The sequence below is a fragment of the Squalius cephalus genome, assembly GCF_949319135.1.
Source record: "Squalius cephalus genome assembly, chromosome: 17".
In the NCBI taxonomy this organism is placed as follows: domain Eukaryota; kingdom Metazoa; phylum Chordata; class Actinopteri; order Cypriniformes; family Leuciscidae; genus Squalius; species Squalius cephalus.
Genome location: NC_137138.1, coordinates 19,659,502 through 19,947,859, shown reverse-complemented (window position 1 = coordinate 19,947,859; position 288,358 = coordinate 19,659,502). Strand labels below are relative to the sequence as shown.

The 288,358-nt window shown below is 37.8% G+C and overlaps 19 protein-coding genes across 34 annotated transcripts in view; 6 read left to right on the top strand and 13 right to left on the bottom strand.

Annotated features, from left to right (window-relative positions):
* The window catches only part of fam53c (family with sequence similarity 53 member C), an 8,701-nt gene extending 177 nt beyond the window's left edge, over nt 1-8,524 (top strand). The window contains exons 1-5 of the mRNA XM_079847269.1: nt 1-140; nt 4,617-4,822; nt 4,963-5,020; nt 6,455-7,299; nt 8,184-8,524. The exon at nt 1-140 is cut by the window's left edge and continues 177 nt beyond it. Of these exons, the coding sequence (XP_079703395.1) occupies nt 5,014-5,020; nt 6,455-7,299; nt 8,184-8,456 (1,125 nt within the window). The 5' untranslated portion in view covers nt 1-140; nt 4,617-4,822; nt 4,963-5,013 and the 3' untranslated portion in view covers nt 8,457-8,524. The remainder of the gene's footprint in view (nt 141-4,616; nt 4,823-4,962; nt 5,021-6,454; nt 7,300-8,183) is intronic.
* Nucleotides 8,525-14,311: 5,787 nt separating this feature from the next.
* Nucleotides 14,312-19,558, bottom strand: timd4 (T cell immunoglobulin and mucin domain containing 4). The gene is made up of 7 exons (XM_079847222.1): nt 19,275-19,558; nt 17,905-18,243; nt 17,754-17,819; nt 17,007-17,098; nt 14,922-15,033; nt 14,785-14,818; nt 14,312-14,699 (listed from the first exon to the last, which is right to left on the bottom strand). The coding sequence occupies exons 1-7, from the start codon at nt 19,468-19,470 to the stop codon at nt 14,618-14,620; spliced, it is 921 nt and encodes a 306-aa protein (XP_079703348.1). The 5' UTR covers nt 19,471-19,558; the 3' UTR covers nt 14,312-14,617.
* An 11,400-nt stretch (nt 19,559-30,958) lies between these two features.
* Nucleotides 30,959-34,547, bottom strand: LOC307144330 (uncharacterized protein; the record flags this gene model as incomplete). Of its 2 annotated transcripts, none has more annotated exons than XM_079846631.1 (9): nt 30,959-31,274; nt 31,982-32,018; nt 32,111-32,186; nt 32,277-32,329; nt 32,425-32,520; nt 32,755-32,841; nt 33,134-33,226; nt 33,939-34,280; nt 34,493-34,547. In XM_079846631.1, coding segments are annotated over 8 exons (804 nt in total). In that variant the 3' UTR covers nt 30,959-31,274; nt 31,982-32,016. The 2 variants fall into 2 exon arrangements, with proteins under 2 accessions (XP_079702757.1, XP_079702758.1); XM_079846632.1 differs by having other exon boundaries at nt 31,140-31,274; nt 32,277-32,326.
* An 8,153-nt stretch (nt 34,548-42,700) lies between these two features.
* havcr1 (hepatitis A virus cellular receptor 1) lies at nt 42,701-47,033 on the bottom strand. 5 transcript variants are annotated; one of them, XM_079846626.1, is made up of 9 exons: nt 46,903-47,027; nt 46,325-46,666; nt 45,483-45,575; nt 45,104-45,190; nt 44,778-44,873; nt 44,630-44,682; nt 44,464-44,539; nt 44,335-44,371; nt 42,701-43,609 (listed from the first exon to the last, which is right to left on the bottom strand). In XM_079846626.1, exons 1-9 carry the CDS (start codon nt 46,955-46,957, stop codon nt 43,480-43,482), a joined length of 969 nt encoding a protein of 322 aa, XP_079702752.1. In that variant the 5' UTR covers nt 46,958-47,027; the 3' UTR covers nt 42,701-43,479. The 5 variants fall into 5 exon arrangements, with proteins under 5 accessions (XP_079702752.1, XP_079702754.1, XP_079702755.1 ...); XM_079846627.1 differs by having other exon boundaries at nt 42,707-43,609; nt 44,630-44,679; XM_079846628.1 differs by lacking the exon at nt 45,483-45,575 and having other exon boundaries at nt 46,903-47,020.
* A 208-nt stretch (nt 47,034-47,241) lies between these two features.
* Nucleotides 47,242-51,696, bottom strand: havcr2 (hepatitis A virus cellular receptor 2). Its single transcript, XM_079847525.1, has 7 exons — nt 51,609-51,696; nt 50,730-51,068; nt 50,566-50,634; nt 49,950-50,018; nt 49,789-49,838; nt 49,524-49,608; nt 47,242-47,828 (listed from the first exon to the last, which is right to left on the bottom strand). Exons 1-7 carry the CDS (start codon nt 51,649-51,651, stop codon nt 47,785-47,787), a joined length of 699 nt encoding a protein of 232 aa, XP_079703651.1. The 5' UTR covers nt 51,652-51,696; the 3' UTR covers nt 47,242-47,784.
* A 34,115-nt stretch (nt 51,697-85,811) lies between these two features.
* Nucleotides 85,812-95,282, top strand: adra1ba (adrenoceptor alpha 1Ba). Its single transcript, XM_079846817.1, has 2 exons — nt 85,812-87,062; nt 91,928-95,282. The coding sequence occupies exons 1-2, from the start codon at nt 86,135-86,137 to the stop codon at nt 92,497-92,499; spliced, it is 1,500 nt and encodes a 499-aa protein (XP_079702943.1). The 5' UTR covers nt 85,812-86,134; the 3' UTR covers nt 92,500-95,282.
* Nucleotides 95,283-97,385: 2,103 nt separating this feature from the next.
* On the top strand, nt 97,386-107,934 carry ttc1 (tetratricopeptide repeat domain 1). Of its 2 annotated transcripts, none has more exons than XM_079846727.1 (8): nt 97,386-97,460; nt 98,075-98,614; nt 98,736-98,796; nt 99,837-99,949; nt 101,856-101,892; nt 102,069-102,217; nt 103,308-103,362; nt 106,539-107,934. In XM_079846727.1, the coding sequence occupies exons 2-8, from the start codon at nt 98,099-98,101 to the stop codon at nt 106,670-106,672; spliced, it is 1,065 nt and encodes a 354-aa protein (XP_079702853.1). In that variant the 5' UTR covers nt 97,386-97,460; nt 98,075-98,098; the 3' UTR covers nt 106,673-107,934. The 2 variants fall into 2 exon arrangements, with proteins under 2 accessions (XP_079702853.1, XP_079702854.1); XM_079846728.1 differs by having other exon boundaries at nt 97,450-97,638; nt 106,539-107,932.
* Nucleotides 107,935-111,167: 3,233 nt separating this feature from the next.
* On the bottom strand, nt 111,168-120,292 carry pwwp2a (PWWP domain containing 2A). Its single transcript, XM_079846726.1, has 2 exons — nt 117,977-120,292; nt 111,168-113,224 (listed from the first exon to the last, which is right to left on the bottom strand). Exons 1-2 carry the CDS (start codon nt 119,065-119,067, stop codon nt 111,289-111,291), a joined length of 3,027 nt encoding a protein of 1,008 aa, XP_079702852.1. The 5' UTR covers nt 119,068-120,292; the 3' UTR covers nt 111,168-111,288.
* A 4,389-nt stretch (nt 120,293-124,681) lies between these two features.
* Nucleotides 124,682-125,921, top strand: fabp6 (fatty acid binding protein 6, ileal (gastrotropin)). Its single transcript, XM_079847783.1, has 4 exons — nt 124,682-124,786; nt 125,382-125,557; nt 125,672-125,761; nt 125,844-125,921. Exons 1-4 carry the CDS (start codon nt 124,720-124,722, stop codon nt 125,904-125,906), a joined length of 396 nt encoding a protein of 131 aa, XP_079703909.1. The 5' UTR covers nt 124,682-124,719; the 3' UTR covers nt 125,907-125,921.
* Nucleotides 125,922-128,734: 2,813 nt separating this feature from the next.
* On the bottom strand, nt 128,735-144,482 carry ccnjl (cyclin J-like). Its single transcript, XM_079898274.1, has 6 exons — nt 144,202-144,482; nt 143,520-143,615; nt 138,352-138,562; nt 133,237-133,536; nt 131,199-131,358; nt 128,735-131,081 (listed from the first exon to the last, which is right to left on the bottom strand). The coding sequence occupies exons 2-6, from the start codon at nt 143,595-143,597 to the stop codon at nt 130,607-130,609; spliced, it is 1,224 nt and encodes a 407-aa protein (XP_079754400.1). The 5' UTR covers nt 143,598-143,615; nt 144,202-144,482; the 3' UTR covers nt 128,735-130,606.
* Nucleotides 144,483-145,009: 527 nt separating this feature from the next.
* Nucleotides 145,010-152,355, top strand: LOC307145126 (uncharacterized protein). 2 transcript variants are annotated; one of them, XM_079847985.1, is made up of 3 exons: nt 145,010-146,699; nt 146,831-146,890; nt 147,337-152,355. In XM_079847985.1, exon 3 carries the CDS (start codon nt 147,421-147,423, stop codon nt 151,231-151,233), a length of 3,813 nt encoding a protein of 1,270 aa, XP_079704111.1. In that variant the 5' UTR covers nt 145,010-146,699; nt 146,831-146,890; nt 147,337-147,420; the 3' UTR covers nt 151,234-152,355. The 2 variants fall into 2 exon arrangements, with proteins under 2 accessions (XP_079704111.1, XP_079704112.1); XM_079847986.1 differs by lacking the exons at nt 145,010-146,699; nt 146,831-146,890 and having other exon boundaries at nt 148,440-148,599; nt 148,729-152,104.
* On the bottom strand, nt 152,325-161,251 carry slc23a1 (solute carrier family 23 member 1). Its single transcript, XM_079847988.1, has 14 exons — nt 161,130-161,251; nt 158,670-158,840; nt 158,406-158,563; nt 158,236-158,324; nt 156,600-156,667; nt 156,326-156,507; nt 156,115-156,235; nt 155,765-155,921; nt 155,417-155,564; nt 154,474-154,579; nt 154,178-154,307; nt 153,207-153,350; nt 153,012-153,107; nt 152,325-152,880 (listed from the first exon to the last, which is right to left on the bottom strand). Exons 1-14 carry the CDS (start codon nt 161,160-161,162, stop codon nt 152,627-152,629), a joined length of 1,857 nt encoding a protein of 618 aa, XP_079704114.1. The 5' UTR covers nt 161,163-161,251; the 3' UTR covers nt 152,325-152,626.
* pfdn1 (prefoldin subunit 1) lies at nt 161,250-183,690 on the bottom strand. Its single transcript, XM_079847989.1, has 4 exons — nt 183,598-183,690; nt 182,866-183,032; nt 182,692-182,776; nt 161,250-163,356 (listed from the first exon to the last, which is right to left on the bottom strand). Exons 1-4 carry the CDS (start codon nt 183,628-183,630, stop codon nt 163,273-163,275), a joined length of 369 nt encoding a protein of 122 aa, XP_079704115.1. The 5' UTR covers nt 183,631-183,690; the 3' UTR covers nt 161,250-163,272.
* Nucleotides 183,691-185,225: 1,535 nt separating this feature from the next.
* Nucleotides 185,226-188,067, bottom strand: hbegfb (heparin-binding EGF-like growth factor b). The gene is made up of 6 exons (XM_079847919.1): nt 187,890-188,067; nt 187,310-187,528; nt 186,628-186,817; nt 185,960-186,115; nt 185,776-185,864; nt 185,226-185,256 (listed from the first exon to the last, which is right to left on the bottom strand). Exons 1-5 carry the CDS (start codon nt 187,930-187,932, stop codon nt 185,795-185,797), a joined length of 678 nt encoding a protein of 225 aa, XP_079704045.1. The 5' UTR covers nt 187,933-188,067; the 3' UTR covers nt 185,226-185,256; nt 185,776-185,794.
* Nucleotides 188,068-188,733: 666 nt separating this feature from the next.
* Nucleotides 188,734-194,979, bottom strand: hnrnph1l (heterogeneous nuclear ribonucleoprotein H1, like). Its single transcript, XM_079846515.1, has 11 exons — nt 194,864-194,979; nt 194,310-194,410; nt 194,067-194,222; nt 193,500-193,643; nt 192,932-193,070; nt 190,494-190,675; nt 190,294-190,403; nt 190,057-190,192; nt 189,874-189,957; nt 189,550-189,648; nt 188,734-189,457 (listed from the first exon to the last, which is right to left on the bottom strand). Exons 2-11 carry the CDS (start codon nt 194,392-194,394, stop codon nt 189,369-189,371), a joined length of 1,224 nt encoding a protein of 407 aa, XP_079702641.1. The 5' UTR covers nt 194,395-194,410; nt 194,864-194,979; the 3' UTR covers nt 188,734-189,368.
* Nucleotides 194,980-196,785: 1,806 nt separating this feature from the next.
* Nucleotides 196,786-213,776, top strand: brd8a (bromodomain containing 8a). 4 transcript variants are annotated; one of them, XM_079898711.1, is made up of 20 exons: nt 196,786-196,890; nt 197,336-197,429; nt 197,980-198,049; nt 198,425-198,474; nt 198,563-198,685; nt 198,761-198,841; nt 201,134-201,192; nt 201,374-201,498; nt 201,573-201,764; nt 204,084-204,177; nt 204,941-205,075; nt 206,229-206,368; nt 207,878-208,289; nt 209,488-209,528; nt 209,641-209,867; nt 210,407-210,499; nt 210,606-210,674; nt 211,013-211,295; nt 212,847-212,891; nt 213,344-213,776. In XM_079898711.1, exons 1-20 carry the CDS (start codon nt 196,872-196,874, stop codon nt 213,401-213,403), a joined length of 2,412 nt encoding a protein of 803 aa, XP_079754837.1. In that variant the 5' UTR covers nt 196,786-196,871; the 3' UTR covers nt 213,404-213,776. The 4 variants fall into 4 exon arrangements, with proteins under 4 accessions (XP_079754837.1, XP_079754836.1, XP_079754838.1 ...); XM_079898710.1 differs by having other exon boundaries at nt 201,128-201,192; XM_079898713.1 differs by lacking the exon at nt 196,786-196,890 and adding an exon at nt 197,113-197,131 and having other exon boundaries at nt 201,128-201,192.
* Nucleotides 213,777-214,609: 833 nt separating this feature from the next.
* On the bottom strand, nt 214,610-224,381 carry dnajc18 (DnaJ (Hsp40) homolog, subfamily C, member 18). The gene is made up of 8 exons (XM_079898714.1): nt 223,893-224,381; nt 221,591-221,786; nt 221,367-221,512; nt 219,015-219,224; nt 218,575-218,687; nt 217,350-217,459; nt 216,207-216,379; nt 214,610-215,933 (listed from the first exon to the last, which is right to left on the bottom strand). The coding sequence occupies exons 1-8, from the start codon at nt 224,032-224,034 to the stop codon at nt 215,809-215,811; spliced, it is 1,215 nt and encodes a 404-aa protein (XP_079754840.1). The 5' UTR covers nt 224,035-224,381; the 3' UTR covers nt 214,610-215,808.
* Nucleotides 224,382-225,530: 1,149 nt separating this feature from the next.
* Nucleotides 225,531-232,835, bottom strand: ecscr (endothelial cell surface expressed chemotaxis and apoptosis regulator). 5 transcript variants are annotated; one of them, XM_079898269.1, is made up of 10 exons: nt 232,487-232,835; nt 232,002-232,070; nt 229,576-229,695; nt 229,430-229,474; nt 229,174-229,269; nt 228,133-228,249; nt 227,965-228,063; nt 227,834-227,867; nt 226,823-226,893; nt 225,531-226,689 (listed from the first exon to the last, which is right to left on the bottom strand). In XM_079898269.1, the coding sequence occupies exons 1-10, from the start codon at nt 232,545-232,547 to the stop codon at nt 226,589-226,591; spliced, it is 813 nt and encodes a 270-aa protein (XP_079754395.1). In that variant the 5' UTR covers nt 232,548-232,835; the 3' UTR covers nt 225,531-226,588. The 5 variants fall into 5 exon arrangements, with proteins under 5 accessions (XP_079754395.1, XP_079754396.1, XP_079754398.1 ...); XM_079898270.1 differs by having other exon boundaries at nt 229,576-229,692; nt 232,487-232,691; XM_079898271.1 differs by having other exon boundaries at nt 225,537-226,683; nt 232,487-232,828.
* Nucleotides 232,836-234,296: 1,461 nt separating this feature from the next.
* ppp3ca (protein phosphatase 3, catalytic subunit, alpha isozyme) lies at nt 234,297-283,235 on the bottom strand. Of its 2 annotated transcripts, XM_079847839.1 has the most exons (14): nt 282,998-283,235; nt 261,551-261,751; nt 254,197-254,321; nt 250,797-250,908; nt 248,465-248,610; nt 248,194-248,333; nt 244,503-244,580; nt 244,216-244,310; nt 243,612-243,737; nt 243,393-243,470; nt 242,545-242,629; nt 240,179-240,276; nt 239,607-239,654; nt 234,297-235,054 (listed from the first exon to the last, which is right to left on the bottom strand). In XM_079847839.1, exons 1-14 carry the CDS (start codon nt 283,050-283,052, stop codon nt 234,876-234,878), a joined length of 1,566 nt encoding a protein of 521 aa, XP_079703965.1. In that variant the 5' UTR covers nt 283,053-283,235; the 3' UTR covers nt 234,297-234,875. The 2 variants fall into 2 exon arrangements, with proteins under 2 accessions (XP_079703965.1, XP_079703966.1); XM_079847840.1 differs by lacking the exon at nt 239,607-239,654 and having other exon boundaries at nt 282,998-283,135.
* Between the last annotated feature and the right edge of the window lie 5,123 nt (nt 283,236-288,358).

The following is a 288,358-nucleotide window of genomic DNA, read 5'->3' as shown; positions in this document are numbered from 1 at the left end:
TTCCAGGCCAAAGCGAGGACGGTTTGTATTAGACAGCAAGCCGACCTGCTTTAGCTTCTTGTACCGAATCGCCTGAATCTCTCGGTTGCGAGCAACATACAAGGCCTGGGGTTTTATCGACCACTCTCGGTTGACTCAAGGTAAGCCATTATCGTCGAAAATCATCAGTGCATCCTCGTTTAAATGTTGCATTCTTCATATAAATATGTAGTTTTGCTGCAGTCGGGCTCATTGTGCATGGCTTAACATCTAGAAATTGGCTCGTGGGGCAGAATTGCATTTCATAAACGCGTGTAAACAAATCTGCAGCACATGGCAGGGATGCAGTAATTCGCTTTTGCAGATTTGCGAACAGAACCGACCCCTATGAAACGGGAAGACATTCTATAGCTTTATTTCTGTAATAGGCCTGTTTACAGCTCCGCGTTAGCTACTATAGCCCGGGTCGCCTGTTCCTGATTGGCTTGACATGCAGCCTGTTATTTTTAATCATCATGCAATGAATGGCGTTTTATAAAATGTAAAATATAGAATTGGAGTTTTAGGGTTTCGTGTGTTATACGCTTGCATAAGCAGCAAAATCAAGCAAATAGAGTAATGTTACAACCGGTTCACGCGATATGAAAACGCTTTCTGTTTCCTAATGTCGACCGATGCATATTTATAGTCTCAATTCATTCGCTTGCCTTCGGCGCGCAAAAATCAATATACTCTTAATGTGTATACATGCTCAGAATGGCTAAACTTGGCTAATGTCCCGTGCAAACCTCACGCTCGCGCTTCAGTAATGTAACCCAGTGGCCTAGCCCGACCTTCAGCGCGATTTTATTCTGTTTTGTTAATGGCGATGCGATCGTGAAATATGTGTGTATATATATGCAGACACACACATATCTTTTATTTCTTCAGATTATTTGAATCGTAGACGAAGGATATGTTGTGCTACATGTCACGCTTAATGTGCTTATAATGGAGATGACAGGCAGGCTCCCCCTCCCCCTCCATCATCAGCCGCGACCGCTCAGCGCGTTACCAAGGCAACGGCGGAACCGAACCCGAATATTCTCGTGACCGCCATGAAACGTCATTACTAGCGACGTTTCTTCACTTAAATCAGCATCTGTGAATTATTCTGTTCCTACCTCACTATCTAAATCAGAGGTTTTTATTATTTCAGATGCATGGACCCTATATACGATCGTCCTGTGGGAGGAACCCCCATCCTAAATTTAAAAATTTTTATACTGTGAAAATGAATACTTTAAATATGTTTAAAATATTATTTGGAAAATATTTAAATTATATTAATTTGGTTTTCTACTCAGTATAGTACTGTACTGGAAGAGTTATTTATTTATTTATTTATTCATTTTAATTAATACAAATTTTCCCTAACCTTGTAATTGGTGTAAAGCGACCTTGGGTGTTGGAAAGGCGCTATATAAATAAAAAATATTATTAATTTATTTAAAAAATATTACACTGTTTTTGTTTACACTTTTTCACAGACCCCCTAGCACTCCCTTGCAAGGGGCCCTGGACCCCAGTTTTAAAAGTATTTGGGACTTATTAATCGGGTTGGGTATTGACAAACTTCACGATTCGATTCAATTCACAAGCTTGCGATTTGATTCCAATTGAAATTGATATCGATTAATTTGGATATACAGTACATGGCAAATTTTCTCAATGAAAAAACTCAACTCGTGAGTCGTGCTGTAAACTATACAGGGATACAGTTGGTAGGGACTACATTCATATTGAAGGTTATTATTAACTGATTTGTATATAAACACTTAAATTACAGGAATTACACACTACAATTAGTTTTTTGAAATATAAACATTTACATTGTGGCTGTCATAACAACTTGACAAATTTTATTCAAACATACAATAAATAGGCTACTGAAGAACAGTAAAAAACCCTCCAGTTTTTTTTTTTTTTTACCTGACTAAGGAGTTTATGGTCATTGAATGGCTTTTCTGAGGTAAATATAACATTACGTGATATATTGTTACAATTTATTGACGTCTTTCGGTGGTTGTCGGTTGAAGTACTGATTGAGCGATTACACGAGACATGATACAGATTTCGGTAAGCTGTACTGTATCTTTTAACATGTCTTCTTATGTTCAGTCATGTTTATTTTGTGCTGTAACTAGTAGTAAAGCAGAAGAGATGATCATTTCACGTGCGCTGCCGCTTCGCTTGATCTGAGGCGGCAACAGCGATCTGTCAGTGCACATTAAACAACGCCAAAACGGTCTCTATTTTTTACATTTCGTAATAAAATGGAGAGTATTCGAAATCTGACACTTTGTTTTATATCAAAAGTAACAAAGCTTATCGTGAGTTACTGGATGGGATGTGCTCTACAATGTTCTGTTCATTCGTCAACTGAAAACAGCAAAATCGAGAAAACGAAAATCGATTAAAATGAAGTAATCTGTATATTTTTTTTACCCAGCCATACTTATTAATAACAAGCACTAGACTAGTACCTATACATCAGTCATGTCGGACGATGTGTTTTTAGTGCTTGGTGTGCCAGTGAGCACAGAAAGGGAAGGATGTGTTGGTAGGAGTTCCCACAGTGGCATCAGGCCAGCGGAACAGCCGGATCCTTGACTGTGCAGCTTTCCCAGACACCTGTCACCAAGCAGCCGCTATTCATGTGTGCTGTAATGGGAGACCACTAGCAGACTGGGCCGGTGCCCTGCAGGGTTACAGTCCTTAGCGGAGCTTGGAAAGCGAGAACTTCAATCACTTTTGTCTTATTAAAATATAATCTGACAATACATCAAAAGAGAAATATAAGTTTAGCACAAGAATATCCAAATATTGATTCAAATTTGGTCATATTCTGTTCGTGTTAGTGTCTCAAATAGATTAGCATGGCTGCCATTAAAAATATAATATTTGCCCTATAAAGCCGGTATTTTAGTTTATAGGAATCTGAAGGAAAAAACTCAACAAAAAATTTTTTGTGTAATTTCTTTTGCGAGCATATTTTCCAGTGTTGTTTTGTAGGTACTTGCAAGTCAGTCACCTGAAATTCCTGGTTTGTTTCAGTGTAAAAGTGTGATGTCAGCAATTTAGTATTAAGGACTTATTAATCAAAGGGAATTTTATATGTGCGCTGTAGGCAATGCATAGTAAATGAAGATGGCTCATACAGTACCTGCTTTATAAAGAGGATTGTTTGTACTATGAAAGTAATGGAGGTAAAATGATAGTTTTTCCCCCCATTTTATACCAGACTCATAGTGTGTTTAATATTTTTTTTAGAAAGGAGATGGCGAAATATATTTAGCCAGGGAAAGACTCGGAAATAAAACAAAAAATAAAACAAAAAATTCTATGCGTACTTTTGCAAAGTTTTGTTAAACGGGAAGAGCTCTTATCAAGGATTTTCGAGAAGTTTTACATGTGAGCTCAACTGTAGACTTCACAAATTTGAATGGGACAAGAAATTTAAAAGCATTTTCATTCAGAGTAGATCAGGAATATTTTGTAGTTTTGCTAATTGTAATATTCTTTACACTTTCCGCAGCTAAGTAACTCAAGAGACTGGGAGACCCTGCTATTCTGGAACATTTACCATAAACTTTTAACCGTTTTTCATGTTCCACCATTTTGTATTGTCCTTAGGGCTGAGATGGTGGCAGTTTTTTACCACCATGGTGGTAATGGACTAACTACTGGTGGTATATATATATATATTGACCTAACTTAAATTCATTTTGAAATAATAAAACATAATAATAAATGAGGCTTAAACATCAGTTTCGTGTTTATTTGAGCAATTCTTTCAGTGAAACAACACATTACAGCCTGTAACACATTGAAATAAATATCAGTAAATAATGGTAACCTAAATAACATAAGAATGTTAAATATTACATGAAAAAAACATTTGTTTTATATATCTCCACAAAGATATATGTCTTGTCCTATATGCTGCTCTGTGCTTTGAGAGGGATGTGGGACACGAGCAGGACAGAGACCATTGCAGGGTCTGAAATTGCATACTGTCTGAGTAGGCACTACATTTCCTAAATTGAATTTAAACTTACCGAAATGAAATTCGGACTTACTACATCCGCCATGTTGTTACTGTCACATGACCTTACCAGCAGTTGGGTCGCATCTCACCGGAAGTAGTAGTAGGTAATCTGGGGACTTTTCGTCTACTGTTTATCGAATGCTATGCATTCGGACATACTACTCTGTTCGTGTACTGTTTTTCGCTTATTATATAGTAGGAAAGTATTCGATTTCGGACACAGTGTATCTCTTATCTAATATCTTGATGTACAAGCAACAACCAAATGTGTCATTTAGCGTTCAGATACATTTATTTAAAGGGGTCATAATCATGAGGAATCAGTTCATTGAGTCAGATCCAGACAACATACTGTAATTCAAAAACATCTGAAGAGTCCAAAAGAAAGACCAAATAACTTTAAAGGGTAAGAGGAAATGGTAGTGAAGAACTAAAATATGAATATTTTTAACAAAATGAATAATATTGTATGTTATTTTTTTAGCAAGATAGCAAAATAATAAAATTTATTAAATATCTAATTATTTTTTTGACTTCTGTGCCCCAGGTGAGGACGTCATCATGGTTCCTGAGTGAGACCGAGCGAGCAGCGTGTCCTGGATGTTTGGTGGACAGTGCTTCAGTTTTATTTAGTGTACTTCAGCCTCTTTCCCCACCTTTCCTTCCTCCTCCAATTTGCCATGCCATGGTTTCGTTAAATGTTAATCAACAACGTTGTCCCAGCATCAGCACCGACCACTGGACAGCAAACTGGTAAAACTTGTGTTTTAGATCTCAGCACAGTATTATATAATTCACTTTACCATTTAAGATGTGTAGTAGGCTCAGTCAAGCTCTCCAGAATATCTGTCTGTTCATGCAATGCAATTAATCTTTTCTTTTTCGTCTTTCAGTCTCTACTTCATCGTCAGAGCCCCGAAACCAGCCGGCCCACAGATGGATTGATGCCTGGTATGTAACTTATCTGACCTCTCTTGAGTATCTGGAGCATTGATCTATCACTTTAAATAGCTCCTTAATTTGAAGTGCAGAGTTTCTTGGTTATTCTGAGTTTTAAGTGAACATAACAAACGTAACCCCCCCCCCCCCCTTTATTTGATTTAAAAACACTTTATTTTATTCTTTATTTGAAAAAACAAGTTTGAGTTAGAATAGTTTTCAAGAGCACACTTATAATGCCCTGTTTACACCTGGTTTTAAGATGCGTTTTGTTCGATCGGATCACAAGTAGACGAGGGAGACACAAACCCGTTTACACCTGGTGTTTTAATCCGTTTTCAGATCTTTCGATCTAATTTACATATGAACGCGCCCGGAGACAACTTAAAAAAACATATGAAGAGTTCAGATGGAAAAGCCTCTAAGTGCCATATGAAATTTTCTTCTAGAATGATCATTTTTATCAAGCTTGTATGTTTATGTTCAGTTATTTCACTTAAATAGCAATGAAAATGACCTATTAATTGTCATTAAAGTGAAATTACTGAACCTAAATATACGAGCTTGATAAAAATGCTAATTTTAGAAGAAAATTTCAGATGGCACTGAGAGGCTTTTGCATCTGAACTCTTCATATTGAGAGCAGTAACTTTCGTTTTTGCTCTGACAGCCGCAAAACCACGCCGAACACTGTGAGTGAGTGTTAGAAATCAGGAATGGTGAGAGAACATTATGCTTGGTAAGTTTTCCTTCAGCCGACAAATTTAAAAATCCCGTCTGGCTAGTGCGCTTCCCATAATGTTTACGAGTAGGTGGAGAGTAGGCTCTTTTGTGGCTGTTCGAACGTGAGTGACCACATGAGCGTTTACACTACGAAAGCAATCCGGTCAGATGCGTTTTCAACTGCCTCGGAAGTGGTCCAAAGTGGACAAGCTCAAAACGTTTTAGACCCCGTTAACACCTGTATTTAGTGTCGTCCACTTGTGATCTGAATGACGAAAACGCATCTTAAATACCAGGTGTAAACAGGGCCATAAACACAATGAGGCCGTAAAAGCGGACTAGTAAGTAAATGAGTTTACCCGTTCGATGTAATGATGTTAATGAGCCCAACAACCTCTGTAGTGCCATTTTTAGCCACTTATTAGCAATTGGCTTATTGGCTAAATTGGCTGATGTATTTTATTTTGTAGAACATATGTGTCTTGAGCTTATTTCAGACATTCAAAAAACCAATTCACTTCAGGACGATGGAACCAGAAGTGCTAAAATGCTAACTCATTTCTGGGTTTTGGGGCTACAGAAATATGTCTGCTGCACCCTATAAAGACTTTGTCATAGCACCAATATGTAATGTCTTCCAAATCATGTCACATGCTCCCCACAATTGATGCTGAGGAGCACAGAAGGGTATTAACTCGTGCAACTCTGTCCGACCTCTTTCAGAGAGCAGTTACTGGCAGCTCTGCCCTCCTTCGAAGGCCAGCCTGCAGGGGGTGCTCAGCTCCAGCTTCCCCCCCGGCCCCGTGCCCCTGGGTCCTCCAGAAAGCCACCTGCCGGAGGGGGATGCCCTGAACCGTCCGCTCGCCCCTAGCACCTCTGTGACGGACCTGTCTTTTCCCGGGCCTCCCCCTCCCCCCCCGCCACCCCCCAAACGCCACTGTCGTTCGCTGTCTGTACCAGAGGACCTTTCACGCTGCCGGTACACCTGGCGGCCGAGCGCCTCCAAGGTCTGGACACCAGTGAACCGCCGATGCCACAGTGGAGGGGGCGCGGGGGGGCCGTGTCCACTGCGTGCCCCCAGCTCCTCGCTAAACTCCTCGCTGCATTCTTCTTCCAGCCCCACCTTTTTCAGTCTGGCCCTCTCCCCAGATTCCCCACTGCCGTGGACTTTCCCCTGGGACCCGAGTGACGTTGCCGGAGGCGGCGCCTGCTGCTGCTTCTTCCCCTCGCCATCCTCATGCTCCTCCTCTCCCTCGCCGCTCCACCCGCCGCCTCCGCCACAGAGGCGCTTTTCCCTCTCTCCCGTCCTCATCCGAGAAGCTGCCGCCCAGTTCCTGCCGCCACCTCCGGTGCCCCCGCAAATCACGTCTCACCCTCCGGCGGTGCCGGCCTCGCCCTCGTCCGCCTGCAGCACTCCGTCTTCGGTGCGCCGTGCTCTTCCTCCTCAACTTCCACGGTGCCATTCTCAGCCCTGCGACCTTCTCCTGCTCAAACCTGGCCTAAAACGCCGGAGGGACCCGGACAGACCATGCGCACGGCCTGTGCTAGACTTCGCCAAAATGACTCAGGTATGCGTTTGCTAGTTACTACAGCTACTGTTACTAAAAATATCAGGAGGAAGGAGGAGGAAAAGGAGGCAGTCGACTGGACGATAAAGACATTTCAAAATGTGACATCAAATAGCGTGTAAAGTAGGGCTAGGTATTGATACAGATTTCTTGGTTCTATTTGATTTGATTCAATTCCTGTTCACAAGCTCTTGACCTTACAAATTTAATAATAATAATGATCCCCCTCAAAACAAATGTCTGTAACACTTTACAATAAGGTTCATTAGTTAACATTAGTTAATGTATTAATGAACTAACAATGAGCAATACATTTGTTACAGTATTTATTAATCTTTGTTAATATTAGTTCATAAAAATACAGCTGTTCATTGTTTGTTCATGTTAGTTCGCAGTGCATTAATAATGTACAAATACAACCTTTGATTTTAATAATGTATTAGTAAATGTTGAAATTAATATTAACTTAGATGAGTTAATGCTGTAGAAGTATTGTTCATTCTTAGTTCATGTTAACTAAGGTAGTTAACTAATGTGAACTAATGAACCTTACTGTAAAGTGTTACCCAAATGTCTAACTTCAACTGACAAATTGTTTAGTTTAAAAAACGTATAACCCTTGTCAGCTTGACTTATGAATATTAATTAGGTGCTGTAACATATGCCTAGTAATCCTTATTAAAAAATGTGTGCTAGCTAAAGTAGCTTAACACGAACGTAATGAGTTAATTCAGTTCACAGCAGAAACGACACGTGGCATCTGTGCATGGCACCTAAAACTCTTGAAATATACGATTGTGTCCCAAAAAGTTGCGTGGGCAATCTTAGAAATTACACCCATGTTTTTTCGTCACTAAACTAAACTACTATCCCTTCATTTTCAGACTCGAAGCACAGACCCTCTTAGTTATATGGAACGTGGCAGATTGGCCTGTGGAGGCGATGTCTGTATGGGCCTTGAGCCCTTTTTTGGAGACTTCAGAGGCTCATGTTCACCAGCTGAAGGCCTGGGTAGGACAAGTATCGGGCCGTTAAGTGAAAGTGACGAGGAGGAGGAGAGAGAGGAGGAGGACCCTGAAGAGCGCGACGGAGGACAAACTAGCGTGTTTGAAAGGGATTGTACTGAACTAGATATCACCCTCATTGAGGAGAACTGAAAGTTATCTGGGGAAGATCTCCCCCCCCCCCTCACCTCCACCGCCAGCATTCAGCTCTGCACCACCTGCTACCTTACACTGGCAGGCCTCTCAGGAACCCTGCTGCCCTCGCACGAGGCGCGCAGGCGTAGACGCCCATTAATGAAGACATGCCGACTACTATCATATGCAGGCAGTCACAGACGCTGACCCATCAACATTGTACATTCCAGAATGAGTTGCTGAGACAGTCTGAAGGATGCAAATATTTCAAAAAGGTTTTATGTGTATCGGACGTCCTCTTAGAAGTCATCTTCAAACTGACAGAAATGGAACCGGAGGCGAACAGCTTCCCGCTTCTTTCTTTTTTTTTTTTTGTCTTTCCTCTCGACTTGTTTTGATAGTAAGAATAGACTTTCTTGGATGACGGTTATAAATATCAGTGTTTTGTTCGGTTGAAATTTAAAAGGGCAGTATGACATAGCAGTATTTACTCTGCAGACCTTTATACTTCCTGACGAAGGTCCATCTAATTCAACATAAGCCTTAAGATGCCTGTTTTTTTTCTTCCTCTTAATCAAAAGATTCCTCAAGGAAATTAATTGTGTACTGTAGCTGTTGTTCTGTTTTTTTTTCTTCGTTTTTTTTTCTGCAGACTCTCTTTTTTTATCTGTACAATGCATTCCTCTAAAACTGAAATGTGTATACATTTATTAATGCACTGTATTTGGGACATTTAGAAAGAAACAATGAAAGCAACCACTGTATTCTGAAGGCACATTGTTATACTGTATTGTACAGCGAGTATTTGTTCAAATAAGTTGTGTAAAGATGGTAGCTTGAAGGTTGGAGACAGGCTATTTCTGTCATTTAGAGATTTTTTTTATTGTATGTGTGATCAATTCAGACTCGGTTTATGTAAAAATAAAGTTTATTTGAAATTATGGCGAGTTGACATACTAACCCAAATGAGTTTCCCTCATATTTAATGAATGGCAAAATACATGCAACTGAGTTAAAATAATTTATTACTCTGCAATCTCCTGGATGTTATAAAATGGAATATCACATGCCTTTTGATGGTAAATTTGATGATGGTAAATCATACACCGCCGTCGGTGTATGAATGAGTGAGTGAATGGGTGAATGTGAGGCTATGTAAAGCGCTTTGGTGGCCATAGGTCTGTGAAAGCGCTATATGAATGCAGTCCATTTACCATTTAAATTTCCCACTGAGGTATGTTGTATGGCATGCAAGTTGAAACGCTTTTCTTGTAGTGGACGGTTTGTAAGTCTTTAACTGTAACTCAGTTATTCTTAGTTTTCCATCACATATTTTTCAATTCAATTCACATTTATTTGTATAGCGCTTTTTACAATACACATTGTTTCAAAGCCGCTTTACAGAAAATGCATTTTTATACGGTACAATTAAGAGTAATCTGTTATCAGAGATGACTTTTAAAGTAATGTCCATATGGCAAAACTGTACAGTCCTAATAAGGCCCGTTCACACCAAGCACGATAACTATGAAGATAACGATAAAGATAACTATATATGCGTCCACACCAACGACCGATAACGGTCTTTTTATTCTAAGCACGCGCGCGCTCGGATGATCCAGATCCATTTTAAATGCGCGAGACCTTTAAATTAGAGTGGATTCTGATTGGCTGTCAGTGTTTTATCGTTCGACAGCTGGAAAAAAATCGTTCTGAAAGTGATCCCAACGATATCGTTCCTCATATCTTTATCGTTATAGTTGTGGTGTGATGTGAACTCTGTTATTCTTTAATATGGAGAACGATTTTTAGAATTATATCTTTATCGTTATCTTTATAGTTATCGTCCTTGGTGTGAACGGGCTTTAAGATAATACAGATCATGCGGGTAGCTAAATTTGTGTTTTCAGTTTAGCGGAAACAATGAGCATGTTAAAGCAACGATTAAGTTTTGTGATCATAGTGATTCCAACATATGGAAAATGTTGATTTTGTTGTAGTTTCTTACGAAGATATTGGCCACTAACTATAAGGTAACCCAGTTTTATTTCCTTTTCAAATCCTGTTTTTACACAAATTTTGCCATTTGACTGTTATCACATGCTCATACTTTGAGCTTTAAATAGTAAAAGGAGGTCTACATAGTATAACTCCTCTTTTAGATGTTACTTAACTGGTAAAATGAGATAATTAACCTCTGTAGGATTGAAGCATAATAGGAATGGTTAATATTTACAGATCCAGCCCCGCAAGACGCTAAGGCTGGAGGGACGGAGGGGCCACCCATGTCAGCCCGTCGGACTCAAGGCTGACCCTCTTCATAACCTACAGGGGGACCTGAAACATAATTAGAAATTTTTTACATATTTCATAAGCCATAAAAATACAACTTGACATCTGTGCAGTGTATAAGGATTGCCTATATGTAGTAGGTTTTTTAGGACGAGCTTTTCAGGAGGTCCCACAGCCGAAATCGGGGTCTCTGTGTTGACCAGGAGGTTTGGCATCTTGATGTCCCGGTGGAAGACCCCCCCGGGAACAGTAGACGGCAGCAACGTCAATCACCTGCCACATGAAATGACGCGCCAACTCCTCCCTGAAGAGGCCGCCGTGATGCTCCAAGAAACTGTGCATGTCCATGCAGGGCACGGGGTGCTCTAAGACCATGATGTATTGGTCGAGATGGTCCTGCCAGTCCAGCAGCTCTATGATGTGGCGACAGCTGGGGTCTTGATTGACACGTACGTCTGCAAGATGTCTGTTAAAGGAGAACTCCGGTCAATTTTAACATTTTTTTTGTACATTTGGAGTGCTGTCAATACAGAGAACAACAACAAAAATCGGTGTTGCCTACACCGAGTTATCCTCTTTTTAAAATTTGCACCCTGTTGACTTCAATGGGGCAAGTTTTAAACCTGCTTTTAGCCTCTAAACATCCTTGATGTGTCATTACAAGTGCACAGGTCATGTGTCTGGTGTCATGGGTCTGACTGCAGTAAAATGTGAAAGATATGAATAAAAATGATATTTATTTAGCCAGCGCTCATACCTGTATTTACATCCTGTTTTCGGTCAAAGTCCATAGTAATCGATTGTCGAGTTCACGCGCATTGGTTTAGTATCTATGATCATGCGCGTGAACTCGACAATCGATTACTATGGACTTCGACCGAAAACAGGATGTAAATACAGGTATGAGCGCTGGCTAAATAAATATCATTTTTATTCATATCTTTCACATCTACTGCAGTCAGATTCACCCGCGTTCACTCCGAAGGAATCACTCACATGACTTGTAATGTGCACTTGTAATGACACATCAAGGATGTTAAGAGGCTAAATCAGGTTTAAAACTTGCCCCATTGTAGTCAACAGGGTGCTAATTTTAAAAAGAGGATAACACGGTGTACGCAACACCGATTTTTGTCGTTGTTCTCTGTACTGACAGCACTCCAAATTTACAAAAAAAATTAGCTCAATGTTAAAATTGACCGGAGTCCTCCTTTAAAGATCACTTCATCTGGAAAGCATCTGCTGTTTACTAACATCTGATAGACGTCTTTAAGTTGTCATAAACATCTTAAAGACATTTTCTAAACGTATATTTGACATCTGACAGGAAACGTCCTATAGACGTATTGAAGATGAGCAAAAACTAAAAAAAATAGGTCTTCCAGATTTAAACACGCACATCAAATAGACGTCTCCGTGATGTACGTGTGCTATCATGGAAGAGTAATTTATATGTTTAGCTTTTTGGTTGACGTGTATGGGTTTGTAAAATATTTAGGTATTAAGATTGCATTAAACATGCATATGATACATAACACATACAGTAGTGGCCTATAGTGATGTCCAGCCTAGGGAAATGTATAGGGTCATTAAAAACAAATATCCCCATCCGAACATCACTTTTTAATTTTTTTTTTTTTTTGTTTTGTTTTTTTTGCTTTTTTTTATTTATTAATCTTTGTGTGATTCAAAATGTATGATATTATATTGTATAAATAAATATTTTATTATAGTTTTTGTTATCTTTAGGCCTAATGTTATTATTACACTTTACATATTTTATTTTAAACATTCTCATAGAGCACTTCACTTTTAATATAAATAATTTTTTTGTAGCAAGAAAGTATAAAGACAGATGTTCGCCATCACGTTTTAATCTGATGTACTACAAATGTAGACACCTCAATAGGACTCAACAGGACACCATGTGTGATCTTGACTTTACAAATTCACCAGTTGAATATGAATAGCTCAACTAGTTTCTGAGTAAACTGAGAATGTGGTTGCAGATAATGCAATGACACACATTTTAAGTGTGTCTGAACTGTCCTAATACTTGAGGCATAAAAAGTGCCTGAATGTATTCCAGAACATATTTACCCAACAACTAGGCCTATTACACAAATATAATGATAGCCGGTTTGGGATTATGGTTATGTTTTATGTTAGTGTTGTTTGAAACCAAAACATGAAACCACTAGGCCAACTTACTATTTACTTGAAGTGGCCGGTGGGAAGTGGTTGTATTTTTTTCTCAGCCACACGAGGGCGCAAGACCATGAAAATCAGCGCGCATTCTCCAACCAGCCTGTTTCAGAAATGATGGCAGTTACTGTTTCCAAATTACATGACAAAAATGTTGTTAGTAGGCTAACGTAATCCATAACATTACATATAGGGTAATATAATCGGACTACTTTTTGATTAGCCTACTTTTAGATTACTTTTGACCTAACTTGTTTATCGCATTGATTTGAAAAGGATGATCTTGTATTAACTCATTTTTTTAATTAAAATAACTAATTTCTAAATAAAAACAATCAAGATAAAACACTTGTTTAAAAAAAAAGTTAAAAAATATTTGTTTACCTGAATGTCATGTGACCATTAACCATCAGAGAACCGTGAACTTAATTGTTATTGACAATTTTATCATTGACCTAATAACTTAAAGTAGGCTATCAGGGGTACTTAAAGTGAAACTATAGGCTATTAGGTCAAAGAGTTTCAGCTGGCATTCCATGCAAAATGTTTTATTAAGATCTATGTTTTTTTTAATGTTAATTCATAATTCATAATATGAATAATATGTAAGGATTATTCAATTAAATTAGTTTTAGTAATTTTACTAACTGAAATGAGTAAATCTTGAAAAAAGGCTTACTTTTTTTTGAGTGTATAAAAAGTGACTAAAAGCAGTTATAACGGAAATTGAAGAAAGTCTGCCATCATGTGGTGAAAAATGCTCTTATTACACTGCAGATCATGACTTAATGCTGTGGCACGGAGGTTGAAAGAGCAGTTTACTTGAATACAATTACTTGAATACTGTTGAAAATGCTTTAGGCTACCAAATTTGGTGTTCCCGTTCAAAAATGACCGGCCTTTTAAATTGCTTGTAAATCTCTCTTAATGCTATATTATCGCCAAATATTGGATAAAATATTTTTGCCAACTTGACTTCTTTTAATTAGCACATGTTTTGAATTTCTTTTTCTTTTTGACTGATCGTAGGCCTCATTGGTCTGAGCTTATGCACCTCAGTGTTTGAGTGGAAAAAACTGAGGTGCATATGCTCAGACCAATGAGGCAATACGATCAATTTGTTAAAGAAATGCAAACCTGTCCTCATTGAAAGAAAACAAGTTGATAAAGACTGAATCCAATACGTGTCAATAAAATATGGCGGGATTTATAAGCAATTTTTTCACCACAAATATAAAAGGTCAAACTCTCCAGCACCCAAACCCTCCCCAAAAAGAGATTAAATATATACATTTTTGGAGAGGAAGTTGTTAAACCCTATGTGAGCAAAGTCAGTATTTAAATCTAATGCAACAAGAGCCAACAAACAAATGAATCAATAGTAAAAATTCCAGATTTATCTTTTTAAATGAAATTTTTAATATGTAAAGGAAAGAAAAAATGTGTAGACATATATATTCTTTTTACAATTTTACAGGAGTTTTCATACTCAAAGGGATACTCCACACAAAAATGAAAAGTTTGTCATTATCTTCTTACAAAATACACATTTTTAGAATGACATCACCAGTTCAACACATTTTTGAGTGAGCAATCCCTTTCTTAAATCAAAAACTGAACAATATTAAAGGCTTGCAGGATATGTGAATGACTGTGTATGAGAATCAGGTGGTTTTTGTTTCCTATTCCAGGGTGTAGATGTTCTCCTCCACTGGTCTTCTTGTGCGTATTTCATATATAATGTGTCGGGGCTCCTTTGAGAAACTGAGGTTCAAAACACAGCAATCATTGTTATTACACTGCATATCAAAGAGCATCATAGTATTCTCGAAGTGAATCACATACTTACCACCCACTGTTAAATGCCTTCCCATAAAGGCCACCTGAATCAGAATATACATATTTCCTTTCAGCTCATTTACATTACAACTTAACTTATTTACTATAGAAATGTCATTAAACAAATGTCCAGTATACCATACGTACGTTTGAAGGTCAAAAAGGCCAGTGCGCCCAAGAGGAGCAGTAGCAGACTGAGAGACAGAGACAGCACCGGGATGTTTATCTGTAGTGTGATCCGAGAGATCGGCTCTTCCATCTTTGAATCACAAATTCACAAGGGTCTCATCATTTTAAGGTTACAATTCAGCTAAAAAACAGCTGTCATAAAACAGTCTCAGTTCCTCAAACACTTTTTAAATGTTATACTTCCACCCTACTCTTTATATCTATTTATATTTTCATAAAGTTTCTTAATACTATTTTTGGTCACACTTTAGTTTAGGGTCCAACTATTAACTACAACTTTTACATAAATAAACTCCTAATTACTGCTTATAAATAGTTGTTTATTTATTCTACTGCAAATTTTCCATTTTGGATTTATTAATTAAAGGCTCTTTTGTTTTCATCTCCTTTGTTGTGCGCATAATTATAGCCGCCACCATTACAGAATACCAGACCCTCAAACAGAGTAGTCATGGACTTACCAGCTGTCCTGCTGCTCTGCCAAGAGCAAGAGCAGAAATCCAACACCCGAGGATTCCTACAACTGGTATGCTACACAAATTTTCTGGACTGCTCCCTTTACCAAATACCAAATACCAAAGCACGCCTGCCCGATGTTGGTCCTCGGGGTAACTTCACCGCGTTTGTGGAGTGGGTGCTGAATAACATATCGGCGTTCACTGGGAGTCCAAGCCTGCCGCGATGCAGGAGCCAGCTAAGAGGACTGAGCAAACATTGCCTCGGATCATTTGAGAGAGTCTGACCCCCGTAGAGTCTGACCTCTGGATTATTACTTGAGGATTTGGAAGAGGATATTTCCCTATGTCTCTTGTTCCCACTGGTCCTGTCCAGAACGAAATCTTCTGTTTCTCCAGAGTTCCCACCCAGCCTCCCTCTCCCGCCTCCTCTTCCCAACTCAGCCAGTCCATCAGCTCCACCTCTGCTGGTTCCCTTCAGCCCCTCGACTCCTCCTCAAACGGCACTCTTTTGTGTGGATCTGCCTTGGGTCTTCAGGTCTCCAGCTCCGCCCAGCCAAGAGGATCCCCTGGCTCCACTTCCAGCCACTGATCCCATCACTCCACTTTGGTCTGTCGACCCTTTTGGCTTCGCCTTGGCTCCCTCGGCTCCACGAGAGACCATTGTCCTTACGGCTCCACCGGGCTCCCTCGTCCCTCTGGCTACGCCTTGGTCAGATGTCGCTCTGACTGCACCACGAACTTCCGAGACACCCGCTGCGCTCCGTCTCTCCACCCCTTTGGCTCCGCCTTCCCGGTGGCTCCATCTTATTCCTCAGTCCCACCGGCTCCGCCTCAGTCCTCTGGCTCCTCCTCGAATGCTCCGCCTCTGTCTCGAGAGCCATCGATGTCGCCTCAGTCATGCCTCTGGTGTCGTCAGCTATCATGGCTACTCCGCTGTGGGCTATCGACCTGGCTGTGTTCTGGGTCACTGCATGGCTACTCTTGATCCTGGCTCCTCCCACTGTCATCGCCATCCTGGTTTCACCCACCACCACCTCCTCTTGTTTCCTTCCCTTCACCAGCCTCTCGTCCACCTCCAAGGCCCCCACCCTCCCTCCTCATTTGGACTGTTGTCAGCACGAGGATGTGCCTTTCCGGTGGGGGGCGTACTGTCTCAGTTTCTGTTTAGTTTATGTGTTCCCGTTTTCCTTAGTTCCCTAGTTAGACAACTTTAAGCCCTGAGATTTTCTTTGTTCCGTGTCTGGTATTGACAATGTCTTAGTTAATGCGATTGGGTTTATTCTCCTGCGATTTCCTGAGTTTTACATTGTGAATTTATTAATTAAAGGCTCTTTTGTCTTCAGCTCCTTCATTGTGCGCATCATTATAGCCACCACTGTTACAATAAATATCTTTACTATCAATTTTTGATTGATTTAATGCATCCTTGCTGAATAAAAGTTTTAATTTCTTTTAAAAAATCGGTCTCCAAACCTCTTGTGTATAGATAGATAATTGTGTATAGAGGGAGTACCATAAAAATATGTTCATTTTTTTTTTTTCATATTCATGTTTCATATACTGTGTTTGAGCACCAGTAACTCACCATAGCCCCAGAATGCACATGAGTGACATTCTGCCAGGAAATGTCAGAGAATGATGAATCTGCTCCTCTGGACTGATCTGACAGTGATGACACTATGAAATTCAGAGTGAAACACAGGAAATTGCTTTTGCTGCTAATGCCAGTTGACGCGTGAGAAACATTATCTCTACCCACAAGGGTCTGTGACATTTGAGTTGCTGCACTATGTGGTCTCTGTTATGTTAAGGTTGTGCATAAGTAGAAATAATAGCTGAAATGCAACCGGTGATGCATCATATATTGTGGTTTGTCTAAGGAAAAACTTGCACGACACTTACTGTGCAAATCAAGTATAAAGGAATTAGTCAGTCGGCAGAAATTATTAAGGCAAATCACAGGCAATTCCATTGTGTTTTTTTTTCGCTCTATATTCTGAAAGTTTGTACAGAAGGGTTTGTTCATCATGATTTCTATAACAATTGAATCCTAAAAATATGGTGATATTTTTGCTGTTGACAGTATTTAATAAAAAGAGATATCCAAAATCACCTCTGTCACAACCTTTATTATGCCAACAATTTTTTAACCTGGCTTCATCTAATGTTCATATTTCTGTTCTGGAGATTTATGCAAACTAGTACATATTTAAATACATGATGCCTCATTTGCATATTTGCACGTAACATTTCACATACTTTTAATACAATACATTTGTTAAAATAACTACCCAGTTCATCTGTAGTGTCTTGCCTTAAAAATGCCCCTCACCTGTCTGTGTGTCCTGTTGTTCTGTAGTCATCGGGGCCGTGGTTGTTGGAGGCACAGTCGTTGGGGCTTCAGAAATGAACACACATGACGATTTATTCAAATATGAAGCTCTCCAAATGTTGTCCAAATTTAAAGCATCTATATGACTTGCCTTTCATGACCCTCAATGTGTAGGACACCTTCTTATCATTGAAATATCCTTCTATGTCCACTCTACAGCAGTATGAGCCACTGTCCGCCTTCTGTATTCTTTGGATCCCAAGATCCATTTGTCCTGACAGAACGTCTCCAATGAGCTTGTACCTGTCGGAGACTTTGGAGATGACGCCGTACTCATCAGTTTGGACGATGATGTCATTGCACCAGAACGTTCCACAATCCCGTCCCCAGCAGACGTGGCTGAGGCCATGGTGCTTCACTGAGTAATGACATGGCAAAATCACTGTGCTGCCCTCCGTCACGTGAAACGCCAACACGGAGCACCTGCCAACTGCACGGTACAAAAAATAAGCAACATTTTAACGGCTCCTTTAGATACGAATGTAGATACATTGTATTAGTGCATTGGATCTCAACCTCTTTGACTTCAAGGCATGGTCCTTTTGTTCTATGGTCCACAACAAACTCACAATTTCTACCCAATAATATATTTAGAGTTTGGCATAAGTAGAAGAAAGATGTACATTCATTATAAAAATAACCAAATATTAAGAAATTTCTTGATTTTTTGTTGTTTTAGTGGTTGTTTTGTCATATTCTAAAAGAAGTTCCAAATGTAGGTTCGCGAGGAACCTAATCATTCAGTCCTGTCAATCATCATTCTGAGCATATTTAAGCAGCAGTCATTGCGCCATTCCAGTGACAATTCTTCCGGCATCCCTCCATCTCCCCCTATATTTCTCTCATTGTCCCTCTAGTGTACCTTCATAAGGGGGTTGAGCTCGAACCGAGCCTCGGGTTCGAGTCTCCATTGAGGACAACAAGCCAAGTTCATTTACCATTAACTATTAAGACTGGGCAGGCAGGCTTGTGAAATTATTTTAAGTCATCTTGAGCCCCCCTTGGAAGTTTGTATTGGGCCCCTGGTTGAGAACCACTGTATTATAAGTGTATATAATGAAATATTTTTAAAAACGTAAAAAAAAAAAAAGTGTAAAACCAAACTATGAAAGTTCCTTTAGATTGGAATGTTGATCCACAGTTTTATATATTGAATTAGTAAAAAAATCTATCTATCTATCTATCTATCTATCTATCTATCTATCTATCTATCTATCTATCTATCTATCTATCTATCTATCTATCCATCTATCTATCTATCTATCTATCTATCTATCTATCTATCTATCTATCTATCTATCTATCTATCTATCTATCTATCTATCTATCTATCTATCTATCTATCTATCTATCTATCTATCTATCTATTTTCAGTTGTTTTAGATTACTTCTGTTATAAGTTAAATCTCTCACAACACATTATCATGCCTTACAAAATTTTATAATTTTATAGTTTCTTACCTGAAATGGTGAGGAGGAGGATCCAGCGAAGGACTGATAACTGGGGAGGAGCAGCCATTCCAGTGTAGTGTTTAGGCAACACTGCCTTGTGCTGGGCGGCACCAGGGATATGCAGAGGAGGACATGTGAAAGAGTGACTGTGTTCTCCAGCTCTGCGTCTGTGACATCTCCAAGAAGGACAGGGCCACTGACCCATCTGCAGTCCTCATCTGGAGGTGGAGTCGTGCAGCAAAGAATAGGGCCATTGTGTGATGGAGTTTTATCTGGATATCTAATGTTGCTTGTAAACAGGCTCCATGAATGAGTCGGTGGGCCTGCACACAGCACACGCCATGTCCATGATGGCACGTGTGTTTGCTATTGTTGGTAAACAAAGTGGCACAAAGTATTCATGCAGTCACAGCTGGCGGATTAAGTTAACCAGCTTATTCTTCATCAGACTTGAGGAACTGGCTGAATTATAGAACAAACATGGACAGTATGAGTGAGAATATTCAGCTGGAACAGCTAGAAGACTGTTCGGGTATTTATATAGAATAGTAGGCTAGGCTACTTAAATTGTAAAATATAATGATTTTGTGATGTTGCAACTGGATAGCTCATTATTCATTAGGCTAATAAAACAATGTCCTTACAGAATATCTCTGGCCTCATAGCCTACCAAGGCAGCATCCGAAATCGCATTACTTATTCAAAATAAGTACTACCTACTCAAGAGAGTATGTGATTTCGGATTTCGGCAGCCAAAGTGCGCGCGCTTGTGATACACCATTGACTTTTGTGCTGGCAGGCCCAAGAAAAAAAAGACAAGACCAAAACCTTTGTTTTAGTTGAATAAAAAGAGGAGACAAAATATTACAGACTGCCTCCATGAGATTTCAGTTTGCGTTTGCCTGATGTAAAGCTTTAAATCCTCCAATCAGAGCTTTTCTCTTTAAAAGGATACATTTTCTGTCCGTTGTTTTACTTGCGTGTTTCGTGACGCTCTCGTGAACTCAAGTACCAGCCAACATGTATATGTGGGCCCCACATGGTTTATGCTTGAACTATGTGGGTACCAAGTGGGTATGGTCCCAAAACAGGCATCTTATTTGGGGCCCACTTGGATCAGCTAAGTAGGTCCCACATGGGCAAAAACAGGTGGGCTCCCTATGTGGGTCCTAGTTGGGTCACTAATGGGAAATGAGTGCATGGGCTCAAAATGGGCAACACAAATGGGGCCCACTTGGGTTTATCAAATGGGTTAGACATTGGCAAACACAATCAGTCCCATATAGGCTGCCTACATGGGCCCAAGGTAGTACCCACATAGGTAATCTCTATATGGGTTTTGAATGGGGAAATACATATGGGGCCCGCTTGGCCAAAACATATGGGTCAGACATGGGCAAACACAATCAGTTCCATATAGGCTGCCTACATGGGCCCAAGGTAGTTCCCACAAGGATAATCTCTAAATGGGTTATGGATAGGAAAAACACATGGGGCCCACTTTGATAAACCAAATGGGTCAGACAAGGGCAAACACAATCAGTCCCATATAGGCTGCCTATTGGCCCAATGCAGTTCCCACATAACTAATCTCTATATTGGCCCTGAATGGGGAAATACATTCAAGTATAATTGTGAATATAATGAATTATGTAATAAATATAAATTGTGCATCTGTAAATTATATACAGTATATTTATAATTTATAATTTATAATCTTTGTTATAATACCACTAACAGTTGACCATGGAATATTTAGTAGTGAGGAAGTTTCACAAATGGACTTGTTACACAGGTGGAAACCTGGTACCACACTTGAATTCACTGAGCTCCTGAAAGCAACCTATTTTTTCAGAAATGTTTGTAGAATCAGTTTGCCTAGGTGCTTGATTTTATACAACTGTGGCCATGGAAGTGATTGAAACACCTGAAGTCAATGGTTTGGAGGAGTGTCCCAATACTTATAGGGCAATATAGTGTATGTGGTTACTGTATAGGCCATGGCTCTTCAAATCCAGTACTGGAGTGTTGGTGTTCAGCAGACATTAGTTCCAACCCTAATCACTGACATTAAATATTCAAAGTGTCAACTTTTAGTGGTCTGATTTTGTGAGATACTGCAAAATGCTTATCTCCATATAGTTATTTTAAAATCTATACAGATGTTTCAAAATATCCAGAAAATGGTCACTGTAGAATATGAAGAACGGGTTACAGAAGCTATCAAATTCTGTCTATTAAAATCGATCAAAATAATGGAATTGTAATGGCTTAGAGATGAGTAGAAGAAATCAAACCCCTAGCAACAGCCATATGCCCTTATTCAATTGAGATACTCCAGAGTTTCCTGGTCAGTCGGTTAGTGACAATGTAATTCTAGAGATTTTGAATATTGGGGTTAGGGTTAGGGTTTTGATTATTGAAAGGGGCACATCAGTTCATGCCATGAGTTTGAGTAAATATCCATATTTAAAACTTTATGAAGTAAAATAACTAGCTTCCGGCCAAACATGCGTATAAAGCACAACTTACGCAAATTGTGACTTCAGAATTAGCGTAGTGCATCATGGCGTAGCGTAAATATCAGCAGTGTGTCGCATTACTTGCATAAGTTGTGCTTTACACTTAAGTGAAATCCGTATGTTTGTTTGTCCTGAAGCTAGTTATTTTACTTTATAAAGTTTTAAATATGAATATTTTTCGTACACAAACTCAGGCTTTGCTTCAGAAGGCCTTTATTAACCCCCCGGAGCCGCGTAGAGTTCTTATATAATGGATGGATGCACTTTTTTGAGCTTCAATCTGATGGTTGCAATGGTCATATACACCTAGGATGGCTTGGGGGTGAGTAAATCATGGGCTAATTTTCATTTTTGTAAACTACTTTAATATACTATCTGTAGTTAGGATTCTGAATTAAGTGTAATGATTCTCTACATATCAGAAATATACAGAGCCACATATATTATCAGAAATTAGAGCTGCAATTGTTGAAAAGGTTTTGATCTCGATTCAAATACCCATGCACGCAATATTTTCCTAAAGACAGGCGCTGTCAGTAGCCACATTTACATGTAAATGTTTTGTTTCGATCAGAATGAAATCATTCTGATTGATGAATCTGAACATAGTTTTTACATGAATGCTATGCCATCGGGTTGATGTGCATTTCTAAGTCACAAGCTTCAAATCTGATTTAATCTTTTGATGTGCACACACTGCACGAATATGCAGTTTCCTGCTGTTGTCACAAACTAACCATCCTCCGTTGTTTTAAAAAGCAGACTTATATTTACCTATTTCAGGTCCTTATTAGGAGACGAGGAGCACACAAAGCTTTGCCGTGCTGCTTATATTAATCAAGCAGTAAAAAAATGATGCCCAGATGCCAAAAACAAGGCATCAGCAGATGAGAGTCCGAAACAAGCACTTGTTGGACAACGTTGTCCTGCACCACTTCACAGAACGATGAGTGGGAAGATCATTTTAGATTGACACAACAGTCATTTATTTTATTCTTATATAATATTACAACAACATCAGCTCGTAATTCAAATGATCACAGAAGTACTGAGATAAAAGTTTATAGTTCAGATTTAAACACTGTCTACAGTAGCAATCAAAATAGAGTAAATCAATTTTTGCAAGAAATCATCCTGGAAATTTAAGAATCATCCACACCTGTGATCACCTCAATTATTTTCCAAAGACATAAAGAATAATATTTTTTATATTTTTACTTTAAAAGCAATCATAAATCATTAGCAATAAAAAAAAATAAAAAAAAATTATTATAAATTATAAATTATAAATAATTTTGTCTGCCCATTCTATCATGGACTGAGAATCTGATTGTGAGAGACTATCTAATATTAAAATGACAAAAAAGTATTGAGACAAATAATGTATTATTTTTGTTTATCATTTTTTTTAATGGTTAACATGTATCAATGAATGAATTGATGCTTTCAAACACATCGCATATTCATACTTTATTTTTTTTATATATTTTAGGTTTTATTAATACAAAATTAAATCGGAATAAATAAACAGTAAATCTCTATTGATTTCCCAAATGCCCTTCCAGTGACATTCCAATATCATGACCATTCCAATGGAAGTTTAATGCTGTTTTTGTTTTTTATCCTGAGTAAAAGTTGTTATTCTTTCATAAGGTATTGTGACATGTGTAACTCATACCTGTATTTACATCCTGTTTTCGGTCAAAGTCCATAGTAATCGATTGTCGAGTTCACACGCATGATCATAGGTACTAAACCAATGCACGTGAACTCGACAATCGATTACTATGGACTTTGACCGAAAACAGGATGTAAATACAGGTATGAGCGCTGGCTAAATAAATATCATTTTTATCCATATCTTTCACATCTACTGCAGTCAGACCCATGACACCAGACACATGACCTGTGCACTTGTAATGACACATCAAGGATGTTAAGAGGCTAAAAGCAGGTTTAGTACTTGCCCCATTGAAGTCAACAGGGTGCAAATTTTAAAAAGAGGATAACACGGTGTAGGCAACACCGATTTTTGTCGTTGTTCTCTGTACTGACAGCACTCCAAATGTACAAAAAAATGAGCTCAATGTTAAAATTGACCGGAGTTCTCCTTTAAGAAGACTGCACTCAACTGGCAAGAAGATGGAGGAGGACAGTGTCCAGAATGCACAAATTACTGTGCAGTGTAAGCTGTACTTATAAATGTGTAGTTGCTGCTCCTGTTCAAATGTTCAAAGCTTTCAGTAAAGACTGGGTCAAATACAGGTTAAAAGTATGTATTTTAACAATTAGGTATATAACGTTAAAGAAATACTCTTTAATCTGACATAAATCTGCTTCTTTAAATATAGTCTCTAGAATTTTAGAATATTGCATAATATGATGGGTAATTTCAATAAAATTGAAATTTGAAAAGATTTCAATCTCACTGTGTGCTCTAATGCTTTAAAACTTGTTTGTGTGGTATTGCTACTCATTTAGATGGAACCCAGATGATCCCTAGTTGGGCCACATGCATATGATTCCTAGTTGGGCCCCACCTAAAGCCCTGTGAAATCCTGCATAAAACCTAAATGAGTAAGTTGCTGGGGCCAACATGGAACCATGTGGACAAACCCACTAACCTTGTAGTACCCACAAAAAAAATAAAGCTGGGACCAAGATGGGTCTTGTGTGTGTAGCCCAGTTGGGGCCCACCTGTTTATAAGTGCCATCCTATATACCCAGGGGGCAAAGGGGATTTAGCAGACATGGGCTGCTGTAAAAGGTTGTCATATAAAAATGAAATCTATGCTGTCTGAGGATCACAACCTGGGTGGACAACCCGGTCAACAAGCTGCTGGAAACTTGTAATTAGGGTCAAAACAATGCTACCTCAAATTCTGCTTTAACTCCCGGGAATCACCCAAACATGCTAAAAAGGTTGAATTATATTCATGAATCCTGAGCCATATCTCCCTGATACTTTATGCTAGAAACAAACTGAGCACACCTTTCAAAAGAGTGGAAGATAATCTGTAATTAGAATGTAAGAGTTAACAATGCCTCTTAATTCATAGGTAGGCAAAAAAAAAAAAAAAAAAAAAAAAAAATTGAACATTACATTTGTAATCGGTAGCATTCTTTTCCCTTTGTTGTTGTTAAAATAAACAAATTACCATGTGAAGTTAACTTTTACTAGATGAAATCATATTTTGATCATTTTCACTAACCAGACAGTCCTCATGGCCCATAACACATTTAGAGGGAATTCAATTTCAAGCCTATAATAGCCTGTCAATTCAAACAAGATCCAAGAAAGAAGTTTACCATTAACTGATGTTAATTGTATACTGCTCTGTTTCTGTATGTACAGTATATCGTTTGCATATTTATGCAATATCTATTATTTGTATTGCAATGTCTAGTATTTCTAATATTCTTCCACAAGTGGAATAGCTTTATTTATCGAAATCAAAAAAAAAAAAAAAAAAGGATTTGAGGATTTTGGGTTAGGCTGGTTACTGTTCAATCCTGGTGTTTGGAGTGTGAGACAAAGGTACTGACAACTAAATGTTGAAAGACTAAAACACACAGGAGTCATGTGTGGAGTAGGTTTAAAAGTATTTATTGATTAAAACTGTTACATTAAGTAGCAATTTTTACAAAAATAAAAATAAAAAATGATTAATGAAACAGACAAACAGATTAAAATTCAGGGTGATAACTAATTTCTGTAATAATGTTTATACAATTTGTTTAGCTGTTTTCGGAGTCACTGCTGCTGTCGCTGCTCTCTAGTGTTTCAGCATGCTGTATCCTACTACATATGGTTGCCAACCCCTGGCAACGGCATCCTGTGTAGCATGAGCAGGAGCAGTTCTTCTGACAACCTTTAACCAGAGATGGGCACAAATACATAAAAAAAATATTTAATTACAAATAATAAATACTTACTCATCAAATGTATTTAAATAAAATACAAAATACTGCTGTGAAAAAAGTATTTAATTAAAATACACGTAATTTGTAATTTGAAAATACAAATTTTTTTTTTTTTTTTACAGTCTTCTGTAGTGTAAGTGTGGCGTTAGGTACATGTAAGAGTCTAGAATATTGCAATATCATTGTTTAGTGCAGAAGATGCACTTTTAAAGTACATGTTGCCACATACTGTCATAATAAAAGATAATTACGCATATAACACTATATTTGTATTATATTACACAAAAACTAGTTAACGCTGCTGTGAGGGTGTTTTTACTGTAATACCGCAGCTGTGACAAAGTTGACAACTTTCTCTCTTCCAACTGCCATTATCTATTTTTTTACTCCTTTTGAAAGTTGTGAAATCGCTGTTGTGGTGTTTTTCTATTGCTATTTGAGCAAATTGGAACACAAAAAAATATATTTAATGTAGTCTTTCATTCACTGCTATAGAAGTTAACTCAACTATGATGCCTTCCACTTCTGAGAAACCCAGAAATGTGAACAGGGTCAATAGGATATGTCACATCACGTGATTTACTTGCCAAAAACTGTGGTAGGCAATTTGGTAGTCCTATTTGTATTTTATGTCTGGTCCTAGGGATAGTTCACCCAAAAATGAAAATTAGCCCATGATTTACTCACGTTGACGTCATCCTAGGTGTATATGACTTTCTTCTTTCAGAAGAATACAATCAGAGTTATATTAAAAAGTGTCCTGGCTCTTCCAAGCTTTATAATGACAGTCAATGGGTATATTTTTCATCAAAGTGCCTCTGTCCATCATAAAAGTGCATCTATCCATCATAAAAGTGCATTTATCCATGATAAAAGTGCATCTATCCATGAATAAAGTGCATTTATCCATCATAAAAGTGCATTTATCCATCATAAAAGTGCATCTATCCATCATAAAAAAAAAAATTCATCCATCATGATGAAAAATATACCCATTGACTTTCATTATAAAGCTTGGAAGAGCCAGGACACTTTTTAATATAACTCTGATTGTATTCTTCTGAAAGAAGAAAGTCATATACACCTAGGATGACGTCAACGTGAGTAAATCATGGGCTAATTTTCATTTTTGGGTGAACTATCCCTAGGACCAGACATAAAATACAAATAGGACTACCAAATTGCCTACCACAGTTTTTGGCAAGTAAATCACGTGATGTGACATATCCTATTGACCCTGTTCACATTTCTGGGTTTCTCAGAAGTGGAAGGCATCATAGTTGAGTTAACTTCTATAGCAGTGAATGAAAGACTACATTAAATATATTTTTTTGTGTTCCAATTTGCTCAAATAGCAATAGAAAAACACCACAACAGCGATTTCACAACTTTCAAAAGGAGTAAAAAAATAGATAATGGCAGTTGGAAGAGAGAAAGTTGTCAACTTTGTCACAGCTGCGGTATTACAGTAAAAACACCCTCACAGCAGCGTTAACTAGTTTTTGTGTAATATAATACAAATATAGTGTTATATGCGTAATTATCTTTTATTATGACAGTATGTGGCAACATGTACTTTAAAAGTGCATCTTCTGCACTAAACAATGATATTGCAATATTCTAGACTCTTACATGTACCTAACGCCACACTTACACTACAGAAGACTGTAAAAAAAAAAAAAAAATTTGTATTTTCAAATTACAAATTACGTGTATTTTAATTAAATACTTTTTTCACAGCAGTATTTTGTATTTTATTTAAATACATTTGATGAGTAAGTATTTATTATTTGTAATTAAATATTTTTTTTATGTATTTGTGCCCATCTCTGGTTAAAGGTTGTCAGAAGAACTGCTCCTGCTCATGCTACACAGGATGCCGTTGCCAGGGGTTGGCAACCATATGTAGTAGGATACAGCATGCTGAAACACTAGAGAGCAGCGACAGCAGCAGTGACTCCGAAAACAGCTAAACAAATTGTATAAACATTATTACAGAAATTAGTTATCACCCTGAATTTTAATCTGTTTGTCTGTTTCATTAATCATTTTTTATTTTTATTTTTGTAAAAATTGCTACTTAATGTAACAGTTTTAATCAATAAATACTTTTAAACCTACTCCACACATGACTCCTGTGTGTTTTAGTCTTTCAACATTTAGTTGTCAGTACCTTTGTCTCACACTCCAAACACCAGGATTGAACAGTAACCAGCCTAACCCAAAATCCTCAAATCCTTTTTTTTTTTTTTTTTTTGATTTCGATAAATAAAGCTATTCCACTTGTGGAAGAATATTAGAAATACTAGACATTGCAATACAAATAATAGATATTGCATAAATATGCAAACGATATACTGTACATACAGAAACAGAGCAGTATACAATTAACATCAGTTAATGGTAAACTTCTTTCTTGGATCTTGTTTGAATTGACAGGCTATTATAGGCTTGAAATTGAATTCCCTCTAAATGTGTTATGGGCCATGAGGACTGTCTGGTTAGTGAAAATGATCAAAATATGATTTCATCTAGTAAAAGTTAACTTCACATGGTAATTTGTTTATTTTAACAACAACAAAGGGAAAAGAATGCTACCGATTACAAATGTAATGTTCAATTTTTTTTTTTTTTTTTTTTTTTTTTGCCTACCTATGAATTAAGAGGCATTGTTAACTCTTACATTCTAATTACATGTACAATCAAGGCATCAGATGAAAGCTTATCTTCCACTCTTTTGAAAGGTGTGCTCAGTTTGTTTCTAGCATAAAGTATCAGGGAGATATGGCTCAGGATTCATGAATATAATTCAACCTTTTTAGCATGTTTGGGTGATTCCCGGGAGTTAAAGCAGAATTTGAGGTAGCATTGTTTTGACCCTAATTACAAGTTTCCAGCAGCTTGTTGACCGGGTTGTCCACCCATGGTTGTGATCCTCAGACATCATAGATTTCATTTTTATATGACAACCTTTTACAGCAGCCCATGTCTGATTTCCTAAAAAACAGGTGTTTTGCCCCCTGGGTAATATGAAATTCATGTGGCCAGTTGGCATGGGGCCATTATGGAACCCGTGGACAATCCCATACAGAGCACATTTTTTCAGCCCATTTCAAACCCACATGTAGCCTGGCTAACGTCAGACCTCTTTCTCATTGAGACGTGGTCTGGGAACCATATGTTCATTTTCTCGTATTTGAGGCGTGGTTTACGAATGCCCAGAGCCGTTTATTGGGCGCTACGAATGTCTATCAAATGCGCCTGTACGTAGCTCATAGCCAATCGTTTCAATTATACCAGATGACGTATGTAGAGCGGCAGAAATTCGATGAGGAAGAAGACTACTAAACTACTTAGAACACTATCTAAGGCTGCATCGAAAGGTAACTTCGCGTCTGATGCCATGTTGGATCCATAGATATAAACAAACTGCTTCGGTGTGTCGCATAGACGTCGTCATCGTCTTGCTGCTCCCTCTCCGTTCTGTGATTGGTTCCCTTTTTGAGGGGAAAATCTGGTCCATGGTGTCCAGGCTGCCTAGCAGCGTGAATAAAATCGTGCTTCGCTCAAGGCAGCAAGGGGAAACCCAGGCTAACCCACATGGGCCCCACGTACAAATGTCGACTGGGTTAAAGCTGGGACAGAGATGGGTCTTGTGCATGTTGCCCACTTAGGTCCCACCTAGTACCAAGTGCAATCCTACATGAAATCCATCTGGGCAATTAACATGGGGCCGTTATGGAACCTGCGGACAATCCTACATGGGGCCCATTTTGGGGCCCAAATGTTGGCTGACGTCAGAGACCCACACTAAGAAAATAAATAGTTGAATAAAGTCGATATTTTATTTTTATTCTTTTGCGCACAATAAGTATTCTTGTCGCTTGATAAACTTAAGGTTGAGCCACTGTAGTCACTTGGACTATTTTAAAGGAGAACTCGGCAACTCTAGCGAACTCTAGTCACTTCTTCGCTGATTTTTCCTTTTGTTGTCGCATGTTTTCCCCACGAGCTCCCCCTACAGCTGTGGGGGGGTGTATATTTCACAACACGGTCGTAAAAAACTCACTTGCGGCGGCCTCCTCCCCCTCTCTACCGCTGCTCATGTGCGTTTGTTTTGATCGGAGCAAGCCAACTGTATCATGTGGAGCTATGTCTACCGAGGTGGGTAATCTGGTAATACATCATACATGCGTGTGTGTTTATGTCGAACTGCCGTAAAGCAATTCGTGTTTCGCGCTCGTTCTCGTTCTCGTTCTCTCTTCTCACGAGACTTCCAATTTCTATCTTGCCGGGACGGTAGTCCCCAAGTTGCAAGGTTGGTTTTCCGCCTGGGAACGCTGGGGGGAGCGGGGAAAGTCACCAGTATCACCAGAACAGGTTGTTTAACCATCCAAATGAATTCTAGACAGTTTTATTAAGTTAAAAAAATTACCAAGTTCTCCTTTAACGATGTCTTTACTGACTTTTCTGGGCCGGCAGAATTAAATTACATAGCAGCCGATGAAGGAGTGAGACAGCTCTCAGATTTCATCAAAAATATCTTAAATTGTGTTCCGAAGATGAACAAAAGTCTTGGAACAACATGAGGGTGAGTAATTACTGACAGAATTTTCATTTTTGGGTGAACTATCCCTTTAAGGCATTGTTGTCAGAGGTTTCTTTTCAAGATGTTTGTGATGTGGCTGGCTGGTCCTCTCCACACACCTTCATTGGGTTCAATAGCCTGGAGACTGAATCTACCCCAGGCTCTCAAGTGCTTCTCAAGGGCTACTTTTCCATATCATCAACATTTTGGCGCAGTGTCTCTTTCTCTTTTTAGGGAACCAGGGTTACATTCGTAACCGAGATGTTTTTTTATTATTATAATAAAAATAATACAAAAATAATACAAAAATAAGCAAGCACATATAGTCTACTTATTCCAAAATGATGTTACAACTATCTTCCTCATTGTGTACACGCACTGCGAGAATACCTGTACAACATTCATTACTCAGAAGTGTGAGTTTGTTTTTAGTTGTTATGGAGGAAGGAAGTTTCCTAGGTGTGGCCTAGAGTTGTGAACCAGTTTGGAGGGGTAATATGAATTACATATAACAGAACATTTTCATGACCTTCTTTACAACATATAGGTCTAGTTTCTATTGAATTAAGTTTTATGATCTTTCTGAACTCACATTGGCACTTCTAGCTCTTGTAGCCTGCATGAAGGATATGAGAAAAGTACAGCACCAAAACAAATTTGTGGTAAATTAATCATTTAAAATTTAATATCAGATTAGTTTTAATAATGATATAGTGTTAGCCTCTAGAAGTCAGAGAAAAGATAGCCCAGCAATAGCTGTCACATTATTACAAACAATACAACAGAAAACAGACTCCACACTGATCAACTTAAACGTTAATAGTAAATGTGAATTTGCTGAGATATTAATTCCACTGTTCATATTCATTTTCAGGTTGTATCTGATAGATGTTTTCCGTAGCCATCTCTCTGTTGTACAGGCCCACACTGCTGCCAGTGTTACTGTAGATGGCAGAGTTCTCAGAGCTCAGGGTTCTGAGGGAGAGAAAAATGATAAGAAACATCTTGCATAATGACTAGCGATGCCCATGATATGATCAGGCCTCAATACAAACATAAAATGTGACCTAATGGAGGGATATTCTTTATTTGATGCTGACTATGGTATGTGTTGTATTCGTCATATCATTTATTTTTTTATTTATAACATGCACAATAGTATTGCCTAAATAATTAAGATAGACTACCATCATTACTCCAGTCTTCAGTGTCACATGATCCTTCAGAAATCATTCTAATATGCTGATTTGGGTCTCAAGAAACATTTTTTATTATTATCAATATTGAAAACAGTTGTGCTGTTAAAAACTTTGTGGAAGCCATGATACTTCCCCAGGATTCTTTTATGAATAAGTTTAAAAGAACAGCATTTATTCAAAATTGTATTTGTCATTACATGAAATGTTTTTGTAACAATGTAAACGTGTCTACTGCCACTTTTAATTGGTTTAATGGGTCCTTGCTGAATAAAAGTATAAAAAAAAAATCTTTCTGACCCCAAACTTGTGAACACTATTGTGTAAAGTGGGAACATTTTTAGCATTTGGTCAGCATAATGCAAACTATAAATTCCTATTTCAGTCTATTGTTTTAAACATCTGTTTTAAATCAATATAATTTTGGAATTCATGTTTTTAATCATTCTAATTTAAGCATAAATAGCACTTGAAGGAGTGACTTACATGTCTAACGCAGCTCTGGTTTTCTTCTTTTGCTTTCCTGAAAATAGAAAACGACAATTTCATTTTATAAATAAGCGCAACGAGTTTTGCAGTTAAATTTTAACGTGTGAAGTGCCAGTTTGGACTCACATAACAGAAAGCCAGCAATGACTACCAAAGCCAACAGTAACAGGAGAATAGGCACGATAACTGCAGATGCATTTACCTTTAAGAACAAATCAGTATTAGGATATCAAGTCATCATTGTTTCAAACAGTAAAACATGTAAGGCTTCCTGTTATGGTGAAATACTCACACTCTCTTTGTGTTCCACATAGGACGAATTAGGATACTTAACTGAGGTTTCTGCTTTATAACGAAAAACACAATCAGCATATTTGCAAATATAATATGTTGCAATATAAAACAATTAAAAAGGGCACAGATCATCAGCTGTGTTATACCGGATGTTGTGCTGGAGTTCCACAGTCCAGTAGTGCTGCTCTCGGGAGCATTTGAAGAACTGACGAATGAAGAAGTCTCTTGTGTTTTATTCCTGTCTAATAAAAAAAAGGATAATGTCACATAATGTTTCTACACTAACAATTTAAATGTCTTTAAATAAAGCAGAGATCTTTAATGACTAAATATTTGTAAAATATGCAAGCGCCAAAATCTCACCACTTGGTCATTATTAGCAATGCTAAATTATAGATAATGAAACGTTTTTTATTGTAAATGAACATTTTGCTTCAGTCATTATAGATTCACTGCTAGGGTTAAAATCATAATACCTCCTGATGTTTCAGTGGTCTGTGATTCAGGGGTTATAAGCCCAGAACTAGTGGTTACCAAAGGCTCTTGTGTGGTCGGACCAGGTGCTTTGAAACAGGATGTAGAATTTTCCTTTTTTAATGTTCAAACTCTCACATGAGCACGAGCTATCAGAAAACTGCTGAAAGTACTGACTTTACAGAACTTATCTCATCTGTGATGACTGAATGATGGCAAATAATGTCAAATTCGTCACCATCACCAAAAATACTTACTTTTTCAGACTTGATTATCAGTACTGATTTGGTTTTGTCTGGTATGTTTTCATGATTCGGCCATCACAGATTCACAAAGACAGTATAAATTCATAGATATTCACATAGAAACACACACAAGTACCCTCTGTCATGACAGTGGTGAATACTCCTGTGATTTCATGCTCAGATGTGCTGCTCGACAGGGATGTAGTTTCCCATGTTGTTGGAATAAGTGCTTTGAAGAAAGTGCATTTCAATGCAAAACTGTACTACTTTTTAAAATATCAACAAAATTATTATTATTTTTTTGTTTTGTTTTTAAATCTGCACTACCATTCAGAAGTTTGGAGTGAGTAAGGTTTTCTAAGAAGTCCCGAGACATTTATCAGATTCATACTGTAAAAACAGTAATATTGTGAAATATTACAATTTAAAATGAATGTTTTTATTTTATTTAAATTTTATTTTAATATATTTAAAATAAGTTGTATTCCTGCAAAGCTGGATTATCATTAGTGTTCAGTGTAAAAAAAAAAGTTGCTTCCTTAAATTTTTTAAATACAATCAACTTGGACGTTTAAGTCATTTCAACTTAAATTACATTAAACTGACTTTAAAAAGTGAGTTGAATCTTGTAGTTTATAAAAAAGTAGAAAATTGCTTAACTTATTTTGATGAGTTAAACCAATGTAAAAACATATGTTTAACTTATTGATCATATATTTTTTACAGTGTGATCCTTCAGAAATCATTTGCCGCTCACACATTTTTTGATAGCATTTGTTAGCAATATTTTTTGTAACAATTAAATATCTTTACTATCACAAAAAGTATTTTACTTTTTACTTTAATTCCTTTAAAAAAAAAAAAAAATCTTACTGACCCCAAACCAAACCAAACCAAAAAACAAAACAACATTTGTAGTGAGGCATTACGGGTTTGCTTACCGTCATCAACAATCAAATGAACGTAATACATCTTGTCATTAAACCATCCAGGAACATATATGCGGCATCCATATTTGCCAGAGTCTGTTTTTTGAATGTTAAGGATTGTCAAAGACACGTCTCCATGCGATATTTCTCCCAACAGCTGGTATCTGGTAGATATTCTCCTCACCACTTTATCCCCATCGCTTCCAATAATTTCATCACCACAACCCATTGAGGGAATGTCTCCTCTTATCCAGCATATTTCACATTTTCCATGGTATTTGCTGTCATACTTGCATGGCAAAGTGACGCTCTCACCCTCGAAACACTGCACGATGACGTCGCTGCATTTACAAACTGAGAGAGACAGTGACTATTTAAATAACCTTGATTTTGAAATTTTGATCATAAAATGATTAAAATTATTGTAGATAAATAATCTTAAGGGTTACTGCAAAATTAAATACTACATAAAACATAATATTTTAAAATATCAAATAAAAAAAAATTTTACTCTTTGCCACAAATTACTGATTGTAAGCACATCTCAATATAAATGTGAAACTCACTCGTCAGATAACAAATAATCCAGGATGTAAAGAACCAGCTGTGAAATTCAGTCATGATGGAAAGGTTTCACTGTCCCTGAAAGCAATGCTCCAGACTACCTCATATCTCTTCTTACATTGTTTCCCTTTACACGGAAGTCAAGATGCACATGACACCTTCTCAGTGTGACCCCTAGGGGGCCTTTTTAAATCAATCACAAGTGGATAACCAACAATCTAAATTTTAGATGTTTACAAGCAGGCTATCCCAATGAAGGGAAATGAAAGGAGAGAGAGGGACTGGAGTATTATATAAATATAAACAATTTATTTTATTTTTCTCAAGTTAGACATACACATGAAATACAGACTTTAGGCCTCTGGGCAACAAATTCAGAGACGGGGACAACAAAGAGCAAAAATCAAGGTGTTTGAATAAATAGCACTCAATAAAAATTCAGCAAAACTTAAACACAGAATAAATAGGGCACATCACAAGTCACATGCACAAAAAAACAAAAACAAAAGTAATTTACACTCAGCAAATCAGTGGCCACACAACAGAGTTGTTACCCCCCAAGATATTGCACCAACCCAATGGCCTAAAATACAAACATTACATACACAAACATAAAACATACAACAACACGCACAAGGGAGAGACTGATGGGCAACACGGTGGGCCTCCCTCCCACACCCACACCCACACACTCACACTCACACTCACACTCACAACTGAATACTAAAAACAAGGCACAGGAAAAACAGTGGCCAAGATGGCATGTGACGGTCCTCCTGTATGAATGCAGACCGCAGCGTCGAGCCAAGAGCTTGTTTAGTTGTAATATTGTAGCGATCGCTTTATTCCGTCTGGTTTTTACTCGTACATTCCCAGGCCAAAATTCTCAGCACAACAAACAGCACTCAGCAGACTTTGTAGTGGTCACACTCTAAACCCGTAAATTTCGTTGAAACGCACAAACACCATTCATAGCCAGTGAGGGCTCGTGAAGAAAGGAAGCTGGATGTAACCACGGCACTGAATAACCGCACAAACACCAGATCACGCTCAACTCGTACAACCAACCAAGAGTCCAAGGAACCAAGAGTCTGTAGCAAAACACTAATGAGAGAGACCGCCAGCTTGCTGGATTTAAAGGTGCAGCGCCAAATGACCACCACCTGATTCAATCAAGGCACAATTCCCACTGCCTACGTCCTACCCGCTACATTCACCCACCCTTGAATGTCACAGTCCCGGTGACTAGGGCAAGGGTCAAACCCAAGGTCTAAAAACAGCGCTATGGAAGGAAATGGTTAGAGCGCTTTCTGCCGAGGCCACCGGTGGTCTTCTAACAGTAGTGCATGGGAGGTTGTGAGGGTTAGGATTGTGGCCTGCATTTGTTCTAGCAGTTCTCCTTGAAACAAGGGTATTGCCAGATGTTGATACTTCCCCTTCAACACCCAAGGAGTCAAGTATTAAATGTTGGGGTGTGATCTGCCCCTGCTGTTCAAGAGCTGGAGGCTGTGCCGCTCCAAACTCAGTGGGAGGTGTTGATCCTCTTACAGGAGGTGCATCAATTGCCACCAATACTCCAAAATCATCACCTTCCTCCATACTACCATCAACATCATCCCCTATGGAGTTTGGCATGCTTACATTAAGCATCTCAGCCCCAGGTACAAGATGGAATGAACCTGGGTCAGTTGGGAGGGGCCGCAGTTCTTTCCGGTTGATATTCTTCTCTGGACCTAACTGATCCCTTGGCCTAATTTTATAAAGTGTACCAACCTCATCAAGGCACCTCACAATCTCATACACCACATTTTCCCAATGATCACTAATCTTGTGCCGTCCATGCGGGTGACTACGACGATACACTAGTGTACCAGGGGGCAGAAGTGGCAAAGGAACCAAATGATTCTTTGCTCGTTGTTGAGCGGCTGCCTCCAAATGAGCTCGGGCCTGGCTATAGATTGCAGAGAGATACTCCTGGTGTTCTTGAACCCACTCGGCAGTAGTGGAGTCTGATGGAGTGTCAATTGTGCCCAACAAAGAATCGAGAGGAAGAGTGGGCTTACGCCCAAACATCAGTTTATACGGAGAAAACCCCGTAGACTGATGGGCTGTGGTGTTATAAGCAAATTAAACCTGTGGCAGATGGTAGGGCCACCGTCTCTTCTTGTCAGGAGGTAGTGTGCGAAGCAGGTCATGCAATGTGCGATTAAATCGCTCGCATTGTCCGTTGCCCTCTGGATGGTATGGGCTAGTGCGGGATTTACGAATTCCATACACTCTGCACAATTGTTGGAACAGCTCACCTTCAAAATTGCGCCCTTGATCGGTATGGATACGTAATGGGACACCATAAATGTAAAACCACTGCTCTGTCAAGACTCGAGCTACCGTTGACGACTTCTGGTCTGCCGTAGGATATGCCTGCGCAAATTTAGAGAACACATCAGTGACAACCAAAAGATTCTCTTTCCCATCACTAGATTTTTCCAATATGTAAAAGTCAATGACTACAATTTCTAGAGGCCTTGATGCCAACAGACTACCCATAAAGGTCCTCAGTTTTGGCTGAGTTGCCTTGGCCACCACACACCGCCGACATTCACGGCACCACCGGTCGACATCCTTCCGCATAAAGGGCCAATAGCATCGCTGGCGGACAAGACTAGTTGTTCGTTCTACCCCCTGATGGCCATGATCATCATGCAAGGCTGTGAGCACTTCTGTCTGAAGAGCCTGAGGCAGCAGGAGCTGCAAGACCTCTTTAGTGCTGCCAGGGACATGTGTCTTCCTGTATAGGACACCCTCATAGACTACTAGGTCTGCCCATTGACGGACAAGCTCCACAACAGCAGGGGACTCATTGGACCTCTCTGGGGCTGTAGGAGGACTGCCCCTCTTCCAATATACAAGGAAGGCCTTCAAAACAGGGTCCTCAGCCTGCAAGAGTTGGAGATTTGCCCTAGTTCTTGTAGGGCATGCATCTATGGCCTGTATTCCAACAGAAGGGGACATGACCACACTCTTAATTTCGACTGGCACTGAGATCCCCAAGGCCATCTCATCCATAGAGACTGGGACTGATGGTGCCGGCAAGCGAGATAGCGCATCCGCATTCTTGTTACATGCGCCAGGACGGTACTCTATGGTGAAGTCAAAAAGAGCTAGTTGCGCAGCCCAACGTTGCTCTACGGCTCCTAACTTAGCTGTCCGTAAGTAACAGAGCGGGTTGTTATCAGTCAGAACAATAAATTTGGTACCCAGCAGATAATCCCGAAACTTGTCTGTTACTGCCCACTTAAGTGCCAACAGTTCAAGTTTCATGGCTGAGTAGATATCCATGTTTCGTTCAGTTGGTCGCAAGCCCCTGCTTGCATAAGCGACTGGACGCCGAGGCCCTCTGTCCTGCTCTTGAAATAAAACCGCGCCGAGCCCCAAGCCCACTAGCATCTACCTCGAGGACAAATGGTTTACTAAAGTCGGCGTAACCCAAAACTGGTGCGCTTATCAGTTTGTCCCTCAAAGTATTGAATGCTTGATCACATCCCCAGTCCCAATGGTCCCGCAAAGTGGCATTATGCCCCGTCCTATTCCTTTTAGGGTGTGGCTGGAGCTTTGCCACCAATTTATGTAGAGGAGCCGCATACCTCGCAAACCCCTGCACAAAACGGCGATAATACGACGCGAACCCAAGGAATGATCGCAGCTCTGCAACTGTAGATGGAGTGCTCCAATGCCTAACTGCACTGATCTTGTCAGGGTCCGTAGAGACCCCAGAGGCCGAGACAACGTGGCCCAAGAACTTTACTTCAGGCTGAAAAAAATGACACTTCTTTAGTTTGAGCTTAAGACCGTGCTCGCGTAGACGACTGAATACCAACTCCAGACGTTCCAGATGTTGTTTGAACGTAGATGAAAAGACGACCACATCATCTAAGTACAGGAGAAGGGAATGGAAACGCTGGTCCCCAAAAGTCCCGGGTGCATTGCACAACCCATATGGCATCCTCTGGAACTCAAACAGGCCAAATGGCGTGCAAAAAGCGGTTTTAGCCCGATCCTTCTCAGCAACTGACACCTGGTTATAACCACTTGCAAGGTCGAGAGTGGAGAAGAGGGACGCACCTGTGAGGGCATCCAAAGACTCCTCAATTCTTGGTAATGGGAAGGCATCTTTCCTAGTCTTTGCGTTTAGTTGTCTATAGTCGACACAAAGACGAATAGATCCATCTCTCTTCTCCACAACCACGATGGGTGAGGAATAAGGACTACAGCTCAGGTTTACCACTCCCTGATCTAACAACTCTCGGATATGTGCCTTCACTACATCAGTGGTTCTCAATCCTGGTCCTGGGGACCCACAACTCTGCACATTTTATATGTCTCCTTTATCTGACACTCCCAGTTCAGTTCATAGAGCTCTTTCCTAACGAGATGATGATCTGAATCAGGTGTGTTAAATGAGGGAGACATACAAACTGTGCAGAGCTGTGGGTCCCCAGGACCAGGATTGAGAACCACTGCACTACATCATACTGGGATGGTGGAAGTCGTCTATAGCGCTGCCGCACCGGAATGTCGTCAATCACAGGAATCTCATGCTCGATCAAGTTGGTACAGCCTAAGAGTGCCTCACTACAGCTAAAAGTATCACTATACTTCTGAAGTAAAGACTTTGCTTCCCATTGCTCGGACTCAGTTAGATTAGGCCAGGAAAGGTCTGCAAACCCCAACAAGGGAGTTATAGCAGCCTCCATTGACCGAATGAACGCGACAGGGCCTTGGGTACCATTTTCTTCCTGAAAGCAGATGGATTTGCTAGCGGAACGTGCAGTGATCAAGTGCATTTCCCCCAACAGGGTACGTGGTTTTATCCACCGATCTACCTGGCCCACATTAACAACTGGCACTTGTACTATACCATTTCCAATGGGGAGCAATGAGATTGGGATAATTAAGTCTGGTGGCAACTGCCACCCTGCCCCTGCTGGTTCTAACAGTACAGAAGAAATCAATGGGCCAAGCCCCTGCCTACAGGTGGCTCACACAAACTTTAAAGAGCCAGCTGGAACACAGATGGAGGACCCAGGGGCAGTCAAAACCCTGCCTAGAAAACCAGATGTAGAAAAGTCCTCGAGGCGTTGGCACGCTAATAAGGCATGTTCCCAAACAGCTGGGACTGTTAACCCGGAAGAAGTAAACAAACTTGCACCGTCTTGGCAAAAAAACTCTTGCAGGCAGCAACGGAGGACATTCATCCCAATCAATCCTGGGACAGAGTCCTTGTTTGTCTTAAGTCTGGACCCGGGTGGATCTTGAACCACCAAGATGCCTATGGAAGGAAGAACTTTACCTAAGACTTCTACATCCAATTCTAAGTAACCTCGATATGGGATATCTAGGCCGTTGGCCGCTTTTAACTGTAACCAACCACAGGAACGTAGCTGGTCACACCCCAGAACTCGGAAATGGTTATTAAAGAAGGACTCCGTGATTGTAGATACCATAGAACCGGTATCTATAAGACAAGTAACAGTTACACCACCCATCTGGACATCTGCCACTGGACACTCGCCCACCAATGCAGAAGGACAGGACAAAAGAGATGTAAACGAGTCTGAGCCCATCAAACCCCCTTCTAGTGCTTGGCTCCATGCACTAGAGGGTGCTAGTTTCCCTGTTGCCTGCTGGAAGAGTCATCCCTCCCATTCCCAGCGGGTGGCCTGGACCCAACCCCCACACGCTGTGTCTGCCGTGAGCCAACCGGGCAATCCCTAGCCATGTGGCCTACTTGCTCACAACGCAGACAAATAGGCCTGCCATCCACATCAAAACGAAACCGCCTCTGGTGATTAATCTGCCTATTTGGTAGGTTGGATGGCCCTGAGCCAGGGGACAAATGTTTAAGAATAGTATCTAATTGGGCCTGCTGCCTACGTAAACAGTCTTTGAGCTCGGTCAATTCATTACTTGGTTGTGGTACAACGACCTGAGCTTCTGCCTGGCACGCTCCCCCACCCTTGAACTAGCGTCACACGAAAAAGCCCTTGCACGGACAGGACGAGGCCCCTCGCCATCATCGGCCCAGCGAAATGCCTCACGACGCAAGTCCAAAAAGGAGGAATTAGGATTAAGGCGGATGTATTGTTTTAATTCTCTACGCAACATTTTGTCTCTAACGTTTTCTACAAATTGATCATGGAGAACACCAGGTTTAGCAATTGCAGTTGTGTTTTTACGTTGTGCGACTTCCATAAGTGACATTAATGAATGTGAAAATTCACGCAACGTTTCTCCCTCCCGTTGACGACATTGGAAAAATTTCTGTTGGGCGTCAATATAAGACTGGCTACAGCCAAAAGTCTCCGTCAGTATAGAGAAAATATTTTCAGGCTCGGATCTAACTGAAGCTGAATGGAGTTTAATTTCTAGCTTTGCCTCCCCATCCATAAGGTCATACACGAAGTGCGCCTGCTCCCCTATGGACATATGCCTAACGTGTAAACATCGATGGACCTCCTCAATCCATTCCTCCACCGGAGGAGACTCTGAACCACCAGAGAACCTGGGATATTTACGTTCTCTAGGAACATACACATACCTTAATCCAGAAGACCCTGGCTCCTGAGAATTTGACTCTTGGCGATTTGACTCTTGCTGACTCTGCTCTCCCTGTTCTACAGCCCCAGCAGATGCTACATTTCCCTGACGTAGCCTTTCATTGTCAGCCTGCAACCGTTTAATCTGCTCCATTAGCTGCCCGACCCGTTCCTCCAGCTCCTGAGACATTTTCAAACCGAACAAAGCCAAAAAGGAAAAAAAAAAGTTATGTTTCTTTTTTTTTTTATATATATATATATAAATACAAACCACTTGCAGAACCGCTGTCCAGGCCCAGTCCTCAACCACTGCCTTTCCTGTACTCTATACACACACATACACACAAAACAACAAAAACAAATTACACCAGTCCCAATCAACCCTGCCCCGACTACGCCAAATGTGACCCCTAGGGGGCCTTTTTAAATCAATCACAAGTGGATAACCAACAATCTAAATTTTAGATGTTTACAAGCAGGCTATCCCAATGAAGGGAAATGAAAGGAGAGAGAGGGACTGGAGTATTATAAAAATATAAACAATTTATTTTATTTTTCTCAAGTTAGACATACACATGAAATACAGACTTTAGGCCTCTGGGCAACACATTCAGAGACGGGGACAACAAAGTGCAAAAATCAAGGTGTTTGAATAAAATAGCACTCAATAAAAATTCAGCAAAACTTAAACACAGAATAAATAGGGCACATCACAAGTCACATGCACAAAAAAACAAAAACAAAAGTAATTTACACTCAGCAAATCAGTGGCCACACAACAGAGTTGTTACCCCCCAAGATATTGCACCAACCCAATGGCCTAAAATACAAACATTACATACACAAACATAAAACATACAACAACACGCACAAGGGAGAGACTGATGGGCAACACGGTGGGCCTTCCTCCCACACCCACACACTCACAACTGAGTACTAAAAACAAGGCACAGGAAAAACAGTGGCCAAGATGGCATGTGACGGTCCTCCTGTATGAATGCAGACCGCAGCGTCGAGCCAAGAGCTTGTTTAGTTGTAATATTGTAGCGATCGCTTTATTCCGTCTGGTTTTTACTCGTACATTCCCAGGCCAAAATTCTCAGCACAACAAACAGCACTCAGCAGACTTTGTAGTGGTCACACTCTAAACCCGTAAATTTCGTTGAAACGCACAAACACCATTCATAGCCAGTGAGGGCTCGTGAAGACAGGAAGCTGGATGTAACCACGCCACTGAATAACCGCACAAACACCAGATCACGCTCAACTCGTACAACCAACCAAGAGTCCAAGGAACCAAGAGTCTGTAGCAAAACACTAATGAGAGAGACCGCCAGCTTGCTGGATTTAAAGGTGCAGCGCCAAATGACCACCACCTGATTCAATCAATTAAGGCACAATTCCCACTGCCTATGCCCTACCCGCTACATCAGCTTTTCTTAAATGTGCAAACAGACTTCTTTTTAAAGTTTCACTTCTATGTGGCCTACTACTGTGGTCAGCTTAAAAAAAACCAAGAGAGATTAGTTAGAACTGAGAACATATTAACATGTACCGCAAAATCACAAAACACACACTTCTACAAAAAAAATCTTATTAATGATTTTTATTATTAATCTTATAAATTTATTAATGTTTAAATGTTTGTACATCATTGGAACTTTTAGGTTTATATGTTTGATGTGACTGCGGTGAACACTAGAGGCCGCTACTGTTGTGTGATAAATCAGATTCCTTTTCCAAACAAATGCTCAAAACGGTTAAGCCCACGTGGAGTTTGGACAAAGAAACATTCAGAAATTGATTTCTGAGAAGGAGATGCATGACATATGATTTGAGTTATATTTTGTAAGCTTTTTACAAAAAGACTTGGCAAATGAAGACACAGGCTACACACATTACAATGAAAAAGTAAAACAACAACAACAACAACATTATGTAAATTGAGTTATCTCAAAATTAGATTAATAATCAATCAATCACCTAGGAAGTTTCCTAGGTGTGGCCTAGAGTTGTGAACCAGTTTGGAGGGGTAATATGAATTACAGATAACAGAACATTTTCATGACCTTCTTTACAACATATAGGTCTAGTTTCTATTGAATTAAGTTTTATGATCTTTCTGAACCCACATTGGCACTTCTAGCTCTTGTAGCCTGGTAATATGAAGGATATGAGAAAAGTACAGCACCTAAACACATTTGTGGTAAATTAATCATTTAAAATTTAATATCAGATTAGTTTTAATAATGATATAGATATAGTGTTCCTCTAGAAGTCAGAGAAAAGATAGTCCAGCAATAGCTGTCACATTATTACAAACAATACAACAGAAAACAGACTCCACACTGATCAACTTAAACGTTAATAGTAAATGTGAATTTGCTGAGATATTAATTCCACTGTTCATATTCATTTTCAGGTTGTATCTGATAGATGTTTTCCGTAGCCATCTCTCTGTTGTACAGGCCCACACTGCTGCCAGTGTTACTGTAGATGGCAGAGTTCTCAGAGCTCAGGGTTCTGAGGGAGAGAAAAATGATAAGAAACATCTTGCATAATGACTAGCGATGCCCATGATATGATCAGGCCTCAATACAAACATAAAATGTGACCTAATGGAGGGATATTCTTTCTTTGATGCTGACTATGGTATGTGTTGTATTCGTCATATCATTTATTTTTTTATTTATAACATGCACAATAGTATTGCCTAAATAATTAAGATAGACTACCATCATTACTCCAGTCTTCAGTGTCACATGATCCTTCAGAAATCATTCTAATATGCTGATTTGGGTCTCAAGAAACATTTTTTATTATTATCAATATTGAAAACAGTTGTGCTGTTAAAAACTTTGTGGAAGCCATGATACTTCCCCCAGGATTATTTATGAATAAGTTTAAAAGAACAGCATTTATTCAAAATTGTATTTGTCATTACATGAAATGTTTTTGTAACAATGTAAACGTGTCTACTGCCACTTTTAATTGGTTTAATGGGTCCTTGCTGAATAAAAGTATTAAAAAAAAATCTTTCTGACCCCAAACTTGTGAACACTATTGTGTAAATTGAGTGGTTTTGTTTTAAATAGGAACATTTTAGCATTTGGTCGGCATAATGCAAACTGTAAATTCCTATTTCAGTCTATTGTTTTAAACATCTGTTTTAAATCAATATAATTTTGGAATTCATGTTTTTAATCATTCTAATTTAAGCATAAATAGCACTTGAAGGAGTGACTTACATGTCTAAAGCAGCTCTGGTTTTCTTCTTTTGCTTCCCTGAAAATAGAAAACGACAATTTCATTTTATAAATAAACGCAACGAGTTTTGCAGTTAAATTTTAAAGTGTGAAGTGCCAGTTTGGACTCACATAACAGAAAGCCAGCAATGGCTACCAAAGCCAACAGTAACAGGAGAATAGGCACGATGACTGCAGATGCATTTACCTTTAAGAACAAATCAGTATTAGGATATCAAGTCATCATTGTTTCAAACCGTAGAACATGTAAGGCTTCCTGTTATGGTGAAATACTCACACTCTCTTTGTGTTCCACAGAGGACGAATTAGGATACTTAACTGAGGTTTCTGCTTTATAACGAAAAACACAATCAGCATATTTGCAAATATAATATGTTGCAATACAAAACAATTAAAAAGAGCACAGATCATCAGCTGTGTTATACCGGATGTTGTGCTGGAGTTCCACAGTCCAGTAGTGCTGCTCTCGGGAGCATTTGAAGAACTGACGAATGAAGAAGTCTCTTGTGTTTTATTCCTGTCTAATAAAAAAAGGATGTTACATAATGTTTCTACACTAACAATTGAAATGTCTTTAAATAAAGCAGAGATCTTTAATGACTAAATATTTGTAAAATATGCAAGCGCCAAAATCTCACCACTTGGTCATTATTAGCAATGCTAAATTATAGATAATGAAACGTTTTTTATTGTAAATGAACATTTTGCTTCAGTCATTATAGATTCACTGCTAGGGTTAAAATCATAATACCTCCTGATGTTTCAGTGGTCTGTGATTCAGGGGTTATAAGCCCAGAACTAGTGGTTACCAAAGGCTCTTGTGTGGTCGGACCAGGTGCTTTGAAACAGGATGTAGAATTTTCCTTTTTTAATGTTCAAACTCTCACATGAGCACGAGCTATCAGAAAACTGCTGAAAGTACTGACTTTACAGAACTTATCTCATCTGTGATGACTGAATGATGGCAAATAATGTCAAACTCGTCACCATCACCAAAAATACTTACTTTTTCAGACTTGATTATCAGTACTGATTTGGTTTTGTCTGGTATGTTTTCATGATTCGGCCATCACAGATTCACAAAGACAGTATAAATTCATAGATATTCACATAGAAACACACACAAGTACCCTCTGTCATGACAGTGGTGAATACTCCTGTGATTTCATGCTCAGATGTGCTGCTCGACAGGGATGTAGTTTCCCATGTTGTTGGAATGAGTGCTTTGAAGAAAGTGCATTTCAATGCAAAACTGTACTACTTTTTAAAATATCAACAAAATTATTATTTTTTTTTGTTTGTTTTGTTTTTAAATCTGCACTACCATTCAAAAGTTTGGAGTGAGTAAGATTTTCTAAGAAGTCCCGAGACATTTATCAGATTCATACTGTAAAAACAGTAATATTGTGAAATATTACAATTTAAAATAAATGTTTTTATTTTATTTAAATTTTATTTTAATATATTTAAAATAAGTTTTATTCCTGCAAAGCTGGATTATCATTAGTGTTCAGTGTAAAAAAAAAAAGTTGCTTCCTTAAATTTTTTAAATACAATCAACTTGGACGTTTAAACTTAAACGCATTAAACTGACTTTAAAAAGTGAGTTGAATCTTGTAATTTATAAAAAAGTAGAAAATTGCATAACTTATTTTGATGAGTTAAAGCAATGTAAAAACATACGTTGTCATAACTTATTGATCACTGTAAAAAATATATGATCAATAAGTTATGACAACGTATGTTTTTACATCATGATCCTTCAGAAATCATTTGCGCTCACAAATTTTTTGACAGCATTTGTTAGCAATATTTCTTTTTGTAACAATTAAATATCTTTACTATCACAAAAAGTATTTTACTTTTTTACTTTTATTCCTTTATTTTAAAAAATCTTACTGACCCCAAACCAAACCAAACCAAACCAAAAAACAAAACAACATTTGTAGTGAGGCATTACGGGTTTGCTTACCGTCATCAACAATCAAATGAACGTAATACATCTTGTCATTAAACCATCCAGGAACATGTATGCGGCATCCATATTTGCCAGAGTCTGTTTTTTGAATGTTAAGGATTGTCAAAGACACGTCTCCATGCGATATTTCTCCAAACAGCTGGTATCTGGTAGATATTCTCCTCGCCACTTTATCCCCATCGCTTCCAATAATTTCATCACCACAACCCATTGAGGGAATGTCTCCTCTTATCCAGCATATTTCACATTTTCCATGGTATTTGCTGTCATACTTGCATGGCAAAGTGACGCTCTCACCCTCGAAACACTGCACGATGACGTCGCTGCATTTACAAACTGAGAGAGACAGTGACTATTTAAATAACCTTGAATTTGAAATTTTGATCATAAAATGATCCAAATTATTGTAGATAAATAATCTTAAGGGTTACTGCAAAATTAAATACTACATAAAACATAATATTTTAAAATATCAAATAAAAATTGTATTAAAATATGAATATATTACATTTTACTCTTTGCCACAAATTACTGATTGTATAAGCACATCTCAATATAAATGTGAAACTCACTCGTCAGATAACAAATAATCCAGGATGTAAAGAACCAGCTGTGAAGTTCAGTCATGATGGAAAGGTTTCACTGTCCCTGAAAGCAATGCTCCAGACTACCTCATCTCTCTTCTTACATTGTTTCCCTTTACACGGAAGTCAGGATGCACATGACACCTTAAATGTGCAAGCAGACTTCTTTTTAAAGTTTCACTTCTATGTGGCCTACTACTGTGGTCAGCTTCAAAAAACCAAAAGAGAGATGTGTCAGAACTGAGAACCTATTAACATGTACCGCAAAATCACAAAACACACATTTTTACAAAAAATCACATGTGAGTTTTAAATTTTTTTTTTATTAATGTATAAGTGTTTGTACATCATTGGAACTTTTAGGTTGATATGTTTGATGCGATTGCGGTGAACACTAGAGGCCGCTACTGTTGTGTGATAAATCAGATTCCGTTTCCAAACAAATGCTCAACGGTTAAGCCCACATGGAGTTTGGACAAAGAAACATTCAGTAATTGATTTTTGAGAAGGAGATGCATGACATATGATTTGAGTTACATTTTGTAAGCTTTTTACAAAAATACTTGGCAAATGAAGACACAGGCTACAAACATTACAATGAAAAAGTAAAACAACAACAACGACAACATTATGTAAATTGAGTTATCTCAAAATTAGATTAATAATCAATCAATTATTTTATAATAGGCTATAAATATTAGCCACTGAGAACAAACCCCCCAGAAAAGGCACTGAGAACAATACAAAAAAAAAGAAAAGAAAAAAAAAAGAATCCACGTCACCATACATGTGGTCATAGTGACCTCGAATCTGACTATCACACCATATCCGTGTGTGGTTATTGTTGGGCTGGGGGGATCTGGCAGATTTTTAACTTCCCCTGCTGCTGGTACGTTCTCTGGAACGCCGCAGTCCTGAGGGCAGAGCGTTCAAATGGATGTGTTAATGCACAGTAAGCAAAACAGGCCATGAGTCACCTCTTTCACTTCCACTCAGCAATGGAGACACATTCTGAGAGCCAAATTTAACGCTCTGCAGCACGAGAAGTCACAGAAGTTTCCACACAGCCATATGCAACGAGCAAGCATTCTTGCTCATGCATTATCTTGTTCATGCATTAAATAAAATGCTCAGAGTACACTTTTCAGACCATATAATGTTGGGTAAAGGCTTATTTGGGTGAATGTGACAACATGCCAAGATATTCACTCCATTACATTGCATTGTATTATTTTGTATATATAAATACACACATATGCATGTACATATTTAAGATTTTTATTTATTTATATATAAATTATTTATATTTATATATAATATAAATTATGTATAAATGTATATACAGTATATACATGCAAATATTTCTTAAATAAATACATGCATATGTGTGTATTTATATATACAAAATAATTATACACAGTACACACACATATATTATGCAAACACAAACTTTTATTTTGGATGCGATTAATCGCGATTAATTTTTTCCCAGCACTAATGTATATATATATATATATATATATATATATATATATATATATTAAAAATATAGTAAAAATTTACTTAAAATTAAAATTTTAATTTCCAATATGAGTTCACGCTGCTCCCGTATCAACACATGGTGCTCTAATGAACACGTGTTGGAGATTGATATTTTGTAAATTAAGTGGTAAATTGTTTATTTTTTTCGCAAACAACGCACTCGCTCTGATTGGTCAGATGGCCCAGTCTGCCGTGATTGGTCAGACACCAAACGCTCATTTTCATATCGTCTCTTCATAAAATTGTGGTTAAACCACTGGAGTCACATGGACTACTTTAATGATGTCTTTACTGAGGCTTGAAACTGGTAGTTGCATAGCTGTCAATGGACGGACAGAAATCTCTCAGATTTCATCAAAAATATCTTCATTTGTGTTCCGAAGATGAACGAAAGTCTTACAGGTTTGGAACGACACTATAGGGTGAGTAATGACATAATTTTCATTTTTTGGGGTGAACTATCCCTTTAACAAAATATATTGCAAGAACATTAATGAATTATTTAAATTTGTACAATACAGTTGCTAGGATTTGCTGTACTGCCTCTAATTTCAGTTTATGTGGAATTAAAAGAAAATGTATTACAGTTTAATTACATTGAGAATCACCACTGAGACCAAACAAAAACCTTAATAAAAAGTAAGGCCTGATTTCACACACAGGGCTTAGATTAAGCCAGGATTAGGCCTTAGTTCAAATTAGGACATTTAATTAGCATGCTATAGAAAAAAAGCAATACTGGTGTGCATCTTGAGACAAAACAATGGACATATTTTAAGATATCTCAAACATGCATTTTAGTCTGGGACTAAGCCTTGTCTGTGAAACCAGGGGTTAATGTTTTATGACACATTATAATAAGAATTCCAAGCTAAAAAAATGGCACATTGGAAAACAACCCTCATTTTCTTAATGCAAACTTTGTTTTTTAGAATGAAGTTAGAATGAAATGCGATCTGGACATGTTCATTAGAGGTTTCACCCATCCATTCACCCATTTATGCTACGAGTGTTTAATATTTCTCCAGATCTAGACCATTAGATTAATTACTTGCTAATCTACTTACGGAACAGAATTGCGATGATTAAACCCGGGATGAAGACAATGGCTCCCACTCTTACAGTATTAATGACAAATGCTTCCATTGCTTCCTAAAATGACACACCAAGTATGTAATGAGTGAAACACCTTAATCATGTCCAAAACAAATAAAATCAAGATGCATATACATTTACATAGATTACTAACAACACATTGAAGCCAAAATATAGACTGACAGCAAAAGCAGAACAGCTAATGTTTCTGTCTTTGTAAACAGATGATTGCAATACCTCAGTATGGACCACCGCAACGGGTTCATCAATGTAGATGCCAGTAATATCTGAAATAAATAAATAAATAAATATGTTTACATTTCCTCTTGACAGATATTGGCTCATATTTCTGAATCACTTTCAATGTTGATTAAGTGTGGTCATGATTATATTCATACCTGCAGTTATCTTTTCTGATGTGATATACAGCTCAGTAACGAGTGTGGTTGGGTCTGATGCATAGTATACTGTGTGTGAAACAAAAATGGTTAGTGAGGGTTATTTTATCTCATATGAACTATTATGGGAATTCCTATAATATACATTATGATTAATAATACGATAAATCAATGTATTGGCTAATAATGAATTATTGATTCATTATTGAAATTAATGAATGAAAAAGGACAAAAAATTATTTTCATTAACAAGTTAAAATACAGTAAAAACAGTTGGAGTTAAACAGTTGAAAACCATTTTACATATTTTTGGTCTTGTTTTTTTTTTATGACTAGAGTGTTCAAAAGAACAGCATTTAGAAAATAGAAATAGTTTGTAATATAAATGTCTTTATTGTCACTTTTGATCAGTTTAATGCATGCTTGCTGCATAATATTATGAAGTTCTTTGTCAGGTTGTCAGGCAACCTGTCTATGTTTATCATGTCCTTGGATGTACGACCTCTGACATCAGCAACAAAAGAAGCAGTTCTACAATTTGCATGTTAAACCGCTAGATGCATTACCATTGTTTCACCCTGCTCAGAACAGAGCTTATTACTGAAAGGTTTCATACCTTGCTTTTCCTGCTTTGACGTTGTAGAGACCAGTTGTGTTTCTGAGGTGACTCTCTTTGGATCCAGTCCTTTAATGGAAGAACAGAAATACTATAGGCCTACCTCATCATGTCTGAGCATAACAACATTAATAAAAAAAAGATTAAATTGAGTGGTTACTCACCATTGCTGATAAACAGATAAACATTGTGACTAATGTCATTGAAAAATCCAGGGATCTCGATACGGCACACGTACAACCCAGCATCCCTATTTTGAGCAAGCCTTATGGTAAGTGAAACATCTCCTCGGTCGAGTCCACTGACCAAGCTGAATCTAGGTGACTCTCTGTAGTTCACTTGCAAGCCGTCGGAGGAAATAACAGTGTTCTCACAGTGGAACCATGACTGATGTCGTCCCCAACAAACGTACAATAGGCCACTGGCGTTAATGTCGTATTTACATGGAAGAGTAACTGTATCCCCAACCTGTCCAAACACCAGTTTTGATGATTCGCTGCAGGCTACAACACAAAACAGAGAGAAGTATCAACACTTGTTAATTACATAAGGTAACAAATTATTAGATTCATGCATTTCACACATTTTTTCCCCTTATAAAGGCATAACTTTCACTATGAAAGCAACATATCAAACTAATCAAATAAACTTGAAGTGAATCCACTTCAAGTACAAGATACACAATATTACATAGAACATTATACACAGAATATAATACACAGACCACAAAAAAACAAAAAACCTTTTCTTGTTTTTGTAGTCAAATATCTGAAATTCTTCAAAACAAGAAACATTTAAAGAACCTTGACCCGTTTTATCTTAAATTAAGTTTCTTTTTTGTATCCTTTAGGCATTTTTTCTTTTAAGCATAAACTTTATTAAATGTTGCTAGAGTTATGCTTAAAATAAGAAACAAAATTGTAAAAGAGAGGTAAACCAAGACAAAAAGATACTGATAGTATTTTTGCACTGCACAGGAATGAAATATAGTACACAGTATTGTACATTATAGCACTACTGATAGAAGTATTATTTGTACTTACTTGCTACATGTATACTTGTTGAGATAAATAGAAAAACAATCATTTTCTTTGCTGTGGTACACTCAGTAAGTCTCTAATTCATGTGTGAATGGCTCATATACTAAAAATACAACTTCTCTTTTCCATGACGGCTATTCGCCAATGGGAATAACTTCAACGTGCTATTGGTTCCAAAGCCAGACAGAAAATTTGTATCCTTGTTGTAATTGTTTATGTAATGTATTTTAATATACATATTGTTCTAAAGTTTTTTTTTTAAGAAATTAATTATTTTGATCAGCAAGGACTCATTAATTAAAATAATTATATCAGTAAAGGCATGTTACAAAAGATTTCAAATAAATGATTGATCAAATAAGAGACTACAAACTTTTAAGAGAGATATTGGGAAATAATAGTAATCTTTAATGATAAAAGATGTAACTTAGGCATTATTTAAAACCTGTTGGGAACTTCTCATGTGTCATAGCGTCATGAGTGGTTGCAGGAAGGCAGACGGAGACGAAGATATATTTCCAAGAACGAAGGTTTAATGTAAAATACAGAGCAGAACAAGTAAATAGCTACACTAAATATAACGGAGATCGGACGAAGACTGACAGAACTTAAATACAAACACAGATGACACTGATTAACAGAACACAGGTGATACAGCTGAACTAAATGACAGTAACCATTGAAACAAAGGAGTGGTGGGAAAAGAACAAAGGAAAACAGGAACCAATCAAAACACAAACTTAAAGTCCAAACAAGCACTGACACGTGACAGTACTCCCCCCTCCCGGTAGGCACGTCCTCGCGCTGTAGATAGACAAACTGCGGAGGGAGGGAGAGGGCTCAGGGGGAGGACAAAGAGCAGGTGAAGGGCAGACAGAAGGCAGGAGGGACCAGGGCGGAGCAGGTTGTGCAGGCGGCCAGGGCGGAAGGAGGAGCCATGGTGGAGGCAGGGCAGGTGATTCCAGGGACATGACTGACGGAGGCGGAGCAGGTGGAAGTTGAGACCCGGAAAGCCGACGAGCCCAGGCAACGCTGAGGGACATGGCGATGCGATAGCTCTGGCGACCGGCACAGGCGGGGATCTAGAAGGCCGCGGTGGAGCCGGAGTGACAGAGGACCAAGGTGGAGCTGGAGGGAGGAGAAGCCTAACGGAGCCAGAGGGATGAGGCGAAGCCGAGGGCAGGCCGACGAACGACCAAGGCGGAGCCGGAGGGATGAGGGAGCCTGGCAGAGCTGGTGGACTGATGGACCACGGTGGAAATGAGGGAGGTGGGAGCCAAGGTGGAGCTAATGGACCGACAGTCCTGGTCGCGGAGGCCGGAGGCGGAAACCGGGGATCCACCGACCATGGAACTGGAGACTGGCAGACCCGTGACGACCCTACATCCCTGATGGTGGAATAAGGGTGAGCTGAGGGGCAGACAGGAAGCAGCGGAGGCGTGGATGAGGAGATTATGATGGGAGGAGGTGGGAGGTGGGAGAGGGAGGCTAGGTGGGAGAGGGAGGCTGGGTGGGAGTTCAGGAACAGACTCAGGAACAATCTCAGGTTCAGGTTCTGGAAGAGATTCAGGTTCTGGAAGAGATTCAGGCACAGATTCAGGCTCAGGTTCTGGAACAGATTCAGGCTCAGGTTCGGGACAGATACAGGTCTGGGAACAGGAACAGTTCTTGGGGCAGGAACAGGTCTTAGGGACAGGAACAGGCTCTGACGTGGCGGCGGCCATCCTGGCCGAGGGCTCAGGCATTTGAGGCGGTAGCCATCTTGGCTGAGGGCTCAACAGGCATGACGTGAAGAAGCTCTATAAGGGCGGTCTTTGTGGGACGAGACTCTGGAAGGGCGGTCTCGGCGGGACGAGACTCTGGAAGGGCGGTCTCTGTGGGATGAGACTCTGGAAGGGCGGTCTCTGTGGGACGAGACTCTGGAAGGGCGGTCTCTGTGGGATGAGACTCTGGAAGGGCAGTCTCTGTGGGATGAGACTCTGGAAGGGCGGTCTCAGCGGGACGAGACTCTGGAAGGGCGGTCTCGGCGGGACGAGACTCTGGAAGGGCGGTCTCGGCGGGACGAGACTCTGGAAGGGCGGTCTCGGCGGGACGAGACTCTGGAAGGGCGGTCTCGGCGGGACGAGACTCTGGAAGGGCGGTCTCGGCGGCTGCTGGTGATGGTGGTTGTTCTCTGGATCGGGACGCGACGCTCACTAACCACCTGCTGATGGCTTCCCTCCAGTTCAGTCCTGTCCATCGGTGTTTGGGAGATCGATGGCCTGGTGGAAATTGGCCCCGATTCAGAAAAGCAGCTTGAAGGTTTCATCGTCGAGGGGGCTAATGACAGCTCGACGAACAAAGTTCACCACAAAAGCAATTCTGTGCTCTCTTGAGCAATGGCAACAAAAATAGCCCCGTCGTCCATATGGGCTGGTCCGATCTTCTGTCACAGGTAGTTGAAGAAGTCAGACGAAGATAAATTTCCAAGAACGAAGGTTTAATGTAATTAAAATACAGGACAGCAGAACAGGTAGCAACACACTAAATATAACAGAGATCAGAAAAAGACTGACAGAACAGACAGAACTTAAATACAAACACAGATGACACTGATTAACGGAACACAGGTGATACAGCTGAACTTAATGACAGTAACCATAGAAACGAAGGAGTGGCGGGAAAAGAACAAAGGAAAACAGGAACCAATCAAAACACAAACTTTAAATCCAAACAAGCACTGACACATGACACATAGTTTGTGTACATGCATGACAAGCAGGTATTAATTTATTAATAATAAAGATCAACGGTTAGCTGTCAATGCTTGTACTGAATGTGTAATCTTTATATTTCAGTTTCCAAGAAAGCAGCATTATTTGGTGAAAAAGGAATTCCCAAATTTCCCCTTGCAGCTCAGTAAAGATGGCCAAAAGAAATGCCACACACGTCTACAAAATCCCCGTCAACTTCCTTTTAAGTGGGAATATATTTATTTTTTTGACACTGACCATTGCTGACAATACAGTTCCTGGGCATTTCAAGTCTAGACAGTCATATTTCCTTGAGACTGGAGGCTCAGTTTGAGGAAAGGTGATGTAATGTTTTGGTAACGCTAACAGATTTCCCTCTTTCAGTGTCAGAGTTTCTACATGGCACAACCAGACACAGACCCCAAAATTTCATAAGCAACAATTCTGTCACAAATATACTGCAGCAGCAAAACAGCATGTGCCAGGCATCTGCCAGGCAGCAATAAAGCACATGAGACAGAAGTAGCAAACTGCATCCATCTTGTTTACGGTTTCACTTCCGTTCTAACACAAATTACATCATTACATCACTTCAGAATAGTCACAATATAATTCACGCATGAACACAACATTGTGACCTATATCAGCTTGAAAATGTTCTCATTTATGATGTTCATCTTTCCGTATATTTTTTTTCCAAGTACCCTCTTCATAAAGTCAAATGCAGTGAACTGAAAAAGAAAGAAAGCCGTATACATAGCTGCAAATAGGTGCTTACAGAGACTGGATGTTCAAGTTTATTAAACTAATAAAAACACAGGGTAGCATTACATAAGTCATTAGTAGGCTAAATATTACACACTTCATTAATTGGTTGTTGTTGTGGCTGGTTCTCAAAAGGGGGTGCAATAAACTTTCCTAATTTTTACACAGTAAAATTCACTATCGTATGTGTGTGTGTGTGTGTGCGCGCTTCAATAAAAACAGTGCATTAATATAGAAAGGTGATTCAACTGACTTGGAACTGCCTGTGCATTAAACAGTTTTACTGCACACATTCCAGTCAGTCAGAATAGAGTTTTCAGACAGACCATGGTATAAATATGTGACCCTGGATCACAAAACCAGTCTTATGGGTAATTTTTTAAAAATTTAGATTTATACATCATCTGAAAGCTGAATACATCATTTTTCCATTGATGTATTGTTTGTTAGGATAGGACAATATTTGGCCAAGACACAACTATTTGTAAATCTGGAATCTGAGGGTGCAGAAAAATCAAAATATTGAGAAAATCGCCTTTAAAGTTGTCCATTTCTATTGGCGATTGTGCTGCATTCACTCACAAAAATAAATGTTTTATATATTTAAGGTTGGAAATTTACAAAATATCTTCATGGAACATGATCTTTACTTAATATCCTAATCATTTTTGGCATAAAAGAAAAATCTATAATTTTGACCCATACAATGTCTTGTTGGCTATTGCCACAAATATACCCGTGCGACTTAAGACTGGTTTTGTGGTCTTGGGTCACATATATATAATTCAACATTTTTAAGACACATTATTTTCTTTATCATCCATATCTTCATTCTCATCAACTCATCATCCTACTGAGCCTCCACTTTTGTTCTATTGAAGTATGAGTCTGGATCTCAGTTACTTACGTCATGATGTCCTAAACGTCCTTTCTTCTCGGACTTCCTGGGCTCCCACTGACAACTAATTTCTTGGCTTTAGGAAAATTCTTTTATTTTTTTTGTCCTGTGTTATTGCATGGTTATTAGAATTTTAAAGATTTGCATGCTCTCTGACAATAAAAAACCCCAATCCTTTCCAACTCTATAAATCAAATCCAATATTCAAAAGAAGACAAATACTGAAACTACTTCTGAACAGAGACATCAGCTATGCTTATTCACAAAATCGAATTATTTGCTGTCCTGCCCAGTTGGCAGTCTTGTTTTGTTGGTTGTCTTGTACTCATTCAGGGCATTACTGTAATGGTGCTGCTTACTCTTTTTATTTTACGAGACAATTCCTCTAAATGATACTGCCAGCTTGGCCATTCGCCTGGCTGGAGGTCAAAACAATCTAAAAATCCTATATGACATCAAATCAAAAAGGCACTTAAACAGATGTTTAAGTGTGACGGCTGGAAGGGTAAACACATGGTGGTCCACGGGGGCGTTCATTATTATCATTTTTCATGGAACTGGTAATTATTTTGTGTAACTCGCAGTCATTTAAGAGCTCTCTTTTCATTTTCTGTAATTGCCAGTATCTGGAGAGTGCTCAGCAAAACCATGAGGGGACTATTTATATTTTGTAATTATTAATCATATTGTAAGGTAATATAACAGGATGGACCGATCGTAATCAGTGCAACTGTACTCAGTGGGAGAGTGTTATTTCAGTGGCATATAGTTTGAACCCAAGAAAAGTTGAACACAAAGACTCGCCGGGCAGCGTGTCGTAATTGTTTAATGTAATAACAGATGCAAGTAAACAGGTTTATTTCTAATCTTGTAGACATTGAATGCTTCATGCACATTCTGCTTTCCTTTGAGGAAACAACCTAGTGCTAGTCAATATGTCTTAAATGCAGGCGCACTCTGGCATGTGATTCAATTTCAGACAGCTCTTATCTGAGGTGACTGCAGGTTGACCACCATCCAGAATGACACGGACCTGCTGGGTAATTGCACTTTTCCAAAGGAACATTCCGAGGTTTATTTGAGGCTGTAAACGCAGATAAATGCTATATAAAAGCTTACGTGGGTCATGCGTTGGTACATTGGTTGGACAAGGCTGCAGGCATCTTTCATGTAACATAAGCAGATGCATAGGCTTATATATGACTTGTTTTACAAATATCATTTTTTTATATCCTATCTTAATAATAATGAGAGGCACCATTTGCTTATTTGTGGATACTCCGCACCTGTACACACTCACGTTTTTGGCATTCAAGGCTTTAGCTTTTGTCTTGTCGTCCATTCAACAGCAGCATCACACACTGTCAAGCAAAATTAGCAATAAATGAAAAAGACAAAGTGTGACACCTTTGTAGACCTGTGAAAAAATATACTGCATTGTCATTTGCATCTCTCTCATTTTGGGTCTTCTCAGAATGACATGAGATAAATTAAGTTATTTTTTCATTACAATTTCACATACACATCTTTATCTCCCTTATTTCTATTACTGTATTAATTAACTTTACATTAATTATGTCCAGGACTTAAAAAACGAGTTCAGTCTCATTCTCAGGCCTCAATATCTCTCAACTGCGACTTTGTTTCTTAATGGTGACAATATAGCTTGCATTCTTTCAATTTTTATTTTATTTCTTACATTAGTGACTTTTTTCCCTTTCACAATTGCATATATCACAGTGTGACTTTCTAATCTTAAACTTTATCTCTTTCTTATTTTTCTTATTTTTTTTTATGTGGTGGAGATGGGCTTCCAAATATTTGAGATTTGAGGGGTGGGGAAAATGTAAGAATTATCAAAAACCGTGAACATGAAGGTTACCAATATGGTTACAGTAAAACAATACTTGACAAGGACACGTGGCAAACATGAGGCTTAAATACACACAAGACTAATGACAAGACAAGAGACACCTGTGCACAATGAACCAATGACAACATGACACAATCACATGGGGAACACATGGCAGGATCACATGACTAACATGACTGACATGAAACATGAACCAAAACAAGACGTGACAGGAGTTTACAATTCAGTGATTAAAATATACTGTTAGAAAATAGAGAAACAGGGCCACAATGGTAATAACATCAGCATAGTGTGACTAGATTTTCTCTATAGATTTCTGTGTGAAAACATATTACAAAGCAAACCCATTAAATGCAGTTTGGTCCTGCTGGACATAATCAATATTAATTAGTCTTACGGATCCTTAAACGAATCAAGAGCAGTCAATATGAACTGACCTCATCCACAATTCTTTTGTTGATTAAACAATACTTAAACATTAACTTGGGCCTCCATTAAAAGCCCATTGGGTTTACAAAATTGTATTAGTATCAATGTTGTTTAGTAATGTGCTTTGTTATGTGTTTATATGTATTTATATGCAGCTAATCTGCAGACCAACAAGACGTCAGCTGCACTGGAAGATGCTATTGATATTTCCATACAAGTGTGCTTATGATAAAATGTCCTTCTGAGGGATGGGAGCTTATACAAAAATGGTGAAAGATATCACGCCTTTCTATTATAGACTTTTAAAGTTAAAGGAGAACTCCGGTACAGTAGATGTGAAAGATATGGATAAAAATGATGTTATTTAAGTCAGCGCAAATACCTGTATTTACATCCTCTTTTCGGTTGAAGTCCAAAGTAGTCGATTGTCGAGTTCACGCGCATAGGTTTCGTTACCTATGATCACGCGCGTGAACTCGACAATCGACTACTTTGGACTTCAACCGAAAAGAGGATGTAAATACAGGTATTTGCGCTGGCTTAAATAACATCATTTTTATCCATATCTTTCACATCTACTGCAGTCAGATTCACTCGTGTTCACTCTGAAGGAATCACTCACATGACCTGTGCACTTGTAATGACACATCAAGGATGTTAAGAGGCTAAAAGCAGGTTTAAATATTGCCCCATTGAAGTCAACAGGGTGCAAATTTTAAAAAGAGGATAACACGGTGTAGGCAACACCGATTTTTGTCGTTGTTCTCTGTATTGACAGCACTCCAAATTGACAAAAAAATGAGCTCAATGTTAAAATTGACCGGAGTTCTCCTTTAAAAGTTATAGCATTTTGTCAGATTTTAGTGGTGAGTTTTTTGTGATAAAAGCTTTGCAAGCTGTAGCTGCTTTGGGAATCCTTAATATATTAATATTGCAAATATTTGATGCTAATAAAATGCTTAATTAGTCCCTAATTAGGCCCTTTTAAAGGTGCAGTAAGCGATTTCTGACAAACACTGAAACCGACCCAAACAAACACACCATTCCCTTCATTGCCCCGCCCCAAAATACACAAACACCCACTGCAAGACTGGATGTCTCTTTATCAAAGCAGAAGTGAAGCAAAATAATGTGTTGTGAAAAATATGAAGAAGATGCTTTAGAACAAAAATCGAACACATTACACAAGAGTACAAGCAAGAGTTTGTTGTAAGTTGCCAGCAACACAGCAACTCCAGACAAACAATGACTCTCAATATTGTCCTGTTACTAGAGCTAACAAACAGTCCGTTACGCTGCTTGATATTGCCATCTGTTATTTGTTATTATATTATTTTAATATATAATCGTAATCATAAACACACAGGTTTTTAGCGCAAATTATTTGACCATTCACTGCATTTTTTCCCCCCCAGTAATTTCCCTAATCAGTTCACACACATTCACAGAAAATAGCTTGCTTCCCCTTTACAAGAAAAGGTGGATGATGTGACTCAATAAATTCATAAACACAGTTTTAATGGAAACAATGACATAAAACATTACTGATTGGTTTGTAGTGTTAAGCACATGATGCTTTTATAGGTCTTCATTATTATCAAACATGGCAGACAAGGTTGATACAATTTGCATAGCTCTTCATGCTTTCACTTTGTTCATAGGATCGTAAATCTGGGAGAGTTTAGTTCAAAGATTACAGCGTTGTGTCAGCCTTTCAGCGTCTTGTGAGAATGTCAGCCGTGGACGTCCATATTTTACGGCACAGATTGGTGCTTGATATTAACTGAAACTCTGCCACATTTTCTTTAATGGGTATATTTAACACAGGCATTACCATCCAGAGCAGTTTGCGTTTTCTCATTTAACAGACCTTTTTCTGATTCTCTGTATGCTCAATGTGAGTAATTATTTTGGTTGAAACAAACCTGTTGTTGTACAAGCGTGTCTTATGCGCTTCACCGAACAGAATCCTAAATGAAACACTGAACTCAATTTAACAGGCTGTTCTCGTCCTTAATCTTGAACATTGTGTATTCCTAAATGCTGCCATGCTCCTGAATTAATTATGCTGTTCCTGGGAATTAGCTCTCACTGTGTTTTGCCAGAGGAGCAGCACCATGCAGTGCAGAGGTAGTTTATCCATTGATTTGTATCAAAAAGACCCGTTAGAAACACATTTAAGGGCAAAAATACATCTGACACAGAAAGGCAGTTTGAACTCTCCACCATCAGTTTCACTTCCTACTTGCACAACTTTGTGTATAGCCTACTCTTTTATTTTAGACTTCTACAAATTTTGACCTTTTGTGACTCGAGCATGCTATCAAGTGATTTTCTTATCATCGTGGTTAAAGTAGGGGACTTGCAATAGAGTGTGTTGTGCCACTGAACCAAATGCATATGTGACAAATAAAACATTGATAATGTGCTTCTAATTCGCCTGGGACTTATTGGTCCAAACATTACAGTGATAATTCAATTTACCATATAAATCCTGGAGAGATGGGCAGTGGTCCATTTTTTTATTTTTTTTTGGGACCCAGATTTTTTTTTTGGACTTTAAATGTTGACTCAACACAGAACCAAAATTGTTTATTGTACAAAAATGATACAATTTTGACTTCCCCCCCACAAATGTATTTCCTCTTTGAACCTTTATATCACATAAATATTTACTATTTTACATTTGATCTCACCATTACCTGTTTTTTTACAACAGTGTGAAAATAGTATTTCTAAATGTTCATTAATTCATTATTATTAATTATTAATAAGACAATAAACCCCAAAACATGTTGTTCTCGTGTTCTCACATATCATGTTAAACCTCGTACCAAGTACTGTCTGTGCTTCATGAAGTATGACAAGCTTATACCAAGTGACAGATAAATTTGTGCCAAAATACTGGAGAGTTTGCTCAGAAAATCTGCATTTGATTTTTCCCTCCCTTGTAAAATTTGATAGACCTGTTTATTTTACCATCCTATACACTATTCAGTTATAGGGTTAGTTGCATTTTAGTATTAACATGTAATTAATATTAATATTATTGTATTTCCCTAATGATTGAACAGTATCCACCTGTTAAGAACCACTGGCCTAGCGGTAAAGGTCTAGTCTTTTGTTGCTTTTAGTGCCTGCTTTAACTGAATTGGGATGGGTAGTAAATACAAAACCGATTTTTGCGCTGAAATTTGTCATGTAAATCCATTATGCAATAAGGAGTTAAAGGTCGGCTTTTAAATCGATGGTATTCATGAGGCTGAATTTTTTTGCTGCCATTTCTTTTTGCATTCTGGATCCTAGAATTAGGCGTTTGAAAGTGTGACTAGCATTAGCATAAAAAAAAGCCAATTGTCACTTCCTGCACGTTTTGTAATGTCTCTATGGACAACTGGCTGCGGCTGAACTTGGACACATGGACAACCTGGACCAGGCTGATAACAGGCTCACAGCTGCTATAGAAAACCTGCTTTGACAGTTAATGTGAGATTATGAATCTAGCCATAAATCTGTTTTCTTGTTGGAAGGGTTGGAAAAAAATACATTCTGTTGTCGATTTGCACAAAGCCATTGAGAGATCAACAGCATCAGAAGAGCATCACCAAATCAGTGGGTTATCGGAAATGACATAAGACACTATCTATTTTGATCCGAGATGATGATCTGTGTTTAATCTAAGCCAGAGACCTTAAAAGGAGAATACTGTGGGAGAACTCGAGATGGATTAGCAGCGCTGAGGACAATTCTAATAGCTTCATTGACGTCGTACAGTCGGAGTGCCCAGGGCTCCTTTATCAGCCCAGCGTGACTGCACGGAGAGAGGTTCTGTCTGCAGGCCCTTGCTGGAGATATGAGCATGTGCCAAAGACTTGTCCCCACACACAGAGGAAACAGATTACTGAGTCACAAACACAGAAACCCTTGAGAGCTGGGTGTTGGGAAGCGAACAGGATGCAGTAGCAAGAGGAAAGACTCTCTGTGGAGGTCTGTGCAGGTCTCTCAGGGTGGGCCGTACAGTTGGCACTGACAAAATGATCGAATTAAAATCTAAATGTACCACAGAAATACCCAAGATTTTTTTTTTTTTGACTTGGTACCATTGTGATACCATGTTTTTTTAGGGCATATCTTGCAAATACTGAAATATGTTATTTGAAGATCTTAAAGACTACACAATAAAATAGGATCTTTGTTGGCATCTATGGTTCCATGAAGATTTAACATCCATGGAACTTCTTCATCGAACAAAAGGTTGTTTAGATAAAAGGTATTTAGACTCTTAAAATGTTCTTCTCGCTAATAAAAAAGGGTTATTTTAAAAACCAAAGATGGTTATTTTATGGCTTCACTGCAAAAAAAAAAAACCTGTTTGGAACACTTTAAAAAGTTGACTTTACTTAAAAATAGAAAACCCGTTGCCTTAACATTATTAAGTAATTGAAAAAATTGAGTTATGTGAACTTGACAATGAAGTTTATTTATCAAGGCAAAGGGTTTCCTCACTTCTTTTAAGTTAAGTCAACTGATCACTTTTTACAGTGAACCTTTTTTTAAGAGTGCGTGATGATGACCATATTGGTATTAGACCTCTAGACTATAACTAAAATGATTGCAGATGTGACAAAAAAATTGTAACAATAACTTAAAATCGATTAGCAAAATATTGTATACATCCAAATGCAGTTTCATTAGATTTAATCTTGCAATGTGGCGTTAATTCAATCAATATTTTGAGTCTGCACCATTTTTTCCTGCATGAAACGAACTCAGTTCAGAGTCAAATTCATAAAGTAAGTGAATTGTTCAGAGCGTTAACTGTGTTCACATTTGACTCCTTTACCAATTTATGAGTCATTCTTTGGTCTGATTCAAAATGAACCATGAGCCATTACTACAATGCATACTTTAGGTTTGTGATATTAACATTCATTTATTCTCTGACTGGCATATTACAGCAATGTAATTAGAGATACATATTCAAATGCTTAAAAAAAACGTTCATATATTTCACAAAAAATATATTACTGGTCATTTTTTAGCAGAAAATGTGCTAAAAGGTCAAGGATTGTAAGGGGACCTCTTTGTTTGGAAGTAAAACTAGACATTCTTACATTTATATGACACAAATAGCCTACATGAACGTTATGACCAAATGATTTCAACAGTTTTCTTCAAAACCTCCTGTATGCTGGAAATCAATAACCGGTCATTTCAGTGATGTCATCGAGCGGTGTTATTGCAGAGTGGGCTCCATCCTCAGACCCAGGGATAATTTATAGTATGTATTTCATGGCTCATAGTGATTTGTTGCTGATTGCGGAGTTGTTTTTTTACAGTCTTTGTATGCTCAACAAGACTCTGCCAGACTCGCAAAAAGTCGTTCATCATGAGTCAGTGGTTAGAGGTCTCCATCGGAGCGGAACACGTGACTCATTTCATCACACGAGCGGAGATGACATTCCATCTCCGCTCGCACAGATTTATCTCCCTTAGGGTGTGAGAGATCCTGTAGGAGATGAACCCGAATCAGCGGAATACTTGAATTACGGTGCTTTGAGTTATCAAAAATCAAAATTAATTCAATATTATATAAAATATTAGTATAATATTAAGCTTATTTATTTTTGTAATACACTTTCCTGGCCTTTTTTTGAATGATTCATCTATGCCAAGTTTTTCCTCAGTGCCAGTCTCAGTCCATGAAATTAAGGGGTCTTTTTTTGGGGGTCTCAGTCCATGAAATTAATTTATCCTAAGAAGTCCTTATTCATTTTCGTCACGTACAATTCACCAGTGTTCGGTCTCCTTCATTTGCAAGCCAATATTTTAAATCTTAAACCCAGATTGGAGATGGCCTTCACCTTAAACAGTTCCTTTCAAGAAATTACTCAGCACTTTTTTTTTTTTTTTTTTTTCTAAGTATAATTTTGAAATGTATTACTCTTTTCACTAGATATATTTTGAATTTTAAGGGATATTGCTACCTAAAATAGTGCTTATTTTTTTGAAGACCCCTTATATCTTGTCTCAACATTGTGAGCATTGTAAGGAGCTAATTAATGACATGCAGTATAAATATAGATTCAAAACATAAAATAATACACAATGAGACAGATCTCATTTCTGCATGAACAGGTCATCAGTTATAGACAAGATATAACATCATAAATTCATAGCAATTGAGGAAAAACTCAAGAGTTACCGCCGTCATTTCAAACTGTTTGCTTGATGAAACTGAAGAGGGACCAGCTGTCAACAAAGAAATGTTTTAAGGTGTCATATTGTGAGAAATCAAATTTTCCTTTTCAACTCGGATTGTTTTACGAATCTATTACAAATGTGATACAAGAGGCTGTATTCGAAGTATGGGGCAGTTAAAAACTATATTGGACATGACAGCAACCCTGTGTCGTGTGTCTTAGCTGTTGCTCATTTCACATGTAAAGGGGTCGTTTCTTAAAAGGGCACAGCAGCAAAAAAGAAAAGAAAAAACAAACATATTTAACCCTTAAAAGCATACCTCGGGTTTTTAGTGACCCAGGTCGTCATATACCCTCCTCCTCATTCATTTTTTTACGTTAGATGTCAAACTTATTAGTATTCCCCAATCAATTAATTATAAACAATATAACATGAAAAATGATAAAATCATAAAAGACTGACTGTTTTCTCATTCATTTTTTGTAAAAATTGTATAGGGTCGCTAACGCCCCGAGGTGTGTAACAGTGTAAGTATATTTTTTCTGCACAATAATTGAATCTTTGATGACTGAATAAGTGCAATTCACCTTTATTCCACAAGGTGGCAATGTCTGATACACAATGATGAAGTGACGTTTCACTCATAGTTACCGCAGGCAGAAAACAAAAGAATAGGAAGAATCATCAGCAAAACTTAAAATGGCTCAGCGATTTACTGCAGAGCAACCCTAGTGAAAAATTAAGCAGACTTAATACAGATATTAAGTACATAAATATGTAAATGTATTTGTAGTAAACTTAGCATAAAATAAATGTATTTCAAATACATTTTAGTATATTTATTTTTCACTAAGTACTGAATGCAAATATCACTGTCACTTGATGGTGGATCTGGTGAAGAAGCTGTCAGCAATCAAAGTATTGATTTTGAAGTTGTTGAAAATGATCGTTTTGAGAATATGTTTGATATCGAGAATATAAGCCAGATGCTGAATGTACTATAATGAGCTCTGACGGGGACAGTGATGATGGTATAAAACATCTACTCAAAATGAACCCTTCCAAGCTCCGAAAGGTAACAAAATATGCTTTATTTTATTTTTCTGTAATTGCTACTCTAATATCAGGAGAGTTTTATATTATCGCAACAGGTAGAGATCCATCCGTGTTAGATATAGATCCGGATCGCTAAAGACCACAATATGTAATAAGAATTGGCTAAACATTCATGCATTTAAGGGTTCTTTTTAAAGGTCAGAAAGAAGGTGGTAAATGGTAAAAAATAACTTAAGTAGCATAAATGGACCTCAGAGAAAAACGCTTTAAAGTACTATTATTTAATAATAAAAGAACAACATACTAAAAATAATTAAAATAAATAACTGTCATGCTCTGTGTAGGTGGTATTAAGTACACAATCACAAAGAAAAACAAAATGAGTCTTTCATAGTAAATTCCACTAGGAACATGTAGGAGACTCACAGGGAAGAAGCTCAGGAAATAACCACACAAACAAAAACAATACCAGACAATGAAACAAAGGAAACAGAGGCCTTAACTACAAAGGGAGATTAATCAACTGAAGAGTTGTGTAGAACTAATTAACTACCAAGGAGACTAACAAGGGAACACAAGCCAATCAGAACAGGGAAAACAGAACCAAACTCAATGAAACCAAACCAAAACGGAACATACGTTACAATATAAGTATTTAAAAATAAACAATACAAGTATTTAACATTAAATAATACAAAATTAAAAGAGCCAGCAACTTTCTTTCTATGAAGTTCAATTATTTATTATTATTACAGAGTTCCTGCCATTTTGTCCATTATGGCGGACAAATGGAAATGCATTATGCTCCATTTATTTTTACTCAGATTTATTTATCACAGTGGATTTTAATGACTTGGCATTAAACTCTCTCTGTTCTTTTCAGTCCAACCGCCTCCCTTCGTTTTTCACGCCTAAACAAAGTTACTTACTATATTCATACTAAACTTGTAGATCTTGCTGTTTTCAAGCTATTTAGCCAGCAAAATAAATAGGTTTACTCTATTTGATAATTGGATTGGAATCATGAAATAAATTAATAAATAAAATGGATATTTCCACACTTCTGTTGATTATGTAAAATTCTGTTGATGTGTGAATGCTGACAGAAAGATAGTGAGCCAGCAGGCAAACCCAGAACAACATGGGGGTGGCATACACTGCTGTCTATAAAAATGAATCCTCAGCGATTAGGACTTTTACACCTCTTGTGAAAGTAAATCAGCCCGAGTGGGAAGGAAAAGGGACGGATTGAGCCAAGCAGGCAGCAAGTGCTGATTCAGTCCCCCGCGTGCTGTGAGTTACAATGACACTGCAGGTTCACGGCCCCTCGTACAAAAAATCTCCACAGCTGAAGAGCTTCAGTGCTCTTGGGGCCGTTGCCCTAAACCCCATAACACACACCTGCATCTCGATGCTGATATTCAAACAAGGTCATTATGGTCCTAACAGAGAAGATCAGATACAGGCTGATGTTTACACAGGAGACTTTGCTGCTTATTGAGATTCAAGTGGAGATTTGCATTGTGTATTTCAACAATTGGAGTAACAATTTAAACACCACTGTTATAAACGCTTGATGATGGGCAAAGCGTAAGTGCATGACTATAAAAAGGATTCTGGGAAAAGGCCATGATATTTTAAAAAGTTCTTTTGAAGATTTCTTCTAATGGCCGCTGAACAGAAAATGCCATGGCTATCCTGTTACACAACGGCTCCATCTGTTGAATTGAGCTGAACACAGTGAGTCGTGCTTCATAAGTTCATGTAGATAACGCAGTGGGCAGAGAGTTTTCAGTGTGGTCTCTTTAATTGGTTTACAGTGCTGGGCAAACAGAAACTGTTTAATGTGCTTCTAACCAAGGATTGCATTAAAAAGACCAAAGCTGGGCCATTATGCTGATATCCATTTAAGATACAATTTGTTTTAAAGACATTAATAGTTTTATTCATCAAGAATGCATTAAATTGATCAAAACAGTTCATTTGTCTTGTTACAAAAGATTTCTATTTTAAAGAAATGCTCTTTTGACCTTTCTATTCATCAAAGAATCCAGAAAAAAAATTATATATATACTGTATATATAATATATATATATATATATGAAGAGTTCAGATGCAAAAGCCTCTAAGTGCCATCTGAAATTTTCTTCTAGAATGATCATTTTTATCAAGCTTGTATATTTAAGTTCAGTAATTTCACTTTCACATTCATAGGTAATTTTCATTGCCATTTAAGTAAAATTACTGAACTTAAATATATGAGCTTCATAAAAATTATCATTCTAGAAGAAAATTTCAGATGGCACTTAGAGGCTTTTGCATCTGAACTCTTCATATATATATATATATATATATATATATATATATATATATATATATATATACAGTATATATAATCAAATAAATGCATTCTTAGTGAGCAAGAGACTTCAAAAACGTAAAAGAAAGAAATCTCACCATCCAAACGGAAGTGTAGTGAATATCATAAAAATGGCAATTTAGAATGAGTTATTTTTAGTTTAGTCTTCATTTACTTTATAGTTACTTTATTCAGACTGATTTTCCACATTGCTAAAAGCTCTCCTACCAGGCTCAGACATTTCATTTGAGACCACTTATATATTTGAAACGGATTTAATCATCACGATTCCCAAAGATTTCCCATGAAAGCGCTGTCTAAATGTGAGTGAGGATGCTTGATCTTTAAAATAAATGAACCAAAACAATGCACTATACTCTTATCTGTCCCTAGCAACAGTAATGGAAAGTATATTTATGGGATGGACAAAGCTAAAAAGTTCATTGAGAATATAAACAGAGTAATTAGAAATTGTGTTTTCCGTGCAGATCGGTCGTGGTTCCACCTGGCTGGTAGCCATGATGGGATTTATCTCATGGGAATTAGTAGAGCTGCTTCTGCCTGGAGCTCAGTGGGGAGATGCTTCGATGGGAAGACGTGGTCTTACTGGCCTGATTCTCATAGAAGCACAACATTTAAGTGTTCCTCCTAATAGCTGATCCATATCTGCTGCTCTTGACAGAGGACACATCCAGTTCATGTGGGATGATCCCTTTGAGAAACAAAACTGGCTCATAACAACTGCGCAGTGTATACAGAGCTGTCAGCACTCATGAAACATTCCAGTTTTTCCCTCTGCTTGATGACTAGGCCCGTTTTATTTATTTTTTATCCTCTAAATTTCTCTCAATGTTGTTTTTTGGGACGGAGAGAGTAAATCAAGCACATTATCTCTCGTTTTCACAGACAAGGCTTAAGCTAGTCCCAGACTAAAATGAATGTTTGAGCTGTTTTAACTGAAAGCAACTTATCTCAAAATATGTCATTGCCATTGTTTTGTCTCAAGATGCATACCATTAATGTTTTTTTTTTTTCAAAGGCATGTTTATAAAAGCTACTTAAATGTCCTAATTAAACCAAGGCCTAATCCTGGCTTAATCTAAACCCTGTCTGTGAAACCAGGCCTATGTATTACTTGCAGATGATCCATTATTTTAATAATTTATTTTAAGGTGTCTTTGTTACACTGTAATTTAATACTGGATAATATACTGTAAATAGGCTACATGTACTAATAATAGGTTTTGGATTAGGATTTCTGGTATTAAAATGTGTTTTGTTTGATTGGATCACAAGTAGACACAAACCCATTTACACCTGGTGTTTTAATCCGTCTCTTTTGTCCACTTTCAACCACTTCTGTCCTCATTTCTTAGAGGGGAGGGTCTATGTTATGTAAATGTATGGTTTTTTTTTCCAGATCTTTTGATATAATGGACAAAATAAGCTTGCAAAATTTACATATGAATGCGACCAGAGACAGTGGAAAAACATACGGAGAGCAACTTTCGTTTCTGCTCTGACAGCCGCAAAACCACGCTGAACACGGTGAGTGAGTGTTAGAAATCTGGTGAGAGAACATTGTGCTTGGTACGTTTTTCGTCTTCAAACCAAAATTGGGTCTCCAGCAAGGCAAAAACTCCACAAAGTTGAAATCCTGTCTGGCTAACGTGCTTCCCATAATGTTTACGCGTTAGGTCAGTATGTTAATCATCCATTTGTTTCTTTACAACTGTTTTAAATCAGATACATAAAAACGTAGATTGGCCTAATTTGATACCAAAAAGTAAGACTGACTGCCTCTTGACTAACTAGTGGATCATAGATCTTAAGACACTGTCTTAACATAATGGCTATTATGCAACTGGCCCCTGATGTTCAAAAATACAGTATGTGCGTACATGGTCATTTTGTGTGAGTGCCTCATTCAGAGCTTTGAGAGCTTGTGAAAAGACTTCAGACTTCACTGTTCAGTATCCAGGGCTAATTAAGGGCTTATTCTTATGCTTCATGCATATTCAGGAACCCTCATGATTCATTCATTCAATTAGTCATTTTACATGCATTTTGAATGCAACCATTGATAAGCTTCGTTAATCCTCCCAAGTGCAATGTGTGCATCCAATATTCCAATTATCTTTAGATTTTTATTCAATTAAATATATGAATCAGTTTGTTTTTAAAAAAAGCAACCAACGTGAACAGATTATGCTGTATCGTGCTATTGTCGTCACCAGTTCTAACAGGTCATAGTGAGGACGAATTAAGCTTATTAATCCAACCTGTAATTTTCCAATGAGTCCATTTTGGACTATATGGACCTGCATGAATCAGATGTGCTTCAGCCTGGCCTTGTTTACTCGCCTAGCAGCCACTATTGATTTTCTGATGATAACACCGGTATCACAATTCAGCACTGTGGGAACAGGTGATGTTGGAAAAGGAGACCATTCACAGAGTTTAAAGCCGCGGGTAGTGAAGGAAGAATGGAGGGATGAGTCTAGCATCCTCAGGAGATTAACCCTTAATTTTCTTGGCTTGATCTCTGTCCCTGTTCCAAAGTCACTCCAGAACTCCTTCAGCCTCACAGCTACAAGCCGTGCCAGTCTGGTAATGCAGACAGTTAGAGTCCGTGGATTTCAGTCATTTGTTTCACCGTAAATTAGTCATGCCAGACACAGTACCATTATGATGTTTAGGCCAAGCAGTGCTGAATGAATTTAATGAAATATTATTAATCATGGCAAAGAATATTGTGTTAAAATTAGAGTCTGCTTTCAATGAAACTTAGATTTTCAAAGGTTTGCAGGTGTTCTGACTTTTTGACTTCCTAGAAAATTTCGCTTTAAAGGAATGTTTGCATGCTCACCTAGGGAAGAAATGTTTGGAAAAAGATTGTGCCAACTTGTTAAGAAAAAAAAATGGATTGATTGATTGCAGCATCAAAATATATGTTCTCCAAAACAAATTCCTTTGGATCTCTCAAAAAAATATATTTCACAAAATAATCATAAGTGATATGAATTATAGGTAAATAAAAACAGTTAACTGTGCAAAAGCTTTGCATGCCTTATTTACAATTCCGTGACATTTGATTTAATTTGCACCTCATTAAAGGGATTCTCCACCCAAAAATCAATATCCTCTCATCATTTACTCACCCTCATGCTGTCCCAGATGTATATGACTTTCTGTTAACACTTTATTTCGATGGGCCACTTTAAATATTCTACTGACTATAAGTACCTCTGCAACTACGGCCCTGTTTACATCTGGTATTAAGATGCGTTTTGGTTGATCAGTTCACAAGTAAACGAGGGAGACACATACCCGTCTACACCTTTTAATCCATCTCTTTTGTCCACTTTCAACCACTGTTCTGATTAATTCGAGGGGAGGGTCTATATGCGGGTAAATGTATGTTTTTTTTTCAGATCTTTTAATATAATGGACAAAATAAGCTTGCACAATTTACATATGAATGCAGAAAAGCTTTCGTTTCTGCTCCGATAGCAGCAAAACGTGTTAGAAATCAGGAATGGTGAGAGAACATTGTGCTTGGTATGTTTTTCGTCTTCAAAACAAACGTGGGTCTCCAGCCAACAAAGTTTAATCCTGTCTGGCTAGCGCGCTTCAGCGTTTACACTACGTAAGCAATCCAGTCGAATGCGTTTTCTCTGGAAGTTGTAGCTCAAAAACTAGCTCTAAACGTTTTAGACCCCATTTACTCCTGTATTTAATGTTGTCCACTTGTGAGCTGATCGACCAAAATGCATCTTAATACCAGGTGTAATAATAATACTCATTGTCTAAATTCAGTGAGTGACATTTTAAGAATAACATCCAATATCTCCTTATATACTTTAAAAGCCTTTAAAATTTCATTGACAATTTCATAACAATAATGTTTTTATTGTTCAAAACATGAAGTCTCCAATGTACAAATGAACATCTGCTACTCCGCCCATACAAAGAGAAAACAATGTTTTGTTTGAATGCAGACACACAGAACTATTCGATCACAAGCTAGTCTCATGATTTCCAGACTTATTGAATTTATCTTGTAGTGATATAACATGATCCTTTTTTAGCAAAATTAACAGGGCCATTAAAATGGTGGCTTGAAGAATGTTTCTCTTTAAAACAGTCATCAAATCTCTATTGTTAATACCTTGAAGAATGCACAGATGCAACATGGCACAAAATTAACCTGCCTATTTTTGTAACTTCTGATTTATTTATGAATGGCCAAGTTGAATTTTATCTCATCCCTGGAATGTGATACAGCATTTCTTATTTATTTCATCACTGTGGGGAACTTACCAAAGAATGTCCTCCCAGATAATGAAGATTATAGTAAAGTACACAGAATCCATTAAGTAAAATAACTTAAAAACCCACTAAAATAGCCTTTTATGTGCTAATGACATGGTACTATATTAATGTTTGAAAATTAGAATTAGATTTAGGTTTGCATCATGGATTTTAGGAATATATTGCAATTTTTTTTTAGCAGAAACTGCATTTATTTAAAAAGAATTAATTATATTATATTATATTATATTATTGTGGCGAGGGGGGCGTGGTTCAGCGAGGTCTGCAACGGGAGAGAGAGGCATGAGATGAGCGGTAAGTAACCCCTGATTTCCACCAACTGCGGAACGACTGCGGATCGGCTCCGCTGCGTGTCGGCTCCGTGCTCCGCTGTCCTTCAATACCCACCAGGTCCGGATTTGTTGCGGTACGGCTGCGGCCATAACTAACAGCTGAAGTCACGAGGACCCACGAGATCTCGTGAATTCACATATGATCGCGCGATATAAGTGCTGAATTGCTGCGGAGCTCTCCGGCATCCGGCAAAAATAGAAGCTCTGCGTATCTGCTCCGGAGGGCTGCGGATCGCCGGAGTCGGAACGCAACCGTTCCGCAGTCAGTGAAAATACACACATTGACTTTAATGGAAACCTATTGACTCCGCCGCCGTTCCGGAGCGGATCCGCAGCCGTTCCGCAGTTGGTGGAAATCAGGGGTTAGTGTCTCGTCACTGTAACAATGTTCAAAATATGGAAGGAAGAAGACAGGGTTGGCTTTTATTGTTTTATTTTGATAATTCAAACTTCCACAGAATACTTGCACTCACAGCGCTCTCTCAATCTCAAACACAGTCAAACTTAGTTCACAGGCAGCTCTCTAGAGCAGGGTTCACGAATCTCAGTCCTGGAGGGCCGCTGTCCTGCAGAGTTTAGCTCCAACCCCAATTAAACACACCTGAACCAGCTAATCAAGGTCTCACTAGGCATACTAGAAACTTTCAAACAGGTGTGTTGGAGCTGGTTGGAGCTAAACTCTGCAGGACAGCGGCCCTCCAGGACCGAGATTGGGGAACCCTGCTCTAGAGCATTCAGCATACACACAAGTCCACAGCTTCTCTCTCTCCTTGATTCACATTTCCAGGTGGCTTTTATCCGCCCCTTTCACGCCAATTACTGCAACGAGACACAGGTGTATGCCATTTGGCACTTGACCCACTTACTTACCGCTCATCTCCTGCCTCTCTCTCCCGTTGCAGACCTCGCTGAACCAGCGAGTGGCCCCTCGCCACAATTATATTATATTATATTATATTATATTATATTATATTATATTATATTATATTATATTATATTATATTTATTATATTATATTATATTAATACACCAAGTTCTGTCGTGAAACTCTAGATGGTGCAGGCTGATGGGTCCTTACTGCAAACTGATGATAGTGACATTGTTAACTACATGGGACAAGCTGATTGGTTCCTGTCGCATCTATAGCCAATGAGCTTGCTGCTCAACATTAAAATAGCTGGTTAGCGTCAAAGTCCCTTTAAGACAAGTCATTTCACTTGGCGGCCATCTTTGAAAGGCCTCTAAGGCATGCAAGGGCATTTTTCAGGCTGGACCAAGCTAATGCTCATGTGCTAATGCTATGCACATGTCTCAGAACACTGACTGTTTTTATAGGAACCGGAGCTTCTAGCGGTAGCTGCATGATGCGTTGACTTTACCAATCGGCGATTGGCTCTTTTCTTTAGGAGATGGGACTTATTCTGCCATATTGCGCGTTGCACTTTTTCCCATTCATAGTAATACAAGTGCACCGTCTTTCTACATGTAAAGTCTTTGTTAGCGTTTACTTTATCAGTTTGTAGCGTGCTTTCAGAGTTCCTCTGAAACGCTCCTCCTTCCCCAGCTCCACCTGTATAGATCTGCAATGGGAAATTTAATACATTTTCTATTTGTGCAGAAGCAGAATGTCTTTAATGCTCACAGCAGTGTATAAATGTATTGACAGTAGCAAGTTTCTGTACTTGCTATGCAGCAGCAACAGCAGCGTAGCAGATCTATTCTGGCAAGACCAAATGCGTTAACATTGTCATATCCATTACCATGCTAAAAATCTTCAGAGAGCTGTCATGATAGAAATACTGTATAAGCTATGGCTGAGTGTAGTGTATTTTGGATCATACAGTATTGAGTGTAAACAGTTCTGTCTCTACAGTATAGTTTGGACCCAAGTGAGGCCAATGTGTAATTTTCTGCTTTAGGTTTCCCTCAGCCTGCCTTTATTTTGGGTATGAAAAAATAGAGTGCTGATGACTGTTGATTCCAGCGGGAAGAGCTTTAGAGTCCATCTTTTTAATACTTTTCCATGTCTTTTGGCCAAACCAATCCATTCAGGATGAGGTTATTTTTCATTTTAAATGATTGAGCTGTTAGCAGTTTTCTTTTTCTTCTTTCTTCTTTGTCCTAGCATATTTGTATAGGGTCCGCTTGTTCGCATGCTTTTGCCACTTGGCTCGATCCAGGGCATCATCAGTGGTGATACTGACTGTGCGCATGTCCTCCGCCAGACGATCGAGCCACCACTTCTTTGGCCGGCCACGCGGTCGTCGTCCAAGTGGTGATAGATGATAGGCCGTTTTCACCACTGTCTCATCGCCACTTCTGATGACGTGGCCATACCAGTGGAGTCGGGCTTCACGCATCTTATCAACTATGGGCGCCACACCCATGCGCCTTCGGACATCTTCGTTCATGACGTGGTCGAACCTTGTGAGGCCGAGGGACCAGCGGAGCATTCTCATCTCCATAACGTGGAGGGCCTGCTCATGTTTGGTGGTGGCTGGCCAACATTCGGAACCGTACAACTTGACTGGGCATACAACGGTTTTATAAATCTTGCCCTTGAGTGGTATGGGCAGAGAATGCCCCGGACTTGTCGCCATTTGAGCCATGCCGTGTTGACTCGGGCGTCAGGGAGGGAGTCGTCGTCGCTCCGAATGAGCGAACCGAGATATTTGAATTCGATGACTTTGTTTAATGGCTGCCCTCTAACTCTGATTGTCCTGTCGGTCTGGGGTCCGCACTCCATATACACAGTCTTTTTGATGTTGCTCTAACAAATCCGCACTGATTGGGATTGATGTAGACGATGTTCCGGAGACAGACGTCAATTACGCGCTTGAATATCTTCATGGCATGGCAGAGCAGGCGAATCGGGCGGTAGGTGTTGCATTCAACGACATCGCCTTTGCCTTTCCAGATCGGGGCCGTAACACTGGCAGCCCACGTTGAGGGAGTGGTGCCCTTGTCAATGATCTTATTAATCAGTGGGGCAAGGACTTTGTAGATTTGGTTGGCTCCTTTAGGCGTGTCGAGCTGAGCATAAATGTCGGCATGGTGGCTAGTAGCAGGTGTTGGGAGGTCATCTAATAGTCTTAGATGAAATCACCTTGGCATCCATGACTAGCTTGAAGTCGCACCATCGTATAAGCCAATAATCAATCTGGGTCAATCGTCCTCCGCTGATATAAGTGACGAGATGGAAGTCACATTTCTTGAAAAATGTGTTGGCAATGACCAGATCGTGGGCCTCTGTGCAATTGAGAATTTGACCGGCCCCTTCATTTTGCGTCCCATAGCCTTGTCCACCGTGTGCCTGCTCGTACCAGTCGTACTGCGCGCAGCCCCAACATGGCCATTGAGATCACCACCGATCAGGAGATGCTCATCGGTGTTGATTGATCGAAGGTGATCGTCGAACTGACACCAGAATTCCTCCTTCTCGGCTTCAGTGTACCCGGTCTGGGGGGCGTAACAGGAGACCACCCTCAGGATCACCGACCCAGTCTCGGATCGAAATGTAACGACTGAGACAATCAGACACATAACTATTGGTTACATTTAACAAATAATCTTCAAAGCCCACTCTTAGGAATGAAACATCCCCCCAAAAGAGACAAGAAAGCAGTAAAGGTTTCAGTTGTTGTTTGAGTAGTTTAAGTGTTTAGTCTAGTTAATAAAATCTTGTTCATGTCACACGTAAAGTTGTCTGTGTCTCAAGCTCATAACTGGAGTCTCTAATCATAGATCTTGACTACTTGCTCTTAGTAGTACTGTAAAGTAAGAAAGACATTTCCCATGCCCCGGAAATGTACATTTCTTAGAATTAATAAGCAATTAACACTGAGTGTTCATGGGACAAACAGGTTAATTGATTGTAATATTAATTTACAACATTAAGTTAATTATTTTAACTGATCCAAATATTCATAATCAATTATAACCAGTTATTATTGATTATTAATATTTCATAGAGCTAACTTGCAACAGAAATGTATTTTAGGCATTACATTTTTTGATGCGACAGGAAGTTTCGGTCACTGCTGTTAGCAGTTTTCATGCTACCCAATCGAAGTTGCTGATTTTGATAGATTACTGTCTTTTTTTGACGTCAGGCTGTGACGAAACTCAACTCCACATTTACTGGAGATGAACGCTGACCCTCCAGCTCCAACGTACATCCAGCGTCATTCATTCCAGTCTAGTGACAACCGAGACCTGCTGAGCAATACAAATGCTAAAGAACGCTAAATCACTGTGAAATCACATCTTTTCAGACTGGGAAATTCTGCTGTTTTTCCAGAAAGTCTCACAGGAGCTGAGAAAATGTGCAAAACTCATTTAAACTCGGAAGCATGGAGAATCTTCTTCGGTCCCTAAGGATCATATACTGAAGTTACTTAAACTTCATACGCTCTATCTCGGGACACATTTATCAAAATTACCTGGGAATTTGTGGATTAAATATAAATGACATGCAGATGTACATTCTTTCACTGTACTTTAAAATGCAACTTGAGAATTTAACCGTTTTAAACAAATGTTTCAGCCACAGCAAGCAGCGACATAAACATTGAAGTATTTTTAACATGTGATTACAACTTGCGATTCATAATAATAACCAAGAGAAGAGATTAAAGAAACATCTACACAGCAAACAATAATAAACCGCAGCCAGAGTTTGACTGCTGTCCTGATTTTTGTAGCTCTGTTTTAGAGCACAAGGGAGGACAGCACTGCGAAACCAGCTGCTGCAAATGTGGACAAAGGGCTAAGGGTTAGGTCATATGTTAACAGAAAGCAAATATTAGTTATTATTATTTACGAGGGCGACAGTTATTTAAAATGGATCTAGTGTTTGGACATCATTGTAATGCTGCAGATGTCTCAAGTTATTATAGTAGGAAGAAAAACACACCAGGAGCTATACCAATATAAAATAATGTCTTATTAGTTAGAAGAAGAAGCCTGAACAATGAAGAAAAAACTACAAATATTGTGTTTTATTGCAAGTATTGACAGTTATCTGCTATATATTTATTTTATGCTATTCAATAAAGCCACTATATTTAATATCTAAAAGCAAGTCAAAGAGCCTCATGGTCCCTCTTGTTTACTGAACGCATATGCATCAGTGGACACCAATACATAAATATGGCAGTATGTCAATAGACTGCACTGAGAATGTCAATGACCATCCTACTCGTTTATTTTGCATATGCAAATATAAATCTAATATTAATTAAAGGCATGTCTTTTTACCTCCTTTCCCCCCCTCTTTCCTCAACTTTTCCAGTCATGCTCCTGCTTACTCTGGATTACTCATGAAATTGCATGTGATTACTTGTGATTTTCAAGGCAAGTCACTTTGGATAAAAGTGTCTGCTATGTAATTATGTATAATGCAATGCAGATCTGATGACTCTTTTCCATTAATTTTATCTTTAGAGCACTCTTTGCCTTTGCTGTGGATGCTCTAAAATGAGTGTAAAGAATTAGTATTCATGTGTGTGTTCACTGTGATCTTCCATTTCTGGAGTTTTTCCTTTATCAGGGCAATATGACCCTTGTATAATTCCTCGCATCTCTATCTTGCATCTCTCCATTCTGTCCCACATTAAAATCTGGGGGAAAGAGTGATAGATTAAGTGCATTTCCCAAAGCGGGAAGAGGAAAAGGGTTCTGAAATGCAGGAAAGGGAGAAAATCATCAATATGTAGCCTACATTTATGGTTTTCCTAGAAATCCAATTCTGCAGTTTATGATAATTTACCTATTTTTATGCATTACTTTTAGATAAAGCTTGTTACATTACCAACAATGGGTCTGGGTATATGATAGTCATTTGATTGTATTTTCACGCTATATCTAACTATCTCATATCTACGGAATTCAAATGGAGCCACTTCCTGCAATGGGCGAATTATACCGACGTCTGGTACTTTGTGTTCCAGCGTTAATATGTGAAGCACAAAAGAAAAGGTAAGAGATGCTATCCTCATAACATCCAGGATATTAATACTAAGATAAATCTCATGGACTGATGGCTCGTATCCCATGATAAACTCTTGGCATTCTTCTCTTCTGCCTTTGAGACTGTGTGATATTTCCAAACACGTGTTTAAAATAATGCTCATGTTCGAATATTCCACAGCCGTCAAGAGCAATGTCATTTTTGCAGTTATGTGCATAACAAATTTGCCACATATTTGACTTTCACAGAGCAATGTGACCAAAGGCATTATAAAAGCATATAGACAAGATATGCTGGAAAATGACGAGGCTTCCTTTATTTAATCAAAATACAGTAAAAGCAGTTATATTTTCTAATATTGTTATAATTTTTTTTTAACATTTCTCAAATTAATGCATCCTTGCTGAATAAATTAATTTATTTTAAAAATGAACAATACTTTTATAGCATTTATTAGTCTTAGTTAATGTTAATTTCAACATTACTAATACATTATTAAAATCAAAAGGTGTATCTGCTAACAATAGTTAATGCAATGTGAACTAGCATGAACAAACAACGACGGAACATTAACAAAGATTAATAAATACTGTAACAAATGTATTGCTCATTGTTAGGTCATGTTAGTTAATGCATTAACTGATGTCAGTAAATGAGACCTTATAAAGTGTTACCAAAAATGTTTACTGACCCCAAACTTTTGATTGGTAGTGAATATCTTAAGTGTAAAATAAACATTTTCAAAAGCCAGTTTTAAAAAGGCCATGGGAATACGACATGAGGACAAACAATAGTACATTGCAGTAAAATTTGCTGCATATGTAGATCCTCTAGTAAATGTATGGTCCTCTGGGGAATCATTAATATACATCTGAATGTATATTACTGTATATTTATACACCAGTCATTTTACAATCGCTTTGTGTGTCGAAGGGAGGGTTTTGAAATGGTAGGGTGGCAGCAAAATTCAAACGTTCCCACACATGTAGGCAAACATTTTTATATTGTGACTCTGAGTTACATAACTGTCTAGCTTCATCATCTCCATCACAGAGTTTTTAGGCAATGCTCAAGAGAAATTCACTGTCATGATTCAATTTTAGCCTTATCACTTAAACCGGCAAGAAGTTCATAGCGATAAACAAAACTTACAATCACTTTTACTTGATTAAACAAACCTTTGTATTAATCTGAATACCTAGCCACAGTATTTGAGCATAATATTGTTTGCCTTTCTCACTAAAACCCTCACAACTCTGCAGCTAAATGTCTCGTACCCTTGGCCACAGTCCAGACAGATGAAATACGATTAGTTTTCCTTGCTACCATAACAGGAGTCGCTCAGAAAAGCTTGGATTCCATAATGGTCTGTGCCCTTCATACAAGACTGGGGGATTAATGTTGAACTCTTAATGGATACCATAATATCATAACCATCCTTCTCAGCTGTCTAATTCATACATGATGAAATAGCTCTTAAGATCATAATAATTATTTCAGCACTTAGTCCTAAATAAACCTTTCAAGGGTGTGATAGGCACTGTGTGTGTTTTTGGTGTTCCTAAGATGGTAAAGCATACTAACCAGCCTAACAATATTTGCACTGATGTAGATGAAAACAGGTGAAATTTGTAAGATATTGAGTCATTCATAGGAGTCCTAAGACTAAGACCTTACTTTGCAACATACACTCTTAAAAATGGAGACTTCAGATGCAGATACCTCCGTCAAAAATGAGATAACGAAATTGAGCAAATGCTCTCCGCACATAGTATACGTTCAAACCCACTAAATCCCAGCCTCAGCCCATTCAGAACTACCGGTTCGTTGGCAGAACCCTCTAAACTCCACTTAAACATAATTTCGGGAGGAGTACACCCATCTAATCTTCTAATTAATACCAATTTCGGGAGGAGTACACCCATCTAATCTTCTAATTAATACCAAGGTAGAAGCAGCCTCTTACCACTTCCCGTTGTTACACTGTAAAAAGTGAATAGTTGGATCAACTTAAAAAAAATATTACTTCAATTGGTAACACCTAAAGAAATTAAGTTTTCTCAACTTAAATTATCACGTTTTATCGTGAAAAATCTGATAATTTAAGTTGAGAAAACTTAATTTCTTTAGGTGTTACCAATTGAAGTATTTTTTTTAAGTTGATCCAACTGTTCACTTTTTACAGTGTAGTTCTTTCGGCATCCCTCCTCCTCCTCCCCTTCTCCTCCTTTTTGTATATGTAATAGGGGGGCAATCGGAGCTCGAGTAGTATATCCTCTCTAAGCCCCTCTTATAGCAGACAGCAAGCCAAATCTCAAGCACAAATTCGTGAAACATGGATGAGTATGATGAAATGGATGAACCTGTGGTTGTTTCAGTCACTGACACATAATTCTGTCTGTTCTGAGGCTAAAGAAAATCGTGACAGGATTTCGCGAAGTTGTTTTCTTTGTTACATTTTGAATTCTGCTTCCATTATATGCAATGTTTCCAGCTGCATCTTGAGGGATTTTGCAACTGTTTGTCTCGTCCAAAGCACACATGGACTTAGCTGGTTTTGCAGCAAAAGACAATCAAATTTGTTAAATACCAATTTTTGAAAAAAAGGCATTTCAATAACTGACTAATAATCTTTTCATTGACATTAAATGAAATTACTGAACCTAAACATAGGCGCCTGATAAAAAAAAATGCTCATTTAAAATAAAAAATGTAAGATGGACTTAGTGGCTTATGCATCTGAAGTTTTCAAAAAAAGGTTTTAAAAGAGGGTTTTTCCAGCGATTCCATAGAGAAGAACCTTTTTTTATAATAGCCTATTTTAAAGGTTCCTAGTTTTGTTTTTGGAGGACTCCTACAACAGCCTTACATGCATCAAAGGTCAAAAAACACTTTCATTTTCTCATAATATATATTGCACATCACCATATTTTTCAATGATTCTCAAACGACTCGTCGGATGAATCAGTCTCTCTAAATCCCTCCTTTCCGCGAGCCTGCTCTGCTCTGATTGGTCAGATGGCCCAGTCTGTTGTGATTGGTCTACCGCTTACAGCGCTTGTCGTAATTACCATTACGTTAATTTATAGAGCCACTCACCAGGCATTTAATGTCCAAACTGCCACAATATGTACAACAACCAACATAAAAGAACGTTGCCAGATTCATATTCATCTGTTTTGGATAAAACTAAACCTGCTTTTATCACCACTCACTGGACATCGACTTTGAAAGTGTTGCGAGATGTGCAAGAAACGTAATATCATTTTGCAGAAATGTCGCCACAGGGAAGTTTTTGGTTTTTGGATTGGGACTAAAATACCTCAAATACTTCACTTCTCTTTATAAATGTAACACAGCTTAATCATTGAATTCCATGCAACCTTCTGTTAAAATTAGGGCTGTTAAACGATTAATCGTGATTAATCGCATCCAAAATAAAAGTTTGTTTTTACATAATACATGTGTGTGTATAATTATTTTCTATATATAAATACGCACACATGCATGTATATATTTAAGAAATATTTGCATGTATATACTGTGTATATATATTTATATTATATATAATTTATATTATATATAAATATTTTATATATAAATAACACATTTTCTTAAATATATAAATGCATGTGTGTGTATTTATATATAGAAAATAATTATACTCCGTACACAGACATAAATTATGTAAACACAAACTTTTATTTTGGATGCGATTAATCGCGATTAATCGTTTGACAGCCCTAGTTAAAAATAAATATTTTGCGCCACAACAACACATTTTTATGCATAACAATTTAACGTTTTGGCAAAATGGTGGTGAATTTGTATGAATTTGTGCAATCTACGTTTTGACACAATCGATTCACACCCCATTGAGGGTTAGGTGTAGGGGTGGACTTGTTTTATTATTATTATTTTCTAAAAAAACATATTTGTTTGAATCAAATCATACAAATTCACACAAAATCGTCTACTCGTAAAATAGTTACGTTTTCTCATGAGATCAGGTTGGCCACAATGTGTTTGATCCCAAAATTTTAGAAACCAATTTTTCTATTTAGCTTTTGGAGTTAATTATTTAAGATGTAATATTAATACACTTAAGTGTTTGGATTTAAGGACATTTTTGTCTTTGGTATGGCGTTGGGCCTCAATTCCGTGTCCAATTTAAAATCTGGGTCTGAAACAAAATCAGTTCCCATTTTATAGACAAAGGTATTTTTTCATGCTTATGGAAGATGAAAAAACTATTTGACATCTGCAATTATGGATTCACAGGATGCCAAATAATTACACTTCCTCCCCATACTTTATTATACCCACTTAATTAAGCGCACTGCATTGCAAAACACCACTTTTCTTTTCTTTTTCATTATCTCTTCACAACAATGAATAAGCTACTTTGGTTCATTATTTTAAAAGCAATTCTTTATTCAAGAATGAGAACATACTGTGGCTATAATGTAAATGTAATTCATTCAAGAGATTTACTCATAAAGAAATGCTTTCTCTCTGATATGGAGCATACATACTGTCGCTGTGGCATTTGACAGACGCTTTTTGTGCTGGGAAAAGTTGGAGCAGTTTAGTGTGGTCTGGCTGACAGCTCAGCATTTTCCTGCCTTCAAATCTCACCTTTCACTTCATATCACCTTATGCCATTCATCACCCAAAGCGGCGATGGTATTAAATGTAATCGCCTTAATTCACTTGGCGTGTGTTTGAGCTAATAGTTGGATGGTTTTCAAGAGCTATACAGTGCTGTGTGGTATGTGTGCATGTGTGTATTTACTGCAGTGGTCACACAGCGGCCTGGCCTCTGTTTTTCCTGAGCTCAGCACTTACGTCTGGGTTGAAATGCATCAGCCATACATTTGGTGCCATCGCCTACCGACCCATCCACAAAGGATATAACTTTCCCCTTCACGTCACATGCTCTGCTGTTTCCCATTAGCCTCTGGTAAGAGTGCAGTTTGGGACTGTGTCTATTTCATTTTGTAATGAACTATCCTTAAGGTTTGGGCTCACTTTTATGTCACTGCAAACTCTCTCAGAGACTGTGCTCTGAATTTTTAATGAAAAGGCTTATTTAATTTCTTCACAACAAGGATATTCCTGCATAACAGCAGGCTTGTTTCCTCTTTCACAACTCCTGCTAGATGTAATTTACTTTGATTTCAGAATAAATTAGTTGACTTTCGGGGGTTTTCATCCATCTGTTTGAGTTATCTGTTTTCTGTTTTTGTTTTTTTGGCACAAGCCATTAAGTGCTTCATCACTGTCAAAGTATATTCCTGTTTGGCTGGCATTTCCAAAGAGATTGAGTTAGTGGCTAGTTTATAAAATTACAGATGATTTGCGGGAATATTTGGACACTCATGGCAGTCTTTAAAGATGGCACAGCCAGGCGGCATTTGCCAGTGAATGACTTTCTGCTTTCTGCAGTTCATTTGCGTAGGACCAGACACTTGAAAATGTGTTCTAGGACTTTAAATTGAATGTCTTTTTTTTTTTTTTTTTTTTTAACTTGTGGACAAGTGGCATGTGTGACATTTTTGGTATTGTATATCTGCACAGTAAGTCCTTGAGACTTAAATTTGTACCTAGATAGCATCACGCATCAACAACCTTGATATTGTTTGCAAGTTTTCCATATTTTAAATCGCGAATGATCCTAAGAATAGAGCGGTTGGTATGCGTTGGCATGCTGTCCTGTTGACATTGCATTACATTACCTGACAGCACGCTGTGGAGCCTTTAGTGACCCCTTTATTATAATTTGCTTGTGTCACCATGACGACAAAATAGGTGTAAAATGACAAGCTGCTGTGACATTTGTTCTTTAAAACTAACTAGTATATGTTACCTTCTAGCAAGTAATACAGTAGTGAAGTATCTTTTCACTGCTTACTAGATACTATTTATTTCAGTAGTGATCTTTTAGATTCATAATTACTATATTTATTGACTAGTCACTGTCTTAGTACAAGTAGTCCTAACTATTCCACAGATCACACAGTTTTGCCATTAGACTTTATTGTAACCATTTATTGTAACCAGCAACTTTCCTTATCTCAGTAGTTACAAATTATTTGATTTTAATTGTCATTTGTAAATTCAAGTCCAAATTTTTAAGTTAAAGCAATGTAAAAACCCATGTTGTCATAAATTATTGATCATACAATTTTTTACAGTGATTTGTCTAATAAATAGTAACAGGAACTAGTCTATTCAATTAATACAGGAAAATCAAGGTTTGAATAGTTAGTAGTAACAAGTAAAGCTGGAAATGAGTCAACTGGAAGATAAAGAGGGATCCAGCAACACTTGTGGTAAAAAAAAACTTTTGTCTATCTATCAAAATGTCAACGTATTTTGGCTTTCAACATCTACGCCATAGAATTTAATAACACCAGAGTTGGGGTAGCACATTAACGTGAGTTATGTAATCAGATTACTTTTTGTAAAGCAATGCATTTATTTTAGATTTACAACAAAATAAAGAATTTGTTTTTTAAATAAGTAATGCAAATTACATTGTTTTCCCATTTATTTTACTGACAGCTCCCCTATCCTCATGTTGAGAGAAATCGGGAGTAAGTGTTAACATGATGGTTATTCATTTTGGTACTAGACTAAATGTGAGCATGCATTTACTCTCACTTGCACAAAAGATTCAGTATTCCTCAAAACAAATTAAAACAGTAAAATGAATAAAATATTATGCAAACCTGCAATAACTATTAAATAATGTATGTAATTACTCTTTTTAATCTCACTTTATTAACCAATGTATTTGCTGCTGACCTTCATTTGAAAAACAAACAAACAAGCCCAGCCCAGGTTAGAAAAAGTAAAGTGAAAGTAACATAATGCACAACTTTCCATAAAAAGTAACTAAGTAACTTTTTAGGGAGTATAGCAATATTGTAATGCATTATCTTTAAAGGTAACTTTAATTAATTAATTTATTTTTATTTTTTTATTTCTTTATTTAATTTATTGTAATGCATTACCTTTAAAAGTAACTTTCCCCAACACTGACTGGCACATATGATAGCAAAGGATTAAGTACTAACGACTAATAAAAAATTGAGTTGATGAAACTAAAAAGACTCTACTGGATTACTTAGTAAAAACAAGTATTGGTAACATATAATAGATACTAGTAAATGTTTTAAGGAATGAAGGTTACAACGGCTTGCCATATGTGTACAGGTTAATATGCCGTGAAGATGTACCTCTTTGCCAGGTCTGTAGTCTCCACATGGGAGGAGGGGGTTTGGTGGTGAATGCAGGAGTGGTCAGAAGCAGTGCGGGAACACCGGGAGAGACACTGCGGAGAACTCAGCCAACCAAGTTTGTGGACACGCACATCTTCAACTGGACTTTCTACAACCTTTACTATTATGGACTTTTCCTATTGCACGCTTGTTGCGCAACAGAACCGGATCCTTTGAATTGGTAATTTTCATGTCTGATCCTTTTTTTCCTGGAATACAGAAATAACAATTTGCGCATTTGAAGGTGAAAACTGCTGTTACTTTGGTATGGAGGTACTGCAGAGGCAAGATGAGTTCTGATACAGATCATTCCGTGAACTTCTTGAGTAATGCTTCCTCCGAACTGTCCGACGTGTACAATTCGAGCTCCGCGGGAAACGGGACCGAGCCGAGCTCGTTCAGCCTCAGCCGCGCGCTTCCACTGGGCATGGTTCTGGGCGCTTTTATTGTGTTTGCTATCGTGGGCAACATTCTCGTTATTCTCTCCGTAGTGTGCAACAGGCACCTGCGCATCCCAACCAACTACTTCATCATCAATTTAGCCATTGCAGACCTGTTGCTGAGCACAACTGTCCTGCCGGTGTCTGCCACGCGTGAAATTCTTAACTACTGGGTATTCGGGAGGATCTTCTGTGACATTTGGGCTGCGGTGGATGTGTTGTGCTGCACCGCATCCATCATGAGCCTGTGCGTAATCTCCATAGACCGCTACATCGGGGTGCGTTACCCACTGCAGTACCCGAGCATTGTGACCGAGAAAAGGGCGCTCTTGGCCATGCTGGGTGTTTGGGTTCTTGCCTTTGTCATCTCCATAGGACCTCTGCTCGGGTGGAAAGAGCCTCCTTCAGAGGATGACACTGTGTGCCTCATCACAGAGGAGCCGTTTTACGCGCTCTTCTCCTCGCTGGGCTCCTTCTACATCCCTTTAGCGGTTATTCTGGTCATGTACTTCCGCGTGTATATAGTTGCCAAAAGAACCACGAAAAATCTCGAGGCCGGAGTGATGAAGGAGCACATGGACTCTAATGAGCTGACGCTCCGGATCCATTATAAAGGCTCTCAGACGCAGGATGACTGCAGCAAAGGCCACATGAGGAGCTCGCTGACAGTCAAATTACTTAAGTTTTCCAGAGAAAAGAAAGCTGCTAAAACGCTTGGTGTTGTTGTGGGCATGTTCATTCTGTGCTGGTTACCATTTTTCCTCGCACTACCTATCGGTACGTATGTTTTAGAAACCCTCAACCAAAAATCAAAAGACAAACCTTTAAGTATAATTACACCCTCACACACCATCTTCACAAATTAAGTGTCAACAAATGAAACATTTCAGTTAAAGGGATAGTTCACCCAAACATTCTGTCATTATTTACTCACGCTTAAGTTGTTCCAAACCTGTATGAGTTTCTTTCTGTTGAACTAATAAGAAGACATTTTAAAGAATGTTGGTTAACCAGACAGTTGACGATAGCCATTGACTTCCATAGTGTTTTATTTTTTTTACATGAAAGTAATGGCTAACGTCAACTGTCCGGTTATCCACATTCTTCAAAATATCTACTTTTGTGAAACTCATATAGGTTTGGAACAACTTGAGAGTGAGTAAATGATGACAGAATGTTAATTTTTTGGGTGAACTATCCCTTTAAAATGTTTCATTTGTGGTTCTGTGGTACCATGGCCCTCCTTGCATGTAAATGCAACAAAACAATATTTAATGTAATTTAAATGTGAAAATAACAGGCAACTTAAACTTTAAACTGTATTTAAGACAGATCAGTACAAGTCAAACAATGGTTTTAGGTTTACAGCAAAGGCCTATATGTTCGATGTACTTTATATGCAAAAAAAAGTTGCATTTTTTTGTCTATAAAAATTCAATCTCCCTGTTTGAAAACAGTGTTTCTAGAACATGTTTTTTGGTGGGCTAATGTGGTCTACCAGCCTGATCAAGGTCTTGTGGGCCCTACTAGAAATCAGATTTGTAGTTTATAAATTGTAGCAAACATATAACTTGGCTATAAACTTAAGCTCATGATCTGTTCCACATTTAAGCTATGTTCAACATTCAGTCATTATGCGTAGTCATCCTAATTATATTACTAAACACAGAACCACACTTGCATCACATATATTTCATGCACACATATTTCAAAGTATTATTGTTGTTGCATAAAGGAGTCCAGGACGTACGATTAGAGACAGTCTGCCCCATTATCTCATTAGTGTTTGATAAGAGATAAAGTTCAACCTTTTGGACAAATGAGAAACAAACCCATGTGACATTACCACAATAATTCGATTTTTATCAATATTTTTAGCAGCGTGTGTCTTCAATGGAAATTATCGCCAATTATGACCAGTTGAATGCATGCAAAATATTCTTGTCGGCTGTAGAACCATGTCATGTAGATGTATTGCGCATTTTCACACTTTTAGAAAGGGAATATGGATTATGTAAATATTTTTAGGGTATCATTTAGGCCTATCTTTCTCTTTTATTGTGGCACTTTGCTGGTTTGCAAGAGACCATGATGTAAAATAGCATGCTATATTGTATTTTACATGATATATTTATAGTTTATTTTGGTTTAGTAGTTACTAATAAAACATGCAAGGGTATTATACGCAGTTGAATGAACGGTTGCACAGTCACGTTGCTATTGCCGTGATTTAAAATAATCATAGGCAGTCATTTTACAGATTGAATGTCAAGATAGTGCCACTTCTGACACTTTAGAATGTGATCCTGTTGCCAGGAAAAACTACACGTCTCTAGCTCAAACGTTTCATTGGTTAATTCAGGTTCTGTTTGTGGTAGCCATCTCAGACCTCTCAGTCCAAAATGTCTTAAACTGTTAAAGTTCAATACTGTTTACTCAGGGAAAAGAATAGTGTTGAGTTCTGTCATGGACGAGATCCAGTGGAACAGATGCAGAAGGTTAATTGCAAGGACATAATATGACCTCACTTTATTTTTTTCTTTTGCTATGTATTCTAATCACTGACAATGTATGAAGCCTTGACTCGTGCGGTGCTTTGAATTGAAAGCAGCGTCTGTCATTTTAACCTGATGTGTGGTCATTTCATTTCGCAATGGATGAGTTACTACAGAGCTGGTCCCTGAAGCTTGCTGAGGTCTCCTGGTGGAATGCACTGGAGATGCCAATGTCTTCAGAGCTCTCTCATTCCCAGGCTCACTCCCTATCTTAACCCAGAATTTTCTGATGAGGTGTGGGAATATAGAAGAGGTAGTATTCCCACCACAGAAAAATCTGGTCAAAATTTAATCACCCTCCTAGATTAACTTCATGACCTGTAAGTTCAGCTCCCAGTGACCTTCTAAAGGGTCATATTAGCAGATGGGCCGATATGTTTTTCCTGCAAATGAGTAAGGAAATATTTTGAAGGCAAATATGTGTTTGACCTTGAGGAGTTAACTTCCCTTCTTTAAGCTGCCTTTGTTTTCATATGCCATGTTATGAATTTTGGAGTTAACTGGTAAATGAGAAGGTTGCATTGCATCAAGATTTGCAGGCAACGTTTGACTTCCTTTAACATTCTCATTTTTATCGTGATATTCATTATGCTTTATTTCCACAAATACTCTGTTGAGTGTTGCTTTAGCTTAAAAGGCCTGCAAACATTAATTTACTTTTTTTATGATGCAGAATAACACGTTTTCTTTTCTGAATGGCAGATTGAATACAGAGTGAATACAGATCATGAAAAATCAATGACCACTTTGCCACCGGGCCACATCCATCAAGTGATGTTTTCTCTCAAAGCAGTACTATTATGGGCAATGATCACAATAATCACGGATTAAATAAATAGCCAACAACCCTGACATGTGCGGCGAGGTTTCTCAAAATGCCAGCTGGACAACAGAACTGAAAAGAAAGAAACAAGGTTGCTGTAAGATTGTTTGTTGACTTCTTATAGTGCAGATTGTCTTCATTTCTAGATGCTCTGGCTTTAGAGATGTCTGAGTGACATGTGATTTAGAGAAGAAAGAGGTGAGAACATCTTAGCGTAATGGAATAATTCACTTACTGGCAGAGACAGAAGCTGACTGGAGGGCAATGCTTCACACCTGTGGCTCTTCTTGAAGTGTGGTAATGAACCCAAGTCTCATTCTGACTTGTACTGATATACCATAACAAATTAGACCAGATCATCTCTCGCTTCAGTCATGCATCCTGTTCATCTGAGCAAAAAAGTGTCAGAGGAATTATTGAAAATATAAAACATATAAACTTTCAGTTGAACAGAGTTATGTCTTGTTGACTTATTTTGTCTTATTAGTAAGATCAGACCAGAGCGAAGGAGACTTGAGCTAAAAAAGGTTACGGGCTGCACATCAGGCATTTACAGAAGAGTGAAAACGTGGTAAATTCCTCAGGGAAGAGTGAGTTAGTAAATTCATTAGCAGAGGTGAACTAGTCAGAGTCTGGGAAAAGCATGATGGATCTGTGTGACCTTTTATTTAATGTTTTAGAGAGCGAGGGAGTGGAAACCTGATTTCATTTTTGAAAATGGCACCTAGAAGTGCCAGACTTTTTGGTTGTTGCTTAGATAGTTGGTTAAAGCTGGAGTAAATTTGTAAAAGCACTATAAATCTTCCTTATGAGGTTTTGGAATTTAAGAACTTAAGATAACCATTTTAATAAAAGCTTACAGAGTGCACAGCCAAGAGCAGGTTATTCAAATTATGCTCTTTATGGCAGGATGAGAGTGTCCAAAAATAGACAGGTTTTACCTTTAAACAGAGACCGAATTAATGCTGAATTAGAGGCTGACCGGAAAAATATGAATCTCACGAAATTAGTCAAGAACATAAATGGATTATATTCCACCCCAAAATGAATACACAGAAATAAGGAATTTTATTATACATTTTTATTATTTAAAATTATAATACTGTGCAAAAATCTTAGGCACGTTATTTTCACCCCCCAAAAAATGTTTTTAAGCCAGTTATTTATATCTTTTGCTGTAGTGTGTCAGTAGGAAATATCAGTTTACATTTCCAAACATTCCTTTTGCCATTAATTGTAATAATCCAGTGAGATTTGTGTATGCACAAGGAGTCTGACAACAGCCGGTATGATCCACACAGAGATCTGATCTCACCATCATCATGTTTGTCTGTGAATACATGAAGAAACAGAAAAAAACTGAGACAGACTAAATCCAGAAGAACTGTGGCAACGTCTCCAAGACGCTTGAAGAAACCTTCCTGTAAAGCTAACTGAAAAACTGTGCAAGTGTACCTGGCAAAAAAGCTGTTTTGCAAAGGGTGGTCTCACCAAATATTAATTTGACTTAGTTAACAGAAGTTATTTGATATATAATATCTCTTTATTACAATATTCTTGAAAGCATCCTCACTTTACAGCATTTTTACAGATGTGCCTAAAACTTTTCACAGTACTGTAGCTTTGCAGGTTTGCATTTTGATTCTGCATTAGTTTACTGTTTCTTCATGTAATCACCGACAGACTCGATGATGGGGAGATTATGGTTTGGAAATGTAAATTGATATTTCCTACTGACACACACTACAGCAAAATATATAAATAACTGGCTTAAAACCATTTGGGTGAAAATACTAACATGCCTAAGATTTTTGCACAGTATGTATATCGATTTTTTGCCATTGTGACATTTTAATGACAATTATGATTTCCTACCCTCCATTTGCATTATCAAAATGCAAATTAATAATTATAATAATAATAATCCATTATTTGTGTAAAGTAAAAAAAATCTAATGTCTGTACACATTGTGATATTACTTGCTGTAGTGCCTTTAATGCTGATTTTAAGGAAACAAAACAAACGCTAATGAGAATTGGGGATATATTTATTGTCAAGAAGATTAAAAGATTAACAACAAAAAAAAATCTTGATGGTTTTGATTCTTCAAGTTCTTTAAGGTAACACTGCTGATTTAACTTTGATTGTGAAGGATGAAAGATTCTAGTTGTGTTTCTGCGTTGGTAATGTCTGCCATCTATTGGTGACAGATGAAAAAAGTCTACGTTTCCTAAAAATGACCTCTCGTTTCCTCTATTTGTAGGGTCATTTAACACCAGTTTACGAACTCCTGAAACATTCTTCAAAGTGATTTTCTGGCTGGGCTACTTCAACAGCTGCCTGAACCCCATTATTTACCCCTGTTACAGCCGTGAGTTCAAGCAGGCCTTCATTCGGATCCTCAGGTGCCAGTGTCAGCAGAAGAAACAACAGGGCTGGAGGGCATACAACTACCGCGTCCAGACGGGCTCGGCCATGCAGGTCTACACAGACACCAGCTCCATTTGCATGAATGGCAGTCAGCAGACCCTGGCCCCAACGCACCCCAGCCCAACATTATTCAGCAGAGTTGTGGGCTCTCGTCCAGCATCAGGCCTTCTTCCAGGATGGGTTCCCTGTACCTCATCTTCCTCTTCCTCTCTATCTGGGAGCCCTTTTCCTGGCATGATGAGATCCAGCTCTAGGACGACGAGTCCCTGCGAATCTAACAGGATGGCTTCGCTGTTCCCCAGTGGGACGCATTCCAAAGGATCTCAACATGCCAATGGACAGAATGGGAAGCGAGACACAGAGCATAAGCCAATATCTAGACCCGCACCTGAGACTACTATCTAGCTTGGTGTCAAGAGTGACTTACATGCCAGTGATTTCAGTCTTTCAGTTTTTCCGGACAGATCTGATACATTATTGTAGATGAGAAATACATTGGGCTTCTTGTCGTGCATGTCTACATTGTTTAATTTGAGAGTTGCAGTAGCTATGTAAGGGATAATGTACAGTCAGCTTGTAATTATTACAAAATAAACCCCAACAAGGTGATCAGGACGCAGACATGAATAAGTAAATAAATACGTGGACGTGATTTGAGTTCATTATTTTTATCATTTTATCTGCTTATTGTCTTAAAGCTTCCGCTAACAAAAAGTAGTCCATGGCAATGTACAAATCAATTGACCTAGCAACAAGGCGAACAATATTACAGTACTATATTGACACAGACTTCACAAACTGGCAGCTAAGACGCAAGATGGCGGCAATTGTGTTTGTTTAAAATGAGAGACACAGAGAGACTATGGAAATAATGGTTTTACACTGAGCAGTCTGACCCTGTTGCCATGCATGATGACGAATATAGCTGGCATTAGTGCCCGCCCACTTTTTCAGCAGCATTGGTTCCAGAAGTATTTTTCCTTCTAGTTTTCCATAGGGATTTAAAAAAAGTCTTTGTTAAAAAGTTATAAGCCATGAACCGAACCAATCAGCTATTAGGTGAATCACAACACTACAAGCTTTGATTTGATGGGGAAAAAAGTATTTGGAAATCAGATAAAAAGACAAAGGTACTTAACGGCTTTAGTAAGGGGAAAGAACTACAATCCCATGAAGCAATGCAAACAGCATAATCAAGTTAAAAACAATGCAGAATATTTATATATATATATATAGAGAGAGAGAGAGAGAGAGAGAGAGTACATTTTACGTTTATTGCAAAATATGCATATGTGTAATCAGTGTTGGGAAAAGTTAAGCGGTACAACGTTTAAATGCGGTACAATATTGCGTTACTCCCTAAAAAAGGTAACTAATTGCATTACTTAGTACTTTTATGGAAAGTAATATGTTGCGCTACTTTTTAGCGCAAGTAAACACAAATGTGATGTTTAACTAAAGTAATTTTTGCTTATTAGTATGGTTGAATTGGATCATCAAAGGTCAACAGCAAAGAAATTGGTTAATAAAGTGAGATTAAATACATAAATATTTAACAGTTTAATTGCAGCTTTTTAATAGCTTGCATTTTACTGTTTTTATTCATTAAGGAATAGTGAATCTGTGTTTGTGCATGTGAGATGAATAAATTGCTCACATTTAGTCTAGAACTACAATACTAATCATGTTCACACAGCGCACACAACGCCTCTGCACTTACTCACCATTTTACTCAACATGAGGACAGGAGAGCTGTCAGTCAATTCAATGGAAAAATGAACTCCGATATGTTTCTGTAAATTTAAAAGTAATGAGTTACTTTACTCGTTACTTGAAAAAAGTAGTCTGATTACGTAACTCACGTTACGTATAATTAGTTTAAGAGCTTCGCAGCGCTTCATGGGAGTGGGCAGGCATAAAAAAAGTTGTTTTGGCATGATTTACTTTTTCAGAATCTCCGATTGGTGGAGATTTCTTTATAGAATCCTAGGTAATGTAGTTTTTCACCAGGAATTTCACGGTCAGACATGATTATTTAAAAAAATACGCTGAAATCATGCAGGCTGATTGTTTCCACAAAAACATATCATTGATGAACACCTCGTAGCTCACAGTAAGTTTTATGAATTTGTTAAAAATTAATTCCTGTATTGAAAAAAATGAATGGGATTTTTACTTCCGGAACCCAGCTGTTGCATAAGTGAATAATGAATATAAAAAAATAATAACTTTGCTAGGTTTGCAAGGTTAATTTTTTTGCAGAAATACATGTCTGTGAAAAATCTGGAATGGAAATGTGGGGTTATACCAAAATTAGCCTTTTAACATCCATATTGTGTATTATTGTGTACATATTGTTTTAAATAAGTAGTTTATGAAGAGTCTATATTTGGCCTGTTTGATTGTAGTGGCTATGATAGTAACGTTTGCATGAATAAAGGGATGAGCTCTGCACCTGGACTTACTGTGTACAGCTGTGAGCAGCACTGATAAAACTCAGTATGACTTGCTCACTGGTCTGTTCACCTCCTTTATTTAAATCCCTTTTTGATCTTCATGTTATTCAGGTTGTGTCAGTTTTATAATAATGCTTATTGGCCTGGTCAAGATTATCCTGTTAGATTCATAGTTAGAGATAAATCCATGACGCCTTGTGATCTCCGGTTCAATAGGTGAAGGTGTTGAGGATGTCAGGTGTGCTTCTGGGTCATTACAGCACACTTTTTAACAAATGAATGGATGGCATGAAAAGCTTATTTATGACTGAACAATTCAAGGCACAAACCAACATATTGTATCTGCTCTGAACCTGCAAATTTGATTATTTCAAGGTGTAAATGTTATACAACAAGACTTTGTACTTAAAAAGAAAACATTTACCATCTTAATTTACCATTCGATTTCAACCATTCAGTGGATATAATAGGAAAATATCTTTCCATTTCATTTTCATTCAGCCTTAATTTTTTTCTGCAAACGATTTTTTAAAGGAAACATTAGTGCATCATTAGCAAAAAGAGAAGTTGTGAATTTCTCCTGGTATGTTTTTACTATTATCTTATTTACTAAGTGGACCATATAAAATTTGTCACCCTATATTTAGTGTTATATTGTGTACTATAGTACATAAAGACTTATTTTTTTCCTCTCAAGACAAGTGCATAATGAAGAAATAAATTTCATTTGTGAAGGGCCCTGTTGCCGTGATTTTGTAAGTTATTGTGTTCTATTAAAAAAAAAACATGAAAGTCTTTTAGTGTCTGCTTGACATAAACACATTCAAAGATGTGTATTAGGGTGTTTCATATGCTGTATGATGAGCCCTATATATTGTATATGTGATAGTGACATATGGTCCATATGCAATTTACCACTTCATTAACAAAATATTAATCTCCAACACGCGCTCATGCAACAACGTCTGCTCTCCGCATACGCCGTGGTGCTCTTGTGAACATGTGTTGGAGATTAATATTTTGTTAATAAAGTGGTAAATTATATTTTTTGCGCAAACAAAGCACTCGCATCGCTTTCTAAAATTGACCACTGGAGTCACATGAATCACTTTAATGATGTCTTAACTACCCTTTGAAACTGGTAGTTGCGTAGACTGTCAATGGAGGGAGAGAAATATCTCAGATTTCATTAAAAATATCTTCATCTGTGTTCCGAAGATGAACGAAGGTCTTACGGGTTTGGAGCAACATGAGGGTGAGTAATTAATGACAGATTTTTCATTTTGGGTGAACCGTCCCTTTAAACATATTGCACTTTCATTTGCACAAGGAATTAAGGAAGGTTAATGAAGACAAATCTACAGGAAAAACACTTTCGTTAATGCGATTGCAACACAGCGTCACTTCCCTATTAACATTTTATAATTGTCTCCTTATTTCTGTGACTCACTTCTATTGGCTACACACTTCTGGCAGCTGCTTGTAATGTTTTACTTGATGGTCTGCTAGACATTTGAAAAGTTTTTGTGTGTGTGTGTAGCTTATTTTCCCCTGAATGTCACGTTCGCCTCCGTTTCTATATTTAAATTTCACATCACATGTATCACAAGACCTTGCATGAGCATTCCAGGATGTCACACAGACTTCTGTTACTATCTTGGTCCTTCTCTGTCCTTTTATTTTCACTGTTGACAGTGGAAAACATGAAGTCATATACTAAAAATATGGGCTTATATGTTAAGTTTCAAAGTCAATTTATTTCTATCGGTGGGTTTTATGATCTCTCGCCATGCCAGGATCTACCAGGTGGCCCAAAGGCGAGCCAGACAGAGACACATTGCAGTTTGAGCCAGAACTGTCTATCATGTCATTCTCTCAGCTCCTCAACACATCAAGCTGCCCAAGTGAGAACTCGGAAATGAGAGAGGAAGACTGCCAAAACTCTGTCTGGCTTCATATTAGTATTCATGTTCTGCTGGCCTTAACCACTGTTGCACGTACACTCAGGGTCAAAAAAAAAAAAAAAAAAAAAAACTAGCCCTACATGCTAACCATTCAATACAATAAACCATGCGGCCCATAGTTACAAAACATTGTCATGGTAGCCATATAGTTTCTGCTAACTGATGTTAGAGCGCTGTTAAAAGCTTTATATTCTCAGCCAGAATAATAATTTTGAAGCACATATATTTACATTTAATTGTCTCCTGATATTTGAAAGACAGTCAATCATAAAAATGATTGTCTCACTTTACCTGATGTCCCATTTTTGCATATACATTCTTTATATTTATTAGACTAATAAAATAAAATAAATCATAATCTTTCTGTCATTTTATTTATTTAGCCTACTTATGTTTTTTTTTATTTATGTTTACATTTAATTGTCTCCTGATATTTAAAAGACAATCAATACTGAAAATTGTTTGTCCAACTTTACCTGATGTCCCATTTTACTGATATACATTATTATTGATATATACTGTGTATTTATTATTAACATAAAATCATTACAAACATGTATTTGTTTATTTTTATTCATTTACATTTAATTGTCTCCTGATATTTAAAGCACAATCAATACTGAAAATTATCTGTCCCACTATACCTGATGTCCCGTTTTTGCTGATATGTACATTATTGGTATATATTTATAATTAAAATATCACAAACAATGGTCTTTATATTCATTCATTCATTGAAACTATTGATTTTGGTCACTATGGAACATGTTTGTAATGATGAAGACAATTCAGATATATATCTTACGTTTATATTTTTGGTGATTTGTCATATCACTCTTAGATATGAATGTACGAACTAGAACTACATATCCCAGAATCCGTTTCTACCCGTGCGTCAGGCAGTGCGCGATTAACCGGAAGAGACGTTATGGCTCATTTCTAGAAGGTGAGGAAGAAGTACTGAGTGATTGTTTTTATCTAAAATGTTCTGTTTAAAATGTCTTATTTTCATAATACTTATAAATATTAATATAAATGCAGGTTAAACTTAAAATAGTGCATTCGTGTTTGCCGAATGCAGAGCTGCTGAAGTGAAATCAGTCCTGTTAACACATGTGCTAATAGTATGTATTGACTGATATTTTGATCTGAACCTGTTAATCTAAGCTACTATACTTCACTGTCGAATGTTTTTGTGATTGCGGTTTTTTATTTAATGAAGTTTCTGGAATGCTGAAGAAACATTGCATTATAAATTAAGTATGTTACGAGGTTTACCAGCTCTGAAGTAAGCATGCCATTTATGTTAAATCAATGACAATACGGCGATTCAAAGTCTGTTGTGATATGTCAGCACATTTAGCTGTAACGTTACATGGTACTATAAGCTGAAGTATGTACTTTAGACTTATTCAATACTTGCTTTATATGACATGCTGTATTTTTTTCCCCAAATAGGCTAAATGTATGATCATTTAATGGGTAAATAGTTTTGCAGTGTTGGAGGAGGTGAATATGGTTTGAGGTCATTTACATTTGCTTCACTTAAATACTGTTCAGGTTGTGGTGACAGCACAACTCCAGATGGAGACGGAGTCCGAGACGCTCTCAGCCGCCATGGCTAACACCTTAACAGTGTCAGAGACCAGAGAAACCACTGCAGACCACGAAGAAGACTGTTTCTATGACTGTGAGGACAAATTACCCGGAGAAGATGGACACACTGACGTTAAACGCACAGAGACGGCTCGCAGCGATAGACTGGAGTCAGATGCCAGGACAGAAAAAGACAACAGCGTAGAAACTGAGAGCCTAGAAAACATGGATGACACTGACCGTATGTGTTTGGATAACACATCGTCAGAGGATTCTGAAGAGCACGAGGACAGGTCGGCTGAAAAGAGACATGACTCATTAACAGGAGATCCTGGGGAAGACAATGACGAAGAACAGGAGAAATGTGAGAAGTTTGTGGAGAACGATGAGAAGAGAGAGAGTGACTCAGATTCAGAATTTAAAGAAGAGGAGGTCAAGGTGACGGAGTATGATGAGGAATACCTGCGCGAGCTGGAGAAAGACCTGACGGAAGAAGAAAAAGAGGTTCTCCTCTTATTGTTTTTCACATCCAGTTCAGCCTGTTTCATATTTCATTTCATTGTCATTGATGTGCTCACTGTCTCTTGATATATTTATATGTATTATTTCCTCATTTTAATTACAGAGCAGAAGAAAAGAGAGTTTAGAGCTGAAGGAGAAGGGTAACATGCAGTTCAAGAGTGGAGGTAAGACAATCCCAGTCAAAGATAAATCAGTTTCTTGCTGTCCGTTCTCAACTATTTTAATCTGCGAAGTGGCTCTAACTTCTGTTTGCATGTGAATAGTTCACCAAAAATAATAAGAACATCTGAAGTCCTTACACAGCTCTTTTCAAAACAGTGACATTTCGTCACATCTCTCAAGCTCCTTAAAAGACTCCATTAAAACAGACACATAAGACTTCATATAAGTAGTCTGTAACTTGTGCACTATACACTACTAACAGTTTGAGGTCAGTACGTAAAAATAAAAAATAAATAAAAAAGTGATAGTAAAGACATTTATAATATGAAAAAAGATTTCTGTTTATCAAAGAAGCCTGAAAAAAGAATCCAGTTTTCACAAAAATATTAAGCAGCACAAGCGGTTTGGAATTTGAACATTGATAATAATAAGTTTCTTGAGCAGCAAAATCAGCATATTATTATGATTTCTGAAGGATCATGTGACGCTGAAGGCGGGAGTAATGATGCTGAAAAAATTCAGCTTTGACATCACAGGAATAAATCGCATTTTAAAAAAATATTTAAAATAATATTTCATTCTGTTACTGTTTCTGCTTCTTCTGTTGATCAAATAAATGTAGATTTGATGAACATAAGAGACTTATTTTTCAAAAATAAATAAAACATCTTTCTGACCCCCAAATTTTGAACGACAGTGTGTTTCAAGTCAAATCTGAATGCATAGAATGACACCAAAATCTAAGTAATTATGCACAATATTATGATAATCAGTGAATAACTTAACTTTTAGTGTTCCTTCCCAACATTATCATATTACTTGAATATAGTGCACAAGTCTTATAGTCTACTTTTATAACACTTTTCTGGTGGTTTTATGTGATCAAAATGAAAAGAGCTACTTACATATACCAATAATAAATAAATAATGCTATCATTTTTTCATTTTTGCCTGAAAAATCCCTCGTTTTGTAAGGAAGCCTCATATACATATTAAAGATATTGTGTTTGTGGATGAGCTTCTGACATGTGATTGTTTCCAGAGCATGTAGATGCTGAGGAGTCTTACACGGCTGCCCTGCGTGTGTGTCCTGTGTGCCACAGTAAAGAGAGATCCATACTCTTCTCTAATCGAGCTGCCGCACGCTTGCATCAGGTGAACTTCAGGTTCTTTTTGTACAGATACAGAATATGTATATTTCTGTTTTATTTTCTGGTGAGTGGGTCAGGTGTGCACTATCTGTGTAAAGGTTTGTTTAAAGAGATGTCCTCTGAGGACACATAGTGTTTGCTTACAGTACTGCATTGCATAGACATAGCTTAAAGTCATCATGAAACCAAAATTGATCATATTTTTTTACAGAATGTTGCATTGTTTACATTAAATGATTTATCTGTTCACATCATTATAATTGTTTTAATTCACGTGCACTCATAATCTTCAATCAAAAACGTTAACCTCCCCTCCCCCATTTAGTTAGCAACGCCCAACTTTGTATGATCCAATCAATTCCCGAGGATGAAATCCCAGACCCGCCCTGTTTTTTTTTGTTTTTTATTATTATTCTAGAAGCCATTTCACTCAGATATACACTCACCTAAAGGATTATTAGGAACACCATACTAATACTGTGTTTGACCCCCTTTCGCCTTCAGAACTGCCTTAATTCTACATGGCATTGATTCAACAAGGTGCTGAAAGCATTCTTTAGAAATGTTGGCCCATATTGATAGGATAGCATCTTGCAGTTGATGGAGATTTGTGGGATGCACATCCAGGGCACGAAGCTCCCGTTCCACCACATCCCAAAGATGCTCTATTGGGTTGAGATCTGGTGACTGTGGGGGCCATTTTAGTACAGTGAACTCATTGTCATGTTCAAGAAACCAATTTGAAATGATTCGAGCTTTGTGACATGGTGCATTATCCTGCTGGAAGTAGCCATCAGAGGATGGGTACATGGTGGTCATAAAGGGATGGACATGGTCAGAAACAATGCTCAGGTAGGCCGTGGCATTTAAACGATGCCCAATTGGCACTAAGGGGCCTAAAGTGTGCCAAGAAAACATCCCCCACACCATTACACCACCACCACCAGCCTGCACAGTGGTAACAAGGCATGATGGATCCATGTTCTCATTCTGTTTACGCCAAATTCTGACTCTACCATCTGAATGTCTCAACAGAAATCGAGACTCATCAGACCAGGCAACATTTTTCCAGTCTTCAACTGTCCAATTTTGATGAGCTCATGCTAATTGTAGCCTCTTTTTCCTATTTGTAGTGGAGATGAGTGGTACCCGGTGGGGTCTTCTGCTGTTGTAGCCCATCCACCTCAAGGTTGTGCGTGTTGTGGCTTCACAAATGCTTTGCTGCATACCTCGGTTGTAACGAGTGGTTATTTCAGTCAAAGTTGCTCTTCTATCAGCTTGAATCAGTCGGCCCATTCTCCTCTAACCTCTAGCATCAACAAGGCATTTTAACCCACAGGACTGCCTCATACTGGATGTTTTTCCCTTTTCACACCATTCTTTGTAAACCCTAGAAATGGTTGCGTGTGAAAATCCCAGTAACTGAGCAGATTGTGAAATACTCAGACCGGCCCGTCTGGCACCAACAACCATGCCACGCTCAAAATTGCTTAAATCACCTTTCTTTCCCATTCTGACATTTAGTTTGGTGTTCAGGAGATTGTCTTGACCAGGACCACACCCCTAAATGTATTGAAGCAACTGCCATGTGATTGGTTGATTAGATAATTGCATTAATGAGAAATTGAACAGGTGTTTCTAATAATCCTTTAGGTGAGTGTACGTCACAATAGGGAAGAAAAGACTATGGCAAATTCGGTTTCATGCTGACTTTAAACTATGTTCTTATAATCAAATGCATACTCATGGTTTTTTTTTTTTATCTCTATTTTGGAACCAGTCTAGTGTAAAAACATCTTGATACGATCACTACTTTAAGTGCTCAAATTTGATTGTTTTCCTTCCAGTGTGTGTTCTTTTACTCATTCATAGTTTTGCATATTAACTTTATTTTTAATTTTATCTGACAGGATAAAAAAGACAGCGCTATCAGTGACTGCTCTAAAGGTGAGAGTATATCCTGTACACATTGTGTTCTGTATCTAGAGAAAGTCTCACAACATACATTTACTGGCTGTTTTTATTTGCTATCTCTGATATGTATCTTTATTTCCTTTTCCTGAGGAAATGTGATTTGAAACAAAGACGTTTCAGACAATGTGTTTTGTATTTGTCATCCACAGCCATAGAACTGAATCCAAATTATGTCCGTGCCATTCTGCGGAGAGCAGAACTCTACGAGAAGACAGAAAAGCTTGATGAAGCTCTAGAGGACTACAAAACTGTCTTGGAGAAAGACCCGGGCATCCCTGCAGCTAGAGAGGCCTGTATGGTGAGTGTTTATATGCCAGTGGCCTTTTGATTCACAAAAGCCTTACACACCTAGTTAAACTATGTTCTTCACACAGTGTATATATATGTATATATATTCCTGGTTGAGGAACACTCGTCCTCATCATTACTGTGCGTTCACACCGCCGCCGGCGAGAGCGAATTTTGCCGTGGCCTGCCAACGACGTCGTAGAAAGATTCGTGGACGCGCTGATGCTCTGACGTAGATCGAATGCTTGATCTATTTTTAAACTTTATTTAAACGGGCCGCAAAGCAAACAAGCGTGTTGATTGTTATTTGCGTAGACTGACCTAGTAGGGTATTAGTTAACCTCATGGAATCTTTTAAATGTAAAAGTAAGAAATTGATCATTGGAAAGAACTTAACAATTACAGTGACATGTTTGCTTACGAAATTAACCAATTAAAAGCCATTTGTGTGGTGTGGCTTTTGTGGTCATGGTTAAGTGCTAATCTAATTTGCATTCCCACAAGCTTCTAGCGCGAAAATGTTGCCTATAAACAGTGTCGCCGCCTTATGAAATTCACATGATCAACCTCTCCTCTATTTTGCTTGGGAACTAATGTGGTCGGAACCAAAGTTTACTTGACTGTGTTCTCTGGACTCCTCTCAAGTGGAGGACTTCTACATTCCGATTGGTTGCCGCCGAACCACGTCATAGCTCATTACCATAACGTTGATCTGACTTCAACTCTCCTCGCCGCTCTCACCGTCCAAGACGTGCCGCACCGCCCTCACCGGAGCTCGCCGCCGGCTCTCATTGAAAATGAATGACTTCCGGCCATTTTGACGCTCTCGCCGGCGGCGGTGTGAACGCACAGTTAGGCTTCAATATATTTATCTTCTAATGTATGTGTTACAGAGTCAAGTGAAAATCACAATTGTTTGATTCATTTTAAAATTGCATGATCTTAAATTCTTAAAAATAAAAAGTCATTGAGGGATAACAGCCTCAAATTAAGTTGTTTTTGTAGGATGTAAGACAGAAATTATACAGGTTTGTAAAAACATGAGGATGAATAAATAAAACAAAACATTTATTGTCTCTAAATTTCTGTTTCTCTTTTAGCGATTGCCACGGCAAATTGAAGAGCGCAACGAGAAGCTGAAAGAAGAGATGATGAGTAAGATTGCATTTTTCTTTTTTGTATTTACTATTTTTGTCTGTCTAAGGTCAGAAACACCATGACGAGGTGCGAGATTAGAGATTAGTTTATTTATGTGAGTACTATGGTAAATAAAAAATAAAATGCATTTTTTATGGTCCATTCTTTTTTTAAATTTAGGGCTAATTTTCCTAGTTAGTCTGTTAGTCGTTCATTTAAGCCAATAGTTGATTAGTCTGAGGAGAAATAATAAACCATAATAATGAGCATTTAAAATATAAACTAAGTGCTAATGACCTAAACTTTATGTACTGACCATCATTGACTCTTGATTATATGGTTGATCTTAGCATATTGTTTGCAGGATACAGATATTCATGACGTGAATTTTAATCAAAATGCACAATGTCCTCCTCTTTTGTGTCCTGAGCTGAATACTTCTTCAGCAAATGTAATATACAAAATCTGTAATTTGGAAACACGCATAACAAGGCTACAGAATTGGGGATATTCAAAGGGATGTGTTTCATTGTAACAGCACTATTCATTTCGAAGGTTGTCTGGGAAAAAAAGTCCTTATAAACCAAAGAACCTTGGCTTGAAAAAAAACTTGTTGCATATATCATGTATGAAATATCTAATGCAGTCTTCCTGAAATTTTTTTATACATATTTTCACTTGACCATAAATTGCACTGCATTGAGACAAAGACTTGTGACCATAAATTGGCTGTATAGAACAGTATAAAACAACAGCACAGTCAATCTGGAGGGATGGATAAATGTATTCCACTTTTGTCATAATTTACATTTATTACTATTACCATTATATTAAAGGTATAGTGGAGGATTTTTTACTTCCGGGTGGATCACCTATACTATTGGTCCTCCTAATTGTCAATCATTCTGGTGAATCAATCAAACTTATTAAAAAAGTGGAGAGGGTGGGTCTTATCTAAAATTCGGAAAGATCCTCCACTATACCTTTAATAATAATTAGTATATATTATTATAAATGGTTTTAAATCTAATGTTTAATGATTATTTTGTTTTTAAAAACATTTTTTAAAACATTAATTAATAAATGACTATTGGTGTCATTGATAAAACAACATTGGCTGAGTGATCAGCCGTGAGCTCACTACACTTTTTTGCCAACACTATAATTTTAGTAAAAAAAAAAAGTCATAATACAAATGAGAATAGAGCGCAACAGCGCAGTCATGAGACAATGGAAATGAAAAGCAATTACAAGAGAAAGATTAATAAATGTCATAAATGTGTTCCTCTTTTATTCCATTTTGTCAAAATTTACATCATGATGATAATAATAAATATTATTATTATCAATACCTCCTAATACAAATTTTGTGTAGTGTTAATAATTTAGTACTGATTTTATCAATCATAAAACATCGGCTGATCTCTCATTTCAAAAATAACATCTGTATGTTTCTCTAATAGATAGGTAAAGCAATATGATAACTAGTGTAACTTGCAATTTTCTCTGGTTTCCATTACTGGTTAAATGTTTCTTGTTATTTTTGCTATGCTTTCTCAGAGCACATGCTGCTACTGTCTGTTTTAAGGTATTAATAAATGTTGCAAACACTGTATGTTTCCTCTAAAGATCAGGGCCCGTATTCATAAAGAATCTTAATGCAAAAAGTAGCTCCTAGTGACACAATTCTAAGAAAATTCTTAGAAATGTGGGCGTTTACTCTTAAATTTAAAGAAAAAATCTTAGTAAAGAAAAAAGTAATTCAGAAAGCATCTTAACCATTAAAAGAGGTCTTAAGGTCAAAATTGTTAGGAGCACGGACAAGGACTTTTAAGAGGCTTAAGAGTTTCTTTAGCAGAGGAGAAAATGGCAGAAAGACGAAGAGGGAGAAGAAATGTGTTGCAGACAATGGATGACCGTGAGTTAATAAGACGTTTTAGATTAGATCATGCAGGGATCATGTTTGTGACTGATCTTTATAGAGACACGCTAATATCTCCAACACAGCGCAGAAATGCCATAGCCCCGAAATGAAAGTAATCACTACATTATGATATTTGGCAACTGGGAAAATTCCATGTTTGATACATTAAAACCAACATTCGAACCACCATTTAAATAGACATGCCAGCAATCAGTGTAATTGGAAAGAGTGGAACAATTTTTATCATTCTAAGCCAAGCAAATACCTTATAGGAAATTAACAGCATGGTTAATAAAATAAGGATTTATATATATATAATGTGTGTGTGTGAGAACGGTCAAATAGGAAAAATTATGCATGTAATTTCAAAGTAAAGGCTTAGAATAGACCCTATACTTAAAATCACTTTTTTCCCCTTCTTGGACAACCAACCAATCACAGTCTTCAAAAGATTGTGTCATACATAGCAACGGGGTCAACCCCGCCTCCTCACTAAGATAAAAGTTTTTGTCTTTTCCTTACTCAGAATTGCTCTCAGATCAGTCCCGAATTGCTCTTAAGCTAAGACTCCTACGTAAAAGTTTTTAAGCTAAATTAAGAGTTTTCTGAGAGGATTCTTAGAATCTTTATGAATACGGGCCCAGATTTCCAGTGTTGCTGTCAGGCTGAACTTACCGCAGCTCACAGTGAAGGGTGTTTCTGTTTAACACTTTATATTGATCTCACTGCAGTCCCAGTCACAGAGACTCTCCATAATCACTTTAGAGTCTTTAACCTTTTTCAGGCCAAGAAACTTGTTGGTGGAGAGTTGGAGCAGTGGGACCCTGTTACATGTTGCAATTCAGAGTTGCATTTGAAGCCTAGCTCATATTAATGTATTTAAACGCTTGCAAATCCAATCAATATGTGCTTTACATTTCAATTTTATTAATGCATTTTAATGAGGTTGTTTCAAAGGGAGGGTCAAACAAAAGTTAATTCTGTATTTGTGTTAAATGCAAATGTTCTTTTTTTTTCATAAAAATTGCACGTTCAGAAGTTTGGGTCAGTAAGATTTCTCTTGAAAGAAATTAATACCTTTATTTAGCAAAGATTTGAGAAAAAAAGTGAGTGTTGTTCAAATAAGTGCAGCCTTTGTGAGCCCAAGAGACTTCTATTTGAACTTTTGAACCGAAGTGTGTGTGTGTATATATATATTGAAGATCAATAAAATGAGCTTTTTTTTATTGGCAGGTCATATTTATAATTTGTTTTCGCTTTGTCTTCTCAGGTAAGCTGAAAGACTTGGGCAACATGATTTTACGACCCTTTGGTCTCTCCACCTCCAACTTCCAGGTCAACCAAGATACCACAGGATCCTACTCCGTTAATTTTGTTCAGAATCCCAATAACAACAACAGATAGCAAGCTAGAGTCCATTATTATAGTGATAAACTGTCAACTCCCCGTTCAAGTGTTCGGACTATCCAATCATATTCCCTGTCATGGACGAATAATGTAAGCTGTTTCCATTTGATTTGGCCAATCACATAATCAGCTCATGTCAGGTGGCTTTTAAGTCTGTATTATTTTGGCCATTTTTTCAGCATGCCAGAGTGTTAGAGTGACCCACAGACTGTCAGTCGTGTACAATGAGAATAATGGCAGTAACCTGCGTTCACATTAAACCAGTGGTTATTTGAGATCCTGTCTGCATTGCCTATTGTGAATTTTCTTTGATGTATTTAATACAGCATGATTTATTAAAGATTACGACACACAGTTTGGTACAAGGCAAAAAAAACAGGTTTAATTTCATAAAGAGATATACATTTAATACAGTAATAAAACAAATGTATGCCCATGACCCCCATCTTCATTTGTATAGTCAGGAGAGCTCTCAGATTGTACTGAAACACAAGTATTTACAACAGCGAGCTGTTCTTCACTCGCTCTAAATTCCCTTTTTACAGGACTCAGGTTGAGCATGTGCAATGAATGATTCCGCCTACGGCTATTATAGGAAAACCTTGAGGCGAACAATCTGAAAAAGCTTTGTACGACTGAGAGATAGAAAAGATGCTGTCATGTTTGACTGTTTGTATAATTAGAAAATCATTTATAAATGCAGGGGAGCACAAAAAGGGCAGTCAACTAAACAGTGGCTCAGAGTGATTCGTAACGCTGTACAGATTGCATTGATCATTTCATGTATGCTGTGTCACAGAGTGGAAAACTTCAAGCTCTCTTCAAGAACAGTCTAGACTGCATTAAGGCTCAGAATTTCTCAATATAAAGGAGTGTAGATGTTAGGAAAGGACACTGGGATTTAATCCAAGACTACAAGCACAGTTAGACCCAAGCCTCTGCAACTGTACTGTGAAACATAGCACATGCATTATTTATTGCATTTTTACATCAATTCTTTTTCTTTAATCTTTATAAGTTATCTTAAAAACCCTGCATTAATGTGTGCCGGCTCACCACCTCGAATCCACAACGGCTGTGCTGTTCAGTGTTTGCAAGTGTTCTTTCACATGCTTTAAACACAAAAGCCTGCGCAAAGAAAAGTCTGGTTTGAAAAATTCTTTTCAGCATGATTGATCAGGAAATAGGTGGAGAAAGTCTGTAATTCACTGTAATAAATATATAATTCTTTTCTTAAATAAAAATAATTTCTCCATTACACCTGCTTCTCCAACTGGATGGCTCTTCTCATCTGACTGGCTCTAGACCAATGGAAGTGCTCTAGGCAACAGACCAATCAGCAGCTCTTCAGAGTTGCAGCACTGCAGAAGAAGAAAAAAAGAGACAACAGAAGGTCAGAATTCTTTTCCTCAGGATTATTAAATTATTATTTATAAACTATACACATATAGATTCTAGGGCCTAAAGAATAATGTGAGAAATGCAGTATACAGTAACCAGTATTTTGACCAACTATAACTGCTAGTCTTATGGTTGAAGAACAGAGAAAATCTTCCCTTTACTAATTGTGTTGGTACGGTGAACCATAGACCTACTGCGCTTAAAACAATTGAAATGGTTTCTTTTAGGCTTAATCTGACTTTCATTTAGGAATAATACTGACTTGCTTCCTGGTCCAAAACTGACATTATTGTACAGAAGATTTGATTCACAGAATCTCAAAAAAAAAAAGAAATGGATGAGCTTTACATTCTCTATATTTACAATTTATGGATGAATATTTGCTCATATGATGCCAGGGAGGGAACCACATAAAAAGCTTTTTTAGACCAACTAAACATGTATGTTCAAAAGCAAATGATGGAATTAAGGTCACTTTACATTGCTTCATGATTGATAACCATGCAAAGCTGTTTTTCTATTGTAATGTCTGAACTAAAAAAAAGAAAAAAGAAAGAAGCCAAGACCACGTGGACGGGACAGCACAGCACAGATCCACCAAAATTACAAATCAGTAAGACTATTTAAGACAACCCTGTGAAGCTTAATTTACTGTCTAGTGTAAACTGAACTACTGTCTCGTGTAGACTAAATTTACTTTGTAGAACAAAGTCGGACACATTTTTGTTAAATCTTGCCCTACTGTTTTCTCATCTGTTTGCAGGTAAGAAAATCTGTCGTTTTCATGCATTAGTTAATTGTGAAATGACAGAACAGTCTTGGTAAGGCTGTCATGATTTATCGAGTAAAACTTTCAATTTAGAAAAACAGGGTTGTGCACTAGGCTTACACCTGAGACAAATATGGTTTGGAGTGAGAAATGATAATAGAAAGATAAAATACAAAAATAATGACAACTAGATAAAATTCTTGAAGTTCACAGTTTATTTATATACTCTTAAAACATCAGAAAACATGTACACAATATCTTCAACTGTTACTTTTTTTTCAATGGTTTTACAGCATTCTCTGACCTGCAAACAGATAGAAATAAAAGTAAAAAAGATGCTGAAATAAAACAAAGCCAACCACCAAAATAAATACCGTTTTTACTCCTTTACACAAACCTCCATCAGTCAGTCAGTGTGGTCTACCAAGCATTGTTTTTTTCTCCCTCAAGTCATTGATCTCTACCTGCAAGTCATATTTGAAAAGACCCAGATATCATACAGTATATTTCCCTTCTCAGATGTGTAAATAAAACTGGACAGTTCAAGATGCTAATGGGTATGCAATGCAAGGACAGAACCATGATTACAGACAAGAAAAAAGATAATGCTCATCCACACAAATAAAATCGTTGGTTCTCAGCATTGAAATAAGATCCAGGCCTTTCATCTTCCAATCAATCAATCAATCAATCAATCAATCAATCAGGTAAAATACATTTTGAACAGTTTTACATACAAATGTGTACTCTAGACCTTCAGACCTATTATGCAAATAGTGAAATGACAGAAAATAAAGTTCAGGCACAACAAATAAATTTAAAACACAATAATCCTTAGCAAAACATTTCAGATGAGGGACAATGAATACTGGCATCGGAACAAATCACTGAACAACTAAACCAGCCAGAGGCCCATAATTATGACGAACAATCACACATGAGAACTGCTGCCTTGTGCTCCAATGTCCCACTTTGCAGCGGGACACCACAGTGGACAAGTGTTTTAATCGAGTTAATTAAAGGAACTCAAGTTAAGAGTTTTGCATTCCACTGCAGCTACATCAAAACTTTGCTTTGTGATGTGATATGCCTAAATTGGATAAACATATGGAACCATTACAAATGCTCATTATTCCATTTAACATATATGCACTCCCAAATCCATGCAAAGACAGTCGGGGTGGTCGGTGGGTTGGCTGAACAACAGGAACATTTTCGCCATAATCAGATATATAAAAAGCAGTCGAAGACACAAACATGACAATGGCAGGAGGGAGCAAAACAAGTGGAGGAAGAGAGGGGAAAAAAAGCTGCGAACAGGGCAAGTAGATTAGGGAGGAATGAGCTTGGGAAGCAGATGTTGTAGCTGCAAGGGGTTGGGAAAGAGGATGCACAGTTAGGCTGGCAGGTTTCTCCGTGTCTGAGGTGGTACTCTCTGCATTTACAGAGTCGCTGTGCTCTCCTCACAGTGGCACTTGAGGTGACTTCGGCTTATCGGCACCTCCCCCCGTAACGGCAGCTCGACTGGCTGCACAACCACGGCTGGCCAAGAGCCACGCCCAGATCAACAGCCGTCTGCTCAGATCACTGAACTTGGATTAGTCGTCTCAGAACGTCTGAGAAAGATCAGCACCAATTAAGTCCCTTTTTCTACCTGAGCGAGGCACTCTACCCAACAGGGTCAACTTTTACAGTTACACAACTTCCGGAATAAAAGAAAACAATTAAAGGATGGTCTAACTTGAATTCCAAGACTTTAGCTCATGTAATCTTAGGGCGATTGGACAGAGTAGTGTCTAGAAACACTGTAGTGATAAAAAAACAAAACTAAATGCAGCAGGAATGATCTGACACTGTGAACCTATAACACTTCCTCTGATCATACAAAAGGAAGCATTAACTGTGCTAAGTTAGGGATGCGGACAGAGTAGCAATCTACTTGTAAGGGCCACCATTTAGTTGAGAATGGGTTCAAGCAGACATTTTCACATGCCTAATTCTTCATGAAAGCTATTCAAGCTCAATAAAAATTCCACTCTGAGAGCATTTGCTGTTATGTTTACAGGGATCTTTAACAGCAGACAGTGACCAAGAATAACTCAGTTCAAGGCAAACTGAAATATTGTGGCCACTTAAGAACCCATAAAACCTTTTCCTACAAATCTCTGTCATCCGTTTTCATTATAATAAAGGTATGATGATATGACAAGATCAAAAGACTGGTTACATAGGGGCAAACATTAGATACTTAACATGAAAACCGTTCAATTCAATCCCCTTCTCTTGCCTTCTCAACAAAAATAAATTAGTCCTGGTTGCCTGGCTGACATTTTTCTGTTTCACTCTGAAAGCTGACTGGGTACAGCAAAGTTTGAGATGTGTCAGAAGGGGTACAGGGCCAACTCGGTTGCCTGTTTTGCCTACCTTACCAAGACATATCACCTCACGTCTCAAACTGAGTTAGCAAGGCTCGGACCTCAGGAGTGAGCTGCTTGGCAGCCTTGGCAGCCTCAGTGATGGCTTTACGATACAGGCCCTTTCTCTTCTTGTCAAAGCGAGACTGGAAGTTTTCTAGAAACGGGGCAAGCTGAGTAATGGCCAGGAAGGAAGTGGTGGGCGACCCAAACCAAGAGACCCGGGCCTCCTGCCTGACTAAGAGCCCATTATCTTTGCGACTCACTGTGATGGCTAGGATGCGGGCGGGCCACCAGGGGAAGCCAAGGATTTTGGCCCAAACAATGTCCCCAACACAAATTGTCCTGCCATCCAGGGTAACGCACTTTGTGACGTTTTTGGAAAAGACGGTAGCTTTGAGGGATTTACTGCGCTTTTTGTCGTCCTTAGGAGCAGAGGGAGAGGCAGAGGCAAAAGCAGAGGATGTGCCAGGGGCAGGGGCCGAACGCAAATCACCAGGAGGGGGGAAATCAAACGTTTCGGTAGAGCTACACTCGGAGTTTGATGACTTTAAGTCATCTGCACTATCGATGCTGCACATGGATGTACTAGAGGAGTCGGGCTGGCTGGGGTTAAGGGTCATGTAGACCACTAGGTTACCAGCCTTGCTCCCACGCGTCTCCCGCTTTTCCTCCCGCCCCTCCTGTTCCTCTGTCTCAGCCTGGGATTCCCTGTATTCTGGAGCTGGGAGGGGATCGGGTTGGGCCTGGTTGAGAGGGGACTCAATCGGTTTGTCTGGCCTCTGGGGCTCTACAGCTGTGGTGACTTGGCTAGCAGAGCAGGAGGAGGAGGAGGAGGAGCGTGTGGAGGTGCAGCGGGGTACGGCTGGCTTAGGCAGTGGTAAACGGCCCCCTCCCGGCACTTTCTCCAAGCAAGGCGGCTTACATGAGGAAGAATCGTTCTCTTCATTACGGTACCTTTGGGGCTTGATGCGCATCCTGGGCGGCAGGGGGTTGGAACCTCGACCTCCACTAATCTGCTGCAGTCGCCGGGTGAAGTGGACCTTCTGGTGGGCTTCCTGGAGGGCTGCGGCCCTGGTTATGGCCTTGGTGTTTCCGCTACTGCCTGTGACTGTCTCTTTCTGTCTTCTCTGAGCCTTGGCCATCTTCAGCACCTCTCGTACTTTGGAGTGGTCAACATTTTTGCTCTGAAGCACTTTTTTGGCATTGAGCTGCACTCGAGAGTTGGCCGAGGACGCTGTTGTAGTGGACACCCCCTTTACCATTTTGTTCCCTGCAGCTGCACCTTTGACCTGACTATGGCCCAGAGAAGAGGCGGTGGATGATGACACCCGTATGGCTGAACCCTGCCGTTTGGGCCCATCAGTACTACGGCCCTTCTCTTCAGAACGTGGATCACTACGGGGCCGCTTACCAGCAGCTGCCGTCACGTTGTCATTACGCCGTCTTTTGGCATCGTCACTCCGGCAGTCGGAAATGGGGCCTCTGCGTGTCTCACGCTTGTCCCCTTGCACCACAGCCCCTTTACATTTATCACACAGAACTTGTCTTGGTCGGAGCTTGATGGCATTCATTATAGAAGTGGGCTCCTCTCGATACAGCCTACGCTTGGGCCGCTTAATTTTGCGGGGTAGAGGCTGAGGTAACGACTGGTTGTAGGTGTCCCTGATGAACAATGGAGGTGGATAAGGGGCCCCCTCCTGAAACAAAGGAGGTGGTTTTGAGGTCCATGGGTTAGGTTGAGGGTTGGGACAGGTCTGGGGTGCTGCAGGAGTCTCAGCAGGGTCTTTCAGAGGGGCATCCGGGGCATCCACAGGGTCCTTAATTGGGGCATTACTAGTTCCTTGAGCAACACCCTTATCCGTCTCTGACTGGAATGCTTCCGTCTTCAGCTGCATAGATTCTGGCTTGTCCTTATACTCTCTCTTGGGGAACACAGTTATAGGAATCCCATAAGGTCCAAACCTGAGGTACAGAGGATGAGAAAAGACACTAAGGTTAAACTGAACAGAACAGTGAATCTAATCCAACTAATCCCTGTTTCCTCAAATCTAAACACAAATATCAAGATACTGGATTACTACTAATAGATTATGTTAATAATAGATTACTAATAGATACTAATATGCAACAACAAAATGTAGCAGCGTTGTTTGTTCAGTCATAGAACTGAAGAGTTACTCTGAGGTCTGAAAGCATTACATTCATAGCCTAGCCTTCCTTTGTAATTTTGCAGTTAAATCATTATTTTGCAACAACAAAAAAAAAAAGTTAAGCATCAGTCACACTATTGTAACTGGTTTCATTTAAATTATATCTTCACAAGACTTGGATTAAAACCACTGACTTGATTCAAATGGATTTCAGTTTTGGTAACCTGGACTTTCAATAGAGGGACAGAAACCTTTTAGGTTTATATATCAAGTCTGTATTTATGACTACACAAGGGAAGAATGATGATTAACTGTCAAAGTAGAAGTACAGCAACAGATAAAATGCAACTCTGGGCCAAGAAGAACTTACTCTGCAGAATATGAATTATTAATTTTTATTGTAGAGTAAAGTACTAACCATACAGCTTATTTCAGAAGTGAATCGCCACCTGTCTATCTGTATCACTACGTAAAAAAGGTACAATGAATCTGTCAAAATGCAAGTGATTTTGATAGTGTGGTGTAGAATAAGAGAGTGTAAAAAACTGTGACAACGAAGTAGCCTACTCTCCCTTAAAAAAAATGGGTTGAGTCTGTGATCTGTTGAATGTCAGAGGAATATACATTGTTCCTGACTTGCAACTGAAACTGGGAATGGCCTAACATTGAAAAATGCAAATTAAGAAAGAACTCAAGAGCGTAAGCTAAAAATAAACTGGACAGTATGTCTGGCAAAACACTTCAACGCCATGACACTGACTGTGTTCAAGTTCAGTTGATGTACTGCAGCTGTTACGTCACAGAGGAAAAGTGGGACCTTCAGAAGGAAATTATTCCACACCCAGGACATTAGTTGTTTTTAAACCAATTAAAGAATGAATATCCATCTATGTCCATCTTGTCACCACTCCAAAACATGAGCAATTACACTGAAACCATTTAAGACTAAATGGAAATTGAAGAGAGGAAGTTTGAGTTTTTCCACACTCTCACAGATGGCCCTACTCACAGGAAGCATGAAATTAGCTGAGCTAGTGACACTTTCTCAATTAAGAACATATTTTTGCTTCTGTTTGAGATTTAGAGCTGTAACACGTTTCATCATTAACATGTTAGAACACAAAATACCAATGCTGGGGGCCTTAAATGAATACAAAGACTTTAAGTTAAGCTTCAATAGCAGCATCTGTGACATGCTGTGAAGTACAGAACATCATTTAATTTCATCCCACAGTCTGTACAAATAAAAAAACAAGCATGTACAATGGAGGTCTTAAGCTTAACTTTTAAATCCAGAATATTACTTTAAAATAGTGGTCTGCCATGTCAGGGTTCCCCAAACACCCCTGGGAGTTTGTGAGGGAACTAAAGCGGGTTTGTGAGTTGGTGGAATGATAATTAATTACAGTTAAATCAAGTAATTGTATTTCTATAGCACCTTTCTAGAGCTTTACATCTAAATATAAAAAGGAAATCAAAATAAGAGTGATGGACATTAAAACCAGAATCAGATAAAAGAGTGATATAATGATTTACTAATGCTAATCAAATGCTAATGATTTAATTAAACAACTGTATAGTCTGATGCGCTGCGTGTTTCAAAGTGAAGGGTGGGCAGCTCGTGCTCTGGTGTTTTCAGCAGCTCAGATCAGCTTGGTTCACAGCTAACTTGCATTAGTGTATGCAACGTGCACTTGGTTTACTTTATTTATATACTCACATAATATCCAATATGTTTGAGGACAGAAGTTTAAAGCATTTCACTAGTGTTTCCCCCAAATATAAAAGCTTGAGGGTTTTAACTTTTGAATGTGAAGAATTTAATACAGGGGCGCCCAATCCTGGAGATTTACCTACCTGCAGAGTTCAGATCCAACCCTGATCCAACTCACCTTTCTGAAATTATCAAGAGCTCCTGAAGATCTTAATTAGCTGCTTCAGTTGTGTTTGATCAGGTTTGGAGCTGAACTTTTGCAGGAAGGTAGATCTCCAGGAACAGGATTGCACAACCCTGATTTAAGACATAAATATTATTGAAACTTGTAGTGTAAAATTATTGTCCCAATTAAAGCCATATTTTTTTTTTTACAGTACAATTGTAATTCACACAGTAATATTTTTTTCTGTCTTTGTTTTTAGTTGCAGTTAAAACAGTATTATTATTATTCTCAAATACCAGTGTGGATATGTGTATTGAGACACCATCAACTTAGAGTCTTGTGTCCACTTTAAAGTCCATATACAAAGTCAAAATAAATAAATTAGTAAAAAAAAAAAAAGATTAAATAGTTAATCCATTTACTTGCATGTCATGTGACCACTAACCAAATTCATAGAACTGTGAACATGCGAATGAGTCATTAAATTATTGAAATATTAACTTGAAATCTCAGGGTGTACTTTAAGTAAATATTTTACGCCTAAGGGGTTCAGCTGAGAAATCATTTGAATAATTCCTGGTCTATGTCAGCTGTGTTAGAATAAAGATGATGGGCATTTTCACAGCAAATCTTGCTTTTAACAAATCCTGGCCTGTGTAATTAATTGGTTAACTTATATGGTCTATCAGCATAGAGAAATCTTCCATAATTTCCAGCTGATGTAATAATCACTTCCTAACAATGTTGCTGGACAGGTTCTTCAAGACACCTTCCCTACACAGTAACATCACAACATTTCATGTTGACTTATCTAAAGTGAGAACTGAACTGAGAGACTGGAGATCCCACTGCAGGCCACATGGATGGCACTATAAACTGGGCTCAGCTATGAGTCATATCTGACACTGAGAGAAAACCTGTGAACAAGGGTGTTGAGACAGACAAACTGTGGGAGCAGTTTGTAGGGTGTTAATCACCAGCATAACACTGTTTTCCCCCTTGGTTTTTATGTTCTTGTGTCTACTGTGGGAAAGCATATTTATTAAAATGTTTAATATAGGTTTACATTGAATTTAGCATGTTAAGGTTAGGTATAAATTATGATTATCAGAGTTTTCTAGCAAAAGACTCTGGTCAGTCCTGTTTTACTGAAACTCTTGGAGTTTGTGTTTTAGCAAGAAAGTCTAGCCAGTCCTGTACTCGGGTCTCAGTGTTTGAATAGATATGCTGAGTGGATTAGGGTGGGCAATGCTCCCAGTCTAGAACCGGTTCCTAAACCTGTCTTTTTCGGTTCCTGCCCCTAAATGTATATAAACTGTAAGAGAACATTTCACGTCAGACTTGGTGACTCCAGCTACCGACAGCTCGTGTTCTCAATAAAGAATCCTGCTGAAGAAACAACCAAGTCTCCTGGTCTTTCGATTCTAGGCTACGCTCACACTGCGAGTCTTAGTGCTCAATTCCGATTTATTGCTCAGATCCAATTTTTTGTGTTTTTTAAATGTGGCCAATATCAGATTCCAGTGTGAACAGATAATGGTCCTGAGCTGACCCGCAAGCGCAAAAGAATGAGAAAAAGATGACACACAGCACGTTGTCATACAGAAGTAAACATGGAGGGCATTTAAGTAAGTGATTACGTGTTTATTTACAGTGTGATCTGCCGCGGAAACCAGGCAATATAAAAAACAAAGACGAGGATGCGAAAAAAGAGAGAAGAGTTTTTAAACATGTATAATACGAGCCTTCGTGTTTTGCTTGTATATAGAGCCGTCACTGTAATACTTGTGAGTTCTGACACATCACTGTCCTTCACTGACTACCTTTCACAGCTGTCTTGATAACTTCGAGTATGTATAATCTTTGAAGTGACAACGATGAGCACAGAATTGTGACGAATGTTGCACTAGTGACGTAAAAATCGCATGAATTCCGATATGACTGTTCAGACCTGTCTCGGATGTAGGCCTAGTATCACATATGGAAGTGGCACAAATCAGAATTGAAAAGATCAGATTCCATGTGGTTTGTGCTGGTCAGCCTGTCATGAGAAAAACAGATCAGTCACATATGAGCAAAAAACATTTTTTGGGATTTTGGGCCACATACGGATTTGGGCCACATTTACCTGCAGTCTGAACATAGCCTTAGTGACTTAGCTGAATATGGGTAGCTGACATGAATATTTGAGTAGTGATAGTAGTGTCATGCAATAAGACTTCAACACTGTTTTTGTTTATTCTTGTATAATGTCATTTTTATGCATTGGAATACTTCAATTGATTTTACTATCGTCATTTATACATAAAAAGGTTGATTAAAATAGTATTTAAAAAAAAAATTAAACTTTGCCAGTCACACCAGCCGCAATTAATAATTTCCCTTTAACATATGTACAATAGTAAATGATACAGTTTATTTATAAACAAACATTTTAGGAGAATAAAATGAGTAAAACTATGAAAAAGGACAGATAAAAACAATAACTTGCACGCTTAACCTACACTCAAGCTATACTGACAGTTTGCTTTAAACGATAATGATAATTTATAACCTAAAACGTAATGAAGACGCTCTTCACTCTTTACTTTTTGACAGCTAAGTTACATAGGAAAGCCAACTTTGGGAACTATGCCGAATGTAAAAGTGGACAGTAAAATTTCTTTGCGCAAAATAGTGTTTACCTTTTTGAAAGGTCCATGAGTACCCCGGAGAAGATCTTCTCGCCTAAGCGAAACGACACCACGAGCGCATCGTCGATGATGTGATCCAGCGAGACTCGAACCTCGGACCCGAGCACCAGGCGCTCCGCCGTGTCGGCCTCCGCCGCACACAGAACCGGGGCTTTCGATTCCGACTCCCTCTCGGGTTCGCTGAGGTCCGTTTTGAAGCTCTGATGATGATGAGGATGATGAAGAGGATGCGAGCGCACTTCTTCTGATTCTACCGATGAGATGAGCGACTGATTCACTAACGTTACCGCTGGAAGTCCCGGAGAGTCCTTGCTGGAAACAGTAGAAAAGTCACTAATGCAGCTCTGACCCACCGATTCTCCAAGCGAGGTCTCCTCTGCATTGGACAGACAGTCCAGGTGATCTGAGGGGTGCGGGATGTCATGAAAAGCATCCTCGTGAGATTTGAGTTCCGACCCGAGAGCATCGTATGCGGGTTCGGGCTCCGGTTCAGGCTGCGTGAAGCCTATGAGTTCACACTCCAGATCGGTAACGTTAGGGTGGCTTGACACGGGATTGGAGTCGTATTCGACAGCCAGAGACAGTCCGGTTTCAGGCTCCGACGGAACCTGAGAGGGAAGGGAATGCAAGAAGACCACGGAGTGCTGGGAGTCTGAGATGGAGCTGGGGAGCAAAAGGCAGGGGCTGGATTCGAGAGGACTGACCTCGTTTGCAGCCTCCACCTTCGGCGAGAAGGAGCCCTCGTAATCAGAAACGCCTGTACACCTGTAGTCCATATGCACGGGCTGCTCGGCAGTGTCCAAGCGGCCCCAGGAACCCCCCGTTTCGGTGCTCTCACCGTCCGCATGGGCAGCGAGGGCTTTTCCCGCGGCTTGAAGGTCCGGCCTTCTGATTTCCAGTTGGACCTGGCTGCATTCCTGAACTGCATCCACATCCTCGGGTGGGTGACAAAGCTCCATTTTCGGGACGGGGTGTGCCTCTAGGTCGACCACATGCTCTCCTGGCTCGGGTTCGTATTCCACCCCGTCCCCCGCTGTTGTTGATGCCGCAGCAGCTCCTGGCTCCGCAGCCACGGCCGCCATTTTCTTTCCGCTTTGCAACTACTACTTGGCCCTCTCCTCCTGATAAGATTAGAGCCCGCCCACTTACAACTACTGACACTTTCCATTAGCTGCTTCAACGTGCGGTTGTTATTGATTGGCTCAAGGTCGTGTCGTTCAAAGGAAATCCCTGGAAACATTATTGTGATTGGCTAATATTATGTCAATATACTTTATTATGAGGATACAACTTTGGTACCACCAGGGGCGATGTCGAGTTGTATATATGTCAGGGTTTGTTGGTGTGGTCCATTTGTTATTATTCTAAAAACAGTGCTGTTTGATTTTGGTAACATTTTAACTTTCGAGCAATTTCTGAATATCCATATCTTTCCAGTTCCATCAAAGAAATATACTACCTTGATAAAAGCTATGCCAGCAGGTTTAACCCAATTAAGCAAAAATCACCTTAAGTCCAGCAAAGGTAACAGTGTTTATCCGGCTTTACGCTTAGGTGGTGCTGACCTTTTTTTAGATGACAAATAGACAAATTCTCAAAATCTTTCAAATGAAGAGAAAGATTACTCCAAGAGTTAAATTCTATTGGGGTTCTTTCTTTTGTAACAAATGTAAATTGGAGAAAGGCATGGCTTTTGCCAAGTAAATGTTCTGTAGGCCTATGCAACAAAAGTAAGGAAATTCATTATAAAATCCTTCATAAAATCTATCCTGTTTTTAAATATTCTGATATTGATGAAACTTGCTCTTTTTGTGGTTTTGTTGAAGAAACAGCCTCTCATTTATTTTGTAATTGTAGTATAACCAATAAATTTTGCCCTGATTTAAGTTTATGTTTTTAGCCCTACTAATGTCACATTCATCCTTAAAGAGGTTATCTTTTATTATGAAAACCCATGCAAAGCTGCCATCCCTTGAATATGTTGTTAACCTCTATATCTTGTATGCAAAATTCTTAAAAATGGCTTAAGTCTCCTTTACGTTTTCCTCTTTTTCTTGCTGAATTTAACTCTTTTATTTCATCCCTTAGACTCATAAATAACAAAAAAGTGATTTGATTAGGATGATTTATTCAAATAAATTATTTAACATTATTGTGCTTTTCTTTTCTTTTGACTTTTTTCTTTTCTTTCAGAGTAATTTTTTGATGTACGCAAATCTAGGATGTTTATTTATTTTTATTTTTTGTTGTTGTTATTGTTCATTGAAAGAGATACAACCACGCTTCATTTTCCTGATCATGTATAAGTTCTGCAATAAAAAAAATAAAAATAACAGTGCTGTTATTGCAAGCCAGTGTTGTTGTCGTTAACTAAAAGTAAAACTACTAACAATCGTTTTCGGTAATTTAAATAAATTCTAAATTAAATCAAATATAGACTTAATGTTAGAGTATCCAGAAAATAAGAAATGTGGCCTCGACAACCATCTGAAAAAAAAAAAGTTGAAGGACTAAAATGAATTACTAAATATATAAAAATTATGCAAGCAAAATGACTCAAACTTTACACTAAAGTTAAAATGAAAACTGAAAATGTAAAAAGTATCAGGCTATTAATAAATAGCCTATAGTCTATAAATAATATAGCCTAAATAATAATAAAATAACACTGTTGCCAAAATGCTGAACAAATCAGCATAATAACAGTGTCATCTGAGGGAAACACCCTCAGAAAATCAGATTTATTCACATTTTTATAAAATTAGTTTTATTCAAAATTGTTCATGGAATTTATATCATTTCACTTGTAAATGAATTTGGTGAGCTATAGGGTGGTTCTGTTTCGCAATAAAACACGGGTATACACCAGTGTTCAGTGCTCAGAAGCTAACGTTTGCATATTTGATAAGCTCATCTAAACCAGCGGCTACATTTCATTGTAATGACCTACTGATCATCAGTGCACTGACCTTTCACCTTTCATTATGGTAAGATAAACCTCAGTAGTGTTAGGAGTCAATACAGTGAATTCATTTTTTGTTTGTGTGTGTGTGTGTGTGTTTAGATTTTCAGTGGAGTTAGCTTTCAGGGCTATATACTAATATATGCCATCAGATATGAATTATCAAATACTAATTATTTGATAATTGTTCTGATTTCATAAAGAAAGATTGTAGGCAAACAGATTTCTTTGCTGAAGTGATTTGTCTCCATATATTGTTTCAACATGACACATTTATTGTCAAACTATGAGACATTTCAACAAGAAAGGAAGTCAGGGCTTGACATTAACTTTTTTGCTCACCACCAGCCACTGTGACTAGTGGTTTCCAAAAGTTACTAGCCACTCTGCATTTTCACTGGCCACACTTTTGACATCGATACCATGGGGGAAAACTGCCAATAATTTTATATTAGGGATATTATAGGGATATTAGCAGGGATATTAGGCTGACACACAGACCTATTCTGCCCTACAAAGGCAAAAGACCTTAAGTCGCTAGAGTGTGGAACTGAGAAAAATGACTTTAAAGATTTTTAGTTGTCCCGCCAAATTAATTATAGGTAGGACACTGGAAATCTGGCAAATAGATGTTTTAGTAATGGAAATTATATACATAAAAAATCTTGAGCTCAAACTTGACTTTTGACCACTATTTTAAAGTTACTGTACTCTGCCTTTGTATTGTCAGCAAAAAGTGAGAAGTCATGCCAAGGCAAAAGGCAGTAACTTCCACATTATCAATATTTAGTTGCTGATCACCATTAACAAAATCATTATAGTAACACCTGTATAAAATCTAGTGATCATGGCATTTATTTTGTATGATTTACAATTATTTATAGCCATCTACTTATTGCTATCCTGTGCTTTGGTTGCATTCTGATGGCATTATTAATACATTTGACATGACAAAATACCTATTAGTCCAGCGTTGACTCGATCGACCGCGTTTAGGGCGGGGCTGAAGGCGAAGTTTTGGCACTCTGCCAGCTAGTTTGCCAAGCTTTAATTCTTGGTTGTATTCATCTGATACGGCAATGTGTAACGTTTTTCTGTCAACTCTGCATAATCCTTCGCGATCGATATCGCACGTTTGTCGATGGAGCAGACCATACTAAATGTTCTGACCGCTCTGAGAACATCAGAAGTTAGAGCGACTGATGGCAGCTGTACAAAGTACACAGGCTACACCGTAATTTAAATTTTAATGGACATTAAAACAAAGGCAGATAACCGTACAATCTGGTAGGTAGCATTATTTGATTGAACACCGGCACAGTAACTTCATATTGACGCGCGGCTAAACAAAGGCAGAGCACCGTAACTCGTAATTTGAGCGCTCCAAAACAAAGCCAAAGAGCGGTAACTGATGTTACGGTGTTCTGCCTTGGTTTCTCATGGGCTTTTGGAAGTTACTGTTAAGACAAATCATTATTTTCTCGAAAAAAAAACGGAATTGATTCAAGATACTTATCCACATGATAAAGAAGGTCTTGAATGTGCCAAAAATATAAATAACTCATTTTCGACCAAAAACGAAGTTACGGTCTTTTGCCTTTGCACGGCAGTATTATACTGTTACACATGTTTTCTTTCTCAACTGTTTACATTCACTTAAAACATAACTGACTGTGTCCATGTGAATACTTGCCAAGACAGCATTTTGACATTATTTTGTGTGTGTTTGACTGTTTAAGAGTTTTTAGTTCGGAGAGGCGGATATATGTGCGTGCATTTTGGGGGTGAGCACAAAATCTGCGGGAAAGAGTAAAATTATGCACAATATGGGCAATACCATGCTGAAATTCAAGCCCTGTATCACCAACAATATTCATCCAGAGCAAATGAAACGAGTGAGTGAAGGGGAGGAGGGCTTGTGTGTCAACTCAAGAGAAAACGCACCTGGTTTTGTGAATCTATTCTGCGGAAAATGAGTATTTAAGCGTTTCAGATATTTCAGTATCAATATGTATTGAAAAATCAATATTTTTGACAACTATTGCACATTTTTTTTCAAAAAGAATTATAAAAAAATTCTGAAGCCAATGCTGAAATCCACCCGCATTTGTCAGGTTGGCGGGTGTTAATGGCAAGTCCTGAAGGAAGTATTATAAAAGTTTATGTTTCACTATGGTTTTTATTTATTAAACCGTTCTCTTGGTGAATATATTGCGAAAGGCAAAGTTTAACGAGTGTTTGCAATCAAACCATATAATGTGAGTGAAATGTTCTTTATGACAACACAATCCAAGTACCTCCTTTTGTCATTTAACCATCCTAGTTTGCTAATGAAGCAGCTTTCATAATCTATTTCATCTACTTTTACTGCTAAATTTCTAAATAATGATATATATATAGGCCTATATTTAAAAGGAAAAAATCTTCCTTGCAGAACTATCATGATAATTCTCAACTTCACTGATAATATCTCATCCTCAAATGACCTTTGATGCTTTAAAAAAATCTCTAAATCCAAGACAAATGTCGCACCATTTCGTCTTCCCCAAGAACCAATGTGTGCTTTTTTAAGAGGTGAGAGCTTGCAGCTATAGCTCTGGAAGTGAAAAAAAGATCTCATCCTCTTCTGATCCTGCTTTTTCTCTCTTCAGCTCATCATTCTGCTAGATTTGTGAGTGGTGGAGATCTTTGAAGCTGAAATTTATCTGTAAATCTCAACATGATACTTGAGAAACAATGAAACTCTCCAAGGCCAACGGAGATGATGCAATGAAAGCTGTATTCTATGAGAAACTAGCAGAGGTTTATGTGCTGAAGGGCATTGACCTGTGGCACATCTTTCCCTCTTTTTAAACTTCCAGATAATCACTTTTAAGACTGATATACCAGCATTTTGATTGATGAATTTCAGTTGCTTAAAGGACAGGCCACCTAAAAATAAAAATCTTGTCAAAAACCTGTATGACTCTCTGTCTTCTATGGAAACATTGGAAACCAAATAACACTGGAGCCCATTGACTTCCATTCCAAATATCTTCTTTTATGTTCCACAGAAGAAAGAAAGCCATGCCATTTTGGAACACACTGAGGTTGAGTAAATGATGGCAGGATTTTCATTTTTGTGTGGAGTAGCCTATCCCATCCTCAAATGGAAAAGAGGATTGGATAGTCACTGTAGAACAGCGTACCCTGATGTTTTTCTTTCAGTTTTCTAGACGTATGAAAGGTTTGTGTGGCTATGAATCATTATCTACTGGAACATTTAGTTCAGTCTGACATAAAGAGCTGTCTTTCCTTTCAAAAGCAAGGTCAAAGCAGATTGCCTTCAGTAGTACTCGACAGCTGCAAACTAAAACCTATTTTGTAGCTGGATGATATATGAGAGATATTGCTATCTTACTCCCATTAATCATCTATTTGTTATTGACTTTATAAAAGACAAATGCTATTTCCATTATATCCAATTTTATATCACACTGTACAGACTTATAAGCTGTACTGGAAAAGTCACTGATTTTTCTTCATTGCCCATGTATGGTACATCATTGCTACCCAGGTAACCAGCCTTGCGGTCATGCACTTGATGACTTGCTCTTTTGTGAGGCCATCGTAAAAGTTTATGGCTTGGTTATGATGATGGCGTACCCATAATTTTATGAAAAAGAGGCAGAGTTGAAGAGCGGTAGGGTATATAAGTGCAGGAAACTCGACCCATCAGTACCTCAGCTCTCAGCTCGCTCTTCATCTCCAACCAACAATCAACACCCAAACCATGGCTTTCAGCGGAAAGTGGGAAACCGAATCTCAGGACGGATATGAAGAGTTCTGCAAACTGATTGGTAAGCCGCTTCTTTTCAAACAACTATTTTTTGTTCTGTTGCTGGTGGTAACATCAGTGGAAGAGTTACTACTTGAAAAATTCATGAATTTCGGGCCACACTTCCATCCACTTAATCACAGGCTGATCTAGTTTAGACAATCTTTGTACAATGAATTGCTTTGGACAAGAAAATGTTGTCCTGCATATCATTTGCAAGCATGTTTTAAGGTTCTTGTCGCCCAAGTAATAAATGTTCTTTATTGGCATCAATGGTTTTACAAAGAACTTTTAAAATCCATGGAAATTTTCCATTTTACAAAGGTTCTTTATACTGGAACAGTATAAAAAAAATGGTTCTTTTACAAAGTGTTCAATGAAAGGTTCATTTTAAGAGTGTAGATTTAAATTTGAATATACGTGTGTGCATATTATATTTTTGTTTAAGAATATCTTAATCTTAAAAAAATGCTTTGAGAAATCAAGCCCCGCCTCCTTTCTTTATTAGTATAACTGTCAGCTGATATGGGTGGTCTTAATTGTTACAAATTTGTGAATTTAATAAAATCAGTACAAACTGAGGTTCTCTAAATTATGATCGCTCTTACACACCTCAGGTATCCCTGATGATGTCATCTCAAAGGGACATGACTTCAAGCTTGTGACAGAAATCATCCAGAACGGAGAGGACTACACATGGATCCAGTACTACCCAAATAACCACGTCGTGACCAACAAATTCACTATTGGCAAAGAGAGTGAGATGGAGACTGTTGGAGGGAAGAAATTTAAGGTATGGCATAGAAATACAGATTAGAGAGATTGGACCACAGCTTCTGAATATGACTGTGTATCTCCAACTTAAGTGAGATACTTAAATGCTAGTATGTTCATCTGTCCTCACCAGGGCATAGTCTCCATGGAAGGAGCCAAGCTGGCCATAAGTTTCCCCAAGTACCACCATACATCTGAGATCAGCGGTGGAAAGCTGGTGGAGGTGAGGTATTATCATTGTAGACATTATGCAATGATATGCAATTCTTGTAAAGTAGATAAAGTCTCCTTGCTTTGCTTCACAGACCTCCACAGTGCCAAGCGCCAAGGGTCCGGTTGTTTATGTACGTACCAGCAAGAAGATCTAACTCTAATATTGAGATAAATGACCCTCTTCTGCTCTGATCTCCAATTTACTTTAATAAAGTGTATGAGCTAAACTGACAACTGTCTCCTGACCTTTCCTCTACATCTGTCTATTAAATGATGAACTGAGCATCTAATGATGTCTCATTATAAAGAGGTGAAATATCTAATCAAATTAGAATGATTGCGGACAGCATGACCACCACTGGAGGGCAGTCCACACTTAAATCCTGCATGAACCCCAGGCAGTTCTCTAACAAAGACATAAGCATCCATTTTTAATGCATCCCTATGGAAACACTAATGATAAAGCAAGTGGAGGCTTGATTTTTCAAGGTAACTCTTCAAGATTGAGACATTCTTAATCAAACAAATACACACACATACAATCAAAGCAAAAATTATTCTGACATAATTTTGATATTATTTTAATAGTGGGTGCAGGAGACTATAGTTAATTTATGTTAATTAAGTCAACTGTGACATATTAAACCCAGAAATTCTTCATACAGTGGACTACCAGTAAAATGTATACAAATTTGGGACCAAAAATTATTCAGACACTTCGACCTGACCGTGTTTTGCTTAAGTGTTTTTTTCTTTAATTGCTAATGCGACTTTTTTACAACACAGACTGAACAAAATTAAGCATTGCTTGGTAACTGGTTGATCTAAATTGGTATTATCTAATTGTGTACTTAAATTAAACAGCTGACAGATACTCAACCTAATTCATCTTTGAGACAGTCTAACAGAAGAATGGCCAAAACCAGTGAAATATCAACTGATTTGATAACTGAGTTATTTTATTACCATTTTTTAATGCAATTATAGCAAATAAACTGTGATAATGTGAGAAATGTTGAAGGTCTGAATAAATTTGGGTTTGACTGTATGTATGTGTATAATATATATATATATGTGTGTGTGTAGTCTATATATCTATCTATCTATATGTGTATATCCACTCTATATATTTGTTTGTGTATGTACACACTATGTACACTCATATAAATAAAATAAAATATTGAGGACAATACTAATAAAATAAAGTAGGTGGGGCTTTATTTTAAGATATTAAGAAACAAAATAAAATAAAATAAAATAATTCTGAGGGCAATACTAATAAATAAGGACATGTGGCTTTATTTTTCAATGCAATTATTTTTAGATTAAGACATAAGCAATTCAAAAATAATTTTTAAAAGGTGTCACGTGTTTAATCTTTAACTCATCAAAACAGTTCATTGTAATTGACCACGAATGCATAAAGAAATAAAACAAAAGCAGTCGAGGGAGCGCTTCTGTTTAGAGGTACCCCCTCCTGATAATTAAGAAAAAAGGTGCCAGCCCCTCCCCTTCCTTGCTTTGCAAACAAAGGTTGTGAAAATGATCCATTACCCAACTGCCCCTTTGCCAGCTCTCAACCCCCCTCATCTGATTTGACATCTCTTCATCATCACACCAACTCAGACATGTGTCCCACCTCCCAGGGTCTGCGCATGTACCCCCCACCAGGCTCCAGCACAAAGGGAGGACCCCTCTCTCGGTCTGCTATCCACCCAATCTCTTTAATTAAACAGATAAGAGGCCAATCTCTGCAAAACCCCTAATCCGCGAGCTCCACCTTTTTCAGGAATTAATTGTTAACATTTTAAAGGGATCTTCCACCCAAAAAATAAAAAATTTACTCACCCTCAATGATTTTTTTTTTTTTTTCAGATGAACACAAAGATCACAACAGTGATTCATAGAACCCCTTATGTCTTCTGAAGTGAAACAATAGGTGTGTGAAAAAAATACTAGTATTTTAAACATTAATTTAATAATAAACCATCACTTTCAGCAACTCTGTCATACTCCTAGACCAGTTTTATAGCCTATAAAGTGATATGGCCTCTTAAAAGAATAAAATTATATAAGGTTGTATAATAAGGCTTAAGTCAAGAAAGGTTTTATAAGGCCATTAAAGGGATAGTTCACCCAAAAATGAAAATTCTGTCATCATTTACTCACCCTGTATGACTTTCTTTCTTCCGTGGAACACAAAAGAAGATATTTTGAAGAATGTTGATAGCCAAATAGTTTTCGGTTCACGTTGACTACACAAAAAAAATACATTGGAAGTCGAAATGGTGTTAGTCTTCAAAATATCTTCTTTTGTGTTTTACAAAAGAAATGAAGTCATACAGGTTTGGAATGTTTTTGGTTGAACTATCCCTTTAAGGTCTAACACGTCAACCAAGAAACATCATGGCTGCCTCTATTACTTTAAAGGACTCTTTGTGTAAAAAAAAAAAGTAAAAGCCTATAACCACTATGATCAAATGATCTCTGTACATTCCAATGTTAAATCTTATCTTCTCTGTTTTGCACCACACCGGTGTTTCCTTAAAACACACGGACAGAAAAATAACTTTTTGCCCATTACTCCAACTTCACTCTATTGTCGGCTGCTCTTTGAGCCCGAGAGCTTTTATCTCTGAAACGATCAGTGGTACTCAGCTGGATGCGCTTTATTTGTTTAGTGGTGTTTAGTGACAGGAAGAACCACCATGTGGGGCAGGAATCTCCCCCATTGTCTTCAGTCCAGCACGTTACATGCCGGGAGGAAGGGGGAGGGCCGTGGTATTTGGGGTGGAGCCAAATGAACACGACCCCACCCCCCATCCCCCGCCCCCTTCACCACTTCCAAAGACCTTTTCATGTGCAATGAGTCCAGACATTCACATGAAACAACTCGCCTTGAGCCATGCAAATCCAGCGTCTATTCAAAATGTATGATTCACACATGAACGAAACATTTACCAAGCTTTTGTGCTTTTTTTTTCCCTTTTCATTTTATTTCTGGGGTTTTCATCCAATTTACACCTGTTATCTCCTCCCCTACCCAAATACAGGCTTTTAAATAAACCCATTAGATCACTGAATGAGCAGAATCAATTCTCTAGTCTACTAAATGCCTAGAGATTCAGGAGACATTGGTTGCAATGTGCAACATTTTCTTGGTGGAAAAATAAATCACTGCCTGGAAGCAGTAATCGCGTGTTAAAACAAACCAAACCAACAAAAAACTAATTCTACATAGTAAAAAAGTAGTGGTACAAAATAAAAATAAAAAAAGAAATATACAGTCTAAAAAGTAACAAACTAATGATTACATATTGCACACACAGAGGCTTCAACAAGAGAATGACTTGAAATATCAAACAGTGCGTGTCTGTTACAGTGAACACCGTTCTCTACCTATACAAAATACGGGACTTTAACACAATTAAAGGTTCTGGATAAAAAAAATGCAACGAAACACGTGAATGTTCTGACCAATTAAGAAAAAACATCAAACGAAAAGACAAGCCCTGCAGAATCAGCAAGTAAATGGCAATATATTGAGGTAGTTCAAAGTTCAGGACTGTAGGAGAAAGATTTTGATCCAAAGTCCAGTAAAGTGGTTGAAAAAGCTTCTCATTCAGCAGGACGTAAAGCAGACACTTTGGTCTAAAGGCCAGTCAACATAAAGGAATTCATTGTGTAGTCTAAGAACCAAAAAAAAAAAGAACAGGAAAGAATGTTTGGTTAATTTTATCTTTAGTTTGCAACAATAATAATAAAATATTTTGGACCAAATATTACAGTCTGCTTTAAAATATCCAGTTTGTTTAACAGAAACAAAGACGTCTGGACTAAAAGGTTGATCTAAAGGTATGACGCTACAAATTGAAGCACACTGTAACAGCAGAACCATCTTTTCTAACCCGAGCGGTGAGGTTAAACCAGTTCTTAGCATGACCTTGGAGGTAAATGTGAACGACAGTGTAACAGTGAGGTAATCTTTACGAGCCACAGTGTCTGATAGGAACAATGAAGTCGTCTTCATAGCGCACGGCAGAACTGCAGGGCGATCATGGCTATTTTTCCCTGTGGGGAGGAGGAACTGGTAAAGCATGGTTTCCTCCAGCACAGATGCCTCCGTCCCTCGGGGCGTCTCCTTCCATCTGCCTGAGGGAACCGGAGCCTCAGCGTAACGTCAACCTTCTCCACAGACCGCGTCGGCAAGAAACAAAAGGAGCTACTTCATACAAACATCAGCTGGTTCAATGGTATGTTGTGTGTATGTATTAAAGATATCTGTACATCCCTGATTTGTGGCATGTCACTGTAAACAAGACCAGAAGGGAGACAGGATTCTTGGTCGTAAAGCCATCGGTTCATATAAAAGGCAGCAGCATCAAAGGACCATACAGCAAAATCCAGTGTGAAAGTTCAAGGACTCGTTTGATAATGCTGGTGGGATGGAATCCGGATCTCCGTGATTTCTCTTCTTAAGGCTGTATGCTTAGAAAAAAAAAAAAAAAAAAAAGGATATTTGTCATAATCCCTAAGTCAAAAGAGCATCCTTCCTCTTTTTTTGAGGTCGACAGTTTGTGGCACAGCACTGGAAGAAGGTCCTCACTTGGCTAAATAATCTTAAAAAATAGACATCCTCAGTTCATAAAAATCCCAAAAGGAAGCAGCCAAAGCTAAAAAACGAGAGCTTAAAGGCCGTTTTTTAAGTTAATACTATAACCTCCGTGGGGTCCGCTCGACTCTTGGCCTTCTGTTTGGAAAGTCTTCGCCGGCGTCCAAGACGAAGCCCCTCGGGGACGGAGAGGGCGGAGGACGGTGGCAGCCCAAGGTTGAGTTTGTCCTCCCTCTCCTGGCGTCACCTGTCAAAGCAGCCGGCTGTGAAGGTGTGGTGGGAGCTCAAGTAGCCGCTCCCGTAAGTCAGACCGAGGCAGTGTCGCTCGGGTCCCATGCTCACCTGCATGGAGATGGGACCCGGGAGGGGCAAGCCTCGCAGCCCCGTCGCCAAGCTGGGGAAAGAAGCGAAGGAGCTGGCCGGCATCGAGGCCGAAAGCAGACTGGCCTGGTGGGGCTGCAGATATTCCCGAGAGCCCACCGGTCCCAGGGCCTGGCAGTCGGCCAGCATGTGCAGCTGGGACAGTGCCGGCGAGTGTTGGGAGAGTTGTGGGTAGTTGCTGGCCTGGAGGAGCAGCTGCTGGGTGCTGGAGGTGGGCTGCCTCTGCAGAGAGGGGGTGGCAGGGCTGGGGGGGATGAGACCTTGTGGCTGGAGACTCTGACCGGCGGAAGGGGAGGATTTGGATTTGTTGGCCTCTTTTACGTCGTTGTCATGAGCGCTGAAAAATGAAACGAAAGGCAACTGTAAGGGCAAGGTGAAGTGAAGCACGTGCGGTTTACTTCAGGGAACATCATGCTGCATGAACGAGGGTATATATACTGCGGTTTGCTCTTACAGTAACATGAGCTGGATGCACTGCGTCAGATGATCCCAGGAGTAGCCCGTGAGCAGGTGGAGGACAGTGGTCCAGCTGGGGGAGATCTGCAGGCAGATTCTGGACGCAGCTATGCATGCAGCTGCCACCTGAGAGGGCCTGAAGCTCAGGAAGGCATGATCTACAACAAAGACGCACACAAAACACACTATATTATATCCTCAGTGATTATATCACGGTTAAGACATTGTTAGGCACAGAGCTTGCATATAAAACCACTTTAAAAATAAGCAATAAATTACAGTGCTATGCATAAGTTTAGACACCCATGCTAAAGTTGACTAAAAAGAAGATTAAAAAATCATCTTTTGGAAATTGAACTTAATGCCTTAATTTAAAAATTAGGAAAAATCCAACCTTTAAGGACACCAATTTTCTCTGTGAATGAATAATGTATCGTAAATAAATCAATGTTCTTCCTTAAAATACAGGGTGCATAAGTTTGGACACCCCTATGTTAAATTCCCATAGAGGCAGGCAGATTTTTATTTTTAAGTATTTAAAAAATTTTTTTTTTTAGGATACTATGCATCCTGATAAAGTTCCCTTGGCCTCTGGAATTAAAATAGCCCCACATCATCACATAGCCTTCACCATACCTAGAGATTGGCATGGAGTACTTTCCATAAGATCATCTCTCAATGCAAATCAAACCAGCTATTAGGCTAACTGAAATAAAACCATGCCAATCTCTAGGTATGGTGAAGGCTATGTGATGATGTGGGGCTATTTTAATTCCAGAGGCCAAGGGAACTTTATCAGGATGCATAGTATCCTAAAAAAATTTTTTTTTTAAATACTTAAAAATAAAAATCTGCCTGCCTCTATGGGAATTTAACATAGGGGTGTCCAAACTTATGCACCCTGTATTTTAAGGAAGAACATTTATTTATTTACGATACATTATTCATTCACAAAGAAAATTGGTGTCCCAAAAGGTTGGATTTTTCCTCATTTTTTAAATTAAGGCATTAAGTTCAGTTTCCAAAAGATGATTTTTTATTCCTCTTTTTAGTCAACTTTAGTATGGGTGTCTAAACGTATGCATAGCACTGTATATCAATTAATGATTATTTACAAAGCATATAAAAAATAAAATATGCATTTAAATGTATATTTGATAAAAAAATATTCAAATTAAAAAATGTAATTACATTATTGTAAATGTTAATGTACATCATTTTTGTTCTTCCACCAAGTAATTATAAAGTTCATTGGTCAGTAGACCATTTACAGTTGCCAAGCAAAAAAAACAACAACAAATAATTTAATCAATTAAGGTTCGGTCACATATATTGACTTTTGTACATTATTGTACATTGTATTGTATTCTACATTATTATGGGAATTGTAATACACACTACTGTGCAAAACTTTGTGGTAAGGAGGATTTAGTTTGATAGAATACTTCTATTAAATTGATCAAGTGACAGTAATGTTACAAAAAATATATATTTAAGTAAATGCTGTTCTTTTGAACTTTCTATTCATCAAATAATCCTGAAACAGATGTATCACTGTCTCCACAAAAATATTAAGCAGCACAACTGTTTTCAACATTGATCATAATCAGAAGTGTTTCTTGAGCAGCAAATCAGCATATTAGAATGATTTCTGAAGGATCATGTGACACTGAAGACTGGAGTAATGATGCTGAAAATTCAGCTTTGCATCACAGGAATAAATTACATTTCAATTCAATATTTCACAATATAACTCTTTTTACTGTATTTTTGATCAAATAAATTCAGCCTTGTTGAACATAAGAGCATACCTTTAAAAACATGAAAAAAATCGTACAGACTAATCGTGCTAATTTGAACGCTAATGTGTATTGGAGGTTTGTTATATAATGACGATATCAAAATTATAACATTTCTATCAAATTTACAATATGAATTGATCTTCTCAAGCTACACTTTTAATTGCTAAACGTTTCATCATCACTATTACTCATTTCATTTGAAATAAAATTCAAATAAAAATGACTTTTTCTTACCTTGCAAAGAGACTTCCAGGAAGTAGTGTGTGTACTTGTCCATGAAAGCTTTGGTCTTGGACAGGGAGGAGAGGGGCCAGCCGTTGTGTAGGTCCCCCTCCTGGACAGCAGCGTGGAGGTAGTAGTCAATGAAGTGGGCAGGTGTGGGCATGCACAGGTTCCAACCGAACGTCTCCAGCAGCAGCAGCTCCATCTTGATGAGGTCCCGCTTGTTGAGGGTGAGGTTCAGGCTGCACATGAAGCCCAGAGTGTTCAGCTGCTCCAGTTTGGGCACACGGTCCTCCTTCTCCTCAAACTTACCTGTGAAAAGACCAGCAAATATCTGAGCTTGTGCATTTCATTTGATCAATGTTACATGCTTGGTTAAATCACGATGTTAAAATACGAATGGATTTCCCTGTGGATTATCCCGCTGTTATCCCAGACATCACATCAGAGATGTCACGTTACAGATTCATGATGTGTAATGGATGAAAGCAAGGGAATTTTATAGCGATTTCTTTTTTTCCAGATGTCACTGAGATCTAAAACATTCTTGATCTAAGAACAATACATCTCTGTGCTTCATTCACACACTTAGGTTTCTTTAAAAGGATATGCATTGGCATCAAGGTGAGGCATTTCATGAATTCCTGTAATGAAAGAGCACAGCTGCCTCATGGTGAATTAGCCCTTCTCTTCAGAATTCCTTTGTTCTCTTGGTTTCCCCTTCCTGACTCTAGGTGCTAGGTGTTAATATCTTTTCCCCAAAGTCCAAGGCTCCCTAGTATTGCTTCCCCTGCAGTCTAATGCTCCAACAATAAGGGCCCCACGACCTCTGACTTCTGCGGCTCATGGTTGAGCGCACACAGTCCCCCACAGATCACTGGCTGGCGTGGAGGAGACGCAGTCCAAACAGCAAAGAGAAACCAAGGTCACGCCTTCATTCCTTGGCACTTTCAATAAACGTCTGCTATAGACAACGTCAGGTCTTTGTCCTATTAAATGAAACATTACATCTTAAAGCACTATCAGGCCTTTACATCATATGTGACCCTGGACTACAAAACCAGTCACATGGGTCAATTTTTTGCAATGGAGATGTATACGTCATCTGAAAGCTGAATAAATAAGCTTTCCATTGATATATTGTAGATATGAATAGGATAATATCTGGCCGAAATATACAACTATTGAAAATCTGGAATCTGAGGGAACAAAAAAATCGAAACATTGAGAAAATCGCCTTTAAAGTTGTGCATTTACAATTGTGCTGCATTCACTCACAAAAATAAATGTTTTATATATTTACGGTAGGAAATTTACAAAATATCTTCATGGAACATGAGCTTTACTTAATATCCTAATGATTTTTGGCATAAAAGAAAAATCTATAATTTTGACCCATACAATGCATTGTTGGCTATTGCCACAAATATACCCGTGCGACTTGTGACTGGTTTTGTGATCCAGGGTCACAAATACTCGCTCTGCACATATGGATGTGTACCTAATTTTTTAATTCACTTTGATTTGAATAATATTTTGCTGTTAAAAGTAAAAGTACCCTTTATTATAACAAAAACTGTGCATCTACTGCAAGCTGTAATATAAACACCCAGTTATTAGAAGAGTCAGATGTTAACTCAATAAATGCTCTCACAAATTTAGTAAGTAATTCGTTACACCATGTGTTCATCCAGTTCCTCTACGACCTAAAATATTTACTCTAAGTAACCCCTGAAATGAACTGGGCAATAAGTGGGTGTTTCTTCAGCTATGAGTACTTCAGTTTAGAAAATAAACTCTCTTTAAAATGCACTTTAAACTCTCGCTCTAGTTTCTCAACAGTGTATACATGCGTCACAAGAGAATTCTGTCAATTCTAATGAGATTTTCCTAAAACATTCACGATTTCTTTCAAATATGAAATAGCGTTTTAGTAGTATTCAGGCTGAATTTTATAAATAGAAATTTATGTTTCCTAAATGCACAATTAAATATTTTCTTTTTGCGTAATTTGAAAAATAAATAAATTTATATAGAATGGTAATTTGGTCTACAATTATTTCACTCTTAGTTTAAATGTGTATTTTACTAAATTTATATCAAAATGCAATAATATTTTAAGAATAACAGACTGGATCAAATATGAAGTTTACAACATTATTTCAAATTATTTGTATTTTATAAGTATATAATTACAATGATCTATCTATCTATCTATCTATCTATCTATCTATCTATCTATCTATCTATCTATCTATCTATCTATCTGTATATATATATAAATATATGTATGTATGTGTGTGTGTGTGTGTACATATATACACATATATATATATATATATATATATATATATATAAACACACACACACACACATAAAGACTTGAACTCAAAACCCAGGACAAATACAATTTCTTTTCTTTTTTCATTTCACTGTATATCCAGCAGCAGAACAGGAAACACTGGTGGACCTTCACAGTCAAAAATGCCAAGCTGACACACAAAAAAAAACGCTGCCCAGTGTCTTTTCTTAATTACCTGGGGTGTACAAATTCTTTTCATTAGCATCAAACCACAAGGGGGAATCTGTCACACTAATCTGAATATCAGGAACCCTGCTGAGTGTTTCAGTTCAAACATGCCCCTCTAGGGCCCTCAGCTCCCCCACCCCTCCCTCGCCCTCCTGAGGAAAGGGCCAGCCTGCATTTGACATGCTACTCTACACCGTTTTCTGAGCTGCAGCCCCATTAGTTACAGGACAGATGCCGTTTCAACAGGGCTTTTTGATGAAGACGGAAAAGTACCACACGATTAAGGTTTCAACTCATCTTGTTTTCATTATTCCTTCAACATGCAGAGAATAAACCTTTAATATCCAAAAAGATGACTTTTTTTATTTTTACATGCTATCAGATTCTGTGAAGAAAAACGAGTTTCACATCATGCATTGTGCCTTAAACCGTTACCATAACAAACCCCCATCACCCCAGTTCAGGAGAGGAAATGAGCCTGATATCTCACCCTCTTCTCCTCCTCCAAAGTTTTCAGCTAAAAGAATGAGAGCGGGTGGGTGTGGGGGGCTAATTGTGCTGATAACATCAAGCTCAAGTGTTCGTCCATGCATATCCTCAAGCTGCATTTAGCCATCATTCATCGCTGAACATTATCACCTGAAAATTAGATTTTCACATGTTCTCAGCCGAAGCTCTCGGCATGGTGCAATTTCTGCAGACTCAGCCTTCAGGATGATCATCCAGTGTTAATACCGACTTAATACGAGGTTACGCTCTGGTTTCAAATTATACGAGCTTAAAAAAAAACTTAAACCAAAGCAAATGAGCTTTAGACAGGCAGCAGTGTTATTTTAGTAGTATTATTATAATATTCCTTAATATTTGCAGTTAGCGTTTATTTTTATATTTTCCATTTTTTTTATTTCAGTTTAAATTTTAGTATTTGTTATGTACTTTTGTCAGTTTTATATTTCTATCTATTTTTTATTTATTTGGTAACACTTTACAATAAGGTTCCATAAGTTAACATTAGTTGACTACTTTAGTTAACATGAACTAACAATGAAAAATAATTCTAAAGCATTTATTAATCTTAATGTGAATATTAACATTTACTAATACATTACAAAAATAAAAGTTGTATAATTCAACATTATTTAATGAAGTTTAGTTGACACGAACTAACAAATGAACTAACTCATGTATTTTTATTTACTAAAACTTTAACAAAGATTAATAAATACAATGTATTAACATTGTTAATACATTAACTAAAATGAACTAACATTTATTTTCATTTTATTAGTCATTAGTCATTTTAGTACTTTTATTTCCATTAGTTGCCAAAATAGCATTTCTAATTTTTGTTTAAGTTTTTCATCCAATTTTTTTTTTTTTTTTTAGCTTTAATTTAATTGACAAAAATAGTTTTTAACAACACTGACAGGCAGTAGTATACGATTAACCTCTAAATAGGAGCACATGAACAACACTAAAATTAATTGTAAGATGGGATTTTCTATAACATGCAATCACAAACCAGTTTGTTTAATGCAAAGAGAGCGTCTCCCTACAATTTGTCATAATAAATCTTGGTCTGAATGGAAACTCTGCTGAGCTCTCAGCTTTAAGCGCCCTGTCCCACACACACTGACTCCAGGCGACTCTTAGAGAAACCCAACAATGGCCGCAGCCGCCTGAATCAATGACTTCGAGAGAGGGAGGGATATTTTAACAAGGAACATGAGCTAGAGCCATTATTCATTCAGTCAAAGCAATTAATTAATGCCTGAACACTGCCAATTGCCGGCCAGCGCAAAACAACCCTCCCCCAACAAGAGTCCGCCATAATGAGGGTCAGAAGTATGAGAGAGATTTGGCATTTAAAGACAACCTTTAGATTATTCAGGTCATTTAAGCACAGATGCATACGCAGAAAGCAATCTGAATTAATAACTGTCATTACGAAATCTGTTTTCGGACGCCTTGATCTAGGCTCCAGATTTTAATCTGTGAAAAACACCAACACATGGCGACACGTCACCCCCTCTATCTTATCTGTCCCGCTTTGTTTTGTGTGTAAGCAAGCAGACGTGCCACCACTGATAACACGCCATGCCACATTACACAGCACATGTATATTGAGTCAGATTTCCTTGTTTCCTGCACTATATATCTACTGGAGACATCAGGCGACACTTCTGCGTCACTCCAAGGCGGCCTCTCTCCTTTTGCTCTCGTAATCTACCAGAAATCGTCGGTTAGACTTAGGAGGCTTGCATCATGCCAACGCAGCTTTATCTTTCTGGTTTGTGCGTTGGATAGGTTGCCTTGGAGACTGACTAAAAGGTCTTGAGGCCAGCGGAGGCCATGCCCTCTTATGCACACAGCTGTCACACAGGCACAATACAACAGCCAGCTAGAGTCACACACGCTTGCTCCGAGTCCGTTCAATGCGAGCACTCACAAAATGAAATTTCTTGAGTTCAATTTCACTTCGGCTACCTGCAATGAGTTTACAGCCGGATCAGGTACAGGTAAAGGGGATGAAACACCAGCAGCACAGGCACATAAAAGCATCAACTACAGTGCAATCACATTACTCTTTGACTTACTGGCCAGGAGGAGGCAGGAGAGGGCGATGACGTACAGCTGCCGCACCGCTACGTCATAGTGGTCCATAAAGAGGTCGAGCAGGTAGACGGCCAGGTGACGCGCTGTAGGGCACAGCTGGTATCGGTTACTGAGAACAGCGAGCAGGTCGGCAAAGTACCGGCGCATCCCGATCTGTGGAGAGTGGGCCTGGTACGTCGGCAACTTCAGCTCCTATGGAGAAAAGGTTTGTTACATAGTACTATTGTAATAGTAATTGTTATTACACTTTACAGCATGATCAAATTCTTGTTTAAAATTGGCCAAACAACATTTAATCCAAATGTCCACTTAATCTTTATTATTTAGCCACTTCTTTATGACAGAAATGCTACAGCCACTGTCATTTCTTCAACAAGAACATGTGGACATCAAAAGATGCTAACTCGCAGCGAGGGTTTAACCTTTTATTTTGAAATCACAATGAACAATTTGCAGAACATTGATGTATTCTCTTGTGTTGGCATAGGTTTACAAATCTGTTGAAATGACACGCGTAACGTTGCATACCTAGATGCGTCTCTATTGCACGCATTGTGTTTATCGTGCGATTTATACGCGAAAATGAGTTTTTACGTGCATATGATACGCAGTTTTCGCGTGCATTTGATACGCACTTTATTGCGTGTAATATACACGCACCCCCACACTACTAATCCTACCCATGCGTATCATATGCACGTAAAAACTCATTTTGCTGTATAAATCGCACGAAACACAATGCGTGCAATAGATACGCAGTTAGTGTGATCGGGTTGGAATGTTATAAGCAACACAAACTCTCAGCTCATGCAGAGATGGAGGTTTTTAACCGAACAGCTGAGATGCGCTCTGTGTATTTAAATTCTAACAGTGCAACAGTTCGCTATGAAACACAAAGCGCGTCAGACTTTATTAGACATTATTGGAAACCCAAACAAACAGCACATCGAAAGAGTTTGTGTAGAGCAGCATTTACTGTAAACGGAGCCGCTCTCAGACACTGGAAGAAACATGTGACCTGTACGCATCTAAATAATTAATGGGTCGCTTCACTCTGAAATACACAGCACATATATTTGAAGACTTCAGATGCTAAAGCTGCTCTCCGCCACCTCCGTCAAAAAAGAGAAGATGACATTGAGTGAATGCTCTCCGCACAGATTACACCTTCATTAAATACTTTCGCCTCAAACCCGCTAAATCCCAGCCTCAGCCCATTCAGAAATACCACTTCGTTGGCAGAACCCTCTAAACTCCACTTCCCTTTGCCAGATAAGGCCTCCGAGTTCACAGAACCAATCAGAAGACGCAAATCGAATTATATGATTTCAAGATGAATGACGGGGTGTGTTTGAGCCGGCTTTCAATAATCGAGCTGCAAGTTTTTATCCTGTTTAAATAAACAAGATGTTTAGAAGTTTATACAAGAAAGATACATTTTATGACAACAGATAGTTTAGATTTGACTAATATCGGTTTAAATGTTTACTGACTTAATGCACTTCTAAGTGCAAAACTTACTTAACTGTACACTTATTATAGTTATTTATTTATTATTTATATTTGATATCAATTTTATATTTATGTATTATATATATTTAAAATTGTATATAGGTTATTATATTTTAAAAACTTTTTATTTTTTTTATTTTAAGCGTAATGTATATGGTGTAGTTATTGTGTAATGTCTTCTATTTATGGATAGATGGATGGGTGGATAGATGGATGGATGCTTTATTAATCCCCAGTGGGGAAATTGTAATGCATAAGCAGCCAGACTTCTCAGGACAATACACTACTATACAAAAATACAAACATATTATACACTACGTAAAGATTAACAGTGTACAAATATACAGAATAAACACAAAATACAAAAAAAAAAAAAACAATAATTACAAGAGGCTGTATATGCAAAGTGTGCATATAATGTTTTATTTTCCTCAGGTGTTGTGGAATGAATGTGACCCACTAGTCCACCAAAAGATCAATGTTTTTATTTTGTTGTTTTGTGTTGTTATTTGTCATTTTGTGTCATTATGGTTATACTGCGTGAATTATTTTCTAGCCTTTTACCTTTATTCAGAGAGTGCAGTTAGGAGTGACTGGAGAGAGATAGGGTGGGATCGGGAAACAACCGCGGGTCACATTCGACCTGTGAGCACTTGGACCTGAATATGGTATAGACATGGTCACGGGGGAGTAGTGATTTTACTATGTATTGTCCAAAGAGTTGGGTTGAGAGGTTTTTTGAAAAAAAAAGAAGAAGCTGGTTTTGCAGCAAAAGACAATCAAATTGGTTAAATACCACTGAATTGACTAAAGTGACATTAAAACTAGGGCATTTCAATTACAGACTAATAACCTTTTCATTGCCATTAAAGTGAAATTACAGAACCTAAACACAGGAGCCTGATAAAAAAATAAAATAAATGCTGATTTAAAAGAAAAATGTCAGACGGACTTAAAGATTTTTGCATCTTCTTAAGTCTTAATTTCTTTAATTGAATCACAACCTTTGTGATTTCACAATAGCACTAAGCTATATTAGAATTTTTAAATGGGTTTAATATATTGTGCAGCCTTAGAAAACGGTCTAATAATGCGGTTAATGAATTCTCATCCATGGAATGCGCCACTTCCGGTATTTTGCTTATTAATCTGTAAATTGGAATCAAGCACTTGACTTTAATTGAGGAATCGTGAAGAAATTAAAAAAAGAAATTAACCCTTTCATTCAGCAAACATGCATTAAATTGATAAAAAGTGACAGAAAATATATTTGTGTTATACAAAAGATTTCTCAAATAAATGCCGTTCTATTAAACTTTCTAAATTCTATTCAAGATTCCTGACATGTAACACAGTTTCCACAAATTTATTAAGCAGTGCAACTATTTTCAAATGTTTCAAGCACCGAATCAGCATATTAGAATGATTTCTGAATGACCATGTGATTTTTTTTTAAACATAAAAAAATCTATTATTCTGTGATATTACTATGTATGATGGTAATTGTACTTTTAAAGTAAAATAAATACATTTGTACAAGGGTTAGAAAAGTAAAAACTTATGAACCAAGAGCATAAATTGCATCTAATTCTAAAACCATTTTTACATAGTGTTGCACTGTTCAAATAGATTACCAATTTTTGTTCCATAAATAAGACCCATTATAGTAATGTCCTTTTTTCAGCATTCTTTGCAATTTAGCAAACCAGAGCAGCTCTCAAAAATCCATCTGATACCAACTGCATAAAAATTACAATTCAAACATACCCAAAAAAGGCTGCAGTCACACTTAATAAGCGGCTAAATTGTCAAACTCTTTCCAGACATGAGTCCCACAGGCAGAGTGTGCCGCTTTATAGTGACTGTTGAGGAAAAAGCTGGTTCTTTTACAGGCCTAGCCATCATGTCTCACAGCCATCTGTCCCCTGTGGGGTGAGGGGCTGGGATTTGACCCTCTCAACGAGCCCTTTTGTAGGGCCTAGACAGCCCTACAGCTGCTGCTGTATTTGAATCAGATTGTCAACTGCATATCTTGATGCAAATCATTTTCAAGAGAACAAGCTTTAACTGTGACCATTTTCAAAGCATCTATAAATACAAGGTAAAGCTAAAGGAAATAAAACTAGTTTGGCCTTACATTTTTATGGATTGCGCAACGATAAAATAGGAATTGGCATTTGAACATCACACACATACAAAAAAAGAGAGAAAAGACTTGCTTGAATATTACCATTTACATTGCTGAAGACAGACTAAATTATAGCTGTAACACATTTTAAAGTGATGGAAAACACAACATTACAGAAAACATATTCTTGCAAAATTGAATTTGTGCTAAAAAACATTAGAGCAAAATGAAGAGCAAGGCTGCTAATTAACCTCCTAAAAGATTTCAATTCATTTCAAAGCCTCTTAGCTTTCGGTATTGACGTAGTGGGAGGTGAAGTCTGCCAACCTCCCACACAAAACAAATTAAACTATAGCCTATCTGTGCAAAGGGTTATCCCGTAAACATTTCTGCACAACATTAACTGAGCATTGCACGTTGGTGAACAGAGAGAGATTGTTCTGTCTAAATAAAATCCACCAACACCAAACCTCCAATCTTCAGATATTTCACTTTGCATCTCCAGTGCATTAGTCCTACTACACATCACTAGATTTCACATAGTGCAACTCTGACCAACCAGGTGGTGAAGAGAATAACGTGCCACGAAAGAAAACCCACTTTCTGTCACATACATCATTTAGCCACTCCTTGACACATGCTGAATAAACCCAGCAGGATTTAGTAATCTCAAGCTAACAGACAAACTCAAGTACAAACCCACACACGCAGACAGAACACTTCACATTCCAAACCGGATGTGAGCACACCCTGCAATAAACAGGACGGACAATAAAAAGACAACAGACTGCACTAAATAAATGCACTTAAACCTCGCTGTCTGATGAGTGCAATTCACTCAGCGGTGAGGAAACAAAAGTTCACATGGTTTAGCAATACACTTCCTAGTGTTCCAACTCAAAAAGTGTGTTGACCAATAACGACATAAAAGCTCTACACTGGTCTAGACTTTTACATCATTTGCTAAATTATATATATATATATTATTTATTCAGCAAATGATGTAAAGGTCTAGACCAGTGTAGAGCTTTATGTATATATAAGTTACGTTTTGTAAAAAAAAAACGTTAACGTAAAAATATGCATATATGACTTTAAAGTAAAAAAAAAGTAAAATAATTAAATTAGAAAATATGTTCAATTTAAACTAAAAGTAGGACCCTGGTGGTTTCGTCACAAGTCCTGGGACAGCGTTCCTAGTTGAAGATGATATTTAATATGATCATGATCAGGGAAGTGTGTTTTGCATACAAATGTAGACGATGCGATGGCAAGGAACCTTCATAAAGCCACAATCAGGAGATGTTTTCTAAGGGCTGTGTGATATTTCACACTTCCCCATCAAAGCTTGGGCAAGTCAAACCAATCCTGGTTTAATGTGTGGCAATCAAGCCAAGCGACGGAGGCCTGGATAATGACATTTGGAATGTTTGGAATTTGTAATGTACATTTGGATTAAAACTGCATTGTGACAACAACCCATGATGAACGCAAAGCTGTTCAACTCACCTTAATTCGCAGAGACTGATGGATGTCCGCTGCGAGCTGGCTTTTCCACCACTGCCCCTCCGTTTCCATCTTTCCCATCCAGAAAGGGCCCCAATCCTTAAACACAAACAAGAGCGTGAGAGGGAAAGAAGCAATGTCTGTCCAGTTTAGGCACTTCAACTACACTACTTCTATTTCAGGGAAAATGTCACAGTTCTTCAGGCGAACTAAAGGCATGATATAAGTGGGTGCTTGTGGGGAAATTCTTTTCTAGATTTACTGTGAGCTTGAAGTCCTCCAGCAAAGTTCAAGCAGTTCATCTTACGCTGAACTACAACAGCCTCTAGTTCCATCCCAAAAATCACGACTTTGTCTTATTTATTTGTGGAATACTTAATTAATAACACAAACATAGACAAAGCTTATGTATTTTGAGGTCACTTTGTTTCTTAAAAAAAATTAATAATAATAGAATCTGTCCGAAATGAAAGTGACCGGCGCCGCACATCCACCCCTGCGGCACGCCACGAGACCCCTATCACAGCGATATCAAGTATACACGAGAGTTGTGAACGAATAAAGCAATGAGTTTCGGGTTAAACGCGTTAATCGACCGCGACTATCTAAACTAAAACAGAAGCTGAAAATTAAACATTATAGGAAACCGTAAAACGCTCTTTATTAAGACAACAGCGCGTCTTACCACTGAGACAACGGCGCTCCGGACCAGACCCCTTTGTTTCAAAACTGCCGCATACTGGAGTTATATCCTTCAACTACGCTCGTGTGTACTTTTCAAAACAAATCCCATATCAAGGAAAATTCCTCCAGCGAATAACAACGTCGCTTCAATGTACACTTGGATGGGTTTTTTAATCAAAACACCGCCGCATGTGTGTCCAAGTTTAACCCTTTGACTTTTTTTCGCCGTCCCGTGCAGTGTGCTGAGCTGTGCTCCCCCAGCGGCCTGAGAGGAGCAGATCTGATGATGATGGTGAGCGGAGCTGCATGCTCGCTCCAAACGGGGAGGAGTCCGCCGCGCGGACATTAACATCATTAAAACATTGATAGATGTAAGACTGAAATGTGTGTTATTATTCAACTATCATCTAAATCTACAGGTGGTGATACGGTTTCCTGAGATTACTGATATTAAGTTATTGTGATGTAGAGGACAGTGCGAAGAACAGAAAATATTTAAATGTTGTATCATTTAATGCCAATAAATAAAATTGTTATCCTTATTTATGTATTTATCTGATCAATAATTCCTTTTTCAAATAATTACGCATTTTGCATAATAATGGGTGTTGATGGAATTTAAAAAAGAATATTTGTTTGTACAGATAGTGGTTGTACAAATGGCTAGTGAAAACTCCATCCTAGTTTTGTAAAATAGTGACCAATATTATATTATTTGTTATTATTATTATCATTATATTATTTAATAATATAATAATATTTTAGATGTTTTGCATGTATTTGGCCAGCAGGTGGACCCTGCACTCATTAGGAGTTTAGGACTGTAGATCCTGTCGATCCTGTTAGATGTTGTCGTAAAATAATATGAGGCGTCTAGCTATGTATCTCCTATGTAGCCTAGCCTAATATCCTATAAACAGCAATGTCTGATAGCTGTAAAGATATCAAATTCTAATTGATAGCCTATTTGTAGAGAGGGTTATGGCTCATGTGTGTGCAGTAGCCTATGCAAACGGCAGTTTGAACAGTACGGTAAGACATGTAGCTACCAACTAAATGTAGCTTTTCTATTTAGGAACGAGACAGATTTATCAGATTATCCCCCGGTTTCACAGACAAGGCTAGTCTCATAAAATGTATGTTTGAGCTGTTTTAACTGAAAGCAACCTGCCAAATCTTAAATGTCACTGCCATTGTTTTGTCTCAAGACACACACAATGTTTTTTTTCTTCTCTTTTTCTCTCTAAGGCATGTTTATAAAAGTTGCTTAAATGCCATAACTGAACTAAATCCTAATCCTGGCTTTATCTAAACTGTCTGTGAAACCAGGCCTACAAATGCCATTTTGAAAGTGTCATCCAAAATAATAAAAACGGCACAACGATTCTAAAATATTTTTGTAGGTCTACTCCACAAAGAAGATCCCATGTTAATTTAGCCTCATTTTACTGTTGTAACTACTGAATTTGGTGTACTGTCTTACACATTTGTGCAAGATGCATTTGATCACTTCACAACCCTAAACCAAGGCACATTGCTCTTCTCTTGTTAGTTGCTCTGAGTGTCTGCTAAAAGCATTAATGCTTATAAATGTAAATGAGAGATGTGGGAAATTTTCACTCTTATTATGTATTATTATGTCTCTCATTTCCATGTATAAACAGTCTGTAGTTACAGTGTGAAATGCTAATATGGAAGTTATGTTATAGGCTAATGCTCTTAACTCTCTGTAATGCTATACACTTCTCACAACTTAACACTAGCGTGTCGGTGGTCCCCTTCGGTTTGATGAATGTGTATGATAAACTTTTGGAGCACTGCTGTGTGAAATTAAGCAGTCTTATATCCTTGCTGCCCACTATATCATGTCATTAAACCATCTGGCACAGCCAAGACCAAGTGGGTCAAATGCCATAGCTGTCATGGCCTGCATGGTCATGTCCAGTTCAGTGAAAGTCCCAGAGTTGGCTGGCAACACACAACAAACACTTGAGAGGAAGTGCACATCTGCTCTCGAACAACTTTTTTGCTTTCGAACAACAGTGCTTCCTCCCATAGTTAAGTTGCCAGTTGCATAACTACATTTCACATCAAAATTAACTTCACATTAACAAAGTTCAGATCAATGTACAATTAATTTAGATATACTTACACCTTTAATGCTTACTTTAAAAAGGACCAATTTACACCATCAAATGATACCTACATAACCTGCGTGACCATTCTATTTGCAACGGCCATTTAAAGGCCCAATACTTACCGCAGTGTACTCATAAGACTTCAGCTCTATCTCCCTGATGATAGTGTTGGGGCCTGGGGAACTATATTTAGCTGGCCCTGTGACTGCACTGGCTATGCTAGTCAGATTCCAAAGAGTATGCTCCAGCACAGCCAGACCAGCACCTGCTGTCAAAGCTGACTGCCACACCACTGCCTTATAGCTACTACTGGGCCTGGACCACATTTCCTGATCCAGACCCTCAGCGGCCAAAAAATAAGGTCTGATTCATCTCCTCTGCTGTCCCTAGCTTAGCATAGTTTTTAAGAGGGCACTTGTCCTTATTTCTTATTATAGACATTTTGCCTGTTGACATAATTCTTTGACACTCTTTCCTTGACTTTTCATTCAGATTTAGCATCTCAGTGGAATTTAAACAAAAACGGAGAAGATTTTGGATTGTTTGGATCAGGTGAGTGAAGTTTTTCATTAGAGATGAGATGGCTTCAAGCACCAGATCTGCAGCTGTCTTTCTATGATAGAGTATTTCCCTTGACAAACACTGTTAAGTCAAACACAATGGAAACAATGCTGTCACATCACAAATGTTACATCACAAATCAAATGCATGAGATTCTAAGCAGTATTTTTAGGGTGTGGCTGCTACAAGTAAGTGTTTAGAAATATTCCTTTATTATACAAATAATTTATAACAACATAATATATACATATAAATATACTACAATATATAAATATATTTCCTGTATAATTTAAAGCATCTAAAAATATAACTCTTATTATATAATTTAACTTATTTTTCCTAGACAAAATCAGTTAGACTCTGGACATGTGATTTCATGTTTCATCACTAGGCTTGATGGAATCTCTGATGGAAACATTTCTGCTCTTGCACTTTAGGTCTGACCTGCACATCCACCCCACACTAGGGTGTCCCGCATTATTGCATCAGGAATTTTCAGGCACTGCAGAAGGAAGTGAGGAATGTCTATGTCATCTTCATCTATCAAAGAAAAAAATAGTCCATCTCTCCAACAAAGAGATGAAGGGAAAAGTGACCTAGAGCAGACTGATGATATCATGGATGATTCGGCAAGTTCATACTACACTGCTCTTTGTTCTCTGAGTGAGTACGGTGATGCTTCAGAGGACAGAACACAATCTCTCTCTACAGAGCATCCTACTGAAGGTGGCTCATTTGAGCCCTTGGATTGTGCTACCTCTATAGAAGGCATCACTTCAAGATCCTTTATCAAAGCCACCACGCTATCACAGGACTACGAAACACAAGAAGAGAAAGGTACAGAAGTGCTGCCTGAGGTGTCCCAAGGTGAACTGGATAAATCTTCATCATCTAAGATCATCATAGAATTTGAGTCAAAACATCTGCTGACGGGTACAAATGTGGATTTGCATTATGTAAATACAGCCTTTAGTAACCCCATACAAAAGCAGGATAATTCCAACGAGTTTAATTTATCAGGAAAAGATTCACCAGTTAAACCGCAGGATTACTTTGGAGGCAGCGAGACTGTTTTTCACACTAACATTAGAACTGCTGAGGAGCACAGCTCTCCAGAACCCAGATTCACTTCAAACACTATTTTGATAACGCCTGAGAGAAATCAATACAGCAAAGGCAGGGAACAGGAGCATGGTGGCACAGAGCCAAAGGAGTACCACACGACACAAAAGCAAAGACCCAGAGAAGGTCTGAGTGCACCTGGGGCTGAATGCAGGCTTGAGAGAGAGGGACATGTTCTGGGTCATGTGGGAAATGAGGGGGAGGGGCAGGCTAGAGGGGTGAGTTGCAGAAAGGAGCAGGCTGAGCTGTCAGTCAGGTCTAGAAATAGAAAAGCGTCTGCAAACTGCATCTCAACACTCACAGCCAGCAAGCAGGAGTCAAGAATCCCGCCACACTGTTATTCAGAGTGTATCCCCGCAACCAGGCACCAACACCAGCTACAGAGTCTTGTAGATATTCGGAGGCTGGAAAAGCAGAGCCGGCAAGGCGTCTGGCAGTCCAAACCACTCTCCCGCACGCTGTGTAGCAGCTCTTGGCAACCCTTTCACTCTACAGACAATACCAGAGGATCAACCAGCATGGGAACAAAGCTCGCTGAGGCCAGTAGGAAGGTGGGGGGCCTTGTTAACCTGGCCCAGGTAAGATCTTCCTGTTCTGAAACTGACTACATGCATGTTTTCAGTTCAAACTGTAGGCCCTCAAGTCAGCTTTCTACTGATGCAAACGACAACATTTGGACAGAAGATGTTCTTTCTTTCAAAATGCAGATGCATTCAAACACTCAAAACACATCTGTTTGCTCAGAATCCAGCAGCTTTGAGTGTGTTGACGTAGCATTGGAAACCACAGATGAAGTAAAGCGAGGCTTAAAGACTGTTCCCAAAAGACAAATCCAACTGAAGAGACGGGACGAAGCAGAGTCACACGTCAGAGAGAACAACAATCAACCCCTTCAGGTTCCAAACACAACTGTGCGTGCTCGAGACATATTTCAGCGTCAGCATAGCACCCCTGCAGCATTTAACCAGGAGTCCCACATGGCTAATCAAAAGTCAGTACAGGCCGAACGAAAGAAAAGGCTTCAGAAGTCATTTTCCCTGGATGAAACGTCCAGCAAAACCCAAATGGCTTCCTGCATCATAACAAGTGTCCTATCAAAAAAGATGCAACATGAAGAAAATCTTCGCACCTTGGATGTGTCTGATAAAGCTTTTGCGTCTACCAAAGTGAACAACAGGACTCCTACCACTGATGAATGCCTGTATTCATCTGGCAAGGATGTATATGCTGAAACTACCAAATTAACTCAAAGTGCTACACTTAAGTGGGAGGCCCAGACAGAGTGCGGCTCTGTTCAAAAGCATTGCAGTGTTAATTCTAAAACACAACCCAAACTGTTAAGCAAACATGGGTTAAATTCTCTTTTTAGTGGAACTGGCAGATCTGAAGTTCAAGGTAGTGGTACTGAAATAGACCCTTCAGAGAATGAGAAAGCAGAGAAGCTAAGCCTAAGAGAGGAGGCGTTGCGACTGCCTAACCTGAGCCCTGGAGTGAAGCTATCCTGTGACTCAGCAAAGGGCAGAGCATGGAACTGGAGTGCAGCATCAAATGTAGACCTCAGCACACAGGCCTCTGTGAAAACCACACCTGAAGAATGCCATACAGAGCAAGGAATACATAAACAGCACAACATGACCCTAACCAATGTGCTGGAAAAGCAGGAGCAACAGGCTGGCAGCATGGAATGTACACTCAGCCCTACTAATATTGCATGCCTAATCTCTGATTTGGAAGCAAATGCAGTGGATAATACAATCCCCCGAGTTGATGAGGGTGGTGTTGGGAAGAAGCAGGAGAGTGACAGAGAGGACATCAGGTCACCAGGACAGTTTGCAAGCCTAGGTATTCAAAGCCAAGGCAAATTGAAAGCCATGGCCCCTGTGCATGTAGTAAGAGACATGAGGAGCCTGGTGAAAAACACATACAATATGCCCTTTAAGGGCCCTGGGGAATTAACCAATGGAATAGATGGGAGTGTTCCTTTGTTTCAGCCATCAATACACACTCTAAGCAACAACAAGAGTGAAGGAAAGGGAAAGGGATACAAACAAGATGAAAAACCCCTGTTGCGGAAAGTCACTCCACCTCTTCCACTGGACAGAAGGAGAGATCACTCTGCACCAAGAGGATGCTCAACGAAGGTAATGGCTCATGTGGAATCAAATGACAAATGTCATACAGTTGGATTTACAAAGGTCAGCCAAATTAGTGTAACCAAGGCAAACAGTTGTGCCTTGTCAAAGCCCTCAGAGACACAGGATAGCCAAGTTTGCATGAGTAAACCTGTTGTTCTAGTCAGCGATGCAATCTTGAAGCCAACAAACAGGACAGACCTGGAATTGCAAACTAGAGAGGAGGCTTCTACTGAAGAGCCTACAAAAAGAGACTTGACCAAAGCAGAGCATGAGATGACCATCAGCTCTGAAAAAGATCAACTTCTCCCAGTAGCACTGCAATATTGTTCACCCACAGCAAGTTCTGAGCAACAGGACCATGGCAGGATAATCAGTGATGGCCTCCAGACACCATGCCTTCCTCCCAGTTCAGTGGGACCTCTGTCTGCTTGCGTCCTAACAGTTGCTTCAGTTCCCTCATATTATTACAAACCCAGTCCGCTGGGTTACCAAACAATCTCTCCTCATATTGGAGCAGTTCATGGCTACGTTCAAGGGCCTGTCTTGTTTCAAACACCTCTTTATAACCAGCCTCCTGCATCAAACAGTCATACCCCTCTACTGAGATCCCTCTCTGAGGATGGAAAAGTGCTAATCCAGCCAACAGATGGTTCAACCAGTCAAGCTCAGAACAAAGAAGCAGGGCTAAAAATACCTTCTCCAGAAAGCCAACACAACACATTATTTGTTGCTCCCATGAGTGGAGAGGCTAGGCTTGGGGCTGCAGGTGTGCTGTATCCAGAAGCAGGAGGAAGTATAGCAGTAGGACAAAACCCTCGCCAACTGTTGCTGGACCCGGAAACTGGACGCTATTTCTATGTTGACATGCCTCAGCTGCCACAGCGCAAGATGCTGTTTGATCCAGAAACTTGCCAGTATGTTGAGGTCCTACTGCAACAGCAGACCCTTCCCAATGCTGTTTTGCCCACACCTTGTGCTATACCCTTTGCCTCTCTTCATATCCCACCTATGTACACCCCACAGTGCCTGCCTTATATACAGTCACATCCTCAGGTGTTCCCACCGCCAGAACCATGAAACCTGATGGGACTTATAGACTGTAGAAGATAAGTCATGCCCAAGGATCACATTACTCAGTGCCTATTTAACGCTGGATAAGAGCTTTTTATAAGCAACTGATTGAGTGAAACATGATGACCATCTGCTGCCCAGGTCTCAAGGCATCTAAGCTGAAAGCATATTCTGTTATCATTGCACTCAACACTCCTTACTTCGTAAAGGCTACCTCTGGACTTGGCAACTGAGTTGGGTGAGACTGATTATATCTGTTGAAATGTTGTAAGATGCATATGCATTCACACATACAGGCTAAATAAACAGAGCAGGGGCTTTAAAGGGTAGAAGGGCTCAGGTCACCTCTGGTATTGGCAATTGAGACTCACCAAGGGACCTAAGTGTCCTGAGCTTGTTTAGCAAGTATGACAAAGGTCACTATTTTTATATTTACTAAATGGTAGTTTGAGCAATAGTCTGAGGATAGTTCACCCAAAAATAAAATCGTCATTTATCAAGAAAGAAGTGTGTGTAAATGATGACAGAATTTTCATTTTTTGGTTAACTATCCCTTTAAGCACTTTCTGACAACACTTTTTGTAAATATATATAAACAGCATATTAGTGTCTCAAATGACTAAACAATTTTTGATGTAAACTGCTTTTAAACTGAATTTGCCTGAGAAATGTTGTCCATTCTGCTACTGACACATTTTATAAAAGCCATTTGCTTCAAATCACAGAGCCGTTATTTGAGATTTAGGCTGTATTATTGACTGTATATAACTAATATTATTACCCTTATTGAACCTAATAAAGTGTTACAAATAAATCAAAATTGACATGAGAAAGACAAAAATATTTTAGACAGACAGAAAGATAAATTTTAAGTTATATTTTAATACAAAATAACTTAAGCACATCTTTGTCAAAACCCAATATCCACATGATAATTTGTCTTATGGCTCTTATAGAATTCATAATACACTCTTAGTATTTATAAACATTATTAGTTACAATAACATGTATATACATTATGATTTATGTGTATTTTAAACAATTTTCACCACTTTCTTAAGCTAAACATTTATGAGCATATTTTGTTTAGTGTTAATCACTTGCGTATTTTGTACACAATCAAGATGTAATAAAAAAAAAAAAAAAACTGACCCTTTTCTTTTTTTTTTAAGTCATTTCAGTAAAATATCTGATTCTTTAAAATTAACTCAAATTTCACCTTTGGTCGGATGTTAGACGAACAAAGACGCCTGTTCATCCAAGTTTTACTTCAAATATATGCACCCATTTCTAATATAACATTTTTCTTATTTGTTTGTGATGCAAAACGAAACAAATAAAAAATTTGTGCGACAGCAAAATTGGTGCTCAGTTGTGAAAAGGAAAAAAAAAAATCTGCCTAAATTTTGGTGCAGACCATTTCAACTGGAGCATCAGTCACACCTTTATTTATTTGTATGTCCTCCTCCTCATATTTGCGGCATGATGGCTTAAAGCCCTGGAAAGTGGGACAGATTGGCAGGTAACGCATGCAGCCCAGCTTTCGGACCAGCCCCATCCCAATTGGAAAGTCATAAGTGTCCGTTGTTACTGTTCCTGCTCCTGAAGAACTCTCAGCCGCCCATTCTACCAGACCTCGCTCTTTTCTGGTGCCTGCACACACAATGTAGACATGTTGAATATAGAACAGCTTGCGTGACTGCCTGTTTGTAAATGTACACTGCCTTTGTTCTCTATTTATCTAATGAATTTGTATATTATGAGTCACTATGTCAGATGCATACCTGGGATTGTGTTATCAAGTACAAATGCTAGGAATCCCCCTACAAACATCTCTGTTGTCAGGAGCACTGTGATGATTTGGTCCAGCTCTGCCACACCTGTTAAAATCAATCAAAAGAACAGTAATAGGTGACAACATCCACAGCTTTCTTGCTGCAAAAGAAAATATATCAGAAAACACCATCAGACATATGAACCTGTTTTAATGCTGCCAGGATGAGTGTCCAGGTAATTAGGCAACATGAGGCCAAAAAACATGGAGAAACCCAGAACAAAAAGATTTCTGGAGGAGTTCAGATCCACAGTCTGTAGGTTTGACAGTCCAACAGCTGTGATCATACCTGTGTACACACCAAAACAGAAAACAAGTTTAAAACTACACAAAATACATATATAGGCCACAGGGAAACATTTCTTATTATCAGTGTTGCTTAATATTTTGTGAAATCCCTGATACATTTTTTCAGTATTCTTTGAATAACAGAAAGGTCAAAAGAACAGCATTCATTTGAAATAGATATCTTTTGTAACATTATAAATGTCTTTACTGTCACTTTTGATAAATTGAATGCATCCTTGCTGAATAAAAGCATTCATTTCTTTAACAAAAAACAAACAAAAAATCTTACATTTTCAATGGTGGTGTGTGTAACTAAACTATGTCTGATCCTCTAAAAAAATTAGTTTGAAATACAAAATTCATTCGTGGCATGTTGTCAACTTGGATGTGAACTCTAAAGGGTGGAAATGTGCACTGTTAGGCCCTGTCCCAAATGGAACCATAAGCCCTCACAATCTCTCTCTGCATCCACACTTTTGTGACGTAATGCTGCTTTGACTGTTGGGTAGAAGTCTGCTGCAGTGCTCACTTCAGTGCCAGCTCTGCAAAAGTGCACATCGAGGGCGCATATCGGCTGCAAAGGGGTATTTGAGAGCACCTTTCTGAAACCTAAAATGACAAATGGTACACCCTACGGTCTTGTGAATTTAACGGACATGCGTACGCGGCAGCCATTGTCCACGGGTCCACAAAACCGCATGTACACATGAAGTGTGCCATTTGGGACAGGGCACTTCCTAGGGAGTTTCTGGGCTCTTTACTGACACCCTGTGGACAAAGCTGTGACAAAACATCGGCAAATGCAAATAGGTCCAATAAGCTCATTACCAAACAGGGTGCAGAACATTCCTCCAAGGACAGGGTCAGGTAAGGAGGCAAACAGGGCGGTGAACTTCCCTATAGTTCCCAATAAAAACATTATGCCTGCTCCATACTGTATCACCCTCCTACTTCCCACCTGTCGGAGAAATCAAGACACCAGAGAAACCACTGCTTGTCACAAAATGAGTGACGAAACTGAAAACAGAGAAGCCGAGGAGACAACAGGAGAATTGTGAAAAGTGTATCTGTATACACCTGATATCAGCTTCAGTCCCGGAGCCTAAGAGCTCACACTATCTCACCTTTGTAATGCCAAGCACCCCTATGTTAGGACTGGAAGAGGTTGATCCATTTCCTGTGCCCAGCAGCCCCGCTATGATACAGCACACTCCTTCTGTAAAGATCCCCCTAGAAAAGAAATACATAAACCATGTATTCCTTATACATAAACCATGAAAAAACTAAAACCACTAAATATTATATATTTTTTATATATATAATTACATTTTTGTCCTTGATTTCCACTGATGTGGACATTTTTTTATTTAATTTTTTATGACCTTTTATGACCCTGAGAATGAAAAAAAATCTCTTGCTCCTGTGATTTTAATATTTCTATGTTAACACTGTGTCAGTTTTGCTGTCGGATCACGTGTAGTAGTGACACGATAACAAAATCTGAGCTGCAATGTGGCACTTCAACTCAAAATCAGACTGAAATGGTCAGGGACATTGTTAAAAATGATCTAATTCAGACACTCTTCCCTATAATACTGGTATTCTTCAAAAGGATATGCAGAGTGATAGGTGCTACACACAGCCAGGAAGAGTGCAACGTATAATGGACTTCAAAACAGTTTACTATACGCCTTCTGTCGTCTGGTTGATTGTTTATACTTATCAGCAAGTAAAAGGCCTTATAGTATAATCCTAAAACATCCCTCTTCATGTCTTGGTAAACCGATTTTTATAACGTAAACATAAGAATAACTTTTATATTGTTAGAAAAATTCTAAGATGAACATTTACTGGACTGAAGTAACTTGGGTTTACTTAATTCTCCATTCTTATTTTTTGAGAAAAATCAGATTAAAATGTGAGTATCAAACATGATACAACTGGCTTTTGAGGATGTTACTGCATGTTTTCATAGTCATTTGAATTATTTATAAAAGGAAAATCTGATTTCTCATGATATGACCCCCTTAAAAAAAGTGTTCTACTTCTTCTTGTTCTTGTTCTTACCTATTGATAGCGTGCACAGGAGGAGGCGGAGCTCCAGAGAGGCGAGCACAGGCGTAATAATCCCCGATAGACTCAACAATACCAGCTAGAGTTGCACTAAACATGCCTAGCACTCCTGCTAACGTCACTGTCGGCAAACCCCACTGACCTGTGACACACACAAAATCAAGAAAATGATCTGATTTGGAAAGAGTTTGGCCATTGCTCCACCAATATAATTCCCTTCTAATCGTTTTACTGTGGCAAAAATAATTCAAGTCTTAGATTAGGTATAAGTCATAGTGACATTTTCTGATAAACAAGCCATTATAAATCATAGGTGTTACAGGAAGCAAGCAAAGTCCTTACATGGATAGGGGAAACGAAACCACGGCGCCCGGGTCATAATATCGCCCCGGGAGTCAGTGCGAGCCTTGTAGCCGTACTGATTTGGGTCATTCGGCAGCACATCCGTCAGGGTGAGAATATAGCAAACCAGCCATACCAACATGATTGCCATGATGATCTACTGAAATCAGGATAATCAGTTACTAAGGACAAAATGTTCAGAAGTGAGCATTTCAGTGTGTAAATGTGTTGATAACAAGCGCCACATGGGGTAATGTGAACTTTGTTCTAAGGCCTTTATTGCTATGTTTATAATATTATCAAAAGGCTATATGCATGATGCTGTAGTTGATGTAGCTGGGGGTTCGTACGGGAAACATCTTGAATATTTGCACATGTGTGATGTGACAGCCTTTTTGTCTGGAATAGCTGGGGAAAGGACAAGCCCAGTTCCTCAAATACTGAGCGAACAAAACAATAAGGAAGATGCACCTGGAACGACAAAACACACAGATGTATTAAATCACAGCTAGTGTAGAGATAAATGAGCTTGAAATGCATTTAAAGAGTTCAAGAACTCACAGCAAAGACAGGCCCCAGTGGCTGCCAGCGCGGTCTCCTGCCGTCTGGAAGACAGACAGGCCGATAAGGGACACTGTGGGGGTGACAGTCAAGGGCCCGATTGAGTTAAGCAGGATCCCAGGGATTCCAGCAAACCCTATGACCACCTCAATCAAGCTGGACACGATAATAGCGCCTTGAATCTACAGAGAATTGACACAAACACGCAGGTCAGGACGCAGCACGTTACGAAGGCAGTGATAACTGGTTCAATCTTTAGACATTAGTCACGCACCTCTCGCATTCGTGGGTGCCAAATATGAGACGTGTCGAGAGGAATAGACCAATTTCCGTAGATCTCCTCTGTGAAACCCAAAACCATGGTTAAGCATTAACTTCCACACAGCTTGACCTGCACAAAGTGGAATGTAAATATATTCTTAATAGACAATGCTTCCTTGAAGAGGGACTGATTTACTCACATTGCACAACTTTTTTTATGTAAACTTGATTCTCGTTGCCTTTTCAATGAGAGTACAATCTTTTTAAGACACCAAGTTAAAAGCAGTTAAACTTTTAAAAACATTTCACAAGACGTGCAAACACTTTCAATTGTTGTGCTTGGTCTTGCTGTTTCGGTGGTCTAGGGAGTTTGTCACCCCAAATAAACACTTGAATAACAATTGCTGCATCCCAATTCAGAGGCTGCATCCTTCGAAGAGTGCATTTGAAGGCCGATTGTGTCACCGCGGCGCGACGAAGGCTGTCCCAATTCGAAGGCTCCTTCAAATGCGGCCTCCGTTTCCCCGTGAAATGAAGAATACAACAGATGGATCCTTCGTGGCCTTGCCTACCCCAGAATTCATTGCGTGACAATGTTAAACGTACTTACAAATCTAATGATACAAATGTACACTTTGACATATCTTACTAAGATGTGATTATATATAGTTTATACTCTTTACAGAAATGGACCATGGTGAACATATTTAAAAGTTTGTGAACCCCGTTTTGTTTTCAGACAGTTTAATATAACTTGCAAAAAAGTCATTTAACAACGCTCAGTCCCACCTTCGAGTCCTTCGAAGGATGCAGCCTCTGAATTGGAGCACACCCAATGTTTCAGTAACCACAGGTCATCTATAATGGCGTAGGTATGACGTCAGAACCCGGAAGTCTAATTCGCCACTATAGTTTCTTCGAGATTTTCCTATGGGGTTGACAATAACTTGACAATACTTTGGCGTTTTGTTCTACTACGTAAACAGCACACACTCAGACCTAAACTGTCTTATATAGTTACTTATTTAAAAAATACGCTTTAAAAATAAAAATGAAAACTGCATCAAAATTCGCATTGGGTGTGTGCTGTTTTCGTTGAAGAACAAAACGTCAAAGTATCGTCAGGTCATGTTTACCACAGGCTTTATTTTACAGATGAATGGAAAAACCCCATTATAAAACCCAATAGGAAAATCTTGATGGAACCAGCGGCAAATTAGTCTTTAGCCAAATAGATGCTTGCAAAGTATTAATGTTGACCTGAGGAGGTTACCATACTACAATAGTAGACAAAATATCAACAAAATGGAAAATTAAAGGGATAGTTCACCCAAAAATGAAAACACAAAAGAAGATATTTTGAAGAATGTTGGTATCCAGACAGTTGAATCTGAGGAATCTATTTTTTTTTCCTACTATGGAAGTCAATGTGTGCCGTCAACTGTTTGATTTCCAACATTCTTCAAAATATCTTCTTTCAACAGAAGAAAGAAACTCATACAGGCTTGTAACAACATGAGGGTGAGTAAATTATGACAGAATCTTCACTATCCCTTTAATCTTTGGTTTGTGCAAATGTAATATGCCTAAAAGCTTCCCCCACTGATAGTGATTGTAAAAATCGACACAGTGTGTAACACTGTTTGTACCTTCAGGAGGACATTTCCATCTATCCAGCCTCAGAATTGCCTGAGCAGGGATGAGAAAGGCAAAAGCACTCGCCTGGAACAAAGGCAACCTGATCATGGCACATAAAAACATTGATACAGTGACAACTAATCACATATTTCTGTACTGAAGCACACATTAAATAACTCACCTGACACCAAATGTAGTTTGTATGAGCGTAGTGATCCCCACACAGGTGAAGATGGTGCCCACTAACTGGCTGACAGTGTACTGGTCCTGCCCCACACACATGGCTTCAGCCAGTAAGAATGGTACAGCAATAGTTCCACTGAAGCATGTCAGGTAGTGCTGGAGATCCAGAGGCAGAACGTATAGAGATGTAGGAGGGTTTAGACGGGATAGGGATGTTGGGTGAGTCAGACTTGAAGAGAGTATGAGAATGTTAAAAGTGTACCTGCAGTCCTAGCAGTATGCACAGATACCAAGGCGGGACATCCTCGATTCTGTAGATCATGTCAAATCCTGCCGCCTGATTCGGACTCCCATCAGACACCTTGGCCAGGTCAGCAGGCATCTCCTGTAGCTCTGTACCATCATCTGGAACAACTCCATCTGGAGGTGGGAGCTGATGGAGAACAAACACACATATGAATCATGCATGACAATAGGACTATTTGTGTGCACAGCTTTTGATGAAGTGCATTAAACAATCTGGTAACACATGTTAATACATCAGTTAATACAGTTTAAATATAAATTATTATATAAATATAAACTTCTATTTAAAAAAATTATATTTATTTATATGTAAGACAATTAAAGTAAGAACTTTCATAAAATATGTATTGGTATCAGTGCTGTTATTGTTAACTAAAACTAAAATCATTAAAAATAGTTTTCGTTAACTGAAACGAAGGTAACACTTTACAACAAGGTTTCGTTTGTTAGAATTAGATAACTACATTAGGTAACATGACCTAACAGTGAACAATATTTATACATCTTTGTTACATCTTAAGATCAAAATTTATACATCTTAAGATCAAAGGTTGTATCTGTTAACATAAGTTATTGAACTGTGAACTAACATGAACATTTTTATTAACTAACATTAAAAGAGGGTAATAAATGCTGTAAAAATAAATTGCTCATTGTTAGTTAATGTGTTAACTTGTGTTACCTTATTGTCATTTTTTTACAGACATAGTTAAATATATAAATATTAGATGAAAAATTTAAAGTTAAAGATAAGTTGAAGTACTAAAATGATTAAATTATTATTAAATAAATTAAAGCTAAAAGAAATACTTAAAAAAATTAAAATGATAACTGAAAATATAAAAATAAAAGCTAATTCAAAATATAAATAAATACCTTAATGGTATATAAGTAACACATTGGCATATTGGTATCAAATATACAGTGTATATATATATCTATATATAAAAATAATAGTAATTACAGTAAAATAATAGTGAATTTAAACAACTTTAAATTACATCATAAAGGAAAATTGACATTGTTTGCATTTTCAAGTTCAAAAGTTGGCAAGTTACTCTCTCATTTACCATTTATAATTCACTTAATATTTAATATTTAACTACAGATAATGTATCTAACTGCAAAAGACAGCAAACAGACCCCACAGTAAAGTCTATGATACTGAATATGAGCGGCCTCCATTAACCAAATAATTAGTAGAATTCACTAAAACAAAAACCAACTTTAATATTTCAAATATAATTCGGTTTTCTTTCTGCTTTTTAAGTGATAAGTTAGGCTGTAACACTTGGCATGTTCTAGTTTAGTCCCATCCCAGTTTTTTGCAAGGTAGACATTTAATTGATACGCATGACAAGTTAAGTGCTCAATTAGGTGTTAAACCAGAGACAACATGGGGAAAATTAACAAATATCACGACTCATCATTAAGCAGCCAGACCATATAAGGCTATGTCACTATGAACAAATATTTAACACATTGTACCAATGCGTACTGACAATAGAGCTGAAAACAAGCATTAAAGATTACAGAATCAATTATCATAGCCTTGCTAACTTTGAAATCTCTCTCTCTCTCTCTCTCTCTCTATATATATATACATATGTACCATTAATATTTTTTGCAAAACTTTTTTATAGTCAGCTTAAAAGTTGGGTTGAGAAAATATTACAAAAGTGATGGAAACAGTGCAAAGAAACATAATAACTCTAGGAATGTGACTTATCCAATCAAATCAGTGGACCAGAACGGACTGTTCAATCTATCACCTACATTTCCACCTCTCAGTGTTACATGTTCCATCACGCATTTAACTAACACACAAAAAAAAAAAAAAAAAAAAACTACTACATAAAAGTACTATTATTCAGACTTATAGTAAAAAAAAAAAGTTCTTTACTCATTCAGATCATTCACTGACTCAAATTGCCAAAAAGCAAAAAACTTTGACCATAAAGGAAAATATATTTACCTACTCTTCATATCCTGCGAATTTTTTTTTTTTTTTTTTTTTTAGAGTATCTTGCATTTGAGTCAGTAATTTTCTAAATTAATAATCTGTCATAATTCTTTGCATCTCATGTCTGAACATTTGTGTGCATCCATATAAGCAAGGCCTTCTTTTAAATGTACTTGATTTGCGTGACCAGAATTCGGATTTGAATTTGTTAGCACTCAAATAATAATAATAAAAATCCTCAATTTTCCTCAATATAAAATAGACATTTTTCAGCGTTTTTTTTTAAATACTAAATTCTACTGTGATGTCATCTCAAATCTTTAGCATTCCAATGTGACATTCAACTAAACAAATACTTCCTGTTCTTACATTCCTTGACATAAACATGTGCAGTGTGACCCAAATCAGTGTTTTAATTCCCGACAATGACACCATACTTGAAGGATATTTTACCTTAAACTCCTCTGCAGGTTCTGACTGATTCATTGGCCCTTGGAGGATGTGCGGGGCTCTGTGCTGCTGTCTCCCAGAGGCCACGTGAGACCTGAGACCCGGCTGGCCGCAGAGCGCTGGTTTTATGGGAGTGCGAGAGACAGAAGGGGACCAGATTACACAGGTTAATAATCTGCCCTTGGTCCTGGACTTTACTCCCCCTGCCTGTGCTCATCAAAAGGCCGACAGTGTGAACACAACAGGAGCTGTGTTCATGGAGCAATGGGAAGTCTCCTTTGGATGTGAACCACAGGGCCCCTCAAAAACACAACATGTGAGGTTATTCATCAGGGCAAAGACTTTTGAACAGTTTCTTCTAAAGAAGTGTGGTCTATAGTGGCAAGGGTAAATTCCAATCTTATAGCTGTTAAAGAAAACACAAAATATGTGTCTGGTAGATGGATCTCAGTAGATAAAGCAGTACAAACCTTTGGTGCAAATCTTCCACTGTACTCTTGGACCCCACTATATTGCAGTAATGAACACGTGACTTCACAACTAGATGTGACCCAGGACCACAAAACCATTCACAGTAGCACAGGTAAATTTGTGTCAATAGCCAACAATTTATTGTCAAAATTATCGATTTTTCTTTTATGCCAAAAAATCATAAGGATATTAAGTAAAGATCATGTTCCATTAAGATATTTTGTAAATGTCCTACCGTAAATATATAAAACATTTATTTTTGTGAGTGAATGCAGCACAATCGCGAACATAAGTGTAGAATTTTAAACGCGATTTTCTCAATGTTTCGATTTTTTTGGTACCCTCAGATTCCAGATTTTCAAATAGTTGTATCCCGGCTAAATATCGTCCTATCCTAACAAACCATACATCGATGGAAAGCTTATTTATTCAGTTTTCATGTGTATCAATTTCAAAATTGTGACCCATGTGACTGGTTTTGTGGTCACATTTGTGGAGCTTGCGATATTCACTTCTGCGGCCAGTAGAGGGCGCAACAGATCAACTCCTCATCTGCGTGAACCTGAGAATCATATTTCGTTGATCTGTCTCAAGAATATTTTGCCAAATAAACACAGATAGGGTGATCAGGACCACAACACGTGGTGAATGGATCTTTACAATAACGATTGTGTGTAGGCTACATTATCCCATATATTACACAGACACTTACCTAATAAATAAATGGACATTAAATATTGTTTTGAGATAATATAGCATATTATTATATGAAAAGACATCAAGGAGTAATATCAGATCTGATATATTTGACAGTAGAATGATGTGACTGACCAGTTAGAATGAAATATTCAAGAGCGGCATGTATAAATTTGAGGCAAAACCAGAAACTCACTGGCTTTCATAACAATGACCATATCAATTTCGAAGCTTTACATTTAGAAAACTCCTCCATTGCTTTATCTATGCAATTCAGTTCCCTACTGAGGAAGGAGGATATCAAGCAGACGCACAACTGCATCACGAAGGACTGAGCTCACAGGAAAGACACAGGAAGGGCTGTCTGGAGAACACTTAAACAGAAGTCTGGGCTATTTCTCTTTTCCAGCTTAAAGGCAGTAGCCTGAAAGACAAGTTTTCACAGGCTTATGCAACAAATGTCTAAGATCAGAAGAAAAGAGACAGAGACGAGACGGGGGGGACTGACAGGAAACCAGTGATGTAGAGGCACAAACACAGCAATCCCCAAAACACAGCAATTAAAGTACCACATCATTCAGATCATATCTAAATGACTGTCTGCGCCCTCTGTGACACACACATACACAGAATTTGCTGTCTTTAAACACCTTTATTACCATGTTAACACCTGCTTACATAAAAAAAAAAAAAATTGCATTATTACAAAACCATAGAAAAAAAAAAAACCATTAAGACCTGTCGAAGAAAACAATCAATAACTTAAAAAAACTTACAGAATACTCAGGTGTCAGAAGTCACACGAATCACAGTACATTCATTTTTAACTATTAACCAAAATAAACTTCCTGTGTTCAGCTGACAAATGACTGTCATGAGTATTCTCCAATACATGCATAAACATGTTCAAACTAAGGGCACGGTGTGCAAAGGTGACGAGAAGGTTTTTTGTGTGTGCGGATGGTTGTGAGTGAGTGTTTTACTGGGCCCTTCTAGACATCAGCATCTCTCTGATGTTGTCCTCCGCGTCTTTAACGCTGCGCTCCAGGTATGTCTTCTTTTGCTGGGGAGAAAACAAAGAGGAAAAGACTAAATTAAAGTTAGCTCTAACTTCATATTCGGAAACATATTCTGAACACACCCTTTTTACTCCCCAAACTGCGTGACAGAGCTGTTAAAATTCTTTAAGATAAGATAAGAAGATCTTTTTTTGAATCAAGTTCAAAGACGGTTGTGACCAGACTTTAACTTTGATTGCTCAGGATAAATCAGGTTAAAGGTTTCTCATTGTCTCTAAATACAAAAATCTGAATAGACTAGTGAGATTCTGTTAAAGGTGTTGCATGCATGCTAGAGAAAGTGTGAATGTATTACGCAACGTGTGCCAGGATGTTTCATCACAGGCCAACACCTGGTTTAGTGGCCGAGATACTGCGTAGAGTAACAGGCCTCTACCTGAAGTCTTCCGGCAATGTGTTGCAAAATAAGTGAGTCAAATCAGTGCGCGCACACACACACAGAAAACCTTTGCCCAAGGCGATGTGGCACAATCTCATAAACACAATAAATAGGAAATTAGACATTTTCAACATACCACAAATGTTGTGCGACGCATATAACATTAACAATCCATGTTTTTACCTTATATCCCAATTTCACGGTCTGTGAGCGGTTAAAAAAGAACCGAAAGTGTGCTGTATTTTAATTATATGTGGTTGTAGGTCGAAACGAGGCTTGTGTGTTGACATCTCTGTAATGATTTAAGTAGGCATGTGTTTACATCTGTAACCAAGCATCACTGCACATTAGCTCACTGCTGTCTGGGAATCCCACCCTTCCTCCATCCCCCTCAGTGACGTATGAATAGCCTAATGCAGCTACGTTCTCAAAAACCGAATGAGATGTCAATAACCTTAAAGGGATAGTTCACTCAAAAATGTCAATTCTGTCATCATTTACTCAACCTGTATGACGTGCGTTCATCTTCAAATCATAAATTATGACATTTTTAATGCAACATTAGGGATTTCTGTCCTTCCATTGAAAGTCTTTTCCAGCAAAATGCTTCAAAAACGTTCATAAAGACTGTAAAAGTAGGCTTTAAGGTGCGGTCAGATTTACTGTTGTTCAGCAAGTTTTAGATAACAAAATCCAGTCATTTCCATGGGAATTCACGCAATCTGGAATTCTTTGTGAGGGCGAAATATTTCCCCAAGCAGATTTTGCAAGTTAAGTGGATTTGCAAAGTTAACGAAAACAAAGCTGCTTCCTTTGAAAGTCTTTTGGTCAACACAGCAAATCTGCATGACCAACTGAAGCCAATCCAAAATCTGCATATCACATGGACAACTTTATCAACTTTTTGAAGCGGTTTTGGTGTGGAATGGTCTTTCAATGGAGGGACTCCCAAGTTTCATTAAAAATACCTTCAATTGTGTTTCAAAGATGAACAAAAATCTTATAGGTTTGGAACAACATGAAGGGGAGTAACTGATGACTTTTCATTTTTGGGTGAACTATCCCTTTAAACCTTTGGTGGCTTGCCACAAAAAAGAGCAAGCTACCTATTTCTGCTTTTAAATAACTTCTTGTTGTTCATTGAGTTTTGAATGCATTGTCTTGTTTTCCTAGTAACGGGCTCATGTGTTGCCTATTGTATGAAAACAGGTATTCGGTTACGGTTTTATTCCCGCAAACAGACTTTCCATTCAAACTACGCCAAATGTGTCACAAATATGCAAAAAAAAAGAATGCGGAATGAGACAAATATCCAAACTCTGTCCTATAATGCATGAGTCAATTGTTCATTGAAGTGGTGGTTTATGTTTGGAATATCATCCAGCTTGTTTGCGTACAAAGCTGCTTGCGTATTTTGGGATTTTTGTACGTGCCTATGTAGATACCGATGATACAGGTTACCAAAATGCTTGCTTGTTTTTCATGAGAGGGTGAGGTTTGATAATGGGGTTTTCACACCATGGCATCTGTTTTGTGATAAGTCTGCATGCCATAGTGAGGAAAATATTCCCTGAGCAAGCATGATAAGAGATATGATGACAATTGATATCAGCTCACTCATAACTCCCCATTATGGAGATCTACAGAAAAGCCACTTATTTATAGGTTGCAGTGCTAGCAAAGGTCATGAAAATATTTAAGAGGGCAGAAAATGACACAGGAGGGAAAACAATAGCCAACAGGGGTGTGCAGAATGTTGCATTACCCCCGCCATCGATCTGATAGAGTTGGAATGCGAGTGGTACAACACACTGATGACTTGTTTGGCTGCCTTTAAATATATATATTTTTTCATCCATTACCAAGGAATGTCACCACCATCAGAACACATGTACAGAAACATGATTATTCTGGGTTAAATGCAATTTTTTTTCTATCAAAAGTACCACTCATCACTTAACCCTCAGTTTGTACAAACACATGTAATTTTCACAGTATTACACTTAGAGTGGAAAATATATATACAATACTATTGAAAAGTTTGGGGTGATAGAAGTGTCTTAGATATCACCAAGGCTGTATTAATTAGATAAAAAATACAGTAAAAACAGTAACATTGCAAAACATTACTACTATTTTTTTTAAATGATTCATTATTACTATTTAATTTTAAAATACAATTAATTTTTTTGTGATGTCAAAGCTAAATTTTCTGCGTCAATAATCTAGTCTTCAGAGTCACATGATCCATCAGAAATTCTAATACTTTGATTTGGTGCTCAAGAAGCATTTCTTATTATCAATGTTGAAAACATTTTTGCGTAATATTTTTGAAATCGTGATGCAATTTTTGCGTCATTGCTTGCTTATTTCTTTCCCAAAAAAAGTGACCCCAAACTTTTGAACAGTAGTGTTTATGTTTTATTCGAGTTGTGAGCTTGTAGTCCGAACTGAATGTGTACTGCAAAGTTATGGCAAGGAAACACGTTTTCATAATTCTGCATGCAAAAACACAAGAAGTGTGGCCTGTGCAGTCTGATTCCCAAGCAAATGACTCAGTTCTTTAAATAAATCATTCAAAAAGACACACAAACTTGGAAGTTACTGGTTTGAATCAGTATGACACATCCTTCATTGAATGAAGGAGCCGGCTGTACAGAAGAAGATAAAAAGTTTATTTCAGTGGTTTATTTACATATTTATCTCATTTTGGGTGGGGCCAAAACACAAGCTGAAAAACTAAAGGGGGAATCCTGTTCCCTGTTTGCTCTGTGAATCATATGCAAAAGACAAGATGCTCCAGATACACATGGGAAATTCGATGTAGTAATGTTGCATTTACTACTACATCCGTGTTTGGGAAGCTGAAACTAGCCGTTAAGTGTCTGCAGGAACAGAAATGATCCCAACTCAGTGGCACTTGCCTCCTACACAGCTCTGTTGAGCTGAGTGCCAAACAATCAATCTTTTGACTACATGAATGCCCCGTTTGGTATATGTATGTGTGTGGCTCACTTTTGGACATCTCCACTAAGCTCTGAAATACCACCATTTAAATGCTGATCTCTTTGATGAATCTGTCAAAGAAAGCCAAAAAAGTTTGGTAATTTTTACAGAAAAATACTGTAAAAAACGCTAAGGTAAAAATCTGTTATTTGGTTAACTGTAAGTTACCTTAACATACAATCTATAGTGAAAAATGGTTTAACATCACATTAATTTTACTGTGAAATACTGTCAAATTTATGTTTTTTTGCAAATAAAAACTATTATATATTACTATATAACTTATAGAGGAAAAAAAAAAGTTGCATTCCCAAAAGGCCCCGGGTGAAACATCACATATTTTCACATAAATTGTTTTGTTTTATCTTACTACGAATTAGAAACGTTTATTTCATAATTTTGATGTCATGCGTTACCCTGATGGTATTTTGTCTTTGTGTGTATGACCCTGTGAACCGTCACGAGTATTGATCATGATTCATGGACAGGCCACTTATTAATCATCATGTGGCTTTCTGTTTTACCACCTCTATTATTATGCTGGTTATTAGTATTCTAAGGTACAATGAAGATGTGGGTAGTTTAAGTAGATTATATAATGGTATATTAACATAATATAATTTAATGAAATATACAGTAATAAGTTGAAAAATATGCCATTACGTAATACCTGTAACGTTGTCATAATTTTTTACAGTGAATTTCTGCCAACCACAGCTGCCAGTGTTTTTTTTTTTAAAGTGAAATTTCACATAACACAGAAAAAGAAAACATTTCAGTTTTGGTTCTCTAAATCAAATCAGGACCATAATAAAACATCATAATACTAAAAAGTCACTCAAAATAACACAATCATATAAGATCAATGCACTAAATTCTGCACTAAACTGGTTATCATCAAAGAACCCAACAGCTAATGGGGGATTCCCCATTGCCCAAACACGCTGTGTTATGGAAACACTACTCTCCATGCGGATAATGATACCTCAGAAGACTGACCCTTCCCAGAACAATGCGGAAGAAGGCACAAAGAGAGGTCTTGTGGCTCTCTCTTCTGCGGTTCTGTATGAATCGGACAGCAGAAGCCTTCATTGTTGTGGCCTGAATGGATCTTCTCATGGGAGTGAGGGCCGCCCATAGTGACTTCTGTCAGAACACAGATGACAGGGCAGATAGTCTGCGCAGACTCTGCTGTAAAAGAGCCCTTTGTTGTTGCCGGCTCCGCTACAAAAGGCAGAGGTGACGCTTCTGAAAAGCGATGACCTGCCGCAAAGGCCAACAGAACGGATGAGCGGCAAAGAACAGCTGCAGATTTTCATATGCCAACATTCCGCTTTAGCAAATCAAACATAAACAATTGCCAAAGGAATGTTGCTTTAGCGACATATAATTCTAGAGAAAAAAGGGTGGAAGATGCCTCGAAGGAATTCGTTCTGAAGAGAAAACACAAACTGGGTTTGAGTTGCAGAGATGTTTGTCTTGCAGAAACAAAAGATGTATTCTTAAAAGTGCCATTGAAACAGGAACTGTAGCTGCACCGCCCCTGCAATATTTGTCTAAAGGCAAGACACTACAGGCAAAAAAATTGTTTTCATGCACACTTCAATTTTGAGATTTTGGGCTCCTTGGCTTTTCCTAATGTGTTATTTCAGACTAGTGGAAAGTAAACATTCAAAATACGAGGGCTGCCCCCTAATATTCGACTAATCGTTAGTCGGCTAGGAGAGGCTTAGTCGACCAAAAATTAACAAATATTCTCAGATTATGTAATCCGTATGAAACGTGCATATAGGTGCGTCCACTACTGCAGAGATGACGAGTCAGCATCGTCAACTTAATCTCTGCAGCGGAAAACACAGGACACATTATCAATAAATTATTAAAATGTTTAGACCGTCTACTTGCTGTTTTTTCAAGACACATTCATAATCATTACTTTTGGCGGTGCGCTGTGGCACTTGAGCGCTGATTAGGCTATGTATTATATTAAAGGGATACTTCACTGTTTTTTCATATTAAAATATGTTATTCCCTTAACTAAGACGAGTTGATGCATACCTCTCTCGTCTCAGTGCGTGCACTCAATCGCTCTGGCGCGCGGCGACACTTGAAGTTGGAAGCACTTCAATTCGGCGCAGTAAAAAGTCACGCTTGAAAAATCCTCTCCCTCTCACTTCTGTCATTAGAACCAACGTGACTTTTTACTGTGCCGAGTCAAAGTGCTTCCAACTTCAAGTGTTATTCCGCCATACATTATAGTTATCCTTTTTACCCGCTTAGAAAAGCGCCACGTTTTATTTTGTTTTGCCATACTTGGTCGTGTAACTGTATTTAAATAGGGAAAACGTAGAGGTGTTTGGTCGCTTCTAACTTCATCTCTGTTTGGTCCCTAATGAATGAACTGGGCTAAGCTAAATGCTATCAAAGTGTCGCCGCGCGCCAGAGCGAGAGAGGTATGTTTCAACTCGTCTTAGTTAAGGGAATAACATAGTTTAATATGAAAAAACGGTGAAGTATCCCTTTAAGGCTCATTTGGCTTATTAATATACACGTGTGATTAGACGACTAATCGCTTACATAATCGACTACTAGTCGACTAGAAAAATCGTTAGTCGAGGGCAGCCCTACAAAATACACTTTAGTGTTTATTATATATACACTTAATCTGTTTGTGTCTATAGATTTCAAATTACAGTACATTTAGGGCTGTGAATCTTGGGGTAGACAGCAAATCGATTTGATTCACGATTATATGCTTTCGATTCGATTAGCCCAGAACACAGCATTGGTTTGGATGTTCCGCAAGTACGTCGTAAAATAAATTAGTATTATTATTTTTTTTTATCTTTAGGAAAAATTGACAGTGTGTATGCTATGCGAACCAGGACTAAACGCATTATTTTCTTTTTTGGTCCAGACCAAAAGAACCAAGAGAACTACAAGTGTGAACACACCCTTAAACCTCCCGATCTGCTTGAGGACAGCTTTTGGGCCGCCCCTTAGTCGAATTACACAGAGACCTTCATGGGACAAAGATTGCAAAAATAACATTGTGCATTGTTAGATGTTAGCTCATGTTAGTTTCATGCGTCTTTGTAGCCGGAGCTACTTCTCTGTTTATGTATAGAGTCACGCAGGTACTTTGCAACGGTTATCCCCCTGTCCCTGCCATCCCATCGGTTTTGCTCAATCCATGCAATTAATGCGCATCCTTGAATAAGCGTAGTTTTAAATCAATCTGAGCTACAGAAATGTATCTTCATACTTAAAGATTTTATCTATTTCCATGACTTTATCAATGGTTTGACTAAAGACTAAAGCACTATTGTGAGAGAGCTATCATTTGTAAATCTGTTAGCAGTGGCAGTTCTGAGGAGAGATCAAACACGGGCTGCTGTAAAACGGAGAGCGAGCGCAATCCAGTGAAAGGCAGTAAAGAGTGCAGCACGTATCTGTGAGGGAGATCCGTGGTTGCGTCTCCATTAATTTGCGCATGTAATAATTGAATGCTTATATATTTTAAAGCATTGAATCGCTATCGAATTGCAATTCATTCGATTAAATTGATTATTGACTGAAACTATTTATTCACAATTCAAAAATCCATGTTTCAAGATCGATGCATATGCATCATCAGGATTTGTAATGGATGCATCAAGGAAATGAGTGAATCATTACACCCCTAGTACATTTCTTTAAATTAGCTTTTTTCTTCAGCACTGGGCCAGAAATCTCGACTTCAGTACATACCAAATTTATCTACATTCTGAGGGGTTTGTCAACTGCTTGATCTTATACATTTTATTCCTAAAATATTGTGAATTATTTTTTTTATTTTTTGGCTGTTCACAGTATTTTCTGGTTTATGGGGTGACAAAAAGAGACATAAAAAATCCCTTCTTTAAAAACATTTGAGACTAATAGGTAAAAAAAAAAAAAAAAAAGAGATATTTATACTCTGGAAATGTATGCAAATTAGTGCATATTTAATCATTTAAGAAAATTTACAATTTATTTTGCAATTCTTAAATGTAATCAAGTATGGTGATATCTATTAGTTATTTTTACCCTATTCACCTGAGATGTCTTGCATTAAATCCTGCAAAAGAAAAACGGTAGTTTCGATTGTGTTAAATATATGATTATTAAAGTAACACCTACAGAACATTAAAGGGGTAAGGAATCCATAAAATTCAGTGGCGGCAATGTGGTGGACATCTTATATTACAAGCCAAAGTCCCCTCTCTGCTTTGGGTTTTTATAGTCCAATATAAATTCATGTTTAATTTGATTGTTTACACAGTTTCCAGGTTACAGGCTTATGGAACATCAATAACCTCACACTATCAACAAGCAACTAATATCTCCCAATATCTGGCCATGTAGAGTTTTGGGGCAGTTGACCTGATGTTATATAATGTTAGTTAATCTAGCTGGCAGACATGTATGAGGTTTTGTCAAAACTGCGCTTGTGATAGTCTAGTAATCATCAATAAGAATTGTTGAAAACTACAAATCGATCTTTAAACAATATTTTATTTACATTATCTGTATAGTTTCCAGATGTTGCCGATTTTAGGTCAGTAGAATTTTGTCTTTTTTTGTGAAAGAAACGAATACCTTTTTTCAACAACGATACATTAAATTGACCAAACGTGACAGCAGTTTTTTTCTATTTTAAGTAAATGCTGTTCTTTTTAACTTTCTATTGATTATATAATCCGGAAAAAATTATCACTTTTTTACAAAACTATCAAGCAGCACAACTGTTCAACGTTCATCTCATAATTTCAATATTATCTTAATACTGTCAATTATTTTCTCCTCCAAATTCTTTGAATCTGATGGGCAGTCTTAAATGAAAGCATAATTCTGTGCCGCTGCAGAGATCAAGAGTACAAAGTCAAATGAGTTGCAGAGCGGCGGGTGTGAGGAGATCTATCAAGCGTCTCAAAGAAGATGTGGGCATGAAAGTGCCATGTAAGGACATTTGTCCCCATGCACTGACACCCAAGCCATGCAACTAATTCTGCAGCATCTCCCTCCTGCTGCCACTGGAGTATTAATAACATGCTTCTCCATCTTTCACTGCAAATGCAGCAAACAATACCCCGCTAAGACTCAGGGAAGGGAGCTGACAGATCCATTACAGTCATGTCAACAGGTTTCTCTCACAAGCTTCACTACAGACATGCTTCACCCCCCGCCACGGGCACGAGGCCCATCTGCATCATGGGCCAATGATGACCTCATAACGGAACCAGCAGTGGGGTTATTGTCACCCCAGGAGTCATCAGTCATGTATGGGGATCACGAGGGTGGAGAGTGGGCCAAGGCGCTGCTCTGATGCTGACGACATCATGTTACCTCGTAACGAACTGCCTCGCATCCAGGCTGTGTGAATACGGAGGTCAAAGGAGCCATGAGTTCATTCGCCCCCTGAGATCTAAATGCGGTTCCAGTATGTACTAGGCGGAAAATGACAGCTATGTGTTTTGACTGTACACAGGCGTTAAAAAAGCAAGGAGGCTTCTGAAACATTTGTGTGACTCAGGGGTTGCCTTTCAAATGCTAACAATCACCATCATTAAATTGGTGTCTTAAAAAACCAACAGATGATTATGACTTTTAGATAAGCAGAAAATATGTTTGTGCTTTGACACAAAAATTCACAAAAATCTTATTACGAAGAAGTTTGATTTATATGACGAACAGATTTAATTTAGGCTTTTATTCACTAATAAACAAACGTACAGCACATCACTTATGGTAAACTAAACACAGAAGCTCATGTGTGCATCGCATGTGTGTCATATGTTAGAACAAACTTGGATCTCGCGCATCACGCACAAGCGTTTCAGCTTATGTCTTTACCAAATGTGATGTGCTGCATGAGTGTCAATAATTTAGCTTAAGTTAAATCATTTAATCATAGGATGCAACCATGTGTCTTCACAAGACTTGGATTAAACCACCCCATTCATTTTGATTTATTTTACGACAACTTTATGACCTTTATGGAGTTTTGGTTACCTGGACTTTCAATGGAGAAGCAGAAACCTCTCTATTTAAAAAAATCTTAATTTGTATTTTGAAAATGAACCAGTCTTATTGGTTTGAAACAACAGGGGTGAGTAAATAATTACTGTCCCTTTAAGATAAATGACAAAGTTTGTAAGAATGTTCCTAAGTGCAACTTGTAAAAAAATTCTTACAAGTTGGAGGTTATCCTAACCATAAGAGGTTAGTTTCAATGATTTTTAAGAACATTCTTTTCAGGAATTTAAATTCTTACATTGTGTATTAAGAAAGGTTTTTGGGAATGTAAATGTTCTTAAATGTATTCTTAAATTAGAAAATAAAAATAAAAAATAGCTTTATTCTTAAGAATTCTTGGAACCCTGAAGAACCCTGGCCACCATGAGATACGTGATGGTCACAGTGAAAGGTTGGGCTTCATCACATGTTGCGCTCTCACTCACTCTCTGCCTGTTGAGGGAAGCCCTGGGCCTCGTTCCAGATGTCACCAGCCCTGCATTTATTCACAATGATGTCACGACCGAGCCTGGAATTACACCCAAACTGCCCAGTGCACCGAAGCCAAAGACAGACAGGCCCAGACACGGTGCAGAACACACGCTCCGGGCCAGAACACACACAAAGCTCAGAAATACTTTATATGAGTGAACGCCTATGATCTCACAGCCTTCATTTACACTTCAGGTATATTTCCTTTAAACTCATTTCCCTTTTCAATGAAGAGTTCCTGCAATATAAACATGCAAAGTAACAGATGTGCCTATGCAAAGTTGGGATCTAAATGAGTAATTGATTAGAGAGTAAATACATTTTTCAAACTATGCAAATTGATCAGCCTTAACAAGGAAATACATTTTCCACATCACTTTGACGTCAAATATACGCAGTGCCACTCAAAGGAAAGCACATTTTATTACAGGCAAATAGGCTAAATTTCACCAATTATTGTTTGATATGACACAAACCCTGAGATATGAGACAAATATGTCTACTTGCGATGAATATCATATGGCAAAAGTTGCATGTCGCAATTAACGGTAGAGAAGTTCTTTATCAAATGCTGTACTTATTCTGACAATACACAAATTCAGCAGCTCAAGTTTATACATTATCATTCAAACGTTTGGGATCAGTTTTTGAAAGCTTATCTTATGCTCACCAAGACTGCACTGTGATGCAAAGCTCATTACTCCAGTCTTCAGTGTCACATGATCCTTCAGAAATCATTCTAATATGCTGATTTGCTGATCAAGAAACTTTGTGGAAACTGAGCTACAAAATTAAATTAAATTTGCCAATGTCTATTACCAGGAACCCGTGGCTCAAATGATCAAGACAAACGAAAACAAGAAAAGAAAGAAAAAAGAAAGAAAGAAAGAAAGACGATTTAGTTTCTTATACTCCTTATATATAAAAAGATGCTAGACAATGTTTATAGCCAAAGGGTAAATACTTGCACAAGGTCATGACTTCATCAAAAATGTGTTGATCTATATTGTCAACACAGACTCAGATCTGGAAAGAGATGAAGAAACGACTGCATGACACATCAGACCCAGACGAAAGGGGAACTAGACTACTGTACCTGATCTACAAAGTCCCTGTTTACACCTGGTGTTAAGATGTGTTTTGTTTGATCGGATCACAAGTAGACGAGGCAGACACACACGGATCTGTTTACACCTGGTGTTTTAATCTGTCTCTTTTGTCCACTTTCAACCACTTCTGTCCTGATTTCTTTGAGGGGAGGGTCTATGGGTCTTAGATCTTTCGATCTAACGGAGAGCAGTAGGTTTTTCGTCTTCAAACCAAACTTGGGTCTTCAGTCGACAGTTGAAATCCGTCTGGCTAGAGCGCTTCCCATAATGTTTACGCGATAGGTTAGTAGATGGAGAGTAGGCAATCTTTTGTGACTGTTCAAACACATTTGACCACATGAGCGTTTACACTAGGAAAGTAATCCGGTCAAAACTCTTCTTAATGCAAGGTGTAAACAGGGCCAAAATGTCTCGCATGTGCCTGTGTTTCACTGCATCACAGGTCACTGTGGTTCCCTTCATCTCTTTATTTATACACTCATATCACGGTGAAGTTCATCTGCACTGATATCTCACATTCTGCTGAAAATATGACACATGCAGATGATTTACCACAAGGGAGAAATTACATCTCAGTTGACATGAGGTGAGATAATACTGAAAGATGAGAGACGTTTTCAGTAATTCACAGTAATTCAGTTTATTCAGTCTGATAAGACATATGGATCCTCCATAAAGCATCTCTAAACCAACACTGTGCATTGTGAGATAAAGCTAACAGTATTTTCAGAACATGACTATAAATTCCCATCATACGGAAATACACTTCCTCCCATTCTTCTCATGAACTTGCAAAGTTGTAAAATATCTTTCCCTCATGCAAAATTCACAGAAGGTCTCATGGTATGACACCTCGATGACAGGCTGTGCTGGTTTATTAAAACTTCTCGCCTGACGGGGGTCATATCTTCAGTAAGGAAAATAAAATGGAAAAATGATAAAGGGATGTTGCCAGTAAAAGCCTGCTGCTTTCCCCTGATGTCATGTAGTTAAAAAATAACTGCACTGATCTGAAATCTGTTTGAAATAGGAGGCTGTTGTGTCAGAAACGGGACCTCCCATGAGGCCACAGGTGGTCACAAAGTTCAGGAAAACACCTGAACAGATGCCTTTTCGCTCTTGTCATGAACAATGACATCAGTGAAACATGTGAACTTTGTCTGAACACATTTGTTCATACAAGTTCAAAATCTGTTTCATGAGGTATGACATGTAGCTGCAGTGCCAAGCAACTCCGATGGGTGGTAACTTCATTATGGATTGGAGTTGTCACTTACAGCAGCAAAAAATATTTTAGTATGATAAGACACATTTGAGAACTGGCCGAGGTCACAGAGAAAGGTTGTGTGTAGCCAGCTGCCATACAAGGTGCTTACTGAATGCTTGTGCTGTTTAAAGCACAAGAGATGCTTTCATCAGCTCATTACTTAAAGTCCCCCTGTGGTGAAAATCTTTTAGTATGTTTAATGTTGTTTATATGTCTATGTGGTGTTTATAATATGCTTTAAGACAAACCATGAGCAAATTCATAAGTCAACACCATTGCTGAAGTCCATAGTAATCGATTGTCGAGTTCACGCGCATTGGTTTAGTACCTATGATCATGCGCGTGAACTCGACAATCGATTACTATGGACTTTGACCGAAAACAGGATGTAAATACAGGTATGAGCGCTGGCTAAATAAATATCATTTTTATTCATATCTTTCACATCTACTGCAGTCAGATTGACCCGCGTTCACTCCGAAGGAATCACTCACATGACCTGTGCACTTATAATGACGCATCAAGGATGTTAAGAGGCTAAAAGCAGGTTTAAAACTTGCCCCATTGAAGTCAACAGGGTGCAAATTTTAAAAAGAGGATAACACGGTGTAGGCAACACCGATTTTTGTCGTTGTTCTCTGTATTGACAGCACTCCAAATGTACAAAAAAATTAGCTCAATGTTAAAAATTGACAAACTACCTTGTAACCAATCAGGTCAACGTGTGATCGTCAAAAAGTGGATCTCTGAGCTGGTGTGAGTGATTGGAGGCGGGGCTAATTTGCATATTAATAGAACCGCATATACTGAATGAGGCAATGGTGTAGAGTTACATTCAAGCTATTTTAAGGCATGAAGAACTAAAATTCAAGGAAAAAACATTTACATTTGTCATTTTGGTGATCAAGGATGAGTTTTAAGGGATAAAATGATTGACTACATGGGAAAACTTTAAAGTTTTCCTATTATATTCTATGTTATGAAAATGCTACAAACTTAAAGTCATGCACATTTTTCCATTTTACAAAATAGGTTGTCTTAATAGTGAGCAGGTTAGCATTAAACCATCCAAGAGAGAAAAGAGTGCATTCATTTTCATTATACCATGGTCTGTTTGAATAGTTGATTCTGATGGTGGGCAATAAAACCGTTTAATGCACAGGTAGTTCTAGTCATTTTAATCACAGTTCTATATTATTTCTCTGCTTTCATTGGAGCACAAATCCACACACACAAAGAAATATTTAGGAGCACAAAAACTTAACGCTGCCCTGTGACTTTTATTGATAAAATAGATTCACTACCGAATCGATACATTATATTTCTTAGCAAAGATGATTTAAAAGTGGGCAGATTTGCTAGATCTGACGAGCCATAACTGAATACTGAATCAAAAATAACCGTCATTTTAACTGCTTTGCATCAGGATGTTTCTTTGCCTCCACATCGTGCATTAAAATCATTTAATGCACAGCTAGCCATGGATTATCCCTTACGTATAATATGTATTTTGTAAATGGTTGAGTGTCAAACTTACACCACTATTCAAAAGTTTGGTGTCAGTAACAATCTGTCATGCTCACCAATACAAAATACAGTAAAACAGCAATATTGTATTAATATGTTAAACAATAAATATGTTCACAATTTAAAATAACTGTTTTAGACTTAAATATATTTTAAAATGTAATTTATCCTTGTGAATTTTCAGCATCAATACTTCAGTCTTCACTGTCCATTAGAAATCATTCTAATATGCTGATTTGCTGCTCAAGAAACATTTCGTATTATTATCAATGTTGAAAGCAGTTGTGTTGCTTAATTTATGTGGAAAACATTGTTTTAGGATTCAGAAAACTGATAAGAAAACAATTTATTTGATAGAAATCTTCTGTAACATTATAAATGTCTTCACTGTCTCTTTTGATCAATTTAATACATCTTTGCTGACTAAAAGTGTTAATTAAATATAAAAATCTTAAAGACCCCAAACTTTTACACAGTAGTGTACACAATAAATTATATTTTAGAAAAAGCAACTGTGATAGGGTTATAACTAACATTTTTAAGAAAAATATATTATAGTAATAAGTATATTTCAGAAATAATAAACTAATACAGCTCTTTCAAAGAACAGTTCACTTTAAAATTTTCCTAGAGTATTATTTATGAAAATTTCGAACCAACGAGCTGCTACTTTAAATAGAATGCTGGTGATCTCAGAAAACCTGAGACAATCTACGATTCAACGCCCCACAAAAGGGAAACATGACGCAGCACTGGATCAATTGCAGTCATTTTCATAGAGGCCCACACGTAGATGATGACGACGATGACATTTGTCATCACAATTTCCTTATAATGAGGTCTTGGTAAGTCAAATCAAGAATGAACACATCAGCTCTTTCACTGAATTTTTTTCAGACCACCTACAAAGTTCCAGTGCAACTTTCTCACTGACTATAATAATTGTCAGAGGAGTGCGAATTTCACAAAACATTTAGAAGGTATTTTACAAAAACAAACATGGGGGGTTGGCGCTAATAATGTGACATGCAGCGTGTGGATGTTTGTGAGAAGATAAGTATATCATGAGGGCCATGCAGCTCATGTGGTTTTGACAATAGTGATGGGAACGCTGTGATGTATGCCCATCATTTTTATCACACATACCCCCACGATTGCACCAAGGAGCTAAAACAAGCCTGGGGGCTTTTCCACCCACAAACAACAAGTGTGAAATTCTGATTGCACTTGCAAAACTGTGGGTGAAGCATTTAGGGGGGGAAACATAACCACACAAGCATTTCAGTTTCTGAGCATGCTACAGTAATGCCTGCTGTGTAAACACTTAAAGGGATAGTTCACTTTGAAATTAAATTTTGGTATGTTTTAGCTTACCAGAAGGGCATCCAAGATGTAGGTGTCTTTTTTTCCGCAGTAGTTTAAATTTTGATATTTTTAGGTCAAACCGTTCTTGTCTGACAGTCATATCATGCAGGTCTATGGTCACGGTCTCAAAGAGCATGCACAGAGTCCAAATTAAAACAATTCCCCATCGTAAGTACACATTGATGGCCTAAGACACGAAACGAGCGGGTTGTGTGAGAAAACGAACAGTATTTATATCGTTTTTACCTCTTACAACACCACCACGTCCAAGTGATCTGAGGGCGCGGGCGCTTCCTGCTGTGTGACGTGTACGCAGACTGGTTCATAGATATATATATACACTAGATGTCGCATTAAAGACATTCGTTCCAATCAGGCGGGAAGGAAGTCGACCGGAAGTTGAAGCCGGCCGCGTGCCACCATCTTGTAGCAGAACTTCACCTGCTGTTAGCATCCCATTGACTCCCATTCATTTTGGCGTCACTTTGACAGCGAATAACTTTACATCTGAGGCGTTTGAAGACTCCATTTGTCCATTATTTATTTCTAAAGAAACACGACAATGTATAAAATGCTCCATTACCTTGTAGCTTATGTTATGGCCCCGTAGAAGCAGTTTTTGTAAAAGTAGGCTAACGATTGCGTCATAACCAAGCGACTCTCTGTCGCGCAGTAGAGAGATTACCGTATGGACAGGAGGAGAAGCTCACGGGCAATCGGGGGGACGTGAAGGCAAAATGACAATATAATTAATCAGAATACCTAGCAAAAGTTGCTCCTGCTCCAAGCTCATGGACAGCTCCTACTCACACTCTCCGTCTCTGCAAGATTCGGAAGGGAATGATTCAGATTTCTCTTCGCACAGCTACTAGAAGACAGACGGGTTGCTCACGTGGTCCGTGTAACGCTTTGCTCGGTTTGAGTCTGCGCGTCAGGAAAGGAAGTGCTAAGAAATCGCTAAAAATGGGCTTCACTTGTCTCAATTGAGTTCCAAAGGGGTCGCTGTGTCCATTTCTTTTATTGTCTATGGTTCCAATGAACTGCCGTAGCCAAGGCGACCTCTAGTGTATATATCTATGCACCAGTCTGCGCACACGACACACAGCAGGATGCGCCCGCAGATCACTTGGACGTGGGTGTGTTATAAGAGGTAAAAACGATATAAATACTGTTCGTTTTCTCACACAAACCGCTCGTTTCGTGTCTTAGGCCATCAATGTGTACTTACGATGGGGAATTGTTTAATTTGGACGATGGGGAATTGTTTTAATTTGAACTCTGTGCATGCTCTTTGAGACCGTGACCATAGACCTGCATGATATGACTGTCAGACAAGAACGGTTTGACCTAAAAATATCAAAATTGAAACTACTGCGGAAAAAAAGACACCTACATCTTGGATGCCCTTCAGGTAAACTAAAACATACCAAAATTTAATTTCAAAGTGAACTATCCCTTTAAGGCGAGACACGGCAGGCAAAAAAATCGATTTTTCATGCAGTGGTCAGTTTTGAGATTTTGGGCTAGTTTACTCCTTCAATATGTGTTCTTTCAAACTGCTATAAAGAAAACTTTGAAAATATACATTAAGATGTTTATTTTATTACATTTTGTTGACTTGCGGCAGTACGTTTCCCCCGAATTTACCAGGAAGTTAGCATTCCAATGCGACATGCTGAGATCCGTCTGTTTACTGAAGTCTGTCATGACCGGCATCGCTGTAAAGCTCTGAATCTCATGCACAACGCAGGCAATGTTAATTAATTGAGTTACTGCAGTTGTAGGCCATATATGTCTGCCATGTTATTAAATAATCAGTTTTCATGAGCTTGTAATATTATATATTATTATTACTAAGGGCCTGAGAATTTATTCTGTTTTTGAGCAATTTTTTCCAATAGAAATGTATTAAATTCCCCTATTTAAATCTTTGAATGCCGTTTTCTCAAAATCAGTTTTTTGTCATTCTTCAGTAGAAACATCTCAGCCTATGTAGCACCTATGTACACCAAACTTTCCAGTTATACACTTAGCAGTATTCTGAAGATATTTTCAAAGGGATTTGTTAATAAATCATTCCTGGCCTGATTTATGTGATATTTTAATAAAAAAAAAATATGGCGAAAATCGATTTTTTAAGGCTATGGACAGTATATTTTGATTTCCAAGGTAATGAAAGCATATATCCTGAAATCCCTCTGAGTTTTTATTTTCATCTTGTGTGTAAACAAAATGAAAAAAGAATTTTGCACCTGGCTTTATCATATGTTCAGATCTATCTACCGAAAATATATGCAAAATCACGCATTTTTAATTAGATAATGCCTAATTTGCATAATTAAACATACAAATTTCAAAAACTTGTAATACATTTTTTTATATACTTGTGTAAGTAATCAACTGAGGAAGTTTCATGGTGATATCTATTATTTTAAAATTTTACCCTATTCACCTGTAGTGTCTCGCCTTAAAAGCTACACAGATAAATCATAGAAGTTCTCTTATCTATTATCTTATTCATTCATTAGAATTCCATTATTTCAACATTTTATTACTTCTTTAAATGTGGCCTTTGCCTTTTATACATTTTATATCTCTAAACCTTGTTTCTTCTAATGGTATTAATCATCTTTGTAATAGAACCTTGATAAAAAATTAATTCAATAATGTAACTGCTTTTTGATACTGTCTTTTTGAAATTCAAGAAGAGAGAAAAGAAAAGATGAAATCACACTACAAATACAAGATACTAGGCTGTTTAAACCTGGTATCAACATCCGTCTCGGGTGATTGGATCAGTGGTCAACCACTTACACCACATGCACTTCAAAAGCATTTCTTGTGAACGCTTGTGATTGGATTTTTTCAAAGGGAGGGTCTTTCATTTCATGAGTGCATCCATCACTAAAAGTCACTGTATGTTCATTACTGCTAAAAACATTGGGTTTGTATGATTTTTTTATGTTTTTGAAAGAAGTCTCTTATGCTCACCAAGGCTGTATTTCTTTGATCAAATATATAAAACAGTAATATTGTGAAATAATATTACATTTTAAACCATTACTCCAGTTGTCAGTGTCACATGATCCTTCAGAAATCATTCTAATATGCTGATTTGCTGCTCAAGAAACAATTCTTATTATCAATGGTAAAAATCAGTTGTGCTGCTAAATATATTTGTAGAAACCATGATAGATTTTTTAATAGAAATCTTTTGTAACATTATAAATGTCTTCACTGTCACTGAAATTTCATCATGACTACGAGCTTATCACATTCAAGTGATTTCTTGTCTGAAAGAACAGGAATCATGGCGGCTTATTCTAGCCTATTTATTGGGAAAATCTTATTAAAGCCATAAGCTGGTGTGTGGTGGGCGTTCTGGCACAATATGGCTGCCGTCGCATCATCCAGGTGGATGCTGCACATTGGTGGTGGTTGAGGAGATTCCCCCTTTCATGTAAAAAAAAGCGCTTTGAGTAGGCCTGCCTAGAAAAGCGCTATATAAATGTAATGAATTATTATTATTATTATTATTATTATAATGATATTTAGCGTACCATGATTCATTGACAACCTATAAACACTCACCGCGCTTCTCTGGAATTTCAGTCAAATACAGGCTATTTTTGCTGTGTATAAAACATTCAATATGCTTTAAATGACTATTCATAAATATGCACTACTTTAACGACAAGACAAGGGGATGTCGCTGTTGTGGAAAAAAATAGTAAAGAATACCACTCACAGCACCAATCGTTCCCCAGCCAACTTGAGAAGTTGGGTATCAAAATGATCCTCGAGCTTCCCAGTGGTAGCCTAAGTACGACTTGAGAGGGCGTTCATGCATTTGGCATTCTGAAATTGTTCTGTTTTGAAATTCTACCAATTTTTTCAAGTAATAATACATTAACAGCAAATTTGATTAGCATTTATTCTACAAATGCACTGTGTCACATGCCACACCTCTAAAATGTGGCTTTAGTGACTGCATTGCAAAACACTGTATTTCTTTATCATAGGCCACTTGTGAGAGATGGATGTTAACACCAGGTGTAAGTAACACAGTTTCGAGGTGCTTGACAGGGTGTAACTGTCTGAGAGAGATGCTTTATATGTTTCCGTGCTCCTAACTTACCTCAAGCTCCTTGATCTTCTCATCTGCCGTCTTCTGCTTCTCCAAAAGCTGTTTGGTGATCTCATCTTTTGACTGTAAAATGAACCTGGAAACAGTGAGGAGGAGGAGGTCAAAATAATCAACAAAAAAGGTCTCATTCAGGCACAGAATTTACACCAACAGAAATGTACATACATGCGTCCTGCTCCCTCATACATGTGAGTGGTGTCAGGGAGTGAAGTGATCTCTGCATGCGTGAGGTTGGCGTGCTTCTTCATGCGGCTCAGCTGTTCGACCTGCAGGTCTGCCAGCTTCACCTTCTGCTGGGTGTCAATCATTTTAGCCTGCAACTCTGCAAAGGCCTGTGGCATACAGATGTTAAAACATGTTTATTGGAAGTGAATGAGAGTTATTACAGAGGAACCCGGGAGAGGGTTTATACTAGCCTACATACTCGACTATTAATGAAAGTGCAGAAATAACAGAAACTTAAAAGTTTAGACTATCTCTACTTTTGCTAAAGGTTTACAATAACCATAGACTTAACCATATAACGTAACGTTAGTTACAAACAACCTGCAACAGTCAAAATACAAAAAAGAATTTAAGAAAATGACAGACATATTTTGAAAGCCTCTTACACAATTGTATGTATGTATACATATTCATTTATAAAGGATTTACAGTAGTTACTAAACGTGTAAAATTATATTTTGACTTGATACCAAAAATAAAAAATTAATACAGAAATTAAAAGGTTTCTTGTGCACCGAGGTTACATATTGCCATTTCACATTGCTTTTACAGTTCCATTCCAAAATTCTGATCTACCTTAGTTTAAAAAATACCTTTATTCGCTATTTTATCGTGACGAAGTAATAAACCCGTTTAGTTTTTGTGAATAAACCTGTAAACCAAACCGTTTACCTTCTTCAACTCGAGGTCTACGGGAGCCGCCATGATGCTGAGAGAAGAGTGAGTCACCGCGCATGCGTGAAACAAAGAGCAAAACCTAGTGAGAGACCTGTCCTACATAGACAGCATTTTCGGTTTCAAAAATCAGCTGATGGGCAAAAATGCTCTCTAGGTAGGCAGCACTGTAGGATTTTAGGCACTACCTCAATCTCAAAATAGTCCAGCCCAGGAATAACAGTGCACGAGTCTTTTCATATTTAATGTTTATGTAATGCTGTTACAAAGGGCAAAGTCACATATGCTTACAATACATATTGCCTTTTCTACTTTTAGAGCCTAGTTTGCACTACTTCTAGAATGTTTCACCTCAGTGCAACATTGCTAGAGAAAATATTTGTAATTATCAACATGTTTTTTTGTCTTGTAAAGTGTATGTTCACACTGCTTCTTCTGCCGTGTGGGATTTAAACTACAGTAAACCAACTTTAGGCTTTGGACTTGAGCATACTAAACAAAATGAGTATATCAGATGTATACATAACATTTCTTTACTCACCCCAGTGACCCCTCAATAATATAACCTTTCAACATGTACATAACCAACATATCCCTACTCAAATCACTAATATATATATATATATATATATATATATATATATATATATATATACATATATATATATATATATATATATATATATATATATATAGCACAAAATATATATTTACAAATATGCTGCCAGACCTGCATCTTTCCCAGTTTCCAATTAAAACACTAAAAACATGATCACAGACTCACAATGTGACAATAATTGTTTATTAAAGTCAAACAACAGTAATATCATTGATGGAAAATGTTTGGTTATCATTGCTTGAAATTAGTCAATTAAATTGTGTTATTTTGTTACACATAGTACTTCAAAAAATGCTTTGATTAAAATTCTCAATTTTATTTCACTTAATTTAAGCTACACTTTCTCAGTAATACAGATACAAGACCTACAGAGCCCTGCCTCTGACAATCCTCCATTTTTTGAGCTCTGTAAATCAGTTTTTCACAGTTTAGCAGTAATATTATTTAAACCTTATTGGAGGGTCTTCCATATATGATTGTAAAGTCTGTGATGCAAATTCAGTCCTATTAGAACATTATTTGATTGTATCTATCGATAATAAATATCCATACAATAAAAACACATTTACAAAACTTACAGTGCATTCAGTACACAAAATCGTTACGTATCAAAATAAATACTAATATATTATAAATAAATAATTACAAATGCTTTGTGGCGTTTCTGACAGTACTATAGATTCAGAATGATGGGATAAACCAGAAACACCTATTTTAAAAATAAATAAATAAGCAACGAATAAAAAAGCAACTTGATTGATGTTGCAATACATTCATCCGGTTAAGTCCTCTCTGTATGCTCTCCAGGTGGAAGAACATTGTTCTGTACAAGGAAGCAGTGTTCAAAACGTCCTTCATGCCAATGTAGACAGCCCCCATAATTGCAGGACATCAGGTATGTAGGATCCATTTGAAAGTAGAGAAAGAATTTTTGAAAAGTAATGATAACCACTGGAAAAATGTAGAAATGATGCCCCTGCTCCTCAGCCATAATGCCATCTATCCATGGGTCATGTGTTGTTTTGACTTTCTTCATCCTGTAAAACAACAATCAATATTATTAAATTATTATTATTATTTTATATATATATATATTAGGGCTGTCAAAAGATTAATCGCGATTAATCGCATCCAAAATAAAAGTTTGTTTTTAATAATATATGTGTGTGTACTGTGTATAATTAAATTTGTATATATAAATACACACACATCCATGTATATATTTAAGAAAAATGTGTTATTTATATATAAAAAAAATTATATTTATATATAATATAAACTATATAAATATATATGCAGTATATGTATGCAAATATTTCTTAAATATATACATGCATGTGTGTGTATTTATATATACAATATAATTATACACAGTACACACACATATATTATGTAAACAGGATGCGATTAATCGCGATTAATCTTTTGACAGCCCTAATATATATATATATATATATATATATATATATATATATATATATATATATATATATATATATATATATAATATTTAACAAATAATAGACAAATTTGAGCATTCATTGAGAACTATTTACCTTTCCTTCCTCATCACCACTATATTGACATTGCCTCAAGTTTGACCTTTTCTTCACTTTCTACATCAGCGTCATCTTTTTTGTGGTACCTGTAAGAACAGAATGCTGAATATCTTAGGAAGTTTGTAAAACATTAACAGTTTAATGATTGAGAATAATACAAAGCTGATTCATGGTGACATACCTTAGTGCCAGCAGAATAGCAATGATTGCGAGACACATGAGGGACAGAACCACTGCTACGACAGCTAGAGCTGTGGTCCTGCTGTAACGCTGTTCCACCTTAGCTGATGGTAAGGAGAATAAATGACATCTCTCCCCTGAGTAACCTGCATCACATCTGGAAGAAAGATCAGTCAAAAGTTCAAAATCAGTTCAACTGGAGAGAGATCAGGTCATTTAGATTCAGTTCCTATTCTATAAAGCAATAACTATGTTGTCTATTATTGTTCTACTTAATTTTGTGCTATTCTGATCTACTGTTGAAACTGCATCTTGTATAATTGCTGGTTTCTTATGATTAACTGCATGTCTTTTAATCGTTCCTCATTTGTAAGGTGCTTTGGATAAAAGTGTCTGCTAAATGAATACATGTAAATGTCAAGCCTTTGCTAAACAACTATTTTACATTTGCGCATTTGGCAGACGTTTTTATTCAAAGCGACGGTACACATTTTACATTCTTATCAGTTCTTGCTTTTCCTGGGAATCAAACCCATGACATTGGTGTTGTAAGCGCCAACGCTCTACTGTTTGAGCTACAGGAAAGCCAACTATCAGGTGGAACGACAAATTTATTTATTTTTATCAACAAAAGGTGGAAAAAGAACAAACGCACTGCTTGAAACTCACACACAAGAATGAATGTTCAACTCCTTCAGATGCTGACACACTCCATGAATGCAGAAATCTTTGTATTCCCCGAGGCAGGGGTTCTTCTTTCTCCCCTTGCCTTTTCCTTTGCCCCTCCTTTTTCCTTTCCTTGTCTTCTTCTCAGTTGTGGGCATCACCGACGGATGTTTGGGTTTGGTGGAAAATGCCACTGTTGAGCAAGAAAGGACAGTGATGTCAGTCCGTGATGATCTAATATCTAATTACAGGTCTTACACACTCATTGAATAAAAACGTTAATTGCATTTCCTGCAGAAGTACACAACACTTAGTTTTCTTTTATAATAAAATATGATATCATATTTTATATGATTTGTAAATACAATTTAACAGAAGTGCCCATACTGTCATTCCAAAATCTGCCTTTTTATTTATTTATTTTGTTGAGTACTTGTGTAAAATGGTGCTTATTGAAATTCATAAGATATTGGTATCAGCTTTGGGCATTAAAAACATATTAGTTGACCACTTAAAATAGTGCTGGCAAATCGATTAATCGTGATTAATCGCATCTAACATAAAAGTTTGTGTTAATATCGTATATGATCAATTTTTAATATCAAATTGATCGCGATTGATCAATTTGACAGCACTAACTTAAAAAAAAAAAAAAACTACATTCAGTAAAAAGAAGCAACTCTACCTTTTGGCACGTTAAGGTCACCGTCATAATCTCCAGAGAGATAATCATCCTCATAATTTTCATTATCTTCATCATCATGATACACATTTGTCTCATTGTGGACCTGGTGGTCTGCTGTGTTTGTTTTCTCTAGAGCGTGAAAGAGGTTGACCACTGTTGTTCTGGGTTTGCCACTCTCATACCTGTCCACAGAGGCGCCACTGCACACCTTGAGTAACACTGGAACAGAACAGAACAAGACACTTTTTATATATCTAAAACACATATTTTGTGTATCTTAGTAGATACAGTAAATATGTAGAAGATAAACACAATGGCAATAAAGCTGGTGGTGATTAGATACAGTGTATGTAAAATGTAAAATAAATCACGAATAAATAGGGAACAAAACCAGTATTGTGTCCAAAGTGGTTAGATTATCACTGAAGCAATAAATCATTATTTTAAAAGTTAAAAATTGCACTCGTAGGCCTAACGTTACTCCTATAAGAACCCCATACCAAGTGCCAAATATTGGGCAGGTCCGCGTGAAAGTTATAACAGCATATTTTATTAAAAAGCCATTGTTTTAAACACTCACCGACACTATAGGAGAGAACGATCAAAATACACAACTTTCCCATATTCCTTTTAAGTACAATCCGAGATATTGGAAGATCAGAAGTTGGTCTCAGTGAACCTCCGTGCCTCCAGCACCGACCGCGACCTGCACGCAAATGCGCGTGCTGGGGACTGTGTCAAAAGGCTCGTGCTGCGAGATGGAATCAAGAGCGCGCGCCGTTGGTTATATAGACCTACGACGACACACACATTTCCTATTTATGAATCACTGTGCAGGCAGCCACACCTAATCAATCACCAGCATAAAAAGCCAACGCTTATATTGAGCTAGATTGATTCATAATTTGTCAAGTCGTTAATTTGAGGGGATAAGTAGCGTCACTGATGTTTTATTGTCCAGTTGTTAATAATAAATCCATTTTTATATGGTAACTAGTTGCTAGGTGAAGATGGTTGACCTAAAATCATGTTCCAAAAACCATATTAAACTTAAACAGGTATGACCAACTCGTTGCTGGTCCACAGGTTTGGAACTGCTATACGTGCTTAAACTGATATTTTCCAGGGAACCAATAAAGGCTAATATTTGTAAAATATATGGTCAAGACGCTTCAAAATGTTATAAAGTTTTCTATCTGTGGGCCAATTGTTTTTAGAAAAATATCAAAGAGGTTAAAATGTTTAAAGGCAGAGTTAAAAAAATGTCTAAATTCACTGACTACTTTTAAACACATGCATTTGCGTATTTTTTTCTTCATGTTCATGATTAAGTTTATTAAATTATTTTAATTAACCTCAGTGGGATCACTGGCACCACCTTGTGCTCAAAAATAATCGGACAAAATGCAAACATAAATCTTATTATAGATTCAAACACTTTTATAGTCATGAGGTGCCTAAAAAAAAAAAAAATCTAAAATCTACTAATTTGGCTAGTCTTTAAAATATAGTTTATTGTTGGACCTTTACTTTAAGACAAAATAATGTGCATGAAGCAGAGAATACATTTGTGAATGTTTATTTACCATACATATGAGAAGTCAAAGACAGACCAATAGATGCAATTGCGACATCTACAATAATGAAAATTAAAATATTCATGTTGTGAAGTAGCCAGACAAGAAAAAAAAAAAAAAACATTTTCCAGTTTTTAAAAAAATCAATTTCAACAAAGTTCTTTCCGCATTATAAAAAGTGGAGTTGCAGCACCTCATGCCATGCGAGGCTGGTGTTCTACAGTCTCTGAAGTGAACCATATGTATGGAGGATATTTACAAGCATTACTGGACAATCGCCACGGCTTGAGATCAACGGCTGACCCTTCAACTCAGGAATTGCAGGAAATATAATACGGATTCCAACGTTGAGGTTCAGAGTGCAGGTGGGCAAGGAGTGAATCTGATTCTTCCCATAGTCGTCATCACAAAGAACAAAAAAAACAGACGGCCTCAGCAGAATCGAGACAAACCGACACTAAAATATATTCTTTTAGGTGCATCTACATGCCCCAGCCTCCTCCCATGCCATTCATGCCGACTGAGCCACGGCTACCGCCATAATAACTGTTGTTCATTCCACCCTGGCTATCTGTTGAGGTACAGGAATACACATGTGAGAACCAGGTAAGTGTGCAAAATTGTAAAACATACATTAAATGATAGTAGAACGTTAAAACGCACTGTAGTCATTGTAGCCTCCCATGCTAGACTGGTTGCTGTACCCTCCAGTGTAGCCTCCACTCATCTGCTGCCCTCCATGCCCATAAGAAGACTGGTTTCCTAGAAAGAACAAATATTACACTGTTATAATACAAATGTTATACATATTTAATAAGCACTAGTTAAGTCTCAACCTCATGTCAGCTGCTTCATCTGTACAACCATTAAAAGAGTTTAGAAATAGAGAATAAGACATGACTGTTGCATGGTGTTCAATTATGATATTAATATCACAGCAAGTTGCCCTTTATATAAAAAGCTAGAGTAGCTGAACTAATAACTTACCCATCCCGCTCATCATCTGCCCTCCGTAGCTCCCATTACTGCCTCCTGCTGTTGAGTTTAAGAATAACTCAACATAACGGTGTTCTGAAAACAAAGATTTAAACAGACGTTTAAGATTTGAATATAAAATTCCCACATTTAACATCAATAACACAAAAACAAGTCAGAATACGCCTAACTTACGCATGTTCGCTTTGTCCTTTGACATTGCAGCTACTGCATCTTCATGTGTCGCAAATTCCACATCAGCCTCACCGGTTACTCGCCCATCTGGACCAACCTCAATGTGCACACGCACCGGGTTCAGAGGAGAGAAAAACTGCACAGAAAAAGTGTATTTAACACCCAATTATTATACATTTACAAATGAAATGTTCATATAAGTCATAAGATCAAGCAAATCAGACAGTGGCAACTTACATTGTAGATGTCAGGTTCTGTTGCCCTGTAAGGGAGTCCCCTCATATGAACACAATGCCCTGTGGTACTCTGAAAATTACCACCATCACCATAACGCCCATCTGACACTCCTATTTAAAAATAAATAAATAAAAATACACTAAGCAAGTACGTGCTAAAGCACAAAAATGCGGCACATCTTCTAAAGAAGCTGGTCTCACCTCCACCGTATCCGCCACGTCGCACCCGGTCAAAGGATCCCCCGCGACTCATGCCATTGTAGCCCCGGCCTCCTCCGCTGGGTCGGTCGTAAGGCCCAGGTCTCTGCATGCCCATGCCTTTACGCGGGGGCTCGTAATGTGTCCGCACTTCAGCTCGGCTGCTCTTAAAGATCTCAATATACCTACAAACATACAGATGAGCACTAAGGTGCAATGCATGAACTCATCACAAAACACTCCTGTTCAGGAGTTAAATGGATTGCAAAAAAATAAAACAAACAGGTGGACCTTCACCTGCTCAACATGTATAATATCCATGCATTTGAGAGCTCAATAACAAGTTTTCTTGATACCATCCATTTCATAGAATTGTCTCAACTTCTAGATTTATAAAAGAACATTGGGCCCTTATTATTTTATATATACATTTTTAAATATACCCAGTGCTGGGTAGTAACAGTTTATGTTATCAGATTAAAATAAATACTTGATTAGATGATTACTTAATATTTACAAAATGGCAGTCAATTCATAACTCATTTTCTCTCACCAATTCTTTTTTTTCTTTTCAATTTTCCTTTCTAAAACTGCAGACTGCTTGTCTATAAATATTTTGACTAAAATCTTCCAGTTTTATGGTATTGCATGAGTCAGAGGCCACATAGCATAATTTTTTTTAAAGATTTTTTCTTTGTGTTTTCTTTTAATATTTTTATGGTTTAATTTTTACCTTTTCATCAACTTACAAACCCTCTGCAGTTCCTTCACAAACTCCAGTTTGGAAAACACTGACTAATGTTTAATGCACTCAATGTTGTTGATAAATTTGAAACAATTTTTGTTTCATTCTCTTTGAAAATTTATATCACTATGGTACAGGATAATCCTATTCAAATCAATGTGATATAAATATGGAAGCAAATTATTATTTTTTTTAAAGAGTTAGAGACATTTCATCTTACAATTCCAAGCTTAAGGCTGCACAATAAATATCATTTTATAATGTGTATCAATATCGCAATGTGCGAATCAGGGAGAGTCACATTTCAGGATGTGCGTGATTCTCTGATGAACTGTAAAGATTAACCATCACAGAGTGAAAGCTTATCACTTGCACGCGTTTTACATTACTATAGCACACATGCAAAATGATGTCAAAATGCCCATCTCTGTGAGTATCCTCATAAACACAGTCACTTATGGCTTACGTGAATGTAAATAATTGAGAAAGAAAAGGGATGCGTGTCAGTATATTGGATCTGTGCTTTCGGACTTAAAGTGACAGCAGCCTAATATGCTGTCTGTGTTGTTAATCAAACAACAAAATACAAAGAGAAAATCACTTATTGTAGCTTTAACAAATAATAATTATATTTAATTTACAAAGTGAAGACTATGAAGTGTTATTTTACATTTGATTATTCAATTTCTGTACCTGAAAACGGTTAAGACTTACCTGAAAAACAGAGAGCACTGCTTATTTAATTTGAATCTTTGTTCTATTATATTTATCTATGCTTGCAATTTGTTATTTTCTATGCAGATTCACTCCCCCACAAAATCACCCAATCATTCTAGAATGATTAATTCTTTCCAAATAGAGGTTAAGTCATCTGGTGAAATTGTTTTCAAAATATATTGCAGAAAAACTTTTGTTTTCTTCCAATATTGTGCAGCCCTTTCCGAGTTTATAATGTGCAATTTTGACTTTTTATTTCTCGCAATTCTGAGTCTACATATAAACAGAATTGTGGGATATAAAAAAGATTGCAATTAATTTATTTTTTTTATTCTCTGGCAGAAGCAAGCTTCAGTAGTTGAGTTAAAAAAGTAATGAAAAAGTAGAACAACCTAAAATGTGTAATGTAACCGATCATGTTACTAACTGCAATTTTCATGCAATTTGAATTCAGTAATGGACTACAATTTATAAGTAATCTACCCAGCACTGACTATACTTATAATAATACTTTTCTGTATCCCAAAATTGCAGAATTCTAAGTATTAAACAACGTTACATTTTGCTGTGCCGGTCATGCATTAAACTCTAACGCTTACTTCAGTATGACAGTAAATAGAGACCCATTACAGGATCCAGTCTAAAATGGTATTCAAACTGGCTGCTGCAAGGCACACGTTTGTGTGCTTGAGAATTAGAAAATCCCATGATGCTCAAGTGCACCATTGCTACACATTAAACATGCATTCAGCCTTTTTGAATCCAGACATTTTCTTTCAGCATTGATGACTTCTCACAAATAAACACATAAGAAAACAAAACAGTAGGACTCCATCAAGGCCCTGCGAGCCCTCTGGTAAAGACGTTTGCATGTCCGTGTGGCGTGTGTAAGTTCATGTTGCATACCACTTTAAATGTTTACTGTAGTAAGTGTTTACCACATGAAAAACAGCTTAACCATCCAACCATCCATCCCCACCTGTGCCCTATTCTTTCCTTGTGTTTCTTTAGAGCCTTTTCAGCTATATCCTGTGAAGCAAACTGCACGAAGGCCTCCCCCGTACTCCTCCCCTGGAAGTCCACCGGCAATGTTATCCCATTTGGCACGATTTCCAACCCTTCAACCCAAGGACAGATAACCCCAACGGGGACATATTAAATAAATCCACATGCCCATTTACAAGTGTTGCTTTGTTCTTTTCTTGAATTAAAATAAAAAAAACATAAAACAAAAAAGGCATATTGCAATGAATCCTACTGGGAGAGTTCCACCACTTGGGAACATGGCCTACAAGAAGGCAAGCGTTCCACTAACTTGGCTTAGACTTGATAAAGTGGCCATCCCAAGAGTTGGTAGCTAAAAAGGTAATATCCCTAATGGAGCAGAATAATTTGGAACAACAATGCTGGATTAACTAACGAAATCAATGTACCAAATTATTCTAGCAACCATGGGAATGGTCAAATTCACCTCAATGAGGACTACGCTTGGCCATTACTTCTCCCGATGACTATGTGAAGGGCTGCAGGAAAGAGTTTGAATATACCTGAGAAAAACTGCACAATCTCTTCCTTGCTACATCCAAAAGGAAGGCCGCGCAATCTGACCAGTCCGTCTCCCTCCGTTTCTGGACAGTTCGGACCAGTGTGCTTCATAACCCAGTCCATTTCCACATTGTTTGATTTGAATACTGAGAAAAAGAGCATAAAGAGGACAATTGAAAACTACCTTTCAAAAGTCTGGGGTCGGCTGCATTTATTTGATCAATAATATAGTAAGAACAGTAAATTTGTAAATTTAAAATAACTGTTTTTGATATATTTTAATTTGTAATTTCTGTGATGGCAAAGCTGAATTTATCATCAGCATTACTCCAGTCTTCAGTGTCACATGATCAACAAGAGACATTTTCATTACACAAAGTATCAGTCTGACACGTTTTTCCACCTCCTTTTGCTTGACGGGATATAATCGGCCCTGATCATCAGTTTTTTAAAGTAAAAAAAAAGAATTGCTAATCGGTTTCGGCTGTTACATTGGCGCATCCCTAGTACAAACCCAAAACTTTTGAATGATAGCGTAAAAGAAATTCTACAGACTCTGAATTTCATACCTTCCACATATCGATGCCCCATTGATTCTCTGTCTTTTTTGACTGCCATTTTCAGGTCTTCCTCTGACTCCAGCTCCACAAACGCTTCTCCACTCGGTCTGCCTTCTCTTGTGTATGTGAAATGAATGGCTGTTCCATTGCTGGCAATTTTGCAGCCTGAAAACAAAAGTTTTAACTTTCTGTTAACTTTTAAGCAATAATAAGGGTATTATGAGGATCAGTATGAAGACTCCACATTCTTACCTGAAAAAAACCGGGAAACTTCTTCTACAGAGCACGACCAAGGTAAACCTCGAACACGGACGACAAATCCTTCATCATCAGCCATGATAATGTGTTTTAAGCTAGAGAAACACATAACGTTAGATTAGTAAACGTTCACTGCTCAAGCATTACTGAAGAAGACAAATAGTTATCAAACACTCTAGTCAGTGACTGAAATGAAACAGAAACTTCAAGCACACGGACTATTTCTAGCCTTTATAATTGTGGTGTCCACACCACTTCAAGCTTTAGTGGAAGCTGGCTCGGGAGCAGCTTTAAATGTTACATCATTTAAATTCCTGACTGCTAGTGTTTACAATGGAAAAAACCAGCATCTACCGACTCTCTTGTGGAGGCGCATTAGGACAGATAAACGGCTAGTAGCGAAACAAAGAGCGCATGTAGGCCTTCAAAGGCCGGCAGCTTCACATCAAACACTCCTTTAACGCGAACAGGAATTAAACCTGTAAAACAACGTTTAAACGGTGCGTTGCGAACTAGATTTTTCTGAAAAAGAATAATGAAACTGATACCTTGGTATAATTGATATTTTCTCTGCTCGGCGTGGTCACGTTTAAACGTTTCTCTGATTCTCATTCAGCGCAGGTTCATTACAACTTCCGGTGAGTGTCCACGCCCACTTCCGCATTCGGAACCAACGTGTTGCTTCTTGTTGCTAAACCTGGAATTTATTTTGCTTAAATATCATTGTTGTTAGGTTATTAATACTGCGTGTATGTTTTTATACTTGTGGGCTAAATGTTTCACACTTTGCTACTTTATACCACCTAAAACAGTACATGTTTTAAGCAGTTTTAAGCCCGCAAGATTTTTAAGCAAAGCAATAATAATGTTACGCAAAACTATGTGCAGCTAGTTTTATTATTAAAACATTTTTTTTGTTATACATTATTATATAAAAAAAAAAAATCAATGTCATTGTTTTTTATATTTAAAGAAACATTTGATGTAAATTATGTTAAACTGTATAATATCATCGGCCGCTTGTCTCATACGAGGGGTATTTATCTATTATGACCGTCAATGATTATGACACTAAAAATATGTCACTATAGTCATAGCGAAAACTATGGAAGCTTGTTTCCGCCACTGAATAAAACATTTTAAAAGATAATTGCGACTTTTTATTTCACAATTGCGAGTTTACATCTCGCAATTCTGACTTTATTTCTCAGAATTGCGAGATATAAAGTCAGAATTGCGTGAAATAAAGTCGCAATTGCGTGTTGTAAAGTCAGAATTGCGAGATATAAAGTCAGACTTGCGTGTTATAAAGTCAGAATTGGTATTGACGAAAACAGATATGCAGGAAAATGAAAACATTGGAGGATGCGGGCATCGATCCCGCTACCTCTCGCATGCTAAGCGAGCGCTCTACCATCTGAGCTAATCCCCCTCCGGCACCCATAGTTTCGGCGCTGCCAAAAAAAACACACAAACACACACGCCATAACATATTTCACACACATCGCTTTCAAAATATATGATCAGTTTTTGTATACATTTTAGAAAAAATACAATTCGTAATTAGTAAATAAATTACTAGGCAAACAAAAACAACAGATAGTACGTTCTGAATAAATGTATCTGAATTGTATTCATTTCACTTCCTGTAAGGATCAGCCAGTCAAAATAAAAGCTATTTTTATTTATTTTCGAAGGAGCCTCTAATGTGAATCCACTCGTTAAGTCCTCATATTCATATTTTTTGGTTGACAATACATTTGTTTTTCTTCGCGCTCTTTATAGTATATAATGCCTCGGCATACCATAATGCAATTAAATGATCCAAAGTAACGTATTTGCTTGCACTGGTGTTGATTCCAATATAATTCTTTCTTTTTTAATTCACAGCACATTGGACTAATTATATTATTCAGTACCACACGAACAAGAGGTATTTCTAGTCACAATAACATTAACTGCCAGAAAAAAAGTCACATAAATTTAAGTGCTTTTAAAATATTACATGTTTTCCGTGCTTTTTTTGTTTTAGTTTGTTCCAAAAAGTTTATGTATAATTTATAAAAATGTAAGAACAGTGGTTTGGAAAGTACCCACTTGTTTTTATGTATATGGTATTTTCTAAATAAAATAAATAATTGCATAATGAATTGTTCTTTACATTCCAAAATCAAAATGTCATTACATGAGATAAGCATCAGGAAGCAACTTTTTTTTTTTTAGAAAGAAACTTTCATTCACAACTGAATTTACTAAGCAGGAAAAGAAAATAATTCAATTATTATTATATATTTAGTTATTCTAAACTGCACATCATTCAATGACATTTAAATATCTTCAAGTATTAAGAAAATATGGACTTGCCAGCGCAAAATGCTGGTCAAAATGACAGACTTTTATAAATTCAGCAATGCGTGACTTAACCACATTGAGCTTATGCAGACCTTATTGCAAAATGATTGTTGGAAAATTCACACCGGATATGCACATTTACATTTGATAGCCAGACACTTGTCATGCCAAAGGAGCAATAGAAAACAGTCCAGTCATGACAAAATGGCGAGCGGAGTTGGAAGTGAGTATTGCTCTCTATATTTTCATCATACACATGCATGTACGGCGTATGTCCTGCATGGGGCGGAGGGCAGATTATAATTGATGCATGTCAAGCGCGTGCATAATGGATGCAGCGGTGCGCGTGCCGCCGTGTTGCGGGATTTGCGCACAGAAGTCATTGATTACAATGACGCTCATTGGTCGAATCACTGGACACTTAACCAAAATGACACATTTATGACTACATCATACTAGCTTTCGTGAGTACATCACATTTACCATCTGTTAGAGGAACGTGAGACGGCGATGATGCTTCGTCCATCTAAAATGGCACCGTTATTAGTTGTCAAACTGCCGACCCATTCATCATCTGGCAGCGTAGCACATACTCATATGCTTAAATGCTGTTTACACCTGAAATGCATTTTTTCTCTTTATTATCTGCCATTTTATTCTTTGGACAGAACATAAATTGATGTTGGGCCCGACAGAGCCATGGTCAATTAGGGAAAAGCTGTGCCTTGCCTCCTCTGTCATGAAGAGTGGAGACCAAAACTGGTGATCTTTTATTTTTATATTTATATCATAGCTTTAATTCAGATGTCCCAAACTTTTTTGACTCCAAGGTCCAAAGGCCCCATGACTTTTCTAGTTGTTTGTGATTTACTTGATAAGGATTAAGGATAAGAATAAAAAAAAAATGACGCACAATTTCTACTCGATAAAATTGTTTAGAGCTTTGCATTACCAGAAGAATGTAAATTCATTATAAAAAAAAAAAATATAGTATATATATATGTATATATATATATATATATATATATATATATATAGACTGGGAAATCTCTTAATTTGTTAGTTGTTTTGGTTTTAGTTTAATGGCTGTTTTGTTCAAAAAAGTTTTTGTATAGTTTAAAGTCATTTAAAAATTTAAGAAATTTAGTTTGCAAAGAGCATATGGCATTTTCCTAATAAAAAAAAAAATTGTATAATGGATTGTTCTTTATAGAGACATGTTCAGTTACTTAAACTTTACCTTCTAAATGAATACAAAAAATAATTTAACATGCAACATCACAGTTGTGTTTTTGTACAATGGTTGTTCTAGGGTGTCTGTGAGCCGAGCCATTAAGCCATTTGCAGAACCTGGACGCCCTCCTGATTGGTTCTCTCAGAAGGTATTGGGGAAGCATGCAGTAAAACAATCCAATGACATGAAAACTATGGAAAAGCTCACCCAAAAATTTTAATTCTGTTGTTTCGTTCTAAACCTGTATGACATTTTTCTTGGTTGGAACAGAAAATTAGTTTCACAGTAAGTTTTGAAGAATGCTGCTCTCGCATACAATGCAAGTGGATGGAAACTGGGGCTTTCAAGCCCCAAAATGGACAAAAAAGCAGCATAAAAGCAGCATCACAAAAATATCCCATATGATTCATGCATTGTTTCCCAAGTCTTTGTATTTTTTGGGTAAACTATTTCTTTAAAGTTCAATTAATAAGACACTTATAACACACACACTCTCTTTCTTCTTTTCCTCACTGTTTCACAGCATTGTGCATCACAATACTCTGAGCTCCTGGAGACAACTGAGGCACCAAAGTGAGTCAGCTTCCTGTTCATTTGCGTTCCAACACTCGCTCCATTCCCGACAGCAGTTAATGGTGAGTGTATGTGTGTATGTTCACAGAAGAAAGCGAGGTGAGAAAGGGGAGGTGGTTGAGACGGTGGAGGATGTGATCGTTCGCAGGTTGACGGCGGAGAGGATAGAGGAGTTGAAGCGATTGATCAAGGACACACAAGAGAAGCACAGGTACCAAATGTCCACATGCTCACCTGGACCATTTCCTACTGTCGACTGACTGTAACTCTATTACTGTCCCTTTAGGAAACTGAAGAGAGAAACTGAACTCATCCAGGCAGGTCATCTGGACTCCAAACTTGAGGAGCTATGGGAGGAAATTACACGGTAAGAATCATTATACCAGCTGCTATAAATTTAAAGGAATAGTTCCCCGCAAAATTGTCATTCATGTTATGTATTAGCTGTTATTTTATTTTATTATTTTTATTTTTTAAAGAATCCCAATATGGATCTTTTTTATACAACAACAGTTCATAGTTCATAACATAACCATCATTATGTTCTTCACACAAAGCTATCATAACATGTCATCATTACAAGGCATGGGACTGATATAGGGGAGTTATTTTAGTTGTATTTATATACTTTATAGTATTTATTCATCTTTTGAATTGGCTTTTAATTTTCAGTTTCATTTTAGTTTAAGTTTTAATAAGTTTGTTCAATGAGTTTTTGTATTGTATATATATATATATATATATATATATATATATATAATTTATTTTGTGCTATTAAAACATTCTATTTAGCTTTAATTTATTGTAATTTTAGTTTTAGTAATTGTTGTACTTTAACTTAAACATTTATTTCATTTAGTTGCCAATGCAACATTTCTAATTTCCATTTAGGCTTTTAAGTATGAGTTTATATATATTTGCATCTGAACTCTCTTATATATATATATATTTTTTTTTTAAATAGTTTTATAATAGATTTTTAAAGGGTTAGTTCACCTAAAAATGAAAATATCCCATAATTTACTCACCCTCAAGCCATCCTAGGTGTATATGACTTTATTCTTTCATCCAAACACAATCATACTTTTACAACCCCATTTCCAGAAAAGTTGGGACATTTTGTAAAGTGCAATAAAATGAAGAATCTGTGATTTGTTCATTTTCTTAAACCTTTATTTAACTGACAAAAAAAGTACAAAGAAAATATTTCCAATGTTTTCACTGACCAAATGAATTGTACTCTGTAAAGATTTGAATGGCTGCAACACACTCCAAAAGAGTTGAGACGAGCAAAATAAAAGTTAAAAGATTATAGAATATCCAAGTTAAAATGTTTAGAAACAGCCCACAATAAGCAGGTGAATTGGCAATAGGTGAGGGTATCTTGATTGGGTATAAAAGGAGCATCTCAGTCTTTGCTTGCAAAGATGGGTCATGGCTCACCACTCTGTGCCAAGTTTCATGAGAGAATTGTCAAACGATTTAAAAAAATCACATTTCTCAATGCAAGATTGCAAACAATTTATGTCTTTCACCATCTACCGTTCATAATACTGTGAAAAGATTCGGGGAATCCAGAGAAATCTCAGGCTGTGTAGGGCAAGACGAGAAGCTGTCACCTACAAGTCCTCAGATGGCACTGCATGAGAAACCACCGCTACTCTGTTAAATACACCCACATGGACTCTTTCGGAAAACCGTTGTCACTTAACACAGTCTGCTGCTGCATCAAGAAATGCCACTCGAGTCTCTGTTACGCAAGGAGCTGTACATCAGTTCTATGCAGAGTTCTCTGGGCCCGAGCTCATCTCAGATGGTCTTAAAGACAGTGGAAATGTATGCTGTGGTCAGATGAGTCCATGTTTCAGCTTGCTTTTGGGAAAAACAGACATTGGGTTCTCAGTCCCAAGGACAAAAGGGACCACCCAGACTTTCAACAGCAACAGGTGCAAAAGCATCTGTCATTGTGCATCAGTACAAACAGAGACAAGTCAGGGTCAAAATTTCACTTTGGTCAAAATTCCACTTGAAGAAGTTAGTATCCTCAGAAAGATGATGGGACACAGTGGTAAACATGCCTCTGTCCCAACTGATTTTGAGTGTGTTGCAGCCATCAAAATCCAAATTTGTTTATCTTTACAAAATACAATGAAGTTGATCAGTGAAAACATTGGAGATCTTTTCTTTGTGCGTTTGTCAGATAAATAAAGGTTCAAGATAATTAACAAATCACAGATTCTTTATTTTATTGCATTAAACAAAATGTCCCAACTTTTCTGGAAATGGGGTTGTAAGTATGATTGTATATTAAAAAATATCCTGGCTCTTCCAAGCTTCATAATGGTACCTTAGATTTTGAAGCCCAAAAAAGCACATCCATCCATCATAAAAGTAATCCATACTGCTCTGGGGGGTTAATAAAGGCCTTCTGAAATAAAGCGATGCGTTTTTGTAAGAAAAATATCCATAATTATAACTTTATAAACTATAATCACTGTCTTCCGGTAACTGGCGTAAGAGTGACCTCTGACCTGACGCATGACGTAGGATGTAGGAGTAGCATGAGCTTAGGTGAGAGTATAGACGCCTCTCTAGGTTCAAACGAATGTGAATGTTTGTTGGTTTAGTGATTTAAGTTCTGGATCTTCATTAGGAGCAGAAAACACGAGGAAGAAGAAGCTGAGGTGAAAAGAACGGCCACAGATGCAGCGTACAAGGGTACTAAAGAAAGCACACACGCTTTCATCAGAATTGTCTTTTTCACATTTGTTTGTCTGTTTCGTGTGGTCTCACTGTCTTAAAGACGTGGTTTATAAAGTAATTCATATCCGAGATTCTATATTCTGAACAGTCATTCATAAATGCTTCATAGTAAGAGCTGTTTATCTTTTCTTTTCAGCCAGGCTGGCAGTGAAGAACACTCCTAAACGTGTGCCCAGTGTGACTGTGCGCTCCCCCTCTGGGGCCTGCTCTCCAAGCCTGGATTTTCCTATGGGAGATTCATCTGAAGATCATAGCACAACTGTGAGCTGTTGTTTTTTTATTATTCTTTTTTAAATACTGTCGTTTATTTTAACAATCATCCGTCCCCGGTGCAGGGGGCAGGATCATCAGTGTTTGTGCCGCTGACGGAGCTGCCAGGTCCTGCTGTGGTAGAGGCGAGTTTGGGGTCTCTGCTAGATGAATCAACACAGAAGAAGCTTTTGGGTCAGAAAATCACTCCGCCCCCGTCCCCTCTCCTGTCAGAACTGCTGAAGAAAGGCAGTCTCCTGCCCACCAGCCCCAGACTGGTCAGAATTCTTCACACACACACACACACACACACACACATACACACACACACACACACACACACACACACACATCAATTTCTTTAGAGCTTTCTGCATATATATATATACACTCACCTAAAGGATTATTAGGAACACCATAGTAATACTGTGTTTGACCCCCTTTCGCCTTCAGAACTGCCTTAATTCTACGTGGCATTGATTCAACAAGGTGCTGAAAGCATTCTTTAGAAATGTTGGCCCATATTGATAGGATAGCATCTTGCAGTTGATGGAGATTTGTGGGATGCACATCCAGGGCACGAAGCTCCCGTTCCACCACATCCCAAAGATGCTCTATTGGGTTGAGATCTGGTGACTGTGGGGGCCATTTTAGTACAGTGAACTCATTGTCATGTTCAAGAAACCAATTTGAAATGATTCGAGCTTTGTGACATGGTGCATTATCTTGCTGGAAGTAGCCATCAGAGGATGGGTACATGGTGGTCATAAAGGGATGGACATGGTCAGAAACAATGCTCAGGTAGGCCGTGGCATTTAAACGATGCCCAATTGGCACTAAGGGGCCTAAAGTGTGCCAAGAAAACATCCCCCACACCATTACACCACCACCACCAGCCTGCACAGTGGTAACAAGGCATGATGGATCCATGTTCTCATTCTGTTTACGCCAAATTCTGACTCTACCATCTGAATGTCTCAACAGAAATCGAGACTCATCAGACCAGGCAACATTTTTCCAGTCTTCAACTGTCCAATTTTGGTGAGCTCGTGCTAATTGTAGCCTCTTTTTCCTATTTGTAGTGGAGATGAGTGGTACCCGGTGGGGTCTTCTGCTGTTGTAGCCCATCCGCCTCAAGGTTGTGCGTGTTGTGGCTTCACAAATGCTTTGCTGCATACCTCGGTTGTAACGAGTGGTTATTTCAGTCAAAGTTGCTCTTCTATCAGCTTGAATCAGTCGGCCCATTCTCCTCTGACCTCTAGCATCAACAAGGCATTTTCGCCCACAGGACTGCCGCATACTGGATGTTTTTCCCTTTTCACACCATTCTTTGTAAAGCCTAGAAATGGTTGTGCGTGAAAATCCCAGTAACTGATTGTGAAATACTCAGTAAATGCCCGCCCCCGTCTGGCACCAACAACCATGCCACGTTCAAAATTGCTTAAATCACCTTTTTTTCCCATTCTGACATTCAGTTTGGAGTTCAGGAGATTGTCTTGACCAGGACCACACCCCTAAATGCATTGAAGCAACTGCCATGTGATTGGTTGATTAGATAATTGCATTAATGAGAAATTTAACAGGTGTTCCTAATAATCCTTTAGGTGAGTGTATATATATGTGTGTGTGTGTGGATATAAATCTGCACCTGAAGAAAGCTCGAAAGAAACCGATTCATTTACAAAGTTCTACACATAACCTGTCCATTGTATCTTGAGTTTTATAAAAACTGTAAAAAAAAATAATCATAAGTTTTATGATATTTAAATCTATTCTGCTGATTTTCCTCCACAACTAGTGAAGAAGATAAAGAAAAATGTGCAGATTTAATGTGGCATACACTACCGTTTAAAGGTTTGGGGTCAGTAAGATTTTACAATTTCAAAGAACCTTTTTTTTCTGATATATTTTCAAATGTCATTTATTCCTGTGATGATAAAGCTGAATTTTCAGCATCATTACTCCAAAGTTCAGAGTCACATGATCCTTCAGAAATCATTCTAATATGCTGATTTGGTGCTCAAGAAACATTTCTTCTTATTATTATCAATGTTGAAAACAGTTCATATTTAACATGAATTTTTTTTGGACACCCCGATACAGTTTTTTCAAGATTCTTTGAATAATAAAACATTTCAGAGAACAGCGTTTATTTTAAATATGATTTTGTTTTTTTGTTTTTTAAAAGTCTTTAAAAAAAAAGAAAATCTTTCTGACCCCAAATTTTTCTTTGTGTCCAAACCATATAAAGTGACAGAAAAATAAAACCAACGTAATCTATCAAGAGCAGCGCAAATTAGCATCTGGTTTAAGACATGCTTTTATTTGGGCGGTAAATAATGGCGCAAATACCAGTAAATTGACGAGCACAAACCTTAGTAAATCATCTTGCGTGTTTCATTTAAGAACTCTCCTCCCATAAATTATTACAGCTAAAAGGGAAACTCCAACAAATGCAGTAAGGTCAGCCGCAAAAATAATCCAGTCCACGCCTTTTCAGTGCTAATTTTTTACTGTGTGTCTTTAGTAAATCCTGTTAGTAAATCTGGCCCAAATGCTTTTAAAAGATGGTAATCTACAGAAAATCTTTTTTGCAGGCTGTTGAGGGAGAATCTCCGTCTAGTCAACTTACAGGAAGTCATGATAATCAGATGATGACTTCTTCACTACCTGCCTCTCAGGCAGCTACAGGTATGGATTCATACACACTTATCTGTCATGTTATGTCACCCCTCATTTATATAGCGCTTTTAACAATATAGATTGTTTCAAAGCATCTTTACAGTGATAATAGGAAATTACAGTAACAGAGATTGTTTTGGCTTTACAGCACCTCTATAATAAAGTTATTGTCCAGCTAAAGTTAGTTTTGATTGATTTATTCACTTCCGTTGCAAAGATCATTAGTTATTAACTTAGGGGCCTCTAAGACGACACCGATCTATCAGAAAACACTCAACGTGCTCCGGCCCGCTCATCCGCACAAAACAGTGCCTGGTGGCTCGAGGATGCAAACCCTGAAATAGATTCCAATGTGCAAGCCTTGAAAATCTTTGAAAAAAAGGTTATCTCTGCGCAAACCTCAAAAACGCAAACCCGCGAAAACGCAGACGGCGTGCACATGCGCATCACGTGTTTAGTCTATAGGTATGCGCGTTTGAATATATATGTGCGCAGGCATGTAGTCCTTCTTTACAAACCAACCCTAAACAAACTACTTGTCTGGCCTTAAAAATGTATAGTAAATAATTATTTATCGCTTCCGCGTAGCCACGTGAACCGGAATTATCCCGACAATGTTTTATCTGTGCACTAAGTCTAGCAAAGTGACAAATTCTGTATCATCAGCATCTTTGTGTTTCAGTATTTGTCATGATATGGGTATCTCTACCAGCTTAACGCCTAGCCCGCTCTCTCTGTGCATCGTGTGTGTGTGTGTGTGTATGTTTCTCAGGTGCTCCCACACTGTCTCGTCTACTGGAAGCTGGCCCCGCCCAATTTCCCTCTCAGCTGAGCTCATTGGCCACTGCAGACTCCGCCCCCAGCACTGCCACGTCTGCGGTGGACACAGCTGCCCCGCTCAGCACAGGTCTCTCCTAGATGCTGTCTTATACCTTTCCAATCTTTAGTTCATATCTGATGTATTAACTCTTTATTTTGGACCTTTGATCAACTGTCTCTTGTTTGTTTGGTGTGTTGGAACTAGAGACCCGCGTGGGACGGATTTTTCATTCCCGCTCTCGTGGGATTCTGTCCCGCTTCCGCCCACTCCCACAAAAATATGTTACCTTCTCCCGCTCCCACCCGCAACATTCATGTTTTGTCCCGCTCCCACCAGCAAATGCCCGCAGGTAAAAGTATACATATTTTTTCAGTACGTCCATAAAATTTCCATGAAATAGTTTCAAGTTACATGTCGCCTAGCCACAACTTACACATCCCAGCATAAACACTCCCGATAAATTATTTGTTATTATGATAATGCCATAAGAGAGCATGGAAAGAGCGCACCCTTTATAATCGCAAAAAAAGCTGTCACTCTTATTTAGTTAATCACAATCTCACAAAGTTCCGTTATAATCAATTAAGCTGTCTACACTGCACAATGAATCATTTATTTACATTGTGTCCACTCTTCGTTTGTTATAATGAGAGGATTCGCGAATGTGCAGAACTCAGCGCTGAACAAAAACACTCGCTTTTTGACCAATGAGTGGATTCTAAATTAAACACATCTGATTGGCCATTTTTGTTCAAGAAATCAACAGATATGTTTGTGATTGGCTACATTGCTGCAAAAACACGTTATAAATAGAAACCTTTGAGGTTACACAGATTCGCTTGCCAAATCTGTTTTGGGGAAAACTGATCCTAAACCAGCAGTTATGGGCAGCTTTTCCCTATAAAAGAAGTAGCCGCAGGCAGGGGAAAGCTAAGCCTTTAATTTTAGTTGTTCTTGTTGCTTTTTTGCAATAGACGAATAACAATTTGTTTGTTTTAAGATATTTTAGATATTGCTATTTTGCGGGAGTCCCGCAGATCACTTTAGTGTCACACACGAGTGTCTTACCGCCCGCACCCTTGCTCGCCCATCAAATCTTGTCCCATTCTGCACTCTGCTGCGTCAGCTCCTGCGTCCCGGGTCCCGCGGGAGTGCAGGTCTCTAGTTGGAACACAAATCAAATGAATTGAATGTCTAAAGCCAATTAGTGGGTTTGATATGTGTGTAATACTTTAAACAGGAGGTGATGGAGCCCCCGGTGCGTCAGTGGATAGTAAGGTGGCAGTTTTAGGGGAAGAGGACCTGGTGACTGTGTCCTATATGGCAGAAGAGCTGGACTTAGAGACGGTTGGGGACATCATAGCCATTATTGAGGAGAAGGTAAATTAGACGTATATTACATATATTTGTATATATGTATATAAATACATTTATACCATGGTCTGTCTGAATACTCGATTCTGATTGGCTGGAAGGTGTGAATTAAAACCGTTTAATGCATAGGCAGTTTAATCACCATTCTATATTAATGCACTGGTTTCGTTGAAGCACACACACCTATCACTCGCACACAGAGATCGGAGATCATGCTGCGCACACACAGAATCATTCAAGAGCACAGAAACTTGATATCAACGCAGCCCCGCAGATTTTATTAATAAAATAGATTCGCTACTGAATCGCTACATAATTTTTCTCAGCAATGAGGGGGTAAAATCGCTGTTTTTCAAGTTAAACTCAAAGCTAGTTAGTTAGAAGACACAGGTAATTGCTGCACAGACACAGGTAATTCACACACGCATATCTCTCGAAAATAAACATAATTTTTACCCTTCACATATTACCATGGGATAATACGGCTATCTGTGCATTAAATGATTTGAATGTACTCCGCTTTGCGTCTCTTTGCCTCCACATTGTGCATTAAAATCACTTAACGCACATTTAGCCGTGTATTATCTCTTACTTATTTATTTTCTTGAAGTCAACTTTTTTATGCCAAGGGTTTATTTTTAATATACAATATATTTCAAATACTTGCACACATACACAAAATAACTTTGTCGCCAGTAATGATTTCTTTGTTATTTATACAACCATTCAAAAGTTTGGGGTCAGTAAGATGTTTTAATATTTTTGACACAATTTAAAGTACAATTTAAAAATAACTTTAATATTTTGATATATTTTAGAATGTAATTTATTCCTGTGATGGCAAATATGAATTTTCAGCACAATAACTCCAGTCTTCAGTGTCACATGATCCTTCAGAAATCATTCTAATATGCTGATTTATTATTATTAATGTTGAAAACAGTTGTGCTGCTTAATTGTGGAAACTTTTTCCATACATTCTTTCAGGATTATTTGATTAATAGAAAATTCACATTTCAAATAAAGAACAGCATTTATTTAGTAGAAAGTAGAAAGCTTTTGTAAGATTATAAATATTTTTTTCTGTCACTTTTGATCAATTTAATGCATCCTTGCTGAATAGTTATATAATCATATTTATCTATAACTAATTTTGATTAATGTTCCAAGGAAAAGGCAACATAAATAGTAGCTCAATAGTGAGGACAAGGTATGCTTTCAAGAACAACATTAAAGGACAAATGATAATTAAACACACAATCTGATTATGTAGAATTTCCAAGTTTGAAAATGATGAATTTGTAAAAATAAACAAGAAATTAATCATTTATAAGACAAAATCTTAAACCAGCTCCATTGAGGTTCAGTTAACCATTTGAACATGTAAAACAGTATATTGAGCAGAAAGAAAATAAACCATCTGTAAATCATGGAAGCTTGTGTTTTACCACTCAAATCCTTTTGTCTGTCCTGCACAGTCCAACAGAAAAGCATTGTCAACCTGTGTTCCCGTAGGGTGAGGAGAATGCTGAGGCGCTGGATGCTGCAGCAGTTGAAGCAGCTCTGTCTCTGTGTGAGGACACGGGTCACAGCCTGTCAGGTACCTGGGAGCCAAACCCCTTCAGGCCCATCGGCCCTGAGCCCTCCAGCACTTCAGAGGACTTAGACCCACATTCCCTGCATCTCTTAGAGGGGAAGAGAGACGGTCCTGACACGTGTGGATCCAGCAGTGGCTGCGCACAGGGGTATCCGACACCCTCCACCACTGTCCCCTCTGTTCCTCAAGACCTTACTCCGACAGCAGGAGCCCATTCAGAGCCAGATGCCCACAGACCAGAGCACACAGATGAGGCCCAGGATGGGCAGCCAGAATCACTGCATGCTGTGATCAAAAGTGAGACTAACGAATGGACACGCTCTCAGTCAGGTACTCCATGTTTTGCATTGGGCAAATTATATAATTATGCTATTTTCTCTATTTTTAAAAATGCCATTCATACACTACTGTATATTCAGCAAGCAGGGATGCATGAAATTGATCAAAAGTGACAATAAATACATTTATGGTGTTACAAAAGATTACTGTAAAATAAAAACTTTTACATTCATCAAAGAATCCTGAGGGGAAAAAAATGAATCCAAAAAATATTTTCTCAAAAATATTAAGCAGCACAACTGTTTTCAACAGTGAGAATAAGAAGAAATGTTTCTCGAGCAGCAAATCAGCACATTAGAATGATTTCTGAAGGATCATGTGACACTGAAGGAGTAATGATGCTGAAAATTCAGCTTTGCCAACACAGGAACAAAATATATTCAAATAGAAAATAATTGTAATAACATTTCACAATATTACTATTTCATTGTATTATTGATCAAATAAATGTAGCTTTGGTGAGCATAAGAGACTTATTTTGAATAGATACATACATATATATACCAACTCCAAATGTTTGAACAGTAGTGTATCCTTGAATACACATTTTCTGTGATGAATTTGTTAAAATTTATACATTTTGGGGCATAAAGTCAAAGTAAGGCATCCTATCTAAATATCATAATGCACAAAAAAGCCTTATTAAAGGAATGAAATTCTTGTAAAGAAATCCTTAGTTTGGAATTTAGCCTAATCATTAGTATTTCTTAGGAAAAAGCAGTTTAGCAGCTTTGTCAAAATTGTTAAGATTTGCTAAATCAAGGTCATGTGGTGCAACCAGTATGCAGAAAAAAAGAAAAGAAAAAATATCATAAACCACATTATGACTGTGTGTCAAGGTCAGTAATTTGATACTTTTATGACACGGCAAGGTTAGTTCAGGTTGTAAAATGTCAAGTGGTGTGACCTCCCAAAAACTTCATGATATTTATAAATCATAATATCTCTAAAAATAAATAACGACAAGATGGTTATATTTGTCATAAAAAAAAAAAAAATTAACCCATCTATTTGATCAAACCATCATGAGTACATTCTAAGTGTTTTAAAGTAAAAACATTATTTTTTATCTTTTATCTTATTTGTCATTGACCCCGGTTGCATGTAATAACACATTAACTTTAACCCTAGTTTACACACTCAGACACCCTGTAAACATGATCGGTAAGAATGTTCCATTTTCTTCCAGATACACGGTCAGATGACCCCGTGATAAAACAACACTCAAAGGTGTGACTGTCCGCATACGCTAACACATAACGTACCAGCCACGAGTACACATAGACCCGGAAACCATTAACTCTGCCCTTTTTAGTATTTTCTTAACACTCCTCGTTAACAGGAAGTGAAAGAGGAGGAGGAAGCCGTGAGTGATGCAGAGGAGATGAAAGCTGGATTGGAAGGGGATGGAGCTGAGGAGGATGGAGACGGCGTTTATCTCTCTGAGCCAGAGTTGGACCCTCCGGTCAGCGAGAGCGAGGACGGCTACAGCATGCACACGGCATCCTCTTCCGTACAGCTCCACACAACTGCCGACTCCATTCCCAGCAGCCCTGCCTCCTCACAGTTGTATGTGCACAAAACTACACATAACTAAGCTTTCACACCAAGTCTGATTGTCTGACATAGAAAAACATGTGCAATAAAACTTTAACGTGCAACAGTAATGCTTAGTTAGCAACTTTAGATCAAGTCCAAAGTATTGTGATAATATGTTGTTTTATTAATTTATTAATAAATAGTTTCCATTTTTTTAATTAAATTAACCCCCAGACTAAAATGCATGTTTGAGCTGTTTTAACTGAAAGCAACTTGCACAAACATATCTTAAAATATATCAGTGCCATTGTTTTGTCTCAAGATGCACACCAGTAATGTTTTTTTCTAAGGCATGTTTATAAAAGCTACTTAAATGTCCTAATTGAACTAAGGCCTAATCCTGGCTTAATCTAAACCCTGTCTGTGAAACCAGGGCCTAAATGTTTAATTTAATATAATATATAAATAAAATCAAATTCTGTGTTAATAGTTCTGATGATTATGATTATACTACAAGTTTTTGCTCTGATGTTCAATTAATCGACATTCAATTAACTCTTCCTCCTCAGCTCAATCTGCAGTGAAGACCAAGAAGCGATTCAAGCTCAGAAGATCTGGAAGAAAGCCATTATGCTGGTGTGGCGAGCAGCGGCCAATCACAGGCGAGAGTCTTAATTTTGTTGTTCCAAATCCCCGCCCCCTTTTATCTGGCTCATCAGAACCCATCAGCTCTGTGCAGCCAGAGTGATAATTGGTCATTTTGAACAGGTATGCAAATGTATTCCTGCAACCGGTGACGGATGACATTGCCCCTGGTTACCACAGTATTGTGCACAGGTGAGAGCGAACCGTTTAAGGTACATTTAAAGAGGTAGCACTTTATTTTACAGTCCTGTTCCCAGTGTACATACTATGTACTATTTATAGTAATTACAATAACTGGGTGATAACTAGGTACTAACCCTGAACCTTACCTTAACCCATGTATACCTTAACTTTAATTACCCAGTACTTTCTTAGGTACACTATAAGTACACGTACTGTAAAATAAAGTGCAACCTTTAAAGAGAGAAACCTCTACTTATCAGGAGGAATCCAATTGTCTTTGATGTTTTGAGAGAAAAGTCATTCTAAATGGTAATATAAATAGCTTTGCCACAATTTCGGGTGCTTAGGCCAATGGATCTGTCCACTATCAAGAAGAACATTGAGAACGGGCTGATCCGCACCACAGCCGAGTTCCAGCGGGACATCATGCTGATGTTCCAGAATGCGGTGATGTACAACAGCTCAGACCACGATGTGTTCCACATGGCCGTGGAGATGCAGAGGGACGTTCTGGAGCAGATCCAGCAATTTCTGGCCACACAGTTGATCATGCAGACCTCGGAATCGGGCATCAGTGCCAAGAGCCTGCGCGGGAGAGAGGCCAACCGCAAACAGGACCCCAATGACAAGGTGCGGCGCTCTACACACAGCAGACCTTCTGCACGCTTCAGCACATAAAAACATTCTGGATCACTAATGTCAGTCCACATAAATATAAACACGCCACCATCAAAAGATTTTTGATAGAAGTAACAATTAGTACTGTACTGTAACATTTTAAAGTTCAATTAGAAAATAACCGTTTTCATTTTTAAAACATAATTTATTTCTGTGATGGAAAAGCTGAATTTTCAGCATCATTACTCCAGTCTTCAGTGTCACATGATCCTTCAGAAATCATTCTAATATGCTGATTTGATGCTCAAAAACATTTCTTATTATTATCAATGTTGAAAACAGTTGTGCTTTTAATATTTCTGTGAAAACTCTGATACATGTTTTCAGGAATATTTGAGAAATAGAAAGTTCAAAAGAACAGCATGTCTTGAAATATAAAACTTTTGTAACATAACAAAAGTCTAATATTGAAACAAATAATGGATATGTAGGCCTAATATTGGTTAGAGTTGAAATGATCGTTGTGTGAGAAGAAAGAGACACATTAGATGTCTAAATTTGTTCAGTCGTTGTTGAGTCGCACCTGCAGATCATTGGGCTGATAATACATTCAAGTGATAAAACACATTAATGAAACCAGATTAACCCTACCGGTAACACTTCAGCTTAGGGTCCAATTCTCACTGTTAACTAGTTGCTTATTAGCATGCATATTACTAGGATATTAGTAATTATAAAGCACATATTAATTCCTTATTCTACATCCCTTCTACCCAATACCTTAACAACTACCTTACTAAAGCCCCATTCACACCGCCAGCGACTTTGTCGCTGTATGTCTCTAGTCTCTGTACTGTGAAGTCGCTTGTGGGCGTTCGTAGTGCTGTCGCTCTAATGTTATTGGTAGACTGCACGTCTGGCCATATCTATACAAAATACCATCACACGTGATATATACAACTATATCATTTTAATTTGACTAGGAATTAGGCTCAAAATAAACAGTATGCTGTTGGGAGAGTGTTTTTATATTACCACAGCAGTGTTCAGTGGATTCAATCATTTACTAGATTAACGATTGATCAATCAACAAATTAATCTCACTCATACTGTCATAAATTACTAAAACGTCATTCGAATTTGACAAATAATCAATTTTCTTGTCCCTAATAGTCAACATAATGCAGGGGAAACTGCTAAATGAACTGCAGCAGTGCTAAACTTGCATCATAAAATTATAACACAAACTATAAACGTACGAGTTAAACTCACTGAAACTGTCGACAGATTGTTTTCCATGCACCATTTTAGTAATTCGAATTAGTAATTTTCGCTGCGTGTCGCTGGCAGTGTGAACGGGGCTTAACTATTAATAAGCAGTAATGAGGCAAAAGTCGTAGTGAGAATTAGACCCTAATATAAAGTGTGACCACCCTATCTTTCTGTTATTTTCTTTTTCAATGCAACATTCTCCTTTTAACTGCTTTTGCATTTGAGTGTTGCATATATTCAAAGCACCTTTATCTCTCTCTCTCTCTGATGCTAACCTTTGTCCTCTCACAGGACTGTGTTCCCATGGCCTCTCCTGCATTCCTTCTCTCTCTCTTTGTAAGTATCCTGTCTGCTCCTTCTATCCCTTTGAACACTACAATTCTTTCTACAGAACAACCACAGAGACAATGTAACGGGAAGGAGAACGAACAATCCCCTTTTTTGTTTACTGGAGTCTACTGGCTAAAGCAGCTCAACTTTTATATGCCGTCAGTAATCTTGAAAAACCTATTTTCTGTGAATGTGCAAAACTTCAGATTTATTAGTCGCTCAATGTAAATAACTAGAAGAATAACAAAATCAACGGTAAAACTATTTGCGTAACAAACCCGTTTAGAATTATGAAATTTAAATAATGTAACAAATAACAGTTTTCAGTATCAAACGGCATAACTGGAGGCGAATTACACTGGAAGCCAGACACATTCAAGTGCCCACTTTTACATTAAAAATTAAGTGGTCCAATGGACAGTGACTGAGTGAAAACAAGTCTTCATCTGTCTCTGCAGGACGGGGGCACCAGGGGGCGACGCTGCGCTATAGAAGCAGACCTGAAGATGAAGAAATGAGCGACTGGACTGGCCGGTGGACGGGCTCCTTTGAAGCACTAACAAGGCCCTGTCCCAAATGGCACCCTAAGCACTGAGCCTAAGTGACTGACTGATAAAGACGGTATAGGACAATCTGTCGGAACCATTTTGCTAACAGCCCCCTCCCACACGCTTAAACATGACTTGAATATTCATGAGGGTTTCACTGGTGTGTGGTGTTTGGGATTGGACAATGATGGAACAGCCTCAAAATCTGTGCATATATGTGTCTGTCTGTGTGTAATTGTTGTGAGATGTGTCGTGCTGTACTAAAATTGTTTCGTGTACGAATAGTGCCTTTATAGGTATTGATGAATGACAGGGAATAAACCTGATGAAGGGACAAAAACTGAAATTGAAAGGCCTTTTTATGCACGTACAAGGTTACTGATATTTTTTTCCTCTTTCACTTTCCCTTACAATGCTGTATTCTTGTTTCAAACCAATTCATATTTTATTTTTTTACTTTTAAATGTTCACACTGACCAAGGACTTTCAAGCTCCAAAAAAAATGCATCAGAAATGATGGTATCTATAAAAAAATGTGTCTTCTGTCTTCTGAAGCAATACGGAAGATTGGTGTGAGAAATTTAATGGAAAGTTTAATGGAGAAAGTCGCAATGTAATGGAAGTAGCGACAGATCTTTTTCTTTTTCTTTCTGAGTGAAACGGATTTTTGAAAAAAAGAAGCAATGTAGGGTGGGAACTTGGTTCTGTGCATTGGTTGTTGATTGGATGGAGGCAGAATGTTGTAAGAAAGGGGTGGAGCTAAAGCGAACAAAATGATTGGAGAAGTCTGACATGCGTCAACGGATCTTTATCGGAAGATTGAGGTCAAAATTGGAACAGGCATGAATGAATCGTTCACAATTAAGAACGTGAATTTAGAAAATAGATCGGTTGAATTTGCCAAATTTAAGTCCTTATTTATTGAAAATCTTTGGTAACCATTCACTTTCATTGTAAAATCTTGTTTTGTGTTCCACGTAGAAAGTCATACAGTTTTCAAAAGGCAAATGATTTTCATTTAATTGTAGAGTTAATTATTCCTTTTATGCAATATAAAGTGCTGTAAAACTAAAATGATCAATTATGATACTGGCTCTTCCTGACAATTTTGGTCAATATTTAGTGAATTCAACATAGAAGCATACAGCTTTGAAGAATCACAGACCACAGAGAAACTCCGTTTGATTAATGTTTTATTTAAGCGGCACAAAACGCACTCAATCCAAACAAAACTTCCAACAGTTCGCGTACTGCATGGAAACAAGATCACAATACCATTAATGGCACAAACTCTCCACAACACGTCCGATACTCTTCCTCTATTTCATCTCGAAAAAGGATGCCTCCTGTAGCGCTTCTGAACATCTTGCGCTCAAATTTGTGCTAAAGATCAGTATGCTATAATATATAGAACATAGTGTTCAGTGACATGAAGTAAAACATTAATTGTAGTTTAAAACAGATGCTGCTCAGTAACGGTTATTTGCCTATTAATAATTACTGATATTAAACTGTGCGGTTAACAGCTTCGAACACTAACAAGGAAGGGAGAATGCATGGATGGATGCATGCAATACACAAGAAGTTAAGACAAATAAAGTGCCAAATACTAAATAAATAAATAAATCAAATACTGCAGATTTATAAATCCGAGGTAATGGCGTTTAGCATTTCTGTCAGTGTGCTGGCCATTTTTACTTTCTTCAACAAAAAACAAAACAAAAAACAGTTGCCTAATACCTTTTCATCTCCAAAACATACAGCACCGTAACAAATGACCGAAACATTATTTTAATGTACACGTTTTTTTTTTTTTTTGCTACGTCCAGAGAGCTTTGAAAAGCTGTAGTGGTTTATATCCCTGTTTTTGAGAAGTGTTTGTTGTTTCAAAAACAAAATAATTTGCTTTATGTCCTATTAAAAGTTATAACTATTGTCAAATGTAATTCACAGCACAAATTCAGGAAAAAGAAATGAAATATGTTAATTTAAATAAGTTAAACTCCTATAGAGAATGAAGCTTAAATGCGTCTAATTAACAACAATCACTATCTTTAATCCTGTCGGCCAGCCTGGAGCCGGTGCTCCTTAATGTAAGGAAAAAAATGCCAGGCTCTCGCACGAATGACCCTCTTCCACACGTGGTTGTGCATCGCAGCTGAATCAGATGCTTGAGCATCTCAAAGGCCTTCAGATTTCACCCTATTAACGGATGAAAGGCACAAACGCTCAGCTTGGGCTTCTGCTAGAACACGTCTTTCCCTGCCTTTCTCCTTCCCAAAAAAGGTGACCCACCCGATTAAATTGAAATATGTAACTGATACTAAAAGCTCTTTGATTAGGCTGACCATGCTGTCTGGGAGGGCGACGATGCCTCACTCTCCTTTCTGTCGGCCCATGAAGCGGTGCAGCTTGTCACAGTGATCCAGTTTCATGGTTTCAGCCTTCTGCTTCAGCCGCTCGTCTCGGTACAGCTGGCCCAGGTTAGTTAGATCAGATTCTAAAACAAAACGGCTCAGCTTTAATAATAGAGCTTTATATTACAGCAGGGCTGCCAACTCTCACGCATTCTGCATTCAGGATATCTATACATATATACACACACAAATGAATCGAGATTGAAATCGAATCGCAAGCTTATGAATCAAATCGGGAATTTTATCCACCCCACCCCAATTCTCACTCCAAGCCGAACTCAAAAGTTTGCAGCCCTGTATTACAGCTGTGCAATTTACAGCTATTACTAAAACTAATGGATGAGAAGACATCTTACTCTGTTGCTTCTCTTTCCAGCAGCTGGTCTGTAGGTGGTCAATATAATCGCTCTCAATGGTCTTCTCCAGCTCGTCCAGGGCAGCACCGTGGTACTCCTTCTCAAAACTCTTATCCACATAGTATGGCACACCCATGTGCTGGGTTTCCCTGGACACCACTAACCCCATGGACCTATTAGACGGAGAGTATGTCAGTTCTTACCTTAAAGCATATGTCTTACATCATGCGTTGCGTTTGACTAGTCAATGGCGAAAAATGTTCGTTGACCACTTTTTACATGAATAGAAGAGACGATGACGAGACGACACCAACGTCATTAAACGATAACTGTGACTATAAGAACATGCAATATCGTTGACAAAAAAAGACAAGACTAACATTTCTTTAAAAAAAAAAACTTTTGTCAACAACAAAAAAAGAGGAGACAATATTCACAGACTGTTTTTAACAAGCCTCTAAGAGCTTTCATGTTTGCAATTGCCAGATGTCAAGAGTTTTGACTGCCCTGTTAAAAGGATAGATTTTCTGCCTGGTGTTTTACTTAACATTTGCAATCTGGCAACCAATCTCTCTCTACCTTCTCAACGATGAACTGTAATAAATCCAAACATGGATCTCGATTATATTTGCGTTTGTGATTGCGGAATAATTGCACTTGCGCAGCTCCATGTGAAAATACAAAGTCTTTTTCTTCTGTTTTTTTTTATTTGTCTAAAAACATTAATGTATTTTTTAATTATTGGAATTACTTCCATTTAAATTTTCTTGTTTTATAATGTAGACAATGGGTTAATTTATATGCTAAATAGCCTATAACAAATAAGGAATCTAAATGAGGTCAAATAAACCATGAGTATGAGTTGACATTCTCTTGATTTCTGCTTGTAGGTAAAAGTGCAATAATTCTGATGAAATGTAAAAATACATTTCTTAAATGACAGTATCAATTTAACTAGACTAAACAAAGAGACTATATTAGACTAAAATGCCAAGACATTTAATCAACTAAAACTTGTCTAAACAAAACCAGGACAAGGTTGACTTAATATGATAAAAACTACAAAGTACATTTGACACAGGACAGGAAGGACTAAGACTAAATTTCAAAATAGCTGAGAAAGTAGCAGTAGGTTTGACTCACGGTTTGTAGAAGAGGCTGTAGGGAGGGTTGGTGGCCATCAGCTGAGTGAACACAGAGATCAGAATGAGCACCAGCACCGGCAGCAGCTGCAGGAGAGCTGTGAAGTTGTTCTACATGAAGAGAAACAGGAAAAAGTATTGAGACGGGCCATGTTTACAATATAAAAATCAGAAACCGAATAAAGGTGCGGTCACATTAACTAAGTTTCAGTAAAATTTTGCAGGCAAAAAGGGTTCATGGTCTGTTGCCAACAGTGTTGCGATGTGTGAAGCGCAGTTTAGCCACTTTTTAAACCCAGCAGCTTTCTGTTAGTCAACAAGGCGGATTTCTGTTGCAAGATCTGCGTGATGAAAACTTCGACCCTCAGACAAAATTCCAGACTGCACGTATTCCTATTGAAATGACTGGATTTCACTCGTGAAAATTCACTGAACGGTAAATGTGACCCACCTTAAGATGGTGTTTTATGGGTTATGACACGACTCTCATGTCTGGATCTATTAAATTATTCAGAAATGCAATTCATACATACAGTGACTTGAATATGCCTCTTGTATGATGAACAGGTTTTTAATTTCTAAACTAAAATTAATTTGAATAATTTAAAATTGTTTTTAAAGTGATTGAAAACTGTACATATTTTATTTAAATCTAATCTATTATCATTTCTTATGAAAATATTTTAACAAAACTGCCCTATTAAAAATATTTTTTAACAAAATGCATCTACTAAACCAAAGTCATGTGGTAGTAGAACCAACAAGAAATTATATTGCAGAGAACATGACATGTCATGACATGACATGTCAATGTCCTATGGTTAAACTACTAAAACTTAATGAGATTTTCTAATTTATAATTAATTTGATTAAAAAAAACGTTTTACCTTGAAAGATATACTTTTATATAACATTTTGGAAAATAATGATTAAGATGTGTACACTGAAATTTGTTTGAGACGTAATGAAATTGTTACTTTTTTTATTTGATGATTACACATGATATATATATATATATATATATTTTGAGTCATTAAATTATTCAAGTTTCAAGTATTCAAGTCATTATTCAAAGTCATATGAAACCCACAATCAATACAAAGAATAAATTTGTTTGTAATACCTAGGTACATATTTTTTTTCATGAACACTTATTAGTGGATTGGTCTTGTTTTAGCCCTTGAACTGTGTCCACACATGATTATGTGATTGTAGGATCCTCTCACCTGACTGTGGCTCTCCTCCACCTCTTCCTCCCGTCTCTCGTACGCACGGCGTCTGCGGGGCTGGTAATAATGAGCGTAAGAAGCTCCACGGTTGGTGTACACATGGATGTTGCCTACATGAGGAAAAGGAATGTTTGTTCTTTAAATGTGTGAGAAATCTTTAGTTTATATGAATTACTGGAGCAGATAATTGTGATGGACACATTGCAAAAGAATAGCAATTGGCAAAATTCAAATATGCAGAAAAAAAACAAATGACGTAAATCGTTCTATTTAACCAATTAGAAACTAAACTACATTTCAGAAATGCACAAATGTACATTTTTACAGGGTGAAATTTGAGCCAAGGTTTAATACTTCAAATCCAGTTTTATAAATGAAAACCCACTAACTAAATAAAAACTATTTAGTTAGCTATAAAGCTTCATAGAGGTTCAGACCTGTAGGAAATCTGCCCCCGAAGAAGATGTTGAAGAGCTCCTCAGGGGAGATGTCAGCCTCGAAGTCTCTGCCGAAGCGGTGATGTCCGTACGCAGGACGGGCTTGGGCTGAAGTATGACTGGATGTCTCTGCAGGGCCCTGGTCCCCACATTCATCATATTGCTGCCTTTTCTCTGGGTTACTGAGCACTGCATATGCATTGCCTATTGCTGAATAGAGGACAGGATTAGAGAAATCCAAATATTAAAGCGATATATGAATTTTATATTTACCAAATACCAAGGTTGCAATTATTTGATGAAAAATACAGTAGAGACAATAATATTGTGAAATATTATAACAACTTCAAATATGTTCTATTTTTTTTTTTAATGTAACTTATTCCTGTGATGCAAAGCTGAATTTTCAGCATCATTCCTCAAGTTTTCAGGGTCACATGATCCTTCAGAAATCATTTAAATAGGCTAAATTTAAAGGGGTCCTATTATGCCCTTTTATTGTTTTTTGGGAGTACTAGAATATGCAATCATGCTTCAATATTATTTTTCACATATTTCACATTATTACAGCACCTCTCTTCCCAGTCTGGCTCGAACGCGCCGTTTATTTCCGATGAAGTGTGTTCGGGAAACGTCCTGTACCTCCATAACTGCGAGCTCTACTCAGAAATAAATATTAAGGATGGCGTAAATTTCAAACGAATTCAAGCCTGATTCAGATTTTAAGAATGTTAACAAACAAGAGAATCGTCCAGAAAGGATTTCATGCATGGACTTTGCAAGCTCGGATTTCACAGGACGTTTTAGAGTGGTATGTTTTTTCTTCTTATACATTTTAGATATGATGTTAAACACCATTTAATCATGATATTTGTCGGAAAACTATGGTAATACAAACAGTAATCGATTACAAAACCATGGTTATTTTCTTAAGGGATGGTGAACCATCTTACAAAAGCGAGATCTTACAAACGCTACAGTAAACACTATATCAACACTAATGTTGGCTGGCAGAGGCAAAGCTTTGCCCTTTGTTTACATCATAGCAACAACATAAAAAACTAATTAGAACTGTTCATAAAAAACGCAACTACAAAAAACAACAGAATGTCCCGACAAAGTGGGAACTGCTCCATTTCAGGAGAAGCTTTTGTGTGTTGCCGGCATTGAGGTTCTAGAAGCTGTTCTCCGTAAAATGTGCAGCACACAGATAAATGTTGGAATTATAATGTTCAGAAACAGTGTTTAGATTTTTTTTAACCACTCTAAGCTTGTCAGCTTTAGGAAGGTCAAACAAATGAGTTTTGGAAATGTTTGGAAACAGCGTCTCTTGCACAGCGACAACACTGTTTCCTCTAAAGCCTCTGTTATACTTTCCGCGACCGCGAGGGCGCGAGGGTCCGCGAGGATCCGCGTGACGTAAAAATCGCCATCGGGGGTGCGGACAAAAGGGCGCGCGTTCATTAGGTTAAAACCGCGAAAGAGATGGAAATAACATGGACGCCGAATTTGAAAAACGGAAAATGTGTGCATGCTAAAAATAGAACCAATGCCTATTTTTCACGCAAGCCTGTTGGAAGCGTTTCCAGGCAAAATAGAATAGGAAAAGATGTTTATATGTCATTTTGACACGAATACATATTAATAAATGTCATTTTGATGTTTGAAAGTGTCTAGGTTTTGACATAAATGCAAATATAAACTATAAATATAAAAAATATGATCGATTATACTGTCCAGACCGATCTACTGCGCATGCGTTGAACGCGTTCACCGAGCGGACCTCAGCAGAAAGTATAAATACAAGTAGTCCGCATCCGAGCTGTGCGCAGCTGTCGTGTACGCGTCCAAACTGGAGTATAACAGAGGCTTAACGCAGCTCAACCAGGCCTCGTCCCCTTTTCTTACTGTGGGCGGGGATTATTTAAATTAGTAACATTGTGACTTCATAAAGCCTGGAAAAAAACGCGTTGTAGTCCAAATGAGTCGTTTGTTGTAGTTCTTGTAAAGTGGATTCTGTTAAATAAAATATCTCCCTTTGGACTGGACTTTGAGCTTTGTAACCTTGCAGATCTTTTTTATGCTCAAACAGCAACATTACAGACTAACTAAAGTTAAAGTTAAGAGCATAATAGGACCCCTTTAAGAAACATTTCTTATAATTATCATCAATGTTGAAAACAGTTGTGCTGCTTCAGTTTTGTGGAAACCATGTTTTTTATAAATAGAAAGTTAAAAAGGATTTAAGATTTTTTTGTAACATGGTAAAAGTCTTTACTGTGACTTTTGATCAATTTAATGCATCCTTACTGAAAAAAAAAAAAAAAAAATCATATAACATATATGAGATACCTTTGAAAGCATCGGTCGCTCCAGGAGCGCAGTTCTTATCCGGGTGGAAGCGTAGCGCCAGCTTCCTATAGGCTTTCTTTAAGTCCTCATCATTGGCATTCTTTGGCACCCCCAGAATTTCATAGAAGTCTCTGCATCTCTTTATCCTGCACAGGTTTAAGAAGTAAATACATTAATAATGACTTCATTTTAATGTTTTTGGGTGACAATTCCTCTGTCAGTACCTGAGCACTCCTTGCCGCTGCTCCTCGGTGTAGCTCTTCTTGTCGTCACTGGACCCCTCGGCTCTCTCTTGGCCTCTGATCCGCTGATGTGGAGCCGGGCCGTCTTCATCAGAGCTCCTCCAGCCAGGTGGAGGCGTGAAGGTGCGCTCATCTTCAGGGGGAGTCCCACCATTCTTCACGATGGCATCAATCAGTACTAACGAGGGAAAGTGGGAATCATTTCACATATTGTTGCATTGCATGTAGTGACTTTTAGAACCAGCTTTTACTTGCTTACTATGTATTAAAAAAAAAACTATATATTAGTATTAGGACTCCACAATTACAGTTGTATACCTAAAACCGCCAGCAGGTAAAATTTACCCATGCACATGACATGACTACTGTTTTGATATGGCTAAAAAACATAGCCTATGTCACTGTATTAAGCCACTGTCTTCACATGTCTAGAGTCATGAAATTATTATTTTTTAGTCATCAACTATAGCTGTGTCCCAAATGACGCACTATGCACAATGTACTTATGCACAATGTACTTATGCACAATATGCACAATGTACTTATGCACTATGTACTTATGCTCTATGTACTTATGCACTATGTACTTATGCACTATGTACTTATGCACTTATGCACTATGTACTTATGCACTTATGCACTATGTACTTATGCACTATGTACTTATGCACTATGTACTTATGCACTTATGCACTATGTACTTATGCACTATGTACTTATGCACTCTGTACTTATGCACTCTGTACTTATGCACTCTGTACTTATGCACTATGTACTTATGCACTATGTACTTATGCACTATGTACTTATGCACTATGTACTTATGCACTATGTACTTATGCACTATGTACTTATGCACTATGTACTTATGCACTATGTACTTATGCACTATGTACTTATGCACTATGTACTTATGCACTATGTACTTATGCACTATGTACTTATGCACTATGTACTTATGCACTATGTACTTATGCACTATGTACTTATGCACTATGTACTTATGCACTATGTACTTATGCACTATGTACTTATGCACTATGTACTCAACCGCACAGCATAGGATGTATGATGCAACCTAATTAATTATGAATTTGTTTAGTTATATCATTTATAATTTGAAAATGAGAACAACACCAATAAACTTTGGGTAATCATTAAAATGGATTTATTCATTGCATCATAGATTGGAACCACATGAGGGTAAACAATACATATGTTTTTTTTTTTTTAAAGATTGGATCATAAGGGGTGTGTGTTTAACAAGATCAGCCTCCACTGAGAGGCATCAAAGCTTTCAAAACGTCCTATGTCAGATCTTTTTAGGCTGCATTAATGAGGTCAGTCAGAACAGGGAACACTTCCCATAACACCTGATGTACTCATTACATCATAAGAAGAATGGCATCTACGCTAATATTAGTCTCTCTGTTTATCCCGAGGTTACCGTAGTCTGCCAAATCTGGGCCGTATCCAGATCAGATGGAGGACCCGTGCCTAAACACAACAACAATGCAGCACAATGCAACTAGTCTCTCCCCTATGAAGGCTTTGGCACGACAGCCAGTGGCACAGATCCGCATCCAAACACGTCTCCCTACCGGCGAGATAAATCCAATCCTCAACCAGATGGAATTGGATTAAATATTTTGAATGTTCTGATGATCCCAATCTGACTTCTGACCTGTAATGCTATTACAGTTTGTTGGCCTGAAAAGGACTGGTCCCCAGACTGAGCCTGGTTTCTCCCAAGGCTTTTGTCACCTTATGGGAGCTTGGGTTCCTTGCTTCTGTCACCTCTGGCTTGCTTATTTTGGGGACACTTAATATTCAACAATATTACTGATATGCCTGCATTGACACCATTGTATGAGAACTGAATTGAGCTGAACTATGACGTCACTGTTTTCTCCAGAGAAACTGTATAGATAAATGAACTAAATTAATAACTAATGATTTTTTTTACAGTGGAAATGAATCAACACTACTGAACTTACTTCAACTGGACAATGCTGCTGTACAGCCAAAACAATATTTGTTGAATTAATTTCCTGTTGTCACCGTGAAGCTGCTTTGAAACCGTACTGTAAAAAGCGCTACAGAAATAAAGGTTACTTGACTTGATATCAACCAGAGAGTGAGAGACCCAGACCCAAACCCACCGCTGACCTAATGACAGATTGTATAACACACAACATCCAGACGCTGCACTTTCTATTTCTATTCAGCACACTGACCAAACACACCTGATTTGTCAATCAAACAACAGCGGCATGATACAAACCTCTGGCCCGGGTGCTGGGGTAGATCTTCTGCGCCTCGTACAGCAGCTGCAAGGCTTTCTCTTTGCGTCCTGACCGCAAGCACAGCTTGGCTTTCTCTATCAGCCTGTCAGACTCCTCTTTGTCCATCTCAAACATGGTCATTTCAAGCAATGACACCTCAAACCCGCATTAAATGACTTGCCAATAAACTAAGTGAAGCAAAATAATCAAAATAAGTCTTGTCTGCGTGTAAAAAATGACTCGCGATGTTGTTGACATCAAGCTAAATCTTTTGCGTTATGCTAATGCAACCACAGCAATTTAACTTCCGATTCTAGACATCTCCCGCACTTAGATGACACCTCTACGACGCGACTTAATCGTATATGAATTTATTATCAAAACTATTCATGTTTGACCCTTTGGCTTCGTCATTGTAAAATGTGCGAGAAAGACAGAAACGCAATACTGCTTGCAACCTCCATCGCTAACCGGAAGCGGACGCGCGTGGTGCGGGACTACAATCCAAACAGCCAATCAGAAAGCGACAATCTTTGCCGTAAAGGGCATGAAGGCAACACGCTATATAATCCGAAATGGTACCCGGCGTTAATGGGTGATGCTGGCATGTGTGTTTATGGATCATCCCGTTATTTGTAGGTATAGTTTGGAGTCATTTGATGAATAAGCATAAGCTTTGATGGCTCTCATACACTGTGAAAAATGACCTTTCACGTTTAAATTAGAATTATTTTAAATGAACACCCCAAAAGGTATACGCAGGGCAGTCACTAGGGTTTGTAAGGCACTCGAATTAATATTACATTCCGTAAAAATAATATATATATATTATATATTTTTAAAACATAGGCTGGTATAGGGTAGGCTAATGCAGATACACACAGTAATTTTCATGATGAAAGCGCTGTTTGCCACCCTCGTGTGGCTGTGAGAAAAAAACACAACTTCAGGTGAAAAATAATCATCTAATCATACACTGTAAAAAGTTATTGTTGGTTTAACGTAAAAAAAGTAAGTTACCTGGTTGCCTTAAAATGTTGAGTTCGTTGAAATTAAAAATTTGAGTTAATACAATGAAGGGGATTGGTTTAATTAACATACACTCAAAATATTATGTTATCTGAACCACATTAATTATCTAAGTTGATTTGACAAAAGATAAAATGTTGTGATAACAAATCATGAAAATATTTTTTTAAATAGTTACTGCCTTTAGTAATTATTTTGGAATAAATGTAAATATGCATAAAACACTTGAAATGAAATGTAGCCTATACTTTGTTGTAATAAATAGAACATTAGTTAGTGTAAAAATACAAAATAGAACTGTATTTGGTCTCTCTTTTCATCAAATGAGTGACATTAACATTTAACATTGTTTGTTTTATCAACAGTTTACGGTGTGTTGTTGGTTATGGGACAGTGACTATCTCGTAAAGAGAAAGCGGAGGGAGGTGTGTGTGTGTGTGCAGGGGGTAAATCCCAGAACACCACTGACACACACCGACCTCAAGCCGGAGCTCATCCTCATCTTTACGAGACGCCCTGTGGGAACTAGGAATCGGTGAGAGAGGCCGGCATGAGAGAAAGGAGAGAGGGGAGGAGAAGACAAAGAAGAGGCAGAAAAGAGGAGGTTTCGAATGTTTGCCTGTTTTATCTTTTATTTGTATCGCCCTAAATCCACCAAAGCTCAGGCAGCACTAGGACACTGATGAACCCCCATCCAGGAGGTGTACTATTGGTAAATGACCAGCAAAACATCAAAAAGTCTCTTAATCATTTACACACAATATAAATGGCACAATCATACATTAAAAATGCAGATCAATTACTTATTTTCAAAGACATGTGATAAATCGATAAAACATGAAGACGTTTAATCTTAAGATTTCAAGTAACCTAAGTTTCCAGTAAATGAAGAATTATTATGATTATGCAAAATTTGATTGAGATTATTTGATTAAAACAAGCTTTTGGTTCAAAACACAGAGAAAAACAAAGGTAGCCTATCTGGATTAGTGTAGACGCAGCCTTAGTTCATGGAGCCCTCTCCTAATGAGCTGATCTGAATCAGGTGTGTTAGGTAAGGGAGACATACAAAATGTGCGTATTTTTAACATTGGTCCCTGTAAGCCTCCGGGACCAATATTGAAAACCATGATGTAGAGTCATCCGTTCGTTATCGCAAAATAAACATCTGAAATGGTGATCAGGACAGTGACATGACAAAATGACTTAAATGTTTACCTAATAAACAAATAAATATATATCAAATTCACTATGCATGCATGCATAAAGCCTTAAAAACCTCTGCTATTGCCCAGGGGAAAAAATAAGTCATTTATTTTAGTTTTTTTTTTTTTAATTGTATAATTGGACTTTTATCTTGGAACCATATAATTACCAAGATATTCAGTATCTCCCTTTTTGACTTATACTTGACATTATAGACATAAATGCACTTTTTTAATCTGAAAAAAAGAAGAGAAACAAAAATTGACAGAAATGTTTAATATTTAAGTGCATGGCAGACATAATGATATTTTTATATGGAGTGCAATACATGCAATAAACATAATGTGTGATCTGTACACTGACTATCATTAGAGGCACATTAATTCACATTCAATCAACATTATAAATATCAAAAATAAGTGTGCAGCCTCCAATCTCCATGCACAATGAATGAGTGAACTCAAACTCCATCTTTGATGCCCAGCATGTCTCTGGTAAGTTCTTGGTCCTCATTGTCCACTATAGTGCTGTGAACTGAAGAGATCTGAGGAGAATCTGTATCTGGAGAGAATAGAGGTGAAATCTCACAGTAGGACATTTACGCTTTCATATATTACAATAATGTCAAATGGGGTGCTATTTTCCCTGTTTTAGTCACATACACAACAATATTTTAGGGAATGCACGTTCTTACCGTTTTCTGTGTTTATTGTCCTCACAGAGACAAGAGTGATGCTCTCTTTCTCACAGTTGCTGATCAAGTTGCTTGACCAAAATTGAGACAGTAGTTTATATTAATTTTCAACAGATCTGTTATCTAAAGACAGTATATAATATTATTTATTCTTATTATATCATATTATATATACATAAAACAAGCTATGATGATAACTGCACATTCACAGTTCTGTCATGACAACTCATGGGTTTTTTTGGCATGGTTATGGATATGACAATGTTGATATGTTTGATCTTGGCGGAATAGATCTATTACGCTGCTGCTGGTTATTGCTGTTTCTGCTGTAGAGCAAGTACGGGACTTGCTACTGTTAATACATACATGACACACTGCTGTGAGCAAGTAAAACATGCTGCTGCTGCTGTACAGCATAAATTACCCATAGGAGATCTATACAGGTGGAGCTGGGGAAGATGGAGGGTTTCTGAAAGCATGCTGCAACTGCTACAGCAAATGCTGACCAAGTATTTAAAGGTTCAGCAGTGAGTTCATTGGCTACTGACACAGCAGGAACCAATCAGCTGTGCCCTATAGACCTTATGTAACCCCGCCCCTTTTCAGCGCTGCACTCGTTGTCTGTTGTCTTCCGGTCTGTATTTTCACAGTGATCTTGCGTATTTATGAATGAACGGCTCGTTTTAAAATCTTCCTGGTCTACTGACATTTGTTAAGACATCTGCTTAAAACATTACAATCCTCATGATAACTTTCGTTATCTTTACATTAAGTAAATCCACTTCAAAAGCTAATTACTCCTGGACAATGCCATAGAGATGTACAGAGCGACCGCTAAAACGGAAGTTCAAAGACAATATTCTAAAGATGGCTGCGCCCTCGTTTCTCTGGCACATAATGTCTATAGAGAATTATGTGATTGGAAGCAGAGTTAAGGACCTATTAGCCTGCGCCATCTAGAGTCTCATGACAGCACTTTGTATTTATGTGTGTGGGTTTTTGAGTCCTCACCTGTCCGATACCACAGAGTCATAGCTTTTAACATCTATAAACAAAAACCAAAACAAAACTGATTTTAAGCTTGTAGCCATGTGTGCTTTGAAAAGTAATCTTAAAACTGACAGAATGAGAGAGAAACCCACCCTTGTTCTGCCTGGTATCTCTACACCGTCCCCTGAGGTTGATAGTGGTCACCAAGATCACCATGACAACAATTAAAATGAGTATAAAACTCATCACACCTGCAGACAGGAAATATTATGCTGCAGAAGAAATAATGTGCATCATGAGAATATCAGTATAAAACCTACCAAAGGCGAGCATAGTGAGACTGCTGTCTGGTGCCTGTGAAGGTGTTGCCGTCACCTCTGACATGCTGATGTTTGAATGAACTGTTGTTGAAGTCTTAGGAAGTGCAGAAACACCCACTGCACATAGAGCAAACATGTGAAATAATAGTTTAATGTAGTCTAAAATGGAAAATGCTAGACTTTACTGTACAACATGAACAATTCTTTAAAGTATAAGGGATACAATGTTCTTCAAAAGACATTTTATGCCCCATACTTTTCAAATTGGGTATCATCAACTTGAATTTAAAATCATCAAACTGATTTTAAACCCAGGGATTCAACCATCCAGCTAAAAGGGAACATTCTCAGAACTTTGGCTAACGTTCTGGCAAGGTTCTCTCAAATATATGAACAAACATCATTCCAGTAATGGTAATAGAATGTTTGTTAAAATGTTACCTCATTTTCTCAAAACATAAGTTGGATGTGCATGTAAATTTATTAGAAAATTTAAAAATAACATTCCCATAATGTGTGCAAAATGATCAAATGGAATGTTCCCTTACATTTGTATAATCAAGATTTTTTAAAAGCATTTTAAAAACAGCTGGATGTTTTGAACGTTCAGAAAACAATGAGAAATAATGTTTTTATAACTTAATGGGAACGTTAGATTTATTTTTTATTTTTTTGAAAATTCTTGAACGAATTATATCATGTCCATTTCATTTTACACTTAAAGGTGCAGTGAGTGATTTCTGAGAAAAGCTGTTGAAAGTGGATCAGAGTGCCAAAACACACTTGTAGCCAATCAGCAGTAAGGGGCGTGTCTCCCCTCATAAGGGGGAGGTGCCTGTGTTGCATAGCATGTTTGTGAATTTGGGGGAGGAGCTATCAAGATAGGGGTGTGGTCCTCTTGGGTAGGGGTGTGTTTGTTTTGGTGAATTCAAATATCAGCAGCGTTTCTCAGAAATCACTTACTGCACCTTTAATACTTATTGTTCATATTTCAGTAAATAAGAATTGTTGGGTGGAAAAGCCAGAAGAAGGAGGTAAAACCTGTTGTTTTGGCCGCTGGGGATGAGATGGCATTTAGAGTTGTGTCTATGTAGAATTTTGGTGGTGTAAATGTAAAGCTGGTAATCACGGACTTTCCTGTAATGAATACACACTTTTCATAACATTTATTGTGATATCCTCACAGTTCAAAGAAAGAACTTCACTAGTAGATAAGCAAGATTACAGACACCACGAAAAGTCAAAATCTTCTCCCATGTTCTGAATATTCTAATTAAAAGAGGTTAATAATTACTACCTGATGGCCTAATTGAAGGAGCGAGGCTGGATCCGTCAGTACTGCCTGGAGAAACAGAGGTACAGGGTTCAGTGTGTGAGCTGAATGAGCTGATGTGCAAACTATACAGTATATTTACATTAACTGAAGTTATATTTGTGCCTTACCTGTGTGCCCGGGAGATAAAGGAGCTGTGGTTGTGCCGACAGTTTTTGAGGTGAGCCTGGTTATGCCATCCACATGTTGAGATGAAAAAGTAGAAGACACTGTTTTTTCAGTTTGGACTGCTGAAATAAAATTAAGACAGATACATTTAAATCAAGATAGGGATAAATATAATTTACAAGTGAACTGAGAATATGCAGAAGGGTCTGAGACCATAATGAAAATTTGGGATTCAACATTTTATTTAAACCTGGAAACAGAACAGAGAAACATACCAAATAATAATATACCTTATTTTCATTACGGGCTTAACTGTAGGGACTTACATACCTATATACAGTAGTCAACATTTGAAGTGGATCAAAAAAGTTAATCAAAGTTGAAGAATGGCTGTTGTTCAAAATTCATGTATAACTTTGATGAAAGGTTTTGATCCACTTCAAATGTTGACTACTGTGTGTATATATATACAGCGGTGGTCAAAATTGATGGCACCCCTGATAAATATGATAAAAAAATGGCTGTAAAAAATAAATCTGCATTGTTTATCCTTTTGATCTTTCCTTCAAAAAATTCACAAAAATCTAACCTTTCATTGAAGTAAAAGAATTGAAATTGGGGGGTAAATCACATTATGAAATAAATGTTTTTCTCCAAAACACACTGGCTATAATTGTTGGCACCCCTAGAATTTTTTATGAGAAAAATATCTCTGAAGTATTTTCCCATTAATATTTACCTTTATTTAGCACACCAGGGAGACTAGGAACATGAAATTGTCCAGCTATGACTTCTTGTTTCACAGGAGTTTAAATATGAGGAAACACAAAGGCCAAATTCCCTGAATTATCCATCACAATGAGTAAAACCAAAGAATATAGTTCTGATGTGCAGCAAAAGATTGTTGAGCTTCACAAAATAGAAAGTGGCTGTAAGAAAATATCTAAAGAATTGAAAATCCCCATTTTGACCATCAGGGCAATAATTAAGAAGTTACAATCAACTAAAGATGTTACGAATCTGCCAGGAAGAGGACGTGTGTCTATACTGTCTTAATGGACGGTGAGGAGGAAAGTTTGAGCGGCCAAAGACTCTTCAAGGATCACAGATGGAGAATTGCAGAGATTACTTGAGTCTTGGGGGTCAGAAAATCTAAAAAAAAAATATCAAACAACCCCTACATCCCCACATGTTGTTTGGGAGGGTTTCAAGAAAAATCCTCCTCGCTCCTCCAAAAATAAACTCCAGCATATTCAGTTGTCAGACATGGCTGGATCTTCAAAAGGGACCGGATTCTGTGGTCAGATGTAAAAAAAAAAAAAAAAGGCTTTTTGGCAGCAAACCCACCAGATGTATTTGGTGCAAACAGGGATGAAGAGTACCCCATGCCTACGGTTAAATATACTGCTGGATCTTATATGTTGTGGGCCTATTTATTTGCTGGAGGTCCTCTTGTTCAGATACATGGTATTATGGATTCTAGCAAATACCAACAGATAAAAAATCAAAACCTGACAGCCTCTGCTAGAAATCTTATAATGGGCCGGGGTTGGATCTTCCATCAGGACAACGGTCCAAAACAAACATCAAAATCAACACAAAAATGGGTAACTGAGCACAAAATGAAGCTTCTGCCATGACCGTCCCAGTTTCCTGACCTGATGAGTGGAGTGAACTGAACAGAAGAAGCACCAACATGGATCTGGGAATCTGAAGGATCTGGAGAGATTCTGTATGGAGGAATGGACTCTGATCTCTTGTCAGGTGTTCTCCAAACTCATCAGGCATTATAGAAGAAAACTCAGAGCAGTTATCTTGGCAAAAGGAGGTTGCAAAAAGTATTTAATAACAGGGTGCCAACAATTATGGCCAGCGTGTTTTGGAGAAAAACATTTATTTTATAATGTGATTTACCCCCACTTTCAATTCTTTTACTTCAATGAAAGGTTAGAATTTTGTGAATTTTTTGAAGGAAAGATCAAAAGGATAAACAATGCAGATTTATTTTTTACAGCCGTTTTTTATATTTATCAGGGGTGCCATCAATTTTGACCACCACATATATATATTTAGTATTTTATAGTTATATTATAGTTATTTTATTTGTATATTATATAAATTATATACATGCTAAAGCAATATTCGATTGCCCAAGAAAAAAATTATCCTAATAGAGACAAGAAAGGATAAACTAAACTAACTAAAATAATGACATCTTCTGCTTAATGTGTAATTGGTTCATATAAAGTACACCATCACAGGTACATTTAGAAAGCACGTTATCGGACATTTATCTATTGCTATTATCTAAACAATGGTAATATGATGGTTCGTAATTGTTCAATATATGCTCAAACATCATTAATATGGTAAATTCTTGTTTGAATTGAAAATGTTGTTACTGAGATTCATAGACAATATAACTCACCTGTACTTGAATCTACAGACCATGGAGTTGAAGCAGTTGTGTTTGGACTTGCAAGATTTGTGTCATTTCCTGAGCAGGTCCCATGGAAAACATACATTCATTATATATATATATATATATATATATATACATTAGTGGTATATAGTGGTAATTACATATATATATAGTGGTAATTTCACCAAGTGCAATGTTCCTTAATCAACATTCTAATCAACCAATTAGATTTGAGGGGCAAGTACAGTTTCTCAAGTTTAGACTTACAACCATCAGTGTTATTCACCTATCATTCCCTTCTGATTTTAGGGATAACTTACGGGTCGCATTAGGTTTAGGGGTGGGGATAGGGTAGGGTTAGGACTACACGTTCAGACAAAAAATTTGTTCCAGGATCAGCAAAATGTTGATATGATGGCAAAGTCACAGTGATCATATATGATATATAAATATATATATACACACACACACATAAATAAACTGACACTTACCGGCTGAAATGATGGATGAAGATGCAATCATGAGAATGAGAAGAAAGAGAAGCAGCTCCATGGCTCAATCCAGATGGGTTTTACTCTCATCCGTCTACACCGAACCAGCCGTATATGTATCTCAGATATCAGGATATAATTACAATAATTAAATGTGTATGAAAACGACAAAGCAGAAAAACTGTATGGAAATGTTCTTGAGCAAGTGATTATGGCTGAAGTATGAACCAGTATGTCCAAATCTGTTTCCTGTTTTGTATAATATTAACACATGAGGAAAAGCACATAGTAATACAAAGCCCTGCTGGGAAGCGTGTGTATGGGTGTGTGTCAGTGGGCGCTGAGCTCTGGTTTCAGGGAGAAGTTACTGTGGCCCCTGTGGAAGTTTCCTGTGGAAGAATAGCAGGAAACAGGTGGAATGCCTTCATGGAAAAAAGCTCTCATAAGTTGAGCGTTTGAAACTTAGCAGTTCCTATGAAGAACCTTATGCATACTATGGTCTTTGCATTTCTAAACATTAATATTACATCTAAAATGACATGTTCATTCTTGATTGTCTGTCGAAAAATCAGTTTGCTTTTCTTAAATGAGAATAATAAATGAATACATTAACATTTTTTTTTCAAACCAGCATTAACCAGGGGACCATTAAACCAAGGGAAAGACATGATTAGTTCATGCATATTTTATTCAAGAGTAAAAAAAGTGATTTGTCCCATAGGGCATGCTTACAATATGTGTTTTCATTTAGGAAGTCAAATGCGAAAACTTAGTTCCAGAGAAAATTACAAGAAAAATAGTCACAAATCCATAAAATTCCTTCTTTGAAATAAACCACGTCTGGACCAAACAAGGATCAGAAAACAGTGGAAATGAAAGAACTGTAAGCTTACTTGTAAGAATAATAAGAAGATCATCAAGAGTCATAATGATAATATAGTTTTCCTCTTCAACGTGAGACACTGTATTTTCCTCGTGTCCAATTAGTTTACATTTGAATAAACCATGCGATCATGCTTTGGCAGCCTGAATGTTGCTTTTCACTGAGTAATATGTTCATTCACACAACTGAACAACTTCTGTACACCAACTGAACAGAGAGAACCAAAAGAAAGAACGAAAGATGACGAAAAAACACCTCGGAAAGAGCGTCAGTGCCTGTACAGAGAAACTATACAAAAATAAAATCAACAATAATAAAATGATATTGATGAAAAAAAAGAAGAAAAAAAGAAAAAAGAAATGAAATAAAAGATTACAAAATCATATCTATTTATAGAGATATAAAAACAAACTAGACCTTTACAAATATAATTTGAAGGGAAATAATTCAAGTCTACTATATTGAAACACATCACAATTATAATTTCACATATCAATAAGGAACTTAGTTGCATGCACTGATGCGTTCAGTACCATAGATGCTGTTAAAAATCATTGTCCTCGACCATTGTTAATAATCGTATATTTAAATATATTTATATATATATTTATATATAATATTTATTTGACTTGCGAAATGTACTATGTGCATTCTCTCTCTTGAGATACAGGCAAGTGAGAAACAATCAGGAAGGTGGCGCCAAAGGTCGAGCTGGATTTCCCGCTGCGGATTTTCTTCAATCCAAACGGTTGAACGAGTGTCTACAGTGGACAAGCAGAACCGCTCATCTCTTCTACTGCTTCATGGCATCTTACCAAAAACCAAATCAAGAAATAAAACCCCCCAGGTAAGATTGCATCGCAAGTAATAAAATGTACAGGTTTTGTCGTTAAATGTCCTTTCTTACAAAGATTTTTTCGTTTTTTTGTCATTTCAAATTTGTATATTTATTAATACTAGTAGCAAAACATCATCAACAGTGAGATCATTTCATTATGAGATGGGACCATGAAGAAAAGAGGAAAAAAAGTGTGCATGGAACCAGTACAGGCTCATCACCCGCACCGACGAACCGGATGGATCAGGCTTAAGAGAGTTCCTAAACCCCGCCCACTTGGTCTGTGGGTGGAGTCGGAAAGGAACTGAGACCGCCCCCTCTCTGATAAAGACACTTTCAGCCCTTGACAGGCATATCACCCCCCCTCCCACCCCTCCTTCCCATTCAACACTCCCAAAAAAAGGCAGAAACTTGCCGTCGGCAAGGTATCCGCTTCGAAAAATTGCAAGCAGCAAGCTGACAGCAAGAAAACAGTCTCCCCCTTTTCAGTGACACATTTAAGATAGTTTGGTTCTCTAATTGGACATTGGAGCAGGGAGGGATGTGTAGGTGATGTCATTGGGTGTTTGTTGGAAGCAGGAGGCCTTAAATCACAAGTTTGGCATTGTCCTGCCATGCGTCGTGGCGGTGGCATGGACTCAGGTGCAGGTGAGTGGGCAGCCATTTCATCACTGGATGTTACTGTTGTCGTCGGTGCCGTTGGTCTCCGACACGTTCATCTTGCCCATGGATTGGCCCACGTGGTTGACCCCGTCCTTGCGGGGTGGCATGCGCTCATTGATGCGGTCCAGACCTTTAGCCTCCGCGAAACTGCTGATTTTGTGCTGTGGAGAGAAGCCGCGGATGGCTGTAGAGAGACGGGAAAAGCCCATAATGAACAGCAAGACTCTTGGTTCTCATCAGCCACTACATCATTTCTCTTTATTAGAGTCTGATAAACTAGTTTATATATACACCACCATTCAAAAGTTTGGGGTCAGTATGATAAAAAAAAGAAATTAATCATTTTATTCAGATTGTATCGCAGTTTAAAATATTAAGCAGCACAACAAGCAGGAAATCAGCATATTAGAATGATTTCTGAAGATTTCATGATGCTGTAAATTTAGCTTTGCCATCACATGAATACATTAAAATAAAATATATTAAAATAGAAAACAGTTATTTTTATTATTATAATAATTCAGTTATTATATATTTTACATTCCAATAATATTTCACTATATTACTGTTTTTACTGTATTTTTTATCAAATAAATTCAGCCTTGAGCATAAGAGACTCATTTAAAAAACATTTAAAAAATCTTACCAATCCCAAACTTTTGAACAGTTGTGTATATCTTGAATATTCAAAATATATTCTATGGAGGAATAATAGATGAAAATAACTCAAATAAAGGAATCGATTGTCAATTTATTAATTAATAAATAAAGAAATTGGTAAATGACTTATTAAATTGAGAAATAAATAGACATATTTAAAGCTGTTTAAATCATAAAAAAAAAACTAAAACTAAGTGGAACAAAATAAAGCATTAAAGTGCCCCTATTATGCTATTTTAAAGGTTCCTAATTTTGTTTTGGAGTCTCCTACAACAGGTTTACATGCATCAAAGGTCAAAAAACTATTTCATTTTCTCATAATATATATTGCACATCACCACATTTTTCAATGATTCTCAAACGACTCGTAGGATGAATCAGTCTCTCTAAATCCCGCCTTTCTGCAAGCTACTCTGCTCTGATTGGCCAGACGGCCCAGTCTGTTACGACTGGTCTACCACTTCAGTGGCTTTTCACATGTCACGTCTAAAATTGCGAGGAAAACGCAGGCTGCACCGATTTCTCCTCTTTTCAAAAGCGTGCTAAGGAGCTTGTGCTCCTGTGGTGTCTGCTATGGCTAAGCAATCATGAGCCGCTTCTCCATGAAGACGATGAAGTTTCAGCAAAGGATAAATGGATTTCCATCCCTTGCAATAGCTCTACTACTAGATATATTTAGTGAGATGAACAATAAAAACCCACCCTGTAAGCCTACATGTAATATCCGCTGTTCATTCATCTTTTCATGCGGCCTTTTCTTCTGAAAAGAAGAAATCTCGATGCGGTGTTGATGTGCCTGAAAAAAACGAGCGCGACGGGATGGTGTCGTTCTCTATTTGAGCGCGCTTGTGGCGCATCTACATTTAATATAATAAACTTGAGTGCGCAAAAGACTCGTCAAGTGACTTGCCCCTAAAGCGCTTGTCAGAAGCGAAACGCCCATTACCATAACTGAACTTCAGCTCCGGAGGCTTTCTCAGTCCTTGCCGATTGTACAGTATGTATAAAGACAAACTGTAAAGACAGTAACGATGAAGTCGATTTTACCATATCAATTCGAACGTGAGTCTGATGGTGAAATATTGGAAGAACTAGTTATTCAATCTGAACCTCCATCGCAAGGACGACTCAAGCAGGACGTTTCTCAGTGATACGCTACTCAGTTTCATGTACATTATGAGATGTTGCAACTGTAATTCCTCACCATCAGCATTAACAAGTGTATGTTCATCAACAAACTTGTGGTAGACCAATCAACAAAATGGAGCAATCTGATCCAAATAAACTGGGTACTGACCCATCTTTCAAGTGCAAGCATTTTGCAAATCCCACATAGAACTCTAAAATTTGAGAAGTAGTTGTCAGTAAAATAACGTGTTTGAGGGCGGGACAAGTTCGCCGGCAGACAACGTACAATATAGGCAGGCATTATGCAAATGTATCTTCTAGTGACAAAGAACCTTAACGCAGTGGGATTTGAATCGGTTCAGAGTCGATTCTTTATTTTGGGAGAAAATAGCTTTATTTATTGTGCACTTTCGGAATATTCGAAAAACCATAATAGGGGCACTTTAACAAATGACTTAAAATTGACATAAAGAATAAGTTAAATTCACTTATATTTAGCATATTTTTATTACACACATACTAAAAATTATTTTAAATGTTAAAATGTATAATATTTAAAATATCTATATTCACTTATATTTAAAAAAAAAAAAAAAAAAAATTTAGTAACTAATTTGTAAATGCTTTTATAGTCATGCATCAGTTGCGTTTCCTAGAATGCAACAGTGCCCATCAAATAGTTTTTAAGAGGCATTGGTTCCGGAAATATTTTTTCCATTTATTTTTCCCATAGGGATTTTTAAAAAGTCTTCGTTAAAGTGTTATAAGCCACGAACCAAACCAACCAGCTACGAGGTGAATCACAACATCGTACACTTTGCTTTGAAGCAAAAAAGTATTTGAAAATTGGACCAAAAAAACAACAACAAAGGTTAACGGCTTTAATGAGAGAAAAAACTACAAATTTTTAACTATTTTGAGAGCGTAGAGAAACCGACTTGATAATGTAATTAGCAGTGCTTCAAGTGAGAGGGCGTTTCCTGCAAGCTCTTTTGAGGCTATTTTCTTGTCATGACTCTGATTGGTGGAATTTTCTGTACAGCATCATGGGTGATGTAGTTTTTCACCACAAATTCAGCTGTTAAACATGATTATTTAAAAAAATAATTTGAAATATTGCAGGCTGCCGGTTTCAAGAGAAGCATTTACCATAGACTAACAACCCTCGTAGCTCACAGTAGCTCTGTCTTTATTTGTCAACCGATTAACTGTAGAAAAAGAAAGCAGTATCCAAACCCCTTGTGTCCATCCATTTGTGTATCACTGAGGTGAGCTGGTCTCAGAAAGTGAGAGGTTGCAGAAGAGGAACACATTCTGGTTGGCTGAGAGTTCCTGATTGCGGTTAATCACATGCTATGCCCACACTTGAACCATGAGGGCCAGAGGAAATGCAGCGCCCGACATACCACATCAAAAAATCATGCCTCCAGTTTAGATGCTACTTCAAACCATCATGCAAGATATAAAAGGAATGTTCCCTTAATGTCACCACTCAAAAAGGGCACGGCAGATATCTGGTTAAATTGCTGTTGCTGTTAATAAAAATGATATACAAATAGGATCTTGTGATGCCTGACTTGCATAATGGCTGTGTCTAAAACTAAAAAAAAAAAAGAAAAAACTAAAAAAAACACTGCATTTGCATGCAATATAGGGGGGGAGGAAGGCATCAAGGCAAATTTGAATCCTAATATATTAAGATGCCTTCATCTGGTTTGTTTTTAAGGGCAGCATTCAGTAGATGCGTCCTTCCATGCCTTTCTGCATGCAATTTGACGGTTGGTGGAAAAGGCTGGCTGACGGAGCAGTTCAAAGAAGTAAATTAATTCATAAATGTTTTTTTTTTTTTCTTGTTGTCAATGTCTAGATGCATATTAACTGAGAAACACATACTGTAGTCAGTGCAGGGCTCAACAATAAGGATGGCTGACCTGGGCTTGTGATAGGCATGGTCAGATAGTAAGAATGTGTTGAAAATTTCAAACCAATCAGTAATGTTATGCCATGGATGCCATTTTAAATTAATTGCTGTCTTGAAGAACTCTTATTGAAGATAAGAGTGAAGAGCTGAAGAGCTTTTATTGCCTTTTTTTTCTAGTATTCCTGAAAAATGTACAATAAATAATATTTTTAAATAAAAATAAAATTAAAAATGTAAGCATTATACAGGTAAAGTTACAAATATAACATTATACATGTAAATATACACTATCATTCAAAAGCTTAGAGTAACCAAGGCATTTATTTGATCAAAAATACAGGTAAAACAGTAATACTATAAAATATTATTACAATTTGAATTAACTGTTGAACAATTGAATGCATCCTTGTTAAATAAAAGTGTTTATTTTAATCTTACTGACCCCAAACTTTTTAATGGTAATGTATAAATCTATATTTTTTGTGTGTGTGTGAAAATGAGCCCGGCAGTGAAAATTTGCTTACATATCTCTAAAGATCACATTAATTTTTTTTGGGTCATTCAATGTGATGTTATGGTGCTTTGGAAGTCTGCGTGAAATCACTTCCTTAGGTGCTGTCTGTTTAGTCATCGACTGAGTGGGCAATAAGGCAGCTGCCTTGTGTTTCGGACACAGCCACATTGTTAACCAGTAAGCAATTTAGGCTATGTCAGATTATTTGAAAACAGTCTGACTCCAATCTGTTCCCAGACATGTGCGGTGCCTTTTCATAGTGATGTGGTGACTTTCTGGTCTAATCTAAATCTAATATGGTGTGTTAGATAGCTAGTTAGAGCAGTCAACTTCAGAGTGTGCTGGAAAATCCAGCATCTACTGGTAGATGTGTTTTGAAATGTGGTTTCGACTGGTAGACCATGTTGAAACAAGAAACAAACCCGATACCACCTGGTCTCACCAGCTAGAAACCATCTACCATGTTCTACCAGTCTATGCTGGATTACACCCAGATACATGTCCAGGAATTACCTTCTCCGTCTTCTTCCGGTTCGTTGGCTTCAATGGCTTCGATGGTTGCTGGAAGGAGAGATGGGGAGTGTGTTACACCTGAACAAGCCATGCAACAGCAGAAACGCACAGGCAGCAGTTGTGCACAAGCAACGGCGGGCGTCGGGACAACCCTGAGAGACGCATGCACGCCAACCAGACTATGGACCACAGACTCAGACAATACCCTCAACCATTCGCACATTCGGCAGGAGGCTTCTCCTGCTTTTCACGCTTGCTGTGCTCTGGACACCCTAGAGGCCTCTCAGAAACTCATTCTCACCCCAGTTTACCAATGACGGGTAAACCGACCCACTAATGTGTCCATGCTTTGGGGGAACTAAAAGAGCAGCACCCCAAAGCTCGGAGTTTGTCAGAGGATACAGAGAGAGACAGATGGAGAGACAGGTGGAAGAGACAGGGACAGACACTATAGAGACAGTAAAGGAGGAAATAAAGAGAGAGAGAGAAAGAGAGAGAGAGAAAGAGAGTAGGAGATAGAGGGAGACAAGAACCAAGAGAGGAACATGGCCAGTGCTGGATCGTGTTCTCACCACTCTGTAGAGTCTGCTTGCCTCCAGAAAGCACCCCGCTGGGCAGCATGCCGGTAGGGGTCAGGCCCTTCAGGGTCAACACATTCTCACTCTCTTCTCTGCAAAGACAGGACATAACCATCAGAAATAATATCACAAACTGATTTTACACTATTGACCAAAAGTTTGGGGTCAACAAGATTTTTTTATGTTTTTGAAAGAAGTCTTTTATTCTCACCAAGGCTGCATTTATTTGATCAAAAAAACGCAGTAAAAACAGTAATACTGTAAACTGTAATTCCTGAATTTTCAGTCTTTAGTGTAACACGATTCTTCAGAAAATATTCTAATATGCTGATCTGGTGCTCAAGAAACATTTCTTAATATCAATGTTGAAAACAGTTGTGCTGCTTACTATTGTTATGCTTTATTGTGTAATATTTTTGCATTTATTTGAAATAGAAATATTTTGTAACATTATATATATGTTCTTTACTGTCAATTTTGATCAATTTAATGCAAAAATAAAAGTATTAAAGGTAGGGTGGGCAATTTCAGAGAGGCTAGCAATAGCAAGCTAGCTTTGAAAGCATGACATCCCACCCTCCCTTCAGAGCGCTCTCTAAAACCAGGCGCTTGTCTGAAGTTTAAAATCATTGGTTACCCGTAAGCCAATCACATAATGTTTGGTTATGACGTGTGTTATGCGCAGGCTCAGCCGCATCTAACTTCCACTGTAAACACATGTATGATGCGAAAACAAAACCATCGAGCGAAATACCGGAGTGAACATGGCTGTGAACGACTTTTGCAGATTATGCTCTCAGCCCGCCCTCTGTTCGTTGATTGGCCGGCTGTTTTGAGGCCGGAGGAAAATGGGAAGAAAGGTCGCTATCTCAGACTGAGTACAGAAGCGAACTGAAATTGAGCGGAAGTACGAAGTCTGACGTAGTCAGGCTAGTGAACAACTCCGGGTAGAATGTCATTGGTGGCCATCTTATAAGTTTGTAAGCATAAGCTTGTTGTTTTGGTTCAGGAGGACCTGTAAAAACGGCTGCTGTTTGTTTGCAGCGCTTGGTGACTGTCAGACTACAACTCTACATAGCCTTACAAAACGCGCTGATGATGTGTGATGTCTGTGCAAGCAGGTGCATGGAGGAATGGAAATACATATGCTGACAGGCAGGTAGGACAAAAAAAGTGAAAAGTAGTGTACATATAAAATTAGTTATCAGTGACCTTTATATTCAGTACATTTAAAAAACCAAGCAGATTAAACCAGGAGTTATTAAACTGGGGTCTGGCAAAACATTTCTGAAGAGAAAAAGTTAACATTTACTGAAACTTATATTATATATATATATATATATATATATATATATATATATATATATTTATTTATTACATGGCTTGGCTGAATTCCAATGTAGAATGCAGTCTGTTATTTCTTGATAACAGGCCGCTGCGAAGTATAACAGACCGTTGCCATGAAAAACAGAGCGTTGCTATGGAGGCAGGATTCTAACCGTAGAGACGGAACGAACTATTTTCTTTAGCGGAAGCAATACAATCGTTTTTAAATCAATACACTCCTTTTTTAATCAAAATTTTGTGTCAAGTTATTTATTTATTTTGTAGGTAGCCATGTAATAAACGGGATAATGTATAGGGAGGCGGTTGTTATAGCGAATAACAACCCCTTCAGGCTGATTCAAGACCCCTCCGGTTCGCGTCGGGGTCCCGTTCAGCCTGTTGGGGTTGTTATTCGCTATAACAACCGCCTCCCTATACATTATCCCTTACATATATATATATATATTATATATATATATATATATATATATATATATATATATATATATATATATATATATATATATTATGCTTTCATTCGGCATTCAGGCTGGACAGAAATCACAATATAAATTGTGATATTTCTTTTTTACAGTAAATAAATAAGAAATAAAAAAAGTATTTTGCCCATATTTTGGTTTAAATATATTCACAATATAATTGTTATCTTTATAAAATCACTTTTACTGTTATTCTTAGACCGTATAAATGGGTATTTTTGAATCAAAATATACAGCTGCCTTTGTATTTTAGGAAAGGGGTCTCTCAAAAATACTTACTGACATAATTATCCTCCCCAAACTTGCATGTTACAACCACAGATGTCCAAAGAATTCAATACTGAACCTTTAAAATACTACCTTTAAAATAGTTTCTTACATCCCAGTTTTATGTTGTACTGAATATCGCAATTTCTTGCTTTTAAGAAGCCTTTCCTCTATATATCATATATGACAAGCAAGAACGGTTTCATATGCATGTGACCCAGCTGACCGCAGACTGAATGACTCAGCTGGAGGAAGCCCCATTTGTACCTGAGAACCGAGAACATCTTGGCCATCTTCCCAATGGCACGGATTTTGTTCCTAATCACCTCTTTGCGAGCAGCTGCTGCATTGGCTGTGGGCGGAAAGAAAAACATGAAGCAGTCTCAGTTTGTATGACCAGAGGCTAAAAACCTACAGAAACTTTTCTTCTTTTATATACATAGATGTAGACACACAAGAAAGTATGTTTTGTGTTGGCGGCAGTTTCAAGAGTAACTAACTTAAAGAAGCGACACTACTAACTAACCTACATGTTTCAGTTAGTGTAGCTCAGTTTTTTCTTAAAATCATGAAGCTTTTAAAGTAACAAGCTACTTTTTCCAATGCGTAGAGTGACAAAACACTCACATTGTCACATTGGTGTAAATTGTTATAAGTGTAACTGTAAGTGTAACTGTAACTGTAAGTGTAAGTGTAACTGAATCAGAGATATACTGCTCTGATTAAAGTAAATAATAATGCTAAAATATTATTAGCTACAAAATAGCTATTTTTACTAGCTTGTTTGACTGTGGTTTAATTTGCTTTAAATTATAAGTAGCTTGTAACTTGAAATGCTTACATTTTAAAGTAGCTTTCCCAATACTTGCTGGAGTTAGTTCCTGTAGCGGCTAGCTAAGTCAAGCACAAAACTTAAGGGCTATTACAAACACAATATCACAACGGTGCTACTTAACAGGAAAGATACTGAAATGACCGTGAGTCATAATTCAGGATGTACCTGACGCCAAAGAAAAGGCCCTCTCTGTTGAGAAATCATAATCATGTTTCATGTGGAATAAATCATGTTTATGTTCTGCATAGGACAGTGAAGCGTACAAGTGAAGATGTCTCACCGTCAAAGATCTCTTCTCCATCATTCATCAGCTCATCATCAGAACAGATGCTCAACACATTTACCAGCATCTCCGTGACTGCAGGCCAAGCAACAGTCAATCACAACATATCAAAATAGGACATTTAGTTGAAAGTAATCGGACATTAGCAAAAATGTTTTATTGTATTGTCAAGCCTGTCAATATCCAGTTGTATATAGATTTATGTGACAGAGGTACCTTTCTCCCCCACAAATGGCAGTGACCAGGTGAAGACATCCATGAAATTTGGCAGCCAGTAAGGATGAGGGGAGCAGTTAAACTGCCGGATGTTCATTACATTGTTCTCATACTTCAGAACGGCAGCTGAGGAAGTGAGTAATAAGAAAAAGTGAGCAAGCATTTGAGTTTTCTCTAATCAATAATATGGGAAATAATCTCAAGAGACCGTGGCTTCCTGAGCCTCTGGGTTTGTTTCCTAATCAACTAATTCAAGTGGAATCATTTTCTAAACTGTGTTTCTGGAATGATCCGCTAAAATAGTGTGTGCACACAATATGACAAAACCCAAGCTAAACGAGCTTTCTGAGGAAAAACACCAATCAAAAAGGGTGTAAATATATCCTGATATACAGTACATCAATTTGTAAGTGGCTGAACATTCATTTTCACAAAAAGCCTCCACTAGATGGTACTGCGGAGAGGTTGACCCTGTTCCATCAGCGGATGATGAGACCACATGGATGGAGTCACTCGAGCTGATGGTTCTGCCCACGCTCTCTGTTCTCATCACAAAGCTCCATTTTTTCACGCATATCTCACTGTAAGGGAAAGCAGAACTCACCTTTGTTATTGTAAACATCAAGGTAGTTTGGTGCAGAGAAGATGGTAATTAGGGAAGGGAATCCAGTAGTCTGACTCTTCCTGTACATCCGGTAGCTGTGAGAAGAGGGAAAGGGAAGATAAAAATGTTTTCATTTACTTTCATAGACAAAATGTGCAAAAACTGTACTTGTATGGAAAGATGTACCATTAAAAGGACACCTTTGTACCTTATATACCATGAAAAGGTGCATATTAGCACACAAATAATACAAATAAAATAAAGAGCTGAAGACAGGAAATACATACCCTGCATCTTGTGCTTCGTGTGCTCGAATGATTGATAACAAGTTATTATTCTGTAGGAAGTCACAGACAGCCGGATAACTGCAACACAGTGATTGAGAAAAGGCAAAGAGAATGAGAGAGAAAATAAGAGCCAACATTCAGAAACTGTGGGTGGACGAGTCTCATTAATGTTGTATTGTTTTTTCAATGTTTTTTCATCGTCAGCCAAGCAAAACATTCATGTGTGAATGGAGCACGAGTGCAGTTCCATGTGTGTCCAGCAGGGGCAGTGTGGCGCTCAACTGTTTATCACTCAATATCCATGTTTACAGATATCCTGAGAAAGAAATGCCTTGTTCTTATATGCAATTCAGAGTTCATGTATGTTTGGATATACATTAACATTCACACACTTTTGCACTCACAGTTTAAGCAGACCCTGACATGATTTGTGTTTCAATGGCATTTATATTTTCTCATGAAGCTGTATCAGTATTCTCATGCCAAGAATTTTACTCTCATAAGTTAACTACATTAGTTAACGTGAACTAACAATGAAAAATATGTCTAAAGCATTTCTATTAAACTTTGTAAATAGGCCTATTCATTTCAACATTTACTAATACATTATTCAAATCAAAGTATCTGTTAATCTGTATCTGTTAATAATCTGATACTTAAAAGCATCTGTTTAATGAGTATAAACTAACAATGAACAGTCTGCAAAGTGTCACAAGATGGCGTTAAATTACCTCTTATCTCAAATAACATTACAATAATAATGAATTTAAACAACTTACAGAGCTCTTACAGTACTTGAACCACCTGACTGCTGCATATTAATTTAGGCGTTGATAAGTGTTGATAAAATAGAAATGCATAAATCCGACAAATATGTGCATAAAGCGTTTACACAACACTGTTGTCAACTAAAAACTGAAAACTTTTTATGCATTTTGGCCATTAATTTACATGGCAACAGCATTTTGGGGACCAGAAAACAATACCGTTATCATCTCCGTGTAAACTACAAAAACGGTGACGTCATGTGCATGGACTGGCATGCATAACACGGCTTTTTTAACCGTTTTTCGTGGATCCGTGTGAACAGGGAAAAACTTTTCCGTTTTTAGTACATAGTTGTCATGTAAACAACGCAGTCCAGCGCAGATTAAATAAATAGCTATACACAGAAAAAAGGTAAAAAATCATAACGCAACCAAGAAATTAATAATATCCTATAACCCCAGAGCTCTGCTGATTGATTCCCACCTATATTCTAAACCTGTAACATTTTCTTCTGTGGAACAGAAAAGGAGCTGTCAGGCAGAATGTTCACACTGCTTTTTTCCATACAATGAAAACGAACGTTCCAAGCTTCTTTGTGAGAAAGCGCTGCTGTGCTAACATACGTTTGCTTATAACACAGAGAGTGTGTAAAAGGGTGTGTGAGCTGCTTTCTGTCTTTCTCTCTCGTGTCATCGGCTAATGAGGGGGCACTGCTGCTTTACCACTGCTTTCTACCAATCACTTCTTCCTCTGCATCTCTCTTTCTCTCTCGCTATCACTCGCTCCAGTTTGGGAAGAGGAAACAGGTCGTCATGGCAACACCACACTGCAGAGCCCTTGGGGATTGTGGGATAGATCGCAAAGCTGTGTTGCCGTTGCTGGCCGCAGTGTAAGCCCTTCACTCACTCCCTCCTTCCATCTCACTCTTTCTGCTGACTACAGTACGATCAAGAGGCTGAAAAGGCATCCCCCCTTCTCCTCGTCTGATAGCTTCACCCTAGTCTCGCATAGTCTGACATTTGGCTATCAGCATAAAGTCTGGTCCACTTTCAGATTATTCTGACAATTATTCTGTGTGAGCAAGTGCTTCATACTTCGCTAAACTATTGACAACAGACCAGCTACAATTTATCTTAATTTGACTACTAATTTGACCTAATGTGACTGCACCATTACAATGGAAGCCAATCCGTAAAAAGTCAAAATACTCACTATTTCAATAGCTACAGGAAGTAAACAATATGCATGTTAACTGAACCAGAAAATATGCTGTGTAAAAAAATGAATAATAATAATTTACAGTTTTGCTTATGGATAAAATGTAAAATTTGCCACTAATTGCTTATTCTATACTCTAAATGTCTTAATTAGCATAGGAACCATATAACCATATACATAGAGCCTGCATTAGCATGAAGGCAATCACATAAACAAACGGAGTGAATGGAGTGAAAGAGTAGTGATTAAACACCAACATGGTGATTCAGGGAGGTGGGCAGCTCGAGGAACACTGACAACACAGATTAAAACAAATGGCTTCTGTGAGCCTTGCATAACAGAAATGTGTGTGGGTATGTATCTGTCTAAGTAGAGTATGAAGCATTGTGTGTATGTGTAATAAATTCAGTCTTGTGTGTCCTGTAACATGGCTGCCACTGGTATTATGCATATAACACATAGACACACTAATAAATGTACATTTGGATGAATGGATGGATATAGACAGAAGGACTTTCTGTCTGTTTCTCACACACACAACACTATTGTATAGCTACAGAAGATGAAATGCTAATGCTAATGCTAAAGCACAACATCAAAATGCTGAAAAACAAAGACCAATCTTTCCTCTCGCTATGAGAAACAAACATTCATTCTCACATACACATGCTCACTGCTGTTCCATCAAATTTTCAGCAGTGTGTGAAATATTAAGAGGCTGTTGCTTTATGCATTCAGAGCAGAGGGCAGAAAACAAGGGCAGCCCTGGACACCTGGAGAGACCCGACAACCCCCCACCGACTCGGCTGTCCTCATACACACACACACACACACACATGAATACACTCAAATATGTGCACACAATCTGTTACACAAGCACCTACATACAAGCTGACACATATATAACGTATGCCTATTTACCTATACATCCAAGGGAAACCGGGGCTAGTTGTCATATAAGCTGTTTCTAAGTAACTATAAGACTTTGAGTGAAAAGTTCAATTGCTCGTTTTCTCAAGCAGTGGTTTTGTGTGTTGGTTTCAAACACCTCATTCAAAATCATCTTAAAAAATAATCATTTTGTCTTCCAAACTAAAATCCTAATATCTTTTTCTATAGGTGTTGTGTAAAAAGGTGAACACAATAAAACCTATGTAAACGGATTTTTTTTTAAATATTTTGAAAATTCATGTAAAAAAATATGTAATACCTTTCAAACGTTTGGGTTCAGTAGGATTTCTTTTGAAATAAATTAATACCTTTTTATTCATTATGGATGCATTAAATTAATAAGTAACAGTAAATACATTTATAATGTTAAAAAAGATTTGTATTTCAAATAAATTCTCTTCTAACGAACTTTCTACTCATCAAAGAATCCTGTGATAAAAAAAAAAAAAAAAGTATCATGGTTTCCACAAATACATCAAGCAGCACAACTGGTTTCAACATTGATAATAATACATTTTGTTGTTATATTTTTATTTGGGCAAGTTGCCCTTCATGTTTTAACAAATGTATTTGTTGATTACAATATATTTAGCATAAAACAATGGTTGTATGTCACCTTTTAAAAATTGAAAAATCCATGATAGGCCATTTTATGGCAGAATTCTTTGTGACAGCTTTTCTCATATAGTGTGACAACATGTCCACACTCAGGCACATCAAAACACACACCTTTAAAAACACAAAAATCACCCACCTGTAGAAGTATGAGCAGCCTCTGACTGTGTTGTGGCTAAAGTACTCTTGGCTCTTTTCATTGCCGAAGTCCTCCAGTGGATCAGACCAAAGCAAATCACACATAGGCCCGAATGCTGGGGGCTCCTTGAACCGGTCCAACTAGGCCACAGAGACACAAATATAATACAGAATACAGTAATACACACACATTCACTGCTTTCTTGTGGCCATGCATGAAATCTTTCTCCTCCCACACACAGCTCTGCTGTTCATGCATGGCTTGGCAGTACCTTCTTTATGTCGTCTAAGTTCTGTATTTCTGGGGACAGGCCACCGTGGACGCACAGGAACTGTTGGTTCATGAGAGCTGCCAAGGGCAGACAGTCAAACGCATCCATACAGGAATCGTAAACCTGCTCTGAATACTTGATTTTACCTGATACACAGAGAGGGAGAAAGAGAACAAGTGAGTACTATCAAATACATAGAAAATGAATGTACACAGACAGCCATGAGCCAATATCTGTTACTCTGTTTTACACTTTCCAAAGACATTTTTAGTGCTAGCATAACAAAATGAAGACCAAATATGCATTAGATGTGTAATTGATGTTTTATCTGTGTTTTTTTTTTTTTTCATTCTTGTGCTGCCACAGAGCATGATGGGAAATGTAGTCTGATTGCACACATCTGTCACCTCATAAACTTGCTGAATGAGTAGAATTCTTTCTTAAGAGTAGTAAATGGTACCATCAGCATTCACAATTCAGCTGGTGTCATGTAGTTAACGATGTGATCGTTAAGGACCTACATAAACTTGGTTTTTATGTAAATGATCTCTGTTATGATTGGTTATTCTCAGCATAATGGCACTGGTGTTATCAGGGAGAAGTTGCTGAACTAAATGAGCATATGTAAATGTGCTACATAAATTAATATGTAAGCGTGGGCGCCCGGGCGGTCATTCTAATAGGGTAAAGATTCTCACATCACAGGCATGCGTTAACATTAAAGTATGTTGACATAGTACGTCAAGCTCTTTCATTTCAAAAGAACAAAAAAAATCTTGTTTTCCCACGATATGCCCCCTAAGGCTAAATGAAGGAAAGTCATTCCAAGAAAGATACCAGAGGTGACATCATGTTTTTTTGTTTTTTTTTGCCAAAAACAACCTAATATTTGTTGCAAACAACAGCTATTTTGTTATGACAGCACTTATCATGTTTTTCTCTGGCCTCATTAGATTCCTACTGGGACCGAATTTTAATGGTCAGCCCCATGTGTCTCAGTGCGTCACAAACACTCACACACAAGATAAACAGTGTCTCGAGACAGAGAAGGTTTTTTTTCTCTCTCAGTGTGTCGACGCGTGTCCTATTCTCATTATGTCTCAATACGCCACCTCTCAAAAGCATATGTAACCATGCCGACACGTCAGTGGAGTAGACACAGAAAGAGTTTGCCGTCACGTCTCCCTCCCACCTCACCTGTCTCTGTGCTCCGCCGCTCTGCCTCATGGGAAGGCTCCATTCTGAAGCATTACCTCATACTCCACATCCCACCCCCCCCTCCACCCCTCCCAACAGCTCTGCGTTATAAACCTCATTCACCTTAAATGGAAAGATTTGTCCTTTCAGGAACAATAGACATAGTAGGAAATTGAGGGCTGTGCTCTGTTATTCTAATTTGACTATTTACTGTGAAATATAGGGATATGGAAATTCATATACCCCTTTTCAACTTGTCATTTTTCTGAAACATGAATTACAAATCAAATATACAGATAAAGCTAAAACTTTACAATAAGGTCTCATTCGTTAACATTAGTTAATGCATTAACTAACATGAGCTAACAATCAGCAATATGTTTTATTTTTAAAGCATATATTAACCTTTGTTACTGTTAACTACTGTTAACAAATTAAACTTCTTGTAAACTTACCTATAAAACATATAAACAATTTATTCTAAATAAGGAAATTCTATAATTATATTAAATATACTGGAAAACAGAAAAATAAATCGCTATGGAATCTACACCTTTCCAATCTTTTTAAACCATTATTCTGAGCTATTAATTACAAGTCAGATGTAAATTCAGATTTAAATTCAGATAAAAATAATGATGTTACCATACAAAAGTTAAGTATTTAGTATTTAAGTATTTAGACCAGGGCTACATTTATTTGATCAGAAATACAGTAATACTGAAATATTAGTACAATTTAAAATAACTGTTTTCTATTTTAATATTTTTAAAAATGTAATTTATCCCTGTGATGGCAAAGCTGAATTTTCAGAAGCCATTTCGCCAGTGTCAAATTATGAAAACATGTTGAAAACATTTATACTGCTTGCTTAATATTTTTCGCGAAACCGTGAATTTTTTTTTTCAGGATTCTTTGATTAATGGAAAGTTCAAAACAACTCAAATATAAATCTTTTGTAACATTATTAACATAATAATAACTTTACTGTCACTTTTGATCAATTCAATGCATCCTTGCTAAATAAAAGTATTAATTTACTACTGATACTTTTCTCTAGTCATTCTTTCGCCATTACAAATGACATAACCAGCACATTAAAACAGCATTGCAAGTGCAAAAGGAGAATACTCACATTCTTGTTTGAAGGTGAAATATTCTGTCAAATGTCTACATTCATGATTTCCTCTCAGTAAAAATAGCGTCTTTGGGTAGAGGATTTTCAGTGACCAGAGGTACAGAACACACTACAGAGAAGGAGAGAGAAAAAGAGCTGAAACATATGGCCACATCCATGAGATACCTACAAACATCATGCTAATTTAGGCCAGCGCAATGTCTGTGTAGTGTTAATGATACACTTCCAATTACATTACATATGTTATCACATCTACTGTCAGCCCTCATCACCTTCACTGGCTGCCCGCGGACCAAACCATACATGGGTTGCCTCCTCTCCCTTTACTGCTAATACACACACACACACACAACCAGGCTGACTAACTCATGCTGATCTCATGTATTTATGCTTTAACAAATAGAAGAAGATTTCTCCACCAAAAACATTGGGAGATGAGTGATTGAATTGAGCAGTCTGTGTTGAAATGTGTTCGCAGAGCTAATCATGGCCTACAGTCAAAGATGGCAGAAACTGGACATGTCAAAGAACGTGAATGTCAGAGCACAGCGCTCACGGATGACTGATTCCTCTTCTCTGTTTGAAGCTGGAGGAAGATTCCCTGACGTGTGTGACAGAATTGGCCGTTCTTGTTATCAAAGGAACACTACAAGATAACTGGGATAACTATCAGCCAATAACAATGTCTGCTTGGTCAAAAGAAACTGTAGGTTATGCTTTCATGTGAGTTTCAAAACCTCCCGACTGCCTTGAAAATGGAAAATGGACATTTTTAGGAGGGATTTTTAAAATTGTCATATTATTTTTTTCTTATTATTAATACTTTTTTTTCAATAAAAAACGCTTTTTGTCACATGGTGCAAGCAGTTACAGTGGTGTCTTGCAATTTGGCATGATATAATCCACCAAAAACAAAAGCTTTTTAATGCTTTTATAATTATAATGCTGTTTTAATGAGCATTTATTCATTGATTAAATTAGTTATAATGTTTATTAATTGAAAGACGACATGGAATATATCTTATTTTTTAGACGTGTCATCATACATCATACATCATGCATACATACATATTACAACATTTAACCTCGTAGAATTAGTTTATTAAATATTTTGACTATTTTAATAATGCTTTCAGCTAGTGCAGTTACTCTTTTTAACACAATTTCACCATGTTTAATAAAATGCTGCCGATTTTTCTTAAAAAGCAGTACTGAAATGCAAATTCAATCTAGACATGGTAATGACACAAATTAACCTTTTCATTCAAATGAATCCAAATTCTTTCATTTCTTTCAGTTAACGTGATTACCATGAAACCATGAATAGATGTAGGGCTGGACGATATAGCAAAAATATGATCACAATATTTTCTTTCCATATTGATTGATATCGATATTTATCACAATATATAATTTGATAATGCTGCCAGCTTGAAGAGTATTCCGACAATGACTGAAGCCTGGAGAAAGCAGAAGGTTCATTGACTAAATTTTTATATTTTATTAGCAAAAATAGAATAGCATAACGTAAACTTTTAGCTGTGCAACTTGCTTTTTCTGCCTTAAAACAACAGAAGTTAGGTTGCCTTGTAAGGTATTAAAGTAGCAGCAAACATCCCAATAATTTGAAGAAGTACAACCTATTCAAATAAAGTTGGATAAAATAAAGTTAAAAAATATTAACTATGCACTGATTTTACATCTATGAAATTATTTAGAGGTAGAAATTTAAATAAAAAGTGCAAAATATAAACACTGTAAACCAGTCATTATGATACACAGATTGACATGGGACCACATTCTTGTACACTCTGTGTTGTGGTTGGGATGATGATGATTTTTTAGGTTTCCCGCCTTGGTTGGAACCAACCAACGACTTATTTTGCACACCGTCTAGGCCGTGAACGCGTTTTTCTATTTCACTTTTCTATTGTTTTTTCTATGTAAACCTGCACTAGACAGATGTGTTTGACCGTTGCACTCGGTCTTTTGTGGCGTCTCATGCATGACACAACATTCTAAAAAGGCACCGCTCAAGTTAAAAGATGTTCAACTTTTTGTTCCACTGACCTTAGTCTATCACTTAGTCCTTAGTCTTAGTCTATCACTTAGCCCTTAGTCTATCATTCAGCCCTTAGTCTTAGTCTATCACTTAGCCCTTAGTCTTAGTCTATCATTCAGCCCTTAGTCTTAGACTATCACTTAGCCCTTAGTCTTAGACTATCACTTAGCCCTTAGTCTTAGTCTATCATTCAGCCCTTAGTCTTAGACTATCACTTAGCCCTTAGTCTTAGTCTATCACTTAGTCTTAGTCTATCACTTAGTCTTAGGTCTTAGTCTATCACTTAGCCCTGAGCCCCCCCCCCCCCCATTTGATAGAAATTTCTGTCATTTGTGATAAAACGCTTCCCAGCCATTGACGGAATTTTCCAGCTTTCCCTGTTTTCACTGTTATACGGTAACAGTTATGCTGTTACTCATCTTCTGAAAGAGTACTGAATCTCCTGATCAAAACACATGTGAAGAAGACGCAGAAACAAGCGATATTATATGCAAACATATACATATGTAAATTTAATGCATTTAATTTAATATTCAACAATATTATTAATCTGCCTGCATTGACACCATTATATGAGAACATAACTGAGCTGGACGATCACGGTTTTCTCCAGAGCGGCTATATACATAAATGAACTAAATTAATAACTTAGTCAAAAATGATTCAAAAATGAATCATCACTGAACTTACTTAAGCTGGACTGTGACACTATTTTCTTCTGGAAACAAACTTTGTTGCATTATTTTCCTGTTATCTCTGTAAAGCTATGAATAAATGTGAATTGACTTGTAAAATCACACGATCAACAACATTAAACAGCATATAAATCAAAACTGCTGAAATGAATGAAATGTCAATCCAGGACGAGTTATAGGACTGTGCAAGCATTAGGGGTGTTGATGGACTGGATCTACTCCATCTATGTTTTGATCATCGTTCTGAATCGTAGTCTTTGACAAAATTGCTATTTTTTGATCAAAATATTCTGGGGGCCATGACATTTTTGGAGAAAATGTTAAAAACTGCTGGCGGTGGCTGGCAACTTTTCTAAAAGAGAAAAAGAGAAACCCAAACCACCTCCATATAATTGATGTTGCGTTACCCTTTTTTCAACAATTTCCTCAGCTTTGGTTAACTTAATTTCACTTTCGTTTCCCTCACCGGCTCCCTGCAGACTGGCTGGCTGTTGTAGCGTCTATTTCTGCTGTGGAGTAAGTACTGGTGGGGTAATTCATACTCATATTGAGTGAAAATGTCGACATAAATTGTATCGCGATCTCTATATGACATTGTTTATCACCCAGCCCTAAATAGATGGATGCATACTCTTCTCACCTCGATACTGAAGTAACCCCGGTCCACATAGTCGCCCAGGAACAGGTATCGTGTCGTGGCTGGAGAGCCGCCCACCTCAAACAGCTTCATCAGGTCGAAAAACTGCCCATGAATGTCACCGCACACTGCATAAAGGAAAAGAAGGTGGTGGAGAAAGAGAGCGAGAGAGAGAGAGAGGGGAGAAAATATTGACTAGCTGAGCTGGATGCAAACAGACACAACTGTTAGTTTGCTCAATATACAGGATATACAAATGTTAATCCATGGGGGATTCATACAGCCATAGCTACTAAAATCATTCTGTAACCGCGTAATCCCTTAATGTCAACATGTAGATTGCTCGAGTCATAATGAACTGATCGAATTGACAGGAAGCACAATCACAGCTGTGCACATCTAGGGCCGTGAAACACCTAAGAGCCTATATCCAACATGCTGTAGCTGGCCTGAAGATCTTTGTTGCTCCTTTTGCAACATAATTCTCTCTCTCTCTGAGAGTGAGAGAGGGAGAGAGAGAGAGAGAGCAACGCAAACTCCTGTTTCCATGGAGACATGAATTTGATGAGAATAAAGAATGAAATAAATGAGGAGTTTGCGTTGGCATGGAGATGCTGCCTAAGAGTTTGCCCCAGAGGCCTCTCAGCCTGTAGTGTGTGTGGGTGTGGCCACGGACACACACACGTTTAAAACCCTCTTAGCTACTTCGTCACATATCCCTACACCTAGATACGAAGCCCACATCGCTGTCATGCGAAGATAGAGGTTCGTGGAATTATAGGCAAGTGTGTTTGTTCTGACTCTTGTGAGAATTTCAGTCAAACTCCGGCGCTTGAGGAATCTGGGTTTACAGCAAAAGTCCAGATTGTGTGATATGACCTAGTGTAAGTGCGTCACCATGCTTGAGACCTGTGATAAACTGTGGAGCATGTCACTTCCTGTTTCTCCCACTTAATATACATCATGAAATCGCTTGACAAGCAGTTTTCTTTCCTTGTTAATGTACAAATCTGTTCAAAACCTTGGGGTCTCTTATGTCTCTTATGCTCATCAGACTGCATTTATTTGATCAAAAATACAGTAAAATGGTAAAACTGTAAGATTTTAAAATATTATACTGTTTTCAATTTTAATATAGCCTATATAATACATTTCTGTGATGCAAAGTTGAATTTTCAGCATCATTACTCCATTGTTTAGTGTCACATGACATTTACATTTAAATGTCATGTCACATGATCCTTAAGAAATCATTCTAATATGCTGATTTGCTGCTCAAGAAACATTTCTTATGATTACCAATGCTGAAAAAAACTGAAATATTTTTGATATATTTTTTGCACGATTCTTTGATGAATAGAAAGTTCAAAAGATCAGCATTTATTTGAAATAAAAAATAAATTTTCTTTACTGTCAATTTTAATCAATTTAAAGCATCACAGCTGAATAAATGTAATAATTTCATAAAGACTGACACCAAACTTTTGACCAATAGAGTATGTCCAGGCAATACATACAACAGGGATGTGCAAAACTACATATTTTCAAATTCGACCAGTCATTAGGTTGCCTGAACGACTAGTTGACTAATCAGTCTTCAGGGATCCCTGTATAACAGGCTGCTTCTTATGGGCTGTTTAAACACGTTCATATTCAATATTTTTGACTTGCTTTCCTAGTAGAGAGATACTGTCAGCATGAAACAGAAATTTCAATCGTTTTTTTTCTGTGATTTTTAAGTGAAATTACTTCTCGAATGAGAATTGGTTGGATTGTTGTCGTCTGCTAATTGCTGCAATCTCATGGTGTGAGTGAAATGTTGTTGGAAGCAACAGAAAAGTGAATGATTTTGTTTAACAAATAACAATGTGAAGGATAAATCATTGTATCATTGTGTAAAATTGTATCATCACTTACTCATCCTCAAGTTGTTTCTTTCGTCTGCTGAACACCAAAGAAGATATTTTGAAGAATGCCGGTAACCAGACAGTTGACGTTAGCCATTTACTTCCATAGAATTATTTTTTTTCCTATAGAAGTCAAGCTACCATCAACTATTTGATTACCAACATTCTTTAAAATATCTTCTTTTGTGTTCAACATTCATACAGGTTTGGAACAACTTGAGGGTGAGTCAATTATGACAAAATTTTCATTTTTGGGTGAACTATCCCTTTAAATGATCATCATTTAGGAGTCCACTAGCATACACAAAGCTCACAGATAAACTTGTGGGTATTTTAATCGACTCTACAGGCCTTCATCTACTCTCACTAATGTTTCCTTTCTGAACACACAAGCATTCATGTTTCAAGCTTAATAAATATAGACTATCATGTTGTCCTCCTTTTCTTAAAATGCTAAATCACAAGCATTCTGTCAGGCTCTACCCAAACAGCTCCTTTACTTCCAGATCAATGCCCAAATCAATAGATCCATTCTCAAGCCAAACCACTTATTTAGCCTTAAATGTCTCGGGGGAAGCCGCTTAAATTAAGATTCCTCACGTCAAATGAATTAGCGGATTTATCTGTCCTAAATCACACAGCAGCCGCAAGCAGTCCACCGAGTCTGACATACATCCAAAATGGGCCATTAACATGAACCATTAACACACACTATAGAGCAAAAGCCCTAGAAGTAATCAAGCACCGCAGCGTAGTGAGGAAAAAACGAAAGCCTCTAGAGGAAATGATGTGGAGAATGGCTAAAGGGACCGTTTTCTCGAAGGCCGGGGTCACAGGGGCTGCAGTTAGCGCTGTTTCTCTCACTTTGTTTCCTCCCGGAGCAGGACTGAATGACAGGGAGGTGACAAGCTGAACTCTCTCGCTTATCTGTGCTCGCTCGCTCCTCCACCGACTAGTAAAGAGATTCTTCCGCCCCCTTGTATTCAGCCTTCTCACGCTGTGCTTATTTCCCTTCTCTCACCCTGCCTCCTCAACTGCACCCAAGCCATCGATAAACACGCAGATGCATTGTGGGACGCCATCTGATTTCACCTCATATGAGGCTCAAGATCTAGAAAAGATGTTACAAATCGAGTCATTAAAAACACATTCATTTCATCCACACTGCTTTTGTTATGCGTGTGTTAGACGGGTCTCACAGGAGTTTAGGGCTCACCGTGTATCCCCAGGTGGGCTCTCTCTCCCCCTGGGCGCCTGGTTTACTCCTGGCGACTTCAAACCTGCTCATCTGCCGCTGTCTGAAATTCCTGTTGTTAAAGTCTTTGTAGATATGGATACTAGGTTTATATAATCCAAAACGGTAGGGGGGTGGGGGGTGCAGATATGCCCAGTCACGTTGCAGCATCAGAGCTGCATAATGCATAGGCAAATCAGATGCGCCCTGGCTGTGTTAGTAAGTGGCGTTTACTGTATATAAATGAGCGGATCCTGCATATTGAGACATTACATTATGCATGAAGAGGTATATGAATTGTGCATGGAAATGATCCCGGGTCCCGGTGTTAAGTGCTTCTGTTTAAACGAATCGGCTGGTTCGCGGAGCTGATTTTAACTGCGCTTCGGGAGAAAGAGGTATTAAACGTGGAATTAACATGCCTGTTCACATTCCCGTGTGGGTCACATGCCACCCGAGCACACGAGGAGGAGAATGTTGATGGAATCCCATGTGTGTCACACAGTGATCTTTCTCTCTGTGCTGCTCCTTTACTCCTGATATCTGATATCACACCTCTCACTCCTGTTATCTGTTCATCTCCTCACTTCTCCTCTCATGCTTTCATTCATGTTCTTATCTTCTTTCATCTGCTCCTCTTCTCTCCTCTCTCATATCATCTCATTGATTCATCTCCCCTGTTCTCCTCTTTTGTCCTCTATTCACCTCCTCTGTTCTTCTTCCTCCTCTTTTCTCCTCTCATCTGTTCATCTCCTTTCCTCCCTTAATTTGTTCGACTGCTCTCGTCTTTCTTCTCTCCTTGCTCACCATCTGTTCATTTCCAGTCTTCTTTTCTCTCCATCTCTCCTCTCATTCAGAATCTCTTTTTTCTCCTCTTCTCCTCCTCTACTGTAATCTGCTTATCTCACTTCCCTTCCATCTCCCATCTCAAATCATCATCTCATGTGTTCATCTCCTCCTTTCTCTCCTTTCTTTTTATTTTGTAACCCCTCCTCACCCACCTCTTCTCCACGTACCTCTGTTCATCTCCTTTCCTTAGTTCCTCTCTCTCTCCTCTCAGTTCATCTCTTCTTTTCTCCTCTCCATCTGCTCCTTGCGTCTCATATGTTCATCTCCTTTCCTCCTTTCATTTGTTCGACTACTCTCATCTTTCTCCTTTCATCCACTCCTATTTTCTTTTCTCTCATATCCTCTCATCTGACCATTTCCTCTACTTTTTTTTCTCCTTCTGTCATTCTTCATCTTCCTTCCTCTCTCTTTTCCCAGCTTATCTTATCTGCTTCTCTCCTTTCCTCTGTTCATCTTATTCTCCCATCTTCACCTCTTATACTCTCATATGTCCATTTCCTCTCCTCCTTTCTCATTTTTATCTCTTCTTTCATCTCCTTGTCCTCCCATATGTTAATTCCCTTCTTCACTCCTTATCGCCTCTCATCTGCTCTTCTCCTCCTTCCCTCGCTCCTCTCCAGTCATCTGCTCCTTTTTCTCCAATCTGTTCATCTCCTCTCCTCAGACCATCTCCTTTCAGTTCCTTTCCTCCCCACCTCTCCTCTCGTCTGTTCGTCTCTTCTCTCATCTACCCTCTCACCTGCTCCTCTTATTCTCCCATATGTTCTCTTTCCTCCTCTCTGCATAACTCCTCTCCTCTCTCTTCTATTCATATCCTCTCTTCTCCTCCTCATCCTCTGCTCTCCATTATGTAAGCTGGACTTAATGAGCGAGCAGCACGCAGCACAAATCATTCTCAACATACGCGAATGGGCCTGAACCAGCGCTCTGCGTGTGTGTGTGTGTGTGTGTGTGTGCGCATCTGTGTGATTGTGTAAGCAGTCTTGATTAACAATAGCATGAGGTGATGGCCATACAGCTGGGTGAAGGTAGTGACAAACGGCAGCAGATATGTCTTTGTTTGCCATTATGTTGCATCACAAAGGAAGCGGATCTACTGACAATGACGGTTCCTCTCGTACACTGTGCCTCCTGCATATTTCATATCCCTTTGATATTAATAATAGACAATCGGCAGGCATAAACTTCACTTGGCCTAATTTTGGCTGATCTGGGCAAATATTCTGAGCTCAGGGACAGACATCAATCAAGCACGCACACACACACACACACACAGTGAACTCTAAATGGTGATAATTGTAAGTATCTCTCTTTATGTGTGGCAGTGACTGTGCAGTGCGGAGTGAGTGTGTGTGTGTGGGGGGTAGATGCTTATTCTCACATCACCCACTGCAGGCACACAGGGTGCAAGCAGAACTGGATGATGGGAAGAGATTTAGAGAAATAGAGAGAATATTGAGCTGTTAGATGCAGATGACTCAGAGGTGTAGGTGTGTTCTGCAGCAGAGAACCACTCTCTCTCTCTCTTTATCTCTCTCTCTCGCTCTGTAGGTCGCTCTGATCAACTGATGGATTTTAACAGCTGCACTGTACCAGACAAATCTAAGTGCACCGTGGAATTGAACTCTTCCTGTGAGACTGCGACTGAACCGGAGTGAACTCAAATGCTTTGTGCCTTTAAACACAGCAGTGAGCGACTCCTGATGCACCGAACCTTGTGACCGTGTGACTTTTTCAGCTGCCAAAAACAGCCTTTGTTTCAGGGATTTTAACACAAGTTGTCTCAATTTTACAGCCCTCCCACACTGCAAAACAATCGTTTTTTAATCAGTATTGCTTTTGTCTTGTTTTCCAAAATCTTAAAAAGATACTTTTATTGTTTTAATTCAAATTTATAAATTATAATAATAATAATACATATAAAAATAATGTCTTTATTACACATTTTGCAAACATTAGGAATAAATCTGACAAAATTAAGTGAGATTTATGCTTAAAGGGATACTCCACCGAAAAACAGAAAGGAAGATATTTAGAAGAATGTCAGTAACCAGACAGTTTTAGATACCATTGACTTCCATAGTAGGAAAAAAATATACTATGGAAGTCAATGGTATCTAAAACTGTCTGGTTACTGACATTCTTCTAAATATCTTCCTTTCTGTTCAGCAGAAGAAAGAAATTCATACAGTTTTGAAACAACATGAGAGTGAGTATATGATGACAGAATTTTAATTTTTCGGTGGAGTATCCCTTTAAAACAAGAGAAAAAATATATGCCGACAGGATAAGAAAATAATAAATTGAATTCCCCATATATTCTTTGAATCAAAACATTCTTTGTCTTTTTTCCTGTGTAAATTGCAACGTAGCAGATATTAAAAATTAAATAAACAAAAAAGGCACTAAAACAGCATTAAAAATACTGCAATTTCACCAGTGTGAAGGAGATTTGGGTGAGCAGAATCACATTACAAAGAAAAATTAATCAAGCTATGTCCATTATCTCTGGCTATTTTTTATTTATTTATTTTTCGCTGCAGTTACACAAGGACCTATTTCTTTCGGGAGTAAGCGGCTCATACGCGGATGACACAGCGGAAATCACGGCTGACACGCTCCTGCAGATGGACGCGGGTATCAAGTACTCAACTCTATTGATTATCCACAGACACTGGTAAAAGCGTAATAGCGCTTCGCATTAAGAGACGCGCTGCTCAGACGAGCCATTGAATAGATACAGACATGCTTTATGTGGTACGTGCATTACCCTAGTTTTAATTTAAAACTATTTTCCCTCTATTCTCACCTCATAGTTGATGCAATGACAGGTAAGGAGGGAATTAAAATACCTGAGAAACGCACACATACGCACATTCACAAGCATAAAAGTGATCAAACTTTAAAGTGACAGCTCCCTTCACAGGTAAACTTCATACGGAAACACCTTAAGCGCTTGTTCGCTTTGCCGCCATTTGGGTTTTTTTTCTCCGCTCTTGTTCATTCTTTGAACATCCAGTCGGGTGCTTTGGAGTTTATTTTTGTATTTGAGGTCAGGATTGTGCATTCTCTCTCAAACTCTTTAGTCCTGTTTGCTGACAGTATCAAAGCAGGTTGTCACTGATATACAGTTAACACATGCAGACGGCGTCAGATAACAAACTGCATTATGTACACACAGATGCTAATGCACAGACGCTCTTTATCGACTAATGTCTGAAAATATATCCAGCCTGCAGCAAAACACTGCACACATAGTCACTTAAAGACACGTCAAATGAAACCATAGCACTTTGTTGCAAACATTAGCCTTTAAATTGTACATGAGGTGAATCTGCCACAATAGACCAAAAGAAGCAGGAAGTACCTGTGACAGGTGCCTCTATGTCCAGCATGGTCTTCTCTTGGCGTAAGATGGAGGCCCCTTCGTTTATGATTCGGAGGGCCACGTTCTCTTCCACCCTGCCTTCTTTAGTGAGGTGGGCTTTCAGGAGATCCACCCTTGGTTTCCCCTCACAGTCAAACACCTCCTTCGTGGTGAGGCGGTGACTCAGGGGGAAGGGAACGGCTGAGGGGAGCACAAACAGAAAGAATACATCAGAACTTGAATGTTACAGCCACCTTTAATGAATCAGGTATGTTGCACAAAAGCATAACTTTTCACTGGGGATATATTTTGTAACTAACTAACTACATCATGTTATAATTTAAATACTTTCTGAGACCATACCATCTGTTTATTGAATACAGGTTTAAGGATTTGTTTGTTAAATCAAAATGGCTGCCGAAAAACATCAGTGGTGTGCAAAACTAAGCTTCTCTTAAAGTCCCCCTGTAGTCAATAATTGTATCCCTTAAAACTCATCTTTGATCACCAAAATGACATATTTAAAAGGTTTTTCCTTGAGAAAAAAACTTCACGCCTTAAAATAGCTTGAATGTAACTCTACACCCTTGCCTCATTTAGTAGGCTATACACGGTTCTATTAATATGCAAATTAGCCCCGCCTCCACTCACTCACACCAGCTCAGAGATCCACTCGTTGACGATCACAAGTTGACGTGATTGGTTACAAGGTAGTTTGTGACGTCAGAAACTAACTACCTTATTAGTTAAAATACTCAGAAAAAAATACTCAGCAATTGTGTTGACTTTTGAATTTGTACATGTTAAAAACACCACATAGACACATAAATAACATTAAAAACTTGATTTTCACCACAGGTGGACTTTTTAATAAAGAAGTTTCTTATGCTTACCAAGGCATTTATTATATATAGAGTATAAAAAATATAAATAAATTAAAAAACAGCACTATTTTGAAACATAAAAAATATTATAATTCATTTAATGTAATTTATTCCTGTGATGACAAAGCTGCATTTTCAGCACCTTTTCAGCAGTGTTAAAATATTATCATTGAGATGCAAATAAAGTGTTTTAATTCATATTTTTAATTCATTTTTATTTTTATATGTTTCATATTTCTTTTAATTTTAGTTAAATTTTTAGTAATTTTATTCTGTGCTTTTGTCACTTTTATTAGTTTGTTTTATATGTCTATATAGTTTTTTTTTTTTTTTTTTTTTTTTTTTAAGATTTAGTTATTTTAGTAAATCAAAATGAGAATTTTTTTGGAAACTAGCCTGGGAAAATATTTTATTTTAAAATAATATATAATGTCAAATTATATTAAATTTTGTTATTTCAAGTAATGAAAATGTTTATGGTTTTAGCTTTGGGTGACCAACTAGAACCAGCTGCCAAATCTGCATGGGGAAATATTTTACCCTCACGCAAAATTCCCAATTGCGTGATTTGGTGGATTTTACTGGATTCTGCAGAACAGTGATGAATGTGAACACACCTTAATGTTTCATATGTTATCTATAATGCAAGATATCTGTACAAGACATCCAGGAACTCCATTAATACATTCTGCTAGTGAGATAGCCTTTAGCATGTGAAGCATAAACACATTTTGGGGTAGTTATCACTCATGGAAAGCACCAGCGGCAATGTTCACACAGATATTCTGCGCCTCGCTGCTATCCACTCCATTGACAACAAATATATGGATATTCATTTGAAATGCACTGACGTACAACTCAACTCAACTCAACTCAAATGTACAAAGTTTCTCAATGCAACTCAAAAGGATTGTTTAAATTATTTTCAAACATTTACATTTCAGTTTTGACTTGGAAATGAACAAACACTTGATCTCCAGATCAATAACTCACATTAACGTTGTCAGAAAAGTGAATGATTATGTTAAATTATTTCTACATAAGGTAATTAATATTCATGAGTTAAGCCACCACCATCTCATGAAATCCTTTAGTCAACTATAATAACCATAACCCTGGTCTTCAGTGTAACATGATTATGCAGAAATCATTCTAATATGCTGATTTGTTGCTGAAGAAACATTTATTATTATTATCAATGTTGAAAACAGTTGTGCTGCTTCATATTTTTGTGGAAACTGTAACATGTTTTCAGGATTCTTTGACGAACAGAAAGTTCAAAAGAACAGCATTTATCTGAAATAGAAATCTTTTGTAACTATAAAATCCTTTACTGTCACTTTTGATCAATTTAATGCATCCCTGCTGAATAAAAGTATTAAATTTCATTCAAATAAATCTTACTGACCTTACTTTTGAACAATAATGTACATATTTTCCAAAGGCAACTACTTAGTGGCTTGTCTAAAAGGCTATTTGACCCCAATGAGACGCGTTTCTTAGAGGATGTTCAGAAACAGATTGCAATAGAGTGCAGTTAACATGCTAAATAAAGCACCACCACTACAAAAAAAAAAAAAACTATAACATATCAAATAACTAGTTATTTTAAATATCAAATAACTAGACCTTACTTATTTTTTAGATAAGTGACCAATATGATTTGACCACAGTGACCCATTCTTAAATTGCTCTCTGTCAACTAAACCATTATTTAACCATGGCTGCCTAACATCATCATTTGTTCATTGAGCTCAGCTCACTTACAGCAAAGCAAAATTGGCCTCGTATCACAAAAACAAAGCCGGAGCTGCTATGAGTTAGTTGACTGACAAGCTGCTTATTAAAGCTTCCAAAGAGCCGGATCTGAATAATTGATAAAGGTGCAGCGGACGACGTACCGATCCTCAGCTGCGTGAAAATTCAATTCAGAAATTAGACAGAGAAAACAATATCTGCACCAAAAATTGGGGCAAATGCAGTCTCTTTCCGTTATGACTCACTAATGTGTACACTGATAATGTGGGACTTGGCTTCAACAAAACATTGGCATGGTGAATTATTTACGCGCATGCTAGCGAAGATTCTCCCGCACTGTACAGAAATAATTATGGAGTGTAGTTACAGTGCCATTGAGAAGAAACGCTAAAACATTGTTCAGATACAAGATGACATAGTCTCTCAGAGCAGAATTTCAGAACAAGACATCTGAGATATGGGCAATTCTGTAAGCAAAACATGCATCTTGTATTGCTGAGTAGAGGCTAGCAACATCACACACAGCTCAGAGAGAGAGAGAAATACAGTAGGGGAACTGGGCAGGGAAGCTCAGGGCCGAGAGACTCAACGTGATCAACACAAAGCTAAATAATTCATGTTTGACTTGAGGGGGAAAAATGAGAAATCTCATGTTCCTGCTGCTGGGATAATGAGACTAGGCCTTGCATAGGATTTAAACAGCGGTAAGGAAACAGCCCATTCGAAAAAGTGTGTGTGGGTGCACTTGTGTTACTTCTGCATATTCGCACATGCTTGGTTTCCTTGGTCCTCTGTTTGTTAACAAATCTAAAGACTGTCACGTTTAGATGAATTTTTGAGGAGAAGAAAGGTTCATTGTCTATTATCAATAGTATAGCGATGTAATAAGCACGCCACAGTCAAACCAATCAGCTTTCTATTGGTCAACGTGACAAATCTGGGTGACCAACTAGAACCAGCTGCCAAATCTGCATGGGGAAATATTTTACCCTCACGCAAAATTCCCAATTGTGTGGATTTTGGTGGTTACTGGATTTTGCTTGTGAAAACTTGCAGAACAATGATGAATGTGAACACAACTTAATGTTTCATATGTCAGCTATAACGCAAGATATCTGTGCAAGGCATTCAGGAACTCCATTAATAAGATAGCCTTTAGCATGTGAAGCATAAACACATTTTGGGGTAGTTATCACTCATGGAAAGCACCAGCGGCAATGTTCACACAGATATTCTGCGCCTCGCTGCTATCCACTCCATTGACCTCAAATATATGGATATTCATTTTAAATGCACTAACGTACAACTCAACTCAACTCAAATGTACAAAGTTTCTCAATGCAACTCAAAAGGATTGAAATTGTTTCAATTATTTTCAAACATTTGTAATAGTAATGTTTCGGTTTACATTTCAGATTTGACTGGGAAATGAACAAATTCTTGATCTCCAGATCAATAACTCACATTAACATTGTCAGAAAAGTGAATGATTATGTTAAATTATTTCTACATAAGGTAATTAATATTCATGAGTTAAGCCACCACCATCTCATGAAATCCTGCTTGCTGCAGTCTATTTAAAATTTGAAAGAATGAATGATTCAATGATTTCAATGACAATAAGAATAAATACTTCACTTGTTTCATTACTTGATGAATCAGTGTTTTTAGAACAAATCTCTTGAATGAATGATTCAATAAATTTTCTAAAAATGTTTTACAGTAATTTACTGTATTTTGATTGCTTCTGTAGACATCAGTGTTGATATCTGAACAATAAACTTTTATCCAGGTTCTTCTGTGATAATATGAATATATATAACACAGAAATAACAATACTGTGTTTGGTTGAAAAGGCTGTTTGGGAAGCTGTTTCATACCTATCTATACAAGACAACTGCTCTCTCTGGCTCAGCAGCAGCACCAACACAGATTTGAATATTCAGGTGAGATTTTGTCAAAGGTTTATTAGACACGGGAGAATCGTTGTTGTTTAGGAACGAGATTGTGTGGGTGTTTGAATCGAGATTGCGATCTTTTAATGATTAATCGTCCGCATACAGAATAGCATGGACAGATACTCGTTTCTGAAACTCTTTACTTCATTAATGTTAATGCTATATATCATTTTCATTTTTGTCATTGATTTAGAGGCCCTTTAGCCTTTTTGATGAGCCTGGGAGTCTCATAAGACAAAACAAAAATTAGAAAGCACTTGTCTAGGAGACACAATGGAGAATGAAAGATTTAAGGGTTTTTCTTCTCAATTTGAAGAAGCAAATTTGTGCGAAGTGACAGCATTTTAACAAATCGTTTGGCACCTTTCTGACTCAGTGTGAGAGTCCACCAAAAGACGTCACGGCACAGTCAGACGGAGTGAGTGAGAGAAAGACAGAGAGCGAGAGAGAGAGACACACAACGCAGAAGCATCATCTGAACATAATGCCTCTTCCACAAGAACATAATGTCCCTATTTGTCCCCATCTTCGCCTTCTCCCAATACTCTAGAGGGCTGAGACGCACTTTAACAGCATCCTGAAAGACAGAAAGATTACAAGATAGAAAGGCAGTTTGTGTAAATATGAACAATAATGAGATGGTCCAGAGCACAACGTGTGGCCTATCGGAGTGAGAAGAAACTTAATAGGAAGAATAGACAAGAGAGAAACAGGAGAATGTGTGAAATGCCTAATGAACAACAGTCTCCGTAGGGAGGAATGGAGAGCAAAATGAATAGAGAGAGAAAGAGAGTGGTTCAAGGGTGAGATGGAAAACAGCAGCTTAGCTCTTCACTTCACAAGATGTTGGACTGTGGTGTATGTTGCCGAGCAACAGCCGGTGACTACTGAAGTGTGGCCGGTTCAGACACAGTATATACTGTGATTTGGGACTAAATCTCCAATGTACAGGTCTGCAGCAGCTCTTTCCTTCTCTATGTATACCATAATCATTCTGGAGCTAATAAACAATAAATCACAGTGCGCTATGGCAAAAAAAAAAAAAAAAAAAAAAAAAAAGGAGAAAGGCGTCCTGCTTTTTGTCACGATTCCCTGTGTTTCTGTTTCGTGGACTCTTATTTTGATATTCTGTTGTCTTGCTGTGCCTGTGTTCTCTTCCTGTGGTTTAGTTAGTTTCTTTTTCCTTCTATTACCATTTTGTTAGTTTCCATAGCAACCCTTCTTTGTTACCAATATAACTAATCACCTGTCCTTCATTAAACCCCTTGTCATCTTGTGTATTTATACCCTCAGTTATCATCTGTTCATTGTCTTATATTAATGTTTCAAGCAGGTGTTTGTATTTGATGGTTCCTGATGTTTATTAAATGCGAGTTCATTGTTCTTCAGTGTCATTCCTCACTGCTTGGATTATCACGTCAAGCTGGCGCGTGACACTCTTACACACCTCAGTGGTGTGTAATTTACACATATTTCTGTCATGACAACTCTCTGAGTGTTTGGCATGGTAATGGAAATGATTGGTCTTGGCGGTATAGATCTGCTACGCTGCTGCTGTTATTATTGTTGCTGCTACAGAGCAAGTACAGGACTTACTACTGCCAATACATACATGAGTTACAACACACTGCTGTGAGAAAGACAGACATGCTGCTGTTGTACAATACAGCATACATTAATTACCCGTAGCAGATCTATACAGGTGGAGCTGGGGAAGGTGAAGGGTTTCTGAAAGCACCAAGTTTTTGAAGGTTGAGCAGCGAGCTCATTGGCTACTGATACAGCAGGAACCAATCATCTGCACCCTATAGAGAATGATGAGTTAAGGACCTATTAGAATGCGCCATCTAGAGTTTCATGACAGAACTTTGTATTTACATATAAATAAAACAAGGTGCACCCAGAGCATAGTCATCTAGAAGACAATGTACAAAATTAATTACATATAGCTTGAGCTAATTATGCTAAAATGCATAATTCAGTGTTTTAGTATCATTGATATATATATATATTCAGATGATGTTCAGATGCTAAAAATAAATATATATAAAAACAGCACAACTCCCATGGTGTATGATTGCAGAAAAAAATATGTTTGTATTGAACATTGATGGTGCAACAGATTTTGAGTGTAAGTAAAAGTGGTTTATTTTATTTAAAAATCTTATAAATGTATGAGGTGGCAAGTTTGGCCTTTTACCCCACACACAGGTATAAGCTCTGTTTCTTTAAGTACACAGTCTTGTACCTTTGTCTTTTTGTCTGACTTTTAAATAAGTTTATGCTTCAAACCAAAGTTTATATTGTTATGATTCACCATTGTAGTTGGCTGGTTTGGTTCATGGGTTATAACTCTTTAACAAATACTTTTTTTTTTTTTTAATCCCTATGGTATAACTGAAAGAGAAAAATACTTCCAAAACCATGGTTGCTGCAAAAGTGGGCGGGCACTTTTGAACTCTATAGAACTGTTCAGTATTAAATCAAATATAATATCTGAAAATACTGCTAAAAGAAACTGCTCAAACAACTGGTATTCAGTCCCGAAAACCCATCTAAAACCATCGAACACATCAAATATCTGTCATCTGCCATATTAAAAGGATTTTTTTATTGAGTCACAGTACATTGTGGGATTTCCATCTAAGCGAAAGATTGATACAATGCTTTTTTTTGTTCAAAATTAGGCAGAATGGTGTCTTAATTGTTGTCTAGGTATCCAGCTTAGTAAGTTTTGGAACATTTCTCTTCTCACATGTAGAAGTAACCTAGACTAGCACTTTATTTTCTCACAAAGTCATTCAAACTTCACTTTCATTAGAAGTGAAATCTTGTCTGTATATCAGACTCCGTGACTGTACATTCCTCTTTGGATGAGTCTATTGTGGTCTCGCCTCATCTTACGTTCATTTTAACAAGCTCCGTTACGGTTGCCTGTCTTCCTGACTGTCTTACATTGTGAAATCTATGGCTCTATTATGCCGAACAGCCAGGTTCTCTCATCCTCTCTCTCTCTCCTCATTTGCTTCTGTGGGAAAGCTCTGGATGGCTGTGACTGACAGTAAACCTTTAGCTGAAACCTGAAGGGTGTAAACACATAACATCCCTCCTGCGTATTGGACAATAATATGGGAATAACCCCTACCTGTGTGTGGCAGAAAATGCACAGCCATAGCAGTTGTGTCTCTTAGAAAATTCATGATTCACCAACAAGCACACCTGGCAGCATGACTGTTTATGGCTGTCATGTCCTCATCATGTTAACAGAAGAGCTTCAGCCTTAGGCCGAGACTGCACACAATTGTGCTAATGCTAACGATGATGACACATCAAATACACACTGAATTGTCACTGCATGCAACATATGCGTAACTGACCCAGAATCGTTTAAAATATTTTGCATATGCTGATAGAACAAGCCTCATAAAATGGACATACAAAAAATCCTGTAAACAGCGCTACTCATTTGAACCACGCCACAGGTACCATTTGTCCGCTAGCCTTAAATGGCAGCGCGAGAAACATTGTACCATGAACGATCCAGTTAGAAGGCTTTTCAATATACAAATCACCATCATTTATCATGGATTTACTTTAGCAACACTAATGCAGTGTTCACACTACCAGCGACAAAGCTACACAATCCCATTCATTTCAATAGTGAGCTGGCGATTTCCCGACGACACGAGCGACAGTGACCGTTTGCGACAGGATGTAGGCGTGTCCAGCGACGCAACAAAGATATGTTGAACTTTATGCAAATGAAGAACAACTTTCAGGAGCTACAACCAATCAGAGTGAAGTCAGTGGAGCGCACGTGATCCGTCACTATATTCTGTAGTGGAGTGTCGAGACAAGATGGAGGAGAAGTTTATTTTAGCGGACAGCAACTTTCCTATAATTTATGATATGTCTCTGAGTACATATGGTGGTACACCTCATGCTGACTCCGAGCTTGAATGGTTTCATGAACCAAGATAGACCAGCGCTTGTGATTTCGCCGCAGATAAATAGCCACGATGGCAAAAAGCACTCGCTGTTTCTCGTTGATCTTTAATATCAAGCATTTTATGTACTGATTCCATTTATATTTAGTCTTTTTTTACTTCCAAAATGTTTTGTTTGTAGTGGCAAGAAAACTGCTTCGTTGTCTACAACATGGAGTAACATCTGTTCACACCGCTAGCGACAAGCAGCGACATGATCCAATTCATTTTCAATGGAGGGCTGGCGACTTTCGGCGACACGACAGTAGCCGCGTTTCCATTACCCTTCAAATTGCGCAAATTGAAATTGCGAATTGAAAATAAGCTCAATGGAAACACGTCAATTGTGCAAAAACTCCCATTTATCGCAAAAAAGTTTTTCCGCTCGCATGAGGTGGTTTTTCAGGCAATTCGAAAAAGAAATATTTCGCAAAACTGCAATGGAAACAGTTTTTGCGCATTTACAGGTCAGCTGACTTAGAAGGCGCGGTGTGTTTGGACAGAATAGCCTACGAGACGGAGTTCTTTATTGAATTCATGAAAGACAAAAGAATGACAGAAATACTGGATTCTAAACCTCAAAGAAATGCCACAATCAAGACCTCGAAGCAGAAATGAGTGAGAAAACCCAGAAACACTTCATATGTGCTGCTCCCAGACACAATAGGGTCTTTACTTGCCATTAATGCTTGGATAACACGCCTACGTTTCCTTCCATTAATAAAAATGAATGTCTAGTGCGGTATGTGGCTGTGATATATATAAACCTACCAACGTCCGTTGCCATGATTTTTGTAATGACTTATCGCGAGAGGAAAAATGACGTTTTAGTCGCATATCGGTTAATGGAAATGGCGTCATTTCGCAATAGTTTTTTATCGATATTTAGAAAAAATCGCAAAAGTTTTGCGCGAATCTTTAATGGAAACGCGCCTAGTGACTTTTGCGGCACGACTGTCGCGTGGTGTCGCGACGCCTCCCCACATTTGTACGTTGATGTGCGTTACCGCTATGGGCGTGGTTTTGACCGAGCGGGAAATGTTGCGTATTAGAACAGAGGACCTGCGAGAGACTTCCCCCCGTCTCCATATGCTCTACTTCTATTGGATAGTCGCGTCGCATTCAACGGAATTAATTTGCATAAAGATGGGCATCGGCCAGCTTTTTGACGCGCAGCATTTTTCCAAATGAAGCGCCACCTTCCCGGAATGCTTTGCGGGCGCGTCAAAGTCGCTTGACGTCACCCATAGGAATATAGTGGAGTGCGGCGCGACAGAAGTGTCGCACGGACAAGTGGATCAGTACCGGAATGGCGACAGAATGTTGGCTTGTCAAGCGACGCGAGCCATGTGACAAAAGTTCAGAAAAATGTAACTTTATGAATGAATGAGGCATTTCTATAGTGCTTTACTATGTACTATTGTACAGTCTTATTGAGTTTGTTTCATACATTGCTAGTTTGTGTTGTTAATTAGCTATATGATGCACTGCTGCAGTTCATATTACAGTTTCCCCTGCATTATGTTGATTATAAGGGACAAGAAATTGTATTATTTTGTCAAATTCTAATGATGTTTTAGTAATTTTTGGCAGTAGGAATGAGTTTAATTTATTGATTGATCGATCGTTAATCTGGTTAATGATTTAATGCACTGAGCTCTGCTGTAGTTTATATCACAACACTCTCCAACAACAGATTGCTACTGTCTAATTAGAATGAACATTCATTCTTTTAATTAAAATTAGAATTATATCTAGGAACTAGGAACGCCCACAAGCGTCTTCACAATACAGAGACTAGTGACATACAGCGACAAAGTCACTGGCGGTGTGAACGGGGCTTAACTGGCCGGCCCACATTGTACAGCTGCCCACTGGGAAAACTCCCGGTGCTCCAGATGGCCAGTCCATCCCTGAACTGCACTATGTTATTTTCGCAGAAATGTGGCACATTCATATTGAATTTTATTATATTATTAATGTAGACATGTATTAAAGGAGTAATGGAATATCATTACAGTATTTTTTGTTATTAAGCTATAGCATTTGTGCATTTGTATTTATACTAAAACAAGTATATAGGCTACCTTTTTTCATAACAAACAAAAAATCTGCCTTTAAACCTGAAAGAAATAAAGATTTGACAATTATCATGAAAATTATCAATATCAACTGATATGAAAAATATTATCGTGGATAATTTTGAATCAAAAATTGATCATTTATTCACCCTCGTGTTGTTCCAAACCCATAAGTCCGAAACACAAATGAAGATCTTTTTAATGAAATCTGAGAGATTTCCGTCCCTCCATTGACAGCTACACAACTCACAATTTGACGCTTCAAAAAGTTCATAAAGAGATCGTAAAACTAATCCATATGAATTGAGCGGTTTAGTCCAAATTTTCTGAAGAGACATGATCGCTTTATACGCTGAACAGATTTAATTTAGGCTTTTATTCATATATAAACATTCATTCTCGTGTTACGCAGCATCAATTAAAAATCATTGAGGTTTGTTCTTGTGTGTCAAACAGATTTGTTGAGCTTCTGTTCGCTGATCAATGTTTATATGTGAATAAAAGCCTAAATTCAATCTGTTCATCATATAAAGTGATCCAGCCTCTTCTGAAAATTTGAACTAAACCTCTAAATTCATATGGATTAGTTTTACGTTCTCTTTATGAACTTTTTGAGGCGTCAAAGTGGGAGTTGTGTAGCTGTCAATGGAGGGACAGAAATCTCTCAGATTTAATTAAAATATCTTCATTAGTTTTACGGGTTTGGAACGACATGAGGGTGAGTAATTAATGACGGAATTTTCATTTTCGGGTGTCCCATTACATGTATCCTTTAAAGAGAATGAAAAAATGTGTTCCTTGAAATTAAATGCTTATTGAGTGTCACAGAAAAAATGAAACATACACACTGGTGAATTGCTCCAATAAGATCAATAACATGCATTTAAAAGATAAATAGGGTTAATTTTCATGTCAACTTGATGGCATAAACGTGATGGCATCATTCAGCCTTTGTAATCTTGGCCAAATCATCCAAACCAACAATCTCTGCTAGTGAGCAGAAAGCTTTCATTACTCATTCTGCTCATGACTCGTTTACAATAACTTGTGACACTATTCAGTGAGATTATTCACTTCTCACCATTACCCATTGTCCATGTTTTTGACCTAATATACTGTGTACTGCAGACTAACAATGTATCTCAGCGCAATGTATCTGTATCTGTCATCGTTAACGTCGCACAGCGGATCTTTTATCAATGTACCATTTCAGGTATTTCAGAGGTGACGGAGAGCTGTGAAGCCTGTTAAAAAGAACAGAGAGAAGTGGACATGTTGACAGGACATTATTAATAACTGAAGAAACTGAATTACATAACAGCCTCCACAGTGTCTACCACATTAACTCTAGCGGGATCAAGCGCGCGGCGTGAAGCAGCTCAGCTAGGAATCACTCCTGACTAGTGATTCAGACTAACGCCCTGCGGTCCCAATGCCGTTATGTCCGACCTCGGTTGTTGTTTGGATTACAAAAAAATAATACTCATAACTAAATAGATCTGGCAACCAGAATTGGGAGCACTTGCTTCATGAGACTCGACCCAAAACATGAGCACCGCTTGTGTCGAAATGCGTCAGTGGTCCTCGCAAGATGCACAGACCTGAAGTGTGCCGAGCCCGTACGTGGTGTTTATGGGCTGTGGCAGCTTGCAGGCCTGAGCACAACCCATGCATGAAAAGCCAATATGCTGGAGAAAGGAGAGATGAAAGAGATGGAGTTAGTGTGGCTGCCTGGCCCGGCTGACTGGTACAGTATGAAAATGGGGGGGGGCAGGGGCAGGGGCAGGGCCAGAGCGAGCATTAGTAAGGGATACATGTACAATAAATACATGTTTATAGAGTTTATAATGTTGTAAACATTCTGTTTTTATTTACCGGTATTTTACATTATTTTTGAATGTAATAATAAAATGTATCTTGTTTTCTCTCTCAACAATTCAATTTTGACCTGGTACAATTGAATTATTTCTTATTTTTTAATTAATACTAATCACAATATAAAACAAATAATATTTTATAGTCATATTGAATGGGCCTAAAACAGGGAATGAGGCCTATGAAAATTCAAGTGAAAAGACTGTTCACTTTAGTAACTGAAAGAGTTTTGAGTTAAGTCTTGTAAAGAGTAAATCCAATTGTGAACACTCAATGTTTTACAAATCATTCAGCCCTAAAAGGATGTTTCACACTCATAAATGTCTTTAAAGTAAAAAAAAGTTATTATTGTAATTTTCTATACAAATGCACTAGGCTACGATACGAAAAAAAATACATTTTTGTATTACAGCTATATTTGGAAGGACTTAATTATTCTAGAATGATTTGGGTGATTTTGTAGGGGAGTGCATTTGTGCTCCCATCATGGGGTCCCATATGGTAACATGTGTTGACCATATGCACTGCCCGCTAAACTACAGCTCAGACCATTAGAGCTTTTTTGCTGTTTTGTTGTTGTTGTTTGTTTGCTCGGACAGCTGAAAAATGACAAGAAGAGGGTGGGAAATGATGTGACATAAGACAGATTCAAACAATGTTGACATGATATACAGGTAAGCGCCACAAAGAGCAGACTATAACTTTTGAAATTAACTCAAAAGTGAACCAACATACCCTGAGAAATATTCACTAGCCCAATGCCACGGCCCTGACCAGAACATAACTTCAAGGCACACTATGAAACCTTTTTTTGTTCAAAATTTACAAAATGTACAATGAGCGAGTACATCATGAATCCATCTTTCAAATTGGGTTTTTGTCTTATCCTGAATCACTGCGTTACACCTAAAATAAGTGTTTATATTCAGACTATTTTATCCTGGGCGGGACGACAACCGCTGCGGAGTAGCACAGTATGACTCGTCACACATAAACAAATAGAAGTAGTTCCGGCTACAATGATCTTAAGCAAAACGCATGCAGTTTTGTTTATTGCTAGAGCACCAAAATAGACATAGACTACATCTTAAATCACATACTCTCATGAGTAGTAGGTACTTACTTTGAATAAGTAATTACTTCACAACCTTTTATATGTTATGAATATATGTGTAGTATGAATGTAATCCGGACATACTACATTCGCCATGTTGCCATGATCAGTTGCGCCGCTTCACTGCCATTCACAAATCCTCTCCCGTGGCTTCATGGGATAGTAAAGTGTCCATCGAATGCACACTTCAGAATCTCGCTGGGAGTAGTAGGCTATGTATACTGTTTTATGAGTACTGTGAATTCGGACATACTTCTTGTGTCACATACTGTTTGTCACCTACTATATAGTAGGGAAGTATGTGTTTTTATCTGATGTGTGTGTGTGTGTGTGTTGAAGCAGGACTGTTGTAACAAGCAGACGCTGAGACAGCTCCAGCCTTCATCCACAGACCTGTCATGTATACGTGCAATTTACAAGCGTTCTCATGCGTGGCTCTCCTTCTGTCTCTACTTCTTGTCTTATTTTTCTCCCCCTCTCTCCTATGCCCTGCCTATCTACTTCAGCCTTTCTCTTCACGTTCTTCAAATTCCCTTTTGTTGTCCACCTTTCTCCAAGGAAACGTCTTCGTCTTACACCTCTCCAGTCTTCTCACACACACATCCCCCATTCCCTTTTTCAGTTTCCCTTCTCGAAATACCTATTTTAGTCAAAGGTACACTAAGACCTCAACAAATATTTGTTGGACTAAGTGATAAACAAATACTCTCTGGTGCAACATTAGTGCTGAATGCTACAACAGATGACGCACACAGTCAACATCATAATTTCAACATGAAGCTTAATTGTATTTATTATTCATTTTACATTAACAACTGTTTATGATTAAGAATATGATTAAGAATCTTGTTAAGAACAAGCCGATAGGAACCTACTGTTTTTATTCAACACTGTCCTTCCACTGAATATTCACATTGGTGTGAATAGGCATTAAGATTGTTCATCCTTTCTTTCATCTTTTCTTCTTTATTCCCTCATTTCCCTCCTCTTCTCCATCTCATCAGTAGACCTTAGGGAAGTGTTGTTATGTAAGAGCCATGTGAACTGAAACATTGCTGCAACCCAATGCTTAAATAATTCACCCACACTACTATATAAAGCCTGCATGTACATATCAGGCAAGCAGATCCCCAACATCCATCTCGTCTCTTTTAATTCTGTCAGTAATTACTCCACCTTACCACCATCCACCCTTGTGCACCTGCCACCATTGCCTCTGAATGGACTCCTTCATCTCTCTATCAGATTATGCTCATATTTTGCTTTGAGCTTATTGCTTGAACAAGAGTTCTGGATGATCACTCAATGAATAGCCCAAGGGATCAGACTAATTCAAAGGGAAAACACAGGCTTATTAACTCATTAAAAATGTATACGATGAATATGGGAAATTGCAACATTGTGGCCAGAGAAGGCTCAATGCTGAGCTATTTGAATCAACCGACAAAGAAACCGAAGCTTAAATGACAGAGCATTTCTTTGGAATCATTTGTTTGGGTGGGTTTAATAAACACAACCAAAAATGCTATATTGATCATACTAGGGGTTAGTTAAACAGTAACTCTAAATATTGACACTGTTTGTTCTGCAGACATGAATGGTACCTCAAATTATGTTTTATTGATAAGAGGAGTGATATAACTTTTCTAAGCAATAGGATTCTAGAATTCTGTCCTAACCCTCTCCCTACCCCTAAATCTAACACTACCCATAACTTATCACTAAGATGATAGATGAATAAAACTGATGTAGAAGCACCTAACCCTGGTTGTAAGCCTAAACTTGACATAAACTGTTAACATGGCCCTCAAATCTGATTGGTTGATTGGAATGTTGTTCCATGATCAACAAAGATGTTGATCCAGGAACATGTTGTACTTCACCGTTGACTGTTTCTTTGTAACTGACTAAAAAATGATGGCCAGTCTTGAAAAAATGAGATGACAAACTGTTAAGACTAGTCTTAGAAACAGAAAATCATAGCAACCGTATAGCGAATGCCCTAAAAATGAATCTAAGAACATATAGCAACTGTAAAGCCTTGGCAACCACCCACAACACCTGAGCATTATACCAGTGATTATGCATCAATATAAAAATTCTGGCCAATCCCCATATGATGATAATTCATTTCATGTTATGGCCAATAACCGACAAATGGCAATCATTTATCCAAATGAATTAAAAACAAAACACTAAAAACCAATTATTTAATGACATTCAAGGTAATCTAAATGTAAAAATAGAGGAAACTACCATGCACATTTTTGCACAATATCCAATATCGACCAATGACGATCAATAAAAAATATATGCAATATCAGCCAGTAACTGATATGGTTCAAGCATAACTAACATTTGTTTTTTCCCCATAAAATGAAATAATGTAATGTGTTCTTTTACCTAGAAAATATACTTGCTACTAGTGCTGGGAAACAATTAATCGCGATTAATCGCATCCAAAATAAAAGTTTGTGTTTGCATAATATATATGTGTGTACTGTGAATAATTATTTTGTATATATAAATACACACATATGCATGTATATATTTAAGATTTTGATTTATTTATATATAAATTATTTATATTTATATATAATATAAATTATGTATAAATGTATATACAGTATATACATGCAAATATTTCTTAAATAAATACATGCATATGTGTGTATTTATATATACAAAATAATTATACACAGTACACACACATATATTATGCAAACACAAACTTTTATTTTGGATGCGATTAATCGTGATTAATTTTTTCCCAGCACTACTTGCTACACAATGACTTTCAAAGCAAAGATGGTTGTCACAGTAGAAACAACAGCACAGCTTACTTGGCAACATTTCTTAGTTGTAAGCATGACCATGTCAGGTCAAAAGCATTGTAACAACACTAATTGTAGTAATCTCCAAATCAGAACATGACCCAGAGAACCACCACCGCTAGGTGACTCACCTTTCTAGGTGTCCCGTTTATATCCTGACAATACCTCTTGAGCCCCATGTGGCTCACCAAGCCCCATCAGAATTAACACAGTTAATGTCCTAGAATTGGACTCACTAAAGTAGGCCGTTCTAAGCCTGGCATGTAGGCAACCCAGAACCACGAGTGGGCAAGTGGGCATTCAGAAGCTGAAGCAACACTTGACCTTCCTCTCCTGGGCTTTAAGGCACTGATTGACATGCTGTAAGTTTGAAGTATGCTGTCTTTCTTCTCTGTCTGATATGATAACTACACTAAACTGCCCTGAAACACTATCTACATCAACATCAACATATTGTGCCTAATTGATTCGATAGAGTCTGTATCAATCAATTTGTTTAAAATGACTTTGCAAGTAAAACAAAATGCTAATTTGACTCATTCACTCTCAGTAGACATTCAAATAGAGAATTAATCTTCTGTCAGTCATAGTGTTAAGCAGTGTAATTGTGATACATTAGTATTGCTATACCTCAGTATTTTGGTAAATAAGGTAATATTGTAACTACAGTTGTGTGCCATTCTGACACATTGTATATAGACATATAGACTAACAATAAAAAAGTGCAGGAAAAACATGCTTCATATGATCAAAGTTATAAGTTTGATCTCTTTTTGAGGGGTCTGGGTTTGTTTTGCAAGAATCATCTCTTTATATTCACTGAATCTTTATATTGTTATCGTTTTATATATTATTAATTACAATAATATTTCATTATATTATGGATATATGAAGACTTCAGATGCAAAAGCCTCTAAGTGCCATCTGAAATTTTCTTCTAAAATGAGCATTTTTATCAAGCTTGTATATTTAGGTTCAGTAATTTCACTTTAATGACAATTAATAGATAATTTTCATTGCCATTAAATTAAAGTGAAATAACTGAACATAAACATACAAACTTGATATATATATATATATATATATATATATATATATATATATATATATATATATATATATAATAAAGGATATATAATAATGCAGACATAACTTTAGTTCAAATTGTGGACAATGTGTTTTTTTAATTTTAAGTGAAAATGGAAGACTCAAGAGATTAAATAGATTGCATTGTAATTATAGGGAAGATAATATTAACAAGATAACTATGTTATTATTGTAAAGCAATTACTGCATGTAAAAGATTCAGTACTCATAATATAAATATATTATATTATAATATATGAATATATAAACACTAAACAAAAATATAAAATAAACTATAGTATTAATTATACTATAATAATAATACTTTTGTAAATTGTAAAGAATTAATACAACCACAGAACAGCCACGATGTTCAGCTTCTGCTTCATGATTTCCCAAGTCTGTCTGAACTTATCACCTTTGCAAATCTGTAAATGTTTTTCAGAATGTAAATTTGCACTGGAGTTTGCATTTGTGAAATATCAAAAGGCCTTATTCATTAGCAAGCATGAAACGAGTTTGAGAATGTTAGCAGTGCGGGTACAATATAATGATTTGGCATATAAAAAGACGAGACGATAAACCAGCATATCAAAACGCTAAATGGAAAGCGCCATAAAATCCATTATGCCAGTGCAGAAATGAAAGGCCTAACTCTAGTTGCACTTAGTAAATGAAACTCTGCAAATGACACACCATGCACTGTTTTATGAAATCCTGCTTTGAACGCTGTGGGATGCAGAGACACATTATTTGTTTCTCTACTGTATTTGCAAGCTGCACACTGCTAAATATGAATGCTTAGCTAACCTCATCACTGGGATTTAAGATGTGGTTATTTATTGATGCATTTTGTTGATGATAAAAGCCCTCATTTATACATAAGGGGGAGAGGAGAAAGGGGTAGTTCAGAGAATGACATTACGGCTAAAACGGCCAGATCTAAACTACCTCTATGAGGTAGCCGCTGCGTGGGAGAGGGGGGTCACTGCTATGACTCATTACGTGTGGCAATGACTAATTCAACCTTAACTTTTAGAGAGGTCAGATGACTTATATCAAAGCCTGAGTTTTAATGGCCCTTGTCACAAGATTCTGCATTCAAAGGAAGATAAAAATCAAATGTTCTGCCAAAAATATTCATGTCAACAAATCAGAACTGAACAAGTTAAATGATCTTCAGGGTGATATGTCCGATTATGAACAATACTCAGGCCCTAAATCTCCTTTTATGCTCCACAGAAGAAACTAAAGTCATATGAGTTTTGAATGGTAAATCAGACATCCCACCCGGAAGATGGCACAAAAAAAGAACATTGAATTACAACAGAATATTATATTATAGGCCTACTATTAGGGTGCGCAATATTGGTATCGGCCGATATATGATCCTTTTTAATGTTATCGACCTGATAAGAAAATTTGGCCGAAATATGAACGCCGATTAATAATGTATTTTTCCTTCAGCTGAGACACTTTTTGCTATGATAGTTTTAAATTGCTTGAAATATGATTGGAATCACTTCAGAAAAATACAGTTAAGTGCAACATGTGCAGCTACTGTACTGTATAGGTTTGATTTATTGAAGTATTTGGGACATGGCTTTTAATGGTGAGACTTTTGTTTTTGTAATCAGGCTCTCAAAAATTATATAAAAATGTGGATTTAAATTTATCGGCCAATATATTGATTATCGGCTTTCAAATGTAAAGAATTATCGGTATCAGGCAAGATTTTCATATCGGTGCATCCCTACCTACTGTTATATTACAGGCCTATTATATGATATTATAATTATCATATGCATTTGAGTAAGCCGCGTAACACGAGTTTGTTCCTTCATTAGTATTCGTGTGCCAAATGTGAAAGTGATGTAGTGTAAAATAAAAGCCAAACACAAGAGGTCACAGAAGACACATTTGAAAAGCATGATAATACCAGGTGAATACGGTAATGTGTTTTGGCTGACCATTTGAGATCAGATCACCAAAAACACATCTTAATATCAGGTGGAAACAGGGCGTCTCTCACGCACACTCGATTAATGGGATATTGTATATAATTTGCGGGCATTAGGGGGCCGCTATCAATATGCGGGAGACTCCAGGACCTTCCGGGAGAAGTGGGACGTCTGTAAATGATAAATGAATTTTCATTTTTAGGTGAACTATGTCTTTGACACAAGGGGTGTTTAAAGTGTTAATACTATTTATCAAAACAACACAGTAGAAAACACATTCAAATGTGGCCACATTAGCATGCAAATTAAATTGTTTCAAAAGTTCACAGGCCCACAGATTTTTGCAATTCAAATCAACCAGCTAGGCTGAAGTGTTAATTTGTGCAAAAAACAAACAAACGAAAAAAACACAAGACCAGCATTGGGGTTTGACTGTTTTGAGGAGGCTGAATACCTCCAGAGTCTGCAATTCTACACAAACCTATTAGTATTATAAAATATATAATATATCCATCAATGGAGCCAACAGACAAAAGAAGGGAGAATCCATGATAGAACAAATGTAAAAAGGTGATCCATTATCTGTCATGGCAGGGTCAGATGATATCGCATCAATGCAAGCCAACACCCCAAGTAATGCAAATAAAATAAACCAGTTTAAAAGAAAAAACATGTCTAATTAAATACTCAAGCATTTATGTTCCTTAACTTCGAAGACAGAAATGGATTAAAAGTAGGCCTACATTCCGTAAATTGTTGTTTACATTTATATGCTCTTACTCATCCCAATACTAGTGGTTTAAGACTGTATACTGACACCTATTGGCCTGGATGCACTAAGTTTAACTGCTGACCCTACCAAAGCTGTTTGTGTAGCTTTTATGTTTTTCATGTTTCTCTGTGGCCTGGTTTCACAGACAGGGTTTAGATTAAACCAGGATAAGGCCTTAATTCAATTTAAGTAGCTTTTATAAACACGCCTTAGAAAAAAACATTAATGGTGTGCATCTTGAGATTGTGCATATTTTAAGATATGTCAGTGCAAGTTGCTTTCAGTTAAAACAGCTCAAACATGCATTTTAGTAAGTTTAAGCCTTGTCTGTGAAACCGGGGGGCATCTGGGGGCATTAAAGTTGTGTGATTTTAACATGCAAACGAAGCATTCTAGTGCACTCTGACAAGAGAATAAAGGAAAAGACTACATTTGCTTCAAGTGAAAAAACACATTTATTGAGCGTGTGCGCGCGGACGCGCGCGCGCGTGTGTATTACGTTGATACTATTTCTCAACCTTTCAAGCCTTTTTAGAAAAAAATGACTGCATGCACCTTCAATTAAACAGAAGTGTAGTTTCTATATAAGACCGATACGCGTGTATTGAGTTTCTGCTTTTATGTTCCTGTGAGATTATGAATGTGCGATACGTGACCAGTAAATGTAAGAAAATCAATCAGACGCAACGGGGGCGTGACAGTTTCCAGCTCGAATGATTTACCTTCAGACTGGAGGCTTCCCCCTGAAAGCAAACAGCAAAAAACGAACTGAAACCCCTTATTGCTTCATTATCTCTGAAGAATACAGGAAGAGCTGCGTGATGCCACCTAAAATCCTGCTGCATCACCGCCTCCACTGGATCTGCCTTTTTAACACATCTCCCTCTTCCTGCCCGCGACTCAATTAACATCAAACCATAGCTGAGAAAACCATCGCAACAATCTCGCGTCTCAAAACCATTCAGTCCTAAACATTAATAAATGCGAGCGAAACGTCTTAATTAGCTGTGACAACGTTTTAAGAAACAGCACATAAATAACGGCACGACATCCATATTTAACACTGGTCACAAATGAAAGATGCAGGTAGAAGAGAGAGAGAGGGGGGGGGGGGGGGGGGGGGGGATTATGCACTTACATTTCACTATCCGATCGGTGGAGTTCAAGACCATGTCAGCGTTAGACATCTTCATGGGCAGTGGATGTCTCCAGGCGAATGTGTTTCTCCCTCCTCGCAGAAGAAGCGCTTTATTCTCGGCGTGTTTTCGGTTGGTGCAGTGGCATCACTTGGATGCGTCTACTCCGTGTCTCACCGCCGGATAATGCTGGAGAGGGTGGAGGAGGACGATACTGCTGCTGTTGCTGAGACTGAGACTGTCGTGAGGGGGAGGATGGAGCTGCTGATGGGGTGGGGGCGGTAGAGAGAGAGAGAGAGAGAGAGAGAGAGAGAGAGAGAGAGAGAGAGAGAGAGAGAGGGAGGGCGCGCTCGGGAGATCCTTTCAGCGCGTTGCACCACCCCGACATGGCGAAGCGGGGAACTCCCACGCACGCACCCGGGTGAAGGGGCTGCGTGATGCTGCCATCAGGTGGAGGTGAAGGGCTTTCCCGAGAAGGCGTCGCTCGCTCATCGTCATGACTGATAATCAAGTTGAAATGCAACTCAGGTCTGCTCTGGACGAATGTGTCCCGCATCATGTGTGACATCGTCCCACTATACCATCATTAGGAGTGGTGAGTTTTATTAATATATGATGAAAATAGATTGATAGAACGTTACGGATAGGTTAGGGGAAAGTTCTAACCAAAACATTAAAAATACATAATATTTTAAGGTATGCCTTTAGTTACAATGGATGTGGTATTTTTTTTTTTAAAACAAATGTTATGAATACTTCTCGATGAATAATCGATGAATAATCGCGACAATCGTTTCCACCAAAATAATAATAAAAACATGTTTTAGTTTATCACTGTAAATTATTATTATTATTTTTTTTTTAAGTATAATCAACTTAAATTAGGCTACATTAAACCGACTTAAAAAAAATGAGTTGAATCTTGTAGGCCTACAACCTCCTCTACCGCCTAACTTATTTTGATGAGTTAAAGCAATGCAAAAACATTCACAGAACGTTCTGGGAACCAAAAATTGTTAGCTGGTTTGAGTGAGTTGGATAATGATCACAATTAGGCTATACATGCCACTTTAAAAATAACTGTCTGTAATAATAACTAAGGCATTAAAAATACAGAATAGTTTAACTTTAATGCACGTGGTATATTTTTAAACAAAAGTTATGAATACTTTAAAAACGATTGTGACAATCTAAAATATGTTTTTGTTCATCACTGTAAAAGTAGTTGCTGCCTTAATTTTTTAATCAAATTGGATGTTTAAGTTATTTCAACTTAAATTACATTAAACCTATTTTAAAAAAGAGTTGAATCTTGCATAACATAAAAAAAAAGTTAAAAATTGCTTAACTTATTTTGATGAGTTAAAGCAATGTAAAAACGTTGTACAGTATACATTTTTTTACAGTATACTGTAATTACTAAAACTGATAATTTGGTATTATCAGTACCATGTGTAAAATGGTATGTGTAAAAAAAGAGACATAAGGCAAAAGACAGAACAATTTTTGTTTAAATGATTGTAGTAAGCTACATATGGTATTTCAGTGTTGCCTATTAAACAAGAGTTGATGAAAAAAAGCTTAAATCAGCCTAAGCTGGTTTAAGATGACCAGCTGAAAGGTGCCCTCAAACCACTCTAAAACCAGCCAACAGACCAGCTAAGATGAGCAAACCAACTTGGTTTAAGCTGTTATTATGTTATTTTCCTTACTGGTGAAAAACAGCTGCAGGGAACTCCCATTGCTTCAGAGGGCTGAGCTGTTCTGTGTGCTGTGCATTTCTAGAGTTATGCAATACCTTATTCTTCCCATAGAGGTCAGGGCAGACTAAAGTTATGCGAGCACAAACTCAGCTGCTGAGCTTCAAGCCACATTCACCAACACAGTGCAGTAATATTCATTGTTGCCACATTCAAGTTGATTTGTACACTGTGTGTTCAGAGCATACTGAAGTACAGATTCAAACAGTTTATTTTTCACTAAAATGTGCCACAAACACGTGCTAAACATTGATATATATATATATATATATATATATATATATATATATATATATCAATGTTGAAAACAGTTGTGCTGCTTAATATTTTTGTAGAAACTGTGATTAATTTTCTTCAGGATTCTTTGATGAACATAAAGTTCAAAAGTATGTAAAGAATGTAAAATATAATTTTCAGGTTGTTTCTTACACTTTTTTGGGGGGGTTGTAATTCTTGTTCTTGTTTAAGAGCCTGGGAGTTTGTTGCATGGAAAAGAGTTGTATTCTTTAATACACCCCCTTTTTGTCCCATAGCAGAAAGTCATACGGGTTTGAAAAGACATCTGGATGAGTAAATGATGACTGAATGTTCCTAAATATATAAAGGGTTAGTTCACTCAAAAATGAAAATGATGTCATTAATTACTCACCCTCATGTCATTTCAATCCTGTAAGACTTTTGTTCATCTTCGGAAAACAAATGAAATCTTTTTAATGAAATCTAAGAGATTTCTGTCCCTCCATTGACAGCTACCAGTTTCAAGGACTAGAAAGGTAGTAAAGACAACATTAAAGTAATCAATGTGACTCCAGTGGTTTAACCTCAATTTTATGAAGCGACGTGAGTAATTTACCACTTTATTTACAAAAGATTGATCTCCAAAGCGCGTTCACGAGAGCACCACGACGCATGCGTGTTGTGCTGACGTGAGAGCAGGGGCCCGTACCATGATGGAATTTATACCATGGTCTGGGTGAATACTCGATTCTGATTGGCTGCAGGGTGTCCATTAAAAAGTGATTACTAGGACACCTAGTAAATAAACCGTCAGGCGTAACCAGGGAAACCAAGTTATTGTTTGTAAAAACTTTAGATTTCGATTGTAAAACTAATTAAAATATAAACTAATGTTTTAAAAATGTGTTATTTGGCAAGTGACCATGGTATAAGCGGGTTAATGCCCTTCGAGGTGTCCATTGTCAGGTATTAACGACGCGCATACCTGACAATGGACACCTCGTCGGGCATTAACCAAACTCAGGGTTACAGGATTAGTTTTGAATTGACAAAACAAAACCAATCCAATCAGGCTTTGTTGGTACCATGACACTGTTCATCAACTTGCTCTGTCAACTCAGGCTTTGATCCTGAGCTTAGGAGTTTAGGTGTGACATCAGTAGCCAACAGCCAATCACATGCTGTGGAACAGTGAAACTGCGATTCACTTTTCGCTTCTGCAGAATTTTACGAGATTGAAAAATATTAAGAATTTAAACAAATTTACACAGCAAGAAGAAAAGAGCTGTCTGTGAAAGAGGACAACTAAAACGTGCAAGTAAAGTGCAATTAAAAGTTAGTTTATATAGTTGATATGGGTATAGAGAGATGTGAACATTTAAGTTTATCTATGATTCTAAAGCTTATTTATATGACCTTTATATGTTTATATTCATTTAAACTAAGTGCATAATAATTGATCAACTAAAATTGTATGGGTAAAATAATTACATAAATAAATCTTTAAAAATCATTTGCTATGTAGTGACATCTAAATTGGAGTAGAAACAGGGGGAGTGACTTTATTGCATCAGACATGTGTCACTTTGCTCACAGCCGATTGGTCCAATTTCGGTTTGAGATCTCTTACCTGGAACATAACCTGTCCCGGAGCAGGTTAGCCGTGGAGCACAAGTTACTATGGCGATGAACACATGGATTACTTAAATGTTGTCTTTACTATCTTGAGGCTTGAAAGTGGTAGTCGCGTAGACTGTCATTGGAGGGACAGAAAGCTTTCAGATTTCATAAAAAAATATCTTCATTTGTGTTCCGAAGATGAGCGAAAGTCTTACGGGTTTGGAACAACTTGAGGGTGAGTAATTAATGACAGAATTTTCATTTTTGAGTGCACTATCCCTTTAAGGAGTGCTAAGACAGAAACTAGCAACATTGATAAACATTAACTGTGTGACTTCAGAATAATCAGATCTAAATCACTTTTCTGTCAATACATATCAGGGATTTGCTTACCTATAGGCCTAGTTGCTTCTGCATATTAAACTATGGACTAAGTGAAAGTATAACACACTTTCTTGTTCTATTAAGTATAGGCCTACACAATGTAGCCAAATGACCACCAGATGGTGATCTTTCATTGTATGTTTTTCTCATACGTTCTTTCTCCGAATGACTAGAGAACGCTAGATTCCTTCTTTCCTACATCATTATGCATCTGTTCTAGTCATTTTGACACTTTAACATGCGCAGTTGGGCTGATGTTTCATGTTCAGGAATCCCTGGTGAGATCCAAACATTTTTACATTGTACCCTAGCGGATCTGCCTCACCAGCATCTCATGTGAAAACATCAGTATGAGGCCACACCTGTTCCTCTGATGACAGTCCTAGTCATTTGGCTCTTGAGTTTCTCCTCCCCTAATTCACTTTTGCCTGCCAGTGTTAAGATGGATCTCTATGCTCAGATGGAGCTCTCTTGCTCTTATACTACTGGGTCACAGACAGAGAGATAGCACAAGCTTTTCACTGTCATCCTTTCAGGGGCGGCTTTTCACAGAGCCATATGCTCTTGAACGCAGAGGGAGAGTCAAAGTGTGTCCCATAATCCAACACTTTGGATAAAGGGGCTAGAAACAGTCTAGAGGCGACGAGAGGTACGTTAAGCAACAATGCAACTTTGAAAAACAACCGCACAAATGACGCATTAGCAGAACAGATGATTCAGAATGATGGGGAGCTTGTTGTGCTGAGGCGGCGGTGGGAGGTGAGCGTGTAAAGGAGTGCAGGGCTGTGCCTCGGGGCAGAGAGGAGAGAGCAGCACTGCGGTGTTTGTTTGGAAATCTCACACAGCTCCCAACATTCCTGAGCTTCTGCGAAACCGGACATCTTTCTCTGTTCGGTCTCTGGCAGTTCTTTTTTCGGAAAGTCTTCTGGGGCACTCCTGCGGTGCTAGTTATAAGCAGCTGGACTGGAGTGGGAAGCAGTGGGCAAAGTAAAACTAATACCTCCCCCCTCTCTCTCTCTCTCTCTCTCTCTCTCTCTCTCTCTCTCTCTCTCTCTCTCTCTGAATGCAACAAAGATCTGAGTGTGGCCGTAGCCCCGGGGCGAGCGCGCCCACCACAACTCTCCTGTGTCACGCATTGCTGCTCCCTACTATAGCACTCATTCTTTTTCAGCCAGTGTTCAGCCAAACAGGCAGCTCGGTATTTTCCATTCTGCTGTCACTTTTAGGACACACACTTGGTAACTTACTTAAGACATGTAAAAGCATTAATACCGAAGCTTTTTAGAATAAAGTGTGAATCTACATTGAGCTTGTTCACCGCAGACCTTATTTCGAACATTTAACCAAAAACCCATTCAAAAC

Bases quoted from the DNA above. Each gene is read 5' to 3' on its own strand.
- havcr2 (XM_079847525.1), bottom strand. From the start codon at position 51,651: ATGATTGTTTTTCTATTTATCTCAACAAGTATACATGTAGCAA. The intron at 49,839-49,949 runs GTATGAATATAA...TATTTATTTCAG, and splicing joins ATCAGAAAAGATAACTGCAG to ATATTACTGGCATCTACATT. The intron at 49,609-49,788 runs GTATTGCAATCA...GTGTCATTTTAG, and splicing joins TTGCGGTGGTCCATACTGAG to GAAGCAATGGAAGCATTTGT.
- dnajc18 (XM_079898714.1), bottom strand. From the start codon at position 224,034: ATGACCATGTTTGAGATGGACAAAGAGGAGTCTGACAGGCTGATAGAG. The intron at 216,380-217,349 runs GTGAGTCAAACC...TCCGTCTAATAG, and splicing joins TACAGCCTCTTCTACAAACC to GTCCATGGGGTTAGTGGTGT. The intron at 215,934-216,206 runs GTAAGATGTCTT...GTTTTGTTTTAG, and splicing joins CTGGAAAGAGAAGCAACAGA to AATCTGATCTAACTAACCTG.
- adra1ba (XM_079846817.1), top strand. From the start codon at position 86,135: ATGAGTTCTGATACAGATCATTCCGTGAACTTCTTGAGTAATGCTTCC. The intron at 87,063-91,927 runs GTACGTATGTTT...CTCTATTTGTAG, and splicing joins TTTCCTCGCACTACCTATCG to GGTCATTTAACACCAGTTTA.
- slc23a1 (XM_079847988.1), bottom strand. From the start codon at position 161,162: ATGAATCAGTCAGAACCTGCAGAGGAGTTTAAG. The intron at 158,841-161,129 runs GTAAAATATCCT...GTTCTCCATCAG, and splicing joins AACCTGCAGAGGAGTTTAAG to CTCCCACCTCCAGATGGAGT. The intron at 153,351-154,177 runs GTAATGAGCTTA...GTGTGTACACAG, and splicing joins AATGTTCTGCACCCTGTTTG to GTATGATCACAGCTGTTGGA.
- havcr1 (XM_079846626.1), bottom strand. From the start codon at position 46,957: ATGACTGAACTTCACAGCTGGTTCTTTACATCCTGGATTATTTGTTAT. The intron at 45,576-46,324 runs GTAAGCAAACCC...CTTTCTTCAAAG, and splicing joins TCATTTGATTGTTGATGACG to CACTCATTCCAACAACATGG. The intron at 44,372-44,463 runs GTGAGTCCAAAC...TTCTATTTTCAG, and splicing joins CATTGCTGGCTTTCTGTTAT to GGAAGCAAAAGAAGAAAACC.
- pfdn1 (XM_079847989.1), bottom strand. From the start codon at position 183,630: ATGGCGGCTCCCGTAGACCTCGAGTTGAAGAAG. The intron at 183,033-183,597 runs GTAAACGGTTTG...TGTATGCCACAG, and splicing joins TAGACCTCGAGTTGAAGAAG to GCCTTTGCAGAGTTGCAGGC. The intron at 182,777-182,865 runs GTATGTACATTT...CACTGTTTCCAG, and splicing joins TATGAGGGAGCAGGACGCAT to GTTCATTTTACAGTCAAAAG.
- timd4 (XM_079847222.1), bottom strand. From the start codon at position 19,470: ATGGGTCAGTGGCCCTGTCCTTCTTGGAGATGTCACAGACGCAGAGCT. The intron at 15,034-17,006 runs GTGAGTTACTGG...TGTGATTCAAAG, and splicing joins ATGTGCATTCTGGGGCTATG to ATGGAAGAGCCGATCTCTCG. The intron at 14,819-14,921 runs GTACGTATGGTA...ATTCTGATTCAG, and splicing joins GGCCTTTTTGACCTTCAAAC to GTGGCCTTTATGGGAAGGCA.
- ttc1 (XM_079846727.1), top strand. From the start codon at position 98,099: ATGGAGACGGAGTCCGAGACGCTCTCAGCCGCCATGGCTAACACCTTA. The intron at 98,615-98,735 runs GTTCTCCTCTTA...TTTTAATTACAG, and splicing joins TGACGGAAGAAGAAAAAGAG to AGCAGAAGAAAAGAGAGTTT. The intron at 99,950-101,855 runs GTGAACTTCAGG...TTTATCTGACAG, and splicing joins CTGCCGCACGCTTGCATCAG to GATAAAAAAGACAGCGCTAT.
- brd8a (XM_079898710.1), top strand. The intron at 198,842-201,127 runs GTAAGAATCATT...GATCTTCATTAG, and splicing joins CTATGGGAGGAAATTACACG to GAGCAGAAAACACGAGGAAG. The intron at 212,892-213,343 runs GTAAGTATCCTG...CTGTCTCTGCAG, and splicing joins CATTCCTTCTCTCTCTCTTT to GACGGGGGCACCAGGGGGCG.
- LOC307145126 (XM_079847985.1), top strand. From the start codon at position 147,421: ATGTCTATGTCATCTTCATCTATCAAAGAAAAAAATAGTCCATCTCTC.
- fabp6 (XM_079847783.1), top strand. From the start codon at position 124,720: ATGGCTTTCAGCGGAAAGTGGGAAACCGAATCTCAGGACGGATATGAA. The intron at 124,787-125,381 runs GTAAGCCGCTTC...TACACACCTCAG, and splicing joins AGAGTTCTGCAAACTGATTG to GTATCCCTGATGATGTCATC. The intron at 125,558-125,671 runs GTATGGCATAGA...TGTCCTCACCAG, and splicing joins TTGGAGGGAAGAAATTTAAG to GGCATAGTCTCCATGGAAGG.
- hbegfb (XM_079847919.1), bottom strand. From the start codon at position 187,932: ATGGGAAAGTTGTGTATTTTGATCGTTCTCTCCTATAGTGTCG. The intron at 187,529-187,889 runs GTGAGTGTTTAA...GTTCTGTTCCAG, and splicing joins CGTTCTCTCCTATAGTGTCG to TGTTACTCAAGGTGTGCAGT. The intron at 185,865-185,959 runs GTATGTCACCAT...CTGTTCTTACAG, and splicing joins GCTATTCTGCTGGCACTAAG to GTACCACAAAAAAGATGACG.
- pwwp2a (XM_079846726.1), bottom strand. From the start codon at position 119,067: ATGGCGGCCGTGGCTGCGGAGCCAGGAGCTGCTGCGGCATCAACAACA. The intron at 113,225-117,976 runs GTAAACACTATT...TCTGTACCTCAG, and splicing joins CTCATGGACCTTTCAAAAAG to GTTTGGACCTTATGGGATTC.
- hnrnph1l (XM_079846515.1), bottom strand. From the start codon at position 194,394: ATGGCTGATGATGAAGGATTTGTCGTCCGTGTTCGAGGTTTACCTTGG. The intron at 194,223-194,309 runs GTAAGAATGTGG...TTTTGTTTTCAG, and splicing joins AGTTTCCCGGTTTTTTTCAG to GCTGCAAAATTGCCAGCAAT. The intron at 190,193-190,293 runs GTAAGTTGCCAC...TTTTCTGTGCAG, and splicing joins CAGAACCTGACATCTACAAT to TTTTTCTCTCCTCTGAACCC.
- ecscr (XM_079898269.1), bottom strand. From the start codon at position 232,547: ATGGAGCTGCTTCTCTTTCTTCTCATTCTCATGATTGCATCTTCATCC. The intron at 229,696-232,001 runs GTGAGTTATATT...ATTTTATTTCAG, and splicing joins GTCTGTAGATTCAAGTACAG to CAGTCCAAACTGAAAAAACA. The intron at 229,270-229,429 runs GTAGTAATTATT...TATTCATTACAG, and splicing joins TCCTTCAATTAGGCCATCAG to GAAAGTCCGTGATTACCAGC.
- ccnjl (XM_079898274.1), bottom strand. From the start codon at position 143,597: ATGGGAAAGATGGAAACGGAGGGGCAGTGGTGGAAAAGCCAGCTCGCA. The intron at 133,537-138,351 runs GTAAGTCAAAGA...GTCTTTTCACAG, and splicing joins CTCCTGCCTCCTCCTGGCCA to GTAAGTTTGAGGAGAAGGAG. The intron at 131,359-133,236 runs GTAAGAAAAAGT...TCTTTGTTGTAG, and splicing joins CCTGGAAGTCTCTTTGCAAG to ATCATGCCTTCCTGAGCTTC.
- ppp3ca (XM_079847839.1), bottom strand. From the start codon at position 283,052: ATGAAGATGTCTAACGCTGACATGGTCTTGAACTCCACCGATCGGATA. The intron at 244,311-244,502 runs GTATGTATTTCC...CTCTTCTCACAG, and splicing joins CACGAAGCACAAGATGCAGG to CTACCGGATGTACAGGAAGA. The intron at 243,738-244,215 runs GTGAGTTCTGCT...TCACTTCCTCAG, and splicing joins TGATGTTTACAATAACAAAG to CTGCCGTTCTGAAGTATGAG.